The 288358-nt window shown below is 40.0% G+C and overlaps 10 protein-coding genes across 19 annotated transcripts in view; 3 read left to right on the forward strand and 7 right to left on the reverse strand.

Annotated features, from left to right (window-relative positions):
- Positions 1-14096: 14096 nt before the first annotated feature.
- On the reverse strand, positions 14097-54579 carry mtnr1bb (melatonin receptor 1Bb). The gene is made up of 4 exons (XM_051402159.1): positions 53638-54579; positions 22814-22932; positions 22373-22717; positions 14097-21004 (listed from the first exon to the last, which is right to left on the reverse strand). Exons 1-4 carry the CDS (start codon positions 53843-53845, stop codon positions 20582-20584), a joined length of 1095 nt encoding a protein of 364 aa, XP_051258119.1. The 5' UTR covers positions 53846-54579; the 3' UTR covers positions 14097-20581.
- A 6299-nt stretch (positions 54580-60878) lies between these two features.
- LOC127364576 (protocadherin Fat 3) lies at positions 60879-124503 on the reverse strand. Its single transcript, XM_051402208.1, has 53 exons — positions 124192-124503; positions 120136-123125; positions 119894-120028; positions 119296-119497; positions 113093-113211; positions 111480-111678; positions 105453-105514; positions 104023-104337; positions 102541-102751; positions 101063-101134; positions 98782-98918; positions 97903-98178; positions 97489-97699; positions 97115-97329; positions 96762-96920; positions 96495-96616; positions 96204-96386; positions 95998-96112; positions 95606-95887; positions 94859-95209; positions 94172-94345; positions 93546-94076; positions 92329-92693; positions 91858-92011; positions 91120-91227; positions 90797-90980; positions 90199-90419; positions 88862-89314; positions 88571-88705; positions 88042-88435; positions 87014-87210; positions 84874-85027; positions 84528-84761; positions 84168-84346; positions 82300-82513; positions 82007-82221; positions 81773-81910; positions 81433-81576; positions 81154-81351; positions 80225-80502; positions 79583-80130; positions 79140-79271; positions 78843-79000; positions 78174-78705; positions 77794-77947; positions 76136-76292; positions 74656-75072; positions 73464-73719; positions 69269-69367; positions 68453-68512; positions 68151-68189; positions 65702-65767; positions 60879-64346 (listed from the first exon to the last, which is right to left on the reverse strand). The coding sequence occupies exons 2-53, from the start codon at positions 123100-123102 to the stop codon at positions 63586-63588; spliced, it is 14382 nt and encodes a 4793-aa protein (XP_051258168.1). The 5' UTR covers positions 123103-123125; positions 124192-124503; the 3' UTR covers positions 60879-63585.
- Positions 124504-124673: 170 nt separating this feature from the next.
- chordc1b (cysteine and histidine-rich domain (CHORD) containing 1b) lies at positions 124674-132637 on the forward strand. Its single transcript, XM_051401705.1, has 11 exons — positions 124674-124868; positions 127922-127971; positions 128049-128105; positions 128262-128422; positions 129019-129119; positions 129394-129452; positions 130341-130411; positions 130640-130745; positions 130950-131069; positions 131175-131237; positions 131384-132637. The coding sequence occupies exons 1-11, from the start codon at positions 124805-124807 to the stop codon at positions 131555-131557; spliced, it is 1026 nt and encodes a 341-aa protein (XP_051257665.1). The 5' UTR covers positions 124674-124804; the 3' UTR covers positions 131558-132637.
- A 1913-nt stretch (positions 132638-134550) lies between these two features.
- LOC127364290 (tyrosinase-like) lies at positions 134551-137790 on the reverse strand. The gene is made up of 5 exons (XM_051401704.1): positions 136915-137790; positions 136330-136546; positions 135395-135542; positions 135116-135297; positions 134551-134941 (listed from the first exon to the last, which is right to left on the reverse strand). Exons 1-5 carry the CDS (start codon positions 137734-137736, stop codon positions 134676-134678), a joined length of 1635 nt encoding a protein of 544 aa, XP_051257664.1. The 5' UTR covers positions 137737-137790; the 3' UTR covers positions 134551-134675.
- Positions 137791-142999: 5209 nt separating this feature from the next.
- Positions 143000-165111, forward strand: grm5a (glutamate receptor, metabotropic 5a). The gene is made up of 18 exons (XM_051402111.1): positions 143000-143132; positions 143552-143863; positions 143955-144088; positions 145488-145749; positions 145982-146096; positions 148737-148986; positions 154085-154320; positions 154456-154577; positions 154656-154780; positions 154880-155048; positions 156383-156509; positions 157190-157307; positions 157913-158099; positions 159007-159165; positions 159263-159388; positions 159523-159705; positions 159848-160017; positions 161125-165111. The coding sequence occupies exons 2-18, from the start codon at positions 143636-143638 to the stop codon at positions 162041-162043; spliced, it is 3630 nt and encodes a 1209-aa protein (XP_051258071.1). The 5' UTR covers positions 143000-143132; positions 143552-143635; the 3' UTR covers positions 162044-165111.
- A 1165-nt stretch (positions 165112-166276) lies between these two features.
- On the forward strand, positions 166277-171837 carry rab38b (RAB38b, member of RAS oncogene family). Its single transcript, XM_051402234.1, has 3 exons — positions 166277-166662; positions 168380-168657; positions 170307-171837. The coding sequence occupies exons 1-3, from the start codon at positions 166434-166436 to the stop codon at positions 170454-170456; spliced, it is 657 nt and encodes a 218-aa protein (XP_051258194.1). The 5' UTR covers positions 166277-166433; the 3' UTR covers positions 170457-171837.
- Positions 171838-174381: 2544 nt separating this feature from the next.
- LOC127364164 (transcription regulator protein BACH1) lies at positions 174382-182376 on the reverse strand. Of its 2 annotated transcripts, none has more exons than XM_051401423.1 (5): positions 182211-182376; positions 181203-181451; positions 178879-180345; positions 177631-177837; positions 174382-177533 (listed from the first exon to the last, which is right to left on the reverse strand). In XM_051401423.1, exons 2-5 carry the CDS (start codon positions 181440-181442, stop codon positions 177189-177191), a joined length of 2259 nt encoding a protein of 752 aa, XP_051257383.1. In that variant the 5' UTR covers positions 181443-181451; positions 182211-182376; the 3' UTR covers positions 174382-177188. The 2 variants fall into 2 exon arrangements, with proteins under 2 accessions (XP_051257383.1, XP_051257381.1); XM_051401421.1 differs by lacking the exon at positions 182211-182376 and adding an exon at positions 181633-182179.
- Positions 182377-182982: 606 nt separating this feature from the next.
- Positions 182983-193773, reverse strand: map3k7cl (map3k7 C-terminal like). Of its 2 annotated transcripts, none has more exons than XM_051402220.1 (5): positions 193343-193773; positions 192290-192400; positions 189632-189690; positions 188279-188394; positions 182983-183957 (listed from the first exon to the last, which is right to left on the reverse strand). In XM_051402220.1, the coding sequence occupies exons 2-5, from the start codon at positions 192363-192365 to the stop codon at positions 183777-183779; spliced, it is 432 nt and encodes a 143-aa protein (XP_051258180.1). In that variant the 5' UTR covers positions 192366-192400; positions 193343-193773; the 3' UTR covers positions 182983-183776. The 2 variants fall into 2 exon arrangements, with proteins under 2 accessions (XP_051258180.1, XP_051258179.1); XM_051402219.1 differs by having other exon boundaries at positions 192290-192370; positions 193343-193772.
- Positions 193774-197043: 3270 nt separating this feature from the next.
- On the reverse strand, positions 197044-232000 carry grik1a (glutamate receptor, ionotropic, kainate 1a). Of its 4 annotated transcripts, XM_051402151.1 has the most exons (18): positions 231578-232000; positions 222136-222303; positions 221080-221337; positions 219819-220000; positions 219017-219070; positions 218597-218767; positions 217984-218127; positions 216020-216127; positions 215707-215751; positions 211818-211931; positions 211134-211337; positions 210605-210828; positions 209800-209918; positions 205222-205439; positions 203871-204096; positions 200590-200840; positions 199735-199903; positions 197507-197606 (listed from the first exon to the last, which is right to left on the reverse strand). In XM_051402151.1, the coding sequence occupies exons 1-17, from the start codon at positions 231657-231659 to the stop codon at positions 199778-199780; spliced, it is 2694 nt and encodes an 897-aa protein (XP_051258111.1). In that variant the 5' UTR covers positions 231660-232000; the 3' UTR covers positions 197507-197606; positions 199735-199777. The 4 variants fall into 4 exon arrangements, with proteins under 4 accessions (XP_051258110.1, XP_051258112.1, XP_051258111.1 ...); XM_051402150.1 differs by lacking the exon at positions 199735-199903 and having other exon boundaries at positions 197044-197606; XM_051402153.1 differs by lacking the exon at positions 215707-215751.
- Positions 232001-233973: 1973 nt separating this feature from the next.
- Positions 233974-288358, reverse strand: part of LOC127364618 (rho guanine nucleotide exchange factor TIAM1) — a 57469-nt gene continuing 3084 nt past the window's right edge. For 2 of the 5 annotated variants that reach the window (XM_051402262.1, XM_051402261.1), the window contains 28 exons: positions 273537-273642; positions 271086-271747; positions 270035-270315; positions 268660-268932; positions 268322-268553; positions 267259-267431; positions 266405-266629; positions 264762-264947; positions 261792-261938; positions 261622-261696; positions 258206-258376; positions 256974-257078; positions 255871-255952; positions 255511-255597; positions 252798-253010; positions 251297-251430; positions 242269-242493; positions 241812-241880; positions 241534-241659; positions 241170-241278; positions 240746-240925; positions 240481-240599; positions 240264-240372; positions 239071-239129; positions 238644-238740; positions 237401-237488; positions 237114-237286; positions 233974-236485 (listed from right to left, as the gene is read on the reverse strand). In XM_051402262.1, the coding sequence (XP_051258222.1) occupies positions 235821-236485; positions 237114-237286; positions 237401-237488; positions 238644-238740; positions 239071-239129; positions 240264-240372; positions 240481-240599; positions 240746-240925; positions 241170-241278; positions 241534-241659; positions 241812-241880; positions 242269-242493; positions 251297-251430; positions 252798-253010; positions 255511-255597; positions 255871-255952; positions 256974-257078; positions 258206-258376; positions 261622-261696; positions 261792-261938; positions 264762-264947; positions 266405-266629; positions 267259-267431; positions 268322-268553; positions 268660-268932; positions 270035-270315; positions 271086-271740 (5058 nt within the window). In that variant the 5' untranslated portion in view covers positions 271741-271747; positions 273537-273642 and the 3' untranslated portion in view covers positions 233974-235820. Of the gene's footprint in view, positions 236486-237113; positions 237287-237400; positions 237489-238643; positions 238741-239070; positions 239130-240263; positions 240373-240480; positions 240600-240745; positions 240926-241169; positions 241279-241533; positions 241660-241811; positions 241881-242268; positions 242494-245349; positions 245609-246933; positions 246954-247026; positions 247152-251296; positions 251431-252797; positions 253011-255510; positions 255598-255870; positions 255953-256973; positions 257079-258205; positions 258377-261621; positions 261697-261791; positions 261939-264761; positions 264948-266404; positions 266630-267258; positions 267432-268321; positions 268554-268659; positions 268933-270034; positions 270316-271085; positions 271748-273536; positions 273643-288358 lie in introns of those variants that run through there. The other 3 variants (XM_051402263.1, XM_051402265.1, XM_051402266.1) reach the window with 3 other exon arrangements.

A 288358-nucleotide genomic window follows, 5' to 3' on the forward strand; every position in this document is an offset into this window, starting at 1 on the left:
CTACATATATTGAGTGTGATTACATATTATTTCAAACCACTGACTGTACTGAATTACTTGCCATTGCAGTTAAGTAATTTCCTAAAATGAGGTGCATTTCCCTAATTGTAGAGTGCCGATTAATACTTTTAATGATGGCTCGTTTCCATTTAAAGCTCCGGTGTGTAAAATAGGATCTACTGGCAGAAATGAAATATAATATACCTAGGTATGTTTTCATTTGTGTATAATGACCTGAATTGGTGTGTTTTCATTAACTCAGAATGAGCCATTTTTATCGACAGAGGGAGCGTGTTGAACCGCCATGTTTTTACAATAGCCAAGAATGGACAAACCAAACACTGGCACTATAGGGCATTTCGTGTTTTTCACAGACACAGTAGTTTTTCTACATGCTTGGAAGGCTGAGCTGTATTCAAATTGTTGCAATCTACAACTTCAACGCTAGATGCTACTCAATTCTACATACTGGTCTTTTGAGTGTGTCAGTCAGCCATGTGAGTAAGCCAGCAAACATGGTGGCCAGTCCCTGAAACACAATCATTGTGTCCCAAATCTATACGACATATACATACATACAAATTCTTATACTGTTTGTACCTGGTACTAATTGTGTTTTTATACGGAAATGTCAACTATGCTAAATATTTTCCCTAAGATTTATTACCATATTTAGTATTTGCTTTTTGTATTCGTTATTTTGTCACTTTTCTAGTGTGAACACTAAAAACTTAGAATCAGTAGCTTTCATTGTAGAACTGATTTTAACAGACTTGTTGACCTGCTTAAATGATGCTGGCCACCATCTAACTAATTAGTAACTACATAAGTTAACACATTTTGTACTGTAGGTCAATAACAATGATTTGTGGACTATGTGTGCCATTTAAACGGGGACAATGTGTCAAATACAATTATCCCTCTGTGCCGGAGAGATAATTGTGAGAAAGGTGGCAGCAGGATTTTGTTTTTACCATAAAAAGCAAAAATCACATTGCAGTACACTGCTGTGCCTTGAAAAAACCAACACCAAACAGTGTCTGAAGAGACTCTGGTGACAAAATGGAAACAAAATAAAAACTTTTCAGAAGTAATGTACAAATTGACCTGTGGCAGTTGCACCAGGGCTGGCACACATGATTAAAGCCCAACTACTACCGCTGGTAAACTAAATGACCTGAAATGTTGTACTGCTGCACTCACAGAAAGGCACATTCATTAATTAGGTGATTAGATGAATAAGTAGTTTAAAGTAAATTACGTCAACTAATTCTAATGTATACATTAAACTAAGGCCGCAAGATCCACTTTATTTGAGAATTATTATTGAAGGGGCTTAGAAATGTATTTGTTGGGGCTCTTTATGCCCCAACCGCTGCACTGGCCCTGTGTGAAACCCAGTATTGAAGTCTGTCTCCACAGTGTCTGGAAAATGGGACATGATCAGAAACTCTCAAGAAGTTCTACATTACAAAGCACTGTTCATAATAATTTTTCACATGTGGCTTACCCACTGTAGCAAATAATGGTGGTAGTGTACCAACCATTTTCAGTTCAGTCTGATTACGTCACAGCTATTTTGTCCAAACTGTGTCTATTGCTGATTTGAAGGTACTGTGCACAATGGGGTTTAACACTGGCCTATTTCATGAATGGTAAAAAAAATTTGAGTAAATAATATTAATGTTTTGGAGATGTAATGTAAACCATTTATCTTTGTGCTTCATGGCAGGTAGAAGTAGCCAGTGTGACCCTCAGAGCTCAGCTGGGCACGAGCTGTGTGCAGGCTCACCAACATGTGGGCTTGACACCTTGTAGGTAAAGGCTATTAGGGGTGGGTGCAATCCCTGCTGGGCAAAGAACAAGTTTAGGGCTCTCCGAATATGAAACATAGCCCCAGGATATGTTCCCCATGGGCCCACGTTGAAAACCTGTGTAGCTGAGGCAGCTGTAAGAAATTGTAGCGGTGGTTGAGTTTGGGCCCAAATATTAAAGTAGTCTCGAAAACAGTTTTTACTTGGTCATATAGGTAGTAGAAGGTCAATAACAGGAGATCAGCTAAATCCCACCCCAAGGACAAATATGGGAAAGTGCAGTCGGTAAACTGAATAAAGAACAGAAGCATACCGCAAACAGAGAAAAGCCTCTTGTATTTGATTGTATTTCCTGTATGTGATAGTGGTTTCTCTCTTTGCTGTTTTTTTTTCTAAATGATGCGCCTGTGTTGTCAAATTGTTTGAAGATGTTTTCTTCAGTGGCTTTTTTTTTAGTTTGCATGTGTTTTCTTAAGTTGCAGCACATTCAGTCTCAGAGCCACAGTATAGTATGCATGTACAGTAAATATCCATACCTTCTGTAGCTGGAGGCAGAGGATGAAAGCAAAGAGGGTGGAATAGCAGCAGCCCTGACAGAGCAGCCCAGAACCCCTTGGAATTACATACATATTGGACATTTCTGCACCTCACAATGTATGTCCCATGCCAATGTTGCGTGCACTATATGTAGTACAGTTGTGGAAGTCAGGGTGGTGGACGGAATTTGGAAAAGCTGTGAAAGGGGACTTTGGGATAGCCTCAAACTGTTTCTGAAAAAAACTATTCAAATGAAAAAGTAAAGCATCAGTCTTGTTCTAATTTGGATTGGGGAAGCAAACTATTGCTGGATGATAAGCAATACAAATTGAAAAATTCCTAAAGAACCCTAGGCAAGTTGTTTTTCAGTCTGACTGTACTAGAAACACCATCAATTACAACGTTTATTAGGTATTATATCATAGTCAAGACCACCATTAAGTCTGTCCACTGTCGTAGTGCTACCAGTACACACGGTACAATAAATTACTCCGAGAATGGTCTGAACTAATGTTCCTGCTAAAGAATGTATTTAAGAGTTAAAGAATCCATATGCTGATTGTATGAGCATGCATTTATTTTGGAAAATGGGAAAGCTCTCAAATTCCTTACAAAGTGTAGAAGCACAGAAGTAATCAGAGCTGCAAATATTTTCAATTTTCTGTCTATGTTGCTACTGAAGAAAGTTCAAACTGCTCACTTATTTCAGTCCTTGATGATGAGTGGTCTGAAATGAATTTCCTGTTTTCCTGAACAGTAGGGCACTGGCATCAATTATCAAGTTGTTTTTTTTTTCTTTTCAGATACAGTTTTTCGGTTGCGCAAAAAACGGGTCTTGATGTGTGTTTGACATGCTCTTCACCAACTCCACACTGAATCCACTCTTATCGGACCCCCTGCTGTCACTCGCTGGAGGCATTTTCTTTCCTGCACGATCACATCCTTCTTTGACATAAATGAATGTATTACCATTTATATACTTACTTTGGATATTGCTTCAACACTTTTGAATGTCTGATGGAAGTGCTGCTGTTTCTGTATGGTGTCCAGGATAATGTCATCTTTGTCCTACTGTGGAGGTAAGATTGATATCAAGTTAGATACGTGCAGTGGATCTTAATCTATATAAAGTAATTGTTTTAAATGGAAGCAATGCAGATGATCAATTGATATATACAGTATGTGCTTGAATGAAAGATTTAAGTGTTTCTTTGAATCCAAGCTGCAGTCAATTGATAACATAGACAAGAACATAAATTCAAGATCAAGGTAGATGAATTATAAAAAGAAAAAAAAAGAAAAGAAAAACAGAACCAGCCAGGCAAAAAACCCTAAATAATTTATCAAATGCCTTTAGCTGTTTATAGCCAATAGCATGCTTACAGCAAGTCGTTTAATGTCTGTTGACGCATGTTTAATGTATGATGTGTTGTTTAATTGCACAAGGGGAGCAGAATATATGAAGAATTTGTACCTTGGTTACAAACAGACGCACACGCATGAACAACATGATTAAAATAGTAAATTTTTCCAGACACAGAGAGGGGAAATCAAAAGTTACTTTTGCTAACCTCACAGAAGAGGCAGGCCTGTTCAAAGGGTCCTTGGAGCTCAGGTTATCCTACCATTTTGTCTAATTGGTAGCGATTTTGGCTTTTTTTCTTTTTCGTTTCCATGTAACAAACCTACTGTAAGCAAATAAACTTTTGGAAAAGCTGGGTGCCACAGTTCACACCTGGGTTCCCGGGTATTTGCCACTTTATTGGAAATTAAGTGTAGCCATATTTTATATATTAAGGCTACACTTAATATATATTTAAGGTGCAGTGCGTGAAATTTAGGAGGCTTGTTTGGAAGAAATGCAATATAATATTCATAGGTAGGTTTTCATTAGTATATAATCTATTTTGTCTACAGAAGGGTGCTCTTCTGCGGTGTCTGCCATGATGAACCGCCATGTTTCTACAGTAGTGGAAGGCGAGCGGTATTCAGTTTATTACTATCTGCAACTTCCCTGCTAGATGCCACTGTATCCTAAACACTGGTCCATCTATCTATATATATATCTATATATGCTTTTTAAATCAAATACATTTCTATTTTTAGCTTAGGTAATTAGTTGATCTTTCTCTTTATCCCATGGCAACTGCAGAAGTACCCCCTGGGGTACAATTAAATACTTTGGATTGGGTTTGGGTTGGAAGCACTACACTCTCTTGTTTTTCTGGAAGCTATGCATTTACAGGCTTCATATCTAGCATGTTCCTATGTAGGTTGAACTTTGACAAAATTGTGTTTCGCAGTTGAATGTAATGCACATGTGTTATGGCAGCCTGCCTGGAGAACCTATTTTTGCCTATCTTACTTCCCAATTGTTAAATAGAATAAAGAATAAGAGCTTGTGAAGTCTAGCATGTGCAAGCTTTTGTGCATTATCATGGCAAGGGTACAAAGCCCAGCATATGATCTGTTCCCAGTGACTAAGAGGATACAATACACTTTTACAAAAAGTGGTAATCCTAGCAAGGGGAAGTGAAACATAGGATGTAAGCAGATGAACCCCAGACAATAAACCCCACAGTCTGAGGGTAAACATGGCCATATAAGGAAAAGCCAACTGAGGACACAATGCTGACAATGCTTCCAGACAAATGCAAGTTATGAACACAGATTTCTTGCACACAAATTAAAAGGCAACATCAGTGTATTGAACAAGTGCACAGCTTTGTAGACCTTGAGGAGAGAAAAGTTAACAAGGATTTTCTGTATTTTCATTTTGATCCATTTGGTCATTGGAGTGAAGAGTTTGTTCTCACCAGACTGATAGGTCCACTGTTGTGTGGCTATCTGGTTTGGTAATTGGCTGGTGTTCACTTGTGATTTAGTGCAGCCAGGTGCGGACTCTGCCCAGGCAGTACATTACTGCCTGTGGAAGGCATGAGTGTCTAATCAGACAGCTAGCCTGACCTCCTTTCTGAATCAGTTAACAGCTTTCTTTTCTGGAAAACCAGTTAAGCCGCTTGTCCTCCTCTTTGAGCCAGTCAACCAAACTTGAAGCCTTTGATAGGAAAGCCAATCAGTCAATGGAACAAAACTCATTTTTAAGTTGCCAACTGCTTATAGCTGGACCCACCTCTTTTCTGCCGAAACAAACCAGTGAGAAGACTGAGTCAATGAGATTACTGAGCTGGAACATCATCACATGGCCACCAACTCCTCCTCAGTGAAATAACAGTCTCCCATATGGAAATCAGAAAGGATAGCTGATTATTCAGGAACCAATCAACAAATGGTATTAATACATGCCAAAAAATATTACAGCAACACTTTGCAATCAACCCATCATCAGTGAAATGCTTTTTCCACATTATAAACGAGAAACAGGGTTCAGCATCGTCCAACAAATCCATTTAGGGTGGACCTGTTGGACTATTAGGTCTCCATAAACACATGCTCATTTTGACCTTTTCTTGCTCTTCTTCTTGCTCATCAAACACATGCAAATACTGGGAAAGTGTCTATGAACCAGTGGAAGTGGGCTCAACAAGGATCAACCATTAAAGAGAGTCTGAAGATCTGAATGTACAATGATGAGCCACCTGAGGGAGGTGGATTGAAGTGGAAAATTGCTATTACTAAATCCTCATCAATATTTATTTCTGTGTAAAAGACAAGCCTTTATTTTTCTGGTGTATCCTTTTAGTATGATCACAGACAACGAAATGATGCCTGCAGTGGTACATATTGTACAGCTTAATGTAGTTCAGTCAGCCAACTTACGTGGAATGTTTATTAAACAGTATAGCATATTTACATTTTGGCGTCTAGGCTCCGACCTCATCACTCCCCGCAGATATGTTTACATGAGATATTGGGGAGTGATGCGCAAATACCTTAACCCCCAGTTGGAGCCTACAGGTGGATGCTGGGGTGGTGGTGGGGCTTATGATGCAGCAGGCAGCAATAGCTTACAGAGCAGCAGCAGCAGCAGTACGGATGCAAGGCAACAGTGGCACTGACAGAGCAGAGGGAGACCTGGGAAATTGTGCAGTTTAAATAGACCGCCAGATTGAAGGGAGCTCTTGGTTAGTGATTATGGAATAAGGCTTGTCATGTGTGTAATCAACGCAGCTTGAGATGACCTGCCTGAACTAGCTCGCAGGCTTCGCTCCATTTAGCATAATAAATAAAATAAATAAATGAAAAATAAAATGGTGAAACAAGAAAACACTTTGTAAATGTACCAAATGTAACATACGTGGATAGTAAACCAATCTGGATCCAAATGTGTTACTCTTTTTGTGGTTGCATTCAGGACAGACAAATGTTACACAACGCTATTCATTTGTGCATGTAATTGGCATTACTCTGTTACTGACTCATTTGTTATGTAAACCCAGCACTATAGGGCAACTTGATCAAATTGTAACAGAGGGAAAGAGGCGGAGGAGCTCGACCAAGTACATAAAGACAAAGTGAGAAATGTAATTTAAGGTTGTCATAACTGTGAAAATGCACTGGACCCACATGTTGCATGGACTGTACCACTGCTATTATTTAAATAAATCAGTGTCCTTTAGCTGCAGTACATAGTGTACTTAGAATATTAAAGGTAAATTACTATATATATTTGCAATATGAAGTAAATGACTGACAGAGCTTATCACAATTTCAGTATCACATATATGCTATCCACAAAATGATTTGGATAATTAAGATTTTAATTCATACTACTAAAAACAAGGTAATCTGCTATATGAAGAGAGGTGTTCTAAAAAACATGTTAGCATTATGATGTTCTGCACAGAAGGTAAGGTGAAGTAACAGGAAACTTATTCTGTAAGTAGATAATGAAGCTAATGATTTGTGGGATTTTTTGCAGAGTGCAGTGAGCAGTGACTAAGTGACAGCTTTTGTCATCAGCAGAATGGACTTTTTCCACTATATTGACCATAAAAACGGCAATTAAATTGTTTTGATGGCCAAGACATATCATCATAAACTCTTCATATTGTCATGTAATCAAGAATTTAATGACTACTGTTTGAGGATATATGATTGTTTGCTAAAGTTGTTTATTCACTTGATGATCTGAACACTTTGTGATTCAGGTGATTTAACGCAACTTAATGATTGTCATTGTTCTGCACCTATAAACTACATCGACAGTTTTCAGACCCTCTCTCCCTCTGTTCAACTTGCATAACTCACATCCATATTTCCATTTTATCACAGATCTCAGATTACTGTTTGATGTCGTCTTTAATCCTTCCAGTCAGACAACTGAGACACCTTCTGGACTGCCTCTGCTGAGCAGATTTGGATCAGGAGAGCTGGGACTGCCTGCCAATCAGCACAGTGAGTGTTCAGCATGTGAACATTGACTCAAATGCATTCAGGAAACAGCCTATTAACCAAACTACATTTATCTGTAAAGCGCCATGAAATGCAGTTTTAGACCAAATGCCATTTGCAGACGTTTTCATAAAATGTGAAAACTATGGGAGCTTCAGTCATGTTTGAAATTGAAATGCATCAAGAGTCCCATAGTTCATCTGTGATACAAACAGAATGAAGAGAAATCCATTATCTGTTTCACAAGTATTTCAAATATCAAATGCTGGCTATGCAGACTTTGACATTGTTTCATAGATCCTCATTCATTCCACTGGCGCTCAGCATGCCTGCATAGTGAATAGAAAAATAATGATAGCATAATTGGTATTCACTTGGTTCATTCTTAGCAGTTAATTGGCATAAATATATGGTAAGAAGCAGCAGCAATCATTTACAGAAAGTAATTATTTACCCTGAACATAACACAAAAACTAAATTATCCCTAATATAGAATGAATGGCACCAATTATTCCAAAATAAGGGTCATAGATAAACATAAACAAATAAACATTATACAAGTGACTTTAACTATTGATATAATTAACTAAATATATAAACTGTATCAGTACCAATTAATGAATATCAAGAATTTGTATAGCCTGCCATTGACATTATTTGCTGTGTGCTGACTAGTAAATATAATTAATACACATTAAATAATTGGATGGGATTACATGGGCCAGAAGAAAATGAGAAATGTTAATACTAGCAGTGCTTGGCAGTCCTGTCTCTGCTGCTCCCAGCAGTTTTTGTTATGGCGTCATTTGCTAGCCACATAGGTTGCCATTTGGTCTTAACAGCCAGAGTTCTCCAACAGCCAGATTTGACATTTGATTATGAGTCCTAGTCTAGCACTTTGCCTATTTTACTTTCCAATTGTTAAATTAAATAAAGTATAAGAGCTTATGCAGTCTGGCAGGAGCAACCTTTTTTGCAAAGTCAACCTTTTTGCATATTATAATTTATTTTCTTCTTTACTGTCTACAGTTCATATGATATATATTCTTTACTTTCCACAGCTCTTACTGCTTTTGTATAGTGGATACTTTGCAGCCAGTTAATTTATTGACCATTAAATTAGCTACTGCTGCAGCAGTAATGTTATCACTTACTAGCTAAATTATGCCAGACTGCTGGGTCAGATCTCACACATAAATTCTCTTTATGTCCTTTGTGAGAATACTGTTTCAGTAAAAAAGAGAACGAGAGGGACAGTGAAAAAAAAGAGAAGATCCTGATTCAGTACTAGGTTTTTCTGGACGTGGTAAAAAGTCATTTCAAAAGCCTTTCAGGTACAAAAGACGACTAAAATGAAAGTAATATGAGTCCTTGTTGACATTTTGACATGATGAATTAAAAAATCCTCAGACAGAATTCTGTAGTTCAATGTGACCAGTGTATAAGTCATGTGCATCAGATCTGAAGAGCCACGTGGAAATACTAAATGCCCTTCAGACTTACTACTTTAAAAACTTCATCTTGGTGTTCTATTTGGAAAGGGCACAAAGGACAAAAGGGCAGGGTCTAAATTAAATTCTGCTCAACCAATTATGTGCTCGCTGCCCAGGTCTGTTTAAGATGAAGTTGATCATCTGATTTATACTTCTTTCTAATAACTTCTCAGGTAGATACTGTAATTTGCATTTCACATATTGGCAAATTTATAATCAGTCACTTACGCTGAAATATCTGTTTCCACTGTACTGTAACTTGCTAATAAAGATTGCTGTTGGGGATTTGATATAAGTATGTAAGACTATGTAATAATGAATAATTGATTAAGAACCTCCAGTCCAAATGTTTAGACAGAGTATCTTACAGTTCAGGTTACACTGTTATAGATAGTGAGTGATAGTGAGCCCCTATTAAGTCTGTATTTACAGCTTCACAATCACTGCTTTCAGCCTCACACCAAGTCAATCTTGGCTTTTTAGCTGTTAATTCACATCCAAATGCAGTAATAAAGCACACTTGCATTGGAGCCATAGTGCTAGATGGCGATCGATGTAACAAAATATTCCTGCGACCTTTGAATGAATCATGTACAGTACAAAAATGTTAGAATATGGAAATCAAAACAGGAGGAGACAGGCAGAAATGACTTTCTTTCTTTTAGGTAAATGCATATTAGAAGTGGAAGAGGAGAATTTAGGGGTGAAGAGGTGAAGAGAAGGGAATTCAAAGGGAGAGGGGGTGTGAGGTGATTCTAGATTGTAAAGTAGAGCACTGAAATCCCAGAAACAAAGCTGTATGTGGGCAGAGAAGAGATTCATTTTGGGGACAAAATGCGGTGGAGTTAGTTGAATTTGTAGTTGTTTTAACTCAGCTGTGTAATTTGCAAAATTTTAAAGAACCATTTTCCTCTTTATGCATTGTGTGAGAAGGTAATAGAGCATATTTATCTTTGTGTTGTAGACACCCCATTTGAAGACTGTGTTTTGTTTTCATACATAACCATTCATCTAAATCACTTGTCCTGTTCCTGTTCAGGGACACACAAGGCTGAAGCCTATCATGATTGTACAGGAGTGTACTCCACCTCTCAACCATTGTGCACACGGTTTCCAGTCTGTCGCAAGCAAACACATTCACACTCACAATCACACCTACAATTTAGCGCTCCCTTTCACCTGACCTGCATGTCAGTGGACTGTGAGAAGAAAAGGGTACACCTGCTGGAAACCCACACAAACACAGGGAAACATGCAAACACAAACAGCAATGTACTAGCTTCTGTGTAAATGGATCCTCTCATTTTGTGCCCCAAATAGATAACATGAGTCATTACTTTATAAATGATAAATAACAGATAGAGCGGAAAAAAGATATTCCATTGATTCACAAGGCAAATATAGCTTCTTTAATCCAAAATATGAAAGTTTGATTAACCTAGATTTCAGCTCAATTCACAGCAGCCCAGCAGTAACACTGTTTTAAGGATTGTACTGGATGGCAGCTGAGACCACAGACTTAAAATAAAAAAAATAAAGCAACAATAGATAATTAAAATAAGAATACCCACTGCTGAACACTCAGCCAGATGCTGGCTGGCTGCTTTACAGTTTCAGTTTCAGTTTGTTTGGGGCTGTTGGTTTTGTTACAAAGAAGAGCTGGCGTCTGCAGCGTCTGTTGTCATGACAATCACAGGGCAACACTGGAGGTCTCAGCTGCTATCGACAGCCTTCAGGCTCCTTTGGTCCTCAGTGAAGAGCAGACAACTGACTCCTGCAGCAGTTAGTCGGTGTTCTTCTAACAGCTGCAAAGTGCAGTAATTGAGAATGTTTGAAATGGTGATGCGACGGTGATCGCTGTTCTTGAGCAGCAGAAGAGGAGCTTGTTGGCAGCAGGACAAAAGCTGCAATATGGATGAGTAATATAGATGAGCCAATTGAATAGTTTTGGATGTGTTTTTCAGTTTGAAGCAAATTTGGCTCTTGGAGAGAATATTTTAACTCTGTTAAGACCAACCTCTGTGGCAAGTAACAAAAACTGCAGTACGAAAACTGGCTGGGACCAAAAATAGTCAATCTCCATAAGGCCCCATATTAAAATACCCAACTTTACAGCATAAATAAACATGTTTACAGCCTGGTATAAAAAAGAGTTTCAGTCTGTATAGCTTAACCCATGTTTGTGACATCTGTAAGAGAGATAATTCTTTCCCCATTTTTGGATTAGCTGGGAGCAACAGAGACAGGACTGCCAAGATGGCGACTGCCTGAGCCGACCACACTGAGCTGTGCAGCATCGAAACCTATGGGTGACATCATGGAAACTGGGTCCATTTTTTTATTTTATTTATACAGTCTGTGGTTAAGCCTTCAACAGGCGAGGATTATCTGAAGGAAGCTTTCTGAAAGAGGAAGTCATTTCTCTAACAGTTCTTTTGCTGGTGTAAAGAAAAGGTCGTACCTCTTACACTCTATTTGAACTTTGCAGTGCACTCTTCATTGTTCAAGCTCAGACCTGTTAAATCCATAACAAGCTGCGGCTCACTGGTGGTTTAGTCATTTCAAACTCATGCTGTGCAGCTGAACATTGTTGTATCCCAGAGAATTTAAATTTAAATTTTAGTAGTGGTTATCAACTGTGTCAGACCAGAAATTGGGGAAATATGTATGTATTTCCATTTGATGGAATGGTGCAACCATGAAAAACATGGAGTCTTGAGTTTGAATATTTCACTCAGTGCCAACATCATACAGCTTCAATGAAGAACAAACATACAATGGATAAATATAATGCTGCCAGACAATGTGTAATAAAGTGATTTTTCCAACCTTAAAGTAATAAAAGGGGGAAACTTTTAAGGATAATTAAACAAAGATTCAAAACACTGATTTAATTTAGATGAATATCAAACATATTCCTTAAGGTATCATATACATTATAATTCCCACCATTTTGTATTTTTGTAATGGCAGAATACAGTTTTTTTACATGCAGCATAAGTTACACATAAATGTATTACAAAATACAAAATAGCACGAGTTCTTTGATCCCATTTCCCTCTAAAAGCCTGCTCAACAAGGAGGTATCTGGCATGTTATCTCTGTTTTAAATGTAAATGTGTCAAAAAGGCATACAGGTATTGCACGTGTCTTTTAAATTTTAGAACTGGGGCATTTCCTCTCCATCTTCCTGTACATATTAGTGGTGTCTCTGACACAAATTAATTCCTTCGAGAGCTACTTTCTAAATAGAGACCCACACAGTATTTACCTCATAATGATCTGTGACTATGATACATTAAGTAAATCCCTAATTTCATAAAAGAGTGCCCTCTAACCTCAAAGAAATTAAATCGTATAATGTTGTATCTGGGTGAAATGAATACGTAGATTAACACAGTTAATCTAATATATGGATTATCTTTGTTAATCCATGCATTAGGTGCAATTAAAGCCTCCTCTTACACGTTACATGTCAATCATAATTTATTAAAGGCAAACAACCAGTCAGTTAAGCCTTAATATGAAAATTGCCCGGGTATTAAGAGACTGATACATCAACTAGAAATATGAGTGTCAACTGTTTGTTGATCTATTGAACTTGTGATATTCACTTTCATATGTTGGCCAACAGATATTATAGCCAGAGAAGGCAGCCTTTTTTTTGTAGGTGGGGTGTAATCACAGTTTGATTTTTAAGTAAACGGAGAATAGAATGGAGTATGGCAATAATGAATACCGGAACAGAGTGATTATAGTTGGAAGCCTTATTAATCACTTTGATATCAGCTGACCTCCTCTTCTGTGGCAGCGTATTGTATCGTGGTTGGAGAGGCTGTCTTTTAATAAAAAGGACAGAGATTTGATGAATGAGGCCGCAAGGGTTCGAGTGGAACGTACACATAGAAAATCTCCCATTCGATTTCTAACCTTTGTTATCACACACAAATTTAAGTGTTATATGAGAAAATAAAATATGCTGCGTTACTCACTGAATTTATTCTCTTAAACTGATTGTCCTTTTTCTCTAACATCTCATTACAGTGGTGATGTGTGCATTGGATTTGATTGTTGGGATGAGTCAAGATTAGCATCTGGATATCACTCCCTGCAATTATTCATCATGAGCAAGCAGTCCCCAGTAATTCCTCTTAACCACATCTCCCTATCTTAATCATAATCCTTGCCTCCGGTGCTGGATCACCTCCAGCCACTTGTCCATGTCCTGCTGTCTGCTAAAATCTAATCTGCATTTAGTTTTCTGAATGCCTTATTCCGTCTGACAATTCTTGCCCCTCAACACACTCTGTGGAGAGATGGAGGAATGATGCTATGATGTTTATTGTATGACTAGTGTATCAAATAATTGAAACTGCATGTAAGGAACTGATACGAATTAAAGATATATCTTTCTATAAGTGCAGCAAGCGGGTCTAATGTGACCCTTTAACTCTACAACCTACTTACTCCATTCACAGCCTCATCTTTTCCCCAAACTGAGGGCAGCAATATGCTTTTCCTCCAAATGATCTATCCATCTCTTCTACACATATAAAAGAAGAGTTGGGACTGGCAAGTTCAAGGCAGCAGGGCCTGATGGCATAGGGGAGTTCAAAGTATGCACCACTAGCTGGCAAAAGCTCTCCAGCTCCAATTCAACCTCATTCTGAGCCTTAAGATGGTACCTCATCCACAGGAAACTTTCAGTCAAAACATCCTTAAAAAGCCTGGCATCCTGGTCTACAGTGAGAAATATGTTGGCTGTGTTGAATTTGGGCTTTTAAGAAACCTTTTAACCACTTACTATAAGGTTTGAAATATGATACACAATGTTGGCAAAGAGGGCACTTTGATGTTGTTTGTGTTTTCACTGCATTAATGAGCGAACATTGCCATGTATGATATATATCAATTTTATTTTCCATAACATCATGTTTCAGTAGAACTGTACACATAATGCATATATTTTTACACACAGTTCATTTTGATGTGACTCTGTCACAAACAAGCCTTTCGAGTTTTAAAATTTACCATTACATTCCACAGATTTCCCTTTGGTTCATGTTTTAGATCAGATCATCCTCTCATCGCGGCCTGCACCTGTTGGTGAATTTGTGTCAATGATCATCAGTCATAAGTAACATTAGACAAGCATGCACATTCACACAGCCTCTGGAACAGAAGACATTTTTCAAAGACACAAGAAGTCGACTGGCTAAATACCTGAAATGTGGTCAGTCACCTCATTTCCCACCTCGCTCATGTTCTAAAAATACATTTTTCGTTGTCTTGTTTAATCTGGTGCCTCTTTACACCCCCCCCAAAAAAATAAAAACAAAAAACAAATAAAAAATTACAGCATGAACAGGAATTTTTGTGTAACATTTCCAACTTTTGATTAATTCGTGCCTCAAAGAATTCAGGCCACAGGCAGAGAGATCCTGCCTACTTCTAATGAGCTGCAGCCAAATTAAGAAGTGGCCACTGAATGTAAATATTTATCAGGTGAAAAGGATTTGTGCTTTGCAAACGTTGTTTCATAAATGTTTTCATAGTCACAGTTTGATTGGTTTCTTACTTGTGAACACTACAGGAGATGCATATACAACTATGTTTCAGCTTTTCTGCAGCTCATTATCGTACATCATATGACAGTACACTGTAAGTGCATTCAATTATGTTCCCAAGGCTTATCGTTTTATTTTCCATCACAGTGCAGGTACCCTGCGCATAATTTAATCAGTGTTGCATCCTATTCTGTCTTAAGCTTTGAGTTGATGTTGTCATGCTGTTACATAATCCATTAATGACACAAAACAAACTGGGCTCTGTATAGTGAGCATGTCCAGATGAACATAAAGGAAGGGAACAGTCAGTGAGGCTTCAGAGCTGCCACATGTAAATCATGTGCCTACATCCCTCAGGCTATAAAAACGATATGAGGCTTCTAGTCGGAGTTGTGCCATGCAGGCATTTAACTCAGAGCTGGCAGGTGTGCAGAGGAAAATATTAAAATTATCTGCTTATACCTGCCTATGAGGTTGCCAGGTTTCTACATTGATGAAAAAGCTATGTTGTATTTCAAATCATACTATCGCCTTCATGAGCAACAGCCTTCATTAACATATCACACATCTCAATGCCACCCCAATTCACTTGACAAATTTTATTTATTTATTTATTTATTAAATTCTGATCTCATCTAGTTTCTATGATTTAGAAATATCTCGTCACCCTCAGTCATTGCAAACTGCATCCGTTAAAAAGAGTCAAATGAAGCATCTGTGTTTATAGTAGATATTGAATACCGTAGTAACCTTTTTAAATGTAAAGTGGCTGCTGCGCTCGTGCTGCTTTTTCTCCAAAACAGAGAGCACATGGTAGAAAAGAAAAGTCAGAAACTGAGAAATAACAGGGAATGTCTCTTTTAAGAAAATGTCAACCCTGCATGAAGATTGTGCGCAGTGGTTGGGGAGAGTGCAAGAGGGACTCCAACAGCATAATTCAGGACTTTGAGTGCATCGCCTCATTGACTACAGCACTCAAAGGGATTAGTAGCACATAGAAACCGTAGCTTTCATCTTCGAAAGAAAAAACATTTTGATAACCTTCACTGTTTACTTCCCTGTGTGTTTATTTTTTATTGTATTTACACCATATGTAGCTTTTTCAGTTCACACTTAATGATAAAAAATAAACATAAGATTCACAGGTTTTTGACTCAGAACTTAAAATGTTGTTTCTCCTCGGGTATAATCACACATAGCACGAGCGTCACCTGGTGTAAACACCCTCCGGCATGGCAACCGAACAGCAGGATAATTATCGTAGAGACAGCAAATGTCTCAAACTACGCCTTCTATCAGGTTTTATTTACTTTGGCTGCATCCAAAAGCTGGAAGGAATAAAAATAGTAGATTGTATTTTGTTAATAATTTTAATATAGCTGGCTTTCTTTAAACAAGATTCATCATTGTAGGATTTGAAGGACTAAATAATTACTTTATTTGACTGTGTAAGAAGCCCAGTGAGAAATTGCAGAGTGGTTGGTTTAAAAAAAAAAACTGATGGGAAACAACATTTCAATTACATGCAGGTTGGAAAACAATGAATCTATCCTTTGCTGGCAGGCAAGGTGTCATATTTGTTTGCATGGAGAAAAGGCCCAAGTTAAGGGTGAGCATAGGGAACATAAATGAACATAGTTACATAATTGTGCTGTAGGGTATATAGAAAGAAAACACAAATGAGAAAAAGATAATATTTGTTCTTCTGTTTCGGCAGTCTCCTGCCTGAGGCCTGCGTGTGAAATTCTACGCAGAACTGCAGCAAAAACTTTCTATATACGATGGTCCTGAATACATAAAAAGAAATATGGAGGTAAACTGAATGGGTTTGTGTTTGATAAAAAATATGGCACTTGCCATAATATTTAAAATTTGACACTATTGTATTAAGTGTAAGGCAGTACTTTTGAATGAAAAAAAACCTAAAAGGACCCAAGGTGTTTTTTTAAAGATTTCCCCCAGCAATAACTTAACAAAGGGTATGTACATGTAACCCCCTTCAGCTTTGCCCATTTCTTTGGTTTAAATTGAAGTCTTTGCCTCCCTCCCAGTGCATCTAAAACACTCTCCGGATGTTTGAGCATTAGTTTTCTCCATACCAAAAAACATCACTCGTTTTTTTTTTTTGTTGCTGTTGAGCTCACTCTACCCTGCGGCGACCTGGACACACTCCTTCTTCCCCAAAGGTGGAATGACCTTCTCACCTCTGTTTTCAGGACAGCGTTGTCACTCTGTATATTTATCTAAATCCTGTCTCTTCAACAAAAACGTAATATACCCCTGTTTTCTATCCTCCTCTGTACCACAAATGTCATTGTTTGCTTCCAAATGTTCATCCTCTGCTTGCAGTGCTCTCGCATCTGTCTTGTCCTATGAATATTTATAGTACGACTTTGAGCTTTGCATCTGTTACCATTCTTGATCTATGGCTTTGCACATTTTTACCCTGTATAAGAACACACAAATGTGTTGCAATATGAATTTAAATGTGAAAGGAAACATTAGAATTAGTATGAGGAACTTGTTTTGCCTTTCACAGATGTTTGATTTGTGCAATTAGAAGTTGATTCCATCACTTCACACTGAAAAACAAATGTATTTGTAGTGACGCAATGTACATGCCAATTAAGCAAGAGGGTTTTTGTACTTTGTAACTGTAGTTGAGTTTGTGGAATAGGTTAAGCATTATCCAATAATAGACTGTTCATTGCGTGGGGTTATTGAGCTTTAGATATATTTAAAAAACACATCTTGAATACATCTCCAATAACAATATACCACAGTTAAAAACCACACTGACACTAATTTACAAAATATCCCTTTAAAATGTCTTCAGACTCCCTTATGTAGCAGCTAATAAACTGCATGTTTCGGATAACAACAAAAGGGTTTGGTAGGCACCCTGAGATGGGAATACGGATATGAGCTGTACCTTCTCAACAATCTACATCTTTCGAAAACACAATTCAGTTAAGAGGTAATGGATGTCACTCTTCTGTCAAATTAAATGTGACCAAGTGACCTTACAACTCCTAACACTTCTCCTAATGTGCTCTTGTTGTTTTTGTTTGTTTTTCCACAGTGAAAGCTTTAAAATGTGTCCCTGGTGAGTTTTTTTTTTTATTATAAAACAAATGAACTACATTAAAATACCTATGAAATGAAAAGCTAAAATTTGCATAAGTATTTCAGAATGAAGAATAATAATCCCCACTGCATAAAACTACCACATACTGCATATGATGTAGGAGGCAGAGAAACCTTTTCTATATTGCTTACTGCACATTCAGTAAATGTTTTTTGCTCTTCCTTTTTCTAGAGGCTGGAGCTTTTCTGACACAGACAGAAGGAGAACATCCTGAACTTGTGTATCTGAGTCCTTTTGATATTTTGAGGCCTGAGGAGCAGCATCTTTTATAGTAAATCGGTAAGACATCTTGTTTAAATATGGATGTACTAAGGTGAGGGACTATCTCAGTTTTAACTGGATATGATTTTTAGATGCAACTGATGTTGGAAGTCTTGAATCGTGACAACCACTGTGTTTTGAATTGCATAGCAAAGTGTTAGTGTGCATAAAGAATCATCCATGCTGTTGCACTTGGCTATTTGGTGAAATCGAACAACTTTTTGCATTGAGATTTAGTCAATATGCTGACATCAGTGTATGGAGTTGTTCTCCCTGTGTGAAGCCTGACTATCATACTGTTCTGCACTGTTGGTTGCAGTGGTGGAAGAAATGCTCACATATTTTACGTAAAGGTAACATTTAAGAGGCTCTATTTGCAGAAATGGAATATAATATTCATAGGTATGTTTTCATTAGTGTATAATGAAAACAAGAATTGTGTTTTTGTTACCTCAGAATGAGCCTTTTATATCTACAGACTTCCTTCCATTGGGTCCACTATGTTGAACTGCCATGTCTCTACAGTAGCTCAGAAGGGACAAGCCAAACATCGGCTCTAGATAGGGGCGTTACATTTTTTACAGCTAACATAGTTTTTCCTTTGCTTTTGGAAGGGGAGAGTGAAATGAGCGAGTTTCACTCTGCAACTACAGTGCTAGATGCCACCACATCCTACACACTGGACTTTTAAGCAGTACAAGGAACTTTCATTTTGTGTTCCTTGTACTGCTGATTCTGGTGCCCCCTGTGGACAGACACGGTAGTGTCTCTACCACCTTGTTTAGTCTGATTTCAAGGGGAATCCGAGATCCGACCCAGTGGCAGCTGGTGATGACAGAAAGTAGAATGGATATTATTGGATAACTAGAATTTTGCAGCTGGTAAAGAGGGAGATATTGTAATTTCAACTACTTTTATATACTGCTGAGTAGTTTGTGGATTAGTGGAAATAATGGATGGAAATATTTAAGTAATTGGTTGTAGGTTTACAGTAATTTATTTTATTTTATTTTGTTACCCTGTCTGGATAGCCCTGTGTCCACAGTGTTTTATTTATAGTGAGAAACTATTGTTGTTGAAATACTTCTATATATTGTTTATGTATTGTATTGTATATAGTGTAACCCTATAAAGTGCTATTTACATATATGGTGAAACATCTGCAAAGAGCAGTACAGTAGACTGTATGTTGAGATTGTTTTTGTGCACTGTATAAAACTCTTGTTGTACCCCGACAGAAAATCAGGAAAACATCTGGGGAACAAAAGCACTTTTTTAAAGAATAACTTCAAATCGCTATCAAATTAACATTTAGCCTTGCTGGAAATAGGCTAGTTATTTTTTTTGCCTCTTTTCTCATTGTACTCTCACTGTTTAAAGTGTTTTTTATTTAAAAGACAATATCAATGGTGGCTTTACATGCAGCCTATACTGACCTATCCTATCAATTGATATTGCAATAAAGTTATAATGATCGAACCGCTGCAGCGGTATAGGTGTTATGCAGAATCCCGTATACAGCAGCAATAGTAGATATCAAGGTGTCCTCCAACTGCTACATCACATGCACCATTTTTTAATTTCTTTTCGGAGGGGACTTTTAAAAATGAAAACAGCCATGTTAACTGGCACGTCATATATGATTTGTTGCAAGTTTTGCTCACGACTTGCTTTGTGTCCATGAGTGACTTAATTTCCTGAATTAACTTATTATGTTCATTACTAAGTTTTTGTTTGTTGTTCTTTGCAGTGCACAACGGTCAGAGCTGACAGCATGAAGTATATGCTACTGCCACATGTAAGTGTGCAATTCTGACCACATTACTGTCAAACCCCATCAGACCGATATTATATATTGTAGACACTTGCTACTAATGTAGCATTCAGTTGAGGCGAGTTGAACTGTTTGAGGCTTTTGAAGTTACTAAAGAGAGGTGTTTGTTTACCAGTGGTTACCCAGTTTCATGAAATATGTCTAAGAGTTTACAGCAGCAGACATTAAAGGATATTACATTTTTCATGAAATATTAATGTACCATTCAGATTGTTTTTAGAGTAACTGCAAAATAGAAACTGCAATGCATGGCTCAGCTCTCCCTCGACGTAAGAACATCTCTAAAATATTTGCTCTGTTAGTGCTTAATGGTTGAGAATCACAGAGGAAACTTGTCCTTATTTAGCACTTTAGCAGCAGGTTGTTGATCCTCCAAACTTTAAATAACTCATTATGTGTATTATTCTTCACAACTTTACACAAAATCCACAGATGTAAACAGATGTCAGCCAACAGAAAACCAAGCCATGTATTCCAGTTTCATTTGTTACTTGATACTCTTTAGCTGCACAACCGTCTGAATGTCACATAAAAACAGGATATACCATTTAACAGGCTTTAGGATCCAGATTTTATTCTTTGTTTGTGCGATCTCTGACTGACTCGTTGTTGTTGAGTGGTGGAGGTGGAGACTGCTTGCTCCTCATGCTCCTGCCGTCCGTGGCGGCTCGCGAAGTCTCTGTCACAAAAAGCCGAGTCACCCAGACGGAGGTGACAATGCGTTTGTACTCGTTCCTGAAATTCCTGTTGAGTAAGCCATAGATGATGGCATTCAGACAGCTATTGAAGTAGGCCATGAAGTAACTGACCACAAAGAGCCACTCAGGGATACGGGGGGCCACGCGGGACGGATCGATTGCCACCGCCAAGCCAATCAGGTTTAGTGGAGCCCAACAGATGGCGAACAACACGAAGACCACAAACATGGTAATGAAATTCCGCAAGTCACTTGGTTTGAGGCGAGGGCTCTCCTCTGTCTTCACTTTACGTCGCACCTGATGAAAACACAGAAAATAGGAATTAGACTGTGCAAATGATGCTAGGAAGCTACTGTTTCTCTCTGTCTCTCAGTCTTACACACAAAAACAGACAGGAACCCACACATGCACACATACACACATACTGATATGCACACACACTACAACCACTCCAGGGATCTCGTCCATCTATCTGCCTGTCAAACATGTTATCTCAGCTGAAATCACAGACACTGACTTGCCAAATATTTGTAGTGTTCAGAGTTTGTTTTTGATCTATAGTTACTGGTGATTCAAGATTAAAATGCTCAACTCAAATGTTATATGGCAATGACAGGATGATGTATTTTGTCAGTGTATTCTGGCATTTAAAAGAATCACACTGACTTGTCCAGCAAAGGGTCAGTACTGCCCTACAAAGCCTAACTAAACAAACAGTGAAACTGAGAAAAATGACCGCTAGAACAGCGATTATGTGCTTATTGAATATGTATTCTTTAAGTAATTATTATGGCTTACAGATCATGACCAATTATTTGACCTGTGGCCCCAAAAATGCAGATACTGCACTCTGTCTTTGTATGACCATAAACAGATATATAGGTGGTGCAAAGCCAGAGTGCAGTAACTACAGTCTGAGTGTCTTGTTCCTGACAAAATCAAAATCTAATTCGACATCTTATTACATTCAATCTGTATTTCTTATTGTTTCATGTGTAACAAGAATTTAAGTTGTGAGGTTTACTTAGCACAGTAATCCTTTGTCCTGTCTAGCTAGTTAATGCTAGTTAGCAATACCTTGTTCTGTCTAGCTAGTTAGACCTAGCACATGCACAATAATATCTGAACTATTATTACAATCGGCTCAACAAATAATACACAGATGAATTCACAGTGGAGAACAGAGAAGATTCCCTTTACTCAAACTCTGAGAAACTGTGGGAGAGTGCAGTAACTGCACTTAATGTGGTTGGTCTTGGTTTTTGGTTGGATTTTGTAGTTTGTAGTTTTTACATCGTTTTTTCAACGGTCCATTGATAGAACAAGACTTTTGTCTAAAGATAAAACAGACATTTTAAATTTAATTTTGAGTCATAGTTAAATTTTAATTGGATAATTAAAGTTACTGTGGTTTTGTTTTGTAGGGCAGAGTAATTAAAAGTCAAAATTTCAAAACTTTGAATGACCATATCTCCTACAATACAGATCTAATTTGAATTTGGAAGGCGGATGGATCGTCTTATTGTTTGGCTCAAGGGTGTTCTTTACAGCTGATGGCATGCTAACAGGTTTATGTGGTCGGTTGTTATTATGCTATTCAAAAGGTCCCATTAATCCCTTCTGTGTGCCTGTAAAGACATACATATGCATGTAGAAAAGACTGACCTGAATCACAAGCACCCAGATGCGTAGATAACAGTAGGTAACCACTGCAATTGGAACCAAGAAGTGAACCACGACAACTGCCACTGTGTAGGAACTGCTGACATTCTGGGCAAAGGTGCAGGAGTAGACCCGTGGATCGTAGCGCAGGGAACCAACGAAGAAATTGGGGATAATGGCCACTACTGTTAGCACCCAAATTAAGGCAACAAACAGCAGAGTGTTGCGATAGCTGTACAGCCGACTGTAGGAGAATGAGTGACAGATGTAGCAGTATCTGTTCACTGCAATCCCAGTGATGTTGAAAATGGAACCGATAACGCTCAGCCCCATCAGGAAACCACTGACCTGAACACCAGACAAAAAGAAAGAAAGTGAAGTGTTTGTGTCAGATTGTATTGGTAGTTAAACTGAAACATACTGAGGTCACTGATGTGGTCTTACCATGCATTGTGTGTTCCCCAGTGCCCATCCATCATGGAAGAGGGCGTAGAGAACCAAGGGGTAGGGGTAAAAGGCTACCACAAGGTCAGCAAATGCCAAACTCACCACAAACACATTACCTGGAGAGGAAGACACAGGGAAATAGTCTCTTAAGTATATTTACAGTAACTTGCGCTCTGATTGTGAGATGAGTCACATGTTTTATTATGCCAGACACACTATGATTATACCACCCTGTTTACACTGCATTCACCATTTAATGTGGCTCTGATTGTTTGGCCCCTCATCTTATCATCTCAGTACAATAAATTTGCCTGCATGTGCTCAGCCACTCTGGATAAGTACAATCAACTCTGGTGGTTCATTCCAGGCAGGAGTAGCCTTTATCCACTTTTGACTTTAAAGTGCTCACAAAACAACAGCATTCATATTCCAGTTTACATGCTCTTCAAGTCTGACATTATGTTACAATGTCAGAGTTTTCCTCTAGTATTCACCTTTGTCATGTTGCCACAGTATGGTGGTATGCGAACTGTATCATTTACCAAATGCTATCATATGGCAGTTATATTCAGTTATTCTCTGACAATATATGTGAGTTAAAATAATCAGAAAAGGCTGTTTATCTTGTTTTATACTGAGTATTGTTCTTATCGGGCAAATGTTGGACCTGGTAATTTTCAGTATACTAGAAGCCTATCTCAGTATGTCCAGCTTGGCGAGATTGATGGCAGAGAGGGCTCAGATTGTATACCAAAGGTTTCTAGCCTCTACTTCACAGCCGGTTGCCTCAACCTGGACAAAGTTTTATCAGCAATGGCAGAGTTGCTATGTTTTGACAGAGTAGAGGGACAAGCTTGTGGACACAGCTCATGAGCTTCCACGACACAGGGGCATGCAGGTCATTTTTCATCTAGCTGATCCCCAGCCTAAACTGTGGTCTGTGGTTCACAAAATCCAGTTGGTACGTCACGCAAATGAAGCGGAACACTGTAGTTGCATTCACTAATTCGCTTCAGCTTCTTCATTCACGCTTCCTAGTAACATCTGATTAGTAACATCCAGTCATATTGGATGGTGTACAAAAAAACAGCCATTATAACCTGACACTTGTCATTCTCCTGATACACTCTTGTTAACTTAACTAAAATCGAATGTTCATCTATGCCTGTTAAGTGGGCAGTCCCTTCTGCCAAATCTAACTGTATCACTACTAGCCAAAAAGTAGGTGCTGTCGTCTGAGCCGTATTCCAGGCTTGTTTGTTAGAAACAACATAGATGCTATTGTAAAGTAGTTCCAGATATAATAGGGCAGAGTATTGACGGGGCTTACTGTGTAGGTTACGTATTTGTGGCTCACCTCGGGTTTTACCTACAGATGCTTGCAGAGGTAATTTGCAGAGCAACATTTAAACTCTCAATGCAGAAAAAAACCCAACTACTGATCGTTCCCTTATTTGTCAGGAGGAACTTGAAGTACTGGAGGGACCGAACATCTGTTTTAGTAACTACAGTGTGTGCACATGTGGCTCTGGTGTGTGGCTGTCAACCTAGAACTGTCACTATGCACCATGATGCACAAAGTGGAGACAGCAATTCAGCACCTTCTGTACAAGGACATCAGTTCCCTCCTTTTGTGGAGAAATCACTTTGGACTCCTCAATAAAATAAAGTAAAAGTGTCAGAGTGCATGGAACAGAACGCTCTGCTCCCGATAGAAAGGAATAGATGAAATTTGACTGTTCATGATCAAACTTAGGCCTACTTCAACTGATAAGATGTTCTTCTGAAAAAAGACAGATAATAAATTATATTTATTAAAACAAAATATTGCACAAATTGTGAAACTGTACCTCTATTCCAGGTGTACATTTTAAAATTCATTAAGGGTTTAACACCCTGAGCTTTGAATAAATGTTTGTTTAAAAAAAAAAGCATAACGTGCATTTCCAAGTCACCACTTCATTGGTGCTCTTGACAGTTTATACAATATTCAAATAAACTGTGAAGTACAACAAATAAATGACTCAAAGCACTTTCCAAGAAGAAGTGTGTGGCGGGAGAAACAGAAATAAAAATGTGCCTCTTGATGATTTAGGATCCATGTCCCAACAAGCCTCCAGACAAACCAAACTATCACACAAGGCTTATAGTCTTCGAATGTGAATGTCAATGATGAACGCTACTGTACAAGTGTGTTGTAAATCACACACGCACAGGGTATTTTTCCTACATAAAATGATATCAATCCTAAAAGTGAGGTAAATTGCTAAAGTGGTGTAATTTTTCTACACCAGTCTAAAGTTAGTTATTTTCCTGTTTGAACAACATACATTTTACAAATGCATACATATCATTTTACATTATTAATATATTATTTTATGACAACCATGGAGCAAAGCACAACATGCAAAAAACTGTGGCTCTACATTCCTTGACCATATCAATACAGTATATCAAACAGTCCTCAGGTTATAGGATTCTTCTTCCATATAATATTTACTGATTGAAAAAAAACAACACATAAGAGTTACAGTCATGCTAGCTGCTTTTTGAGTCTGTATTTAGGCACAGTGGGGCTTTGAGCTAAATGCTAACATACACACATACCAAGTGTTGGAACAGCAAGGCGACTGACTGACAGAGCAGCATTGCCATCCTTCAAAACAGGCCAAAAACATATTCCTGCTTTAAATAAACAAACACTGAATAAAATGTCATGTAAATCAATCAAACCCAATGAAATTAATCAATTATCTAAATTACAAACATGTCTTAAGGACATAAAATCCTGGATGACCTGCAATTTTCTGATGTTAAACTCAGAAAAAAACGAAATTCTTGTTCTTGGCCCCAAAAACCTTAGAGACTCATTGTCTAAAGATATAGTCACTCTAGATGGCATTAACTTGGCCTCTAGCACCACTGTCAGGAATCTTGGAGTTATCTTTGATCAGGATTAGTCATTTAACTCCCACATAAAGCAGACCTCTAGGACTGCCTTCTTTCATTTACGTAATATTAGAAAAATTAGACACATACTATCACAGACAGATGCAGAAAAACTAATCCATGCATTTGTTACTTCAAGGCTGGATTACTGCAACTCTTTATTATCAGGTTGCCCCAATAAGTCCATTAAAACGCTCCAATTAATTCAGAACGCTGCAGCACGAGTACTGACAGGAACTAGAAAAAGAGATCACATCTCTCCTGTACTAGCTACTCTGCATTGGCTCCCTATAAAATGTAGAATTGAATTTAAAATCCTCCTCCTCACCTATAAAGCTCTTCATGGTCAGGCCCCTTCATATCTTAAAGAGCTCATAGTACCCTATTACCCCACTAGAACACTACGTTCTCTGAATGCTGGGCTACTTGTGGTTCCTATAGTCTCTAAAAGTAGAACAGGAGCCAGAGCCTTCAGTTACCAAGCTCCTCTCCTGTGGAACCAGCTTCCAGTTGTGGTTCGGGAGGCAGACACCCTCACCACATTCAAGAGTAGGCTTAAGACATTCCTCTTTGATAAAGCTTATAGTTAGGGCTGGATCAGGTGAGTCCTGAACCATCCCTTAGTTATGCTGCTATAGGCCTAGACTATCGGGGGATTTCCCATGGTGCACTGAGCTACTCTCTTCCTCTCTCTTTCTGCACTCATTCATGTCCCTTTAATGCATGTTACTAACTCCACTTCTTCCCCGGAGTTCTTGTGCTTTCTCGTCTCGCAGGTTCTCATGGATCCTGGTGGAGCCTCCTGCCATGGTCCTGCTTGACTGCCATTGCCAATACTGTTGTTGCTGTGCACCTGTCTGTCTGTCTGTCGCTCTCTCTCTCTCTCTCTCTCTCTCTCTCTCTCTCTCTCTCTCTCTCTCTCTCTCACCCCAACTGGTCGAGACAGACGACCACCCACCTAGAGCCGGAGGATCTGTCCTAGGTTTCTGCCTTTTAACAGGCAGTTTTTCCTTGCCCTTGTCGCCAAGTGCTTGCTCATGGTGGTACTGTTGGGTCTCTGTAATTAATGTTAAAGAGTTCGGTCTAGACCTGCTCTATTTGAAAAGTGTCCTGAGATAACTTCTGTTATGAATTGGCGCTATACAAATAAAATTGAATTGAATTGAAATTGAAATTAAATATGGCTAGGAAACTAAACTGCACTATGTCATTAAAATGTAGGATTTAACATAAATATTTGCTTCAGTTTTAGGTTTAAAGACAATGAACACATGGGAATTCCAGTATCATTCTAATAATAACTATAGCTCAGCAGGTGTGTGTATGTGTATGTGCGTGTGTGCCTGTTTGTTTTACAATGGATGACTCTTTAAAACTCCTGACGTCAAGAGAGAAGAAGATTTAGGAAGTCGCAGCATTAGCCTTAGTCACAGCAAACAAAATACATACAGTATATATACATGTTTATAAGAAACAATGTCTCAATCTGGATAAATGCATGTGAGCGGTTGTGGCAAATGCACCATGGCATCTTCAATTACTGTCTGACTTCATAATCCAGCACGGTTCAATCCGTCCAGTGTATTTGAATAGAAATCAAACATGTAAAGCAGGGAGAAAGAACCTACTGTATAATGAAAGGGGAGATGACGTTCTTTATCTTTAAAAAAAAGCTTAATATGAGTCTTTTCATTACTCTTCAAACGTGATGAAGCAGACATTTTTTGGGGGGATCTAATAGATAGATACATTTTCATTATTAACTGGTCTGCACGTGTGTGTGGGCATGGGTGTCCCACATAAATAAATAAACTAGGTAATGAAGAAAGACTCCAATATAAAGCAAAGCATGGAGGTACACACAAACCTGTGCACACATGCACACAAAGGTATACAATAAACAGACAGAGAGCAAAGAACGGTCAGACTGCTTGTGCTTCAATCTCACCTTGAGGCTACAGTAGTCTTTACAGGGAAGACTTTTGAGACGAAAAAACTTTATGCACAACAAAACCCTATTTAACTAGTTCTTTCAAAATGTTTGCTACTCCTTCCATGCAGAACTTTGTGAGGTTAACTCTACTGCTCTTATACTTCATTTCTTTTTTTTTTATTATGGCATGCCGTTTAGGAAATTAATCTTTTAATATATTGAATGAACCTTTGAAAATATGGAATGAATCCTTGAATATATGGAATGAACCTTAAATATATTGAATGAATTCTTGAATATATGGAATGAATTCTTGAATATATGGAATGAATTCTTGAATATATGGAATGAATCCTTGAATATACTGAATGAATCTTTGAATATATTGAATGAAACAAGGTTCATTCAATATATTCAAAGATTCATTCCATATATTCAAGGTTCATTAAATATTCAAAGATTAATTTCCTAAACAGCATGCCATACTTATTATATATATATATATATATATAACATATTTCTTGTAGTTGTCTATCCTATCTTCTTGTTCTTGCAGCATTCACTGTTTTTAAAAAAAAAAGTTATTTCATTCTTTTTTTCCATACAAACAAGCTTTTGCATGCTGTAGGAACGTCAATTGAGCAAGTACATGGATAAAAGACCCCGTTAATAATTACTGCTCAAGTTTTGGATAATTAACTATTAAAGTTTTTTATTTGGGCTTCATAAAATAAATGCTCCAACAACAGCGCTTGGTAATCAATTGGCTTATTTTGAATGATTCTGTGTGATGAGAGGCCTGCTGGGAGAATGAGATGATTTTAATCATGGTTGTTATGGCATTAAGTTGAAATTAGGCAGTTACATTTTTGAAAAATGGTCTTTAAGTGTTTGAGTCAGCCATCGTGCTATCAAAGTTATTGTACAACTGCAGGCGCAAAAAAAGTTAAATATTTTATAGAAATGAGACAGTTTCTTTTGAATTGATTTCTAATTAGTTCAGAAGTTATTCTCCCAACTTCACAACTCAATGCCTGGAAATATTTTTCCTTAAAATGTTGAACTGAGTCACCTCAAACACAAAGAGTGCAGCACATTTGAAACTGTGATGGTTCAGCCATGTGTACTCTAACTAAAAATTCAACCACCACCACGTCTAAACTGTGAAATGTGTGACCTATAAAATGACCCGCTGTTCCAGCACACTGCCATGTTGTCACGCTACATGAGAAATAACAAGAATTACATAAACTCCTATATAGCTGTACAGCTGTTGTGAGGCTCTTGCTCGTGAATAACGGTGCACTAAATCATATTTCATGTAGTTTTCCCAAAACTAATAATAATAATAATAATACTTTTTATTTGTAAAGCACTTTTCATAAAAGAATCTCAAAGTGCTAACTAGTGTTTGTTTCATTGTTTTCTGTGGAAGTGCTGTTATGTTGTGAGAGTATTTTATTTGAGAGATAATAAGCAAAGTAAAAAAGGAAAGTAAATGACATGATGTTGAATGAATATTAAGAGATATGATGGTGTAACTGGTGTATAAAGGCAAGGACTTTTTTGTTTTTACTTAAACACTCAGCTAATGGCCACGTATCAGAGCTGTTATAAAGCTGAAAAAACAAAGCAATCATCAACAAAAAAATGAGATAAGCAGCCATTGCCACATGTGCACTGGCTCTGGCATGGACCCAGGAAATCTGGGTCTGTGTGTGTGTGTGTGTGTGTGTGTGTGTGTGTGTGTGTGTGAGAGAGAGAGAGAGAGAGAGAGAGACAACCATAGCTGGCCTGCTTCATTTTCTCTGCCATCAGCCTGCTAGAGAGCAGCGCATATCTGACAAAGCAGCAAACAAGTGTTTCACATGTGGCAAGCGTAGATGCATGCCAACACACCTGTGAGGAATTTCTGAACCATCTGTTCACTAAAGCCATGGATTATGATGATGATCACATTTCGTAATTATTCACTCTGCAGATTAGAGTCTAAGCTTAAATGTTGTAATCTTATTTTCGCGATGTAAACTATAGTTGCATTTCACTACACTTTCATTTACACAGGGGCCCCTGGGAATGGGTTGTAATTTGGAAAACCAACTGTTCAGAGACCATGAATTTTTTGAATTTCCAGATGAAAACATGTACACACTCTGAAGTGTTGAGTTTAATTTGCAGTAGCAACCTATTTGGCTGCACCAATCAAAAAGGAAATAAACAAATGTGCACAGTAAACAGCCTTTTTTGCACTGCAGTATTTTTCTCTCTTTTCATGCCTGATGGGTGGATTGGATGTTAAAAACTAAAGTTTGTACATCTCTTCACAAGGTTATTCACATGTGTACATAGTTGCATATTGAAATATTGACTGAAACGTAATCTTCTTAGTCAAAGGAGTGTGTGGATGAAATTGTAATAAACAATATTAGAAACAAAAATGATTTTGTGCATTTTCCCTCCAAGTCTGTAAGCATTTCCCACGGGTAAGAGATTGCAATGATTTTCCTCTCATTTGCTTTTTTTAATGTCTTTCCTGTGGGAGGACATGCAAGGCAGATTTGCCTTGTTTGCATTTAAATTTGTTTTCAGTGGAGGAATGGGGGCAAAAAAAAAAATGCTAAGGCAAGGATGACAGGAATGGGGACTGAATCCAGAAAGGAGGGAAAAGCGGTCAGGCATGATAAAAAGCTGCGTTTTCATGTGAAAAGGCTTCGTTAAAAGTGGGAAGCCAATCTCATTTAAGAAGGGTAAATGATACCATTCCCACAAGATGTGATCTGGACAATTAACAGCCCTGTTATTTTATAATGGAGCTGTCACCTCTGTTCATTTCTTCAATCTATTAAATGGATGAACATGACACAAAGACAAAAAGAAGGCAACGTCTGGCTCAGTCTGCAGGGATGAATGAACAAAGCCGTCAACAGGAAATAGAAAATTAGGAAGATGGTGAACAATAAGGGGAGGTTAAAGGTCGGCAGAGGATGGGATTGTTAGCAGTGGAACAAGGGAAGAGAGAATAAGCTGATGACAGAACAAGATAGAAGAGTAATATATTTTCTCATAGTTTTGTAGGCAAGGCAATAAACGAACTTGTCATCACCACTACACATCAGAGCCCTTTCCTCAGCGTGCCAGAAGCTTCCTCACTCCACTGCCCTGCCGACTGCCTGGTCGTACATGTCACGTCTCAGTCTGGCCCAGCTGACCCCACAAGGGAGAGAGAGGCAAACCTTTCACTTCCACCACTGTCTGTTCTTTATTTTGTCTATCCACTTAGCCATTCTTCAAATTTCTCCATAAATTTCTCTACCAAGGAGTGTTAGTTTTGAACAATATGACCCTCCTTCCTCGACACGGTTGAATGTGTTTCTCACAGGCAGATGATCAAGCTTTGTCACTTGTCTGAAATGGATTTGAAGCATGTCTGGCTACTGCTATGAGAAGAAACTGACCTTAAAAGTGCTCTGTATCTCTCTCTTGACTCTCCATATTAAAAGGAGTTCAGAGAAGAAGAGAAATACCAGCAAAGTTGAGCCTGTTCTTATACAGAGTTCAAATGTACTGCTTTCTGTTACTGAATAGCAGCAGTTGCTTCAGGCAACTACTGTACAGTAAGTTAAACTTTATACTCTCATAAGCTATCAGTGTCTGCAGGAGGAAGGACAAATCTAGCCTGCATTATATCCAAATCTGTTTTTATGTGTGAAATTCCAGACAAAAAGTAAAATTTCAACAGCTAGAAATCATGTAGTACAATATTGGCAAATATACAGCACTTGGATGTTGAGCTGGCATCACCTCCATCTCGATCTATGGCTGCTTTGTTAGTTTAACAAGTTCCAAGGGGACATTTGTGACATAATCAAATAATTTCAGAGGTTAGAATAAAACATTTTTTTTCAAAATATCTTAATAAATGACTAGACAATTCCTATGTGTAAATATGGCTCACCAACTATCCCATTCTAACATATTTGGTGTGACATATAATTTATCTGACCCACCAGTACATTCTGTCTGAAGTGCAGATGGGAAAAGTTATCCCGGTTGAGTTAAATGTCCCGGAGGTAATGTTTTAATTAGAAATATGCAGCAATTTATCCAGTAAGAGGTGTGATGAGTCCTTTCAATTTGACCGTCTTAATTTACCTGGAAGTGCTCGACTCCAACCAGCTCAAATACGTCAAACTGAGACATGCTCATTCGGATGGGCAGTAGATCAATTTAAAAAAGGTAAATGCTGCAGATTCTCTTTGAGGGGGTAAACCAACAGACTAAAATGTGTACTGCATTTTAAGTACCATAAACCATTTAACTGATATTTTTTGTATTTAATAACTGCCTTCATTGTTTTTTTCTCCTTGTTTTTCTTGTTGTCTTATAGTCAGGGTCATCGTTATATTTGGATGAATACAGCTTTTTTTTTTATCTGTCACTTCCATAGTTACATTTTTGTTACTTTTATGTAACTTGCATGCAAAAACTATTTGGTTAAGGTCAGGAGGCGACAGTGGTCATGGTTCAAGGAAACAAACATTCGCTCTTGGTAGGGGACAGGATGCGAAGCACAGTCACCTGTGTCAAAGTCAGACACTTTATACATCCAAACACCTGATCTCCTGCTTCAGAGATTTTGCGGTGCCATAACAATGTCACACTACACCCGTCTTTATTTCAGCCTACAACAACACGACAGGCTGCTTTAGTGGGGGTTATTTCAGGTACTGGTAAAACAATGACATATGATACCGAAATATGATCCAAAACACTGCACAGAGGTTTGTAATACTCTGAGACAGGATTTTACAGATCTGGAAAGTAATGGTGGCTATCATTTTATCTTTTGTTGCAAAGAGCGCCAGGTAAATGGTAGAAACACCTGGATTTGTGCACTTTCATGTGTTTCATGTATGCCACCGCAGTGCCTTGCTGGATAATGCAACGTTGCAGTCCAACAAAAATTGAGCCCGGTTCAACTTCCTTCAGAACGACCTTGCTGGTTTTGGCTGGAGCCTTCTGCATCGGTGTCCCTGCTGCTTCAAAGGATGTGCCTTATTCAAACGAATGACGGGGGAGTGCTTACGTCGGTCTGAACAGTTATGATTTGCATGACCACAAGAGGCCACTTGTTTGAAAAATGTAAACATTTGTCATATCAAGCACTTGAACAAATGGCCAAAGCTGTTTTTTTTCTGGTGAGCAGTCTCAGTTTGCGTGCTTACCTCCAACTTTAAAGAGTCACTTAACACCAAGGTGAAAAGCGGTTTAACTGACCTCTTCTGGCTGAAAGTTTAAAATCTGTTGCACCTTTGGTCACTTTCAACATCGTGTGTGCTCTATCACCTCTATCGCTGCCATTACTGCAGCACTTCAACCATTGGAGGTTGGTGTTAAGTTACTCTTCTCAAGAGCTACAGAGAAAAAAACGAATTGGAGGAAAGTGTGTAGGAACTCGTTGCTGAATATTTAAGTAAATATGACTCAGGCGTTGGTCGGCTGCTGCTTTGAAACCAGCATTGCAAAGAAGCTCTTCCTTCAGCTGCCTCCCTCAGGTCTCTCTCTCTCTGCCTCCGTCGCCTCTCTTTAGATGGCACTGTCACAGATGGTTCACAGTGTAAACAATGTGAAACACGTAATAGGATGCTTAATTTGTAAATCACATTAACCTAAGCACAGTCAATTATTACCATGTGTTAAGCAACTAGCTCCAAGATATATAATGCAACACGAAGAAATCAGTAACAGTTTCCAAAGGCATAAATAATTCTAAATAACTTACATAAACACAAAAAAAATCCCCAAATCTTAACATATATTGCAAGAATAATAAAAGCATTTTGCTTTTAGGAAGTTGCAGCTTTTACCTTAATAAAAGCTGTTATACATTTGTATGCACTTTTTACACCACTTTACTTTTATACTTGCACAAGTTTAAGGATAACACCAATGAACCTCAAAAACAAACATAACCCTCATGCTGTGAGCTCTACACTTATTAACTGAGAACCAAAACTGCCATGCTATACTGCATGGTAGTTCCTTAATAAACTAATAACGTTAGTTTCGGGCAAATGTGCAAACCAACTGTAAGTGCTAAATCACCTCCATAATGATAAAGAACAACTTAAAGGCACACTATGCAAGATTTTTACCTCACAGTTTTTCTCAGTTGCTTTGGTACATTTCTCGAATCATCCTCGACATTTGCAAAACAGAAAGTGCATTTCTCAAAACAATTCGTACAAATAGCAAAACACCATGGATTACCTGCAAAAGCTACTCTCTTGCTCAAAATCATTAGTTCATCTCTCAAAAGTAAATATCCGTGTCAGTGAACATGTCAGTGCCATCAGAATGACAAGTCCTTGTGTCATTGTGTACGGATAAGACAAATTGCTTAGTCATGTTGTCAATATAACAGTGTACTCTGGAGGGATGTTCTGATGTAAACTATGGCTAAAGTTTTGATGACAATTATGGTAAATTGTAGGTTACACCTTAGTGTATGTGGGAGTTTGATTGCAAGAGACTGGACAAGATTCACATTTACGCTTTTACTGTTTGTACTGTAATTTGTTGACAGACCATGTCATTGTGATACAATACTTCTCTCTGGCTGTTGACCCCATCCAATTCTTTGTCCTTCCATTGTCAGAAATTGTAACATTGTGTTGTGCTCCGGCTATATATATACTTGCCAGTTGATTGATTCGTTAGAGAAAGTCAAGATTCTCCTGGGAGCAATTTACCAATTCAGGACAGATTTAGAAAAAAAAGTCTAATGGAAATGTATAGAAATATGCTTGACATATTATGACAACGTGTTCAACCATTTTGCATGTAAAGACTTATGCTATGAACTAATGCCTAAATGTTGTGGGGGGTGAGACTATTCAACAGAGACCCATTATAATACATTTTGATCAACATGACATAAGCAATTGATAATGTAGGAAACAGCAGAGAATTGTACATAATCATTTGCATGGATGTACCAAAGCATTTGCAACTTGTTCAAAGAAATGAGAAACTGCTTTTTTGATGTGCACAAGTGACACAATGATGTGAAGATTGAACAGGTAGTTTTGAGAATTTCAATTCTGATCTGAGAAATGTACCAAAGCGACTGAGAAAAACTGTAATATAACAGCTTCAAAGTCATTTCGATGGTAAACGAACTCGTAGTATAGCGAATCATCCCGATAGCAAAGCAGGAGAGGGACGCCGCTGGCAGAACCAGCAATGCAAGTCTGAAACGTAGCGCCCTGCAGCCTCAATGGAAGACACTAGCAGGCATTCACTCAGACGTTACCTGGTCAGTAGACATCTTCAGAGTCTATCTTTGCCTGTTTGATGTCCGAGCTTCCATCCTACTGAACATGTGTGTTTTCAGTGTGTTTTTAGCTATTTTTAACTCTTTTCTTACTTTCTTACTACTTTGTTCACGTCGCCTAAATACTTTCTTGGCGTTTTTGAGCACTTTTTATTTTTTGTTTACACAGGTCTCCATGGCGACGGGGAGTCGCATTGTTTACACCCCGTGACCAGAAGATTGCCCTGAGGCACACGAGCATCCTGACTGGAGAGAGACCCTCCATACCGGAGGAGCTGAGGAGGAGACGGCGAGGCTGCAGAGCGGGGGTTAAACGGAGGATGAAGAAGAGGAGGTTTAAACTCTACATCCCTGCAGTCATCACTGGAAACAAACGTTTCCAGCGTGTGACGTCATCCACACTGTGACTGCGGGACTACAAACGAAACACCTGGAGGCCTTCATCATCATTACAGGGGACTTCAACCACGTTTCTCTCTCGTCCAAACTCCCAACCTTCCACCAGTTTGTCACATGCACCACCAGAGACAATAAGACCTTGGACCTGCTGTATGCAAATGTTCCTGTTTTTTATATCTGTATTTATTTCACTCAAATGTTGCTGTGACAAGACTGCAGAGACGCAGAGCCATATATAGAGACAGCTCTGGTGAGTGGTATTTACTACAGTTAACGTTAAATACAAGTACTCCGCAGCAACTCTAGGGGTAGCTGTTTGACAAAACCGGAAAACTGCATAGTATACCTTTAAATCATGTTCAGTCACGCAAAAAGAAAGAAAGAAGTTGTAGAGGGAAAGAGTTCCTCCTGAATTGTAACACTGAATGAAATGAATGATGACAATAAATGTCGCATCATTATTCATTAAACAAGCTTTCTAACAGTTGTAGGAGTATCAGCACCAAAGGTGCCATATGTAAGATTCTGAAGCATTTTATATATATATTTGTATTAATCACTTTTTTGTGAGTAAACAGGTTGTAATGTAACTTAAAAGAGGCCTTCCCCAACTTTCTCAGTTGCTTGTTGACCGATTTATATGCATTTCCATGCAGCGATGCGGGTCGGAAAGGATGTGACGTTGATGTGCGTTCCATGTGCATTCTCTCGCTTCATTACAGTCAGTGTGCAACAGCTTATAAATATAGTCTGCTAACATTTTATGTATAAATGACAGTTACCACTACAACAGAGTTCAAAGCTAAAATTACTGCAAAACGTGGATTATATTATAATGGGGTTTTAGCTGGCTGCACACAAACAATATGCATATTAAATTACAATCAATAGTTTCAGTACATGGGACAAAGGGTCACTTTTCTGGCCTTTAAGCTTTCACGCTTTCAACTTATCAAGGTCATTCTACTTTGAGCGAGCATTAGCATGTGCTGCTTGTGTTAATGTTTATCTTACTGATCCCATTGTTCATCTAAACACCAGTTTATGCTAAACATTCTGTCCTAGTTTATGCAGAAGGGTGCATCTGTGTGTGCAGCTTTATGCAGCTGGGCTAAATTGCTTGCACATGTGCAAATTATGCCTCAAAATGTGGCTGTGCATGCATTCAATTATTCAACGTGTTATCTGTTATGTGGGATGAGAAAAAGAGATTTTTTTTTGGCATAGACAGTCATTTGTTTTGAAGCACAATCCTCTGGGATATTTCTTCAAATACGTCTGCACAAAATTGATTTTTACAATGCAGGGACTCCATGACAAATGGGAATGGCAGATGACCAAAGAACTTGTTTATAAAATGACAAATCTTGAGCTCAATTACTATACCACATTAGAAAAAATAAAAATAGTTTTATGATACTTAACCAAGTATGTTCTGGACAGAATGATATATCACCCTGGGTGTGGGCTTTGCTATTAGAATTAGAAAAGAATAATATACTTTGTAGTACAGCAATAGTGAGAACATTAAAGTGACAACTTAAATAGACTGGAGTGCACAACATATTTGTTTCCAAAAGTAGACATTTACCCTACAGCTGATGTTTAGCATTTACTCTACAGCATGTTTAGCATAAACTGGTATTCGGATGAATCACATTAACAAGATAAGATACATTAATAACAAGTTTCTGGTCTGAATATTTACGTAATAATGGTAAAATACAAATTAAGAACAACACAGACAACATCAGGAAAGCAAAAATGCACAGCTAGCACATGGTTTGAAAATTAGGTGATGCATTTGGCAGACAGATGGTTCAGTATCATATGATGACTGGATAACATGACCCTATTACCATATACATGAGAGCTTGCAGAGTTGGAGTCACATCAGAGAAAAGGTCTGAAGAGAAGTCTTCCAGTTTTGAGGGCTGCACTGTTGTTAACTTTATCAAATCAAAATATCTCTATTTGTTACTGCACTTTGTTATCGCTCCTTAGTCTGAAAGCTACTTAGTTTCAAAACACAATGAGACGAGACAGTGTTTAGCCATTGCATAATTAGCCATGCCAGTACATATGGCTGTTTCGTGTTCAGGCACGTGCTTTGGGACTTGTCTTGGCTTAGCCAAGACAGGCCTCATGCTGCAAGAAAAGGTCAGCATATGGACAGCATTGGTGGAATTACAATACAGTGTTGTGATGTGATAAAAAGCTTGTCAGGTGAAGGGATGAGTGAAGGATTTACAGCTGGTGGTTTTATTCCACAAACAGAAACCCCAAACCCTCAGGAACTGTCTTGCAAAATGTTTTTCTGTGTCATGCTCCATGATGCTGAACGGGTTTTCAAGCACACAAACCATTTAACTTGGCCTTGTTTTCATTCTTTTTCTTTTTTCTTTTTGTTTTGATGTAATATTAGAAGAAATTTCACAAATGTATGCAGAGTCAGCCCTTATATTCTGAGTGTCCAACCAGCTCTGTCCTTTGGCACTTCACACAATGGTAAAAATTTAGAGCAAACTAGTTTTAGCGGAATATCAATAAAAAGCTATAATCAAAAAGGTCTTCTTTGATTGAGTGGGTTTATGTCTGACAAGACCAGGTAATTGTTGCTCAAAGATTTTTAGACAACAAAATACCGGATTGAAAGGCTAAGGGCTTAACATTACCTCCATACAATATGTGTGTAAATCTGAAACCTGAAAAGAATTGTGGCAGGGTATGAGCAAAGCATAGCTAGACGAATAAATAAAACTAAACAGCAAATACATTCAGGCTGCACTCAGCATATCACATAATGCATTTAAAGGCTCGCTTTTGTAATTTGTGGTATTAGTGTCAGATCTGTTACACAAGTTCTCATGAGAGGATTTTTACTTAAGCTTCTCATAAAAGTATAATTTGCAATTTACTGTACATAGTATACAATCTCTGAGTGAAATGATAGACTGCTGTGTCATAAAAAACATAAAATGAACTCTAAAGTGCATGTGATGTTTTTTGTCAGGTATTGTGAATGTGTTATGAGCCAGGGCCCATGCGAAAATCTCTCAAAATGGGTTCTGCCAAATGATTTCTCATGATTTGTCAAAGAGAACACAAATTGGGAAGAATTGGCTTAATAAGAGAGCACACGCATCTTCTGTAACAGCACTGGAGACAATCCAGTGACAGTAAACAGCAGAAAGCTGAATATACCAGAACTTAAAGCCAAAGAATGTGAGAAATCAGAAACCTGAGGAAGAAGCAACACTGGTCAGGAGTCTCTCTTGGGGGGTTACTACAGGTGGCATGCAGTGAATGCAGTTAATTTGAATAATGGAAAAAATAAAAGAAATTCAAAATACCATTTAATGTGGATTCCTGTAATTTCTTAGCTTCCAGTTTCACAGTGAACCACTTTGACCAAGTTATAAAAAGAAAAAGAAACCTCATTTTGAACTATTTTTCATTGGGACTCGGTTTTACTAAAGAAATCTCGATGAATACTGTTGACCATGTGTTCTGTGGGTTATCCAGAGTCACCAGGACACCTTTTTTGAAAAGAGATTGCTGATGAATTTTTAAAAAGGTCTTTTTTCAAAACCATGACAACCACAAAAAAAAATAGTTTCACAGTAGGGATGGTAGCAGAAATTGCAGAGGCAGAGATCTCAAAACCTTGACAAATAAAACAGATCTGTATGGTGATCATACCGCAAAATTGTAATTTGGGTGAACTGACCCTCTCAGTAATATACTGACATGCTGACATTCAACATTGGTGTCAGATGTAAACTCTGAGCTGTGATGGGAACTGCTCATAACTGCATATTGTTGAGCTGAATGTGGACACTATTGAAGAGAGCGAGAGTCATCAGGATCTCAGGATAACCAGAAAACATCTGTGAAATCCAAAAGTTAAGAGGCTGTAGTGAAGTTAAAGTGTGGTATTGATCCGAGCAACCACCAAAGAAACATCAGAAGTTTCAAGGACTTGGCGTTGGAAAGTTTAACTTCATCCAACAAACCTTTCATGTACACTGACACACACACACACATGTGCCGGACAGGAAGTTAATATCTCTCGGTCACATCTCTGTGCTGCTCGTAGCTCATTGATGGAGGACTGCGCTGAGATAAAATCAAAGAACCCGAGATTAAAGTAGGTCTTTGGGGCTCACCAGGCAGGTGAAAAGAGCAGCTGGTGATGAATGAGTGGATAATATTTAATGTTAATTGGGAAAGTGAAAAAGTACCTGCATATGGCAAGAACTTAAAAATCATACAGTCCACATACCCAAACAACAAACTATGCCACTTGCCAGCGTCTTAAAAAGTGACAAATATAAATATTCGAAAACAGTTCATATGAGTTGACATGTTTTCTGACATGTTTCCTGATTTGCCACCTACATGGTTGAAGTGTGGTTAAAAACTACATTGTCAAACAGAACTGCTGACATGAAAAGGGGTCACCCATGTTTAATTAACAAGCTTTGGTGAGCCAGTGATCCACTCAGAGCGTTGGATTTCCTGTACTCTATCTTTAACATCCTAAACATACAGTACACTAGTTTTAATACCTTTTATTTTTCAATGCACATTGTACAATTCAGGCTTTATTAAAACAACTGCATGGCTTTTTTTCAGTCTGGTCCAAAGCAGTGTATTTAAAAACTCCATGAGGCTCCACTCGTATTGGGAGAGGATTGGTGTGCTTCTGATCAGGGAGGCTGTCCCACAGTGCATGTACCATTGGACTATGTATTGTCCTGGATGTTCTTAGCAGCCAAACCGAGAAGACCAGACGGCCCAGCCTGAGGAAGGAACATGTTTTCATGGAGGTTCATGGGCCACGCTGTCTACTGAACACAAAGGTTTCTGCTAGCCTCTTGTTACATGTGGCTCTGGTATATTCTTTCAGTTTATCTTTGAGGAAAGTTTTGAACCTCCTGTTGTCACACGTGTCGGCACTTTCCTCTCTGTGCTGGTGTCAGCAACATAGTCCAGTGAAAAATAACAGCAGAGTGATTTACTGTAGCTTTAGTTGGCAACGGTGGGCAACTGCAGAGCAAATACTGCCAGTCAGCTCTGCCTGTTGGTTCCCAGCAGTTCAGTCCTCATCAACTTGGCTGAAGGTGATGATGTTGCTGCTGGCCTGACAGGCCGCTCACCAGCTAGGCTAGCCGCTATCCAACCGTGGGCTACAGCCCCATCAGCTGCATCCTTCTTCCTCTGGCTCTCTGTGTTGCGTTTCTTTAGCTGACAACATAAAATTGGACGTGCTCTCCAGTAAGAGAGGAAGAGAAATAGCTCTGCCTGTTTGTCTGCTGCCATTCATTGATGTCAGAATACTGTATGCAACTGTATAATTAAAGGATGAAAAATGGGGTCTTCCAAAACAGACTAGTCTAAAATATTTGCATGGTAACGATCGACTATATTTAAAATCCTGGAAAAAAATGAAAATTTACCTGGTCAAATTCTTAATTCTATCTGTTCTCTACTGTTTCCACCTAATGGATAAATGCAAAAAAATGTGCAAGAGCAGCAATAAAACTGAATCTGTCTTTTTGCAAGTTTTTATGGCAAACGTGTTGCCTATTTACACACCTAGCAGTTACGGGGCAACTTAATCATTCATTTGGAGTTGTCTCTTGGCAATTGTAAGCCACCATTTGACAACTGGCTGCTAAATGCTCCATTATATTCACTGGCAAGTCCCTAACTTGTCTGTCTGTTGTTTGGTGGTGGTGCGACTGTGAATGATGAGGGCAGTGATAGTGGGTCAAAACAGTAAAGTTGTGCACCAGCAAACCAAAACAATGAGCTGAAAAACACTATAAAAGCTATGTGAAGCTATAGAAATCTACAGAATTGTGTGATAATTCTCTATGGGTTTGTACCAGTAACTTGTTTCACATACAGGTAGTCATCCATTGCTTTAAAAATATAAAAAATATTGATTACAGCTGCTCTTCTTACAATAAAAAGAGGGAAACCAAAGAGACTTTATACGTGTAATACTGTAGGTGCAAAAAGAGAACAAGTTGTTAAAGTCTAAGAATAAATCAGAAAACAGAGTAATACTGAAATTGAATGCATGTTTTGAAGAATGTGGCTGACAAAATAGTTGAAAAACAAATTCTTTCTTTTTCTTTTTCATGCTCTTTATGGACCCATAGTTGATGTTTAGTTCTTTTATGCCTCAGGCCGGCTCTGACTGTGGACGTCACCAGTTTGACAAATACATGAAAACAAGGTAGAAAAGAGTTTTCCTGTAAAACATCCCACTGAATCACAATGTTAATAAGATGAATGCTTGATTCTTATGGCCTGGAAGGTGTAATGTTTTTCACTAAGTGTGACTGAAAATATAATCACTGATAGATTAATCTGCTGAACATATCGACATTTATTTTCCTTGCTTGCGACTTCTTCAAGCATCAAATTCTTAATAGGCACCATGAATGGTTTATGTCATTTTTTTCCAGTCCATTGTCAGTGACTTTCAATTTGTATCTTTTATGCATGCCACATTAGTGATGCTACCCTGGCACTAGTTTTCTAGCTTGACCTCAGATGTGTGCATGAATCAACACAGCAGAAAAATAACATTCAGGTCTGTCAATATGTTTTAGTGCCAGATTTCTAGGTACAAATTTGTTTTTCTATCAGGTGTGATTACACTTCCTGTCTCCCCAACATGCAGGTGCCACGTATAGTATGTGCATGCCTGGCAGCAGCTGACTTCTTGCTGTCGTAATTGAAGCCTTTTCAAATAGCACTGCAGACTTGTGAGCTACAACTCACTTTCAGTGATATGAGCTGAATGTTTGTTGGAGGACTCACCAGACTTCCTCAGCTGAAGTAGGACGGGTGAAATGTCAATCTCATTTAACAACACATGCTTTAAATTACAACTAATGACATTTTGAATGGGTCAGCTTGCACTTCCCATTGGATTGAAAAGAGAAGTTAGCTCCGCATGTTACAAACACCGGAAAACATTTATTCAGTATATGGATTTTTATCATGCTTGTCTGCTTGAACAGACTGTACTCAAGCGTTTTCATCAACATGGCCATTAACTATGTCTATACAGGTTTTTTTTTACATTGTTCTGACGATTTCCTTTCTAAGTAGCAGCCTGTCTAGTAGCCTGTGAAGAGCTTTCTCTTACTCAATGAACAAGCCTTGTGGGTAGACCTCTTTGCAATTTCCACTACTGTCTGAAAGCATGTTTAATATGGGAAAGTAATGTTGACATTATTCAAAAGATAATAAAATTATCCTCTGCTGAACATTATGTGAATATTGTGAGGCTACTCTTGTTTATTCATAGACATGTGACTGCAGGGAGTTTCAGTAGGTTTAGCTGGCTCTTGAGAGTTGTATAGGACTAGGATGCTTCTGTCTGTTTGTCAAATCAGTGAAGCAAGTTATTGGTCAGATTTTCAGTGGCTACGAGGGAAATAGATATTGCTGCCAACTGTTCATCTTTTTGCAAGGGTGTTTATCCAGTTCAAACTGCCCCTCAAACCAGATTAAATCTTACTGAATATCTTTTGCAGTTAATATATGACATATGAGAAACTATTTGTGTGTGTCACAAGGCTACGAATGATGCATGCACTCAATAAAGTTGTCATCTGTTGGTAAGCTTTTGTTTGGGCGTGGAGATGAACTCAGGTCAGGACAATTCACATTCAAAATGCACTTTGTGGACGCGTTGCCTCAGGCAAGCCAAACCTTCCGTATCCCCCCTCCTCCCCAACACACACACACACACACACACACACACACACACACACACACACACACACACACACACACACACACACACACACACACACACACACATTTAGGATGCACAACACCGGCCCTGGTCTGTTTTCTCCTCTATTCCTTCACATTAAAAATGCCGTTCTGCTCAATCTGGCAGCACATGCTGCCAAGCCTACCAGGCTGTGAGGTTTACCAGCAGATACACCTCAGTCTATTTAGGAAATCTAAGAGAGAAGCAAGTGCAAAGTACAAAGTACAATTAAGGCATTGTCTTATATTAACTTAAAAGAGATTCTGCACATTAGAATTCTGGTAATGGTACACTATATCTGTGATTCGGTAAATGTACACGTTGGATCCACATGATCCTGTGATGCTGTGGCTTACTGGCTTTTCTACTGAGTACAGCAGGCAGACATTAAGTCTGGTTAGTCCTAGGAGATTGACCTTTGAAGTGCACAGTGAACTGTAAAGCAAAGCAGATGATTAAATCAGAAAGCTGTCTTAGCTCATCATTATAACAGTGAACATTGAGTAAATTCAAGTCTAGATTAAAGCTGCACTGCGCAAAGGAAGACATGAATATTGACACTATTGATTATGAAACAAAAAAAAAAAAGGCACAATTATTATCTCCCTTATAATCTATTATGTAAAATGTTTGTCTTTTCACGGCATAACTTACAAAATCACATCCAGTTGACCGGCTGCAGCTTTTGAAGGGCTTTCGTTTCTTTGGGCATTCTGTGTTTGATCAGAAAACTTGGCATTTTGGATGCACAGCATTTGAGTAGTCAACTGTCTGTCCACTGCCAAGTCATACCAGGGCTGCAAACATGCTCAGATCAGGAGTTGAAACAGACGCACAAAACACAAAACCAAAGGACATGTAGCCCCCCAGGAAAGAAAAGTGGCTTTGATTTTTTTTTATGCCACAAATACCCCTTCTGCTGATTTAACTTTAGCCTCTATGTGATTTTTACTGAAATAAATATGTCCTAAGAGCCCCTCCAAATCAATGATACTTGCTTGTTTTAACGGACATATTAGAATAACAAATAAAAAAAAAGTTAAAAAGAGCTGGAAAGAGGTAAAAGAGAGGAAAAAACACAGTTAATTATGAAAAAGGGTAATTTCCAATTTGACCCTGGAGCCTCGAGCATCTTCAACTAGAGTCTTACAGACTAGACCGCGCATGATTCTCAATCAATAAGATTTGATTAAGCATTCAATTTAATTTATTTAAAAAACCAATCAGAAACAGATGCGCCCTTCATACATATCTCTTTAATTCGTGGGTTTGGGACTGATTATATAACCACCATTAATCAGATGTATCTTAACTGCTATACTATGTTTTACATGACTTCAGGGTTTACCAAATAGAAAAACTAGTTGAATGAAAAGGAAACACTTTTCATCTTTTAATTTTCTTTGAAGCAAAGCACTCAGCGTCATAAATACCACTGACACAAACACAACGTTTGAATGATTTAAGCAGCACCAGGGTGTAACACATCAAAGTGCAAATCTCAATCTTTTGCTGATACAGTTTGCTAGACATTAAAACTTTAACTAAAAATAAAGTTTGCTCTGATTTATTTGGCTTTATAATATCAGTTTTGGTGTGTGGGTTTTCAGTTCAGACATCACCGCTGTAAAGTTTCTTACAAAAAAAAATAGACTAATCCCGTCATAATTAAACTGCAATCTGAAAACGGATTCCTCATTAAATTAAATCTAACATTCCAGATGAACTTAAAATCAATATCACACTTTTCACATTTGGCCTCTAAGCCTTTATGTACATTTACAGTCTTCATCTACATCTCTGTAGGTATACATCCAGGAGTAGATTAGGAAGGATCCATCCTGCTTGACTGTCTCTCTCTGCGTCTGCCTGAAACAAACATTCTGTTTGTCTGTCTTGTTTGCGGAGTCGTTTGCATGAATACACTTCTGCACATCCCTGCAACTCCCCCTTCCCCCCAATCCTATTCTTATTTTCTCATCCTAGATTGCCCTTAATTTCTCACGTCTTCTCTATTTCACCTCCCTCCTCCTTTCATTCTCTTTCTCCTCCTTCTCTTGCCGCAAATCCCTTGCTTCTTCCACCTCTTCACCCACTGCTGCCTGAGGGTTTTGAGAAACTCTTACATAATGCACTTCAAATTATCACAATGCATGTATTATGGATATGGGGAGACACAGCAGGCATTTTAGGATTCGATAAGGAATAAAGGAAAGAAATTACCGATCACTTGCTTCACAGATTAAATGGGTCAATCTATCATGCTCTTGGTTATTGAGATTAAAGAAAATTGTTCTGTCAGTTTTGTGTGTGTGTGTGTGTGTGTGTGTGCGCGCATATGTGCAAACTTGTGCTATTGAGTCATCCCCCATCTCAGCACTAAAGTACTGATAACAACTGGGTGATTGTGATGACACATGACAGTAGTTCTTACATTGTCTCGGCTGTGCCTCTTCCCTTATAAAACAGCATCACTCTCCTACATTTTATGGTGAGGGATTTCAGTCTTTTTCCACTGTTATCTAAATGTTGGGCTGTCTTCCTCTGTTTTAAAGATTGTGTCCATGTCATTTTTCAGTTTTTGCATCCAAACCATTCCTTCCTTTTGCATCCCTCTCTCCAGCCTCCCAGCCTTGTTCTTCTCCTTCTAGCTGGTCTGAGCTCCTCCTGTTTCCTTCATCCAGCTTTCTGTGTTCAAGGGAATTACAGAAGTCATGCTTCAACCCAAAATATACAGGACAGTGTCTGAGCACTTCCAGAGCACTTAAAACTGCTGAAAACATCCCCAGCAGTCATGTCCAACCTTCACTTCTGCCTAAATACTCACTGAGTTAGACAAAAAAAAAAAAAAACAGTAAAACCAGATGATGAAAGAATCATATGGCAAAGCCTCGACACATACAGAAAATCCCCCAAAGCCCCGCAGACACTCTTCCCCCATGCATTATAGATCAGTGGCAACTCAGCTCCCCTATGGACTCTACATGAAACATCATGATGAAACTAGACTGAGTGGCTAATATTTGTCACAATGGGATGTATAATACAATGTCAAATGCAATTTTAAAGCATGATTCCCAATGATTCAATATCAAGTAAATGGATTAATTCAAATCAAGCTAGCAACAGAACCCCTGTGTCTAATCTCTTCCCCTTTTCTTTCTGAGCTACAGCTTAACACTCCTCTATTTCCATTTCTCCTGCTCTGTGATCTCTTCCTCTCGCTGCCTCCTTTTCTCCATCTCCTCTGTTACGCACATAAAAAGGTTCCAATAGGGTCGCTGGGTGGATGGTATGAGCCTGTCTTCAGCTGTCTGGTTTGGAGAACCTTTTTTTTTAAACTGTGCATCAGGAAGCTGGGAAAGCTCCGCGTGATGAAAGAAAATCTGATCAATCTGACAACCTGTTCAGCTGGCTGATCTCCTGTTTTGATTTTAATGAATTAAAATCAAACACCCAAGTGCCCTCATGGCAAAAAACCTTAGTCGGGAGCATAAATTATAGTAGAAACCAGAAAGTACTGAGGATCTGACGGTACCTACTGGGTCATAGTGGAAATGAAGGGCATAACTGTGTTTTAAAAGTGATGAGCAGAATATTAAAATCTATTCTAAACCTGCGAGTTGAGGGGTGATGCTGGATCCGAGTTAGGGGATTTTTAAATCTTAGTTTCTACAGTCTGTGGGCATACATGCTTGAGATATAAGTGAATGCAGGAATAACAAGTGTTATACTAGAGTAGGAAGTAAGTAAATCAGCACCTTTTGAAAGATTGGTTACAAAGAGATTCATATCAAAAAGAGCAACACAATTATAAAAAGGACTTCCAACTGTGTCTCACACCTTGTTTTATCTGTTGTGCTTTTTCTCTTGCATATTTGATGTGGTTTTGATGGTCTTCTGGTTTTGTTTCTTGTATCGTTCTTGCATGTTGCAGTCTAAGACGATCTGAAGATGATCTTGACAACAGCAAATGAATCATTGCTCAAGGAGGAGGAAAACCATAAACAATGAACAAGAAGAGAAGTCATTTTTAACAAGAGCATTTACCCATTCATGTAGACATTCCCAATTATGCATGCTCAATGCTCAATGCTAAATTGTTTCTCAATTTATTTTGGAAGAATAAATCTCATAAAATGGCAACAGCACGCAATTACAAATTAAGTGAAATAATGCTCACTTTTAACCATATATGTCACTTTGAAATATATTTTCAATGTGAAAGCAATTTGTTATTTCTGCACCATTAAACAAAGTAAGATTAATTTACACTATATTTTTACATTAAAGTGAATTGGAAGAATTGTAGTAGTAGTTATATCACCTGATATTTTAGGAAAATATTACAGTGGGCTGATATAACTCGGCTTCATTCTAGCTGACATTTATCAAAACAAATCTCTTTTTGGACTTTTTCTCTCCACGTTGAAAGATGACTGCAATAAAATCAATGTACATCATGGCCCGATTAATTGTCCATTGCTTCAATCGCCGGTTAATGTACATCTCCTGACAATTGTCAGTATAGACAGAGCAGTGGGATGGTTTTCAGAGAGATTCCTTGCAATAGTCTGCTAACAGCCGTATGTTCTGTCAAGATGTCTCGAAGCAAGACAAGGAAATCCTCCATACTTATTCACTGGGAGACACTCTGGATTAACGTGTCAGCTGAATGCCTAAAATGTTAAGATGTGAAATGTAGACTTGGGAACTGTCCAATAAACTATAAAGCTGAAGCTGCCCGTTAGCAACTCAACACAAGCTCTGTGTTTCATACATTTGTAAATGTTTGAGGATACTGTATTGACTTGCACTCATTCACTGGGGGCTGACAATATAACCACTACACACCACACACCTCTGGTAAATCTATACCAATTTATAACCAATTTTAACCAGGAAAAATGGTGTGTGTCTGAGCTTTCAAGAATTGTTCCTTACAAGTATAATTATACCAGATCAGACATACACATGTGCATGGTTGCTCTTTCTCTCTGCTGTATGAATATTTTAGTCACGTTTTCATGTTTTATCAATGAAAAAACAGCTAACTAAACTACAGCTAAGAAAGAGCAGCGGTAGTACATTAGTAGTAGTATATTGATGCCACAGAGGAGCATTGGGAGAAACAGAGGTCTGGGAAAGAGAGAGCCAGACAGAGACTGAAGAGCTTTCTCAAAACAGTTATCTCTACTTCAGTGTATACATAGCTACCACACTGCCTCCGTTCTTCTTCTTCCATTCATATTCTTTTTTTTTTTTTGTGGTAGGACACAGAGGCAGCACTGTTGTAACATTACTGTCCAAACGCAAACTAATTTGGCATCCATGTTCAAACACTACAGAGACATCACAACCAGAACACAACCAGTAAATTTCTGGTCTATGATTAGTAGATTAGTCTACTACAAAGACTGTTCTCACCATGGACGTTAGCCAGTCAATCATCACGGCAGCTGGTCGACTAGCATTATTTTGGTTGAGCAACCACATATTTGAAATCTAAACGTTAACTTTCTCACCTCAGCTTAAAGCTACAGTAAGTAATGCTGGAGAAACTGTTAAGAGACGACTGGATTTTTAAAGTATCCAGCTGAAAATATATATAGTTCTACACAGTTCAGGAAAATAATGATTTTCCCTGAAAACAAAACAAACCAGATAAATACCTGTCCCTCAGTTCTTGCCATTGTTGAAAAGCCACACATTTCAGGGCTTATTACAGGCCTGTGATTGCTACAGATACCGAATTTCTTTTTTTTTTTCATCTGATCTGGTGAGACCAAAGTTGATTTTCCAGCCTAGGCTAAACTATAAAGTTGTATTCTATTCTATTCTATTTTTCCAGGGTATTTGATCGATTTATTTCAGTCGGGATGTAAAGAGAATTTCAACAAACATGACAAAAAATGCTTCTGAAATACATTACTTACCCTAGCTTTAATATGTTGGCACAATAACAGTTGTGGGAAGAAAATTTGAAACAGTACTGAGTCAGCCATCACCATTGATTGAGGCGAAATGCATGCTGTTTGTCTACCTCAAATCAACACAAATCATCTTCAAATGGATCTTCTGTAAAACGGGCAGAGCAGGAACATTCCGACTGTACTTGGCTGGATGTGGACTTTGAATGGAACAGTTGAATGGGTGGTAACTGATGGCGTTTCACAAGTACAGACGAGAACACAGACCTAAAGAGGCCTTAAGTCTGTGTTTCAGCACCATGGAGAGACACATGAAAAGACTGGTTTTCAGCACCATGGACAGAGACAGACTGGGGGCAGCTAGATGTGAAACACTGCACTGAGTAAAGAGTGTTTTTTTTTTCAAGCCTCAGTATTAACTAGGGAATATTTTAAGCATTATTTTTGTAGAGGCAGAGAGCTTTAGAGGAAAGTAGCTGGAGAAGGGGAATGAGAGGGAGGAGAAGAGATATGATGTAAATAAAGTCTCTGTGAAGAGAGTCTCTGTAATATGTGATCCTGTATAACTCTCTTTGAAGGTTCGCACCACCTAAGCTCCTTCAAAGACAAATCTCAAGGGACAAAAAACTCTGCCCCCCACAACTGTACAGGGCACTTTTCACATACTCACACAAATACAGCACAATATGCCATTAAGATGAGTAGACGGACTATATTCTTGTGTAAAAATGTATCGTGTGTCTTTCATGCAGGCACACATCTGTACGTCAGAGTGCCTGTGTATGATTCAAAGCTTTTCTTTAAAAAAAAAACTAATTTCAGGGGACAAATGGCTCTAATGGCTTATGAATGCATGCGTGCGTGATTGGGTGTCTGTGGCACAAGCTTGCCAACGTACAATAGGACATGATGAGAAAGAAGGCCCTTTAAATGAAACATTGAGGTCTTTGAAAAGACAAAACAGAAAAAGCGAGAAGGCAAAAAGGTAATGTAAAATCCCTGTGTAGTCCTAATGCTGCTTGGTTACATGACCAACATGCATCAGAGTGTTGATTAGCATGAATCACAGATATCTCAATGCCAATTCAGTGTCAGAATAAGAGTGTGTACTATAATATTTACTACAGTATGACTTTGTAGATGCAGTTAGTCATCACTCATCACCAACCTAGCAACTGATGAAATACTGCGGTCCAACACTCAGCAGTCAGTTTATTTTGTTCACAGCAGGAGCTTAAATGCAAAGCTATGACAACTCTAGCGGGTAACTTTAGCCCTCTACTCTTGCTGTGACTGTTTATATATAAGTCAGGTGTTTTCCAGCGTAAACTGTTGAGTGGGTTGTTTCAATCTACAGTAGCCGTCCTTTGAGTTCACAACTGTCGGTTCAGTGTAGAACTGCTGAGTGGGCTGTTTGAGTTGAGAGAGATCAGCTTTAAGGTAGAAATGTGAGTGGCAAAAAACAAATATATAACTCTTTCTGGAGAGGTAGGCTATGAGGAACCTAGAAATAGATAGAGAAAGGATAACCCACAACATCCAAGAATACCTTGAATAGAAATTAAGCTATTTTTAATTAAGTTTTAAAATTAAATGTTTCATTATATAGTCTTATCTGGTTATTAGCTGGTCTAGACAGGTGATTGAACCAAAGATATGTCGGATGCCCCCGTGCAGGCAATTATTTTTAAAATTGTGGGCAAGATTGACAGGTGTACTATGTGTCCTGGAATGCAAAATGAACTGCTGGGCCTGGTGGTGTCATGGTCCCAATTCAGCAAAAGATCAGCATAATCACCCTTTCCTCTAACGTCCAAGCCATGAGTGCTTCCCCTTAAAAGCACAAGGGGTACTTGAATCAGGCTCTGTGGACAGAAAAACGCGTTTTGCCAAAGGGTAAACGTAATCTTATCCAATGTGATGATTTTTTATACAATACCAGTGTGTCCGCTGTGTGAGATTTATGTGGGACAAAAACTGCCACAGTTGCTGTTGTATTTTGGGGCCACGTGGCCGTATGCACTCACTATTACTCAAGACTGCAAGTCTTATATTGAAAAAGGTTCCTTCAAAGGTAGGCAGGAGTAAAAATGAAAAGCAGCAAAGATAAAGATGTTAAACTTGGTTGTGTGGTTACAACAAGCAACTCTCTTTTTAATAAACCTTAATCTCCTTCTTATCCACTCAAATAGTGGGAAGACTTGTATTTGATTAGATTAAATCCCCTGAATGAAGCTATCTGCATAGCATAAGTCAGTCACCGTGCATTAACTTTAATAAGATAATGATTAAAACGATTGCTGTAGGTGACGCTACAAACAAATAGAATCACACTTGACATATTGCTCCTGATGTACACGTGTGTTTCTTGCATCTTAATTTTTTGAATTCCATTTCTTAACAGCTTAGATACATAACCTTGGTTCAAGGCGACTCAGAGCTATGAATAAGCTGAACCTTACCTAAAACCTTACCTAAAAATAATCCATGTGAGAGTGCAGAATGTGGGAGTCTTTCCCTGAAGATGGGCTTGCATTCAAATGCTCCAGTGACTATTGTGTCCATCTAACGGAAAAATAAATAAAATAAAAAATATTTTCCCAGGTGAACAAATACAAGGAGAGGTTCATAATGTTTTTAAATGAGAGGAAAGTAGTTGTTTTGGTTAATCCTCAGCGTATTTTGCTCATCGACTAATAAGGAAGAAAGAGCATCCTACTGGCTGAAAATTTCTGCTGAATATGCAAATAAATGCATATTTCCTGCCCTAATTGTTGCCTTATAAAGCACAAAATAGCCGATCAGCACAGTGTGGCAGACTATACTGCATAAGATATCCATCTTTTAGTCTCACATTTGTTCTTAAGCAGTCTTTAAAAGTCAGCCACTAGGGTGAGATACATGTTTCAGGAATAAATTTCAGTAAACAAACAGTGTCAGTAGACTTTAATGAAGATGGGCAAATGAGGCATTAAACCTATAACTGTGCATGATTCAGTAAAATGCATGAAAGGGGTTCATTTTCCTCAGAAAAGAGTTGAATTACAACCCCCCCACACAAGTGCATTTTTTACCTGAAGTGAAAGAGTACTTCCACGCTTTATGATTTGGCATTATGCTTCACTGTAGCTGCATGAGGCCTCCTGGGTAATTTCACACATCAGAACTGGTTCATCAACATCAGTATAGTCAAGTTTTCAAAAGGACTCACCTGTGCTTATTAACCAGCTCTTATACGGCAGGTGTGAGCCAGCCTACCTTTGAACTTTACTTTACTTTTTTTTTTTTTAAATATTCAAATTTTTACTTTCATTTTACAGACCGGAAATCGAACGCATACATTACACACATACACAAATGACATTGAAAAAAATGTAGACGTGTGCACAAAAGCAAACAAAAGACTATGAATAAAATATTTTAATGTACACCATAACACACAATCCAAAGGAGTTCAAATACGACCTTATTGTATCCCACAATCCCTCTGGGCCACAATCAAGGTGCTTTAATGTTGCAGCAGCTCTTTACATCCCTATTAAATCAATAATCTCTTCTAACCAACTGCTCAAGGTTCTTATCTTCCAATCGTAAAATTGTTTTTGTTTCACAGCAAGACAACCCAATGTTACAAATCTAGTTTTCCTCACAAATAACCCATCTACCTGGAGGGTCTCTGTGAGGGCATTATCACAGAGAGTGCATTAGGGCGCTTTACTGGTTACTTTTTTGAGACAAGAGACAGACAGCAAGCTGTTACAGTAGTTCTAATAGTGTAAGGTATCCATCAAGCTGTTACTATAGCGTAATATAAAGCTGTGAAGACATAATTGGCCAGCTGAGTCTTCAAATTCACTGTCCCTGGACTGGAAATGTACAGGTTAAATCCCTTTAACAGCCATCACTGTGTCCACCAGCAGCCAGATGCCCTTCAGCAAGATATGAAGCGCTCTGGCTAATGTTATCAACCAGAAGCTATATAGAGCCTTTTAGTCATTTAGGTTGCAAGCAGGCTTACAGAAATAGATTGGCACCCTAATCTAAAAGGGGGCATTTGGTCGGAAGCTACAGATTATGTGGTGTGAGTTCACTTAAATGTCTACTTTCTTTATTAAAGCCATAAAATTACTTTGGAATAGTCTGGGGTTCATTGATGACAGTGGGATTTTTTTTTGGGGGGGGGCCCTCAAAGCTCTCAGGGTCAAACCATGAAATGCGGACACGCAGCACATAAAGACATGAGTGCAGGGTGAAACAAAGTAGATCTGGTCTACCCAGGATTCCCCTACAGAATCAATATCACACACATTTACATTGTTATATAAATTCATAGTAATGGAAGTTCTAACATGGACCCACGTTAAACTGAAGTGCAGAACGACCCTTCCCTCAGAATATGACGGGGTTCACCAGGTTTTAACCTTTGTTATGAAATGGAGCCATTGCAAAGGGGGCGGAAGCTCTTACCCGAGTTCCTCAGCTTGCGGTTCCTGAACACCGAGATGATCACCAGCAGATTCCCCAGCACGTCCACCACGGTGGTGAAGATCAACACGCTGGCCAGGATTCCTATGACCCAGGCGGGGCGGGCACTCCCCTCCGTGGCCAGTGTGCGCTCTAGCTGCCCCAGCCGTGGCTCTGTCCGGTTCTTTATGAGTGTGAATGTGTCCGGCATCACTGGCCCACAGCCCAACGCTGCCTTCAAGTCCTAACCGTGCTCTATGTCCCGCAGGTACCGCCGGTGTGTCCTAAATGAAACTTGGAGCGCACCTGGGTGACTCTCCGAGTTCCACGAGAGCGCACGTCAAGTCTGCTACTTAAAGGAGATATGAGTTTGTTGATATTATGCGGGGTGACCTATATAAAGTTACATAGACTCTTGTCCTTTCGCACAAAACTCATCCATCCATGTGCCACAGAAAGCCGATCGGACATGCGGCGTTGCCACACCTCCACCCTGGTAAGGAAAGGTAAATTATTTGTCGTTTCAAAAATATTTCATCAAAGTAGGTCCAGACCACTCATATTTAAAGTCTCCATCCCCTCGAATGCCCCTAGCTTGCTGGTTGGCATCTCGAACTCCCATCCGTCTGTATGCGCCCACGTTGGTCAAAAAAAAAAAAAAAAAAAAAGAGAAGGCTATTCCTTTTCTAAAATGTCAAACCATCGCACCGCCTCGGGAGTCCCTCCTGATTTAATTTGCTATTCTCTGCAAACGGAGGAACAAATCGTCCTCCCTAGCCGTTTGTGATGCCCTTGCCATGCGCTGAACTACGACGCAAACGGCGTTGCGCGTTGCGAGGCGGCACTGTGGTAAATATCAGAGAGAGAGAGAGGGAGAGGGGGAGAGAGAATCCTCACGGTGTGAGCACGGAGAGACACACGGCTTGACAGACAACAATTTTACCTGGCTTCATGTGTCTGTCCCTTTCTCTCGCCTCCCCCTTTGAGCCTCTCTCTCCGCCCCCCCCCCCAAATACCACGCCGAGGTACGCGTGCAAACAAAGATTTCCCTCATCTTCCCCTGGCCATTCCCAGCGTGACTTGCCAAGAATCTGTCTTTGATCTCAGCACAATGCTCGGAGTTGCTCTAAGTGTACACGCAGCGGTGGGTCGGCACGGGAAGTCCAATCAGCACACTGTGACTTATGTGGAGCATTTGTCACAGATGAGCCAGAGAACATTTTGAAATCACAATAATATGCTGTTCAGTAGGTCTGTTGCCTGAAATCATATGTTTATGTCCTGATTTATTTGGTTTATTAAATCCCGTGTTAATGCATGCACCTTTAAAAAATAAAAAAATATGAAAATAACCAGTAAAAAGCAGCATTTTTGGACTCTGGACTATGATTCACTTTGGTGCACGGTGCAGTCAGAGCAAGTGGAGGTGGCAGTCTAATCCCATTCATCCCTTGACGTGCATGGGTAACTGGTGGCAGCAATGCAGTCGAACTCTCCTATCAGATCCAGTGGATTTATATGTCATCGATATTGTCAGTGCCAGTGGTGACACATTGAGGCCAGCGCCATTCACTTGTTTAACTCTTCACCACTGGGCGTATGGCTGCAGCGGATGCCCTCAAGCACAGCAGCAGGAGCAGATTAGAGCAGCCCAGTGTCAGCCTCAAAGCAGGGTGATGTGTTCCACGGGCATGATGTGATGACCAGGAGACAGACAGCTCTGGCTCTGAGGTCAGCCAGATTGGCACAAAGACACACACACACACACACACACACCAGCAGGAGCAGGGACTGACACAACTTCACACATGTAGAATAGCATTGACGATGCAAAACATAAATCTACTAATTGAAAACTGCAAAGCTCTGATAAAGCTGCGCTGACTATGGTGGACATGCTTTAAAGATTTTCTGAATCTACAGCCAATGTGATTACTGTGTTTGCCTGCTCTGAAAGACCCTTCAATAACCTTAAGCACTCATTTATGGCAGTGGAGCATATTGTACGGTGGGAATATTAGCAGGAATGGGGAAGTGGATGGATGATGCTCTAGCAGACCAGCCACAAGAACTAGGTATCAGCGCCGTCCTCTATGAGAACAAGTAACATAGCTGCTCCATATGGCAATGTTCATTTTGCTGTACTCCACAGGAAAACATGGTTTTATTAATATTGATGAATCTTTGTTGGCTCCCTCAGAGCCGTTGTTCCGCAGAGAGTTTGGTTAAAATCACCAGATGGTGCCACCAAAACAAATGTCTGGAAGTAGGGTGTAAAGACACAAGGGGAAACTTGCCTGGCAGTACCACTGTTTATATTTCCTTGTGAGTGTTTTAATAATGGAACAAGCGTAGCCATTTTTCAAAGACATCTAATCTTTTTGTAACACCACTTATTGGGATGACAAATGGGTTTGGAGGAGAAGGATGTCTTGAGCAGCATTCAGTAGGGATACAGCATGTAATAAAAACTGTAATTCATTATAATAAAACTGAATGGCAGTGATTATTTTATTAACCACGTGGGTCAATCTTTGTTATGAATAATTTATTGTCTGTATATGGGGAAATTAAGAAAATGGTGCTATCTATTATGCGTAGACTGTCTGTTTTCTGCAAGTCTGCAAGATATACTATTTAGCCGTACTAGTGGCAATGTTGGTCAGTCTGAAAAAATAAAAAGGGCACCAGCTGCATGCGGTCAGAAAGTGGTGATGCAGGTCCAAACCCTGCTTAGATTAAAACTGTATTATTTGACTTATAGCTACATAACTACAAAACCTCTGCCATAAAAGCACACAGGGGAATATTAAGCACGTAGAGGCCGGCTTCTTTTTCAGCATGTATGGCACTGTATCTTTTTTAGTCTTTTTAGTTACAAAAGGAGATGCAGTATAGCTGCACCAAACTCTGTTTAACAACAACTTGTTGCCATTTATAACTGCAGATTTGATCAATTGTTGTAATATTTCTTTTTAATAATATTGTTATTTGCAGATGACTTACTACCTTCAGCAACTGTTTTATTTGGGAATGAGAAGCCTGGGAATCTTCATCAGTGATAATCACTCAACATTTGAAGCTGGATTAGAGATGATTTGTTAGAATGTCAGACACGTAGCCCTTTATAAAGGGCACATGATTAGAAAGTGGTATCATTATTTGGGACACAGATAGTTGATTTTGTTATATTAAGTGGTTCTTTTGAATAATTATTGGGATTGCATAATTGGTTTGTCTCTCAGCTCATGAAAGAAGCACAAAAGCACAGAAATACCATGTGAAATGTGGTGGAAAATAACCCCTAAACCAAGAAACCAAACGAAAAGAGATTTTGTTTTAACCTGGATTTGGAATTGCTGCCATAGATTTTATTTTAGAGATATAGAGGGAGGGAGAAGAAGCTATTAATCAAAGCCGTATGTCTGCAGAATCAACAAACGGTTTTAATTTAATTTAATTGTTAGCAAGGGTGTCTTCAGGTGTAACATCAACAATTTGTATTGGTGGATGTTTGTGCCTTTTAGATGCGCTAGGATTGTTCTTACATTCGAGTCATCTGATGGACTATAAAGGTTACTACCACAGGCATTTCACACTTGCACAGTTCAACAAGGACCTTATAAAAATCTTACAGTTGTAGCAACTTCAGCAAATCTAGATGCTTATTCTGCTGGTGAAAACATAAAAACCCCCTGATGATCAAAGCACAATATCGAGCAGACCTCCTTTTTACCAAAATCAGATCTCAGCAATCTCGAGGGTGACAGCGTACCAATTCCTCAGAGCTAAAGCAGATAACAAGCTGAGCTCTCAGGCCCATGATGCTGCCAAATTTCTCAGCAGCATTTTGATCCATCATTCTGTCTCACCTTTGTTTTAGGCAGCATTTCTTTACAAGATCAGAACAAACTGGGGAGCATTGTAATAAAGTCCAACACGGAAACACTAAAGCCCCCCTGTTAAATCAGCATAAAAGAGCTCAAGCCAAGACTTATGGAGGGTAAAATAAACATATCCCTGATAATGCGGATTCAGCATATTGGTCTTTGTGTAGTTTGCAGAAAGTCACCATTTTCCCTCCAAAGAAATGTCCCAAAGTTTGAGACAATTACTTACTAGTCTTTTAATACCATATAATGATAATTTAATACTAGATGAGTTGTAGTACAATCCAATCACATTAATGCGCCCTCATCACACAGAAAACCCAATAAAGTATGTGGCAGCAGATCTTCCCTTTCTCACGCATTGCCGTTTTCTAGGCATATGCCAGAGGATTGCCATGTAATAATCTGCGGGAGGGGGGGGTGATGGGCTAGGGCTGGTGCACAGCTTCCTCTACTCAGTCACACACAGCTGAGGGCGGCTTTCTGACGCGAATTCATATTGTCATACATAGACATGACCCCTTACCATTCAATTTTCCCATCCCCCATCCCTTGGTTCAGCAGTGTAGGCATATTGTGTCCAATTGCACTCGTAAGATTAAAGAATTCGTGAATAATAGATTTGATGAAATTGCTTGTGACAGTGTCTGCATTTGTAACCATTATGGTCATGTGAGTGTTGTACGTGCATGTATGACTGTGTGCATGTTTGTGTGTATGCATGTGTTTGTGTCATCAGAGGCAGATGTTAGGCACATAGATTAGGTCTGGCTGGGTGTGTAATCCTGGTGTTACCGAGAACAGCGTGGATTTATAATCACCCACACAGTTACCCCTCAATAAGCAGAAACTAGGGAATGGTAATCTCTCTTACTTTTCCCACTTCTCTACTCATCTCTTGACTTTCTTACATGATCTATCCCTTATTCTCCTCCTCCTTTATTTGACATCCTTTCATTCCTTTGTCCATCCTTTCCCTCTCCTGATGTGCCCAGCCAGATCTGGAGGAACAACATTGTGGGAAAAAAAAAAAAACAGTGAAGAAGAAGGAGAGAGAAAAAATGGGGGTTGTGGGGGTAGAAAGAGGTTTTAAGTGGCTTAGCTGACTCTATGGTGTAAATGCCAGATGGTCCAATAAAAAGCCAGCAGAGCTAAAGGGACTGGCAGGTCCTCATCGGTTTCCTCTGATGCATGATGAATAAACACAACAGTCACTTTGTTTATTGCTCTCTCTCTCTCTCTCTCTCTCTCTCTCTCTCTCTCTCTCTCTCTCTCTCCCAGTTTCTCTTCCCTCACACACCCTCGTATTTGCCTTTGGTTTGACCCTGTGCCTGTCACTAGGACAGCCAGCATGCTTGGAATACGTTAAACAAGCAGGATGGTCATCAAAAGAGTGTGCCAGAGAGAGTATGTAAGTTATTGGGACATGTTGCATAATCCTTGTCAGAATAATTTAATAAGCTGTGAATCTGGGTGAATAAATTGCTCGTAGTTTTTACTCTCCCTCTGACCAGACAGCTGGACTATTTCTACCTGTGTTGTGTGGTTTACGTTTTTTGGTGTTGATTCTGTGTGTACCACACGTATGGCTGGAGGCAGAGATAATGTTACGCAAGGTTTTGCCCGTAAGGATGCATGTCTTGTAAGTAATGACTCCTCTTTTTCTCCCTCTAAAAGCCCAGAATGAAGACAGCATCGCGACAAAAAAACAAAACAAAAAAAACATAAATGAATGGGTGGATTAAAAGGAAGGTGACATGTCACCTTCACCTTTTAGAGACCTCTCACTTGAGACTTGTTTAGCATATTATGCTAATTGATCAAATCTAATTTTCTCTGTTGCCTTGTTGTGACAGGCAGGGGTAATAGATGAAACATAAATTCAGGTGTTGTGATCACATTGGAGAGCAAAGCAAGCTGATTATTTTTAGGCTGCAAAGTCGGTAACAGGAGTTTCAGAATGTCTCCCGCAGTGACGAGTTTCATCAAGTTTTATGTGCATTTTACACAGTAATGCATGATTTTTTTTCCTGGGCTGAGGAAAATAAAAATTCATCTCCCTTGAGTTCTGCCTTGTACCTGTTTGTGTCTTTTGTGGTTCATGGTTCCTGCAGGGAGAGAGAATAGAACTGGAACAAGCCAGCCAACATTTGACTATGAGCTATTTCCATCTATTGCACTGACACAAACTGGCATGCACTAAAAGATATATGAAGTGTTTCCCTCAAAAATGATATCCACTGTTCAAAAAAATGTAACACTTACTCTGACAAAATGATTGCTGTCGAGAAAGTACAGCTATTGCTGCAGCTAGTGGCTATCGTAAAATGTACACTTTGTAAATAGTTATTTTAAAGGATGTAATGACAGAGTCTTGAAATGTTTACAAATAATTTTAAGCCACATTTTTCTCTCCCAGACCTGATGGCATGCATGCCACCACTGAATCTTGACTTTTCTCAGTGCATTCATACCTACATATTATATGTTTAGGAGTGGGCGAGTGGTTATTCTTGTGTCAAACAACTCTGCTCTTCCCCCATGTTGCGCTGCATCAGAGAAACACACATACACTACTTTGGGAGCAGGCGTATTAATGTGAGATCATACAGCAAACACATATATACACACTCGTATGGTACACGCACACACACACGACACACACACACACACACACACACATATACACCTCGTCCTTAAATTGGCCAAAACATGTTGCATGTGACAGGGGAAACGGAACACAAACAGGATTAGGGGAATGTCTGGTTGCCATGGGAACGCTTTCTGGCAGACAGTCGGTGTTTTTACAAGGTAGGTAGGATGATAATAAGGACAAAGTTTGTGTGTACTCCACAGGGGGTGAGGAAATAATCAGAAACCACAAAGGTTCCACGATGCATCTCCCTGTTAGTTACAGACAGTGCGTGCAGAGCGTAGACGTGGAACACACTGACCATTGCCTGCCTTCGACCTTTTGTCACCAATCAAGAAATTAATGACTGGTCACCTTTTGAGGATGTAGATAGAGCGATTAAGAAATGCCACCTTACACGCCAGTAGCAGACCTTGCCGCATTCGGTAATTAAAGCTGCTTTACTTTGGATTATGAGCAGAGGGGCATGTTATATTAATCAAACACATACTGAGGCTGTGGAATTTGGATTTCACTTTTCATGAATTACTGAAGGCTGGTGGACAAGACCACCAGCCCTCAGCCCTCACAACACATTTCTGCACAGCTCACAGACACGTGCTTCTAGAGATGCACAGTCTGCATAATTTGATCATAGCACTGGGTCAGTGTGGAAATAAACCCACAGGAACAAAGAGTACCACACAATAAGCAGCAAACATCTATTCAAGAAATCATATCCTGAGGCAAAAAAAGGGCATAATAAGTAACTGTTGACAGTGTATTACAGCCAAAACAATCTTAAACCATGATCATAACACTCTTTTTAAAATAACCTCAAATGATTTCAAAATAAAATTTATTTATCATACATTTTATGCACTTAAGATACAAGAAGACATTCCCAAGCCTTCATGTCTCCCCAGGACATCGATGACTTTAAGCTCTGCTAAATGAATCTGCCAGATTTCAGTCAGGAGGGAAAGAAAAACATATAAGAGGCGTGACAAGACTGACTTGATAGGATTAAATATTTTATGGGTATTATTTATCTCATGTAGTCTCCGTTGAGACATAGCTCACCTGCTACAGCACATCAGGTACATAATTCACCCGTAAAACGAACGCCATTTTCTTTCAAATAAAGTATGAATCTGCTGGAGCATATTCTTCAAGTCCACACTGGTATATAAACATTAGGCTTTGTGACCTGAAATAGCTTCCGATAGATTTAGAAGGTACTTTACAAGATGATTCAACTGCAATTGATGGTAATAAAGTAGCAAAGCATGACAGCAAAGGTGTCTCACGTGTTCGCAGTGTTGATTCACAGCATTGAGGTTCTAGGTTTTAAATTTCAGCCTGTTGTTCTGTTGGCACATTCTCACAGTATTCCCGGTGGGTTTCCTTCTGCAGTCCACAGTCATGCAGGCCAGCTGAACTGTAAACTGTAAAGTGCCTACAGGTGTGAATGTTTTTTCTTCCGTGTGTTAGTCTGACCTGTCTGGGATGTTTCTCTGCCTGTTGCCCAATGCAATGGGACACGCTTCAGCAACCCACCTACAGAGTAGAGCTGAAAAGGAATGACTAAAGAGGATGAATGGACATATACTGTGAGACATGGATACATTAGTGACACTTAGCCTGATCATGTCCATGTTAAAGGACCAGTGTGTAAGATTTAGTGGCATTTTTGCAACGGTTTGTCCGTTCTGGGCTACTGTAGAAACATAGTGGCTTTTAATGGAAGGTGACGTGCGGCATCTGTAGATATAAAAGGCTCATTCTAAGGTAATAAAATCGTAACGTTTTTTAAGTGATACAAAACAGTTATGAATAGTATATTCCATTTCTGCCAATAGATCCTCCTACATGTTACACACTAAACCTTTAAGTCAGTTGGTATGTGGCTATCAGTGTTGTTTTTTAACAGTACTACTAGTACTCCACAGTTATTCTGGAAAAACTACATTCTTGCAACAACAACAACTTTTGCTCCTGTTGGAACAAATTTTTTTCACTTCACGACAAAGGCTATTCAAAACATAAAATAGCTTTTGAAGGCATTTAAAAAAAAAAAACTCTTAGTAATTTATTTGAATCTTCAAATAGACCTTGAGTGTCTTAAGTGCCATAATTCTTAATAGGCCTCCAGTGTTACATCTTCATTTAGATACATGTACAGTATGTACAGTCTGATGTGGAGGTAATATCTACTCCTTTCTTGAGGATTCCATTTATATATAGTATTTATGTCCTTCTCAAATGAAACAAAAGGAGTTACGTTGACCAGAGGAATCTACTTATCGTTCTGAAATACTCCAAGTTATGTACCACCTGTTGGTTCTGCCTGTGTTTCAAACTTGTTCAACATCTAAGTTTAATTTCTTTTTGTGTGTGAACCGGGAACACAGCAGCACTTTATATGTGCTATCAATGAGGCAACCGTGTGTACATGTCTCGGCTGATTGATTCTGTTCTGCACAGCTGTTTTTCCACATATTTCTCCAAGCTGGCGTTCACCACATGAAGTATGAAAATTCATATCACATATTAATACCAGGTATAAACTGGGCTTAATTCTGTCTGAAGCACTGCTTTGGTAATATATACAAGGTACATAATGTCCATTGAGAGTAATATCAGGATGTGTTTATACCATTATTAGAGTTGCATGAGTAAAACAAAAAAGATTTTCAATATACATGTAATATGAGCCATATACCCTTAACACTTCTGTTTATAAAGGCTCATAAATAATAAATGATCATAGAATAATTAATTTTTTTTTTTGATTAAATAAAGATCTCCTGGTATCAACTAATGGTAATCCTAATAGCATCTCTGAGGCTACGTCTGGGATGTGTGTTCTCTCAAAACAACCCCAAGCTCACATCAGTAAAAAATAAGAAATGCATTACACGGTTGAGCTGACAAATTGATTGTGTGTATGTGTGTGTCTGTACGCGTGTGATTCAACAGAACGATATATGAAATGCGTGATAACATATGTACATTGGCATCGTCTAAAACACAGACAGCCTGGCTCTGTTCATATTTTGATGTTAATAAATGTTGTGCTCCAGAGATTCTATAAATAATAAATGTAATAGCATTGATTCACAGCCAATCTCAGCTAACTCTCATGCAGCTCAGGTGAAGGCGTCTACAGAACACATATATTTCCTCTTATTCCACCAGCTTATAAATGAGCCAGGGGATTGGTGGTGGATTAGTGTTTGTTTCTTACAGCGGGATAATAATGCTTGATGATAAAAGGATATATGGTAATATTCTCCTTTAATTATTTTTAGGTGGTGGACCAACGGTGTAGTATTATAAATGTCAAGTATAATCAGAGAGGGTCATTGCCTCTCTTTAATTTATAAATGAATATTACATCTATTAGTTTTAAACAGTCTTGTGTGCTCATTTAAATCCATCCCAGTCTGTTGTGGGTTCAGATTTGGTAGAGGCTCTGTTTATTCGCGTGGCTCTCCTGGCTCTGAGCGACACCAGGTTCAGTAGTCTCTCTAGCTCGTCCCCAGAACCTGCCAGACTGCTGGAACCGAGCCCTCCACGATCCTCTTGCGTTCCCCTCCACTCCCCTGTTTGTGAGTCCCACGCTCTGAGAGGGGGCAGGAGTTGAGCTGGATGCAAGTTGATGCCTTGGGGGCTCGACGGGTATCCTTCATAGGCTGGTCGGGTTGGGGGTAAAGTATCATAAAGGCTCTCTGTGTCTTCTGTTTGCTCTGGGTCATGGCTGGATTCTCGGTATTCCTCGTAAACAGGCGAGGAGCTGTCTTCGCAGCTGTCATGGCCCTGCAACTGCTGACGGTCTCTGTGGTCCTGGCGCATCCCCATGTCTCTGCTCCTGTTGCCTGTGTTCTTTCCTTCCCTGTCGTGCCGTCTCTTTTCTTCTCTGTCCAGGATGCATTTACGCTCCCACTCACCCGACTGATTCCTCTCCCACTGGAAGGTCCTCTTCTCGGTCTCCCGTCCCCTCTCTTGGCCCTTGTCACCGCCATAGCCCATCACTCTGTAGTCCAGCTGGAGAGACCGTGTACTGCCTCCTCGTCTGATGTTCTGCTGGGTGTCACTGAGGTCGTAATGGGATCCCACCTCTGGTGGACGCAGACGTGACGGTGACAACCAGCTCGAAGTCTGACTGGAAGACTCCCAGCGGTATGCTGAAAAGCCAAATAAAAGAAAAGAAAGAAAAACATCATGTTAAGCAGTTTGGAATATTTTCAGAGACCAATAGTATGTTTTAACAGAACAACAAGAAGAGAGATGGCCTACTTAAGAGAGTTAAGAAAGGGATTTCAGTTAACATACTGTGTTAGGAGCCTGAGGCTTTATTCCATGGTCAAACTACTGCTGCCAAATCACTGGAAGTACGAAGTCCTCACTTGAAAGAGTGTGTTATGTTACAAACAGCCTTTCTGCATTGCACAGTGTGAGCAAGGAATGAGATTATCTATCTAATAGAATCAGCCTGTGAAAGGTGCCACATCAATACATCACTTCTGAAACAACAGTATCATCGCAATCTTATCTACGGGAGGTAAGTGAGGTGACACCAGCATATGTGCTTTTGTGGATCTGTTACTGGAGGGACTGATCTGAAGATGTTCACAATTACTCAGATCACTACAGATTCCATTTCTGCCCTCCTAAAGCCACAGCAGCTACCTCTAGGTGTAAAGTGACTAACACAAGGTTCCAGAACTTGTGATTTACTCCCTGCTAATAAACTCTGAAAAAAATGTCAGCCAATTTCCGTTATATTAATGAATAGGCTGTGTATACCCAAGCTTGTTGTGTTTGTTTCTATTTTTCCCCCCTCTTCAGTTTTTCTGCTTATTATCTACTCCCTTGATCGCTTTATATTTTCATAGAAATGTGCTGCTTGTTAGTTATGTGCGTGAGAATGTGTCCGTACATGTGTGAGTGTGCTGCATGTTTGAGTCTGTATTTGCGTGTTTGTTTGTGTCTACGATGCAGCGGGAGGCTTCTGAATAACTGTTTCTCACTGTGGGACTGTGGGGTTTACGATGTGTTTTCTGGGACTGCATGTTTACGTTGTGTAATTGCTCTGATTCTCATTTAGAGTTTATTAATGTGCAAAATAAATAAATAAAAATCTGTCCACAAAATTCCTTTCTACCACTGAGTTCATGCTGTTAAATGGACTGATGCAGAATTCCCTGCTAAACCACTACTTCCTACAAACTACAGCATGCAGGTTGCATAATTCATGGTTAGGTTAATGAGCTGTGAGTAAAAAATATCATATTGATGAAGTGAGAGAAGCCAGAGGGGTCATCCTCTGTGTGGGATGGAAAGTACCCTTCATTAGCAATGCCTACTCCTGGTATATAATGCATGACACGTGTACGGAGATATCTTATAGACTGCCGTGCCAGCAAAACCACAAAAAAAATGTGGGAGTTCTTACTTAATGCCATGCTGCTGGAATACTTCTGGTTGGAATACTTTCAAATGAAAGGTTAAGGGGTAAAAAATAAATTAATGTTCTTACAATCCACAATGTACTCTTTGATGAACTCTACACAAATCTCATCTTTGCTCTGCAGGTGGCGCCTTGCTGTCAGTGAAGTGGAAAACAAAGCAAATATCTCATGGGACAGGAAGCCTTTGATGATGAAATGCTCTTCTCATAGAAACAACTGAATGCAGAAAGACATGGTGAATTATGTCATGGAAGAACAACACACTTGATAACGGGAGAGGGAGCCTGGCAGAGAGCCATTTAGCACCAATATAGACAAATACACAAATAAACAAAACTCATAACACATGATACATAATACAAAAACACGTTATCTCATGCAAGGTGCATTAATGTCAGATGAAAATTCAGATCTCATTTCCAGAAAAACAGACATGAATACTCTTCACCTCGTTGTAAATCTGATATTTATATATATATTTAGTTTTTTTATGCAGTTGTTTCTGTGCTACTTTCTTGGCCACAAACATAACAGAATATATACTAATTGTATAAAATAAGAAATATAGGTTTGTTCATGTGTTTTATTAACACAAAAACCCTGAATCCAATGGGATATTTGGAGCAACCTACTGGACAACAATTCATCCATCATTTAATTCCCTCTGTCTGAAATAAAGCTTCTTATGCTTCAGTAAGCTGGCAGAGACAGAGGTACTGTATGAAAGCAGTCTTGCTCTGGTTAAGCAATGAAATACTTTGCAGACCTCGTAAATTACATGCAACTGAGAACAAACAGACTTGGTAACTATGAACCCATTAATATTGGTTTTAAGACTGTAGCACAAGCAACTGACAAGAACATAGGGATATTATAGGATAGGTGCAACTCATGACTGCACTGATCTTTGTCTAAGCAAAACCATGCATGTGGTGAGAGTGGAAAGTCAGTGTTCAGCCTGTAGATGATGCCCCATTTAGTGTGAAAAGAAAGTGTTTGAAGTTGCCTTCTCCTCTGCCATTCTATGCGGATGTGAGGCTTGGCTCAAAGTGCCCCTAAAATCCTCTGAGACCCTCTACTAGGCCAGGGGGTGAAAGCTTTGCTTTGCTTGGAGTGCTACGCCCAACATGACCGAGCTATTAAATGTCAGCATAATTCAAATTATCTTAATCAACTATTTATATACAGAAGGCTCTTGTGTATGTTATATGCTTGCCTGAAATAATTATGTGGTGAGAGAATTGTTTTTATACATACTACATCTTTTCATATGTTATACATTATTTCTTGACTGAATCTGTATTTGATCATCAATTTCATGTTTTTTTTTTACATTTTATATTAAAATGTGTTTCAAGTCGGTCTGAGGCAGCATTTTATAGAATCTAATTCCAGCATTAACTCCACTTATCTAATGCAAACCCTATCTAAAAACTAATTTTGTTTTATTTTTCAACAGTTGGGACTAATTAAAGACATACATAACTAAAACTCAAAGATCTTTCTCAGCTTTAGTTGGCTAAGAAAGCAGAAACACTACAGTTTTGAGTGGAAGCCTAATTAGTGATTAACAGTACTGACAATCAATCACAACCTGCAGCTACACTTTGGAGTGGAAATAAGCAGCAAAAAAGGAAATGTTTGATATGTATATCCAACACATTAGCACAGTGTTTTCCACAAGCTTCTTTTTCCAAATACTGGAGGTCTTGATTCGGAGGTCAAAATATGGATATGATATTTATGAATGTTATATTCTGAATACTAACTTTGATGAAAGATTTTCTACTCTGTTGGTCTCTGTGAAAAAACACACAGACCACTCACTCACCCATAAGTAGGTGTTTCAAAGTAGGATGTCTTTTTATCACAAAGCTGAGTGCAGACATAAGCTTGTACAGAGCACATTAACCAGACATCGGCAGACAGTTTTATTGAGGCCTTTCATCAAATTACTTACAGAAGAGCCTGACTGATACAGGATTTTTGAAGTCAGTCCTGATATTTATGAACATAAAACCATAACTAGAACAGAAATTCTTGAAAAGGTTCCATTAATATTTGCTAAAAAAACGTCTCTTGTCACGCATCGGTATATATCATTATATTAGCCTGCCAAATTTATTGGTCATGCTCCAATATTAACGTTAGCTACAGCTTATATAATCTGCTACTTGAACAGACAAAAGCGACAACGATGAAAAGCCTTCTACCTGAATATTGTGTTCTTTGCTTTTATCCTAGTTTCAAAAAGGAACCACCAATCCCTAGTTGGAAGTCTGGAAGCATAACTAGAAACTGGGAGCCTATTTACATTCAAAGACTGGGTAGCAAAAAGAAAAAAAAAGTTGTAAAAAGAAATGGTAATCTGTGCTGTATGGGATATGATAAAACTATTCAGAGAAAAAAATGTAAAGAATACAAAAGGTTGGGTTTTGGGATCACTGCTTGAGAAATAAAGCCAAAAGGAATGGCAAGTTAATAAGATGTTTTTCAGTTGCTTTGCAACTCACTCACCAGGGCTGTTCCGGCGCTGTTCTTTGTCCATGTTCGACACTACAAAGGGAGAGAGAAAGAGAAAGTCAGAGACAAACAACACAGAAACCAAAGGGGGAAAATTGAAACACAGACAGATCCAGTTTTAGAAGCTGACAAAATATTGGAAATCTAAGCAGGATGTTTTATACTGAAAAGAAACAGCAGCGACTTGGCTGCATTCAGAACATTATATCTAAGTGTTACACCACTGAACAAAAGCTTTAAGATCAGAAGACAGACACAAAGAGATAGAGGAGTTAACTGAGGGTATTCTTTCATACCTTCACTTTCAATATTATCAACAGCATCATTGACGAGACGTATGACTGTCACTATGGAGGCTATAGGCAGAGTACAGAAAGAAAGAGCAGAAGTACAGTAACAATGTCAGTGCATTTATGAATAGGGTAAGGTTTCAAGTGCTGGGTGTGACTGAGATGAAATGGAGAATTTGTGTGAGCATGTGTGTGCACACCTGTTGAGAAGAGGAGGAGACATGTTACTCTTGCCAACACGTTTGTATGCTTGTGTGTGTGTGTCCTATAAGGGAGTGTGAGAGACACGAGGCATCTTGTCTTTGCAGCTACAGTAATTAGATAGGAAACAAAGTCTTTGCATGGGTCTGAAAAACACACCCCCACACACGATCATTAAGGTGTTTGGCTTCCAACCTATACTCAGCTACCGAAAGATCAATGGTATTGAGTTATCTGTGAAAAAGACTAAAGAATTTCTAAACAAGGCTAGAAAATATGTCATTTCTTTGACTGAAGACCTTTGATGCATTTTCATGGATGGATTTAGTTGCACTGAGGTACTTTTTCATGCACATGGTTTCCAACATTTCAATTGGTCTTTTTTCTTGCTTGCTTTTTAATATGTTAATACAGTCAATGCACTATAGTGGATGTGCAAAGTGGACTGTTCCTCAGTCGGGGAACTTTATCTACAGCAGTGGCTCTCTGCTTTTTTTTCTTGTGTAGCCTCAACATGAAGCACTGTCTACTTGAAGAGTGGTTTTCCCTCTGACATATTGCAGAAGAAAAATGCCATGTTTAAGGAGCGCAAAGTGTGTTGGGACATTTAAGTAGTCTTACCGTTGTCATCGAAGGACTCAGAAGTGTAGGAACTGAGGGAGTGCTCCTCAGAGGTGGAATCTGACAGACACGCTGCTTCTTCCACCAGCTCTGACACGTCTACATGTACAAACACACACAGGTACATATCCATACCAAAACTTTTTTTTAACCCTCACCAACAAGGCATATCAACATTTTCCATTCAAAATTAAACTGATATAAATTCAACATTTTAAAGGATAGGTTCAGACTCTAACATCTACCGTATCTTGAAAACATACACTCAAACACATTTTTTATGAAACAAGGACTGTAGGTTTTCTCTTACACCATCCCGTACACTGAAGGGATGTCTTTACAGCCAGGTTGAACAGGAGATGTGTGCAATGTGCATATAGGCATGTGAGTATTGTATTAATATAGACTTAAAATATCTAAACCAATCCTTTAATATCCATTGATCCATACTTCCACTCATCTATCCATTTCCTTAATAGCTGTCTATGTAAGAGAGACTCACACACACACGTATCATGCAATTCCCAACTAAAGACAATTTAAGTTGCAGTATACTTGAACATTTTTTGGTCTGTTTTTTTTTTTAAAAACTGCCTCAGAGTAAGATAAAGCATTTCAACAAATCTCAGTACAACCACTTCCACTCCAGGTCAGGCTCATTTAATGCTGTCTGCACCACCACCAGTCTGCACCAGCTTGAATAGTCATGGAGGGCAAGGACCACAGAGTAAATAGTGTAGCGCAGTGCAGCAGATGTGAAACACAAACTCAAAACAGCAGGTACATTGGAAAAATACAGTCCAAACTGCTGACACTGCAGTAATCAAAGATCTTATTTCCAGTCACAAACCTGATATTTCATCTGTGCGAAGCTGGATGAAAAGTTGGAGAAAGTTGCTAGCCATAGGGTCTCTAGTTTTAGCTGCAGGTCTTTAGAGGCAACAATCCAAATAGAGATTTTTATAAGTCAGTGTAACACTCTTTCCCTTTACTAAGCAGCTATTTGGGGGGTCAGAATTGACTTCCAGTAAAGGCATGTTGCTATGAAGGCTGTCTCTTCGACTGTACGTTAAGCCAAGAGACGGGTACGTGGCTCTACCAGGTGCTCTAATCCAGCAACAATAAAACGCATGGTTTCACATTGGTGTTTCAAATTGGGAAAGAGATATAGAAAACCAACCGAGTGGAAATCAGTGGTATGGGCTAGAGCAACAATTCTATTTGGGATATAATACTGCTTGGAAATAAGAGCTGGCAGCTCTGCAGATGTGATTAAAAGGAACTTTTGGCTAAACTAAAGAGGCTTTATGTGAAGGTGGAACACATAATAAAGAGCAGAAAGAAAACTTTGCACTGCCTCTTCTGCTAAATCGCAATACACTTAAAGTACCAACCTTAATGTGTGAAGTTGAGTGGAACTGAATGCTCAGGATTGTTAGTCTTGGCCAAATATTTCCTTATCTTAATCATAACTTTGGTAATGACTGTAAATCACAGTAAATACTAATGCATTGAGACACATTTTGTTATATGGTAAAAAAAAACCTTGTAGAAAAACATGTTTCTGTTCCTTGAAGGTGGGGTCAGTCATTCTGGAGAAACATAGTTGATTGTTGAGTTTCATTCTCAGGTTGTCAAATTTGACGACCTGGGGATGAGATTGAACACTATCTTTCTCCAGAATGACGGACCCCACTTTTGAACTAAGGTGTTGCATTAGCAGTTACCACATTAGCACCACAGATTTTAGCACAACATATAAAACATTAAAACCACACCCAGTGTTGTTCTGCTGTTCTTGTAAACCCTGTGCCGATATGTCACAGGCAATTTTCACCTCATCTTGAACTACTGTGGTTTCTAGCTTTTTTCTATTTGGTAGCATGGATTGTTTTAAGAGGTTTTGTTATTGGTGGCTTGCTACTCATAACTGGGCACAGTATGTCATTGTCACCCTTGTCTGTCACATCTGCTAGCAATCCCCTGTCTGTTTCAAAATTGTGTTTTACACTGGATACTCTGCAGGCAAGCAGTCAGGCTGAGTCCTCTTATAACCAACACCGTACTCTGTCCATGAGGGCCAGGATGTCTGGACATCAACTTTAGCTTTCTGAGCTAGGTGGTCGTGGTCCAGTGCGTACGGAACAAGTGAAAGCTTCCTGTGGGGATGTGAGCAGTAAGGCCGTACCATCAATCAAACTAAATAAGAAAGGCAGCAGAGCAGCCACTGGTCTAATTCAGCATGCAGGCGAGGGGACACTTCTCAACATACTACAGTTTTTAAAAAAAATTCTTATTCTTTCTTTCTTTTCAATTTTTCTTTCTTTACACACACTCAAATTCGTTTCTGTGCCAGTGACTACCCTGCCATGTACCAACGTTGGCAGCAATGCCTGAGGTTACAAACCCAACCCTCCCGGCTCTAATCCTACCACTAACACTCAGCCAAAACATATTCTCATCCTGGCACCAAAACTTTTTAAATCCCCTACTACACTTTTCCTATTGTTTCTGGCTTTCACTGTGCAACTCTGTTATAGGTAATAATGTTTAATTAAGTTGAATTAACTAGTGATGTTAATTAATTAATCAATTCATTAGCAACATCTGGTTTGGCTCCCTTCACTTTTTCCATTCAAACCAACATTACAACATTTTTATTGTAAATACTAATACTGAGCCAAAAGTATAGTTCCAATCCTAACCTCCAACAGTTTTAACTGTTCAGCATCCAAATCAGCTTCACAAATTGCTTTCTGTAATTTGTCCTGTAATTGGTACATGGCTATAGCATTTGAACTGGAAAGCCTCCACTAAGAAGGTTTACTTCATCTTATCGACATTATTAGAAGAACTATTGTCATGATGTGACTGTTTCTGTGAGGCTTTCATTGTCAAAGTCATAAACGTTTTATTAAAACTATAGTCATTTGCAAAACACCCTGAGGATCAATAAACTTATTCTGAGACATCCTTTATTTGAGAGCACAATTGCCAAAAACTGAGCAACATGGGACTTGATTTTTTCACAAAGTATTTTCCAAGTATTTCATTATTCATTCCATTTTATTTATTCATGAGCAGCAGGTAGCGACAGAAAAACGACCAATGTGTTTCCTCACGTATTGACTTGTGCCCATCTATTGCAATATATTTATTTTTATACTTTGTTTGTGGTTTCCGTGGTGTAAATAAATAACTAAATTGTTTCCAATTGATTCATTTAATTGGCAGTTAACACTGGAATCATTAACGCAATTATCAGAATATGAGTTTGCTATAAACTTAATCACATACTAATTAATGGACTGTGATGTAACTGTGACCCCTAGGGGCACATGTTTTTTTTTTGCGCATATGCACAACAGGGGAGCAAAAAAATAAAATAACCTATTTCCCATTCCCACAGGAGGAAATCAATAATTAACAGGCAGGAAGTTCCCGCTGCAGGCTGTATTATTCAAACAACAGGTTGGACAGGGAATCGAAACAAATGACGTCTACCTTAGCACTGAGATGCAACGTGGTTATTTCATTGACAGAGGACAAACTGTGAACTGTGCTCTCGCTGTTGATAGCGTAGGCAGCTAAATATCAGACTGAAGCCAAATTATCTGACAACGATTTCTCACTGCACTCCCCCAGTTTGTTGTCCTCTCAGATGACAAAGGTGCACATATAGCCAACTTGGAGGAAGAAAAAAAAAAAGAAGTAGAAAACTTTGTAGAGAAGTTGACTTTGTGTTCCAGCTTCTTTGCTTCAGACTTTTTTGAGCAAAAGTAGGACAAAAACAGGACATCAGTTATGGCTGATTGCCCTGACCATTCAAACAGAAGTGCACGAAGATGAGAGTTATCCTGATACAAGAGGACATCATTGCCAATTTCAGCAGTTTAACAGAAAAGTAAGTTTTACTATCATGTATTGCTCCTAGGAAGTAAATAGTAAAAGTAAAATGAAATGATAAGCAAAATAAAAATATTACTTCTTAACCACCCTTGCTTACTCTGGGCAATTTTCTTTGATGTGTGTGATCAAAAGGCAAAGATCACTGTGAAATGTGAAGCTCTCTCAGTGGAGATGATGGTATGGGTGTAACACAATGAGTTCATGGCCTGTGTACTCTGTGCTTTTTGATTAGAGGTTAGAAACTGTGTGTGCATGTGAGTGTGTGTGCACATGGTTGCACTCTTACCCTGTGGACTGTTATCCCTCTGTGTTCTCTCCAACGCAAAAGCTCTCTGGCCCCATTCTTCCTCTCTCTCATCTCTCACCCTCTCCAGCCCTTCTTCCCTGGTTTCCTCGCCCTCCCATGACACTTTGTGGGCTGGACTATGCTCTGAGCGGCACGCCGATGCTGAAGGGAGATTGGGTGCCACGCTGCACACTGCGATTCCCCTCCTATTGGCCACACCTCGGACATTAGACATGTCTGAAAGGAAGCTGCTGAACTGTAGAGATGGAAGAAAACTCCAATGAAAAAAATAAAATCCAAAGAAGAGACCAAACTATTAAAACACAACAGTGAAAAGCACCATTGAACAGGGTAACATTTTCTTTTATTATGATGAACAACAGCGTTTTGACTCAATCCAACAAGTGCAATATTATCCCTGTTTAGCAATATTTGCAAAAAACTACAATCCCCAGCTGTTTTAGGAAATTATTTTTCCCATTTTAAAAAAGAAAATACACATTTGTGACACATTTTTAAATATTTATGTCTTCACTACGAATGAATGGACCACTGGGGGGAGGGTGCCAAAGTTATGAATTTTGAAATTCTCCACAGTGGGGCACTAAATAAAAATTATTTTTCAATCTTGTAAACTTTTTAATCGTACAATACCTTCCATCGGTTCAAAAGTAATAATGGGACTATTGGTCTAATTTTATTGCCTCATATAATATCAAAACTGCATCACTCTCACTTCCTGCCATAGAAGCACTTTTTTCATAGTGCGACGTTGAGGACAGGGAACCCTTCCTCAAGCACACAATGGCTGTTCACAATTTACAAGGGTAATAGAGGTACTAATATCCTAGGTCTCTTTCAAACAATAAAAGGAAACGAATTACAGAAGCACAGCGTCATGAAAATGAGGAGCTGGAAGACATGCTGATATAAATATTGATATTATGATATAAAATTGATATAAGGCCTTAGATTTCTATTTTGTTTCATTTCATTGGCAGTATATAGTATGAAAATATTGATTCATTTGTTGATTTTTCAATATTTCCCAGCTCTATCTAATTATTTGCTTGTGATTATAACTAAAACTGCCATGATGAAGTCGTCCTGTAAGGTGATGATCATTGTATGATGCAGGAGACACAAATATCAATTCTAATCATTAATAAATGCCTATGGACACTTGGCATACCTGACTGCCTTCACTGGAAGTGGTCTTGTCACCATCCCCGCTCCTCATGCCCTGGTTGCTGAGTCCTCCTGGTAGAGGGGAGTGGGCAGTCGGACGCACCATGACCTGGGGAGGACCCCCAGTGCTGCCTCCCACCTCACCATAGGTGCTCGTGGTCCCTGGTGAACCTGACACACGCACGGCTTTAAACTCAATCCCTTCAGCCCCCATGCCAGTCTTGTGCAGCATGTAGCTGGTTTCTGTGGAAATAGCTGACACACCCATGACAACCTGAGTCCCTGGGCCTGGGTCGGACTCTTTTCTAAATTTGATTTTCTTCCTAAAGGCGATGAAGAGTATGAGGAGGAGAATGATGACAAAGGCAAGGACCCCAATGCCAATTATCTCTCCTGGTCCGATGTAAGAGAGGGGCTCCGCCTGGGTAACACAAAGAGAAAAATTTATAAAAATGTGGATGGGACTGGATCTCCAAATGTATTACCGTCTGGTGGAATCTTAGCAGCAACAATTTAGAGAATTTCAAATAAAGAACAATCACATATTTCCAACTTGCTGAGAAAGCTCTGCACATGTTGGCATAATGAAACCTTTCCTAAAAACTTTAGTTATCAAGGGGTCAAGCTACAAAGTGTGCCTTTTCCCCCCAGTCTGCCCCAGTCTGTACGGATTCCTTTAAAATCAGCCAGGCAGCCACATGCCAGCTATAGTCATATGCATGTTTGATGGTGGAGTGTACAGTTGACCGTCCACCCACTTGTACCCTATAAGGAGGGAGATGAACGTAAATTAAGACATCACTAGTTAAAAAGACAAGCAGCATTACATTTTGACATTTTGTTTCATGTGATGTTGGATACATCTTCCATTTCTTTTCTACTTATTACTGCAGTGGATTAAAACAATCACATTTTTGTTCTTGCAATATAGAGCAAATTATTAATTCCACGGGTTCTTGTTTTAATAGAATAGATGATGAGTAAGCTTCAGTAAAAAAGTGGAACTTTTATTCCAGCAATAGACGCCCTCAAATGTCCTTAAAACAAACAACATATCTATTGGTTGTGAAAGCAGCATAATAGGTTTTGTCGACTATGGTTACTTCTCTAATTACAGTCTCCTAGGGAATAATGAAAGCACCTTCCTTCTCACAATGTCTAACATTAATTGGGCTTGCAGTCTCAATATAAGTTATATAGTGCGTGACAAAAGTCAAGAGCGTGACAACTTCAAATGGAAACTGTGATTTACCCATTACCACACTTTCATTCATCTACTGCAGAGACAAACATACCAAGCTGTTGAATAAACCTTCCCGGGAGGCCACTGCACACTCAAAATTCTCAACAGCTTCACTGAGTATGCCAAGTCACATTAGGAGCAAGCTGAATGCGCAAAAAGCCAGCCAAAAAGCGAGTACCTTTTGGATTATACTTGAGTATATTACTCCTAAATTCAGTTTCATGTGTTGTTCATACTATACCTGCGTGTCATCTCCTGGATCACCAGCTGTCATATCATCACAAAATTGACCCTCGTACCCCTCTGAACAGTTACAGTAGAACGACCCAAATGTGTTGACACACTCTCCTCCATTTCCGCACTCGTCCTGGTTGCACTCATTTACATCCTCATCACATCTGCAGAGGCAAAGACAAATAAATTGCTATGCATTGGGAGTGGTGAATTTGATTTGTATCAAAGTGAAAGAGAAGAATAAAAGATGAAAGCGTGACAGTGAGTTAAAAAGACAGAACGAAAATAAATACTTTGGAGATCATCTTTTCAGAGGCCCTTTCTTTAGCTAAATCAGGGGATTATCTTCACAGATTCTCCATTATCCTCATTTACATGGTTCTGATTTAAAGAAATATGCCTGACTGCAAAAAAACACACACACACACACACACACACACACACACACACACACACAGACTCATACTTTTGGACAGAGATGTACATTCCAACAGAATCACAAACGCAATTTTACTCCACACACATGCATGCTCATCTTATCTTGTCATTTCAAACATGGCATCCTGCTGTGCCAGAGATAGAAAATACTTGTATTTTTCTTTTCAATTATTTTTTCTTGATGGGATTTTCAAAACACTGTACAAGAGTTGGTTGGATGTAAGAAGAAACTTCTGAGTAGTGCTGGAATCTTACTTGCATAGCTATCCAAAATTTAGCTTTAATGATAAAAATGTAGAGGCAACAAGGCGTGGTTATATGAGCCAGTGATATACACTCATGAGTATTTTAATGTATAGCCCAATTAATAAACTTCATGAATGCAGCAAGTTGTGTATTGTATTTCTGAGTCTTTGATTCAGCTTTTAAAGGGAAATTGTCACATTTTTAGGACAATATCCAATTGAATATACCTTATTTTGTTGTTATTTAAATACATATATTTCAGTGTGATGTTACCATTTATCAATCTGCAGGAAAAACAATTTCATAGCCAATTATACTCAATAGCTCTTTGCTTATGACAGAATATAGTATTTTTCAATCTGTGTTCATCATTAACTGATAATGGTTTGAACAATCTGCTGCCTGAAAGGAAAACAAATATATATATAATCAGATAAATTTAATTTAATCCAACTTCATCATCATTTTTACATCTCTGTCAAAATCATTAAAAAGCAGAAGCATTTTCTCTTTTGAGGGAAAACTGCTCTCTAGTGGTGGCTCCACTGAACAACCACATGAGCAGAGAGGTTATTTGAAAGGCAATTACTGAGCTGTAATTAAGAAGGAAGCTGGAGAATGATTATAGGCTTTTCAACCTAAATTATACTGAATTTAATTAGAAACACTAATTTATCTCACACAATAACAACTAAAACAACACAGTTGGAGCTGGGGCGCTAATGTGGGCTAATGAGTGTGCGTGTGTGTGTGTGTGTGTGTGTGTGTGTGTGTGTGTGTGTGTGTGTATGAGTCCTACACGTGTTCTCTCATGTTTGAATGCGTATGAGAGGGGAGATGTAGATGTTAATGTGTCTAAATCAACACTAACCTAACTGTTGTTGTGTACATACTGTTTAAACACAGCAACACTGTTTTCATTAATCTGTAATTAAGGTCTAAATGTGTGTGTGTGTGTTGTTGCCAGGTATCTTATCTTACATAAGTCCCCTCAGTCCTTTGGGACAGCCACAGAGGAATGCAGTGCCTACAGGCTTACAGTCCCCACCGTTCTGGCATGGGTTTGGCATGCAGGATGTCAATTCAATTTCACAGCGCCCCCCAGTGAAACCAGCGCTGCAACTGCACATGAAGCCTGTTGGAGAGAGATTAAACATACCAGCAAATAACATAAAATCCTGTTGAAGCTCGATTTCATTTGTGAGTAATTGACTGAATATTTAAGTAAGGCACAGACTTTGAAAATTTCAATTGAAAATGAAATTAGAATTAGGAAAAAATGAAAATGCAAAAATTGACAACAATTATTTATGTAATTTACTTATACACCCATACACATTCACACTGTCATCTAAACAGACCTCCAGAGGGCAGGCTGCTGCAAATGGCTCCATTGAGGCAGGGCTGACTAACGCATGGATCTGGATAAAGCACGCAGCCCAACTTGACCTCGCTCAGCCCGGCAATCTCCGCATAACGGCTCCTCTTATTCTGGAGTGGCAGCTCGTTGCCGTTCAGCATCAGTGAGCCCAGGCAGCCCTGGAAGCCATCCTGGGCTCTCGGCGGGACCCTCCCTCCACGGTCCCCGAGTCCTGGCCCGCCCTGGCTTCTCCCCGGCCCTGGGCTTGGCCTCTCGCCTTGCCCACTCGGTGGTCTCACTTGGGCCCCGAAGAAAAAGGAAGAATCTGGGGCCAGAGGCCAAAGGCGAACCGGGGCTCGGGCTGCTCGCCGGCGCTCCACATAGCTGTCATCCAAAGACAGGAGGGTGTAGTTCCTAGTGAGCTCCAAGGCTACGGCATGCCAGAGGCCATCGTTTATTGGTCTGCCAGAGATACCCATGATGCCAAGGGTGTTGTCACAGTCCAACTGGAACCAGAGTCGACCCCCTTCAATCTGTGGTAGGAAAGGGAAAAATTAGAAGTTCATAAATGATGCTACCACAAAAATACAGTACGCCATTTGCTTGGGAAACAATAGCATTAGTATTAATAATGGCAGTAATGTGATAGCATTATTGTAAATGTGTTTACCTTGAGCATGGTACAAGGGTTAACACGTGTGAACATAATGACTCCTCTTCTCTGAAGTGTTCTGATTCTCAGGCCAAGCCTCATCTCCCCACTCTGGCCACTTTCTGTCACTCTGTACTTGATGTAACTGTTTCCAGAGAAACTCAGAGAGGTCTGGCCTACACATTAACAAAACACACAGAGGATTAAGGAATGAAATTAGATGAAAAAAATGTATTTGTAGAAAAAAAGACAAATAACATATAATCAAATCCTTGCAACATGGCAGTTGTCTACCAAGGAAGGACCAAATCATACCTGCACACTCGTCTAGTCTGTCAGGCTGACACTGGCAGACAGATGGCGCTGTAGGACCAGAACGGACACACTGCATGTCTGCTGGACAGGACTGACCTTCACAAAGCTCCACAGGAGCCGGGCATGAACCGCCTGTTTGGAAAGACGCACAAACATTAGAAAATATTGTCAGAATATCATCTGTCTTCATATGAAAAAAAAATGTATTTTATTACTTAAAGTATGTATGCATTCTTGTATGCATAACATCTTTTTCATCTTACATACAAAATATATCTTAAGTAAATTTAGAAAAATATCTACAATTTCAAACACTTCAGGATAGCACTGATTTTCAGTGACATCAAAACCTATGACCAATACCAAAAATTTACTTTGACAAGCAGCTAAGACAGATATCGAGGACACTAGATTTCAATTTCAAGCATTAGTGCAGTGCTCACCAGGGCAGGTGCAGGTCTCTGTAGGGCTGAACCTTGGTGACACCAAGCTGACCCTCTCTGTGCTGTAGGTGATAGGCGAGCCACCCTCCATCACCAGTGTCTGTTCACACACCCTATCACCACACTCCAGCTCCCCAGAACAAGCACTGCTCACCACCACTGCCCCAGCTAGGACACCTCGAATCTGGCCGCGCTCTGTGGCTTCCTCCAGCTTTGCAGACAACTCTTGCGGGGAGTAGAACCCACCCGATGTCTCTGGACTCTCCATGGCCAGAAGCAAGTCCACGTCGGATGTCCCCATCACTGACTGTACACTGAGTATGTGGAGGGGATCCTGTTGTCCTGGTGACCATTTCCATCCGGCTAGTCCCCGTAACATTAGTTTGATCTGGCTCAGATAGCGACCAAGCAAGTCCTCCGGGGTTAGGGAGCTGAAACGCAAAGTCAGGGCACTACGCAGCAGCACATCTGTCACCTGCTCAACCTTGACTGACACATCAGCTATCACAGCGAAACGTCCATCACTCACTGTGGCATTCATCTGGTACCTGAGAGAGAACAAGGAAATATGTTTTTGTCATATCAACCAGTTTTTAGCCAGTTTTTTGTGTGTGTGCTAGAGAGTGTTTTTGTGTTGTGTACCTGCCAGGTTCCAGGCCCGGCAGAGCCACAATGCTGCCATCCTGTCTGTTTATCTTAAACATGCTCTTGGGCTGAAGTTTCTGGGTAAACGACAGCACGTCATTGGGGTCGCGGTCGGTTGCATAGATCCGACCAATTGGACCGCCCGGGAAAGTATCTGTTACCATGACAATGAAAATTTCCAAGGGGGAGACGGTGGGTTTGTACTGACTGTTCCCGATGACCCTCAGAAATATCCAGGAGGAAGAGGTAAGTCTTGGCTTACCAGAGTCACTCACCTAAGAGACAAAGTTTCAGTAAGATATTCAATAACTCACTAATTATGGACTGATTTATGGATAAAAACTAAGTGACATTTGGGTACAGTTTCTTACTGTGTAAAGATGTTCATAGGATAAAGATGGTTATAAGACAATGACAAAGATAATGACATTGTTATGACACTGATTGGTCCCTTGGTGCTGCAATGTTCAAAGAAATGCTGCAAAAATCCCCTCTTTGATGTCCCTATGGTGGTTAAAAAAATGATAAAACCCCCCTCTACCCTGGCCCAATGTGCAAGAAAAGTTATGCAGTGCCCTCCAGGATGCCCTTGCAGTAGAGAAAACGTAATGAAGTGCATGCAGCTGATGCCCTTTTAATCTTTTTTACTCATGCCCCTTAGACAGTCTAAAGAGTCCACCACTGTGAAGCAGCAGTAGTACAGCACAAAAACTCCTTCTATGCCACCATATTAGTGGCGTTAATAGCTTCTTTTACAGAAATGTATTTATATAAGGCTACTTTTTTTAACCAAAGACTCTAATAGCCTGACATAGCAGTTAATAGTGAGAGACAGAGTGAGTAATGGGCAGCTCCTAATGCTGAAGTTTATTTGTCAGTCAACTTCTCCTGAATAAATGTTGGTTAAAATACACCCGTCGCCAAACCTGGATTTCAAGAGTGAACTCTCTGGGGGCTTCAGGGCCAAACAGACGGTTGGACCTCAGAGTTCCAGTCTGGTCCAGGGAGAAGAAATTTCCCTCATTTCCTGAAACGACGCGAAACTCAAAGGGAGGGCCATTTCTAGGAGAGTCTTTATCGCTGACTGACAGCTTCAGCAGGGTGGTGCCAGCAGCTTGGTTTAGCTGTAAGCATGAAGAGAGAGGAGTTGAGATGACGCTATCCCTAAAACACACGAACATAAGCAAACACGCAGAGGCTGTTACCTGTATGATGGCTGTGGAGTTGGGAGGGTTGAAGACGGGAGGGTTGTCATTAACGTCGGAGATGTCGATGTTAAGGGTGACAGTGGAGGACATGGCAGGAGAGCCGCTGTCGAACGCCTGCACTGACAAAGCGTACCTGGACACCTAGGTGGAGCAAAAGGGGATGAGAATGCCATGATAGCATCTGTATGTATCAGGCACTGTTAGGCTTGCATAATACGAGACATCATTGGGTGCTGACCTTGAGCAGACTTGGTATTTTCTGTCTTGGCTGTGCTCATGAACCAGAAAATTACTATTGATTGTTTATGAGATATTGTACTTAAAGATGCATCCTTACTAGTTCTCTGTCGAGACGCTTATTGACTTTGAGCAGTCCTGTTACAGGGTCAATCCAGAAGTGGTTACTCCGGTCACCTTTCAAGATAGAGTAGGTGATACGCCCATTCACCTGGCTGTCCAAGTCTTCTGCCAATACCTAGAAATAACACATATGGAGTGAGACAAAAGTTAATGAAAAAGAGGGAAAAGTACAGAAAGACCAATATGAAGTCAAATTAGGTTCAAATGTTACCCTTGTAATTGTCTGCCCAACGGACGCATCCTCGCTGACCAAAACATTATAGATGTCCTGACTAAATGCGGGAGCATTGTCGTTGACGTCCATGAGTTCGATGGTTACCATGGTGGCAGTGCTGAGAGGGGGGTTCCCACTGTCCCAGGCCTCAACAGTTAGGTAATAGTCCTTACACACCTCAAAGTCCAAATCATCAGCCACAGAAATAGATCCTAAAACATACACATAATATCATATAGGATTCAATTTAATACAATACAATACCTGACAATGCAAGGACATCTGCTCACCCAGGTTTCTGTCTATGGCGAACTTTCCTAACTCGTTGCCTGACCGGATGTGGTATGTGATTTCAGCATTAGGTCCAATGTCAACGCTCGTGGCTAAGACTCGCAGCACCTCAGTTCCCAGAGCTACATCCTCAGGGACGGTAACAGCGTAGTCCCGCCTCTGGAAGACTGGAGCGTTGTCATTCACATCCATCACCAAAATGGTCAAATCAACCTGAGGGAGAAACAAGAAACAGTTAACAGAACCCACTAGCAATTCATTTGTCTGCGCTGCTCCAGGCTCTGAGTTCAGTTTCAGCACCATGGACTGTGCCCCACATACATTAATGGGAGCAAAAGAGACTGAAGGTTTTACTAACAAGATAGGGGACTGAGGAAAAATCAATTGAAGTCTGTGTCCACCAAAGCCTGAGAGAGGATTTCTTGGCCGTACATAAATGTTAAAGATCTGTGGCATTACTGAGTCAGATACATTCTGTTTTTGCTCTATTCATCTTATCTGCTACTGTCACTTTGTTCCTGCCTTTTTGACGAGGTTCAAACATGCTTCTGTTTAAAACAAAACTGTGATGTTACAAAATCAAACAGTAAACCATTTTCTTTTGTTTGGAAAAAAATATTTATTTTTAAAGCTGCTGGGGTGTGCTCCTTGAATATCAAGACTTTTTGAATCCTCCTAAACATTTTATTTTGGAAGGACATGTTGCAAATAGAAATAACAAAACTAAAACAGATTAAATCTTAAAGGATTGGAGAAGTTTATTGTGGCTAAGGGCTGGGAAATAGTTAGCTATGATTAGGTGTAAGGTTTAAAGTGGTTACAACTTGGTATTAGTTTGGATGGTTAACTCTATTCAATATATATATTATATAAAGAGGGATGGAATGGATAGATGGAAAGTTGCACAGAGGGTTAAATTCAAGTTTGGCAAGGGTTTGGTCCCACCAGTCTTTCCTGACATACACAAGCAGCATAGAGCACTTGATTCCAGTTCCACTTACTGCAAGTGGGATGTCACAAGTGCTAGTAGTATTTCTTTCTGTACTGTTATTATATTACTATGCCTACTACAGATGCTGCTACAACTCCTGCAACCACTACTGCTGCTAATATATATTGCTACAAACCATAATATTCAGTTTCAGCACCATGGACAGTGGACACTCTAAACATAGAACCAAAAATCATAAATTTGTTCAAAATGGCCACACCTGTGCTCACTTGGGGGTTTATTTTCAGCTTGTGTTATGGTCTTTTCCTCCTCTTTTCTGCTTCTGTAACTCTCACCTTGCCCATCCTTCCCATCCCACCCAGTGCACAATTTGATGAAGATTTATCTTGATTAAATCTACTAGGTTCTTTATCTGATGTCTTCAGTAAACAACATGTTTTTATTCATTGGCTTTTCTTATCCATGCGTATGGAGAGAAATACAGATTGCACATCACCAGACGGATGAAACCATGGCTGACTAATCTGAAATTTAGTATGTAGTGTATGAATTCTAATTACATTATTGTGGTAAAATGGTTAAATCCAATCTATCTGTCTATTAATCTATTTGTGCTTTTAGAAATAATTGATGTTAATTACTAAAAGCTGTGTTAATTACTCTGTATCTGAGTTAATTTATCAGAATACCATAATTAAATCATCTAAAATATAAATGTTGTGAGACTGTTGTGAATTCCAATAATGCAGCCTACTATTTTTTTTTTCCCAGCTAGCATTTATTTTAGAATAAGTGTCAGTTTTTTGGGATCATGAGTGACAGTCTCCACAGTTAGGTTTAGTGCACATACTGGGTAGAATGACAGAAATACAACTGAGATTTGTTAGCGTGAGATGTGTCACTGGGGTCACCAACCTGTGAGGACAGTGCACCTTGTTGCCCAGCTTGGTCAGTGGCCTGGACACGAACACGATAGGTGTCTTGGCTCTCTCTGTCCAGAGATCTCTCCAGAATTACCATCCCAGTCACCGGGTCGATGGAGAAAAATCCACCCACTGAATCCACCAGAGAATAGACCACAGTGCGGTTAAGACCTGGAGGGAACAGATACATTCATACACATGAAGAGCTTTAGATACATGTTCAAATGCTTAGTAACATAGTGGCTTGAACCTGCATTCAGTGTATGTAGGATTCTGTTTCTGTGCTCATTGTCATCCTTTCTTGACGTGTTACAAATCTATCATATAACAGCATAACATCATAGCGGCTTACCTTCATCAGGGTCACTGGCTTGCAGTCGGGTAAGCAACGCCTTGGGGGCAGCATTCTCATACACACTAGCCAGGTAATGAGTTGAGGAGAATGAGGGGGCATTGTCATTCACATCCAATACTTTGAGTGAAATGTCAGAGCGGCAGAACAGCCCTCCTCCATCAGTTGCCTGGGCAATGAGTTTGTAGGTGGGTGTCATTTCTCTGTCCATGACAGTGGCCGTACGCAGTTCACCTTAGGTCACAAACAGAGAGGTGAATAAAGATGTATAAAACATGTGTAATCTATAGTGTATTTATTTTTTTGATAATACAAAAACCTAAAGAAAAATGATAACTGAATGTACCAGTGTTTGCATCCATGTAGAAATCTTCGACCCCGATGCCAAACAGCGAATACTGAATTTCAGCGCTGGAGCCCGAGTCAGCGTCTGTTGCGCCCACTGTCAGGATGCCCTTGTTAGTGGAAATGTCTTCAGGAAAAGAGGCGCTATACACCGCCTGGCATAACACACATACACAGCACAGAGTGAAACCACACTGCCTGAAAAAAAAAACCAATCCATCATAAAATACATTTAACTGTTAGCCGCTGCATCCATTATCCCTGCTGTTAGAACGAGCACACCAGAGTTAAGTGCCCTTTCCTGACCCTGCCTATAGAAAGGAACTTTGTGACCTCACTATTTCATCGAATACAGGGCAGCACAATGGGAAAACTACTGTACTATGTCCAAGTGCAATGTAGCATATCCCACCATGCTGCTTTTGCTCTGTACTTCAGAGCGATCCTGTAAATGATTTAATATCTGAAATGATTAGCAACTATTATGATAATTCATAGTTTAAGACATTTTTCAAGGCAAAAAAATCTTTACATTTTTGACTACATTTTTAAGGCAATAGAGAAATAGAAAAGAAATAGTCATTGTGAACAAAAAATATTTTTACACTACTTTTAGATTAATTTACTACTCGTATCGCCACTATAATTATCACTAATATTTTCTGTACTGCTTCTACCATGATTAATACTATAGCTAGTAGCAGAACCGGCAGTAGTACACGCACTTCTACTGCCATTATTGCTACTACCACTTAAACAACTTACTGCCACTAAGAGCCACCACCAATACTTCATGTTAAAATGCTATTGCTTCTCTTGTTACAACTAGTACTTGTTACAACAGGTACTACAACTACTATTGCTATTACTACTACCACTTAATAATTAAAAAAACATGAGAATATTGTGCTAACAACATAGTTATAGTGCTTTAACTGACGTGTAATGTCTTTTGAGCCATTTGATGCTGCTACTGTGTGAGAGTAAGCACTTTATAGCTACACAGGTTGGACTTTTGGTTGGAGAACAGAAAGAATATAAGAGGAGGAAGGGGAGACAGGGAGGATTGATTTCAAAGAGAATTAGTAAGAGTTTAGAGCGAGAATGAAAGTTTCTCAACTATATGATATGAAATTGAAGAATTGCAGAATACTATTAAATGAAAAGAGATATTCCCAAAAGACTTCACAGCCCAATTATCTTCCCTTTTCACACGTTTCCTCTCGTAGATCAGCTTTTTAGGATGAGTCTTAAAGGTGCAAGGTAGGAATTAGCACAAAAGCTAAAGTTGATTGCTTTTTATCACTGATTAATTTAATTTGTTTGTGTAACTTCTGTCATTTGTATAATTTAAAGAGCACAGTTTATTGGCTTTTCACTGTGGGCATTTTCAAGATAATTATCATATTATACACTATATAAATGCCCTATCTAAATGTACAGTGCATTCCCTGATATTTAGTACAAAGACATTTGTTTGAATGAACTGTAGAGCAGAGAATCAATATTCTAAGTGAACAAATCCTGTTCTACTACAGCACCAAATTTTGGCTTTTTACTGTCATGCATTAAGTATGCAAATTTTAACATTATTCAACAGAATCATTTACTGAGCTAAGCCACCCTTAAAATTGCCCAAGAGGAAGTTCATCATTGTAGCTACTGGGGCCTCAACTAACTAATCAACGCTATATGATACAGTGTATTGTCATCAGGTATTGGTAAAATATAAATATATTCTAGTAAAATGTAGTATAATGTAATATAGTTTTTGGGCATTCATTCATACAGCTTAGTGTTTAGTATTTAAAGGGGGGGGGGCTACCTCATTGATAAATTATTCATTAATGTTTAACAAAGAAGCAGTTAGTCTACAGCGAAAAATTACCTTTTCATTCATATTTACTGTTTACTATTTACATTGACTGAATTATCGTATGCTGTATTCAAAAGGCATGTATGTTTTCTATTTTTAGACAAAGCACTTTAGCCTGGAGACAGCAGATAAAGGCAGTTATTCTAACATGAATTCTAAAAAAGCAAAATGACATAGTACTTCATCTTCCTACATTCCACAGTCTGATCTATGTTTGTTTGCTTTGATTTTTTTCTACCCATTTCCATCTGTCTGAATCCCTGACCTGGTTGCAGATGGGACTGTTGTCATTGGCATCCATGACGGTAACTTCCACCGCAGTACGAGCAACATACAGGCCATCACTGGCTGTGATGTTGAGCAGATACCAGTCCTGCTGCTCACGATCCAGCAGACCACTCACATAAACCTTCCACTCTCCCTGCACCAGGGCAAGGCCAAACACGCCCCTCGGGTTTCCCCCTGGAGATTACATACAGGTGAAGATTAAAAAGCTGACACCCCACCACAAAGAAAGAAGTGAGGATGATTGTAACAGTCCTGTGAACAAACTGAAAGACTTTTTCATTCAAAGGATGAATAAGCATCAGTTCCCCACCCCCCATGCACACACACACAGACTAATGCAGGTACCCTTTGGCACAATCAATAAACATCTATCATCATAGTAAACCAGGCTGGTGGTGTACCAGCAATGGCCTTTCAAAGTTTAAAAATTTGACCTTTTATTACAACTCTTCCATTAGGCCAATCAGTATTTTTAAATGCCAGAACACGAGGCCAAAATATATCATCCTTAGTGATGATCAGACAGTGTTATGTGAGTGGAAAAAATCAAGCTCAGTGTCAAGGTGAGAGTTTTGTTGGAGAGGCCTCACCGTGTTTTTTTATTACTCCCATAAAATCGTCACTACTGGAATCATTTAAAGCAGCAGGTTGGTTGATTATATTAAAAACTATATAATACAAACTATAGTTCGTCAGTCAGCATTGTTCTTTCTTCCTGTTCGAGAAATGAAAGTGTGAATAAACTCTCTGCCTCGCTTGAAATGTTTTGTTGTATAATTGTATACCTTGTAATATTCAAATGAAAAGAAAATGTAAAAATAAAGGTTAGCTGTGTTTGACATTTGGGTTAAAATTAGTTCAAAGTTTGACCTTTAATAATAGCAGCCCCATTAGGCCAATGAATAATTTTATGCAACACAACCTCATCTCACTGCATGAGGGACATTTGCTGCAGCACAGAATGTGTTGAACTACATTACGTTAGTGTGCCCTTCATTTCCTCACCGGTGATGTAAAAGCTGACGAGGCGGTTTTGATCTGTGCCGTCGCGATCTTTGGTTTTCAGCACAGCCACCACCTCGCCGAGGGGATCGCTCTCCTTTACTGCACCCCGGTACAGCTCCCTCTCAAACAGCGGCGGGTTGTCGTTAACATCTGACACTGTGATAGTTACCACTGTGGTGGAGGACAGAGACTGTAACTCTCCCAGATCGGAGGCCACTACCTCAAAGCTGTAGCTGGAGCAGGCCTCGTGGTCCATCTGACTCACTGTGGTGATCCAGCCTGTTTTACTGTCAATAGCAAAGACCGAACTCGAAGTGATGGAGCCAGTGAAGGAGCGAGCCTCTTTTGTCAAGTCCAAGTTGTAGGTGAGCAGAGGTCCAAGGCTGTAGGCTACCTGCAATTTAAACATACATAAAGTAGCTTTGAAAAGCATATGCAACACTCCAAATAAAAAAAAATATGAAATGACAAAAACACTTTTGCAGCAAAATAAAAAAAGAACAAAATACTCAGTTGAGCTGTCACACACCTGTCCATTAGAGCCCCAGTCTGGATCAAGTGCGCGCACTTGGACCATCCTTGTCCCTACCGGCATCCCTTCCATCACCGTAGCTACATAGGTGTTAGTCTCAAACATTGGCTTGTTGTCATTCACATCTAGAATCTGCAAAATCACAAATCTTCAGATATAATTATACGTGTATGTATTTTTCAAATGAATTCAGCTCTTAAATTGTGTGGTTTCTTTATTACAGTTAATAAATTATTTCTGAATTGTATTTTATCTGATTAAATGATGATGATGAACTATATCACCAACCTTAACTTCCAGGTCTACAGTGGAGACAGACTCGATCAGGTCTCTTCTTGTTGTTGCCGCAACCTTAAAGCGGAAGATGCTGACATGCTCATAGTCTAGTGGCTTCATCAGACGGATCAGACCTGTTTCCCTCTCCACCAGGAAGGTCCCTCCCTGGTTACTGTCGAATGTCTCTCCTCCAACTACAGTGAAGAACCCGGTCTGTCCGGGGCCCGTGTACACAGACCCCAGGGCTGTTCCCACTGCCGTGTCCTCTGGGATAGTGAAGGAGTACTGAGGCTGGCTAAAGGAGGGAACAAACGCATCTGGAGGGACAACGTGGATGAAGGCTGACACCAGCGAATGTTTGGCCGGAGAACCGCAGTCTGTGGCTTTGACAAAGAAGGACAGCACAGTCCCCTGGAGGTGGTCCACAGTGCTTTTAGTCATCATCCAACCGCTGTCCGCCTCCACCTGGGCTCAGGCAATATCACAGTGACATTTAAATCAATTTAGACACAATAATCCTAGTATAAGAGCTTACATCTTTGACTCTCAGCTTTAACTGGACTCTGTTTTGGCCTCTGGCTTGCACTGGGTGGTTTCACTTTCAATTTTATTTGTCCTTCAACGAATCCGAGGATGGTAACCACTGACCACTGCAGACTGGGAACACCCCACAAGCTGCAGTTTTGGAGATGCTCTGACCCAGTCGTCTAGTCATCACAATTTGGCAGACGCTCAAATCCTCACGCTGCCCATTTTTCTGCTTCTAACACATCAACTCTGGGGACAAAATGTTCACTTGCTGCCTAATATATCCCACCCACTGACATGTGCCATGATAACAACATAATCAGTGTTATTCACTTCACCTATAACGTTATGGCTGGTCGGTGTATATGTTACAACTACATTATTTCTTTTATATTCATCCATAGTATATTAGCCTTTTATACTACAACTTTGTGTTTCATAGTTGTGTTGATTATTTAATTATGTTTCCCTTTTGAACAGCAAAGCATTAATCTTAACTTAAAATCATTTTGACTTGATGAGTAAAAGTGTATAATTGCAGTTAACAGATGGCTGTTAATCCACTGAAATGTGGTGGGGGTACCATTTGAGAATAGGTCTTAATTGTTAATCAGGGCTATAGCATGAGTTTTGCATTTTAATATGGTTTAATAAATGTACAGAGGTTTGGATCTGGTTACATTTTTGCTTCTTTTTATTTAGGGAACTGAGAAGATGTTTGCAACTCTATTAAAACTAAACACACAGCTATGTAAGCAAATAAGTATGCAAATGTGTTTTTTATAAAGTACAGTGGTCTAAAGCATAAAGTACGTACTGACCTCCAGCACATCAACCAGCGACAGCCGTGCCTCGCTATAAAGGGAGTAGGTGATCCTCCCATTAGACCCAGCATCTGGGTCAGTGGCTTGGATCTGTGTGACCAGAGAACCTTTAGCAACATTTGCTTTAATGCTCAAACGGTACTCCACAGCTCTGAACCGAGGGGCATTGTCATTCTCATCGGCAAGAACAACTCGCACTGTGCAAAACGATGCACGGCCTGGAAAAATATGAGAACATAAGTTAACGTGTGGATTTATCAACTTTATGTAGTTTTAATACAGACAGAATTTGCCTTATTCTACTGCTGCATTCACTGTAAGTCATTCTGGATGATAACATGTAATGCATCTGTAATGTGAATATGCTTAAATATTCATTAAACTTCAGGAGTGTGCAATTTCATTATACAAAGGCTATCATTTTACACCTACAGTGCCTTTACCAAAAAACAGTGACCGCTCATGCATTAATATTAGCTAAATGTTTGCCCTGCCAGACTTAAAGGTAAGAGGAAGTCTTATATTGGCTTAATTGCGGGTGGCCTTTGTCAGAGAATCAGTTTACAGTCAGTCTGGTTACTGTCAGAAATAATACCTCCACCATCCAGGGCCGTAACAGTGAGCACCATGTCCTTGTTAAGAGGATTTTCTCTGTCTAATTTCTGAACGGTGGATATGACTCCGTCTGCATCAATGGTGAACTGAGTTTTCCCCAAGTCATTGATGAAGGAGTAGGTGATCTGACCAAAGAGCCCAGAGTCCTCATCTGTCGCTCGAACCTGGAAGTCCATACAGAGATTCAGAAAATAATGTCAGATCAATTATTAGGAGGTTCTACAGCATCATTCATGTAGGAAGTTTCCTTTTATAAGTCCTGATGGAAACATTACTGAGTGAGTAGTTACAGGGCAAACTTACTTGAATGACCTTTGACCCTGGAGGGGCATTTTCTTGGACTTCAGCCAGGTAGAACCTCTGGCTGAATACTGGGCTGTACAGGTTAGCTCCCAACACACGTATAATCACCTGAGGATCACCATCATGGTTATAATCGTCATCCCATCATCATCATCATCCTCATGTCTGCTGACATTTTGTTGATGCCATCACAGTAATTAACACCAGCATATTTGTCAAACATAATTACATCAACATGGCATGTGGACCAGCAGTAAGAGCATCAGGCTTCTGACCAAATGGTGATTGATTGATCCAGCGGCAAACACTCTCTGATAATCTACTGTGGAGGTACGCTGCGTTGGCATCATGTCAGAAGAAGAAAAAGAAGCAAAAAATGGGTTGACGTGTTATTACTATAACATATAATGTAGACTATCAGAGTTGTGGGATAGCAGAGTCCCGCTTGTAATTACCACTAAGAGACAGATGTGAACATTTCTTTCCAGCTGGCAGCTCATCCTCATAGTAAATCCGATATGACATGAACACACATTAACCTCCAACTGTAGAGCTGCTCAGCAGCCAGTGGTAATAAACTGCAGTCGCACTGGACAGCTGCGAATGTGTGTAACAAATTTGAAGCGAGGGGTTGCGAAAGAAGGTCACTCGGCTTGCTGTGTAAAAACACTGCAAAGGTTAAAAAAAGAGCAAATCAGGTGACAGAAATAAATCGGTACCGCCGAGAAGTTGTCTCACCTGAGCAGTGTTGGTGAAGACTCCATCTGACACGGACACATTTAGTTGATATGAGAGTTTCATGCCTTGTCGCCTCTTGTTAGACAGACTGAGCACCCCTGTATCTGGTTCCATCATAAAAGTCATTCGATCATTCCCAGAGAGAATACTGTACCTGAAGGCAAATTTTAAAAAGAGTATAATGTTGTTTATGTTGTACAGTGTAATTTTGCTCAGAAACTGCTGGAAACATAAGTGTCTACTTTTGTGCTCAGCAAAAGACGAATAAAAAATGGAGTGAAAATATTTTTTTTACAACTGAAAAACTGCCTGGTGAGCAATGTGCTTTTCTAAACATAATGAACTGAAAAGTTTAGACAAATTCAACTGGGATTTAATGGGAAACTGTGTCCAAAAAATTCTAATCATTGGTACAAAACATTACAGAGAAAACACCAAACCCATAACTTTTAGAAAAGTCTTTTTTCTAACCTCAGCCTATGAGCATCACAGATGTCGGCGTCCGACGCCTGAACACATGTTACAAAGTGTCCTTGGGGAGCCAGCTCGCTGACAAAGGCCTCGTACAGCGCTTGGCTGAAATTAGGTGGGTTGTCATTTGTGTCTGTAACAGTCACAGTGACACTAACATCGCTGCTGAGGGCAGGGTCTCCGCTGTCCGTCGCTCGGACAATGAAGTTGTAGCGCTGGATGAGCTCATAGTCGAGCATACGTGCCGTGAATACCAGTCCACTGTTACTGTCGATATGGAAGTAGTCGGTGCTGTTGTAGATGTCAGATAGGATCTGGTAACTCACCACGGCGTTCTTCTCTGAGTCTTGGTCCTGGGCAAACACCTACACGGAGAGTAACATTTAACTTTGCACTTGCTCATGCATTATTCAGGTTAGGTCTGATTTGTTTATCCTGACAACAGTGTCCACACTGAGTCCAAATGAAAAAAGGAAATAAAGTTCTGGGTTTCACTGAGATCCTGTTAGGGTAATTTTTTTAAAATCACATTATCGAGCACCTGGCATGATCATTTTGTTGCAGCGCAGTACTTCAGCAAAAGCGTAATTATACTGTACGTGCAATCATCATCAGGTTATCAATTACAAAACCGTGACGTGAATAGAATTTCAATAGCCTGACATTCTTGTGGATGTAGAGGATGCAACAAAATAAAATCATCCTAATCCTATTCTATCCTATAAAACTCCCAATTTTACCACAAATAAAAATGTGTTTCAAGGCGTAGATATAAGTGCATTTGCAATGCATGGCCTACAACAAAGCAAGCCCAAGTTTATTTTAAGGCATGATAAATATCTATGTGATCCAATATTCTTAGACTGACCTCCTGATTTTTGCTGAATTTAACAATATTGTCAAATAAGGCCATTAACCTATTTTGATGATTGGCTCACCTCAAAGAAATTGTTACAGTAATCAGTTCAATGATTTGGTGTCTTAGAATTGTCTTGCGCAAACACGCTCCTCAGTGCAATAACATCACGGGTCTATTATTCGCTGAAGGTCAAGAGCTTCCACTGGGAAATTTCTAGGGAAATATCACACTATCTTCCCATAAATAAATGATTCAGCATCTAATATTCACCCACAATACCGCCAAAGTGAGTCTTAGGTATAAACAATCATTCAGAAAGAGTACACACTGGACTGACTCAATAAACAAAGACACACACCTGTAACACGGTCGTTCCGATCATGGAGTTCTCAGCCAGCACAGAGGAGTATGAGTTGTTCTGGAAGAGTGGTGGGTTATCATTCACATCCAGCACGACAATGTCTACATCGACCTCAGACTTCGCCCCAGTCAGCGTATCTGTAGCCTTCACCGTTAACCGGTAGTACTGCATTGTCTCAAAGTCTAATGGGTAAATGACACTGATGATTCCTGTGTCAAAGCCAATGTCAAACTGGAAGGAAGGGTCTCCATCCGTGATGGTGAATATGACGCTCTGGCCTTCAGGACTTGTGGCATTAATGCACAGGACAGAGGTGGCCATGGGAACATCCTCTCTCACAGTGACACCATAGAAGGGCTTGTCAAATACCGGCATGGCTTTATTTACTACAGTAACAGGAACCTCCACTGTGCTGGACAGGGAAGGGAAGCCACCATCAGTGGCCACAAGGACCACTTTGTACTCTGCATTAGATAAGTCTGCTTCAAAGGCCCTCTTTAAGGTCAGCTCTCCTGTCACAGGGTTCACCTGCATATAAATAAGAATGTATACACTCGTGAAAAATGTATATCCCCCATATAAAATTAAGAAAACATTTAAGAGCAGGAAATTGTAGCTCTCACCTGAAAGTTCCTGTGCTGCTCCTTAAGGCTGTAAGTAACATCTCCATTCAGACCGTCGTCTTGGTCAACGGCTGTGACCCTGAAAATAGTTGATCCCGGCTCTGCTTCCACCTGCACTGCAGCGTAGTAGGGCAGGTTCACAAACTCTGGAGCATTGTCGTTCACATCCTCCACCTAGAGAAATAACAGTTATCTAACAGTTAATCCAAAGGGATAATGATCAATGTCATACTACACAATGATGGTAAATAACACTAACAAATAACTGTCCCATACTTTCTGGTAAAATAACTTTTATTTATCTAAAAAAAATATTTGTTTATCTATAGCACATATTTTCTATCTGCTTGTTCCTACTTTTTATTGAACCCACTTTGCATCACACATACTAAAATATTAAAAACCAAAACACCATGTTTATTAAAGCTGTACCCTTACAATTTAAATATCAAACAAAAAAACAAAGCATCAAACAAAAACTTCCACATGGGGTCTGGATAACTTTAAATATTTGCAAGACTTAAAGGGAGAGTCCTGAACAAAATTGCAAAAGTGAGGCACCAGACATACAATAATGTAAAAGGGTATGAATGATTGAAAATAAACAAACATACAACAACAAACAGACTAAACAGAAAAGTCACATACACTAACAAGAAAAACAATAAAAACCACATGCACACCCACCTCAACTTGTACAGTCACCCTGGCCACCCTCAGTATCTCATCTTCTCTGCTGACCTCCACCACCAACTCGTAACTTCTTTTCTCCTCTCGGTCAAAAGGCACGCCGGTGGTGAGCACCACTCCACAGGTCGGCCGGATCGCAAATCGCCCACCAGCGTTCAGCAGAGTGTACTTCAGCGGCTCATTGAGGCGGTGACCGACCATGTTGACAACAGTCACTACAGTGACATTGGGTATGTTCTCTGGGATGGAGGCGGAGTAGACAGGGAGGGTGAAGAGAAGGCCACTGTCTATAGCTTCTCGGACGAGCACTGTGATCGACGCGGTGCTGGAGAAACGTCCATCCCACACCTTAAAACAAAGAAAAAGAGAAGGGTGAGAGCGCCTTGTTGAGTGGGAATGTTATTTGCGTGTATTTGACAGCTGACTCACAATAGGGGAATGCAGAGGATGTAATTCTAGGGTTTTAATATGTAGACTTTGCATGCACTGTCCATTTCTCTCTTAACAAAACAACCCTGGGACAACCCTGGGCAGAAAATCCTGCATCAACTAATTGAAGTTTTCTACACCAAGACACGGAATAACTATGGGCTCTGTGTGTACAATGCAGCTGACCCTGTGCGCTGACCTCCCTGTGGAAATCATTAGCATGAGAGCCGGTATAAGCCATGGTCTAAGCCAATTATATGCTGTTTATCTAAGGTAGTGATAGATAGAAATTCTGTGTCTTCTCCAATCGCTTACCTTCACATTGAAGCGGTAACGGTCTTTACTGAGGTTCTGATTTGTGACAGTCACAACTCCAGTGTAGCGCTCCACGGAGAAGTATTCCACATTGCTGTCAACCAGAGAATATACCAGCTGGGGGGTGATGGATTTGTCAGGGTTCAGGGTGAAGTCAGAGGTAATATCGGGGTCAACAGCCTCAACCCTAAGGACCTCGACTCCAATGTAGGTTGGCAGGAGGAGTACTGCCTCGTAAGTGTCCTGTGATAACTTTGGAGGTGAGTCATTGATGTTGATCACCTAAGACAGGGCGATACAAGCAGTGAAAATAATGTCGACAAATGCAACATAAGAATCAGATTAAGCAGTTTATGAGGCAGTGAAAGTTGATTAACATGTTATTTACTTACCTTTATAACCACCTCTGCTGGGCTGTCAGCACTCCTAGGAGGCTGACCACTGTCTCTAACATGAACCCGGAAGAGGAACTCGGAGAAGGTCTCATAATCGAGACTGGCAATTGTTCTAAAATGTATAAAACATTCAGAAATCAATTCTTTGGTAGAGAAATTATGAGAAAAAAATCAGTTTCTAAGTTGCTCTTTTTTTTACCTACCGAATTGATCCAGTCCCTGAGTCCACACTGAAAAACATACGAGCGGTCTCATCTAGGATCTGGAACACTAAAAGAGCGTTGTGATTGCGGTCCTTATCGGTCGCCTGGATGACGAGAGGGTTACCATCCTCTCCCAGCACCACACTGTTGACTGGAGCTGCCTCACTGATTGCACCCACATACCTGTTAAGATAGAAAGAAGACACTGCTGTAGAAGAGGAAGGCTATACTTAAAATCGCTCCAGAAAATTACACATGACACAGCTCTTCTTTTTTGACCACCACTGATACCTGATTTGCTGGAAGACAGGTGGGCTATCATTGACATCCCCCACCTGGACGATGACAGTGGTGCTGGCCTCCACTCCGGCCATGCTCAGGGCATGCACCACCAGAAAGTATGATGTTGTTTGCTGCCAAAACAAAGAAATGCAATGACTAAAAGTGCTATCTTAAAATTCCTTGTGCACATGAGTAAAAAAAACATTTATGTCAACACTGAGCTTTGGCAGTTATTATATATGTACACGCTCCGTTGAAACACACGTATTAACAAACCTCAAAGTCAAGTTGTTTGCGCATGCTGATTACACCAGTATGATGATTGATGAAGAAGCAGTAGTCCTCATTGCCCCTGGTGATATCATAAATGAGTGCTGAGCGGCTGAGAGCGCTCACAGTGGTCACATGTGTTCCAATAGTGCTGTTCTCCATTATCTGTAAATACAAGATGTCAGTGATATAATTTGTGTGCATAATTTCATTGATATTTGCCTATCACATATCTTCCTAGGGATTTACCATCCATCCCTCCTTCCCATCTTCCAGCCTTTGTTTATTCCATGTATCTCCCCCTTCCCACACTTCTCCCCCATGCACCCATCCTTTCAGTCAGCCACCTCTCTCTTTACCTCAGCCTGATACTCCTTCTGAGAGAATTTGGGGTTGGAGAAGTCGGAGAGTATCAAGGAGATGCGAACCGAAGCTGTGGCCATTAACGGAGGAAATCCACTGTCTGTGACACGCACAGTGAGGGTGTAAAAGCCTACAGAGGTGAGGTCCAGGTCCCTGGCAATGAAGATAAGGCCTGTGGCATTATCAATGGCAAACACACCACCGGTGTTACCTGTAAGTGGCAGAAAGGTTAAAGACATTGTTACTGGTAAAAACTAATCCTAGTTTGTTCTCCTCTGACAAAGCATTAAAAAGCTATTCACAGTTTAAAACAGAAGAAAAGAGAGACATAAAAACTTATAAACTTCTTTATCTACAGACAGCGTCACACCTGCTTCCATAGTATAGGTGAGTTGCCCGTTAATGCCATTGTCTTTGTCTAAGGCTGTCACTTGTACTACAGATGTGCCTATGGGAGAAGACTCATAGGCCACAGCATCATATACGGTGCTGGTGAAGTAGGGGATGTTATCGTTGGAGTCCTCCACTGCCACCAGGATACGAGCCAGGTCACGGTTAAATGGAAACTCCTGATCCTTGACCTGGAGCGAAATGAGAGATGAATATGGATAACACTGTAGGAGGTGATAAATGAAAGAAATCAGCTGAAATTAAGTGAGGCAAGAACTGCTGCCAAGAGAAGCATAATTTAGAAGTGTGCACAGGTACACACATATAGTAACACACACAGCCAACCAAGCACACACACACACACACAGAAACACATATCCCCTCCATGCCTCACCATAATAGTGAGGATGTGCTGTGTCCTAGCCTCGTAGTCCAACCGGTCTGCTGTGTAGACAACCCCCGTACCGGGATTGACCCGGAACAGTCTCATACTGGCTGGGTCTACACTACCATAGATGGAGAAGCTCAAACGGGAACGTTCATCCATGTCTGACGCTCGAACCCGCAGTAGCTCCATGTCTACTGGCACGTCCTCTGAGACACTGACATCATAGGCTGGCTGTGAGAAGACTGGAGGGTTGTCGTTGCTGTCTTGTATTCGGATGAACACCTGAGTGACAAAGAAGAAAAGTGGAGTTTAAAAAGTTAAAGGTAGGTACAGAGCCGAATCCTGCACAATATATTATCCTTAAAGATAAGAGCTCTGGTATAGAGTTAGCTTTGGTGACTGATAATATTTGATACAGTGGTAGGTTAGAGCTACCCCTTGAATATTCTATTTGCAAGGCAGCGATACCAACAGTATTTACACTAAATCTCTATAGTCAAAGCAATAGTTATGGTATTTTTCAAGGTGGACAGGATGTTTTCTAAGAGGAATGTGGGCAATTTTTGTATTTATACAAACACTTGACCTTTATTTGCCCAAGCTAATCCCCATTAATCCACTGATATCAATGAGTCCCCTTACAAGGCAGACCTAGTAGGCCAGCCAAAACAGCAGGAATACAGGAAATGTCAAAGACACAGCAACAAAAAGCACATTTCATAGTCAGCGAGAGATAATTTCAGAAAAAGGGAGCGCAAGCGTGGGAAGGAGGAGAGTTGAGAGTAAAAAGCTCCCCTAGGAAGAGGTAACAATAATTTAATTTGATGTGGGTCTGGAGTGTGTAAGAGGCTGTGCCAGTGCACAACAAATCAAAAGCTTGTGTACCTGTGCTGTGGCAAAGTTGGTCCCATCTGTCACCTGTATAGTCATGTTGTACACAGACTGCACCTCTGCATCCAGGGGCTTGGCCACAACTAGAGTCCCCACCCCTACCTGAAGGTCAAACTGCATGTCAAAGCTCCCTGGAATCACACACATACACACACACACACACACATAGTTCACACAATGATTCAGTGATTTAGTATTCACTTTGCGTGCTAAACTCAGGTGCTCTAAGTTATTACTGTGTAATTGTTTTGGCCAGGTGCCTGCGTCTGGAGCTGGAGGGTCTGTGAAAATAAAATGAACTGAAATGCAATGCAATGTAGCACTGAATCCACTTGGCAGCATGAGAGCTGTTAACAGCCACACAAACATCTGTCTTATCACTCCAAAACACAACCCATCTCAGAGATCAAAAACCTGCAGCCGGGTCTTTTTCCGCGGGCGGTGAGCGTACAGTTTAGAGGCTTAATGTTTGATTAGAGTGAGGGAGAGGATTGATGTGTGTTAAGTATTCAGTACCATCCCTCGTCTCATTCCAGCTTCTCTCTCGAGATATCTGGGAGCTTGAGCTCTAGTCAGCATATGAATACTGATTGGGCATTTTTCACAGGACCACTGATGCGTGTTGAGTCGAAGCAAGCCACAGGGATTCGCTTCTTTTTGTTGTTGTTTTTTTCTGGAAGAGAGCTTGGTCAATATTACACTACAATCTCACAGCATCAAGAAAAAAGAGATCACAGTGTGTAGTTCCTAAATAAAATGAAGTAGTGTTTCTTTCCTGTCTGGTAAAGGTGCCTCTAGGGAGTCTGAGAGTTAGTTTTAGTATTTCCAGTAGCATCTGTATTTTACAACATATAAACGATACATAATCTGAACAGGTAGGTATACAGTATGTACAGTTTATGTCTATAGAGGAAACAGGAATGGAGTAGTCAATAAATTATGACATGGTTTTGAAAAAGGTATGGACATAAATGCTTAATTAGTGTTCTGTTAAACAGCCTTAATTGCTGTACCCTGGGTACCCTGTGGCGTTTCTAATCAATAGTGGTGCTGTAGAACAGTTCTTTTGAGTGTATTGTGTGTATCACATATTCTACCTGTTTAAGTCAGTATATGTGTAAATGCTCTGATACACATGAACCACAACCCGAAAAAGTGCATATACTGAAATTGATCTCTGGAGGACTACTATTGCAGTACCATCAGTGACACAGACTAACTACTTTTCTTTTCACATATTTCAACAAAAAGATATGTTGGATTTGTCTGAAAGATTATCAGACAGACTCATGTGGCATCACCACTTTAACATCAAAGCATATTCAAGTGTTTTTTTAAATAGATTTAACACTTTATATTAGGTTACAAATATTCACTGTTAAGTAGTTGCCTGCATATGAGAAGCATATTTAAAGGCATTATGAATCATTTATTTTGCATGACCATAATCTACAACGAGTAGGCCATTAACTAAGAGTTTTTCTTCAATAACCTCCTAACTACTATTGATAGTGATTAAGGAACATGAATTAAGACTTTTTTAATATATGTATTTTGGGCTTTTTGCTGTTATTGGATAGGACAGCTGAAAATTAACAGAAAAGGGGGGAGAGAGAGAGAGAGGGGATGACACGCAGCTATAGGGGCGCCCAATGAATTATAATCTTAATATGTCTTGACAGGGACCTTAAACTTAAACACTGATTTTTTTGTGAAAAATGTAAAAGATTTCAAGTCAAGTTAAATAAAAGTGTAACCGTTCAAAGTCTTGCAACTCTGGCCTATACTGAGCAAAGCATATTGGTTATTGGAAAGACCAAAATATTGTGAGAAAACTCAGAGGCCCAGTAGTTGTAGAATATGCTTATACAGAATAAGGCATTAAAAAGTGCTTTATAATAACTAATAAAGAGCCACTACTACTAATGCAGGCTAATAAGCAACTACTTAATGGTGAATATGTGTACCTTAATATAAAGTGTTACCAGATTTCCATCTAGACCAGTCTCTCTGAGGTAGGAACGGAATTATTAGTTTACTTCCCGAAAGTAGCAGCATAGCAGCTGAACTAAATATATGAACCTGTCCTGCCTGGGCAAAGATAACAAACTAGTGCTGTTTGTGTGGAGTTGTGTGAGAATCCTTTTTCAAGCTCAGATCAATCAATACTGCCGTTGGCTAAACAAGGTCCTGATATTCTACGCTGCACTTTCTGAATTTCTCCAGACCTAGGGCATTTGAGGGAGAGGTGTGGCAAAATTAACTTTGACCAGACCTGTGTCGAGGGAGCAGTTTCTTCCACATGCATTCTGTGGAATGTAGAACATTTCTCTGGCGAGCCGACCGCCTTAATAGGGAGAGAGAGAAAGAAAGAGAATGAGATTATTCATATTTAGGGAGTTCAGGATATTCTTTCGATCAAAGGTCAGCATAATCTACAGAATGTACAGCACTCTGCAAAGTCGACCTCTTGATGTTTTTAAAATGTATGTGTATTATTAGGTAATGTAAGATGACTTTTCTTTAGAACACTTCAGTCCAGTACGGGAAAAGTATGAGTGATTCATTCATGGATCTTAAAATCAAATAAACTTGTCACATATGCAATCATATTAAATTTGTCCCCTTCTCCTGTCCAGTTCTTAATGTCTTAAAGAAAATAATCATCATGCTTTCACTTTTTGTGAAAAAAATTGTGAAATATTAATGAGTTTTTCCTTTTCAATTACTCCTCTCAAATCAACACTAAGAGTGGAACAGGAAAAATTCACTTGCATTTCTGTATCCTTGAGGTCCTTGAATGAAAAATAATAATCAATTCATCAACTAATAATCAACTCCTTTTCATATTAATGCCTGAGCAAGGGAGCTGTAATCAGAACTGTTGAGTAGCAATCAATAATGGGCTATTCACTGATTATCCTTTCAAAGACTTGAATCAAGAGGCAAGACAGAACTCTCCCGTTTCTCCAGGCAGACAGTTACAGAAGGGAGATTCATTGTTTCTATCAGAGTCTGAGTAGCAGCAGAAGCCATTATTTTATTGTCCTTTGTTTGCCAGCTTGCTTTTGGCAAAATAACAATAAAGAAGTGAACTTGTTTTATACAGACAATGTACTTTTAACCTGCCAATCAATCTCAACTACAGAATGTAGTAGAATATCCACTGCAGTGAGGCTTCCAAAAACTGTCCCCAGTGTCTCTCTAGCAGTGAGAAGTAATAGAAACTGAAATATGCCTAGTTACAGAAAAGTTGATGTGGAGGTCTGTGAGGAAGCTGTTCAAATCAAGAAATGTAACATTTTACATTGCATGGTGTGAAATGCCTTGATTGCAGTGTGTTGGTTCTGTCTCGTCCAAAGCAAGTCTGACACAAAAAGTAAAATAAAATCTTGCAAAAGTATATTTAAGATACTCCACCATGAATATAGCAATTCAATTAAATTCAAAATACTTTATTCCTCACTCAAGAGGCAATTCAATCAAGTGTTCACAAATCTGATGCTTTCTGGAATCAAACTAAATTTCCTTTTTTTAATAAATCGATTAAAATAATATTCAATATATTGATATTTAACTATATTTAAGTGTATTTTGAACATGACACACGACAAGAATCATTTAGTCATTTAATGCTAGTGTGGCCTGGCTAGTTTTTAATAGTTGTTCAACACTCTGAATAAATGCACTTGAATTAACTTGACAGCACAAGAAAATTCTGAATATGGATTGTTTTATGTCCTGTTTCCTTACCGATGATATTGAACCAGACAGGTGTGCTCGACTGGCTGACAGCGACTACTCCCACCGGCTGAGCTACAGCGGCTGTCTCCGAAATTGAGAAATTGTAGTACCTCTGGGTGAATAGTAGGGGCAGAGGCGAGGGGACAGGTTTCCGAATCCACTCTACATGGAGTTTGACAGTAGACCATAATGGGGGATCACCGTTGTCCTCTGCTTTTATCTAAGAGAAGGAACAATAGTGAAAAAACAGACATTCAGCTGACACAGGAGTCAATGAATTCATCATTTGGGAATTTGAGCAAAATGCCACAGAAGATTTCGCCAATGAAAAGATAAGATTTTCTCTAAATTGAATTTACCACTTCACTGGATTGGTGACACTATGTATGTATTCAGCAATGTCATCAATGTACTTGGCCTCTACGCTTCACGCTGATTGTCAAAACTATACCTAGATTCATCTTCTCCACAGTGACACTCACACCTACCCCTCAGCAACAATGTCGCACCCATAAATAATATTTTTGCTAACCTCAAAAGTGATCCCAGCAATTACAGTTTAATGGGATGGCTGCCCCTGCCTGACTTCAAATAACTTGCTCTGCTTGTCACACACCAAATAGATCAATGAATCAACTAAATCTTTGGAGGAACCTATATGAACCTAAAATTGTAAATATATGGTGTTAAAAGCGGTGCTCACTGCCAGAGTCAAAAACCTTATTTGAATTATTATTTGCTTAGAAAACAGCATTAGCCTGAAAATTAGGAAACATGGTTTAGGAGGAGAAGATCAGTGTGTTTGTCCCAGTCCGGAGAAGGAAGTTTCCATAATTCAACTACGAGCTCTTTTCCACTGAAACTGAGCACGAGCTCAAGAGCAAACTCCAAGGGCACATGGGCGTAACCAACTAATCAGTGAATCAGACGCATAAGAAAAATCTGGTGTCTGCAGCGCATATGTAAAAGGGCTCAAGTAGGATGAATACACTGTTTTCTGTTGTGTTGGAAAAGCAAGTGCCATGGCTGAGTATCAGAAATGATGTGCATAAACAGAACTTCAGCTGTGCCACACCACCAACCTTGGCACTTTTGAGTTCATTGGCCACGCAAATACCAAAAACACAAAAGCTCAAACACCTGGGCTTGTGTCCGATGAAAAATTAACAATGTTTGCTCTTGTCATCTAGTTCTATAAACTAATGGAACCCTATCTGGCAATGAATATAGCTGAAACAGGAAACAAGGAGTGGAAAAGCAGCACTCTGGAAGTGGAAAGAGAGGAGCACTGTGCCTGAAGGAGGTCACAGTCGTATCTCAAGTAAGACCATCTGCAGTCTGTAATTCAGACAATAGATCTATTGTCATGTTTGCCATCTTGCTAATGAGTGCTGTAGCTTCAGCTGAAATCTCTCACTAGACACGTTAAGACCAAAGAGCACTTAAATAAAAATCAGGACCATTTATAAAAACCTGTTATATTAAACTCACAGTGAGGATGTCATAGCTTCCTGCTGTCACCATCTTCTTTGACGACACCATAGCAGTCCTGGGGTCAATAGTGAACTTTTCATCCTCATTACCATCAACAATGCTGTAGGTGATGTTGCCATTGGCTCCGAGGTCCCGGTCAAAAGCAAAGACACGGTAGACCGGTTCACCACGTTTGTTGCGGTCTCGTTCAGTCAAGCTGATGCGGTAGGTAACCTCAGGGAAGGTGGGCGGATTGTCATTCTCATCCTCAATGTGAACTATGACCCACACGGTAGACTGGCGGGTGGTCACTGGGCCGTCTATAACTGTTACCTGAGGAAAAGTGTCCAAGCACACATACAAAACAAAACACATATCAGGTAGTCATAGAGATGCATTATTGTGGATTTCATTTGTGAGTGCATACGTTTATTAACATCTTAAATGTTGGCCCCCACTGTGTGGCTGCCACTGTGGAGTGCAGGACCACGTGGGGCTGAGCTCACAGGAAATCTCTTTGTATTATTGATCCCCTGGAGGCAGAGGCAGAGGTCTGATCATTGATCAATTGCACCAGATCAGGGTGAACACCATTGCTGCCAGCCTCACTGCACACTAGACTATTAATTACAAACGGGCAGCATAGACTGGCAGGCGAAGCAGTGGGTGGCATGCATGGACTGGCATTCCTATTGAAACCTCAGGAAGGGACAGGACAGGACGATGCAACAACAAAGACTTCTATGACCCCAATTTTAAACTCCTTTTAGGTGTAAATGTTTAAGTGTATGATGCTGTTAGATGCACGCTTCTTTCTACAGCTTTCGTAGCTTTCATTTTGTAGTGTGGTGTCATCTGCTGGGTTCTTATTAGGTACTGAAGTTGAACAAAGCAGTACAAAAAAAGTTTTGGAGTCTAGACAAGTCCATTGGCAATACAGAAACAAAACACAAAGCCGCAATACTGTGGGTCAACTGTGGGTTATTTAATTCCATTTTGTAGAAGGGCGAAAGTGCTTTTAGATTCAGCAGCATTTAATAAGTTGTAAGAAAAGTATGGGGAAGTAGAAGTTTGCTCGTGTCTCTAAAGTCGAGAATCTGTGATTATCAGGTTCATCTGCATGCAGAGCAGCAGTAGCAACAGAAATGGTAATCACAGGGCTATCTGTATGCCCAGTGTCTGCGCTTATCAAATGCCGGGCAGACCAACTCCTCTCCTCCCTGTTCCCGTCCTGAGTAGGGAAGATAACCAATGATGAATGATTACATTTAGAAAATCCTAAACCTGGGGCCCAAAACTACAGCCATTCATCACAGTTTATGGAGCCTTGAGGGCCTGCCAGGGTTGTCCTCCACCCTGTCTTTGTTAATAGTGGGCTGTGGCAGGTGGCAGGGCCAGATAAATAATAATACTATAAACCCATGAACAATGTTAAGGTTTTTCTTTACCTCTAAGAAGTGCTCTGCCTGTTGTTCTCTGTCCAGTTTCCTTGCAGTTGTTGTGATTAGCCCTAAAAATCATCAAAGGGCAACTTTAAATTACACAAACACAGATATGCAGATGGTAAAGTGCTTCATAATTTAGTGTGCATACAACTCTCTTTACAAGTTTACAAATATTATGACAATTTTAAAACCAAAATAAGTTCCAAATATAAAGTCCTCCACTTAAAAATGATGCATGCAAACACACACACACATATTGCTGAAAAGAAATATAGCCTGCAGCCTTGGCAGAGATGATGGCATTTGGCACATGTTCATATGGCGCTTTATAGCTGAGGGTCATTCAGTTGGCCAGCATGCCACCAGGACAGAGGGAAAGGAGGGGGCTACTGGTAATAGCTTTTATCGAACCAGATTATTCAGATGACGGTTAGATGGTTTGACAAACTCTAGCAGGCTGCACCGGAGATCACAGACGACGACAGCTCCATTTTCCCTTGACGTTTTTTGTTCTCTCTCATTTCAGTGTTTTTCTTATTTTGTCAATTGCTTGCTAGCTCACTGTCAATGTGCAATGCAACTACAAAGATGGCCCCCACACGAACTCACACAAACACAGGCACAGTTTGCGTCAATCAATCAATAATTGCTGGGTTTAGTCAGTAAAACCTTTGTGAGTTTAACAAATCAAAAGCACCCCAGACATTATTCTAGCTAGAAGGGAAACAAGGGGGAAATGCAGACATTAATCCATGAGAAGATTAAGCCCATTACATGACAGTTTTACAGTATTGTAAGCTGACTTTTATTTTCCAGAAGAAATAAATGTTGTTGATCACGTTCCTTGTATACTATTAAACGTCTCATGAGAGCCATCCAACACAATCAAATGGGCACATTTGTCACAGCCTGGATCTATTTTACACACAAATACAAATGCAGATAAAAATGCACTGATACAAGAACTGAAATACTATTATTTTGTTTAAGAAAAAGAACACATCTGTTTGCTGTAGCATACTTATTTTCATTCACAGTATGTGTACTCTGCTCTACCCTCAACTGTACACAAGACTGGCAGAGTAACTACCTGCATGTACAAATAAAGACATCATACACACAAATTATTTCCGTGTGGATTGTTATGTGGAATGATCACAGTGAATGTGCTTGAATGGTGATAATGTGTCTAATGAAGCGTTGCGGTGAAGTAGGATTATTTTTTGCTGCTTAAAATATCAGTCAGTGCAGTCAACACTCAATGGACAGACTAAAGCCATGGTGCACACACACTCTCATGCTTGCGCATATCACAGTGTCACCTTGAGCTTGCTACGCAGGCTAACTTCAATTAAGCAAATTAGGAGTAAATCTAGAGCAGCGGTCACAAGCTGTAGGAGAGAGACTGGGGGCTGGGGGGGCAGCTTGTTCAGCAGAACACAGCACAAGTAACAACTCTGATAAAAATCAATGATCTACAGCTCGCAGCACATCTGTAGTTGGACAATCCCCCACTTTAATTGGACATGAGAAAAAAATAATTAAAAATCCCCACCCACACCTTCACACAAAATGTATGTAATGGTCCGGTGGCCTGTTTCAATCTTCCCCTCTTTCCTATAAAATACTGTCAATTCACAGCCTACTTCTTAGCCAAATAAAGGAAATAGCACTGGGACATTTTCTAACTGGGGCAACAATAAAAAGACAAACTTGAGATTTAAAAATTCATACTTTGGTTCATTGTTGATCCTGAATATTGACTCAAACACATACAATTGATTTGCTAATATCCTGGTACAACAAAACCAATTGTGTGACTGTAAAAAAAAGGTCACACAGTCAACATGACTCCATGATGGCACTCGGCAAACATGCATGCTTTTAGAAGAAGCACCCCATCTAACACCCTGTGTCAACACTAATCTGTTCTGTTTTCACCCCCAAAGGAGGTAGGCTTCACTCACACACTCAGACAAACAGACAGCACTGTAAGCTGTCATAGCACATTTACACACTTTGCACTCATTCAAAGTTTTGCTTCAATTCATTTTGGGAATTGTTGCAGAACCTCAAACCCATCAAACTGACACTTCCAGAGTGAACTTGAAAAATGTATAACTTTGAACCACCCCAAACCTAGTTCTGAAAAACAATTTGAAACTTGAAGGGGATTGCCAGCAGTTCAGGTCATAGTGTGGCTGACAGCTGCTTCGTAAAAGCAAATCAATCAGCTGGGTTTTGTTTATTCATCTATCCAAAGAAATCATTCTGGTACATGGAAAGTTTTTGACTGGGTAAACAGTGAGGAGTGATTCATATTGAATGTATCTCTCAATCATGTATGTCTCATTACCAAACTAATAGACACAGTCACATTGTTGTGAGAATTATGGTAATGATGTATTTAAATTCGCACTTTGTGATTGTGCCTCTCTAAAACTGTGTAAGAAATCGACACAAAAAAATCCCAATTTGCACATGTTATTTATTGGGATTCAATAATATGGTGGAAGCCAACCTGAAGTGTGGCCTCTGAGAGAAACTATTGCATGAAACATTAAAAACAAATTTCTCAGGATCAAAGTGAAAGTTAATTTATCACAATTTGAACAAGATAGTCATAAATATAAGGTCCCTTGTATAGAATTAATGAGTAACAGATAATAAAATACTGTGGGTCTTTGACAGAGACCGACATCAGGGCTCAGATGGCTAAAAACTCTCCCCTGTGACACACACACACACACACACACACACACACACACACACACACACACATGCACTTTCATACACACAAAGAAAAATTATTTTTATACAGCTGTTTGATGTGTGCTGTGGTTCACACAGAGATATGAACACATGTGCATACACACCCACGTGAGTGTCATGTATGAGGGTTAGGCATCATCTTCATCGCCTCATTGCAGCAGAACTGGCCTCTCTAACACACTGCTGTAACCAATTAATCAATTGATTAAAAAGCCACACAAACTCTTTTTCTCTGTCTCACTCGCTCACACACACACACAAATCATGCGTACTGCAGTTGAACAGTACTACTGAAAAACAAAACAAATCAACTCAGTGTGATTTTGCAACTGTATTAATGGGATTCACATCCGGTGGATGCATCTGCATAGACAGAGTAATTACAGCTAGGAGATATATGACTTGAATCATATTTTACTCTCAAGGACTCTAAAGGGTCAAGAGTAAGAGTGAGAAGTTTAATGAGCGTGTGAGGACCAGTATGTCTATATTGGGATCAATAGCTTTTTCACCCTGGCTGCGTCCGGCCCACTTCCCTACACATTGTCAATATTATATATCCATGACGCTGTAATGCACAAAACAGATATGCATAGAGAAAGAGAAATGTAAATACGCACTTTGATTTACACAGAGTGAGCATGCAACAGCACACCATTAGGGGATTCCTTCTACCCGTAACTTGATAACGAACACGCTGCATGCTACATATAGGCCATTGGTTTTTGATCATTACATTGACATAAATCAGAATACAGGTCCATGTAACCGATGAAATGTGCCTTTTGTTGTTTACTCATAACTTAATCTAGGGCAGAGACAGAATAGACATATTTCGTTCCTCGGGATTTGAATAAAACATTTCACCTCTTCAATAATTCTTTAATGGATGCTTCGAGCAAAGCTTGCTCTGAGAATGCAGGGGCCCTCCCTAGACTTCAAACTTGGCAGCCAAAACTGAAACACATCTGAGCTTATTTGCTTTAATAATATTTGTATTCTGTACAGATTGAATGGTAATTTTTCAAATTTTCAAACATGGACATTTTGTCAATAAATGATAAACACAAGAAAAATAAAAGGTTTTTAAATCTTATTTATAGTACACCAGTACTGTGAAAAGTGTGGGATCAAGACGGGCTCTTTTACACAGGGTCTAAAAGATTCTGAGTTTTGAAATGATGTTCAGGCATAATGTTGTGAAATGATATTCAGTTCACAGGCTGCAGTTGTAAATCGTCTTTTGTGAGCCTGGATGCATGAGGAATTCAAGTGTGTGAATGTCTAAAAAAAGATTTTATAAGCACATAAAATTCACGGTGTAGAAAAGATTTGTGGTTCTAGAAACATTCTGAGAATGTGTTATAAAAAATATGCACAAATTATCTCTTATATAAAAAGTTCTAACTTGGTATCTAAAATTTAAAGGTTATATATATACGAGGTTTAGAACATTAATATAGCAGCAAACAACTATTAGTAACGCCATTTCTTCACAAAAGGACATCACACTCCCCTCCCCTATGAAGCCTCTTTCGGGTTTGTTAACAAAGCCCATCTGCTCCGTGTAGAGCTGAGTGCAGTGACTGGGAGGTAACGTTCGTGTTTTTGTCAATTGAGTCTGGTGGGCTGTAGCACTCGTACATTTTGGTCTGAGATGCTGGCGCTCTAGTGCAAATTCTACTCTAAAAGTCGTTTGCTGCACATTTAAAACTCTTCAAAGGTCTTGGGGAATGGGCTACTGCATATGTGGAAAAAAAGTTACATAAAGCCAATTGTTGTGCAAGTTCTGGGGTGTGGAGTTATAAATAAGTGAGCTTACCCCTTATCCCTCTGTACCCTGCTCCTCATCTTTGCTTGAGGCTAGCAGCTCAAGGCCATATTAGCTGCTACTACAGTAACATAACACACCCAAATCTGAAATATCCCCCAAAAAACTGTCAGTGGTCAGTTATGTAGGCAACAGATTTTGACAAGGAAGGGGAATTCTTAATCTCAGGGTGCACAGTACCTCACCTCTGTAGGTTGAGTCCAGCAGCCCGGTTTCAAATCCAATCTGCAGCCCTTTGCTGCATGTCTTTCTCCCACTCTCTCCCAATTCCTGTCTATCTTCACCTCTCCTATCAGATAAAGGCATATGAAGCCCCAAATTTTTTCAAAAAAAGATAATCTCTCTGGTTCTGCTGCATCGATTTTGATTTTAACTGTCCATAGTGAGTCCAACAATGTTACTGTATATTGTAGGAGTGTACTGCTATATCAGTGTTCTTTAAAAATACACTCACAATTTCTGATCCCATCTTTACAGCGCAGTCAAATTGGACAAAAATATAACTACCCACTGGCAATTACGTAAATCAGAAGGCAAGTTTTACCACCCAATTAGGCTACATTCACAGAAAAAAATTTCTATTTTTGCAAGTACACATTAAAGGAAAATTAGACAGAAGCAGGGTGCAAATGTTAACCCTTTTTACACATTGACAGGTTTTAATTTCACATGCAGTATTTTCCCACAGAGATAATATATAACCGCAGGCTGTCTGAGCATCAATTCACAAGCTCAGACTCTTTAAGACCCAGTCTTGATCCCACAGTAGAAGGCTTATAGTGAACCCATATGGTGGCTGGCAGAATTTTTTAAATAAAAACCTAATTTCAAATCCTAGTCCTTAAACCTTTTGCCAACTTCAGCTTCGTTTTCCCTTTCGACTTTTTTGACCATCTGAGTTTTTATTTGTGTTACTACATATGTCAGAATGCATAGAAATAAACTATTTGGCATTCCTTCAGGGAACAAAAGTAATGGGAAAGGAAACTGCTTTGACTGTAAATGTCTTCATGATTATAAGATATTCACCCACACACTGGCTTAATAAAAGACTAACTACATTAATTTCTGCAAGTACATTGCAAATAGCTTTCACCCCTAAAGAAGACTAGAAGCAATATTCAGTACAGTGAAGACTGTCTGGGTGGCTCATCAGTGTCCTAGATGTTCTACTGTGTGGGCACAAAAGTCTTTTTAATTTGTTGTGTGGGAACCAAAGCCTTTTATTGAATGAATGTAGAGTAGGAGGTGCATCAGACATGAGTAATTTCAGAGGCATGTAAACATATTAACACAAAAGATTGGTATAATTATTTGTTGTTTACCAGGATATTACTAATTATTCCATTAGTCTACAATATTATACTGGCAATTATGTCACCAAGGCAATAATTATTTAAAATAGTGTGTCTGGTTGTGAGTCTCACCTGTTTTGGGGTTTATAGAGAAGAAATTCTGCGGATTGCCAGCAGTGATGCGATAACTCAGACGACTGGGAGTGGAGGTGAGGTCAGGGTCCTGTGCCTGGATACGGATGACTGACACATCCTTTGGAGAGTTCTCCATGACGACTGGGTGGTAAATAGGATCCGAAGTGAGGGGAGCATTATCATTGACATCTTCTACCTGAGAGAGAAAGAGGGGAGAAGACGAAGCAGAGGAAGAGGGGGAGACAAAGGGGAGAGAGGGAGAGAAAGCAGGGATTGGGCAAGGGACAGGAATAAGCAGTGTTGTTTGTATATATCTTAGCAGTCCTCTACGTCTGAGTTGAATCTGAATTGGCAATATATGTGTTGATAAAACCTTCTAAAACAGCATGTATGTTAATATTGTGTTGTTGTAAAAGAAAATCAATCTGCAGATTTTAGTATCTTTGTTAATCAACAACTCGTGAAGTGCAGCATGGACTGGGTCTGGGTTGATCTGTTATCAATCACAAAATGGAAATTTATTCACCAGAAAATGTCATAGATGTCACACTTTAAATGCACTGCAAATTAATTTCCCTTCTTACATTATATATCTAGAATATTTATGGCAAACAGAGCGCTGATGGAGTGTTTGCTGAGAGGCTGGAGAGATGGTTCAGCCGCCGAATGAGGAGCACCTGTGCCTGATTAATCTCCCTATTTCTGTCTGTGATGAAGAGGCTGGGAGTAAAGCACCCGATCACACCACCACACCTGAATATCCTGAAGCCAGAAAAGGCTGTTTATTTTTTTACACACTGGTGAACTCTTCCCCAAAGGGTGAGCAGCGGGGATGTTTGTATTTGTGTGTTTAGACAGTGGATTACTTAGTGCCAAATAAAATAGAAGCTGAGGCAGAGTGTGTATCTCTTGCTTGCAGACCTAGCACTGCTATAGTTATCCACTGCACTGAGCATTTTCAGCATTTTAGAGAATACCGTAATTGTTCATGCTGTTACTTTGGATGTAACACTTAACGCAACAAAATTATCCTACACTTACAAGTTTGCAGGCTGTGAGAATTCATCAGTGACAGATACAGACAAAGAAGCTAATCTGTAGCTAATCAGCACCTTTCCGTGTCATAATGTGCATAATGTATAACAACAGGAATGCTTGGTCTATAGCCAAATATGATATATATAATAAATATAGGACAGAACATAAAATGTAATCATTTGTGTTGGAAATGTGGTTGGATGTGACATTAAGAAAGGAATACTCCACCCAAATTATATTTTCAGATCAAACAATCACCCCCTGTAGACTTAAAAGCAGGCCTTGAAAAGTTATGCTGCTTTCCAGAGTATGACCGCTGAGAAACTGCTGTAACCTTTTAGCATCACTTGATGTGCAAAGGCACAATGTAGTTTAGCTGTTTTGGACCGGTACATTTTGGGCTCATTGCTGATTAATTTGAAACGAATTCTAAATTAATTTAGAGAGTAATAAACAAATTCATCAATTATTAAGCATGATGTTTTATTTTTGAGTCTGATTAAGGTTCCTCTGTATAAGCCCCCTTGTGCATGTTTAGTATAATGTAAGTATTGGCAGCAGAGTGTGGATACCTGAATGAAGACCTCAATAGAAGATGACAGGGGTGTAACCCCTCTGTCTGTGGCATAGACTGTTAGCCAATAGGAGTCTTTGGTCTCACAGTCCAGGATACCGGCAGTGTAAATCACCCCTGTTGAAGCAATGAGAACGATTAATGCTGTTGATACTTGGGCTCGAGAATACATATCTATCAGGTAGGTGTGTGTGTGTGTGTGTGTGTGTGTGTGTGTGTGTGTGTGTGTGTGTGTGTGTGTGTGAAGGGGCAGTTTGGGCATCATCAGCAGAATACTTTCCTTAAAATCTCCTGGGGAAAGTGTTTGAATACTAAGTTTTCCAGAGGCAAAGACACAAATTTAGAGTAAACTTTCTGTCCTGGCTTCAGTGACATTCACAGGCATTAGTGGCGCCGCTGTAGTCACCTTCAATGTTTCAGCTTCTCTACAGCTAATCACAGCTGACCAAACTGCTCCCGCTGCAATTCGCTCAGTGCTAAACGTACCCTGAACTGCCCTACACCAATAAAGAAACACACACACAGACACTCACACACACATTGACTGGCGTGTGGATAGTGGCCTTAAGGAAGATGAGTAGCTGACAGCTTTGGTGACCTCTTGAGGGACAAAGAGAACACTCACAACACTCACAATGGTAACACATGGGTATCTCTTTTTTGTTTTTTCTTGCAGGACTGTCCACTCGAAACACTTGAAAAATGACACATCACACTCTAGATTTTAGGGTTCATTCACGTCACTTCTAAACACTGCCAAGAGATGAAGCACAATGGCGCAAGGTCACGAATGCCACATAGTTTATTTAAACAAAGAAACCTAAATCCAGGATCAAAAACGACACGTATGTCTAATTGCATCGTCTAGGAATAAATGGACTGAACTCATCATAAGCGCAAAGCGAGCGTTTGCTGCATTTCTGCTCAGTGCACAGAAACTTCCATCAAATCTCAAGGTTCAAGGTTCATCTAATCTCCAGTTTTATCTTACATCACAGCACTTTCAAAAGTGAGCATCAGTCTGTTACTTTTAGGAGCTTAAAGAAACTCAGTAAGAGCTAAGACGTAGAGTATGTTCTTCCAGAGTCTGCGTATGCATCTGTGCTTGAGTACACAAGCAATTAACCCCAAGAAGATGCTAGACTGAGCTGAGACTGGATGTGTGAGCGAGTGCATCTTTACTTTGGTCCTTTTATGCTTACCTAAACCTTGCAAAACACTGCAATTACATTTCTTATAATTAAAGACTGGTTGATGTTAATGATGTTAGTGAGCTTAGTCCCTTCTTTGCAAAGATTTATAATGTGTTACCACTTATAGTAGTGTGTTGTTGCTGCTGTTATTTATATTAATGAACACAAGTTAATCTGTACTTCATATGTACCCCATTGTTGCCATGCATGCAAACATGGCTGCTGTTATGCTCTGTTAAAAATGGGCAAAGTAATGAGGTCAATACACCTCACGTCTGAGATTTTTTACTCTTTTTACTCCCAACAAAATATGTATTATAAAAACCGTTTCTCTAGCCGCAGAGTGCAGAGTGCAGAGTGCAGGAGAAGACCAAATCTGGGATTCCTTTCATTTTACCTAAATAAGACCTATCTTCATGACTCCAGGGAAGCAGAGAGAGCCAAGACGATTCTGCCTAGACTCCACACCCCTGGGGTAAACATGCTCAGTGCCACTCTAGGTTGATTCCGTGCCTAACCTCGGCCACCCTATTAAAAACATTTTGCAGGATATCATCTTAACAATCATAAAAATATGTTGTTGTTCAGCAAAAATCCTCTAACCACAGAACTTGAGCACAAGTACGATGTCAGTGATCCTGAATAAATTATTAAATTATTACTTTTTTTTTTCTTTTTTCCAAAAAGACAAAGACTGATCCTTTCATACATATATTAATTTGTTTGGGCTGCATGAAAAATAACTTGTTTTCATACAGATGTCTGCTGTTCCCTAACTTGGCCTTTCACTCGGTCATAAACCCCCACATGCCCACGTTACAGTCATACAAGCATACAAATCAGTTACTCGAGGTGTGACTGTGTGGCCTTTTTTTGTTTACTTGAGTCAGTCTCATTGCAGCTTCCTCAGCCGCATGGCGAAGGTGTTACCTTATCACCAGAAAGTGTGCGTATATGTCAGATTATGACTAAGCAGCTGCCCAAGGCATGCACAATGCATAGTAAAAGTGTTTGCTGAAACACATCCTTGCTCTGCCGTCCTTGACCATGTCCTTTTCAAACCACATCTCATCTCTGTCAGATAGCTCGACAAGAGAAAACAGAGCTGGCTGTTTCAAAAGCTCTTTGAACTTTACGACCGACAGGCACTATTCAGTGAATTCAATATAAATCTGACTTGACAGCATCCATTCTCACCATAAATAACACACTTCAAACAGTGAGCAAAAAATTGAAGGGTCAGGGCATATTTTCCAATCTAGAAGTTCACAGTACGCTTAGGTTTACATCCATCTGTCATGCCAATTCAATTCCTGTGTTCCTGAGAAACAGGCTGTGGGGTCCCACTATCTAATTAATGCCACCATATCCAATAATCAATCCCAAGATTGATGAAAACAATACTGTGCGTATTTCTCTGCATCTTGAGACACAGCTGAATAGTTCTGTGTGTGGCAGAAAAGAGGGCATCAAAAAAATACAGCCTGTTAATTTTTTACAATGCAGAATAGATTACTTTTTAAACGTTTTTTTGCCTATAACTTAAAGAATGCTTTATCCTGACTGTGATAAATCCTGGAGTTTGCAAACCCACTAATAGAGGAGCAGTGGCTTCTGACAGCTGCCCAATGAGAAATAGCAGGCCTTGCTTTCCCCCCTAACCAATGACAAGAATACCAATTTTTGTTCAAAGTACAGCAGTGCTAAGGATTTAAGCCGGAGAAGATCCTGCTTCTTTTTTTGATAGATAGTCTGTGTGCTTTCCACCCATACAGGAGTGAGTCATCTTAAGCAACTAAATATGAAGTGTGGGAAAAATGGGCCTTCATAAATGGCAGTTATGACAAACAATGGGGGTGTCATGGGCAATACAAAATGCATCATATAGTCGATTTACAAAATTTAAGTGTTTGAGTATGTTGGAGGGTGCAGAAGTTTGGACAAAAAAAAATAGATTTCTCACATTTTCTCTCATTCTTTCTGTCCTTTTTACTCTCTCTCACTGTCTGTCACACTCTCTCTTCACGTACTTAGTTTTGGCATTAAGAGCTACAGACTGACAAGCAGTCAGAGCGAAGCCACTCAACATGGCAGCTAAATGCATGGTGGGAGGAGAGACTGGTGCTACTCTGTCCACGCCTGACAACACTGACTTCTGCGCTACAAGTTCAAATGAAACACTTGATGAGGAAAAACTTGGCATGTGCTTACTGCGTCTTGTTAACTGATAACAAAAATGCACTGATCTTTTCATGGCTTATGATATTAGGGGGGGAAAAACAACCAAAAAAACAAACAAACTTCCCAAAAGAAAAAAAATATATATAAAAAGGCCTTGGAGGAAGAAGGCAGTATTTTCTTCTGACACTTTTTATGTACTCCAGACTCCCCTGCATCCTCTTCCTTCCTCTCTTCGCTTCACTTCCACTCCCCTCTCCCTTCACTTTCTGCTCTAACAAGCACTCTGATTTCCCCTGGAAAATCTGCACTCAATAAACTTTCTTGCTGGCTGTGATGCTCCTTACTGGGATTTTAATACATAACACTATAGGGATCGGTGTATGTACTGTAACACTGTTTTGTCTATAAGTACAGTATACCCAATGAATAAGTAATTGTGTGTACATTGTGTGATTATATGAAGAGAGAGATGCACAGAGAGACATTCTCTACATTTGTCCATCTGCTTCTCTATCGCTATCTCTCTCAACTATAGTCAATACTAATTAGCCTAGTTAAAGGTCAAAACAGGCCTCCAGTGCAAGTCATGTACAGTAGGGAGCAGTGTGGCAAGAGGTGAAGAGAGAGGGCAGAACAGGAACACTGTCATTTGTTCTCTAAAAATAACTGCTAAAAAATAAACTTGCTTAAATTGCTGTACTGTATATAACTACTCAAATTTAATAAATAATAATAATAACTTTCCTAACTTGTAATTTCAAAAGTAATAAAAATGTACATTAATACATGTATATGAATTTATGGGTCTACACATTTTAAGTAACGCTTTACATGATTAGTCACTAGGTGGTCTTGATTGCCTATTAACTCATTATCACCTGTTACTATCATGTCTTTTGTTGTCATGCTGCTATCTAATTAGTCATTAGTAGAATTTAAGGTTTAATTAAAAATGTTGTCAAATATAATGAATTACAAAACTAACATTTGGATGGTATCAAAAGTAATAAAAGTGTTTACTAGGAAAGCTGTTTATTTGTTTTAAGTAGTAATAGGTAGTAACCATAGTAACTAGTGAAAAGTGAAAAGTTGAGTGAATAAGAAAAGCAAGTAGTGGGCACCCGGTTAGCTCAGTTGGAAGAGCTGGCGACCGAGGCTGAGTCCGACCTGCAGTGACTCAGGGTTCGAGTCCGACCTGCAGCCCTTTGCTGCGTGTCATCCCCTCTCTCTGCCCCCATTTCCTGTCTACCTTCAACTGTCTCTATCAATTAAAGGCAATAAAGAGCCCAAAAAATATATACTTTACAAAAGAAAACTAAAGTAAAAAGTAAAAAAAAAGTAACAAATTAAGAAAATGAGCGAAACATGTCTTATATATGTGGTAATTAAATTAGTGAGTACTGGATGGGGAAAATATACATAAAACAATAATCAATACTTAAAACATAACCAGCACCTATTACATTGCTGTATTGTCTGTAAGATCTGGTTGAATTTCAGTAGAGACTGTTAGCTGGCAGAACAGTGAAACAAAGACTTCTACCTTGAGCCTTAAAAATTCCCACAATTCTTAACTTTGCAATACAAGATCTGTCAGTGGTAATGCTTAGCATCGGGATGATTATGAAATACCACCTTACAGTATCATGCAGGGAGCAGAGAATGAGTGAATGGGGGACTGATTCCTGAGTTTGAAGTTTGAATGTTTCAGCACCATGGAGAGAAACACAGGGAGAGATTAGGTTTAAAAGCTCCAGCATTACAGATAGAGACAGAGACGGCAACAAGCCTTCATGGGAAAGCAAGAGTTCTTACTCACACCTACTTTAGCTCCCATGGAAATTTTAATTATGCAGACTTACTGACTTGGTATTTGCAGGATTGTCAATTGAGTCTTAGATTCAAGATAATATATTTCTGCCCACAGGATTCCTATTTCTCTCTAATGGAGCATATAGCAAATACAAAGATCTTATTCATATATGTATATATATATATATATATATATATATATATATACATATGTGTGTGTGTGTGTGTGTGTGTGTGTGTGTGTGTGTGTGTGTGTGTGTGTGTGTGAGCAGAGAGGCTGCCCTGCATGAATATATATTCATTCTGTACATGAACCAATATGAACTAATATGAACTGTCCTATTTTCATACTGAGTATTTGATTCATTTTATCCCTGGGTGAGTGAGTCACGGCTACTTGTTTGGATCAACATGTTTTCAGCTGCAGTTTGACACTGCAGGACAGTTGGAGACAACGATACGCTTTTTTTGGGTCAGGCCTCCTTAAATAAGTCACAGTAACATTTCACTACTCTTGGAAAGGATGGTGGGTGCTATGCAGGAGGGCCTTGATCAATGTTATCCACACAGAACTGGATCAGTTGTACTGAGCAGCCTAAGGCCCAGTCAGTGTAGCTGCCATGCTGCCCTCATTACAGTAATGATCTCCCAGTACACAGCTTCCACGTGAGGCCCCATCAACACACTGACTCTGACTGCACCTCACACTCTCTTCACCTCTCTCCCTCTAATACACACATACTGTACACAGTCACTCAAAAAATTATGCCATCCAGTGGTGATGCTTTCTGTGTGTCACTTGCAAAGCAAAACCACAAAGTGACAGAGACACAAAACTCAGAGTTGAGCAACAACTACACATGTGAGAGTCATCAGCAGTGGCACAGAAATAGTACGATTTCCTATAATGTGCAATGATTAGCACTACTGGGTGTTGATATTCCACTCATGACTCTGTGAGTTATTGGATTTTCACTTTACATAAATAGGCTTAAAAATTGATCTTGTGTCACACCTGTGTCTTCGTCAATGGTGAAAGTGCCCAGTCCGCTGCCTCCTCTGACAGAGTACCTCAATACGCCATCTCGCCCCTTGTCGTCGTCCTTAGCGCTGACTGTCAGGACGCTTGTGCCCACACGAGAGTTCTCCTTAACTGAGCCTCTCACGGCAAAGTCAGGGAAGTAGGGTGCATACAAATTCTCATTGACATCCACCACCTAAAGAAATGTAATGCTAACTTTAATTTTGACTCGAAAAAAAAGGGATGACGTGTAGTATCATGCAGTATAAATAAAAGAACTGAATAGCATTAGACCCAGTGTGCAAACTAAACCATAGAAAGAAACATTTATAACTTCAATTGTATAGGCCCATTGGCTTTATATCAGCACATCTGATATATAATAATCACTTAATGACATACATCAATAATAGCATAATAATTTAGGCATGATCCATGATGATAAAGATAGAGAAAAATAGAAATGCATGGCAAAAATAGCAAATTGTCAATATTTTGGAGACCCCCTGGCTCCCCTGTGCATGTGTATGTGTGTGTGTGTGTGTGTGTGTGTGTGTGTGTGTGTGTGTGTGTGTGTGTGTGTGTTACGCACCTCCACCTCAACAAATGTCTGACTGATAAGGCTGGGTACTCCTCTGTCCTCAGCACGTAATGTCAGGTTGAAAAACTGCTGTTTCTCAAAGTCCAGCTCCTTCCTAATCCTCAACACTCCACTCACAGCATTGACCTGTACAAAAGCATTACAGTTCCATTCATCATAAACCGTCAACACAAAGAGGATCAGCATATGCAACAGTAAAGACATTAGGCAATACAAATAGTGACATGACCTACCTCAAAAGTACCATTGAAGTCATTTATCAAGGAGTATCGGACCTGTCCACCGGGGCCAATATCTGGGTCCTGAGCCTGCACCCAGGTAATCACAGCACCTGGTGGGAGATCCTCCAGTACTCGAGCATTATAGCTGCTAGGGATGAAGGCTGGGGCGCAATCATTGACATCCTCCACTATTACACTTAGAGTAGCGACTGACGACCTTCGAGTGCCTCTTTCAGCCTTGTCTCTCACTTCAATCTTCAAGGTGAACATTGGGATTGTTTCTCTGTCCAAGTGGCTAGCAACAAATACACTTCCTGTTTCGCTGTCAATACCAAAGTGAGGGACACTGGTCAGCATTATGTAGGAGAGCTGTCCATTCTGGCCAATGTCTCTGTCAAATGCAGTGATGGTAATAACTTCCATACCGATGACAGAGTTTTCTGAAACAAGAGTAGAGAAGCTGTCCTGATAAAACTGGGGGTCATTGTCATTTGCATCCTCAATGATCACAGTCAGTAGTCTCCAATTGGACATCTGAGGAACGCCCTGGTCGTAGATGGTGATATTGAGGAAGTAACGATCCAAACGCTCACGATCTAGTGGCTGCAATACAGTTATCAGCCCATTCTCCATGTTGATATTGAAACAGTTTTCCTTGTTACCATCAGATATGGAAAAGAGAACCCGGCCATTAAAGCCTGTGTCAGCATCTCGGGCTCTCACCTGAAATACACTGGTGCCAGTAGCAAGGTCTTCTCTCACTAGAATACTAGTGGGCAAGGCCTCAAACTGTGGAGCCTGTTTGTTCATAGAGAAAAGATCTGTGTTTCTCTCATCTAGTCTTGGTCTAGCCATGGCAGACGCTTTTGAGAGCATTTTTTCTGCCAACAGCTGGGCTACCCTAGTCTCCTTGCAGTTGAACCCCCTAGGTGGCATCCTACCCCTCACCACAGATACATTCACAAATGTAGGATCAGAAAACATCTCTCCATCTGTTGCAACTATTTTCAGGTTGAATATCCCACTTTTTAAATTAGCTACTGCTAACGACCTCTTCAATAACAAAGCACCAGAGTCTGGATTTAAGTTAAAATAGTCTAACTCATTCCCAGACAGTATCTTATACTGCACCATTTCTAATTCATCTATGTCCACAGCTGACATGGTGACAATAGTCTGGCTGACAGGGAAATCACGGCTTATCATCCCCCTGCAAGAAACCATCTCAAATACAGGCTGGTTGTCATTGACATTTAGTAGACGAATGGTAACATTAACCTCACTCTCCCTTCTGTAGGGTGAACCCCAATCTGAGGCCCGCACTGCAAAAGTATAAATATCATCTGATGACTCAAAGTCCAGGTCTCTTGTGATCCTCACCTCCCCTGTGTCCTGGTCTATTGTAAATGGAAGAGACTGTTCACCATTTATTGTGTGGGTGACAACCCCATTCTCTCCTTTGTCATCATCCACACCAGATACTACAATAACAACAGTGCCTACAGGTAAGCTCTCGTTGATTGCAATATCATAGAATGGCCTGTCGAACACTGGAGAGTTGTCATTAGCATCTTCTATGATGATTTGGATCCTCGACCGCTGCTGACTAATCATATCAACCACCTCCATCTCCATGAAATCCTGCGATATCCTTGTCAGCTGCCTTGTGGTCGTAATAACTCCAGTCAAAGGGTTTATATCAAAGTACATTGGATCTGAGAGGCTGCTGAAGCTGTAATTGACACTCAGAGGAGCTGGGGAGATTTTCACCACCTCTACAATAGTGCCTGGGGGAGCTATTTCACTCAGCTTAAATACATAAATATCTTTCTCGAACCTTGCCAACACTGGACCTGGCTTTGTAACCAACAACTGTACAACTTGGGTATTAGAAAACTTAGGTGGTACACCTCTGTCTTTAGCCTGGAAGGTTAAATTGCAGCCATAAGGGAATGCATCCCAGTCGACCAATTCTGATGTTTTAACCCTATACTCATTTCCGACAGGCGATCGGTCAACCACAAACTGTTCAAAGGGGTCACCCTCAATGATGGAGACCCACTCTATATCCCCAGATACCCCCTCGTCGTTGTCCTTCACAGTCACTATGGCATAGACTGAGTCCTTGTCCACCGATGATGGAACGACAGCAACTGCACTGAGCACAGGAGCAAATTCATTGACCCGCTCCACAGTCAGGACCAGCCTAGCAGTGCTGCTGATACCATTGTTCCCATACAGTTTCATCCCTCTGTCAACCACCTGCACCTCCAGCTCAAATCGGTCTTGCTTGTCCATCCTGGGCCGACCCGTCAAGGTGATGACCCCGCTGGTCGGATGAACAGCAAAGAGTTGAACTCTGTTCTTGAAGAAGTAGTAGAACTCCCCGTTGGAGCCCATGTCAGCATCTGTGGCAGTTACACGTCCTATGCTGGCACCCAGAGGGGCACTCTCAGACACAATGAATGAATAGGAGGTTGGGGAGAAGAGAGGTCGGAGATCATTGGTATCTAAGACCTTGATATAAACAGTGGCTAAGGCCTCTTGGCCTCCTTGGGCAGATGCCTTCACTGTCAGTGTGTAATTGTCTTGTACTTCCCGATTCAGTATGGCACCACTGCCTCCATTAGTGCGTATACGGAGGAAACAAAAATCTCCAATTACAAACTCCTCAGCCTGGAAGATTCCCTCACTGTCTCCAGACTCAATTGAATATTTTATATCTAAAGACCGAGGCGGCCCAAGGATTATGCCCATTTTGACCTCACTTCTGGTATAGGTTCTTGCAGCAGAGTTCTCAAAGATGGAGGCATTATAGGCAGGCTGGGTGAAGAGCAGCAGGCCTTGTCCTGCTCTAGGTTCTGGCAGAAACTGGGTATGGGTTGAGGGGAAACACATGAGGAGGAAGAAGCAAATGAAATGGAAAAGAAGAGAGAAGCTGGGTAGAGGAAGCATATTTCCCCACCGATTAGGCTTCATCACTATTCCATCACCCAGTCACCCTATATTTGGAAAGAATAACAAAGAACAACAGATCTGGATTCAGTTGGTGAGTTGTTCGAGACATGCTCTCTGCATGCTAAAATTTTGATAAAGAACTGTGAGACAAAAGTTACAAAGACATTTCAGGGGTACTGCTTATCACTATAGGGATATGATAGCATATTCAATGTTTGCACTCAAACAGCATTCAGACACTTAATATTCACCCGAAAGGCTCAGAAATCAAGAATGACATATCTTTAAACAAACCACATCAAAGCACAGCACACTTACACAGCTTCAGTGAAACATATTATGTCATCAAATAAAACAACAGAGATCAAGAACAATCACTGTTACTAGAATAAAGAGTGCCTAAAAGACTCAAGGACTGTTTTTTTTTTTTTCTTTAGCCACCAGGGTTGTGACATTTTCAGAAGAGAAAATGTAACTAGGACAAAAGATCCTATGGTCTGAGAAACACCACTGTGCACTCTAAAAAAATAACACTTCCTTAGAAATTTGAAAAACACTTTCTAAACATCCTCCTTATATAAAGTAAGCATCAGGTTAACTAAAACGCACAAAATGTAACTACCAGAAAGGGAGACAAAGCGAAAATTAGGTGGCCTAATTAAAAACATTATATTTTCATTTTTTCCTTTTGATTACAAATGCTTTTAAAAAAAACTGTCTGGGCTGCTGTACACCAAATGTTTTATGCATCGCCTTTACAGTAGCCTTTTCTTGATCATACAACTTCGACAGAAACTAATACAAATAAAATAACAGAAACAAACAACACAACTGATACTATGAACTGTCAGCCCACTTGTATATTGTATGCAGGACCTATAGTAATATGCAATAGATTAATATCAGCACCTATGACTCAAATCAACATTCCCCCCGAGGGTGACTGTCCCAGGAGATATTGGGGTGCATTCATTGTCTCCCATGTTGATGCGGATTCAGTGGAGCTCGCCTCCGTGCAAAATCACACGAGTTTACAATCTGTAGCTACAGTATGCGGACGCATTAACTTGTATTGTACACACACATCACTCACATCGCAGCGTGCCCTACCTTTAGACGAAACAGCTGTAATCAGTGAAGGTAAATCCTTTCCCATCCTATCTCCGACAGTGGTTTTAAAAAAGGAAAGAAAAAAAGCAACACGCGCAAAACAGTCCACCAGAAGACGATGGTGAATCGCCAAATGGAAAAATATTCATGTGCACATATCCCGAAAGGCTGTTGTCTACTAGGCTGCAGCCATCCTCGTAAAACTAAATAGCTATTGCCCCAGTTTCATGCACCTGACTACTGTAACCCTGAGTCACTTGGCTATTTCGGCTTTTATCTGCAACACTTAACACAAAACTGAAGTTAAAACAGTTAGGTGTTGGTTTGCTGGAAGCTTAAGGTCCGACACAAATGTGGTATAAAGAACATGTCGCTTAACGCAAGTTTGGAAGCGGTCAGAATTGTGTGGGACCGCGGAGCGCTCACTGGCTGGAGGCGGGTCGGGAAGCCTCCGATCTTTGCCGAGTGTAGCCGACAACATCCGGAAGTGAAGACCAGTGTAACCCACAGCAGTACACTACGGTTGCGGGTCGCTATCACACACACACACGCTTTTTTTTTTTGTGGTTAGTTACAAGTCTCGCCACCAGTTAAACTTGTTTCGCCCACCACCATGTCCGTTTTGTGTTATAATAAGGGATGTGGACAGCGATTTGATCCAGAAAATAACCCAGACGGTGAGTAGTATCTTAGTTAACTATCGCCGTGTGCCCGGTTAGCAAGCTAACCTCTGATCATCTGGAAATTTCTACAGCGTGCAGGCCTGGTGGGCCCATGTAGCTAACCTGGCATTAGTTAGCCGGCTGGACCCGACACTGTAGTGACTTCATTCATAAATACCGTTGTAGATAATAACCCGGGAAGCTAATGACGTGTGTGCCTGCCGTGACTTATCACGATGTTGTTAGCATGTTAAGCTCGTGTAGTTAGCAGGTTCGAGGGTAACGTTGGACTTTGTCGAACCGTTGTCAGAGCACACAGTAAGCAGGTTAAAGTTAAAGAAACACCTCATTCAAGGTTTTTACTACATAAAGATTATCTGCAGTACATTTCTCAACGCTGTCACACAACACTAACTATGTTACCACGAGTTAAATTTCTCTTTAACACCTCGAAAGACAGCAAAGAGCAGTTCAACCGAGTGGCCAGTCAACAGTAAGGTTAACCTAAGCTTTTTAAACGGAACATTATGTGTGTGTGTGTGTGTGTGTGTGTGTGTGTGTGTGTGTGTGTGTGTGTGTGTGTGTGTTAGTCCATTGGATTGGCTAAGAGGTTGAATTTCCCATCAGCTTTGGACCTGTGCTTTACTATAAATCTGAATTAAAGAGTGGAGCCAATGACTAACTGGATACTACAGCCACCCTTACACCACAATGTAGCCTATGATGTTATTCTGTATGTGAACTTCCTTATGTGAGCCTTTTTATACCAAGTCTGGCCTTTAGCAATACAAAGATGCAAAACTAGAAGCACCAAATCTGACAAACCCATAAGAAATGAAAATAAGTAAGATGTATTCATGAGCTGATGCATTTTCTTACTACCAGAAGGCGTTATGCCTGAGGAAAGCCAAAGTATATTTTGAACCCATACTGTCTCCTGTCAGCCATTTCATATCATCCTGTAAAAGTGAGAGCAGTCTCCCCAGTACATTCGACAATACAGTGCATACTCCTCGCCAAAACAGTAGCCAAATCCTTGATTTGATGTGACACAAGATGCCCTGGGAGAGGCAAAGACATTTGAAACACCACACTTGTCATCATGAGCACAACAACAAAAAAATCTCCCCATCTATTTGGTCATACTCATGTTTGATGCAGTATATGGCTCATATCTTCCTGGAGGCAAGTCTAATTTCCATTTTTCTGGACCCCTGAAGGTTGAAGGGAACATACATATGCTTTTAATCGGGATCCTTAAATAAACGGTAGGCAACAATAGGCTGATGGCATAGCCTTCAGCAGCAATTTTAAGTTCAGTATCTTGCCCTAGGACAGGGGGATCAAACTGCCCATCTTCCAGTTAGTGGATGACCTGCTCTTCCTCTTAGCCACAACCTGTGTGTGCTTCCTGTAGTGCAGTACCCCAAAAACACCACAAGGAAATTAATTTATATGAGGTTGTGTAGGGATAAGATCACTGTCCTAATAATTCACTTCTTGATCTTAAGGCAGTTTGCCCATGAAACCATTCTTTAGATGAAGCCACTGCTCTAAATGTAATTGAACGTTCGAGGTGTTGTCTTCAGCTACCAAGACATATCTCAATGTGTTCTTTATTTCCTTTTTGTTATAAATGTCCCCTCCTGTCTTCCAGTAATATAACATTGTGTATTACCAGATACTCAATGCAGGAGTCAAGTATATTTCCATTTTAATGGGATGCCTCTTTTTATAACAGCAGAGTATATTATCATTACCTTTAGGGGTACCTAGGTGATTCTAAGGCATTAGCATGGAAGGGGTGCAGCTCAGGCTGTGCTATGTGGCAAATGCTTGATTCATGGTATCATCCAGCCAAACGTTTTTATTCAGTCCACTGGGATTTGTCTTTTAAGGCATTTCCAAAAAGAGGGCATTTAAAAAAATCATGCTGTGCTTTCCATTTAAGGCAAACGTCAAATGATGATTTTGTCAAACTTTCAGATGGTATTTCTAATGTATCATGAATATTAGTTTAAAAATGTATTATTATAAAATGTTCATGTGTCGTGATCTTGTGTTCAGATAGTCATATTTAAATTTTGCTTGTCTGAAAAACTTTTTTCCATTGAAATGTGTTTCCTTTGAAAAAAGAGTTTAATAAATCTTCCCAATTAATTTCCTAATGCCTGGATTAATAATGTATCTATGTATTTTGTGCAAAAATTTAAGTTTTATGTAAAATTTTAGTCTTTTTTTAAGTTTTCTGAAGTTTAATACTGAGTGTCTAAAAATCATTACCTACTAAAGCTTAAATTCTCTTTATCCTTTTGTGTTTTTTAGTTTGCTATGTCTGTGGTCTAATTGAATTATTTTGTATCAGTGTCACTTTCTGATCTAAACATACAGGATGACAGTACTCTTATAACTTACTAGGTGTTTCCAGTTAATTACTGAATTCCCTTCAAGAAAGGCATTTTGTCTATTATTTTACTCATAACATACATTCATCTCCACATATTAGGTCATTTTAATAAAAAAAGTTTTATAACTCCTTCTTACTTGCATTATTATTCATGTGGTTAGGGGCAGACATGACCCCATATAGCCATCAAATACTGCTAGAAATAGTGCAGTTTCCAGCTGAGTGCACATTAACAAACCAGTGTAACTTTTTCCTGCTCCGTTTCTAAACTGACTTCAGACGGCCTTGAAGACAGCATCAGACACGGCTGAGCCAAGTCCTTTGAGAAATGCACCACACATGAAAGGAGGACCAAGAGCAGACAAGACATCACTGGTGTTACAGTGCTTTAACAGTTGAAATTTACTATATGCTATTTGTAATTGTTGATTTTTTAAACGCCTCACCACATTCAGAACTATTCTACAATGCTACTCTTAATTCTGTAAAAGAAATTAGCTTTTTGCCACGGTTTAAGGTGCATTTTAAAAGCTTAAAGTTTTGTTTCTTTTATGAAACCAGAATTCCTTAAAAGTAAGCCATAAAAGCTACAGGTCTATATACAGTCTGCTGTTTCCTATATCACTATCATTTTCCCTCTAAATTGTGTTTTATTTCACAGATGGCTGCACCTATCATCCAGGAGTTCCAGTATTCCACGATGCATTGAAGGTAAAATGCCTGAAAATGCACAGTTAGCTTGTGTCTCGTTATCTGGTCAAACTTAATGTCTCTCTCACTCTCTCCAGGGATGGTCCTGCTGCAAGAGAAGAACTACTGACTTCTCAGACTTCCTCAGCATTGTTGTAAGTTTTTTGTTTTCTGTTTTAATCCATACTCTTAATCCTCCGTGGCCATGTTTCCATTGTCCATTGTTTCCATAGGCATTGACTGCCACCTTTTGCTGTGGCCCGACGTGCTCATTGTTTGTGAGTCTTAACACAGTGACTTTCTCCTCACAGGGCTGTACAAAAGGTCCACACAACAAGGAGAAGCCCCCTGAGCCGGTGAAGCCAGATGTGACATCATCGGGAGAAAAGGATGACGCAGATGACCAAAAACCAAAGTTCAACGAGTACATCATCTCTGCACCAAAGCCTCAGGAGGCGATACGCAGACCAAGGTTGTATATACATAGAAATACATAGCATAAAATGTTTTTGGAGATAGAAAGATTCAGCCCATAGTGAAATCACATTTAAAAGAAAGAAACAAGTCAAGAAGAACACACTACTCTCCATTCAGTACACCAGCCGGCCTTACAGTTGGCTGCATAGCCTTATTAGCTCTGTGGTCTACATTCTGCTCTTTATTATTCTGGTTTCGTATCAAATGCATAAAAGGGTAGGTACAGTATCCAAGCTATTAAATCAGCCTGAAATCATCAATGGTACAGTAAGGATCCACAGGATAGTCGGAGGCGTTCTCTGGTTTTTTTACCCTGGATACTTCCCACCAGAGTTCAAAAGAAAGTGGACAAGCGACTGATGAGGCGATTACTACTGAATAGTGAAACTCCTTTTAAGTAGTGTATTGGTCTTAGGCTGGCTTTGTATCCGAGACCTAATTTTGAAGCGATGTTTCCAGTAATGTATCCCTTACTTGAAGTAAAAATCCATCTTCCAGATAGTTTTATATTCACAAACTAATTAAAAAACAGATAAAGTTTGAATCACCCGTTGTTATTGTTTCATGACTTATTTTTTGTTACCGTTACAGCCCAGATGAGCCGATGGTGAGATTGCAGCATAAAGTCTCTGGTTCTCTGAAACAGGCTCTGGAGAAACTGAAGCTTTCTGAAAATGCAGCAGAGGATAAAGGTGAGAGCAGAATTTTCTCCTCCCCCCTCTTTCTGTCCACTTAATCATACCACTACTACCTTCCACTTCTTGTTATAGTAGACAGGAAGGTCATGTTGACAGTGGAAGTTAATGGATGGCCGCTGGGAATTTGCCCTCACCTGCGTCACTCACGTCATGGCATTTGAGTAAAAGCTGACAGGGACAGGACAACTCATCATAACTGGATGCATTTTCCAGATGCTCTTCAGAATATGGGTGTCAATTCTTTGTCTCTCTCTTTCTGTCTCTCTAGAGGAAGATAGTGACGAGATCAAGATTGGAACATCCTGCAAAAATGGAGGATGTACTAAAGTAGGTGAATGTGTCAACGTATACTGGGGGTAAACAGTCTGGAATAAACTCTGGTGTTGAAATGTATAAGTAAAATCTCTATCCGTACTTCTGGTATGACTTTGGCAACAGCAGTTTAAATATGTACATGTTTCCTTTAAATTCACCCTAATTTATGCTTGTAGACTCTTCCAAATAATTGCCCACTTCTTTTTCAATTTCTAAGGCAAATTAATTTAACGTATTTGAAAACATATCTATGAACTGATGTCATTAAATGAAAACAAAAACAAATCGTGATGATCCAAGTTGATCCTGACAAAGAAATTGCAACGCCCCAAAAGAGCTCACCGGTGAGTGGAAGCAGATACAGCTCCTTTTCCTCCTCCTCCTCCGTGTTTGCTCTGAGACGAATGCAGAGCAAAACGATGTTGCTCGCGCTAATGTGGGCTGTCAGAGCAGAAACCCCAAGATTAGAAAGTAAATTGTGAGGAACATTTGCATTGACTTGTGTTTTTTAGAAGCTTGGAGAGGGACTTTACATAATTGTAGTTTAACTGATTTGATTGAAAGCCGTGAGACATTCTCTCAAGAGCTGCTGGCTTTTAGCTGAATAATCAGTGGGGGTCTTCAAAGAGTCTAAATTGGTACTTTAAAATAAAAAAAGTCATTACTTATTCCCAGAAAATGATACTTTCACCTAAATCATTACAATAATATTCAAAAATTTGCTTTAATATAAAATAGATTTTACGAGATCTATCTGCATGCCTCAGTTCGTCTGATGACAGTGCTGCAGAAATCATTTAAGACTTCTCAGTTCAATAACCTATGACTATTAACTGAGAGTTTCATTAATAGAACAATCTGCTTCAGTCTTTTGAACCACACGTTTTTTGTCATCTTCAGAGTTATGATGGACCTGCAAGCGATTCGGATGTGTGCTTATACCACGCCGGATTTCCTATCTTCCATGAAGGGTTTGTATTACTGATCATTTTTTGCCTTATAAAAAAATTATTTCAAGCTTAAAACCCCCTAGCTTTCCATCCGTGTTTCACTGTATTGACATGAAGTAGTAGATATTCTCTGGAAACTACAAGTGTATTATTTTCCTGTTGGTTTTCCTGTTAGTCTTGTTTTCTGGTTCTCTTGAGTGACATGTTATTGATTGCTAAAATCCAGCTGGTGTATGTCTTTCCTGCCAGGATGAAATACTGGAGCTGCTGTAAGAGGAAAACCTCCGACTTTAACACCTTCCTCTCTCAAGAGGGCTGCACCAAAGGAACACATCTATGGACGAAAAAGGATGCGGTAGGTGTGCCTGCTTGACAGCAAGTGATCATTTATATATGCGTGCATGTCTGGATGAGAGAGCCTCAGCTGTGACTCCATCTAGTGGCGTCTGCTAAACAGAAGCACTGAAGAGACAGTGCTTTGTGGTAAATACTGAATGGCTGAATTTGTGTATCAGATGATCTAACGATGCTTTGAATGTTGTTCGAAATCTCCTTGCAGGGTAAGAAGGTGGTTCCATGTCGGTTTGACTGGCACCAGACCGGGGCACAGGTCATCATCTCTATCTATGCCAAGAATGCCGTCCCAGAGCTAAGCTATGTGGATGCAAACAGCACCACGGTGAGGAAAACTATAGCCTGTTAGATGATTTCTATCATATCTAAACTGCTTAGTTTTTCATTGTCTTCTTCTCAACCTAATACTCATCTCTCTTTTATCCCTCAGCTCAACATCCGTGTTATATTTGAGGGAGAGAAGGAATTTGAGCAGAAAATCAGTTTGTGGGGAGTAAGTACACCTTCACTTTCAACTTGATTTAAAAAGTCTTTTGACCTTTAGCTGTATGCCAATTTTAATTGTAATTTTTGTGCAAGTCTTGTGTCTAATACATGATTTAAGCCTGTCTTTTACCACGCTCCCTCCTTTCCTTGTAGGTGATAGATGTGAGTAAAAGTATTGTGAACATGATGGCCGCCAAGATTGAGGTAGCCATGAAGAAGTCCGAGCCCATGTCATGGGCACGTCTGGACCTTCCTCCCCCCGTCATCCCACCCAAGGATAACGAGAAGAAAAAAGAGGAGGATGATAGCGAGGACGAAGATGAATGATGAGGAATTAAAAATAAAAACATAGTGTTTTTTTTTTTTTTTTTTTTTTTTTTGCTGAATCCAAGGCCACACAGTCCATTCCTTACCTCTTTAAAGAATCGCCTCTTTTGCTGTCATGGAACTTTGGTCTCTACTCTTCAACTTTACAGTGTTTCCACTTTCATTCTTACCAGTCAGCGCACATGATTTTATTGGTCGGTTGGTTGTAATGCTAAAGAAATCCTCAAATATTTTTACGACAGTTTTTTCACTCAAGTACTGAATGATAATAGAGGAAACACTTACTTTTCATAGACGATGACACACTGTTAATTGCACTGAAATCCTCTGGAAAATAACACCACACAATAAGGTAGGAGTCAGGTGTGTCCGTTAAAGCCTTTCATGTGGACTGCTTGTATCAAGTCATCATAAAGGACCATAGTTGTGAGCATATTTCAACAATGTTTGGGAAATGTTTCATTCCATCCTTTGGTTGCATAAATTGTATAAATTATTGCATTGTTTTGTCCACCAGTATCACGTCAGACAAAATGCTCTCTTCACAGATATATTCCCATGTCTGTGTGATAATGAAGCTGCTGTGTAGTTTGAGTAGGAAATCTCAAAGATGTCCACACTTGTGTAATATGGAGTTTATTCTGAATAAACTGTGTTATAAGAAACATAATAGTTCCTTGGGACTCTTAAACTTAGAAATGAAATGTTTGACAGCCAACTATCCCACCCTTTTACAGGTAAAACTGTAGATTTGCTCTAAATTTGTTTTTTTTGTTTTTTTTACCTATTGTATATTTTGTTTTGCTTACATACAATGAATGCTGTATTTATCTCCTCATTTCTTGTCAAAACAGCATACCACAGTTTTAATAATGACAATGTACTGTAATATCTGACAATACCAATTGAATACAAAATATTTTAAGAAAAGTACTGTATTGTAAAAATGCTATGCTTGACTGCATGTCTCAAGGCTTAGAATGTATTGTTCAATTTGACAGAGACCATGATATAAGGATAAAATGAATAGGGAACCACTTTATCTTACCAAAAATAAACTTTTGTGTTGAACTTTTAAAACGGGGTGACGTTAGTGTGATGGTTCATACCCTACTACGACATACAGCGTATGCACAGTAAGTTGGTAGAGTGGTATTGAGACCACCACAAATGAATCCCTTGTCTTAAATTAAAGTAAGTGTGACCTTTCAAGTGATTTTGAACCATGTGCAACTTTGGGAACTGCTGTGACTTTTACAAATGTCAAAGTTTTTTAAAACTATAACTTACTCTCTTAAGGTTAACTCTTAAGGTTAGAGTATTGAACTCTGTTGCTGTTGAGATGTCTCAGACCTTGACATCGATGCAAACATAATCACCTTTTTCCCTTTCCAAAAGCATGTCTCACACCACAAACTTTAACCCTTGTATTATGTTGAAAAAAAATGACATTGATTATGTTGCGGGTCATTTTGACCCGTACTGTGTAAATGCACTCAAAACAGTCAAGAAAACAGATTAAACCAATAACAACTTTATTTTAGGTTATATAAACATTTAGAAAAGTGACATACAATACATTTTTAATTCCAACACCATATTTAAGAAATATTTAGTCTAATCCTCTTGTCCTCCTCTCGGGTCAAAATGACAATTCTTCCCTCCTTCTTTCCTCCTGCCATGCTCTCTCCTTCCTTCTTCTCATCCTGTTTTCCTTCTCTCTGTTCATCCTCCTCTATTCCCTTCTTTTCTCTCTTCCTTCCTTCCTTCCTTTCTCCCTTCTTTCCTTCCTACCTTCCTTCCTTCCTCCCTTCCTCCTTCCTTGACCAAAGAAAGCACAAGGGCTAAGATATGAGGGGATATGAAGAGCTGAAATGCTGATTGAATCTCATCAACTCGTGTGACAGCAAATCTTGTAGGACCGGGAGTCATTTTGATCACATTGGAAGATGATAGTCTGCCTCGGCTTGGGTGTGGTGATTTTTGGACCATTTTATATTACCGTCCTTAGATGCCCATGTCCCCTCTGTGGATGATGATTGCTGCATTCCTTGGTTTTCATCTGTTGGAGGAACAACGGCAGACTTGTCCTCTGAATCCTCCTCATCGTAGGAAAATTGACAATCTGGATCAGCAATAACAGTGTCCTCTGTCTCTGAAAAATCCTCTGTTTCTGAAATCTCTTCCTCTACATCACTATCCCAGTTAAAAATCTATGATAAAGCCTCCTCAGTTGTCATCCTTCTGGAGCTCATTTTTGGTGAGTTTGTCAAAGAGATGACATGAGAACAGTGACAAGGACAAGTGTGAGAAAGTTCCCTCTCTTCACACACCTGGCTCTGGGTCTCAGAGGCAATCAAAATACAAACAATTGTATATTGTATATATATAAAGTAAAAAGTACATCAAAGAGACATGTTTATTTTGGATCTGAACAGCTATTTACCCACATTAAAGCGTCTGGGTCAAAATGACCCGCAACATCATCTTTGTATACCAACTCTGCACAGACATTCCACTACACATCAAAGTGTCCAGATTTTACACACCAGTTAATGACCCTAGATGAGGAAAAGTCACCAAATTTCAGCAAGAAAAAGAAAGGATAACCAGTACTTTGATCAACACAAAAACTGAAATGGGTCAAATTGACCCTTAACATAATACAAGGGTTAAACGTTAATCAAAATGTGGTTCAGTCAACTCCCACATAAAGATAATTAAAAAGTCCCCTCAGGCTTCTTTAAACTTAGAATAATTTGTTTCTCGCTCTGAATGACAGTTGAATGTAGTTATTTCATGATCACTGATGCAACACTGTAGAACCAGATTTTGAAGGTAATCAGATGAAATCATGTTAACCCTGGAGCATAAATGTGAAATGCCATTTTGAACATTTCCATGACAGAAACCATAAATGTCTAAAATGATCTAAAGGGCAGAATTTGACAATTTGTGGGTGGATAAAGTTTAAAAAGTCAAACATGCCTCAGTTTGTTTTTACTCGTTTAATACAGTTTAAATACATGCTCATTAACAAAGATTATAGACTCATTTTAATGTAATGTAAAATTCACAGTACTTTGATATCAAAAGTCACAGAGGGTTGGCTGTGCCTTCACATGGTTGTTTGGTAGTTAGGGTGGTTGGTTTCCTCTGTGTCACTGCTCCAGATAAGTGGCTGTCTTTCTGGGAGAGCAAATAAGTTTTTCCACCTCTTCGCATGCAGCCAAGGTGACCCTCTGTATCGTCGTTTTGCAGTGCGGACAGCAGCGACTATGGCCACTGCTACAATTCCCCCACAGAGCCCTGCAAGCAGCAGCCAGGGCCACACACCTTGCAATTCCTCCAAATAAGGACGTATGGATTCTGCTAGCCTCTGGTCTGGAAAAAAGATACAAGTAGTGGTTTAATACTTAAATTAGACCTAAAATTAACTAATAGATTACTGAGAAGAAAAATGAAGAAAGACATTAGCAGAGAAAATGCAAAGCAGTAATTGCTCAGATGCAATTCTATGTGGCAAAATAGAAAAATCTCTACTTAGACAGAACTTACTAGCATCTAGCAGATATGAATATTCATATCCCAGGTCCTTGCTGGAAATGAAGAATTCTCTGTTTCGGTGGAGGGGCAGGAAGGGCACCATGTGGTATTCGCTGTTGTGCCCTATAGGAGCATTAGACTCTGGATACTGTGATGGGGAAGGTCTATGCCTCCTGAGCCACTCCTCATAAATGCTTTCATAGAGAATAAAAAACAAATATAGCGCTGCTGTTAGGTGCAAGAGTGTAAGTGTACTGAAATTATAAAATGTGATGAGTGTGTGTGTCTCACCTGTCAACAAAAGTGTGGTGGAGAAGGAATATGGGGTCATTCGCTGAGCCCTGCACTGAGGACATGGAGCCGTTCATGAACACATGCAGAGCAGCATGCATGCCCATGCGAGAACTGTTCCCTAACCCAGTCCGAGGATCCCCGAATCCTGCAAGATGAGAAGTATTTAATTAGGTGGCAACAGCCTGTAATGGTAATGGCGATGTTATACAAGCATTGTATTTTTAAACAGGGTGTATATGGCGGTGAGAATCCCCATAAGCTCCTCTACAGTGGACTTTCTTTCTTTTCTGTTAAGTATAGCATGAGATGTATGAATATGTTTAGAAATTCTGTATCCTAGGAAACCATCACAAGCCTCTAAAGCTATGCTGGAGATAGCCCTTTATTTGGATAGTTCTGTGCTGATATCTAACCTTCTATTAACAGAGAATAGATGTTCAGCAATGTGTAATTTAGCCCTTGTACAATAGCTGGAATTTTGCAGAACTAATGCCAACCCTGATATGATTTAAGTGATGTACAATCACAATTGTTGGATACAGTGACAAAGGAAATATACCAAACAATGAGAGCATAATGGGTACTTAACCTGGATACCTATGTTGATGTTACTAATGAATTATAACAGTGTCCTACAATAAATAAGATGTTACTTTTAATAATGCATTATTAAAAGCAACTTGTACTTGAATATTAATCGTATTATAAGTGCTGAATAACCCTTCAACTCTTATATACACAGTGCAAATAAATTAAATGTGTCATATGAGGCCACACATTAAAGTACAAATAGTCATCACCAACATTCAGAGCATCCCACACATAGCCATCCCATTAGGACAGCAGTGTGTGTGTGTGTGTGTGTGTGTGTGTGTGTGTGTGTGTGTGTGTGTGTGTGTGTGTGTGTGCATTTGTGGCCAAGCTTATCTGACCTTCCAGAGTGTTCCTGAAGCTCATGTTGGCACTGCGGTCCATGGCTCCGGTGTCATAGTTGGGCAGACTGAGCGTGAACTCCACCTCTGCTGAAGTTGGTAATCGTTCAACCACGTTACGATTGTGGTTTCCAGGGTTACGACGCAACGGGCCCTCTTCCCTGGCATCACACAACACACCTCTGTTATTGTAGTCCTCTGCTCTGGAGCACAGTACCTGCGGATGGAGACACACGAACGCGAACCGATTACAGTACCGCGCATGAAAGCACTAGCACACGTCCCAGCAATTTGACAGTTTCAGTGGGTTTGGAATTTGGCTCTGCTTGTTATTACTGTCAAGGTAAATCTCATCCAAGCAGGCCAAAGGTAGCCTAACTTTAAAAGCATTTTAACATGATCTTGATCAACAGATATTAATTACTTTTCTTATTTTTTACACATTCTTTATGATCTTTCAAGTTAAAATGTCTGAATGTGTATCTCTAAACACTTCAGAACTGATTCCTACTTAAATAGAAAAAAGTATTCAAGAAAATAAAGCAAAGGAGAGAAGAAGAGAAGCTGGAGGACTTTAGTGTTTACCCTCCAAGAGGAGAAGACCGAGCCCGCGCTGAGGAAACTGGGATCAAAGGGGCTCCGGGCCCCCATCAGCTCGTCCGTGCACACATCACATCCCTGGGCATCCCTCCAGTCCCAGTACGGGATGGTGAAGGTCATGTCTCCGGTCAGCTTCCTGATCTCGTGCTCCCAGTGCAGCAGGTACACGCGGTGCCACGGGAGAAACGCAGGCGCCCAGTGGGCAAAGTCAACATTGGACCACACGTTCCCCGGCCCGCCTAACAGCGCGTCCCGGGACACATAGTAATGCATCCACACAAACACATCATACACTGAAACATCAGCGAACATCGGGCTGGAGCCGTTTCCCATCTCCTGGTAGGTCCCTGTGACCACAACATAGTCCCTGCTGACTGTCTGCTTGGCCAAGTTCAGGTAGGACACAAGTCTGATCCTCTCGGCCCTGGACAGGTGAAATACGTTCCTCCTCAGAGACTCTCTCCTCTCATTGCAGTTGACGCCGAAGTAGCCAAACTTGCAGTCCGCGCAGTTGAAACCCATGAAGTTCCCTGCGCACTGGCAAGTCCGGTTGTAGAAAACCAGGGGCCACTTCTCCCTGTCGTCCAACCCGGAGAAGGGGTACTGCGGCCCGTCGGGGTTGTTCGGCACAACCACATCCTGACAGAAACCCCGACCCGAGCTCGCCCCGCAGGACGACCCGTCCCCTTCCCAAGGCGGGCAGCACTCCTTGGTGCGCAAAGCTTCCTGGGTGGCACACAGACGCGGGAATTGTTGATAGCTGGACGCAAAACATTCCATGAAACTAAGGATTATCAGCGGCCACATTACAGCAAGGTTTTAATTTGGGAACGGCAAGCAGTCACTGAGAAATGAGCCAAATGCTCACAGTGGGGAAAGTCCATGTGATTCTTTCACTGGCTTAAATTCCTCAGGGTTTTTTTTTTTTTCTGGGCACCTCCTCTTTGTTGAGCCAGTCACATGCCGCTTAACCTCAGGGTGAAGCTTACTTTATGAGAGGGGGGCAAATTGGCTCGAATGCACACATCCTAAGATTGCAGCCAAATTCTTTTAGGGAAAAAAAAGGAATAACTCCAACTCTCAATTCAGTGAAGCAGGGGATTTGCAGTATTTGGGGGCCTAAGTAAAGTTTAATGCCATCATTACGACTTCGGCTACATTATACCATGATATTAATGATAAACTAAACTAACACTACAAAGACGGGGGGGCTTTATTGCCCGCCTCATCAGCGTGAAACAGGCGCGTAACTCATGATCTCTCTCCACGCGCACACACAGACGCACACATACTGCCATAATAAAGAAAACTGTTATCCCAGGAATTATGTGATGATAATCACAATAAAAATATTGGGAACAGAGAGAGAGAGAGAGAATGTGGAATTATCAGTAATCAATTTAAATTAAATCTGATTAAATCATCAGTGGCTATCCACAAATGATCTATTACAAATTAAACATACTTAAATACTGCAATAAGGTATAAACTAATGATAAATAAGCACCTGTCAGATTTCAAATAGCTTTAAAATGTGTAAATGCTTTAAATACGTATATGAAAAAGGCCACTTCATTGCACATTTAACAAACCTAAAACTCTCACCTTTTGGTGTTTAGTAAAGTAAGATTCCTTTAGTCAGATGACCCCACAATACTGCATGTCATCACAGTATGAACTAATGTGGGGACTTAAAACAAAGGATTTGCTGAGTAGAAGTTGATGAAAGCATTATAAAAGCAAGCCATCCCCTAAGCCTAAGGCAAGGATATTTGGTATTTGCATTTATACAATGCTTTCCTACAAGACAACTTTAATTTCTTTTGAGCTTTCTCAGTACTGCTGTCTCACACACCAAAGGACGCAACCACTGTGCGCCCTGACCTTTAACCTTTAGTCTACAGATGATGAATCTGTTTGCACATGATGTTCAAATGTACATTTACATTTACAGTATGCGTAAGTTAACTGCACAAAATATAACCAAAAAAAGTAATTCCTGTAATGCAATACAGAACTATACTTATTAACTATAGGCCTACATAGGCCTACTTGCTCACTTTGGATATTCACAGATAGAAACCTAACAGTGGTACTCAACCCTGCATTTGGCTACAAGTTCTCATCCACATCACACCTTAAGTCCTCCTCTGTCAATACACCTGGAAAAGTATCCTTCTGCCTGAACCATCCCTGGCAGTTGTCTGCAGATATGTCCAGACATCCAGCATTCATTGCATCCAAGTATGACATCTGATCAGAAACCTTCCACCTCCATGAGAAAAATAATTTCTCATCGGGGGTTTAGGAATTGGGAGTAAGGTGGAAGGTAAAGTGACACCATCCTGGGATGTGATAAGGGAAACATAAGTTTAACAAAATGCTAAATGGAGTGTAAATGCACAGATTCTGGTGGTTGAATTTGAGTGAGAAAAACAGTTCATGAATTTTGAAAGATGAGGTCATTGAATGTAAAATCAATTAAAGGTAAAGTAAAGTTAACTCAGTAATGTGTGTTACCAATTGTAAAAAACTTTAATTACAGAAATAAGTCCCCACCAGAGGGCGCCATACGGTTACTATTTTGTAATTACAGTGATCCTGTCTACTTCTTTGTCTGGCTCATCAGTGTAAAACAGACACCTACAATAACAACAAATGCAAAGAAAGAAAACGATGTATTGAGGAGAAGCTGATGAGATGAAGCCACTCCCTAAGGCAAGAATATTTGGTCTTTGCTTTTATACAATGCTTTCCAACAACACAACTTTAATGTCTTTTGAGCTTTTTCAGTACTTCTGTCTCACACATCTGAGGACGCAACCACTGTGCGCCCTGACCTTTAACCTTTAGTCTAATGATGATGGATCTGTTTGCACATGATGTTCATATGGTAGCAGGAACACTAGACTTTTATTTGTATTTTTTTTTTAAATTGCAGTCCTCTATATTAAATAACTTTTTGCAAAACATTTCACACAGTTCTTTTTACAGTCAAATTACCAAAGACTCACTGTGTGGACATGAACCCACAATGTCATCACAGTGTAAACTACTGAGGACTTCAAAGATTTACTGAGGAGAAGCTGATGAGATAAAGACATTTCCTAAGGCAAAAATATTTGGTCTTTGCTTTTGTACAATGCTTTCCTAGAAGACAACTTTAATGTCTTTTGAGCTTTCTCCGTACTGCCGTCTCACATGGTTCTCCACACCTTAGGACGTAACCCTATGCACCCTGACCTTTAACCTTTGGTCTAATGATGATGAATATGATTGCACATGCTGGCCATAAGGCATGCAAGAACACAAAAGGTTTTTGGTTTTTTTGCAATTGCTCACTCACATTTCTCTCTTTCAGTTTACTTTTTTCAAAACTCTTCACACAGTTCGCTTTACTGATGTGAGACACTCAAGAAATGAGTCCCCACCAGAGAGCGCCATGCCACTACTTGCAATACTGTCTGTAAATGACAGTCCACCAGGGCCACCTCCTCTTTCTCTCTGTCTCCCCAGGCAACAAACTAACCACAATTCTCCAGGCAGACATTCATTCATTTGGCTCCTAGTAATGAATGCCCATGTAGAAACATCCTCAATTACACATTTGACCTCCATTTGATTAGACTTTCTGAATATCCTCTGAAAAGATTTTTGTTGTTGGATATGCGTCACACATCTTGCCCAACAAAACATTCACATTGCACATTCTCACCATGCTAACTAACTGTGACTTGAAATGATGTTATTCATTCGGGAGCCGGCTGAAAGCCCAGATGATCCCTACATCTTACACTGGATTCACCTACTGAACTACTGAAATGTAAATGAGCTACTGTGACTTCCAAGTGTCTCATTGCCCCCTCTGTTATAGATAGATTAACTGTGCCACAATTGCACAGATCAACATGTTTGCTCTTGTTCCTATAGGGGTTAGCAGCCTCTCTAAGTTAAAACAGGATGTTCTACTTGATCAACTACCTACTGCATTTCCTAACCTGGTCATACATGTACTAAACTCAATAGTTAGTGGTGTCAAGCTTTGTTATGTTCAGATTTTGTTGTCTCTTTCCACTGCAGATGGAGCCCCAACAATACAATATCACATTAAGCTATATCTGGGGTCAAATTGACATGATAGTTTGCCTTTACACAGGCGAAAATGTGACACTAATTTGTGTCTCACCTATTCATGACTTTGTCAGATCGCTATTCTTACCTGTGAACAAAGAGTTTCTGGCTTTGTAACACTTAACATTTAAATGGTAGGTGAGAAATGCACTTTGTATTATACAAAACATACCTTTAATTATGTTTGGAGTCACTCTGACCTGAGGCAAGAGAGGGAGAGAGTTGCAGTGGAAGTGCATTAAAGGATAATTTCCTGGACACTATCATTTTTCCATTCAGAACCATAACCACGTCTCTTTGGATATAAAGAGTGTAATGACAATTTTAATGAAAAGCCATGAAACACCAACGCCCAATAGATAGAAAGTCTTCTCTTTTTTCAGATTTCAGATGAATGGAGTCAGATCAACCTCAAGGACAAGAGCGTCAGCCACAAAACAAAACCATTCATACCAAACCAAAACCATTGTATGGTCACTGTTTTTATCATTATCATATTTGAATGACAGAAGAGGGACTCTTCTATTTCTTATATATTTAATAGATATATTGAAACTGAATGTTACTTTCAAAGTAACTGTCCTACTTTTTAAAGAGTACAATTTCGTTTTAAAAAAATAATCATGGTTTGGTAGTTGAAAGGTTATAGACACGAAATTAACTTGCCACTAGATGTCGCACTAGAGCACCATCAGACCTAAACAATGGGTGATACGGCCGACCAGACTCCATTGACAAAACCAGTAATTTTACCTAGCAGATAATCGTAAAAGAAAACGCCAAACTGGACAGAAACAAAATAAAACTCACCAAAACCGTCTTTGTTAAGTCTTTTGACAGTATTCCCAAAAATAACCAACGCTGGTTTGGTTTAAATAATATTAATATTAATTCACCAAATTAGATAATATTAAGAAAATATTAAGAAAATGGCTGCAATGGTATCAATGTAGCTACACTAAAACTATAAAAGTGCGTCCACTAAAAGTGCTTGTTTTGCTTTTTTGCACTTATTCTAAGTATCTGAAACAATTATGGACAGGATCCCTACAGATACACCGCCTGATTAACCAGAAACAACCATAATAGTGCTATTGCCAGCCACCAAACTTTATGGACAAAAACATTTCCTAATGCATAACCATTGCATTATATTTCCTCATATTCATTTTCTTTGTCAGTTTTTCCACTCTTCCAACAATCCCCAACTCTGGTTCGGTCCAAATAAATCCTTAATTCTCCGACACAGATGAGAAAAACAGCAGATTCAGTCACTCTCCTCAGTTGCACATGGAGGTATATTAACCTGCACTAACATGCAAACACGGCCAGACCGGCTTTGTAAACGAAGCACAGAGATGCTGCCATGACAACACAGCCAAAGGGATGGCGGGTGATGTAATTATCTGCTCTACTTAACTAACGTTATATATTTAAATAACAGATAGTTGTTTGCTGTTATATTAACGTTTTAAATCTCATAACCTTTGAAACTGGATGTGTCTGTAGCTATACCTTTCTAATTAACGGATGTCTGATTAATGATTAATTGAGAGGAGGAGTTGAGATCAGTAACCAAAAGTTCAAGAGAAAAAGAAACCGGCATTAGTCTATTAACTGATTGTTAACCAATCACCTACAGATAAGCCACCACGCTCCAAAACACCACTGCTGACGCTTTAATTATTCCTTCATGTCCTTTATTTGTTTACTTATTTGTTTTCTTACTTCTTTTTTCATGTTAAATGTGCGTCCGTGTGGCTCGCCTCCCGTAGCTTTCCACCGTTTCCACAGTACCAATTTAGTCACTGTTGCTGCTCCATTGCCTTCCACTGTTTTTGGAGTAGGAGGAGGAGGAGGTGGAGAAGGAGGGGGGGGGGCACCGTGTGCGTCAGTAAGTCAAACATGTTCCAATAACGGACTATATTATCTGCTGCTATTTGCAGTTTGCTGTAGCCAGGCGTCAGACTGAGCTTGAGCAGAAACCAGCAGCGCTTTTCTTGTTATTGCTCTTCTGTGATGGAAACGGTCTCAAAAGGAATGGCATCTGCAAGGCTGCTGGCAGAAAAGAGGTAGGCTGAAGTTGTCTTTTACTTTGGGTATGCGGGGTGCACAGTAATGAATTCATTATTAGATAACGAGGAGATAATTGAGTTTTACATATGTTGTTGATACTTCTTTAGGCAACCAGTGCTAGATGTGATGTTTTACCTAAGTTACATGATACAACATCATTCCAGCACCATGGACAGCAACTTGATGTTATTTTAGGGAGGGCAGTAAAAAGATAAAGTTTAAATAAACTGTGATTTTTGAATAAAGAGCTAAATCTAATATTTTTTTTCCACATTATTCAAAATATTATATTTCTGTACCCAAAATACTTTACCAGTTTGACTGAGACCGTCTTAGTGTATTGTCTGTTACACAAACGTGTACAGTTGCTTACACACTGAGCTCATTTACTTCCTATCCCTATCCTTTTCTTCAGGAATCTAACCCTTACCCCCGGCACTACAAGCACCATGCCAAAGACAACACATTCATCTGAACCTCAGCTCTAAGAGGACAGGGGATGGCAGGAGGTGTGAGGAGGAACACAGGGATGGGAAATAGATTAGGGTTGTATGTGAGGCTGTTGGCAGTGAGTGTGGTACTGGGAGCTGATCTGAGCTGGCTGGGCCTGAAACACCAAGTTGGGGTCAGCGCCCAGAACAACGAGCGAAGGGTGTTGGCACATATCCCAGGTGACATCATCATAGGAGCTCTGTTCTCTGTTCACCACCAACCACCTGCAGACAAGGTACATGCTTGTATGTGTTTATGTGTGTGTGTGCTAATTTGCCCTATATGTGATGAATGTTAGTAATCCAGCTGCATTACACTTTACTCAGGTCCATGAGCGAAAGTGTGGTGCTGTGCGCGAGCAGTACGGGATCCAGAGAGTGGAGGCCATGATGCACACTCTGGATCGAATTAATGCAGACCCCACCATCCTCCCGAATATCACCCTGGGTTGCGAGATCAGGTCAGAAACCAATCATAACAATTCTCATTTTGTTCTTATATAGCAATAAATTGTTTGTGACCTTGCAACCAACCATCTGTTTGTCTAAGAGAGACCAGAAATACAGCAACGTATTTGTTACACAGAATAGCATGTGTCAAATAGCAATCTTCTTGAAGAAACTAGAGGTTTGGCATGAAACTGTTCCTTTCAAATCTAAATATCAGTTAGCAGATACACAAACCACCAGAACAGCTGCCTACATTTAACAGAGATGTTAGGAATCATCCTAAGTAGTTAGTTACTGGATAATCACCATAAATTAACATGGAGTTTGGATTGCGCTTTTTGCAACGTGCAACGTTAAAACCAATGCACTCAGGTGATGTTAGTCATTACCTGCAGTGTACTTTCATTCAATTTCCAATTATTAAAGAAGGGCGAAGGGTTATATGGGTCTCTAAAAAGTAGAATAATTTTTAAAAGAATCAAACAATTATAAGATAAACAAGGGAAAATTTAACTAAAGCTATTTCTTAATTTGGGTCAAGGATTTTCATGTATCATGTTGTAAAGTATAACCCTTGAAGGAGCAGGCAAACTGTATTTAACTATAGGTAGCTTAGGATGGCTGGCTACAGACAGGTGAACTGTGGTTGGAGGAATTAGGCCATAAGAGAAGGTGATGGAGTAAACCAGTCAGAGAAAAGCATCCACATACAGTAACCTGCAGTAAACCAAAATTTCACTTTTTATTGTAAGACCCACAAGTTGCGCTAACAATACGACCTGCTGACAAAGGGTGGTTTGAGCCATTACATTAAAAATCAAGGGCAGTTTCAGACTTTTTGAAGTGGAAGCTACTACAGCTGTCAAATCCCATATATATGTAGAAAGAGTTGATTGTCACAATCATTCCTCCTATCCAGAAGGGTTGTGAAGCGATCTCTTCCAAGTGAAACCACACTGTAATAAACGAGAGACAAAATCCACAGTCTTTGTTTCATACAAAAATCCTTCTCAAATTTAGCTGAAGCTAAAATGTGGCACATGTTGCTGATGTTGTGCCCTAGCAACAAACCTACATGTGACTAATAGGAAGCATCTCTCTGCCGCAGCTCAGCAAGGAAACATTGTCCAAAGGGAATGAAAAATGGCACATTTGTACTGAAAAGATTTTGGAAGATACCAGCTTGATTTCACTAACTCAGATGGCTGAAACCCCACTTTAGCTTTGGCTGGACTTTGGATTTCAGACTTCTCACTGCTCCAAAAAGTATGTTTGTCAAGTGGTTCTTTCGAAAAGCATTCAGTGCAGACTATGTACCTAAGAAGCATCCAATTGGCTACTCCAAGTTATCCTCCCTTTATCCCTATGCTGCTCGCCTAAACAAGTGTGAACTTAATCTTTCTACACCAGGGACTCATGCTGGCACTCTGCGGTGGCGCTGGAGCAGAGTATCGAGTTCATTCGGGACACACTGGTGTCCAACGAAGAGGAGGAGAGCCAGGGCAGGTGTACTGCAGAGGCAGGGAGCTTGCTGGTGCAGGGGAAGAAGCCCATTGTGGGACTGATTGGACCGGGATCCAGCTCTGTGGCCATCCAAGTGCAAAATCTCCTCCAGCTCTTTAACATCCCACAGATAGCTTATTCAGCCACCAGCATGGATCTTAGTGACAAGGTAAGAACAATTCACAAAAACAATAACATCAAATTTGAACAAACTTCAAACCTTCTCATTGAATTACAGAATTGCTGGTTTTGAGTTTGATGAAAAGCAACTTTACTTTTTATTTAAGCTTGATTGTATTGTAGTGTAGTCTTTACAAATTAACTGTACTTGTATCTCTGACACCCTCTGATTATACCAAGTATACTGCCAGACTTGTGAACATGTAAATTCAATCCAACAGAGCCTGTATAAATATTTCATGAGGGTAGTGCCATCAGATATGCAACAGGCCAGAGCCATGGTGGATATTGTGAAGAGATACAGCTGGAGCTACGTGTCCGCAATACACACAGAGGGTGAGACTGCGCATTTGTCATTCTTATATTTTGTCATCCTGTCATCCTTCTTTCATCTCTCTCCATCTCTCATCCTCATTTACACATGAATTAGGCAACATTTATGACCTGTACACTGAATTGCCTGTTTATCAGCTGCATCTGCGCAATCTATTAGAGTCTAATACAATAGTGCAACAGTAAATTACATTGGGTCCAAAATGGGGAAACGTGTATCTGCATACTTTCAATTCTTAGTTTCAGCAGTTTTAGAGTTTTCTGTCTGAAGGGGCTGAAGAAAAACATTAAAGTTTTACTTACTGACATTCTGACCTGCCGTTAACATATAAAAAACTCAAAATAGGATTTTGAATGCAAATAACCAAAATAAGCCTTCACAGATACATATACATATACATACACAAACGTACTTACATATAATGCATAAAGTAACTCCCCTGTAAGTAGTTGTTACTATACATTATATATATGGCATGAATATGAAATTGATTGAAATTAGCTCTGATTATATATTCTCTGTAATCCTGTTCATCACTGGCAAAAGCTTCACAGGGAACATCTGCCACAGGCTTTGAACTCTCCAGGTATCGTGACACTCTGTCCACCGACCTAGCTATGCTTTAGCCACTGATCACATTCTCATAGCAGTTGCTCATTATCAGATTTGCAATTTATGACTTTATTTTTATTGTTATCTAAGGAATTACTGTTAAAATTAATGATTGCAGGTGGTTTGAGAGACTTATCACCCATAGTTTTAGGAAGCAATTAACAATATTGTTCCCCCCAAAAAACATATGTTATAAGATAGCGTGATAAAGTAGCATCTTTATTGTTGTCCTATGTGGATAATTAGATGGATGGCTGCAATACATAAGTACAAAATTTTACATTTCCTTTTTTTGTTACCAGAGGTGAATCATATTTCATAGAACAGATATAAGGTTGATCTCCAAATCTTATCTCAAAGCACTCCCCCACCCCTGCTGTAGACATTTAGGCAATATCAACACCAGTTTATCACAGCTTCAAAATATACAACCGCTGAATTATTAATCCCACGTATTCAGAAACAAAATACATGGTATTGGCATCATCAGCCAAAATATTGGCAATATTCCCAATATATTATTGTATTGTATTTATACGGCTCAAGGCCATGTTTATGAAATGAATCCCTCTTGATAAGAATAAGTGCTAAATCCTGACTGGATCATTCCAGTTTATTCCATAGAAATACCAAACTGTTGTAGAGGAGGATTTAAAAAAAGGTTTTTTGAATGCCAATGTGGTTTCCCAGGATAAAACATCATGTCATGGGTAGCTCTTATTATAAGTATAGCCCTATGTTTTAGTGTTTCTGTTTCAGACTTGCTAGTGTTTTTTTTCCAGTAGGCCGTGGGTTGTTGTCAAAATTACTGCACATTTGTTATTTTATTAATTTAATTACACACTCACATTTGAGTATATTTATTTATTTGTTTAGTTTACCTATCGGACACTTTCTACATTTTTGCTAACTGGTTACAGAACAAGACAAACATTCTGTGCGAAAATACCTAACAGATTCTATGCCAGGCTCTATTTTAGGTTTCTAATCTCTATTAAGTGGTTAGAGATATATTGTACTGCCTGATCCTTGATAGTCCAACACCACAATTATAATACCCTATCTGTCAAATGCAGGTGCACCTTGCCTGATACTCTGCATTGCATTTGCATAAACTAATGACAAAATTAATGACCCAGTAAATGATATCAACAGCTCCAAAGTGCACAAAATTGACCAAAAAAAAAACTAAAGAAAGAAAGAAGCACAGGTTCCATATTTACTGCCCCAGAGGTTATGGTTGTGGTTATAAGACACTAGCCTATTGCTCAGCCTACTTTCCACTACATTTTGTCAACAAAATAATTCCTATTTATGATGTTGGCTACATAGAAGAAACAAAAACCCTCTTGGAGAGTTAGAACAGGAAAAGAGAAATACTAAAGAAGAAAATACAATAATTATAATGCAAACAGGAACAGCAGCATCATCAGTGACATTAACAGAGAACTGAACAGAGGTGAAAACAGTTACAGTTTAAGCATGCTACATACGGGAGTAAATCTCACACGTAGTAATGAAAAGGATGCCTCGAACAGTGTCATGCCTAGAGTGAGAGTACAGAAAGTGGGTGACCTCATTTACAGCAAAAACAGGGATGTGTAACCCCTGACAGTTCCCAGAATGGGGACAAAATTACCAGATTTTCAAGTGTTATGCTGGCATTACACCAGTGTATTTGTCTACACATCTAAACTGCTTTGTTAAAGAGTCCTGGTATACAAATAGATTTGTCTTCAGTTTCACCATCAGACGTCATAAAAACAAGGTAAAAGCTCAGATTTACTGTACAGTTTACTGTAGTACTCAGCTTTACTTCTTAAGAGTTCATCATACATATGGCTTTACAATTTTGGATGCCATGTTCACTATTTTTCAGCAGCTTATTCCTCCTTCTCGTGAGCTGAAGAACTGTGTCACAGTCTGATCTGTTTGGTTTGTTAGCTTTATTTAGGTAACAAACCCATGTTTTGTGTGTGCAGTATTGTGTGTATATGAACACCATTCCGTCCGTGTTTTCCCCTCCATAGGCAATTATGGTGAGAGTGGTATGGAGGCATTTAAAGACATGGCAGCAAAGGAGGGGATCTGCATCGCCCACTCTGATAAGATATACAGCAACGCAGGGGAACAAAACTTTGATAAATTATTGCAGAAGCTACGAGGCCACCTGCCCAAGGCCAGGGTGGTGGCCTGCTTTTGTGAGGGCATGACGGTCCGAGGCATATTGATGGCCATGAGGCGACTGCGTTTGGTGGGAGAGTTCCTGCTGGTTGGAAGGTGAGTGGCAGATTGTGGAAGGCGGAATTACTTACTTATTGACTTTTCGCTTATATTAGAGGATAAAAGAATCAGTGAAATGCTTCAGGTTTTTTAGTGTTGTCCATTAATTTCCAATCCAGACATTCGACAGATGTCCAGCATCATCCGAAAAAGATTTGTTTGTTGTCATTGGGGCCGTCTTTGTCCTCCTCATCATCATCATCATCATCATCATCATCATCATCATCATCACTGCATCCATCAACTTCATGGTGGTCTAGAACTCAAGGTATTTGAAATATTGTCCCCCACACTTTTATGAGACTTTCAAATTGCAGATTTTTGTTCAAATTATAATATCTTCAAATTAGATGTACTTGATACTTTACATTTATTCTCTATTGATGCACTTGTTGTTGCTATTACTGAGAAAGCCAGCCTGCTCTGTTTATATTTACCATTGCAAATTAATGTTTTATTGGAGCAGCAGGCGATTGTTGGTAAGACCATTCTTGAGCTAGAAAACCCAGCATTCAAATGGGAAAGCATATTCACCCTGCAGACATTTCTTTGAACAGCACTCAATTCCTACAGTCAGAGGATAGAGAAATACAGTAAATTAATTATAAATCAATATAATAATTGTTATATTATCGAAACTGTCACAACAGTAAACAACTAGAAAGAAGAAAATTAGTTATAGCTGGTAGAGTCCTCAACAGACAACTAGACAAAGCAATGATGGTTTTCCGATATGATTAAATATGCCGCATCCTAATCCATCCATTGTGGAAGATCGCACATAAAAAGTATGCAATTAAAAATACAAAATAAAATAAGCGGGAAAGAGGGGGTTGATTTAGCAGAAGGTTTCACTCTCTCCGAGAATAACATGTTTTATTTTAAGGTTTAGCTCTCTGGCTCACTCTCGTCCCTGGTGTTCTATAAATGCCTTTCCTCATTAGGAGCCACATATGTAGGCTGTCGCTCAAATCTGACAGCAGGAAACATAAAATAACCTTGAACTACATATTGCAAAACACCACGCTCTATACTCCATATTACCACCCAGAGCTTCCAGACAGCCGGGGCATTGTCGTCTGCTTAGTTTTAAAGATTATAGGGAATTTGTTAAATAGTTCCTCCTTGCTGTTCTGTTTTGAAGGTAATTAGATTTGAGATGTATTTTTGAGGTGGCACATTTTTGTCTCTCTTAAAGCATTAATGAGCATGCACAAGTAGTGTCCTATTAGGAGTTCTGTCCTTTTTCAGCGGCAAGTTTTTTTACATCTCTTTGTTGACTTCATCACCTTTCTTGTTATTCTAGTTAGTTACTTGCACACACCAGCCTGTTCATGCCAGTCTGGAGGATTTGTCACCAGGTTTGTGTGCAGTGCATGCTTAGGTTCCATTTATAGAAAGAGGGAGACAGGAGGAGATAATGTGTTTTTGGTATGTTTGTTTTGTTTTGTTTTGTTGCCAGCAAAGCTTAAGCCCATTTTGAAGAGTTGTATCCAACTGTCAGTCTTCCGTTTGTTTGTATAGAAATCAGTGGAAACATAAAAAGTATCGTATGTGTCACAAAAACATTAAAGAATAAAAATGCTTCAGGAGGCCTTTTTTTCCATGTAGGACAAAAGTCATACAAGTGCAGTTATTGTTAGCCAAATATTGGATGGACATCAATAGTTCCAAGAGGATGAATGCTGCTGACATTGGTAAATCCCATACTAACATCTATTACTACTATTGTACCGTATATTGCCATTATATTTGGCACATACATTCACTATATAAGTCGTATCGCTGTACAAATGCACTTCGGTATCGGTGTCTCTGTAAGAATAAATCACCTCTGGTACTTCAATGCATACGACAATAAGAAAACAACAGTGTAGTTCAGCGCTGATTCAGACTGTCGGGCTCTCGCTTTCAGTTCAGTACAAAACTAGCCTATACTAGACTGCACATAAAGTGAATGCCTCAGCAGCCAATTATTAACGACAGTTATCACATTATGATCCCATTATAATATTTCTGGGCTTTGGCAGTCTACTAATAGGCTTTTAGTAAGTAGCCTACCATACTTACAGCTTAGCTGACTAAATGCATCAGTCACCAGTGAAGGGAGCTCCACTGCTAAAATCTATTGATTTGTTCAGTGACAATAATGATTCAGTTTACATTTTTGTTGTTAAAGATTTGTTCGTACATGTACTTAAAACCTTTGTTGAAAAATTTGTTGAAATACCTGCAAAACTAATTCCCATAAGCTTCAGCTCTGCTTTCTGTTTAGTGCTAATTGGCAAATGTTAATGTGTTAATACGCTATACTAAGATGATGAACATTGTCATTGTAAGCATGTCAGCATGTTCCTCGAATCGCCACTGTACAAGTGGTACAGCCTCCAAGAGCTAGCCTGACATCTTGTTATACATTACACTCGTTAGACCTAGTTTATTACAACACAACCCTCTTGCACTGTAAAACCTTAGCACAACTAATTCAAATGCAGTTTTCACACATTATTAGCTAGGTATTTCATGTCAAAGTAGAAATAAAACATTTTAATTAGATACATGCATTACATTTGGGTTGGTTTTGCTACAATGTTTTGAACAGTTTCAGAGTTTTTAGGCATCGAGTCTATAAAGCAGAGAAGGTCTGCAGGAGAAGTTGGATAGAAGGACTGGGGTGGCAGTGTTTTATGTTACTCTTGTCCATTCATCATAATGTAAAAATGTTATTCCAGATAATTAAGTCACAGTTTATGTTTAGTTACATTCTGTTAGTTTAGTGTGATTTTGTGTCCTTTTTCCTCCCAACTTCCCTCCATCCTTGTTACTGCTACCTGCTACCCTTGGCCTTAGGAGGTGCTGTTTATCAGAGGAGACGTTCAGTATGGCAGTCCCTTCACACAAATGCTCCAGCCAACCACTTGGAGTTGCTAGTGCTGGGAAAGAAGCACATTCCCCCACTTTCTTTCCAGCTGCGAATATTGCCATTTGTGCTCCCTGGAGCTCCTAACTAAACCAGAAAACACAGCAACCAAGGTTGCTTAGATTGTGGGAGACAATACCTCACTTTTTTTTTTTTCCTTTTCATGTCTTGTTTAGTTTCATTTTAGAAATGGACACCTTCCCAGCCTCAAGTTCATACCATTACAGAGTTATAAAGTATCCACTCAGAAAAGATCTGGCTCGAAAGTTGACCAGTATTGTGTCGTATGAGAAAAGAGCACAACGTGTGTGTACGCACACACTTGTGTGTGTCTTCAGGCTTGTAGGTGGTGTAGCAACACGCTGCATACAGCATATTGCCCTCCCAGGTCGATGTGTGGGTTTCAGAGCTCTCGTTCAAGAGTGATTCAAACTATCCAGAGTCAAAGCCCTCCATGCTTTTCATATCCATCCTGTCTTTTTTATGCCAGTATACAATTTCTGTGCTCGCTTCTCTAAGGATGTGTTATGAAATGATCTCCTACCTCACCCAGAGAACCAAGCATCATAAAAAAAAAACCACCCACACAACTGTTGTGTAACTCCAGCTCGGTTAGCAAAGTTTTCAAAAATGACTTCTCTTTGCTTATTTGTCAGTTAGGAAGAGAAGAGTGCATTTCTTTGAGTCAGTGATGTGTGCGTGTTTACACGTGTGCACATGTGTGGAGGTGTAATCAACCTTCTGTCTTTGTTGATTGTAGACAAGTGTCCAGAGGGAAAGATAATAATAGATGGAGTAGAAATGTTTCAAAGAGCTCACCAATGAACTAGCTTATTGAGTCTAAGCCCACAAGGTTTTTGAAAAAATAGAGGCTCAGAAGTGCTTTCAGACACTACAGTCTGATGGTGTTTGTCTGGTGTTTAATGTTTATTGAGCATCAGGTATCCTAGTCAGAAGGTGGTGTACCAAACTGCCTTTAAATTAAATGAATAATTACTAGTTCATGTAAGATCTCCAAGTTACAAATCAATATATGCTTTGACTTTGTCAGAATTAAAAAAACATTGACAGATTGGTTCACAAGAACACCATGCTTCAGTGTTTGTTTCTGCAATATACATATTTACTCCAAAAGTTGTTAATGTCAAGTAAATCAATATTTTCTTCATTAAGTGTGTCTCAATGGACTTCATGGATAATGAGCCTACAGAGATCTAATTAATCAGCAGTCAGACACAAACTTTACAGACAAAGTTACAGAAGTAATAACAAAGCATTCAACACAAAACGCCATGATGAAAAGAAAAGACATAACAGACTCCAGACTCCTAGCTAGCCAAGTCCTCCCGGCACCATCAACCTTTGATCCCTCAAGGTTTATTACAAGTTATCTTTGCACATGAACATAATCACAAAAATTAACTTCACAATTCTCAAACTTGGATATGTGAGCAAATACTATTTTCATCATCCAGTGAGTCTTGTGTTCTGAGTCATCTGAATCATCATGATAAATATTTTATTCTACTGTAACTTGCTGCAGAGCAGTCATTAGGTTCATTTTGCGAGGCACCACCTGTCTCCTTCAATCTGTGAAACAGTGATACAAAATATAGTCATAAGCACCAAGTACAGTTTTTACAGCAGGCCACATTAAAACTGCAATCATGGACTGGGTGTTATACTTTATAAAACCATTACAATGTAAGTACAGTAATCAGTTGTAACCTGATTCTGTAATAAGTTTAAAACCCCAATTTCTTAAATATTTTGCCTCAAAGTATATTTTTAATATGAGCTGTAAAATGTTACTATAACATTTGCTTAGCTGAGCTGTGCTATTTTAAGATGTCAACAACCTTGTTATCTTTCTGTTGGTAAAACCAGTTTTATTGGATGGATGTAATTGTGAACCAGGTCCAAGGCTAAGTGAAGTACCAGAGTGCATAAACTCAGTGTTAGCTAAGGGCTGAAAGCTATTCTTTGTCACTGACCTCATAATCCTAGGGATGTTTCCACCCACCACCTCCATCTATGCTAGATTTCCGAGTTTCTAGGATAAAAACAATAATAAAACAAAAAAGAAGAAAATGTGTAGTCTTATTGGGACAGATCGTTACTCTAACTAACACCCTGCTGTACCTCTGTCTCTTTCATTTTATCCCTCCTGTCCAGTGATGGCTGGGCAGACAGGTACGATGTGACCGATGGCTATGAGAAGGAGGCAGCTGGAGGAATCACTATAAAGCTAAAGTCGGCATATGTGACCTGGTTCGACGATTATTACCTGAACCTGAAGCCTGATGCAAACCTGAGGAACCCCTGGTTCCCTGAGTTCTGGCAGCATCGCTTCCAGTGCAGGTTGAGGGGTCATCCACAGGAGAGCAGCATGTACAACCGCACCTGCACCTGTTAGTACCACACAAAGATCATGTTCCACACACTTTCCAATAGTGATCTAGTCTGTATTCACATCCTGTTTTTACCCTCAGTTTAGATTACAGTGATTGGGTTTCTCCTTATGAGCAGGTCTCTGTTCTCCACAGGGAGAGAGTCTCTGCGCCATCAGTATGCCCAAGACACCAAGATGGGCTTTGTCATAAATGCCATCTATTCAATGGCTTATGGCCTGCATGCCATGCAGGAAGCCCTCTGTCCAGGATATAAGGTACGATAATGAATAGTGGGCGCAGTTGTATGCTTTCACAATGGGCCTAACAGTGTTTTCCTTTTCCCTTGGTGACAGGGTCTATGTGAGAACATGCGGCCCATTGATGGCCGCAAGCTGCTGGAATTCCTGATGAAAACCAACTTTACTGGTGTATCAGGAGAGACAATCCTCTTTGACCAGAATGGAGACTCGCCTGGCAGGTGAGGATAATGATGATGGGGAAGGAATAAAGGAAGGAAGGAGGGAAATTAGACAGTATAAAGAAATGTTAAATGTATGGATACGCTGCTTCACCTCAGGTATGAAATCATGAACTTCAAGCGCATAGGGGAAGATGAGTATGCTTACAGCCATGTGGGAAGCTGGGATCAGGGTGGCCTAAAGATGAACGATGAGGAAATTTGGAGTAACAACAGTGACGTCATCCAGTCAGTCTGCTCTGAGCCCTGCCAGAAGGCACAGATTAAGGTACGCACCACTCCAAGTTTTACACTGCTGACATAGATTTCAAAATCAATAAGCTATGTTGAATTTCTTAAAATGTTACCTTTTTTATTATTAAAGTAACAATAGATGTGGTAACTGTACATACCGTTTTATTTGCATGCATGAAATAAAACAGATATCAATCTACTCAGGCTATGAAGGATTTAAATTCATAATCTACATTACCATCATTCAGTTTTGCAAATATTGGCAGCTGTTTCTGTTTTCCAACCAAAATACATGATGTCATACATTCATGCGTCACCATAGACCACAGACCATATCATAGTTTTACTGAAGAAAACTGTTAAACAAGACCCACACAGCAGGCTTGACTTGGTGCCACAGGTTTGGAATCTAAAAAATCAGTCCAATCAGATCCTCAAGTACCCCACCAGGGACTCAGCAAGACTTTTTGTTCAAGCTTTAATCATGTCCCATCTGGGTTTGTGTAACTCCCTGCAGCCCATCCAAATCATGGAGAACACTGCAGTCTGCCTCCTCTTTATCGTCCCAAAAGTCTCAAACATTAAATTCTTCCTACACACTCTACACGGACTCGCTTTAATATGCCAGCTTGTAGGGAATTCAAACTACCAGTCTCATGCATAAGGTTTTTTAGGAGATCTGCATGTTCATACTTCCTTGCTTTAAACGTCTCTAGCTCTGACTTTCTGGTCTGTGCTGACCTTGACAACAGTTAGAAATCATTCCTTACTTCTTATCATATAAGCAATGCATTTATTAAAAAAGAAAAAAAATACCTTGCACATTCTCTCAACATTTCAGCTCACCCCACCTCTATTCTTTTTAATCCATTCATGAAGCCTGTGCCAGGTTACCACCACAGGGCTAACATGCAGACGGCAAATATTCACACTCAAGGGCAACATACAGTTTCCAGATCTCCTGACCTGCATGTCCTCAGACTGTGAGAGGAAACTGGTGCACCCAGGGGAACCCCAGTCAAAAAATGACAAAAGCTGAGATTTGGACCAAGAACTTCATCCCTTCAACATGCATCCAGTCTCTTCAGCTTAATTCTAATTTATTTCCACATTGAAGGGCTGCTAAGAGAACCTTTTTTAAAATAATGAGGCTCAAATATATTCAATAAATGTTCCTTTTTTTTCTTCTTTTGTTCCCCCGACGAAGACATCCTCATTTCCCTGCCCTACAGGTCCATCAGAGTGTAAGATTAGCTACAGGAAAGTGCCATTGGAGCATTGAGACCTTTCTACCCTTTCATACTGTGTGTGTGTGTGTGTGTGTGTGTGTGTGTGTGTGTGTGTGTGTGTGTGTGTGTGCGTCTCCAGGTTATCCGTAAAGGAGAGGTGAGCTGCTGTTGGACTTGCACTCCCTGCAAGGACAATGAGTTTGTGTTTGATGAGTACACTTGTCGAGCCTGTGTCCTTGGCTCCTGGCCCACAGATGACCTCACTGGTAAACACACTATATTTATGTCCTGTTACTTTACAAATATAAGATTTCCCAGATAGGCCAAAGCAGCCTTGAATCTGGGTCACACACTCATGGTGCACCTAAAATCCCCTTACATCTTACGTACCACACACACACACACACACACACACACACACACACACACACACACACACACCATAGACAAACAGTCTGAACACATACACTTATGTACTGCACACACATCCAGAGACTTTAAATCCTCGCCAGAATACAGGATTTGGCTGAAGCCAGATTTCTTAACTCCCAAGTCTGTAAAAACTGTTTGAAACCCTTTCCCTTTTATAAACATTTAATGTCTCCCACAATATTTCTGTTCCTCTGTAGTTTGAAACACAAAGCATGTTTTTTATGTAAGGAGAACAGCAGCATGTTTATCCTGTTAGTTCTGTTGTATCTCTGATACTTTAATGTTTCACAACCAATTTGCCTCGTTTCCATGATCCCACTGTATCATAGACTGGAGATTTTACACATAGCAACTAAACTGTTGTTTTGTTGCATCCACATCAAGCTATGATGCTGTTATATGCAAACACACAAAGGCACATCCTTTCACTATCACTCTAGCAGACAAATTCATCTTGATTTAACTTTTCTGTGTGTTGTTTTCTCACTCCCCATGATCTCTCTCCATCCCTCAGGTTGTGAGCGAATCCCGGTGCAGTATGTGCGTTGGGGGGATCCAGAGCCCATCGCTGCAGTGGTGTTCGCCTGCCTGGGCCTCATGGCTACACTTTTTGTTACTTCTGTCTTTATCAAGTAATTAAAGTCTACAACTTACTGGTTGTGGACATACACAGTTAAAATCAGTGGGTCAAAACTGACCCAATTTGGGTCAACAGAGCGACGATATATACACCAACCATATAGGCAAAATTTTCCCTGGTATCTATGGGTAGAAAACAATCTAAGACAGGGATTGTTATTTTTTCTATTACTGTTGGCCTATTTATTGAAAGTCAAATTTGATCTAGCTCTTTTTAAACTCACATGTCACTTTTTGTTACTGAATCTTACTATGTTGAATAATTTCCTGTAGCTAACAATAAATTGGTATTTAGTATTTAGGTTTAAAATAACCATATTTTAATTTGTGTGTGTGTGTGTGTGTGTGTGTGTGTGTGTGTGTGTGTGTTGCTGAAAATGGTCAATTTACAGTGAATTCAAAATATATTTAAAAAGAAAAATATAGAAATACAGTATAATCATACAAATATTAATTGCATGCTGCTTGTTTGCAACTGTAAGCAGTCCTCATATAAACCCGTGAGCTTGTGGCTTATACGTTGAAATTCAATTCCTTTAGTGCTCCAGCTGTCGTTTTCCAATTTTGTGAACCTGGATATAATTTGATCCATTTGTAGATTTTGGGACACCCCTGTGGTCAAATCATCGAGTCGCGAACTCTGCTACATCATTCTGGCTGGAATATGTCTGGGCTACCTGTGCACCTTCAGCCTCATCGCCAAGCCCCACATAGTCTACTGCTACCTCCAGCGGCTGGGAATCGGCCTGTCCCCTGCCATGAGCTACTCTGCCCTGGTCACCAAGGTACTTCCTTGTCTGTTTTGTTTATAATGAGATAGAGGACCAAATATACACAGTTTAGTACATTACAGTACGGTTCAGTGTCATGTTTCACTTCCTGTGCAGCTTTGTGGGTTAAAACCCCATGGCTCCATCATCAGCTTCTATTAAACTCTACAATGTCACTAAGGTATTAAAAGACATCTTTACACCCTCCCATTATACATCTGATTAAATGGCTTTGAGTTTTTAAATTCTCAGTTTCTTCCATGTGAAACAGGATGTTGGGAGCAAAATGCACTTCAGAAGTCAGCAGAGCAAAACTGCAAAACGAACAATGAAAGTAGCTGTTGAAGAAAACTCACTTATTTCCACACACACACACACACACACACACACACACACACACACACACACTTACAGAGGAGGTGCACTTACAATATGCAGTATATGAGTTGGAACCTTCAGCAGAGGAGAGAACTGCAGATGAGGTTGCAAACTGACAGCCATATAGACATTACAGCGGTTAACGCGAGTCAGCCTGCTAGATGTGTTGCATATTAGACTAAATTATTTAAATGATTAGGATTTACTGAAAAGACTTTAACACTGACATAGCAAGGATATTTTTCATTTCATGGTACCTTTCTAATTTTGCTTTTTTACAACTACATGTGATCAGACAACTTCTCTACTATCATAGTCCAATGTTTTTGAGGTTTTTAACATAAATAGAAGGGCATGTAAGGATAAGGGCAGGTGTAAAAGAGCTACCTCCAGAGATTGGATGATGGCCAATTGTAAGGGAGTTATGGTAGAAGTTGAGGATCTGTGTGTGGGCTGAAAAGGGGATTATTGTTATGAATCAGTGCGAGCGGTATTATCGATGTAAGTGAAGCCTGCATAACCATTTGATCTATTTTCGATCCAGACCAACCGTATAGCACGGATCTTGGCAGGCAGCAAGAAGAAGATCTGCACCAAGAAACCGCGCTTTATGTCCGCCTGCGCACAATTGGTCATCGCCTTCCTACTCATACTGCTGCAGCTGGGGATTATTGTGGCACTTCTTATCATAGAGCCACCACAGGTTTGTGTGTGTATGTGCATGTGTTTTACAATATGGGGGATGTTAATTTACATTCATTTATATAAGTAGAGCGACCTCTCCATTTCTCTCCTCTTAGGTGATCTATGACTACCCCAGTATCCGTGAGGTACACTTGATCTGCAATCTGACCACTCTGGGGGTGGTTGCACCTCTGGGCTACAATGGCCTGCTTATTCTCAGTTGCACCTTCTACGCCTTCAAGGTACTTCAGCATACATTGTAGAAGTAACAGTATATTTTTCAGACCTTTTCTAATTTTATTTCCCTTGTACCCTGGACTTTCTACTTCAACCTACACTCCATTAAAGATTATATATTCTTCCTTTTCTCCTCCAGACTCGTAATGTTCCAGCAAATTTTAATGAGGCCAAGTATATTGCCTTTACCATGTACACAACCTGTATCATCTGGCTGGCCTTTGTTCCTATTTACTTTGGCTCTAACTACAAGATCATTACCATGTGCTTTAGTGTCAGCCTCAGTGCCACAGTGGCTCTCTGCTGCATGTTTGTCCCAAAGGTAAGAAGCAGAAACACATATTCTCACACAGAGTTACAATGAAAAACTCAAACTCACAAGAATGTTCTAACTATTTTTGTATAAATTTTGAATCCCTGCATCTTTATGTTAATACTTAATTGCTGTTTATTTTCATTGTCAGGTGTACATCATGCTTGCCAAGCCTGAGAAAAATGTCCGGAGTGCTTTCACAACATCCACAGTGGTGCGCATGCATGTGGGCGATGCCAAGAAAGCTGCCAAGTCTGGCAAATCCTCCAGCAGCATGGCCAACTTCTTCCGACGTCGCGGGTCTGCGCAGGACAACATCAGGTATATGAGGGGAACTAAGTGGGTATTAAGCTATGAAAATATTAACGCCTGAGTATCTAAAACACCTGCATAAAGCTAGGAAAAACAAGGAAAAAGGAGGAAAAACAATTCCTAAAAGTACACATATACAGCATTTTGTGCATGTCCCCAGCATTTAAAATAAGAGAAAATACTTAAGGTATCATAATGTAATCTTCTTTTTTGCTATATAAAAATGTGGCAGAAGAGTCAATTTTATTAGATTTTACTGCATGCACTCCATCCAATTGGATGACCTATTGCTTATTACATAATTACTTTGAAATATACTAATTTCATCTTTTGGCATATATATAACAACAATTTGGCCTCGTTTTTTGCTGATTTTTGTCAGATCAGGTTAATAATCACACTATAAAATTGATCACTCAGCATTTTACATTAGGTAAAGATGAGGTTAAAAGGATAAAGTCCTGCCAGAGGGGGCGAAGAGGGGGGAGCTGGTTGCAGGTAGGGATTTGGCAGGCATGGCACCATCTAACTGCAGAGAAACTACCTTCTTGGCTTATTATCAGGCAATCTGAACTGCTCTCCTTACAGCCACTTTTAATTATTTCTGTCCATTACGTGAATAGAGATTAAAAACTCTGCAGAGATATTTCCAAGAACACAACTATCGCTGTTCCTTCCTAAACTGGTAAATCAGAGCTGAATCCACCACAACAGGCTGGATATGCCAAGAAAAACTGCTCCCTGAGCTGAGAAAAAGGCTACCTCATTTGGGTTAAGTACTCCCTGAAGACCCACTGCCTTAAAGGATTTCTCTTTCTAGGGAAGATAAAAGAAAATGGAGGGAAAGAAAATTACGCAGAAAGCAAAAGATAGAATGGGGCTTGATAGAAATACTGACATGAAGAAGTAGAGCATGAACCTCAGTATAGATGGGAGAGGATCTTTTCTCAATCTTATCCTGGTATAATTATATTCAACAGTTTATACATAAGATCTTGCTGTATAGAAGACATGCACAACTACACAGTATTACACAGTGCATCTGTCATATGTATTAGCCCTTTTTAACCAACGTAGACACATTTTATGTCCTTGTCATTCATATTCGTTTTACAGTTCCAATGGGAAATCGGTGACATGGGCACAGAATGAGCGCAGCTACAGACCAAACCTATGGAAGAGGATGTCATTCCACGTCAAAAAAAATGAAGCAGTCGAGGTGAACCAGACAGCCATCATTAAGCCCTTCTCCAAAGAGGGAGATGTACCGGCAGACACTGCTGTCAAAGAGCAGTATGAAGAGCCACAGCTGTCTGAGCCCTTCACCTGCTCCCCGTCTCAGTCACCTCTGCCCGCCATCGGCGAGCATGCAGCGAAGGCAAGGGGTTTACAGGGAGGAGAGAACGGAGAAGAGGCACAAGCTTTACCCACCTACGTACCTGAGCACCCTGCTGGGGTCAGAAGAAGAGGTGGGGACAACAGCCAGGGTGTTGGTATTGTGGATGGTGGGGACATTAGCGTCATTGGTGTGGGTGACATCGGCATAGGGATGATTGGCAGCCAACCTCAGGGCACCACTATCATGGACCAAATCAGTTGTGTGGTTAACCGTTTCACTGCCAACATCAGTGAGCTGAACACCATGATGCTGCCAGGGGGAGTCACTGTCAGTCCCACCTCCACCACTCCTTTACCCGCAGCCGCAGAAGCCACCCCCTGCCCAACTCAGTACCTCCCGACCAGGAGCAGACAGGCCCCTTCCACTGTCACCACATACGCTGAGGTGGCGGCCGTCTCCAATTTCTGCGAGAATCGGCCAGCAGGTAAGATTTATGAGCACCTGGCTGGGACTTGTGTGGCTAGCAGGCGAGCCAAGGATATGGAGGAGCTGGTGGCTTTGACGCCTCCCTCCCCGTTTAGAGACTCATCTCTGAGCTCCGACGGCAGCTCACCCCCCTCCATGTCCCCAGCCTCTGAGGCTGAATATGACCAGCTGCTGCTGAAACACTACAGCCAGAGCTCCTCCTCTCTCTAAACCTGCTCTCCGTAGGCTACTCCTTTTTCCACCCTGCTTATCCCCCTATTTGGAGTATTTCAGACACCAAAAGACAAAACTTCAGACTGGACCAAACTCTTGGATGCCTTTCTTCATGTGGATATTCTGAATGTTTGAGCTGTTTTTGAAATATGTTTTCTTTTTCACATTGGATTGAATGCACCCACACATGCTACCATTGAGAGGACTCCAGTGGCAAGACTGCAAATTCTAAATGTTGAAATTAAGCTGAGCAATGTCAGTGCTTCATCTTTTGTCTCCAAGAGAGTTTGAGAAACCTTGACAAACTGAAATATGGGCATTTTACAAATGACACAGCTTTCTATCTCAGTTTTAAACAAATTCCAAAGAAATGCTGATAAGCTGAGAAAACAAACTGTAAAATTGCCAATTACATTTTTATTGAATTATAAAATGGCTATCAATCATAAGTAGGGGAAATTTACCAAATATTTATGTTCAGTGTTTCTTTGGATTATGCCAAAAATGACTCATATATTGAATCTCAAAATGGCATTTTTTAAGTAAGGTATTAGAACACTAAAGGTAGTTGTATTAGTTTTTTTTTTTTTCTTTCAATTTTACATAATCTATGATCATAAACACAGAAACCGTGATTTGTTTTTATTGCTTATATTATTGCTGTTGGCTTTCTGTATGTGATGTTTTTGTTACTGACAAATTGCCCTAATCTTTCATATTCTGAGACCCAGGCGGATGCAGATTGTATTAGCAAGGCAGAAGAAAGTATCTCAAATAACTTTGCCTGAAATCAGAAAGTCAAACCTCTAATTTGTTGTCCATCCTGGAAGCGAAGGTTTTGTATCACAGTGCTAAAGGGGAAAGTGTACAGATTCTGCATTATGCAAATCCGGATGCAGGTTTTTCTGTGTGGAAAGTTCTCAATGACCTTCCCTTTTCTTGGAATGAGAACATTTACTGAGAATAAAAACCATCCTGAGAGGAGAGGAGCTCTTTACATCTCAAGGGAAAGTAAGATATTGTCTCAATGGACACAACGTCATCAGGTGTCTAACCCACAAAGAGCTTATGGACTGCTTGGATGTCTTCTTCAATTATTTTTTCTAGACGTGACTTAGTTGAATGTACGATAAGTTCTCATTTGAAGTGGACCAAAATGATCTTCCACCTCAGGATGTGTCTGAACCAAACTACTTTCTGACTTCAACTCCTACCTGCCGAACGAGCGCCGTCATCTGTTGGCTCAAAATGTTTCCAGTTTGCATGATGTCAAGATCTGTTTGCACTCTTTAAGTTCTATTTGTAACAAGATACTTTTTGATATTGTACATGTCAAACCAATAAGATTAATAGATTCAGTAGCAAAGTAATGATACTTTTAGTGATGTTGATGTGTTTTTAGGATTAGTTTAAGGAGGAGAGAAGTGAATGTGTGTTTTCAGACATCTATTGCGAAACAGTGTTTCCAGCCTGGCTTTTTACCTACATATGTGCCAATGTCTGACTGCTAAAATACATTGTGTGTCTTTAAATGGGCTCACATTGAGAATCCCACTGTGAGCCCATTTAGATTCTCATCTTTCAGGCATTATAAGGAGAATGTTGTTTTTTTATAACATTTTATGACATTATGACTATGTTCTTTCTTATGCTTGAATATATTCAATGAATATTCTTTTTTTAAATTCTTTTGTTTTGTATCGACATTTTGGCCTCTCTGAGGATGTAGATTTATGATTGTATGGATTTAAAAGCTAGCCGATGTAACTGATGATGTTTATGTGGGAGCTAGCTTGTGTATTTCTTTATGTTTACACAGGCAGGAATGTGTTTATGTTTTTTGAAATGTGCAGTATTTTTACCTGTTTTCAATGTAAAATCATAGACAATTGCCATATTTGCATGCAGGTTTGTGCCAACTGAGATTTGCGGATGCATTTCAGTCTTCAAGCCAATAATTGATATAATCTACAGAAGACTTTTGTCTTGGTCTTATCTTTTTGTCTGCCTTTCAGATAGCCAGAATTTACTATTTAGACTTGTGCTGCATCAGACTTTTCGATCCAACATTTTTACTTTTTATTTATTTATTTATTTTTTACAATAATTTGTTATTCATTGTATATGCTCCTTATTTACATTGTAGGAAAAACTCAATCACCTTATAGAAATTCTTCAATAATAGAATAATACTTTATCTCACTATTCAAAATTCAAGAGTATAACTGGAAGAAAAGGTCTCAAAATGAAATTAATATACCATACTTAATCATCTGCAGCAAAAATTGCAGAATTTGTGTTTTTTATTTTATTTGGCTGATTGAATTTCAAAAATAAACAAAACAAAATTCATATCATGTTTTAAGGAGTCACGTTTCCTTTAAATGCCAAGAACTGGATCATGTGCAGCGTTATTTTTACACCTTAAGTTGATGTTACTTATGAACCTTTTCTAAATAAGAAGATAATTGTGTCAAATCACAGTGCGATAATTAATAAACCTAATGGGAAATAGGGTTTCTAGGGCACTCTTTATTAAATAACATGTGATGTAATTTCCTATGCTGTGAAGTGTAGACCAAAGTGAAATTAATATTCACACGATGGTGGGCAAAGTTTATTCATAGAGCGTAATAGGTTTAATGAGCCCAGGGAGAGAGCAAGACCTCAATGGACCAACTCATTGTTTATCATGGAAATCTGATGCCGATATATGCTGTTGAATAGTCTACCCTTACTGATATAAATGTACACTGAACATTATAACTTTCATGAAGAAACGGATTTATTACGGAACCTAATAAAGTGTCAATTAAGTGTATACCGAGCACTACAGATGGTAGTCGGTATACAGACACACTTCATGCTGGGAGGTTACGCTCCTGGAACTGGAGGCATTATTATTTCTCTCACTCCTACAGACCACTTTAGAGTCACATGATTAAAAACTCATAGGCTTGAGCGCATGAGGGCTGAGTTTGCAGGAACATATGTATAATCACAGCCTTAGTCATCTCTAACTTGGCATACATATATGTGTTAATAAAGGCAACAGAAAACAACCAGTTCAGCATTATTGCCTCTACTACTTTCTGCCCAGCAGCAGTGTTTGGACTATGTCAGAGGACACAAAGGGATCACTGAAACTCCACATCCACATGTGAAGCTACAAGAGAGAAAAGAAAGCAGCTGGATGTCTGTTGTCACTGTGGGATGTCCTGTAGAGCTCTGTGAGCAACCCCTCCTATGACATAATAGCCCTTGTGTTGAGTCCCCCAGAGAACAAGTACAGTTCACAAGTGGCCAAACAGAGCTGAATATGTAAATCAAGCTACAGATTGAGTGCAGAGACTGCCATCCTCTTTGCATCTGTTTGTCTGTGTGAATGCTCTAAAATGCAGTGCTCTGTGATGCAGTTAGCAGATGTGGCAGATATTACCAGGTCTGTGGTCTGCTGAGACTGGAACTTTGCTGAGTAATACCAGTAATACCACACTTGGTAGTGTGTGGTTCTATATTTTAAAGTTATCCTGATATCTCAATAAACATGCTTCTTGCAACAGGCCCCACTTAGGTTGGCACAAAAAGTCTTCTCTGCCTGTTTTTGGTTAAATTGGTTTAAGTGAATATGTTTGCATGGTCCACTTATGGCCAAAATCAGAGAATAGTTGGCCATCACTGATGAGGATTAGTTGTTTATACTGAATACATACATTCTATGGATTATAATCTGAAGAATACCTGAAGGTGCCCCACTCACATTATCTCTCAGTTTGCCAGAAGTATTCAACCTTAAACCAACTATTTTTGTCAGAATGTGGCTTGTGTGTATATTTGAGACAACATGACATTAAAACTATAATTTAAGGAATTATTTTTATAGTAATACTAATATGGGAGCTCTCTCCCTCTAGTTTGTACATAGCATGACCAGCAGACATTACTACCTTAATTGCATTATGACAGCATTTTTTAGCTGCACGTAAACAGACAATCTGTTTTAGTTCAGCATTTAAAAGATATCCTTTTTACAGTATAATAAAACGCCAGAGCCAGTGCCTTCTCCTGCACGCCATCGCATCTTTATTTTGGATAACTGACAGTTAGGCTACATAACGTGGCAGTGTTTTATTTTGGAGACTCCCAGGCTCATATTAACAGGAACTACTGTGCCTGCATTGCGCGTCTCCCCAGGGTGACGAGGCGAGGTCACAAGTTCCCAAGCACTGCCCCTGAGCAGATCACACACTTCCTTACAAGGAGGGCGGTCCCTTAACCCGTTACGAAGAGGGAGACACACGGGATCAGGGGGACGAAGCCTCAAACTCTCTCTCAACACTGAGCCCGAGTTGCTGAAAGCTGCTGCGTCCGAGATCCGACAGGTGGAATGACCCATCACACTTCACACACCAACGGCATGCAGAATATCCGAAAAGAGCACCTGTACAAGGTGCTGGTTATCGGAGACCTGGGGGTCGGGAAGACCTCCATCATCAGGCGGTACATCCACCAGACCTACTCCACCAACTACCGGGCCACCATCGGAGTGGACTTCGCCCTGAAGGTGTTGAACTGGGACTCTGAGACTGTCCGGCTTCAGCTGTGGGACATTGCAGGTGGGACAGTGGAGAAGTTGTTTAAGAATGTGTTTTCTGAGTGTAAAAGTTATGATCTCCTGCTGCCACAAAAGTAAGTAAATCAAAAGCAGGGTCCAATACAGCTCATTGATGGGTGTCAGGCATGTGTGTTGAACAGTTTTTATGGCATATATATATTGTTTTTGTATTTAAAAATGTGCAAGAAGTAAGCAACCCTCTGAAAAAAGTCAAAATGTTGTAACGCTGTTTGTGTGTAGTTCCGAAAAAGTTGATGGTTTGCGGAGATAAGGCTTATCTTCCAATTGACAGTGAGGCATGACTGTTGTATAATTATGAAACATTCACAGCTCAAAGATGCACTGTCACTGGAGATCTGGTATCTGCCACAAACAGTATTCTCTCTCTCTCTCTCTCTCTCTCTCTCTCTCTCTCTTTCTCACACACACACACACACACTCACTCACACACGCACACGCACACACACACACTAATTGTTCCTCAGGGGAGACCAGCACACTGTCATTCAGTCACTCATTCAAGGTATGGTGCTGCATCATGTGATCGTGCCCATGTGAGAGAGATTTAAAGGCCAGTCACAGGAGTGTCATTGTGGCCTAAATAAAAAACAAAACATCATTACACTCAGTCACTCGTGCATACACACACATGCAGGCACATGCTTAAAGCGGTTAATTTGGATCCATCAAATGAGATTATAAGTCACATCTGCTTGTCTGCCTGCCTTGCAATTCATCCTAGGGTGGAGTAGGGGTAGACTAAGAGTTCTGCTTTGTTCTAATTTATGGAGTGGTAAATTTGACATGTTGTACTCGGTAGTCATGTAAAACCTGCACCATCAGTTTATAGAATGACAGTGTGTCAGCTGACATGTGTGACCTGCGTGTCTGTCCAAGACTGCTGTCACACCAACGCAGATGAGGGTTCCCGGGTTGTGAGTGATGAAAATCATTTGTACATCATTCTGTTACACGGAAGGAGGAAGCTCTCAATCCATGTCCTGTCAGTTTTTCCATTTCCTCTTACTCATGAGGCAAATAGCAACATTTTGTCCCTGTCAGTAGTTGAAGTATCTCTAGCAAAGCCAAAAGTGGACTCTCACGCATTAATATTTATCAACCTTGTAAACTTTTCTACTGAGAGGGCATGGTATGTAAAACAAGCAGGATGCACACGCCTACACGCTCAGCTTTGGAGCAACAAGTACTCACATTAGACAGCAGAACACACACCCCCAGGGAATGTCATGTTGACAGCTGTTGTAACCCGCTCCTCAAGCACCTAATTTCCATTCCCTGCACAATGCACAAGCATGGATGAACATACATGCATGCATATGCAAACACAGACATTTCACACGGTTATTCTCACAAATGTATCGTATGAATAAGGTTATGGTCTAGGTCAAAGTTTATTTTCATTACAGGTCAGGTAAATTATAGGTTTTATTTAAGTAGGCCTATTATCAGCAGGAACAGGCGGTCACATTGACCGTTTGGTTAAGTGCAACGTGACAATAAGACCACAGGAATGTGCTGTTTCATGGGAATGCAGGCACTGCTAACTGCAGTCCTAATTCCAGCCGCATTAGTTGTTTTGCTGCAAAAATGCAGGAAAACAATGAGAATCTCTCATCAAACTGATGGCTGGGAAAAACAATGTCGCCACAGTATTGAATGAAACTCTCTGTGTGTGTGTGTGTGTCTGTTCATCACAGGTCAGGAACGTTTTGGAAACATGACACGAGTGTACTACCGTGAAGCCATGGGAGCCTTCATAGTGTTCGATGTGACGCGGCACACGTCCTTTGAGGCCGTCGTTAAATGGAAAGAGGACCTGGACTCCAAACTAATGCTGGCTGATGGACAGAGCATTGCCACCGTGCTGCTGGCTAACAAGTGTGACCAGGGCAGGGAGTTGACCAACAACGGCATCAAAATGGACCAGTTCTGCAAAGACCATGGCTTCGTCGGGTGGTTTGAGACCTCTGCTAAGGTGAGAACGGAGCATGGTTAAGGTTTTATTGTCATTTGCAATGTGGGAAGTGAAATGTACTCCTGCCTTTTTGGAAATACTCCTATTGGCTTTTTTTGTTGAGAGTTAGATGAGAATATCAATCCCACTCTCATGGATGTCAGGTAAATATTAACCCGGAGCCAGGAGACAATTAGCTTAGCTTAGCATAATGACTGGAAATTGGGGCAAACAGCTGGCCTGGCTCTGTCTAAAGGTAACATCAACAACTCTATGTCCTGGTATCTCTGGTCTCACTAACACGTTATATCTGTACAAAATCTGAAGTGTAAAATCTAATTTTGTGGTTTTATTGGTGGTTATGTGCAGGTCTATTTCTGTGCTGGGCACAGTGACTACAATACACTATTAATTAGTGAGCCCAGGCTAGTTGTGTCCTTGTCTCCAGTCTTTATGCTAAGCTAAGCTAACTGGCTGCAGGTTGTAGCTTCATATTTAACAGGCAGTGATATCCATCTTCTCATATAACTCTAAGTGCATTTCCCAAAATGTTGAAGTATTGCTTTAATTATCAACATGACAATGAAGGGGCCAGATTGTCTGCCTTTGCAGCGAGTGGCTGACATGCTCAGCGGAGGTCATCTCCCACTCAGGTCACTTCAGGCGGTGAAAAACATCCACACAGAGCCAACTGGAATTTCATATCCTCATGGAAAGTGGCTCTGTGAGATAAATTTACAAAGCGGGGTCAGAACAAGTTACTGAAGTGAAAAGTTAAAAGTATTAGAGGATTGTTAACTGTTTTTTTTCTGCCTTTATTGAATAAATTATTTACTTGAGTATATTCATAGTTACACAAAACGTATTTGACCACATCACATATATATAATATACATAATATATATAATTCTAGATATTTTATGCTCCACATATTTCCCCATAGTTATGATATACACAGTATGCTAAGAGACACTGGGGTTTTGACTAGAACGTAAAGTGTACTGATATGGGTTTGAATAATTATTTTCTTTATAGGATGTGTTTGTAAGGATGGACCTTAATGATCCAAAAACAGTACTTAAAAATAGCTATAAATTCTACAGATGTCTTCATTCACACATCCTCTGTTGACACTAATGTGTTGCTGCATAAGTGTGCTGCCATTCTTGTGGCATCAAGACTCAACATTCTCAAAAGTCAAAGGTTATGAGGTGCAGGTTCAGCCAGAGGTGTCAGAGGGTGGCTACGCAAACAGACCTACACATCCTCCTTTGGTAGCAGTTAGAAAAAATGTTTACAGCATTCATATGAAATGGTTTCAAACACATTAAGTTGCACACGTGGTGTTGTTCACATGAAGGTAATAGCATTCTAGTTACCCACATTTTGAACATTCTAGGTCAGCCACTGGATGTCTACTGAGCTGGAGCATTATGTGCTTTTAAAGAACTTTTCCAAATGTACATAATATGTTTACATTGTTTACTTAAAATAGTTTTTTATTCTCCTTTCTCATTTGTATGGTGCAATAATATAAACAATCAAAATGTCATACAAGTTATGTAATTACAAATAAAACTGCAAAGAAATAATGAAACTGTCTAAATTTAAAAGAGAAGTAAAAACATATTATAGAGCCATACTTAAGTGTAATTTTCTCTCTCCTTAAGGACAACCTCAACATATCTGAAGCTGCAAACTTCCTGGTCAAGCACATCATGGCCACAGAGAATGACATCCTGAAAAGCGTGGTACCAGACACCATCTCACCTCAGCTAGACTCCAACAGGCAGATGAGCTGCTCTGGCTGTTTCAAATAATGAAAGGAGGGAGCGATTGGGGGAACCATACAGAATGGAGACACAGAAGGACAAAGAGGGACAGGCACACCACAAGACCTTCTAAGCCAGACCTGCAGTACTGTTTGGCTTCTTTGGTCCAAACAGGAGTTGAAGACTTTAGTTTGCTGCATGTCTGTGGTTTGTTTGTGTTCTCAGTGCCCAATTACAAGCAAACCAGAGCTTGCAAACTAAAATCACATGGACTCAGAAGTTGCATATTTATTTAATAGAGTTTTGGTAACTTGTAAGACTGTGAGTTTAAAGTTCTTGGCAGACAAACAAGGACAACTTCAGGTAGCCATAATACCCTTATCTGTGCTCTTTGACATTTAAGTGTCAAACCGCCAACCTTACCTTTTGGGCCTCTTTTTAGCCAGTCAAGATTATGTTCTCTTTGAAGACAAGTTCACCTGGAAAAGGACTGGGAAGTGGCACAGATCTGCCTGACCAAACTGAACAAGAAGACTAAATCCTCCCAGCATGCTTGATGCAACACATCCGAAGGTGTGCAGTGATGACAGAATGAAAACAGGAGTTTTGTTCAACTTAAATCTGATCTTCAACATTTCAAGCAAGTATTGCAAGTATTGCAAGTATTGCTGTCCTCCCTCTATTTACCTTTACCTCTACATGAACTGAAAATAACTGTGGGAGACACTCAAGCTTCCCTTACCGTCTGCAAAAGCCAAAGAAAGCAGTATTGACCCGTTTTAGTGGATGGCCATTGTGTAATTATGTGAATTTTGCACATGCATTACTTTTTTTATTAGGATTTTTATTTATTTACATTATGCTTTTATGAGTGTAATGCTGCTTAATGTATTATGTTATTCTGCTTCTTCTTTCCTTTCTTCTTTCCTACAATTGACTATTGTGTAAGCCTTATTTAATTAGGCAATTTAAGCAACAACACATTCATATTTATAGCAACAACTTGGTCGGGGAGAGCAGCTGCAAAGGGAGGGAGAGTTAAACACACACAAACATCCTGGAGCTTGCCTTGTGTAACTCGTCTTTCATGGCCAGTGGGCAGTTGCATTGGAGCAGGTCAGGTTTTTCTTATCAAAGGTGTGACACCCCTCCCACCAGCTTGGAGACTGTTCTGGCCAGCCTCAGGGGGTGGGAGGTAGTCAGCTGATTGAGTTCACCTGGGCCCTTAGGCTATAAAAGCTGCTCCTTGTGCTTCCTCCTGTCTTTCCCTTCCTATAGCTTACACCCACCCTGCATTGCTTTCTTGTGGTTTGCGCCTCCGTATCAAATTAACCACACATCCATGCACTGCTGACATTTCTGATATACACACTCCATTATTCATTTGTGTTAACTTTAGTTTTAATAAATTACTCTTGTTATAAGTGAATCTCTTTTGTTGACTCCCTCCTTGGTGCATTCCCTGAGCCGGTTTTTGACAAAGGCTTGTCCGACATGTTAGTTAATGGAAGAGAGTGGTTGTCCTTCTCTCTAAAGTTTGCTGTCATAACTACGATATTTGGCTGCAACAAAGTGATTTTTTGAGACAACATGACAATAAAACTATAATTTATATATATATATATATATATATATATATATATAATTGGCTAATTTGTGTATGTGTGTTATTTTTCTTCATCAGAGATAAAATGTGTTGATTGTCTGGATGTAAACTGGACATTCTCATGAGTTCATTTGCCAAAGTCGAACCCTCTGTATCCATGGTAACTAGATCAAGTCTTTTTTATGGGTATCCTCTAACGTCTGTGTGAAGCTATTTCTCGCTGTTCTCACAACCACACAGACACAGATGCACACACACACACTCATACATACACACACATATTTTTTTTCCACTCCATGTCCTTGTTCCTTTTTTTACCTCATCTTTTCTCCTCTCCCACTCCGTTCCATCCTTCGTTATTGTTTCTTATCCTTAAAAACTCTTTGTCTTCTCTCAATACAGCAGTTTCTAGTGTCTTTCTTTTACATGTCCCCTGTCCCTCTTTTCCCTCATTCTCTGATTCACATACAGTATGTACAGTGCATTATATAAACCATGCACAGGCTCCACTACACACCCACAGATGCAGTACTTTTATTGATCTGCCAACAAGTGGACTTTAGTCATGTATGTGGAGTTCCTTTTTTTGGTGACCATCCACCTCTGTATTACTTACATACTTACTGTATTACTTGATAGTAGTGTCTTCTGTAAAAGGCAAGGTAGGTAAAGTGGGATAAAATCAATTGCATTATGTGGACGTTTACATGAATTTCATTAAGTGTATAATGTCATATGTTACATTGTTCCCTCTGGTTGCTATTCATTAACAGTGTTTGCACACTGTTTGTAAGCCTGATCACAACAGTGTCGTTTTACTGTGTCAGATCAGTAATTTACAGCATGCACAGTAGGGCCTGATGGAATAAAACAATGCCTTCTGCATAGGATTGCAATTTCACAGTGTTAGTTTTGCTCCTCATGAGGTTGTGTGGCATCAAGCATCTTGTGACAACAGCATCACACTATAGATGTTTGAACTGTACACTGCATAATTTACTGTTTTGTCCCCACAAGTACACTGCACAATTACACCATTTGTGGATTGTTCTTGTTCATTATTTATTGTAAAAGTAGTAAAAGTTCTTGTTTTTGTGACACATTCATATCAAGTGACATCCAAGTACACTCATGCTATCTAATCTAATAATCGGGTACAAACCATTTTTCAGCCTCATGATCACTGTAGTACTTCAGCAAAGCTTCACAAATTACTAGAAGAGACAGTGAATCAGCTTCCAAATGTTATTAGTTTATTCTAAGAAATATGTGCGTGTGTTTGTGTGTGTGTGTGTGTGTGTGTGTATAGGTGTGTGTGTGTGTGTGTGTGTATAGGTGTGTGTGTGTGTGTGTGTGTGTGTGTGTGTGTCGTCCTCAGGCTGATCCAGGACTCTCAGGTTCTCATTAGGGAGCCACATGACTGCGTGGATTATTCTCTGCTTGAGGGATTAGATTTGGTCGTCTGCTCTTGGCTCATGTTAAGACATCACCACCAACAACCCATCAAATGATCCAAAAATACTATATAACCACTTTGGCAATTCATCAAGCAAGGTGGTTTAAGAAACAAGAATAATAAGAAATATGAAGCTCACTTCTCAGTTCTATAATATTCTTAATTTTGATGAAGTCGTGAGAGTGGGTGGGGTAATTACATTTCAGAAGATGCAATTAAAAATAAAAACAATACAATTAAACTTTAATTTCATTTTAGAAGAAAATTCTCCAAAGTTTTCGTCTGTTAACTCTTGCTATGACAACAATTGGCACAGATTTAACTATTCATTACTGGGATTATGAGCCTAACATATTGTGTTCACTGTAGTTCTCAGGCTCTGCCAGAGAACCACCTACAGAAAACACCCACATATTCTCTCAGAGAGAAAAAGGGAGAGAGACGGGGGAGAAGCAGGTAGTAAGAAAACGAGATGGGAGAAAAGCGATGCTTCAGTCTTGTAGCAACAAAAGGTTACAGACAGCTCATCAAGGGTTTATGCTGGTAAACACAAGCAGACACATCAAATGGGTCATATTCAACTGCCTTTGAAACATTTCCCAGACAGAATTCACACAGATTATCAGATAATAACTCTCTATTAGATCGGAACACATTCAGCCAGCTTAATCACATGCAGACCAACAGTCTTTTGGAAAGTTACATAATTCAGCAACAAGAACTCAAGATGATAGAAGAGACTAGAACTGATGTCTTTCCTCCTGCTCTCATCCCCATCAGTAATTGCTCATGTAGTGCCATCTGTTGTCAAATTAGCAGCACCACATGCTTTTTATTCACTTTACAGTAACTTGAAAATCATTCATAGATAAAGTTAAGGATGCTGATTGATTGTAAACAAGCCACCAATCCACCTTCTATCATTTTTACTGGCATAACCTCTCTTTTATTTTACCAACTGAACTTTTATGGCTTAGTAGGGTGACATATCATTAGGACTGACTCATACAGTGTGTCTCCCAAGATGTCTCATTTCTGCGGAAAGATAAACACTGTTGGATGTCCACACACACACACACACACACACACACACCTACACACACACAGACAGACAAACACACACACACACACACACACACACACACACACACACGCCCGCGCGCACACTCACACACACTCACACACACACACACACACACACACACACACACACACACACACACACACACAGGCACACACATGTTAAACCAAAGTGCAGCCACTTGAGTGTGACTGGATTTAAAACTTAATGACAGCGTGTGAACACCAACACATGCCTTCCCAAGCAAATTACCTCCTCTATTACGGTGACTTTCTCATCTTTAAGCCCTGGGACCTCAGCAACTCTTGGTTCCCACTCCCTAGTGCCAAAATCTATTAGGCCAAGTTGATCTTCTTTTAATTCTCGCTTTTGATGGGGGCATGAATAGCAGGTGAGAATGACCAACATCACTGTGATTTACAGATATCAGTATAGCTTTCTAATCATCACACTATGTTTGCTCACATATAATACAATTGGGAGATGAAATATCCGTCTCTGTTAATTAAAATAGTCTCCAGAGAGAGAACGAGGGAGAGACGAGGAGTGATGTAAGAGTGAGAAGAAAGAGGAACTCCAAAAGTACATTAAAGGTAACAGAGGGGAGACTGAGAGACTGACTGAGATTCAGGAGGGTGAAACATAAAATAATAAGTGCGGTATTAAATCATTAATATATCTGTCCAAGTTGAAATATGAATTCTGTGAAGACCTCATGAGCACCGCTATTCATCACTCACACTGAACACCGACAGATTTTACATCTCATTAACCTTACTGATGGTTTTTCATTATCACTGCTCAGCACAACAGTAATCTTCATACAGTAAGTGGAGGATGATAGCAACACCTTTTACTGTTGAAAGCATTATTTTTTCTGTTTTAATGTTGATTGGTTCTTTTTTACTTAAAAACTTAAAAATGCAGAAATCCATTTGGACATTGTCATAAAAAGATACAGTGATTTGCATGTGCAAAAAATAAAGGAATACAGTAGAAGAGCAGTATGTGCAGCATATATGGTAGCACACGTCTATACAGCCGTAAGTCCATTGACTGTACATGCACTGCCACTAGAGGGCAATAAGCACCGGCGTTATCATTCTTTACTTTGACTGAACATAGTCTAAAAAAACATTCTTAAGTCATTAACCATCACTAGACGTCTTAGCGCCCTCAAACCCCACTGTCCTCAAAAATACATTGTGGTGACTCAATATTTACAACAACAAAAATCAATACATACAGGATTTCTGAATGTGTATTTACAGTATTCATTTCATATCATACACAAATAATTTTAATAGAAAAAAACAGCTGCACTGTGATGATTATCATGAGTGACAATAAATCTATAAATATACACACATATAGTACATGGAAACTTGATAGAAGAGAAGTTGCAAAGCTGTCCTGAGTGTCAAATATCGACTATAAGCAGCGAGAAAATAGGTGAAAGGTTATAAGTGCGTATCAACAGAAAAGATACAGAAAATGAATTAATGCATGGGAAGCACAAAATAAAAAGATAAATCAGCTTGTACTGCATTCATTAATGAGTTATTGCTACAGTGTTCATTTGACCCTTGACAGTAATTTAGTTGAGGGTGTTCAAGATAATCAGGTAGATAGATACAAGAATCTAATGCCTGCCACAATACGGGACAGACACATAATGTAGGACATCGATTGTTTTCATTACACAGTGTGAGGCAGCTTTTCTCATAAAAGTGTATTTTGTTCATGCATTAATGTTTTTAGTATCTTGAGACAGCTGTTTAAACATATTTAGGCAAATTTGTGAGGTCTGTTTTAGTGAGTGAAAGCAAAAGCTCTGAGAGGTTTGTGGAACCTAGAAGAGCTGTGTCACTGTGATTAAGTGACCACAATGACATCCCGAAATATGACAGCCAGACACACGACCAGAGGGTAAACACGGCACACTATGTCAGGTCTATTTGTTGAGTTGTCTGGTTTTTGGTGCAGAATGCAGTTTTATATTGCCCTGTACACAGAGAGAGCAGAACCAACATTCTCTGCAAGAGGTACTGAATTTCCTATTAACACCTGAGAAGCTTATTGTATCAAACTGTATCAAAATGTTTATTAAAACAATTAAAGTATATAAGGATGAAGTGTTTAATCCTGAGGTAATCAAGCAGTGAAGCGCATTACAAATATACAGACTGTTGTTCCCTTTGATTTATGATTAAAGTTGTGATTGTCTCAATGCTAAAATCTTAACATTCTCAACATGCACCCTGGCTGTGCTGATTTGTAAGGGGGTACCTTTAGCCTTCTACCATTAAGCAAATTGTAATAAGCTATTTGCGAAGCTGGAAACATGGTCATCACATACTTATAATTGGTGGAAAAGTCCTTAAATTGAAAAGATAGGGATTTACTCAAAACATGCGTTGATTATGGCCTTCTCATTATAAATGTATTATCATACTATGATGAGATCACAAGTATACCCCTGCTTCATTTTGCAGCCTGTACTCAGGCAACAGTCTGTGGTAATGTCCTTAGATACTGTATGATAAAGAGTGGTAACCTTTATGTTTGACATCATAACTCCAGGCTCCATTGTATGGGTTTGGTATACACCTGCAGCATGATTTGCCGGATGTGTATCTAAAGTGAATGTTGACCATCTCCTGTAACTGTATCCCTGCTGGAGCTGGAAGAAGCCGCCTCAGACGCATTATTATAGTCATTAAGGCCCATAAAAGAGGCCGAGAGTGAAGGCTGGAGCTGGAGTGGCAACCCTGACTGTGAAAGGAGTGCGTCTATGTGAGGAAAGAAAGAGGACAAAGGGCAGTCTGGGGAGGTGTATTTGGCTAACACCTGGAGCTGGTCCGGCTGCAGGTTGGCTTCGTTGCAGACCTTCTGGCATAAGACAGAGACACTGTGACATGTTTTCAACTTCAGCTGGCCCAGCTGGCTCTTCTCAATGATCAGTTTCTCCCTCTCTGTCTTCTGCGACACATGCAGTAAAACCAAATCTGATTAACACATCTGCAAACCATGAGTGGCTTAAACATTTTACTGATTAAAAAAAGAAATTGTGTTTTACCAGCTTGTTGATTTCACACTGCAGATTATAGATACAGTCTAGCTTCCTCTTGCGGCAACGCTGAGCTGCAAGGCGGTTCTTGCTGCGCCGCCTCATATCGTGGACAAACTCTAGCTGTTCACGTGTAAAGGCCTGTTGCTTAAGCAGCTGTTGAAAGTCGTTTCTGCTGAGATCCACAATCCAGTCTACAGAAAATGGTAACTGCACCTGAGGACACCCAAACAGGACATAATAGTTACACAGGAGAGCACAGTGAGAGAATATCTACATCAAAGAAGCCTCCCCTTAAAGACAGACCGAGCCAAAATCAGTGCTTTATATATTTTTTAATGACGTCATGTGTAATACTGTGACTGTATCTTTTACAAACTAGTCTAGATTGATGGAAATGTATGTTTTGTTGAATTAGTGAGACTGAAGGCACTCTAACTGACTAACCTACAAGTATAGTACACATAAACCTGCTTTAAAGCAGCAGGCTTGTAGAGATGTATTTAAACATGTTAAATTAATTTTAGGACATAATTAAATGTATTAAACTACAAAGAATGAAATGCTAAAATATTCAGTGATCCATCATCTGTGTGGAGCTTGCTGTATATGGACAAACAGAAGTAAAGCAAGGCAAAAAAGCATATGGAGTTCCGATAGTCAGTTATATTTTTACAAAGCTGTTAATTATTAACTCTAAAAACAAGCAGTTAACTTTTAAAATCAGAGGTCGGGTTATACTGGGTTATTGCCTCTGCCAAAGTGTGACAGGATATGTACACTCACCAGTTTATTGGAACAGTATAAATCTTATAGTGTTTTATCTAGTGTAAATACAAGCACTGTTTGTCCTCTGAATTGACCATAGCTCTATCTGCACCCTCACTACACTTTCATTCAAATCGAAACAATGTGGAGTATAGGATGAGGGTCACTCAAACCCATTGTTTGTGTCGCCTGTAGTCATTGGTAACTCAACAGGCTGAGTCAGTTTCAGCTGAATTGGACTCTGAACTAATTCACAAGGCACAAGCACACTGTGCGCGCACACATCATCTCTACTTGTACCTGTACCTAACTTCCTTATCTAAAACAAACATAGTGCAGTAATATACAGGAAGGGTGAGCTTGCTGACGCTAACTGACTCAGATTAATTTCAGCACAACGTGAACCTCACAGCAGGAAGGATGTGTAGAAAGAGAACAGAGCAGAGCTGCAGAGCCATAGCAGACTTGAGTCATAGTTGAACTGCTCACCTGTCTGGCCCTCTCGCTCGTGTATGACTCGCTGTCTCCTTCTGTTTCTGTCTCTGAGTCTCCATCCTCCCCCGAGTTGAGGGATGATACGCCTGACTGAGATGCCCCCTCGCACTCAGACAGCTCTGTTCCCTTCCACAGACATTTGCTTTGGTCCAGCTCCTGGAAAAAGGGACAGCTGGTGCTTGTGGAGCTGAGGTTGACGCGGAAGTTCAGCCACTCTAAAGATGTGCTCCGTCCCTGTCCGCTCCCGGTGTCAGAGGAACTTCCTGCATCATGGTCCTGGAAGTTCAGCTGAGACAAGCCCACATCGGAGCCCAGCTGCTTGGCTAAATGCTCGGCCACGTCTCTTTCCACGGTGCTCCTTTCTCTGTCATTATTTACTGGCAGGGCCACTCTCTCCATGCTGCCTGTTTGTCCTCCTTTTCTTATTTCTAGCCAGCCAGAATCCATCTCTTCATCTGCCCTTTTCCACTCATTTTCTACCAGTTCCTCTGCCTTTTGATGAACAGATACTGGCCCTAGTACACCAGAGTCCCTTGTTTTCTTGCCCTCTGTCATGTCCATGACAAACCTCTCATGCCCTAGTGACCCAGTGATTGCAGGGCCCTCACCAAAGGTCTTCGGGGGGCAATGGTGCAACATTAACCCTGATGAACTCTCACCCAGCACTGTGCTTGGCCCTGAGGAGACTGCCTTGACATTGGCTCTGTCTGAAAAGCTGATGTGTTCCCCTATATCCATATCTCTTTCCTTCTCACTGCACTTTCCCTGCCTTTCATTTGTTTCTTTCTTAACCACACCGGCCTCCATTTTCTTGTCATGTATTTCAAATTTCCATGGTTCATCAGCCGCCTCATTGCTCTGTCTGGTGGGATTCCTTGGAAATTCAACCTCACTTTCATTCTTACTGTTGGAACTGCTGGAGCAGGGCGAGCAGGAGAGATTACAGTCATCCTTGATTACAGTTGCTGGACTTTTCATACATTTGTCTGTGACACAAGTTTCCTTTACGCAAGCCAGCTGCCTGCGATACTTTGGACACTGCATAAAATAGTCATTTGTCCCTTCAGCTACAGGTGTAAGACTGCCTGTACTGGTCTGACTTCCCATTTTGCTGTTCTCTGATTTTTTACAGAGCGAAGCCACTTCCTGCTGAGATGGTGAGTCAGCAACTGGTTTTACTTCTTTCTCATCCAACAATGCACTGTCAGAGATTATGCCATGGTTGTCCTTTGATAATCGCCTCTTACATTTCTTCTTACAGCAGGTCTTTCTCAGAAAGGGGGCAGAGCCCTTGCTGCTGGAGAAGAACTTAGGGAGGAGGAAATCAAAGCATGCCTCGTCTAGGTCTCTGAAACCAAGTATGGAAGCCGAGTTGCGTATTTCTAAGACATCTTCTTTCCCAAAGAGAAGTTTGGATGTGTAGGCAAACTTCAGCAGGGGTTCAAAGCCAGCAACTGTCACCTGTGAAAGAGGACATATGACTATCCTCTGGTTCGTTCTCAAAGATTACAATAGTTTATTCAGTAATATTTTCTGTCAGATAATCCTGCATACATTACTGTAGGCCCAGATATGAAATTAGAACTACTCTGACTACAAATGATAAATCCCAGGATTGCAGGGCTGTGCTGACTCAGCAGTCAATACACATGACTAAAAAAAAAACTCTAGTTTCTGTGGCTTTTGCAGTTTCTTAAGTTAAAGAAATTGGGAACCAGCAGGCTCATTTAAAGAATCTTGTTAATGCAAATTCATTTTGTAAAAGAAACACGGTACTTGTGGAATAAATGAGTGGAAAATATAAACAAATTAAAAAGAGGATTTGGTGATTAAAAGAGCCTTATTAGCTTAGCTAAACCAACAGTAACATTCAAAACGTTTCCTCTGAAGACCAAACTGTTTGGACATTTCTTGGCCTTTCTTTTCTTTAACATTAATATTATTCCTAAAGCCCCATTGGAATCCCCTTTTGGAATTATATTTTGTTCAACTTGGATGTTTCTACTGGTAGCAGACTAGAAACCACTATAAAACAATTAATTTGATGCTTAAAAGTAGTAAGAGTGGTACAGTACATTTAATTCTACACTTCCCTTCAAAGGCAAACAAACTCCAGGTCATGATTTTAGACTAAACTGCATAGCACATTACTAAAGAAATCTCAAACATTCAGCCTATTAATCATTAACACTTGTTGAGGAAATAAACCCTTCAGTCATGTTTCTCACTTCACTTTTATGTGTTGGTTGTTGTGGGGCAGCAGGACTTGTGTGACCGACTCTCTATCTGTCATCTGGCATCATCAGGTGACATCTCACCTCTTGTGGCAGAGTGATGATCACTCCATGCTGTGTCAGGGAGGAGATCCTCTGTGTGAAGTACTCACTGCAGGAAGCGAGCACTGAGCGGTGGGCTCTGAAACTCTGACCCTCCACCACCACTGTAACATCACACAAATTGTCCCGGTGACGCTGCTCGTCCAGGCAGCGCAGCACATGGGAGGAATGCACTGTTGACTCAAATGTAAACACAGATGACCGGGGAGCGGACATGGCCATCAGGGACACCTATATGTACACACAAAGAAACAAACAAACACACACACACACACACACACACACACACACACACACACACACACACACACACACACACACACACACACACAGACTAATAGTTAACCATTCCCCCTATCAGGATACATAATTTAAAAGTTATACATTAGAATAATAACAAAAACTGGCCTACCTTACAAAACTGACTTTATAAATTGAAGTTTCTTAGAGTGTTAAAGTCCCAGCTGTTGAGCACTCATGGTTAGTCTAAATGGAATGCCGTTCAACCAGGCTACGTTTCCCAGAAAGTCTTATCTCGACTCAGCTACAAACTAAAAACTGAGCTTGACTCAGTCACATGGCCTGTGTGTGAGTATGTGAGAGGGAGGGAGAGATAGAGGGAGAGAGAGAGAGTGTGTGTTTGTGTGTGTCGCAAGAACTCTGGGTGTAACAGAGCAAGCGCTGACTCATGCACTCCTGCTGATATAGAATGAGCAAGCAGTTTTCCAGTCCACACCAATCCCACCCTTGGATCCGTCTGGTAAAGTAACCAGCTCTTTCCCAGAAAATCCCTTTATAGATTTCCCCCAAACACAATTCAGAGATTAAGGCAGAGGTTGAGAATATAAACACAGTTTTTAAAAGGATACGGTCTATTGTCTGTGTCTTAAGGTTTAGAGCTGTCTTCACTCAACTCAACTAATTGCAGATGCAGTGCATTTTGAGGCAAGTTGTGTAAAGACAGAGTGTAAAACAAAAAATGGAACTGACCTGTTGCAATAAGATGAAGGCTATTATGTTAATCCAAAGGTTAATATTTCTCAGTAAGTCCTTGTTGGCTTATATCTTGCTGGTTTTCCAGGTAGCAGGAAATCTTTCTGTGAGCTCAGTTAAAGTCTTCTTTGTTATGTTTGTGTTGTGTTTGTGTGTGTGTGTGTGTGTGTGTGTGTGGGTGTCTGTGTCAGAGAGAGAGAGAGAGAGAGAGAGAGAGAGAGAGAGAGAGAGAGAGAGAGAGAGAGAGAGAGAGAATGCCTTCCTGGCATAGGTACAACAGTACACAGCTGTAAAAGACTACAACTAATCTAAATTAATATTTGTCCTCATATAATTTTTATATTTTGGATTTTTTTTGTGGACTGCCTTTTTTGGCTGTGTAAATATTAATCTAAGTGATAGGATGACTATAGAGGTACCTTAGTAAAACTGCCGGATAAATAGTGTAGTGATACAATTTGCTAGTGAGTTTTGTATTTAAAAATAAACATACCTACAAAGCTGGGCTACAAGTCAGTAAAGTACAACAGAGTAATCATAATAATAACTACAAGGCTTCCAGTGTCACATGATTTGAAGGAGGAAGAAGGAAGCCTGCCAAAGTCAAAATGTCCAATCAGGTGACTGTTTCATAATTCCAGAATGAGCTAATCTCCCTCATGAAAAAAAAAAAATCTAGTTCCCTTTTCCATGTAAGTGCTGCCATATGGTCATAAATCAACAAACACCACAGAACTGGCTTGGAGAAATGAAACTAAGGAACTGATGCTGGTGTTAAAATAAAATGCATTTTATTAATAGACAAGGACGATAACCAACAGTTTATCTTGTTGTATACTTCCCCTTCGACAGGTTGGTGAGACACACTACATCAAAAAATGTACAACTCTTAAAGGTGTTGTGTCGCGGCAGATACTCATTGTGAACTCGATAATCACCCTTCTTCTTTTGCTGTTCCTCTCAAATGGCTCTAACTCCCCCAATCCCTGACAACTCCTTAACACATTTCATTTCCTTTTTTTTTTTATCGTAACAGGAACTTGACAGGCAAGTGCTGGGGGTGGGAGAGAGGGAGAGAGAGAGAGAGAGAGGGAGGGGTAAATGCTCCTTAAAATACAACATTTGGACCACATCATACCACCTTTGGCTCCCTCCACAGACCTCAGGTAAAAGATCTGAGTCTACACAGGACCTGAGACAGATATCACAATATCTGGTCACATTCACAGCAGCTGACATCGTATAAATACACTGTGAGGTATTGCAAAAGCGACCAGGAGGGTTCTGCAAGATCACATACAAATAAAACAGTAGAAGAAAAGCGGCCTTGTGTCATAGCTCGGTAGAATCACTATAACAACTTCAAACTGATGATGACAGTACGTCTGCGGTTCAAACAAATGACTCAGACATGAATAAACACGGCGCCTTTCTGTGTAACTAGCTGATTCACTGACTGTTGTTGTGTAGAATGAGCACTAGCTGAGCCTTTATTTATGCTTGGTTTCGTGGCCGAGCATCAGCTGTATGCTCAGTGGTCTCAGGTTCTGCGGAGGTCAGAGGTCACGAGGAGTCCTGCCTCGTCTGATTGGTCAAGCAGAGGCTCTCCAGCTGCTGAGCGCGCTCGTTGTGGACAGTCACCAAGGTGCGGTTCTCCTCTGTTAGACGCCGAAACTCCTCCTCTAGACGGGCGATCTCCACGGCAACCTTCTCATCCTCCACCAGCTCTGCCAGCAACTTACGCCTAAGTAGATGAGGGAGATAAAGATTTTAGCAGCAGGTTGAAATAAAAAAAACACATTAAAATGCACAAACAGTGCAGCATTTCTCCAAAATCATCAATTTATAGACAGTTGAGTCATTTGTTTATTTTCTGTTTCGCTGAATCTTTTTTAGTTGCTGTAGGCAGGGAAACACCCATAACAGGTTGCCAGTTCAGCGAATGCCAAATTGGCAGACATTCATGCATATTCATACAGCAATTAGCTATCTTGTTTCTAGAACATGGAAGGAAACTGGAGAAACCAAAATAGCCATGGAAACAATGTAAACTTACAGGAAGGGTTGAGCTGGGGGAAAACATTCAACATCACCATTGATCCTGTTGGGCAATAAAGCTAACCTCAATGGAAAAAGTAAATAAGACATTTGGCGGGCCATTGCCAAACACAGTGTAGAATTCATGATGCTCAGTGTAAAACTGAAAAAGAAAAACCTACATTACAAACAGATTAGCCAATGAAAAACTGCTTCAATGTAGAGGAAGAACAGAATTACACCAAAAGTCAAAAGTCAAGGTACATTACTATTAGTTATAGAGACAAGCAGGTTTCATGGTCTGCCTAAAGAGAAAATATGTTGTTTGGGATTTAGGGGAGACTGAAGTCAGTAATATGTTTTATTGCTCATTATATAATAATTTAAGGGCTACACTTTGAGTAAAATGTCCCTCATTTCTGATGAGTTCTTCAGGAGAGATGATCATAAGAACCTTGAGTTCTGTTTCAGGAAGGGAATGCTTTTTGTGACAGATTTTAGGACAACATTTTTTTTTTATATGAAATGTTATATTTATATGTTATATGTAAGAGGTTATGTTCTTGTCGGACGTTTCTCCACTCAACATTTTTTTGGTGTCTTGTAAGTGCATGTAGGGTGAGGACGTGTATGTGTATAACACAATAATTAACATAACATGCTTACCCCCCAACCCCCCCCCATCCCAACTATCTTTCCAGACGAAGCCAAACCAAACCGAAGGACTCTGGCTCTGGTTTAGGCAGCATGAGCTGACTTCGCCTGGCCAACAGTGATTTCACACTTTGAGAAGAGATCAGCCTTTGGACTTTGAAACGCAGTGTAAGCATATAAACACACGTATGTGTACAATGTGCGTGTCATGGCCTCAGAGAGTGTGTGACTGTCCGTGTTGTATTACAGCTGGGAAGTGCCAAGTCACATAACAGCAGCATCAAAAAAGAGGAAAAGTAGTCTCTATTCTACAATAAAGGCTGTCTGTGGTGCTTCAAAGACATAACTATGAAATATGTTAAGGTACTGGTCTTTTTTTTGAAGGAGGTTGCAATTGTTCAGAGGTTTCTTTGACCATACAAATTACGCATACATTTAACAGGTTGGCCAAAGTGGTAACAACTTTTTCCAGCTACGTTTAAAAGCACAGCAGATTTAAACAAATATAGAAAACAAATAACCAAAGTTTTTATTTAGGGTTTGTCTTGATATAAAAAAAAGTGTATTCATATGAAAGTGATAGCAGGGTTTCAAGTGGTTCGAAACAATTTCTTTCTCATGTCTGTTTGAATTAACTTTTAGTAAATATCGTATTTAATACAGAGAATGTCAAATGTATACAATAACCTTTTCTGTATAATTTAACAGTTGGTTACTATGGACTATTCATTTTAAATATTCTTGTAAATCCTCTTAAATCTTCCTGTCTACCATTAAAACCAGGTTCAGACAGTTCATTTCCTGAAAGACCAGATCCACAAGCAGGAAGCAATAATAAAAGTTTCCAAAAGAAACTGTTTGGATGGAAACTATGACATGTAAATCTCCACATCCACAATCTATTTTTAGTTTTTACACATTTCCCTAAGACTGGTAATTCCATCTGAGTTGGTAAACATTAGTTTATGTCTGCATTAAACACAGAGGCAAGGAAGGCATGTGGTTACTGTAATTTATGACTTTACAGTCATACATGGTTTCACTGTTTTTTGGGTTACACATCTTCAAGTGCAAGCAAAACATAGTGTCATTTACAGATTAGTGATTTAGATGCATTAGATTACGTTCCTGCTGAATTTGAAGCAAGTTGAAACACGCATGTGTACCTGCATATATGTGTTTGTGTGATTGTTGGTGAGACAGAGAGTCTGAACCCTTCTATATTCTAAAAATTCTGAAGATCTAAAAAAAATAGCACGTAAAGAAAACATTTCATACACTGATACTCAACAGATATAAAACAATCTCAAATACCTTACCCTATGCACCAAAATACACTTAAAACTTCTAATAAGACATGAATGTTTAAAAGAAAGTCTTTTTTTTTACAACTCTTTCACAATAGGGCTCTTGTGTAATCACTTAGTATCATGATAGGCTTAACTAGGCCTTATAACAATCTCTGAGTCAACGTTTCTATTCAAAGTGAGGCAGGTTTTTGCAGCTTTGAGAACTTTTTATTTTTACATTATGCTGGTTATTCAGTTCACTTGCATTAGAGGGCTGGTTATATGAGGTACAATTGACACTACAGATGAGTGTTACAGTATGTATTTATACTGACCAAAAGCAGACTGTGAATGAATTTTGGAAAATCCCTCCACAGTGTGTTAAAGTGTTGTTCCTGTTGTCATCCTTGCAACACTTCAGTGTATGTCTGAAACTCTCCTGTCACTCTGACTGCAATCTTCCCCATATGGGAAGTTAGAAAACATTCATTGTATCATGCATGAAAATATTCACTCTTCCACGGAAATATATTAAATGTTCCAATTAATAAAAGGTATTGGTGATTTATGGTATCGCCTTCAATAGGGTCGTGTTTTAGTTTACTGCAAGTGTGCATCTGACTTTTTCTGTGTGTACGTGTTGGCATGAGCAACAGCGTGAAAAGAGAGAATCAAGAGTTTCTACCGGCCTGACTCATCATGTTCTTATCTAAACTCAGGGCTATACTCATATCAGAGTGTGCCTGCTGTTCTCTATTTAGGTACTGCCAAGTGGTGTAGGTTGTGTGTGTGCGTGTGTGTAGGTGTGGTGGTGGAGTTAACGGCAAGGGGCTTGAAAATCCCTCTGTTAAGACTACCCGCAGCTGCTGAGGGCACAGGGGACAGTGTGTGTTATATACCCCTGCTTATGTGCAAGCGTATACAGTACATATGAAATTAAAACACATTAAAACATACAGAAGCTCTCACTGAATTATACCTGATAAGGTTTTCAGTTGGTGTAATATTAACAACAAAGCAGAAGCAAAGCGGCTGCTTTCCCCAAATATGATCCAGAATCAACCAAAGAAACTCAGAGTACAGTGTAACCTTCACATCCACACTCCTCCCACATGCTTGATCTTGTTGTCAAGTAACTATAATACTAAAAATGCATCTGATCAATCAAAGTCATACATTACCTGTCCAAATGTTATTTTAAGGAAACAGTGTCTCAGTAAATCATGTGATAAAGGCTGTATGGAGGTAATAACCATGCGCCATCTGGTGGACATTTTGATTCAAAATGCCCTGCAGTCTTACAACAGCATTTGTTCTCCTCAAGAGGTAGAAGGTAAAAGTACTGTGCTTTTACATTTTTGAGGTACTTGTACTTTACTTGAGTATTTCTATTTCATGCTGCTTCTACTCACACATTTCAGAGGGAAATATTTTACTTTTTACTCCACTACATTTATCTGTCAGCTCTTACAAGTTACTTTGAAGATTAAGATTATTAATACAAATATATTTAAAGTAACACATGAATTATGTGTATAATTATAGATTAAATAGTACAGTAGTAGTAGTAGTAGTAGTAGTGGTAGTAGTAGTGGCTAAAATTAGCTCCACCTTCACTAGCTGCATCATTAAAGTGATGAGCACATGAATCAATAGTTATAATCTAGCAATATAATATATATGATTCTGAAATGGGCCATTCTGCTTAATGAATGCTTTTGATACTTTTAAGTATATTTTGATTATTATACCTGTGCACTATTCATTTTGAATGCAGAACTTTAACTTGTTATACTTGAGTGTTACTTAAGTATTTTTACACTATGGTACTTCTTCCACCACTGGTTCTCTTTAAATCAATATTAATTAATAGTGTACAAGTAAGCGGATATTTTTTTAAATGCCTTCTCCTTGTGACTTACATGCCATCTCTTGTCAAGACAACTACAGAGTATCTGTATATACAGTAAGACTGAATGTATTTTCTTCTTTGTCCAATCAGTGACACTTGAACATGCTACCGTTGCAACTACAAGATCTCCCATTTTGTTTTTGTTTCATAAAAAAGCATTTCGAGGGACTCACTTGCGGTCCTCAAGCACAGCAATCTCATGTTTGACCTGGTGGAACTCTCTTGCCATCCTGCAGTGTTCCTTGTACACCTGAACGCTCTCTCCCAGAGACACACAGGGGGGCACTGGCTGCAAGAGGTCAGAGAGAGATATGTGACATCAGAGAGACGCAGGCCATTAGGCAAAACAGATTATATAAGCAGCACCACCTACAGACATTGACATGGAATGGAATTGATTAAAACATTTTTCCAAGCAAACCTCGATTTTCCCTGACTTTGTTTCTAATTACACCTTATGCTAAAAGGCAGCTACAGGGCTAATTCCTAATGATCCGCTGACCATTTCCACAGAGCCCCAGAGGCAATATTGCCACATACTTTGATCCATGACAAGTTATCTCCTAGAGTAATGGGAGAATAAACACAAAATCTGCTGCAGATATCAATACTGGTGAAACATGACATTGCTGTGCTTGAGGACAACAATTGAGCATGTCTGACACTAGATCAGAAGATTGCACGTTCAAATCATATCACAAAATGACATAAACAATGTTTACAGTAATATACATTGAAATGTCTTATATATAATTATTATTTCATGATTTTGTGTAAACAAGAAAAAAACAACATCAAAACCTGCTGGTCTCTATTAGCCTGTAGTGCAGTGCATGAAGTGTCATTCATTGGCCTGCTACTACTGTTCTCATTTGATACTCTAAACCAACATGCACTTTATGTGACCCTAGCGCTGGCACTTGTTGAAGGATAATTCAATGACAACACTAATAGCAGTGAGCGCACACAGTGAAAACATTGATTTACAGGGTTGATAATCCCAACCCAAGCTTCTCCTAATTTTACAGATAACACATTCAGCGTCTACCCTAAATAGAGTAGAGCTTCAGGGGGAAAATTCCACCATCACACACACACTTCTTATATAATCAGCCTGCAGTGTCCAATTTATCATGATTTATTCTATAATGAGGTTAATTTTTGATCTTCTTATACTTCTCTCAAACTGCCCAGCTCTTAGTTAGGGATTTCCAGAGTGTCTTATCTGGCTTTCAGTTGTGAGTTAATTATACAGTAAGTGGAGAGAGCAATAATGACAGCAAAAGTAATATTTAACAGATCAGACATGTTCAAAATGAAAACATATTTTAAATTGGAAATGCATTTAGTGTTGCATTGTTTGAGAGAAATACAACAAAACATAATTTTTTTTAGGATGCATGCACTAAATTGAAAGTCATTACATTCTCGTCCATATTGTGATTTTCTCCTCTCATGCTGCTCTGCCAACAATGTAAGGTGTGTTCAATATAATGTGATGCTACAGTTTGTACTGTTCTGTATACCTGTAATCGATGTTCAAGTTCCGGGAAAGTCTGAGGGAGGTCCTCCACATCTTTTACATCTATTCAAATAGAACACATTATTCAGTTACAGAAAGGTAACTCAGGTAAAAATAATAATATTCAAAATGTCATTGATTAAATGTTGATCTAAGAACAATGAATAATCAGCAGAGTGCAATGCAGCTTGTAAAATCAAAACACGTTATTGGTAAATGATAGAAAAAATTTAACATAATATTTTCATGGTTTTGCATTACTACAAATTGCGTATGCTTTATTTTTATTAAAGCATCTATTTAACCTTTTTTAACACATAGGTCCATAACAACATAAAACAGGACAACAACATAGAGATGGAGATTGGTCAGCGTTACTGCTGACTATTTTTCAAGGTATACAGTATGTTTTCTGCAGTGTGGATCAAGTATTCAGATTTTCTAAAGTAAAGTAAGTAAAAGTAGTCGTAAACTGTAACTGTAAAAATATTCTGTTACAAGTAAAAGTCCTACTTTCCACTGCTGGTTTTCAGATTGATTTCTTTCCGTCCAGACGTTCTTGATTTCCCTTCATTTAAGTACTCTGCGATATTCAGCCGGCAGAGACTTCAAACTTGTGGGACATAGATTATTTTGTCAAATCTAGATTAGACTAATGTTGTGATACAGTTGTATGCAGCAAATGATTCAAACAAAGATTGGAAGCATTGCAGGAAGCACCTACATTTGGTATTGACAACTAAAAATGTGTTGCATTTATGAGCTATGTCCTTTAAAAAAACAGAAAGACAAACAAGCAATATTTTATCTTTTTAACTGCTACTGTTGAAGGACAATGTAAATTCAGCATAATGTCTTCTAAAAAATTTTTTTTTCATTAACATTGTTTGCTGTATGTACAGCCAGGTGACTTGTCCTACAAGCAGTTGCTTTAATGCCTTTCTCCGCCTCATATAATGGCCCCAAATATAACACTATAGGGGTCTCTTATATGACATCACAACATAGCAACACAGTGCTACACTTAAATAAATGAACCATGGCTTCTTATTGTACAGCATTAATGAGCTGTCAGACTGAAAGACATGCAGGGTACAAATACAGAGGGACAACTATGTGAGCAGACAGACACACAGACACAGTGGGCAGAAAGAACAGACAGGCCAGATGTATGGACAGTGAGAGATTCAGACAGGCAGCCAGACAGACAGACAGACAGACAGAAACAGACAGGTTGTCTGCACCAGCCTCTGCCTCGCCAGTAATGTCCCCCTGGAGTTGTGGAACACATGTGGAGAATCCTGGGATGATGCAATCTTCTAAAAGGAGGAGTATTAGTGGGCCTGCCTGCAGCCATGGGGCCAATTATGATGTGGAATAAATACAGTTCTCATGCTTAGGATTGACACACAGTGTGGGGTTATAACTATGCCTGGCATGAAGTCATGAGGGGCCTAGAGGATGATCCCTAGACGAAGCACAGGTCTCAGTCCCCCCACTGAGAAACACGAGTTCAAAGAGACGACAACACAAATTTGGAGGTTAGAGTCAAATTATGCCTGAACAGCTCCAGAGATACAACTAAAAGTAAAACAAGGCATGTATCATGCTACCCACCCACAAGCCCACAACTTTTCATTGGGAAGCGAGGTGAAACTAAACTGAATCCACGCAAATGGATGAAATGGAGAAAGAGCAAGCCAGAAATACAAGAACAACGATATGATTAAAAAATGAAAAAGTAATTCAGTAAGAGGCCATGTTGCTATGTATGAATGACAGACAGAATGTCACAGAGTTCACTGAATCTCTGCTCAGAGTGGGATTTGAGTGTGTCGTTCCTACTACAGCCCTTCATCTCACTCCCTAAGAGAAAGACAAGGGAGATCGCAGAAGGATGGAGTAGGACTGGAAGTGTTAACTGCTTATAAATATAGGCCAGTGTTCTAAAAGCTGAACAGTGAATCAGGCAGCGGGACACTGTTAGTATTAGAGGGGAAACCTGACTCTGCCATTGCATAGCTGCAGCTGCTGTCCCAGTGCCTGGCCCCACTGCAGTAAAACATCCTGACTGACACTATAGGTAGGGTAGACATTTGAGTATGTGTGTGTGTGTGTGTGTGTGTGTGTGTGTGTGTGTGTGTGTGTGTGTGTGTGTGTGTGTGTGTGTGTGTGTGTGTTTTCATTGACGATTAAAAGAGTTAAATAATGTTAGTTACATAAAGGTTGAGCAGTTACTTGTGTTGGTGCATAGGTGTGTGTTTTTGCAAGTGCACAGCTGCGCACATGCATGTGTGGTTGTTTTTTTAATGTGCTGTGGTCCTACAGAAATAGAGGGAGCACCTGTCTCAGCTACAGCACAGAAGAATGAACACAGTTAAAGTGATAGGGTGGGTGGGTGGTTGGGGGTAGATGGTGCCTGATCTGTTTTGGTGGGAAGAATGTTGTGCATGTGTTTTCCACACATACTGGAAATGCAGTGAGAGTAGAGCTCCAAGCTTTGTCAGGTGTTAAAAGAGCAATGGCGGAACTCAAAATAAGTTGTTACAATCATTTTGAGATACTGGAACGTGTGTGTGTGTGTGTGTGTGTGTGTGTGAATTTGAGTGTGAAGGGAGCGCATGGTAGTGTGGCTATGGTATGTATATGCGTGTGTGTTTACCTGATGTGTTGTCGAGGCTGAAGGCAATTCTAACTTCAGATTTATCAGGAGACACTCTTCTGGTTGAGGTGATCATTTATCCTTTCATGAGGCCACAGGCACAAAACAGAGCTGTTAGCACAATCAAAAGGATTTCATGAAAGACAAGTGATGATGCAATAATTAAGCGATTAGTCAATCAACTGAAAATAGACGGCAAAGGGATTAATCAGGGAAAGAAATCACTACTAGTAGACTGTGTGTCTCTGGGTTTTAAACCATTGCTTGGACAGAACAAACTATTTTAAGTTGTCACTTTAGGTTTTGGGAAACTTTGAAGGACATTTTTTTGCGATTCTTTGACATTTTATGCACCAAACAATATAAAATAATTGAATAAATCAGCAGATTAATGACTAGCCCTAATGAGACATGTAGGTAAGTTCTTTCTGCTTTATTCCAACAGTGCATATTTATCATTTTAATCAGAGAGAGAAGCTAAATACTGAACTCAGCAGGTGTAGTGTTCAGTTGGAATAAAAGCCCGCAAACCCATTGATAAAGTATGTGATTAAACCACACCAGTATAGAGCCTTATGATCACACACACACAGCCACCGGTTTCATCATGCATTTAGAGTTGCGGTGGGAATAAAATAATTAGTGAGCTTTGACAAACTGGCTCTGAGGTCTGGATTTTGTATGCCCCCCTCCAGCGAAGGTACAGGCTTTTTATATCTGGGCATTTGCCTGCTTTAACCCTGGTAAACCCTCTGTCTCATACAACATGCCTCAATGACCTTCTACACCAGAAAATAAGCACTATTTTTATTAAGGTCTCAGTTTTTGGAAAAGCATTTAAAGGTCAGATTTTGGTGTTGTACTGACTGATCAAAACATGCATTGTATCAAAATATTGACAGTATTAGTGAGTGGAATAGTCTAATAGTGTACATATTGTAGGCATATAATCTACATTATGATGGAGACTAGTATATTCTACATATATGGACAATATCCAGCATGCACTAGGTAGCTGTAAAAGACCCATCTGGACCAACAGGTCATTGTTACCTGAAGCAGCACGAACCCGAGCAAGAAAATTCCTTGTAATAAAGTTTAAAATCAGCAGTGTACGTCCTCAGTGGTGACTGTTGTCTGTTCCTGGTCGGACCACTGTTGAGGTCTCTTCATGAAAAGCGCAGCTCTTCTCTCAGCCTGCACAAATTCAGCAGATATGGCACAACTATCTGTCCAAGAGTTGACCAACACTTCCCTCTTGAGACTAACTATATTATCTTGTATTCAGAAGTTTTCCAACCATAGTCAAAGGGTTCACTGCACTGGTGTCAGTCAGAGGCACTCCAGCAGATCCAGTTTGCGTGGGCATGGGACATGTTATCCACGGACTGCAGCCACGCGGCGAAGAGCAACACAACAGGGCACAGGCAGTGGAGGAATGCGTCCGCTGTCCCCCTGTGGTGGCCTGGGCCCAATTAAATGTCTCAGATGACATGACTCTAGCCCACAAAAATGCCCATAGCTCTAGCACTGCTTTGAGTGACACGGTCATGCCGCTGGGAAGGTCTTTGGCTTTGCAATAGCTGTGCAATGAGGCAGTTGCTCAGAATGAACATCTCTGCTATAATAGCTCTCGGAAGAAAATAGAGCATCCAAGTCTGTTTCTGTTTTGGGAATAAAGTGCAGGGCAAGCCCACCTTAAGGCAGGTGGCTTTTTATACTTATGGGGAGTTTCTTGCAATACACAGTCTATTTCAGACAAAGTGTGATTCTGTGGCACTTAGAGGCTTTTTAAAGGGATACAATTTACATATTTTACATTTTACTTTCTTTCCAGACTAAGATTCAGACATTTTTAAAATAGTTTGTTAGAAACTGTGAATGAGGAGTTTGATAAATTGGGCTTTTAATAGGCAGGATCACGTCTAATGCAAACACATTAGTTGAGTTGCATTATGGGAAGTGTAGGATTCCATGGTTTTGGAGCTTGACAGGATATAAATCAGCATATCTCTGTGTCTGTTGCTTCAATTTCAACAAATTGAATTAGTTTCCTGTCTCTTGCAAGTCTCCCAACTTTATGGAGATGCACTGCTAAATAGCTCGAGTATGCCTTTTAGATAATAAAACATTTACATGGCTGTTTTTCCTTCCTATTACAGTTGCAAAGTATATTTCATCACAACTTGAAACTAGGGTAAAGGGCATCACAGTCTGCCTTCCATCTGGTCTTATTATAAGCGGACATGAATGTATGACCAGAATTCATAATAGACCTAAACATCATAATATTATTTATGCTAAATTGACCTTAAGCATTTGAGGATGAGTCTATAAGGAGAAAAAACATCATTAATTAGGCCCTGCAGCCCTCCGAAATAATTAGTGTAGTTATATATCTGTAAGGCCACTTCACCTGCACACTAGCAGACGAAAGTATTCCCTGAATTATTCCTAGCCCGACTTTCAGATGGCAGCAAAGAAAGTGAGACACAGAGAGACAAACAGAGAGAGAGATAAATGATGCTCTGCACCTCCAAGAGTCCTCCTCTTCCTCGTTTGTCTTCATTGACAGGCTGTTGACAGACCTGCCTTATCAGCCCAAGGGACTGTTCATCTCATTGTGATGGATAGGACACACTCAACTGTCTGCCACTCTTTTATGTTAGAGTCATGGTTTAGATTTGATTCTCCTGTATTTGTATGTACAGTTGAGAGCATTGTGTAGTGATACATGAACCAGACCTGACAGGTCTGAAGGACTTATGTGTGAGATTTAAGAGACTTAGAGGGGTAGAAATTTCTACAAGTAATGTCTAAGCTGGTTTTATACAACAAGGTGGACAATTTATCCTTTCTATAATATTCTGCCCTTTTGGGCATATTTAAGTTGTCAAAGACAGGCTCTTTAAGCTGTCTCTACGTCATGCCTTCCCTGGATTTCTCTCTAAATCGCTTTTTTTTTTTTTTTTTATATGCCAGATGTATAGAAGTATGGTATATAATCTCTGACCTTCTTACTGATATGCTGTCAGACAGATGCCACTATGCCTTATCTCTCCCCATTTCTCTTTTGCCTCTCCACCACTGCAAAGCTTGGGGGCTTTGTGTTTTAGGACCATTGAGGCAAATAGTTTCTGTGGGTGAAAGAAATAACAACATAAAGGCAGAAACATTGGCCAACAGCACAACATTGTTCAGGTGAGGTCATTTTAGGTTAGTGAGAAGGTGGAGAGTCCTGCTCAGCCGTGCAGAATGCCAAGGTCAGAGTTGTAATCCATGGCCTCATTCATGATGGATTAGATAATGATAAAAAAAAATACTGACTTTGGTTTTGATTAAGAATTATGGGGTTAGGAGATTAGCGACAACCAAACGCTACTACATTGAACTGAGCCCAATCCCAGAATTAATCTGAATAGCAAAAAAGAGAAAACTCATTACATGAAGAGATTAAGAAAAGCTTGTCCAATTCTCCTAGGATGCACAGAAACCAGTGCACACCATCCACCGAGAGAAATGTCACAACAAAACCTTTGACTCGAGTAATTTATAAAGTATTTATATCCATTTATTGCTCTTTCCTGTTTGAAATGTCATTGCATTAGCTGGTGAAAACTGGGAATCGGAGGTCAGTTTTGAAAGGCCTGACATTACTGATAATGAATTGTAGTACGATTTAATGCTTAATGTGCTCCTTTAGCACAGCAAAAACTAGGTGCTGATGAAGAGATTGGGCAAGAGGTGGCAGAGAGACAAAGAGCATGTTACTCCTCCTGAGTATATGTGGAAGCTCCTAATGTAGCATAAAGCTAGGAGGATGTAAACGACTTGTAAAATGAAAATATGAAACAATATCAATAAAAATATGAATCGATGCTTTCGGTATTTATACCACAGAGAGGTAATTGTGCTGAAACTGCTGAGAACATATTTATCCCTCATTCTGATTACCTGCAGGTCAAGGCCAGTGTGCTGCAAACACTGCTATCAGGCAATAGATCTTCCTGCTTTAAATGTGTGATAAAGAAAACTTGTTTGACTGGTAAATAAAGGCAAATTTTTTTATGAGGAATGTTTTATGAAGGAACTTTTGCAGGAATGTTATATGTTAATATTATGGTTTGTCTAATAATTGTCTTATCATAAATAATAATGCACCTTAAATTGGCTGGTAGGTAAGTTATATAACTTAAAAATACTTTAAGAGAAGCTTTTCACTTTTCACACATCCACTGAGATCCTCTGCCACTACTGGGAGACAAGATCTCACCTCAGGCTTTCAAATTCAACAACTGAAAACAGAAAAAAATGACTTAAGAAAAGACTGCTACTCCCAGGAGAACAAGGAAATTGTGTTTTGTCTTTGACCTCTTGAGAATTTCATGCATAATCAAACAACTGCTTTTTATTTCGTCCTTTGCTTCTCCCCGTATCATATCCCTTCTCTGGTGCATAGACTATGCTATGTTATGGTCACAAATATTTGTGAGGCTGTGTGTGTGTGTGTGTGTGTGTGTGTGTGAATGTGTGAGTGTGTGTTTGATGTCTGTGATGTTGGTGCTTGAAGGGTATAAAACGGCAGGTGTGCTCCTGACTTTCCTTACAGGTCCTTATCTCTTTTCACTGGCCAGGGTTGGCTCAGAAATCCGCTCTGAAGCTACTTTGCTGCCTGCTGCCTGCCTTACACAGGGAAGACATGGGCGCACACCGCTGCCAATCATAAACAACACCAACAGCAAATCGGACAACGGTTTAAAAAATGCAAAAATCTTTTTACTTAAAATCAGTGACGTCATACATTTACACAATTGGAGTATCTATAAAGTGTGCAGATTCAACTCTGCAAACTGCTCAGAACAGTGAACTACAGCCATGAGGGAACAGCAAAGGTTTATACCATGAGAGGGCTTTCATTCATGTAGTCATCACCTGTTTTAACATTATCAATGTTGATACAAGGCCAGGACTTTGTAAACTACATCTACAGTCTAATGCTTAATGTGTTACCCATATACATACAGTATAAAGACATGGGTGATGAGGAAACAACTTCATATCATTCGATGGCCCACAAACAAATCAGGGATCAAACAGCGGTCTCTGATCTAAGTTCCATCAGTTGTTTTGTTTTTTTTAGATCCATGGCTCACGTGCTGGAGTCCCGCCTCGCTCCCTCCCTCTTTGCAGTGCGTTTTGGTTGACAGAAGATGCAAGCTGACCTTGCTCCGCTGTGGGGTCGTGACCTCCTCCGGATGCCTTTGTAACACTGCAGGGAGATACCCAACTCCTCCATCACAGCGCTAAAAGACACGCACTGCCAAAGAGAAAACAATAAAAGGCCTGAGTTAGGACACCAATAAAGCTGATTTCAAATAGTCATTAGGACCTTTATAAACTTGGCCATGAGTTTAAAGACTGTGTGAATGTGTTAACATAAAAAAATTACTGCTGCTGTATAATTGGATCAACTATGAAACGATTGGATGAAGCTTTAACTGAAAGCTATACTAATTTACCTTTAAACCTAAGGCAATAACTTTTGATTCAGCTTGCCTGCAGCTGAATGACTGCAAACCAGCTCTAGAGTCTGACCAGACAATCACCAGAAATGACAAAACACACAAGCATTATACATTTATCTAAAAGAGTTGTAAAAGACTTAAACTCTGTTGTTTCATCGTAAAATCCAATTACACAGACAAGAGATGAAGGACAATGTCTGCTGTGCAACATCCTAATGCAGTGAGCTACGAATTCATAATATGGTAATTATTTGAAATGATCAAAGAGTGGGCCATCTGAAATGCGACGCCTCAGGCTTATTTGATTCTGCAGAATAATACATCGCATTGAACTCATTAATCTTCGATCATGTTTATTTGCCTTTTATTTTGCTCTCCTCCAGAGGGGGTGCTCACCAAATGTATTTTGTAAATCATCATTCACAGCACAAAGTCATCCTGTTTTTATCTGATGGTCTTTGCATCCAAGGACCACAGAAGGTGTTCCCCTCTTTCATCCTCAGGCTTTGCCTAAGGGTTCTCAAACGAATATGGCTTCCTGCAGAGTTTCCCACGAAGACAAGTAACACTTGTTACTTGGTACCTAGCTTGTACTGACCTCAGAACTTAAAGACTGAGAGAGGAGCACATTTTGGACTTGCAACAACACTATAAAACATAAACCATACTTCATTACCTAATAGAAACATAATCATGTATGCACTTGAAATGAATATCCCACAATTAATGATTTGTGGCACCTGGCAGTCACAATGCATATGACCTTCAACTTTGGACACAGAAACATCCCCTCCAAAAACATTGTTAATGCTGGTTTTATTTCATGAGGTATCTTATTTTCCTTATTTAGTGGTTTACATAATTATCAAATGTGCATTGATTTTATAGCCTTAATGACATTGCTATGAATTATTCATCTTTGTAGCAGTTAATATTTGCTATAACTGAATATTTCCACTATATTTTGGAGAGAGACTGATCTTGCGATTAGATAACAAGGTCAGTCTAACCCTATCCCTCTGTGATTCCATCCATCATTACTTCAGTTAAAATGTCCTGCAGTCACCAGAAGTTATTCATGAAATTACAACTTTACTTTTGGCTTTGGATCTGTGTCAAGGGACATCTTAACCTGACACGTTGTTCCATCACTCTTCAGCCAACCAAACCAGTCTAACGAGCTTAATGACGATGAAAACATTCAAATAACTTTTCCTATCTTTTGATTTCCCAAAAGGCATTCAAAGTCTGCTTCTAAAGTACACACAAATGCCCACTGAGACCACCCTAAAGGAGCCAAAAGATGTGGGCTTGTATTCAGTGTGAAAACAGACAGGCAGCATAGCAGAGCACTACACTGTTTACATGAACTTAAATGTCAAATTTTGCAAACCTGAATCTATCCTGAAATTGTAATAATTGTGCTGAAAATGACAAAAACAGGTGACTCCAACATTTCATATAATAACATGCAAACTTTTCAGATGTTCTGAGCTTTTGCCCTAATTACAGTCTCACAGTATTTTGGCTTTCTTCAGTAAAGTGCTCCTTACGTGCTGCATAACAAACATATGCAAATAAGAGGTCACTTATTCACTTATGAAGCAGACATGTCTGCATGAAGATGAGATGTATTCTCTTCATGAATTGAGCTTGTTAGTTTCTAAGAAAGTCTGTAAAATCTGAAAGACACCCAGTTATACAGTATATGTACAGTATATACTTTGTCATAATGCAACACTGGCCTTAGAACAAAAGGAATAAACATGACATTCAACTTAACATTTTTACAAGTAGTGTGAGCACGAGGGTCAGTTATTGAAGGTAAAATGGTAATGGTAATTGGGGTTGGCTGACACAGGTGCAGGTATGCTGGGGTATTTTCAATGGGGGCAGAAAGAAGGACACCTGGTTACAAACCTATCGTCTAGTGTGTGTATGTGTTGTAAATGTGCTGCCATGGCTACTCTGTGTCATCCCCCAGTAGCCTGCCGCTCTCCAGATCAGTAGATAAGGAGGTGCCAGAGGAGGAGGTGGAGCCACGCCGCTGGAACTGACGGGACTGCACCCCGTAAAAGAAACAAAAGGCCTGACGCAAGCATTCATAGAGAAATGGATGGAGGGGGAAACACAAAAGAGATCAAAAGATGTAAATTATGTAAAAAAAAGACAAAGAACAACAACATAGACACAAAAACAGGCAAAGCAAAGAAACTAATCACGTGAAAGGCACTGATGCTCTTTTATAACTGTAAAAAGGGAAGTTCTTGTTCTTGAAATCTCACACAGAGCATGGAAGTTCAGGCATAATGCAGTACTGATGAAATGAATCAAACATGACATATTTTGGGCATATGAGGAAGAATTAAGTTACACAAATAAAAGTGAGAGAACAGTTGAGCTGTCTTTCATTTGGCAAATGCAAGTATGATTTGGACTGAATTAATTTTGACCATGCAAACAACATCTAACAAGCACTTCTATAGTTAGAAAATATTAATTAGTAACTAACAAAGAAAAACTAAACAAAACATTGCTTGTCCTCAGTCTCTGAAAATGTGTGGGAGAATAAATTAGCATAATATTCTAATTTCTTACAATACTCGTGTTTTTCAACAACCTACAATTAATTTAATCACATCCTTTCTTCAACTACACTTTAAAACAATGATCTCATTACAGTGCCACTTCCCATTAGAGCAGAGTGCAGCCTTTAATCCAGTCATTTGTCACCATCACTCAGCAGAAGAACAGCAGTTCCTTGCCCTCACTCACCTCCTCTATGTCAGCGTTCCTGCGGGCCTTGTAGATGAACTCTCCGATAGCCACAAACACAGAGAGAACCAGACCGGCAGCCAGGACGATGAAGATACCACCAATGTTTTCCACACCCAGAGCATTGGCTTCCTTGTTGTCCTCCTCTGGACAGCCATTGCCTCTCCACCACTTCTCCTTCATCATGTGTAGCTTCCCTTCCTCCTGCAGCTGAAGGATGGCAATGGTCACTTTATCCCTGTATGGAGAACCTGGCAAGGGAGAAGGAAAATAGAAAGACATTATTAACTGTCAGATCAATTACATATTATTGCTTGTTTGTTATTCTTCATTGATAAATATCTCTAAATACCCCATTAATAGCATGGCAGCCCTGCTGAGGCACCCTTCCTTTTTACTTTGTTTATTGTTTACCAAAGGCTTTTTGTACTGGGACATTTAAGCCTTTGCTATGACAACAGAATTAACCAAATGTCACCGGTTTACTGCTTTTCCTTCCTTGGACCACTTTTGATAAGTACTGACCACTGCAGACTGGGAACACCCCACAAGAGCTGCAGTTTTGGAGATTCTCTGACCCAGTTGTCTAGTAATCACAATTTGGCCCTTGTCAAAGTGGCTCAAATACTGATGCTGCCCATTTTTCCTTCTTCTAACACATCAACATTTGGGACAAAAGCTGCCATGATAACCAGATAAACAGTGTTATTCACCTGTCAGTGCTCATAATGTTATGGCTGATCTGTGTATCTTGAAGATATAAAACTCCAATTTGCATTTGTAATGTTTATTGTTCTATAAAATGCTTTTTGAGAAACACTGATGTGCTAGGTCTTTATATGCACATATTTTGACTCTTGTTTAACTAGTATTATAAATGATTATATTTCTATATCAGTACTGACTGTTACATTTTACATTTTGCCTGTACACTGTTTTTGAAGCTTATATATGCATACAACATCTATTGCATGTCTATCAATATACTGCAAGAGTAATCCCTCCTTTGCCGCTCTTCCTGAGGTGTCTTCCTTTTTTCTAATTAAAATAAACATAATCTTCCTTATCTGAATTGAGGGTCGAAGGATAGAGTGTTTCATATCCTGGAGAGATTGTAAAGGCAAATTTGTTATTCGGGATTTTTGGACATACAATTAAAATGAACTGGTTTGCCTTGAAGAGGAATTAGTTATATCTGGAATTCGAACTGACGTTGCAACTGCAGAAGCTCTCCACCTTAGCCTAACTTAGGTTAGTATTACAATATGATTAAAGGCCCTTTCAGACAAAATGCGACAATGGTATCACTGCACTCATGCCCAAGTTCACCTAAGTTGAACCTATGTGGAACCATGGGCGCTGCGTGCTGTGACGAATACCCACTTGGCCAATAGAAACAAGGGAGCAAGCCAGGAATGGTTGGAAAAAAAGCTAATATTGTGTTTATTTGAATCACTGAATTGTACAACATAAGTTCATGCTTGTATAGAGACATCAGGGGGAAGCCCTATCTTGAAGACACTTTTTCAAGTATATCGGACAAAAGTACGTTGTACATATGTGGTGGAAAAATTATGTCGCCCTACTAGTTTTGAAAACGTCACCTATTTTGCTCAGTCCTCCGTGACTCAAGAGCACAAAAATAAGGATTCCCTGCTTGCCCAGGGCAAGTAAAGTGCTGCGTAAAGGCTGCGTAGATTTCTGATCTACTTGCCCAACCAAGCAAGTGAAAAAAACATTTGTTAACATTGAACCCTAGTTGTGCGCTGAAGCAGCAAGTGTAGCGCTGTGTCTCAAAGGACTTTAATCTTGAAGCAGATCCAGAAACACCGGAGGGAGAAGACTGCTCGGGGGAAGGACTGCTACATGAAGAAGAGGAAACTACAGAACAACATGAGGGAGGGAGGATGAGATCCATCACTGGCTACAGGCAGACCCGAGATCAGGTGACTACAGGAGACATGGACAGGATCAAGAAGTTGAAGCAACCATTCAGCTTTATTCAGCTGTTAACGATGTCTTTAACCTAAATCTGAACCAGTACAGAGTCCCTGCCACCAGATCAAACAACTAAGTCATGAAGTAATTGGAGGGACAGGCCCAAACACACTGCAGATACCATCACTGGACCCCCTGCAGTTCCTCTACAGCTAAAAATTGGGGTGGAGGATGTCATCATTTTAATGCTTTGCGTGTTTTTAATGCTCATGGACACGTAGGCAGATTCCCTCTGCACTTCCTCTTTGTGTCATAAATTAAAAATCATCCAAGTGTTCAGACACAATATGTAACAGGTGTATCAGGGGTGTTGATCTGTTTCCCTTATTGTACACCCCTTACATCTCTGTCTTTGCCTAGCTTGTACAAACAGGAAAAAGAGTACAAACAAAAGATTTGGACGGAACCATATGCAGCTAAACATCAAACTGAACTGGATTAGCATCACCACTGTCCACAACAAGAGGGGTCTGTGACAACTTAACTTTGTAAGGAGGATCTGGTGGTCATTTTGGCATCTGCAGAACTATGCTGCAGATATTCTTCCATTCCATCAATATATGTTCAAGGGCAGCAGGGGGAGAGCAGCTGACAATCCCAGAATCAAACAGCTCATCTGGAAGGTTGGCTTGCTGGCTTAAGTGGAACTTGAGTCTCTGGTGGTTCATTGGCACTGCTCCTGGCATGCCACCCTCATACCATGCAGGGGCTGAAAGTCACTGCTTATTTGTTTGCTTTTGATTAACATCACATTTGCCTTGTATATAATTTTATTCATAATTGCACTTATTACACTTTTTGGAATTACTGCATATTCATCTGTGATTCCATATCTTATCTAGAGCTGATAAAAGAGGTAATATTTGCTATGTGTTTATATATACTGTATATATGTCATTGATACTGACAGCCAGTGCACATCTCATGGTAATTACAGAAATTAACTGGATGGGGGTGGCCCCACCCTCATTATTCCCATTGTCATGCCCAAACATTTAAATGTATGCCCCTCAGCAGCTTCTAGGCATGGATGTGCTCCTCAGAAAACAAGCAATGAATGTCAAAAACTTTGCACAATCAAGTCTTGCTGTGTTAACGTTAACAAGGACAACTCCAAACTTTTCTCTCAAAAGTACAATAGCAAGAGTGAGTGAGTGAGTGAGTGAGTGAGTGTGTGTTTTTTCTTCAGTAACTTTGTTCTTTGGGGCTTTTTGCTCTCCACTAATCAACAGTGGTGGTGGTGAGGAGTAAACCTACTGTGTATTGTGTCTCATTCTTCTTACCGATAGGTGTTCCCACTCCGTAACCCTTCGAGTCTATGAGACCTCCGATCTGTGTCAGGTTGCAGTTTCTTTGGCTGATGTACTCAATGCTGGTGGACTCCATTAGCATAGCATAGTCTGTCGTCAGGACCCGGGTGATGCCTTCCCTGTTGTTCTTAACCAACGCAGTGTTCTTCCTGCTGCTCATAAACGCCCACATCTTCTCATAGGTGGAGATCTTTGATTTCTACCAAAGGAGTCAAACAGACAAAAGTCAGTAAGAACTTTTATACATTTGTACTCGTAGGCTATGGGTGTTTGTGGCTGCACATGTACCCACCATACATGTACTTAACTATATCTTAAACACTATCATAAACACTTTTAGTTTAACAGCAGGATGCAAGATACTCTATCTTTGAGTGTGTGCCTCTGAATATGTGTATGTGTGTCTGTTTCTCCTTGCGCAGTCAGAGAAAATGGGACAGCTGTGTTCTTAATCTCATCCAGTTGATTCAATTTGTTCAAGCCATCAACACAGCCTGCTTCTTCCTATCCAGGCAGCTGTAATCACTGGCTGCAATCTGGAAGGATAAAGCCCTGCATGGATCACCCCTGCTGAGCCACCGGGACGGAGAGTGGGTGGTGGTGGGGGAAGGAAGGGACAGCCCTGCCTGAGGACATCGGTACAGCGATATGTTATATAATGCAAACTAAAAAGTTAACATATGTTTAATTTGAACACAGACACCCCGAATCACAAGTACAAGTAGTCTTAATATGCATCTTCTCCACTTCCCATACTCACCTCTCGATGAATCTACGTTGCCTTTCATCAAAGTAAATTCAGTAAGTCTCTCTATTCATGTGATGTTTGGCAAAGATACAGGATGATAGGGGAAGCAGCTGAGAGAACCGTCATGACCCTGATTTTGTGGAGGTGAAGGTACTGTACCACTGACTCATACTCATATCATATAGGATTCACATCTCATGTAAAGTACAGGCACAGTTAAAAACCAAGAAAGCATTTTTTAATTTGTTCTTTTGCCTAAGGTGACTCAAAACAGAGAGCTGTGCATCTTGTTGGTTTTACTAAAAGAAAAACATTTTATCAAAGAAGGAAATATTCAAATGACGGATTTATGTAGCCTACTTAATATGGGAAATTATATTGGATGAGGGCTTTCATTTGACCTCGGCTGCAATACCTAAATTAAATTAAATTCACCTAAGTATGCAACTTAATTTGACAGGCTCTACAACTGACGTGAACTTTTGAAAAAAGGCACTGCATAGTAATTTCAGTTATTACTTTTTATGCTGTGGCTTTGATAGTTAAAAGCTTATATGGAGCCTACACCAGCTCTACCTTGAAGAAGGTCATGGTGGATCCATCCCTCACTGCCCCGTATTCAATCCTGGTCTGCTTTGCCAGGTCATCTGCTGAGTCAATGGGCGCATCCATTCGTTCCACAGTGAGGAAGGCAGCCAAGTTGGCCGTGTAGGAAGAGATGATGATTAAGGTAAAGAACCACCAGATACCGCCAACTATACGAGTGGACAGAGCCTTAGGCATCAGCTCTGAGCCTGGAAGCATAGTGATGGGAGACAGAAGGTCAAAAAATGCTTAAAATGCTCATCAGTATGTTACAACCAGTGTGCTACAACTGGATTGGTACAGTCCTGCTCACCATTATTGGCACCCCTTCATTTTTTACATAACCTCTACAATATCTTCAGAAATAAATAGAAATGTACCAAATTTATATCAGGATCTTTTAATTGGAGGTCCAAAGTAATTTAACAAAGAAAATTGTTTTTTCAACTTACATACTCAAAGAAGAAACTGAAAAAACAGCATGTGCAGCAATAATGGCACCCCTCTTTAATATTTGGTTACACACCCGTTGGCAGTGATGACAGCCTCCAAATGTTCTTGTAGCCATCTATAAGCTTCTTGCACTTCTCAGCTGATATTTTCTCCCACTCTCTTTGCAAATTGTTCAAGCTCTCGAACGTTTGCAGGTTTCTTTTCCCCAATGGCAGATTTCAGCTCATACCAGAGACTTTCAATCGGATTGAGATCAGGACTCATTGCTGGCCATTTTAAAACAGTCATTTTTTTCCTTTTCAACCATTCCTGCATGCTTTTGGATGTGTGCTTTGGGTCTTTGTCTTGCTGGAGGACCCATGATCTTCGACTCAAACCAAGTTTTCTTACACTGGGTAGGACATTTCGCTCTAAAATCTCTTGATAATTATCTGATTTCAAGATTCCTGTGATACGGTCAAGGCCTCCAGTACCAGATGCAGCAAAGCAGCCCCACAGCATTATGGATCCTCCTCCATGCTTAACTGTTGGTAGGGTGTTCTTTTCCTTGTAGGCTTCATTGCGCCGTCTGTAAACAAACTGTTGGTGTGCATTGCCAAAAAGCTCTATTTTTGTTTCATCTGTCCACAGAACATTTTCCCAGATTGTGGTTTGTCCAGGTACTCTTTGGCAAAGATTAGTCGTTACTTTTTATGTCTTTTCCTCAGCAATGGTGTCTTCCTCGGTCTTCGCCCATGAAGCCCTGTTTGGTTTAGTGTGCGGCGTATGGTACTTGTTGAAACCATGACCCCAGACTGTTCCAGGTTGGCCTTCAGGTCTTTGGATGTTTGACGTGGTGTTTTGTCCACCATTCGCACCAACCTTCGAAGACTTCTCTCATCAATTTTTCTCTTCTCCCCACGTCCAGGGAGGTTCTTGACAGTTCCATGCTTGGCAAACTTCTTAATAACATTACGCACTGTTGAAACAGGGATATCAAGGTCTTTGGAGATGGCCTTATACCCTTTGGAGGTCTTGTGTTTGCTAATTATTGCACTTCTGATGTCCTCAGACAACTTCTTTTGTCTTCACCATTGTGACAAAGGAACAGGGGATAACAGATGGCTTTTTAAAACATGGAAGTCATCATTCATTGGCTAATTCATGTCACATGGGCACAGACAATTTATCACAGGTGATTCTCATTTGTGATTTATCACAGGTGAGTCACAATGTGTTTCCATACTGATTTACAGCAAAGGGTGCTAATACCAGTGACACAGCAAGCTTTAAGTTTTTCTATTTTTTCCTCCCATTGTTTATTGTTTTAAATTGTTGCTTATCATTTGCTCTTTTGTATCAAACACGAGTTCTCTATAGAACAGAAATGTTTCACTTGATTCATTTTTTTCAGAAGATATTCCACATTATGTACTTAAACTTCATGGGTGCCAATAACGGTGATCAGGACTGTAAGAGGTTGTGTGTGTATATATAGATACTCTTCTAAAACAAAGAAAAAATGAAAAAAGTCAAGTCCCCGAATCCAAATGGGGTTATTAGTTCCAATTGGATTTTCACTTCAGCCCTAAATGATAAACTGGGCACCTTTTCATACAGTATGTTTATGTTCTCCCTCTGCATAACTTGTTTGGTCTAAAACACCCGAGTTGCAAAAAATTATGATCAGTGTGAAAAAGCAAATATAACAGAACAAAAAAGCACAAATTAGAAGAACCAAATGTGCCAGACTAAAGGAAAGTTGAATATAAAGAAAATAAGCGAACACACCATGTAAAAAAAAATATAATAAATCATTTTTTTAAATGAAAAAGCAGAATTAGCACTATTCTTAATATTTTCTTCTCTGTACAGAGAAAAGAAGCAATGAAAAGGATGAATGTAACTGAAGAATGCAATTACCACACTTAATGTACCAGGTTTGGGAACATGTTCTTTAAACATCTTTAAACCTTTTTCGATTGGAGTGGACAAATGTTTAAAGACACTTTTAGGGTAAAATAAAATCCAGAAGGGTTCATTTAACAGCCATGTTTCTAAGGTTGCACTTATTCTCAGGCACGGTATCCCACACAAAGCTTAAGGCCACTGTTAACCACCAAACAGCTAGGTTTCACACACCACACTAGTGCACATGCCACAGGTGCAGAATATGACACTGAGAAACCTAGCTTATAGTACATTCATAATAAACAAACTGTCTGAGCATGTTAATGATAAGATGATGGGCTGTAAAATGGGAATTCACCACAGTTCAGAGGGACACAAGATGTTAAACATTTATCAGTAATCTGTTTTGCAGGTCAGAAATCAAAATAAACCAAAAATGTCAAGGCCTCCACATTCTTAATGAAAGCTTCACTTGCTTTGCTCTTTATCAATCAATACTCTTGCATCTATCGTAAGAGACAAGTGAATGAAGTGAAGCCAACTGTAAAATATAACATACAATAATGTGATAATTAAGTCTTGAAATAAACTATTTGGTGCTTAAACTTCCAGGAATATTTTTGTGATTGAGAGGCGTCTGCCCTGAGCATCAGCAAGATAAATCCCCCCATGGAGTCCAGACACTGGTGGTGGTTTCATCAGCTGATGAAATAATGATCATGAGCTGATCAATCTGCAAAGACTGGGCAGTGATGGGGAGGTGGAGGGGCGAGCTTATCAATAGCTTGAATATTTAAAAAGAAAGCAGCAAGATGATAGGTTAATGATGCAGGTGTGTCAATGTACTATTGGATAGATGTCACCAGCCGATGAAAACAGCTGATACTGTTTCATGAATGACAGCCCAAGATAATTTCAGCAAGGAAATTATGTGCAGGCATGCATGAGAGGAATGAATGCAGGATGAAAAGAGAAATTAACTAAAGCCCTATATGCAAAAGAATTGTCCTTCTGGCTGAACCTTTGCCAGAAAGCTTCATTTCTGAAGAACTGATACATTTTACAAATGTATCTTGCTGTCAGAGAAATCAAAACATTTCATCAGCATCACCATTCTGTTGTAGACTGATGTTGTCAGTAGGTTTGTTGGCTGTCCAATCAGGCGTGTCAGACCTATCCTGCCCAAATCTCCTGCTTTGCCAAGTCCCCATGAAGCACAAAATAATTCTTATAACAGGGTATGGTTGTAATTCATGGGAACCAGACTACATGGAAAGGGCATTCTCAGAAAAAAAGGAAGTGAATTTTGATGTTATGAATGAAGCAGGTTAAAGCAAAGTCTACAATGTGAGTATAGTCTTTTCTGCTGCACAGGGTGTTTGTTAGAGAGCTCTACAGTAAGTAAAGCTTTTGCTACTAATAACCTTTTAAAACTGCAGTAACAGATTTTTAGTCGCGTCTTTGACCACCTGACAATCCAATATTTAATCTCCTCTTAGCCCTTATCTGGTCGCTACTATAACTCCAGAGAAAATATCCGTTCTTTTAGCTGCTAAATGCTCCACTATGTTTACTAGCTAGTTGCAACTGTAACTTTCTCTGTCTGCTGTTTGGTGCTTGGCAGGTAGCATACATTGGGTTTTATCAAAGCTTTTTAGCTGAAAACAGCTGCCTGCTGCGACCGAACACAACACTGGTGAGAGCGGTGAGGGTTTTGGACCAGAAAACATTAAATTCAGGTTTGTCACTTAGAGCAACCAAGATTGTCTTTCAAGGAAGAACAACAGAATCGCCCATTTCAGCAAGTGCCCATTCAAGTGACAAAGCCCTGTAAGCTGTAGTAATTATGATGGGAGCAAAGGTAGTCCCCTAACCCAAACAAAGTATCCCAAAACATGATATTTCCCTATAGTCTTTTTTGTGCCTAAACCTAACCAAACCTTAACCATAGCATTGTCACATCATAAAATAGTGATTAAATATAATAATATAATATATTATAAATATAATAGTGATTCAATAGTGATTTGTAATAATTGTGGAAGGGACAGACAAGTGATGGTGTCCTGCTAGTAGGGGCGTAAGATTATTATTAGTATTTTGCTGTTTGATTTGGAGGACTTTTGGAGCAACTTTTAAAAGCAACCTTTTACACAAACAAGTAGTCATTTCATCCATTGTTAAGGGAAATGTTGATTGTAATTGCTTTAACTGTGAGTTAAATACCTTGCCGCATGAGAGCTCCAACGCCAAACCAGAAACTGTTGAGTAAAGTGAAATTGTTCTGTATGAGAGTCGAGGACGGGTTGCATGGATGTGGGTTGTACCACTCATATGGAGTAAACCTGCAAGACAACAAAAGAACAGAGAGAAAAAGAGATGAAAGGAAATTCCAATATCGGAAGAAAAGATGCAAAATCTAAAGAAGAAAACCTCTTCTATGTACTGTAGCTAATCTTGATGCATGGGGGCACACTGGTCATGCACTTCACTTTGCTTACAGTTCTGCTCCAGTGCAATCTACACTTCACACTGATTTGCACTTTCATTTTCACAACCAATATATATCTTAGTTATAGGGTGCTAGGTGCACCCTGCTGGCAGGGGCACAGTACCTGAGAGTAAGGTCAAGAGGGAGCTTGCAATTGCTCCTTCACACTTCACAAACACAATGGAAGCCAATCTGGCAGCTGACAGGCAGCTAAAAGCATATTATTATTTTAGAATGACTATACAAAATTGGAAATTTACAGAAAGTACAGAAATAACAATTATTTGTGATTCTTGTTGTGTGAATTTGATACATCAGGCATGACACTGCTTTGTTTTAAAATGATCAGTGCAGGCACAATCTCACAGCTTTCCTGTCCTTTGTACTTCCAAATTAGAGCTTGTGGCAAGGCTGACCCTGGCTGTGGACAGTTCTATAACCATATACTATACACCCTACACTATATCCTCAGCAACCCTTATATTTTTTGATCCCATCATACATCCTCTCATTATCACACACATCAATCTATCCTCTTACCTGGCAATCACAAAGAGCACACAACTCACTCCTGTGCAGGCTAGCAGCACGTACATCCAGATGTCCGGAGACAAGGGATTAAGGAACGAGAACACGCCCGGATTGGTGCCATTAGGTTTGCGGTACAGGATGCTGATACCTAAGGTCATGAAGGGCTTTGAGAAGTCAATGACTTTCTCTCTTACATAGGTGATGGTCAAGGGAGCCACAGCAAGGTCTGCAACCTTGAAAAAGTCAGAAAACGAAGTAAAATACGACAGGTAAAACAGGCACTGCTCACAGTTACATATGGCTTCTTCCAGTATTTGTTTTGTTTCTATCAATCAAGAGTATTTTGACATTGCTGAATTGGTACTTTTACTTAGGTAAAAGCTCTGAATATGATTAAGAATAGTTGGGTGGTGGCCACATTCATGACACCAAAAAGCTAGGGTTATGCTCAACTGTCACTCATTAACCCAACATACCTCCTGGCTAGCTATTATACCTGTTTATAAGAACCTCTGTAGTGTGACTTCTATTAACTCACGTGGTCAATCAGTTCCCGGACCATCCCGTTCCACTCTCCCTTGTCATTCTGGGCTCCGTATTTCCCATCACCCACTAGTCTGACTTCATAAGTAAAACCCAAGATGTTGGAAAGCTCTTTCAGAAGGTCCAGGCAGTAACCCTCGAAACGATCATTCCCAGCCAGCTCCTTGTCCGACTTTTTATACATCACATATGGATTTTCCTGTATAACAAAAGAAAATGAAATGCTGAATGTCAATGTTTTTAAGATTCTGATTCAGATCTTTCTATGCAATTAAAGTATAACTGAATTTGTAGTTTTAATCTTGAGGTTACTTCACCACTTCATCAATTCTCAGAGCTGATAACCTCCAAAACATCTTAATGGCAAATACAGTTGTTCTTTAATTAGTATGTCTGAATATTCTCTGACTAACCATATACTTAAATATTCTATGCTATATTTTGTCTGTGTATGATCTCCGTGCATAATTAGACAAAACTGTGAAAATATAAATCCAAACTATTCAAACTATCCAGTTCAGATTTTCCTCTTCTAAACACCACTCCTTTCCACAGTTTCCTTTTCCTTCTCATTGTATTTTCCTCTGTTGTCTCCCTATCTGCACTCTATACATCCCATATGTACTACCCTTCTACTCCCTATGCTGGCCTCTCTTTAACCTTCCTCTTTCCTCCTCACCAGTATTGTGGTGACAATAAGAGTCCTGTTAGCCAGAGAGTCTGTCACATTGTTATTCTTGTCTCGGTTGGACTCCGTCAGGTTCATCCCCTTGTACGAGTTCCACACAGCAATCTGGAAAGGCAAACAGGGCTTTAGACTTTTTGAACCACATTTCCTGCTTTGATCAGAACAACAGCAAGATACATTTTACACCTGCTATTGGAGTCACTATTTAAGACAAAATTGAGGTGAATAGATGTTAAAGCTTTGAATAAGGTTGTATTGTTAAGGATCACTGACACTAGCTGCTGTTAAAGGAAATAAGCTGATGGATTGTTTTTATTATCTCTGACACTAAATATACATATATATGTCTTGAAAGGAAACTAGATACTGCTCCGATACACTGCATATTAATCATATTTTCTGATTCGTCGAACAGAAAAATGAAAAAGTATAAGGTTAAAAGATCTGACACTCTTGGTTCATTTTCAACCTTCTGCTCCATTCACAATTCTTCACCTCACTATTTCCTTTTGCTCAGCTGTGCTCTGATGATTCTGGGCAAAGTGCCAAAAAACTTCATTTTATGTAGTGGATATGAAAATGAAGTAGTTTGCACCAAATGGAGCTGCTGATTGTGTGTGTAAGGTAAAGGTTTATAGCTATTCTGGAGGAAACCAATGGAATCCCTGTTGTGTGCAGCGAGTTATCTGACTCTCAGGCGTCGAACATATTGTGCAGCCCAAACAACAAGCTGTTTTGCAAAACAAATGTGAAAGCTACAATTTCTTTATGATGAATTGTTGTTTTGGATTGGCATGGTCATCTTTTAGCATATATATTTCAACACTTGGATCTAAGATAAATCTTACTGACAACGGAAAGAAGTCCAATTTTGAATGCTTTAAATACACATATATCAAAAATAGTAGACAAAAACTGTAATTGTAATTAACATTTTCAACTGTACTGTATAATGTTTTTGATGTCTATTATTCTTTCATGAATGGACTTACTTTTGGGATATTATAACTTCAATAAATTGAAGAATGTAAGCCATGAATTCATTCCTCAATAACTATTTCAATCATCAATTAATTGTTTGTTTTTTTGTCAATTTTTAAACTAAATTCCCAAACATTTTTAGGTTCCTGTGGTTAAGATTTACTGACTTGTTGGTTATGTGATAATAAACTAAACATTTGATGACATTAAACTGGACTAAATTATTTTTCATTATGTATTCTTTCTGTGGAATATAAATTATTAATCAATAAATTGAGAGACTAATCCACAGAGTAACTGATAATGAAAATAATCACTAGTTGCAGCCATACTTGAACATGATGGTGAGGAATTTTAAACCACACAGGCGGAGACTGCATGAATGAAGAAGGGCAGGGTCAGACAGGGATAGAGGGCAACATTGTGTTTGTACTACAGAAACTGTGAATGAGAGTGTCCGGTTCATTGGACCAGGCGGTATAATCCAGACAGTTATCAGATTAGAATAGGCGTCTGGCAGCTGGATTTTGACGCTTTCAAATCCCCTCACTGGTTAAGAGCTGAGCAAAGGTCAAGGGGGCTCATGACAGTGAAGCAATAAAGTTAAGTGCATTAAATTATCAAGCTTCATTGTAAAAAAGAAACAAAGTGAGTGATGGAGGCAAGCTTTCCTTAATATTTTCAATTCAGTGTGTGAACAAAAAGTAATGAATTTGGTTATTTTTAGTCAGAAACAAGGGCCTGTTCATTCGTTCACAGCATAAGAGGATGAGTAGTAGTGAACGCATCAGTACTTCTTATTAAACTGAGCTCTACAGAAGGTAGTCTTATTTTTCACAATTTATTTTTCAGAAAAGAGGCTATGTGGGATTACCCATTGGAAAAGATAACATGCTTTTCACTCCTCATTACATTCTATCTTATTCTGTTCACCTAGTCTGACAGGCAGAAAATGTGCTCACTTATAACCTTGCTAAAAGCACTCTATATCTCCACTGTGGCACTTTCGCAAGGGTCCACTCTGTGTAGGAGTCCATTAATCTGCCTTATCTCTGGACACTGCAGATGAGCAACACAGTGAATGGGGTTGGATTTAATTAATTGTATTGTCCTCAGTCTGAAAGATAAATGAAGAGAGTGAGAATAATATTTATGGAGGTGTGGAGGGTATTTTGGTCTCTGCAGTTACACATAACTAAAGTTATATGTTGTAAAACAGTTTTTTGGGGAAATATTGCCCTCTATGAAATATCAGCTGCACGATTAGTCAGTTTGAAGTTTAAGTAATAAGGTAATCTGACCAGGCCAATGAAATCAATGCTAAAATATAGCCTAGGAGGGCTGCACAGCATTCAGTCATCATCTTTTAAACCCCTAAGTCATGGATTTACTGTGTATAGCCTTGCAAATTTATCATGCGTACCAGAGAGGCTTCCAACAACAAAGTGCGCAATAAAAACTGACAGGAATTCTCTCTCATGCGCTGGGAGTAAAATGTTATCTATGAATCCTAAAGCTCATCTCCATCAGAGAACCAAATCAGACTGGAAAACCGTTACCACAGAGCAGGAGACATCCTAAGCCAGGCCAAGAAAACTGGGAGGGGGAAAAAAACATTACTTCCAGAAAGTAAACAACTTTAAGAGAAAGTACTTTATTTCCTAGGAGACTTTTACTTTGTTTAGCCCCATCATCTTCTTCAGAGTGTATTTAACACTCCACTGCCCAAGAACTAACACGACTGCAACGGACTGATAATTATTTTTCTTGACCATAAAGTCAAGCGTTTTATGTGATGTTCTTACCATGTTGTGGGACTTGCTTTGAGGGGAGGCTTTTGAGGGCTAAAAGCACTGAATGGAATAAAAATTACAGTATAAATCACTGCTTCTGCACCTTGACAGGTGCTGCCTGCCTACATACCTGTCTGTCTGACAACTGAGACAGACAGAGGAAGAACTTTGCCAATTTCTGACAGTAAACTGTGTGTTTGAGGGGATGAATTAATTCAACTCTTGTTTCTTCACTCCCCAAATTGGTCTCAAGGTGACAAGCAGAGGTATAAAGTAAAGAATGTTTAGTTTGCAGTATAATTACGGTATTTACAGTATATTTGGTGACACTAAATCAAGAGGTGTAAATGATAAGAACAGAGCTAATGAAAGCATGAATTTGCTCTTTAAATATAACTTAATTTGAAGAGAGAATGAATTGGTAAAAACAAGGTTGATTAGATACAAGTCTTGAACAGTTGCATTGGAGTGAGCATTTAACTTATGCACCGGTCCATGTGTCAATTAAAGACAAACAAAGGAAATCGGGTCCTCTTGCAGCAAGTCTTGATGCCTGACTTAAGCTGTCGTCTCCTCAGCTAACTGGATTCCTCTTGGCTGCAATTAAATACTTCTAGCCTGTATGATTTCCATTAAAGTATGAAGGCAGTCTAATAGTGAAGCACATTATTAGTACTGACAAGACAAGAACTGACAAGTCTCTGCAAAAGTGAAGTATTGGTAGGATAAATTCACTTATTTCTTTTTTATTACTCACAGCCACCAGCTGTGGGAACTGAATGACAATTACATTAACTGCAATAGCAGGACTTACTTCTTACTTCTAATTGAGTTATTGTTATTGTTATTGTTACTTGCAGGAATATAATATTTTTTTCTACCATTGCTGACAAAGTTTTGACGAGTGTCAGTGAGCAATGCCTGGACCCAAACACAGGGAGAACTGAAATGTCAAATACATGGCAAGTCTGTACACAAAATCAGTGAAGAGCAACAAGGTTGACGAGGCAAGGAGCAGGAAGGTGCGTGGCATACAGATTGAGAAAAGAGGGGAGGAGAGAGAGCAAACAACAAAGGCTTGGACCAAACATAGCACTGGCACAAACCTTGATCCACCTCTTCGTGAGGCGACTTCCGCCCTCAACAACACCCTTTTTGAAAATGTGAAGAGGGCAAGATGAAGCGCAAACAGTGTGGAGAAAGACAATCAGTTGTTGCAGCGTTATTGACATTCATGACGGAACAAATCTAAACCAAATAATAAATGTGTGGATTGATCATAGGAAACAAAATCTCTACAGTACCTTTCTCTCTGTCACACACACACACACACAAACACATGCCTTAATGGAATGATTCAGCCAGTGTGGAAGCAGCATGAGAGTGGTGTAATTGGCTGTTCCAGGCCTCTGTGCTCACCCTGGCAGTGCCGTCCTCTTTGAGGCTGATGATGTCCAAATCAAAGTCTCTCCTCAGGCCATCCGTCTTATTAAGAACAATGTGCCCAGTCAGACCATCCCACTGTGCCTATGGAGAAGAGATGCAGAGGGAGAGTCTCAAATGCCGTCAGTGTGGAGCCTTATTGAAGCTCTGGAGCAGACTCCCAGGAGGAGAAGTCAAGGGGATCGAGGCAGCGAGAAAAAGTCAGTATTGATAGACAGCTGGAAGACTCGCTGGATCACATCAGGTGAAGACTCGGAGATGTGTACAGGTTCTTCTCTCGTACAGTCTCAATTTGCAGAAAGTCTAGGTTTGTGATAGTAGTATGTATTTATTCATGTTAACATGCATGCACTTTGTGGATGGTAGATACTTGTTTTTACCTGTGGATAGTTAATTTGTGCATCTGTACATTATAGCACATTCTAGCTGTTTGTAGACTTCCAGGATAAGCACATTATTGCAGATCCTCCACAAAGTGACTTAATTTAATATTTTCCTTTTTCCTCCATCATGTGATTCAGCTTTTTTCACTTATTGTATGCTGCATATTTTGATGTTTATGGATAATTTCTTATACACACACATGAATCAATATTCTTCTTTTGCTAAATACTGAGAGAGAGACATATACTTAAAACATGATAAACGCCATGTTACACCAAGCCACCGCAACCTTATCCTAATTCATGGAGTATGAAGTGAAATGTATGTGTTGCTGCCAGCCAGGTTTCTCCTTTGGAACAAGAAGTCTTGAACAACAGGAATTTGTTAAAATGCTAAAACTGAGGTTATTATACAGTCATACACTGTTTTATTTCCCTCTCAATTCTGGAGAGCTGGAAGAAAATTCCTCAATATTCATAAACCTTCCTGCATCATTTTTTTGCTATAAAGTCAATGTGACCACATTGAACTTGAATAAGGAATATCAATCAAAACAGACTTTAAAATGATCAGCAAGAAGCCCACGCGTTGAATGTGAGAGACACCTTTCTATAGTTGTAGAATTTAACATTTCTACAAGATGGATCTTAAATTCTAGGATATTGCCCTCTTCTGTGTTTTCTGTCATAAAATTATGTGCATAACAAGTCTCCACACCTTTATAATAGAATTCAGTAAATTTTGCCCACAGAAACACACTGAACATTGTCTACTACAATATCTAGAGGAGAGAGAGAGAGCACACAGGTTAAAGTGCCCAGGATTTAATTTTACCCTTTGAATTGAAAGCTGTGTCCTCATATTCAGCACTCTCTTGTCAGAAATGGTTTTTAATTGAGTGCTGTGTGAGACATATTACTGGTTCTTGCAATCAAAAAGGTTCTTATCTAGTGATGAATAGCACAGGAGGACAGATGCTTCAAAGGATGGGCGGTGGCAAACAAAACGAAAAGCTGAAGAGGAAAGAGAGAGACACTGAGATGCAAAGAAAAAGAAAAAAGGAGAGAAGGAGGATAGGGGGCATGAAGAGGAAAATATGAGTAAGGGGATTGAATGATAATGTTCCCTCTCCATGGCAGGCAACGGTCCTCGGCTGGATTTAAGACTTAAGAGATCAAAACACTCATGCATCAAAGGCCTCATTTCTGTCTGTAGGCATCCAAGTCTGACAGTCAGGCCAGGCCACATGCTTTCAACTTATAAGTACATAAATACCGTATATTTTCATGTTGTGTACTTTAAGAAGCAAAGCATAGTCTGTCAGAGGGGATCAATAAAGTAATATATCACATGAAATGATCTGAGTTTTGGTGAGTTTGCAATGCCAGCATTACATGAAGGATCTAGTGCTTGTGAAGCCCTACCAAAACATGTTGAAACACATCATCAAAAATTCATGGTGGTCAAGCAAAACGCAACAGGAGTTTCTTAAGTCATGCTGGTGATATAACATGGGTTTTGGTTTTCTGTGATTCAAGCCCTTATCTGACACTGACCTCTTTGAAGAGGTTCATGAAGCGTGGTCCGAAGCGCCAGGGTTTGTGGCGGTGACACTGCAAGGAGCTGACAGTCATCTGAGTGGCCCGCTGGGATGCAACAGCGACCATGAACACTGCATCGTACATCAAGGCTGCGTCTGTCTGCGGAGGAGGCGGTGGGAGGGAGATGTGGTTGGGATTTGTTTTTTTTCTCGCACTACACTCACAGGCCCATGTGCAGTACACAACCAAACAGCAGTTGTAAACAGGTGAATCACAGATTCATCCCATGTTAGAAAACATATCTTGAACATGAAAATCCAAGAAGATGACACTGTTTTGGTTACTGCAAAATAAATTGCCATTATAGAAGTAAACATATAGTATATATATACATATATATATATATATATGTATATATATGTATATACATATATATATATATTGATGGAACAGACAGGATTACAGCTTTAATATTTGAAATATAGCTCCTACAAAGATTTACAGGTTAGCAGATGTTTGCAGTTTACAATTGTATGCAAACTTGCACCCAGCATACAAATGTGAATCAGTGGCTTTCAGCAGAGAAGCTGTTTATAGTGCATGTAAAAAAAAACAGTACAGGGCTTACAGTCATGATTCCATCCATCAGGCCACTCTCTTGTTTGGGACCCTGCAGTCTTTCCATGGCCCACCTGTCCATCGTGGAGGCCACCCACGGGTCATCAACGTTCAGCAGTCTGAAGCCTGTCATGTTGACCCCACTGTAGCGGTACGGCTCCAAGTCCAAGGCAAACAAATCCTGCAAGTGGACAGAGGAGATGAGGAGCAGGAGGGAAGGAGGGATGTTGTGCAATGGAAAGAGAAAGAACCAGACAGAGATTTAAGCTCCAGTTCAGGGTGTCGCTTTCTCAGCCTTTTACTGAAAAACAACAAACATTTTATTTCTAATTTTTTTATAACATTCCCAGTAAATTTACAAAGCCAGTTCAAGGCCAAGATGTTTTACTTTGTCTCCCATAAAACAACTTTAGTTGCAAATTTTTCTTACCAAAGTCGTGAAGAAGAAATGGTAGTACTCGGTCATCATTCCCATTGATGAAAGCTGCAAAGTGAAATAAAGGAATAAAGCAATAAGAGAAAATGCCAGGTTATATTGCTTATATTAAATATGATGAGTTCTCCAGTGCTACAGCTACAGCGTCATACCTTTAATAACAATGTTATCTGGCTGGACATTTCTTATTTGCACAGTGGATCAAATATGTGATATATTTATTCATTTATGTATATTTTATTTAATGACAATCCAAACGGAATATGCCACTATACACGTTTACATTTTAGTTGTAATAAAACAATATGTAGCTTAATAAAAAGAATAATTAAGGTTGTATCCTTTGTAAATGTTAATGATAGATGAAGCAAATGAACTAAGAATAGAAATTTTGTTATATAAATAATGTGTTGGAATTGGTGCACGCAAGGATAGTGAAATACTGTACATCTGTCAGTATGTCTGTTGGTTTCATAAATCACCAGGTACTTCACCATCATGTCACCATCAAGTTACATTAGCATTGCCCAAATAGAAACTAATTCACGTGATAGTAATCACGTTATGGACCATTTACAATTCTGACAATGATAAGGGAACTGCTGTTTTTGCACGAAGCAACTTTTCTTCATTATATCCCTTAATGGCTGACATTCAAATCACAATAAAGGTCTTAGTAAACAAGATAATATGTTTCATATGATTTCTTTCAACATAAAAAGACATTGTGAATCACCAGAGTTGTTGCTCTCAAAGGACACAAAAATGTGTCATAAAATCTGTAGAACAAACAAACCTGCTTAAGGAGCTCTGCAGCCATGCGATAGGAGCAGTCAAAGAGAATAAAAAATTCCTTGTCTTTCTTCAGTTCCTTAAGAAGCGGTCGGGCATCTTGGTTACCTGGGGTCAGCTGCCGGATTTTGATCTTCAGGTTGAACTTTGCCGGAGCCTTGATCAACTCCTGCATCCGCATCAGACCTTAGAAAAAAGGCCAATTAGATGATTTATTTATTTTAAGCGTTTGTTCTCCGCTGCAAGAAGGGTCAGATACATAACATCAGCCCTGATGTTCGGGGTCTTGCTCAAGGACACATCAGCAGGGGAACGTGGGCCCCTATCCTTAACTGAGGGAAGTGATCTCTATTTACTGCGGCTCAGCTGCTCAGGCAGGCAAACACACACCTGTATTGTACAACCTGTACGCGTTCCTGTATCCTGTTCTTGTGTACAGCAGTGTGTAATTGTGCAAGTGTGTGTCTGAGTGACATTTTAGGAAAATAAATTCCTGATCGAAAAAAAAAGGTTACTAAAATCTATAAACTATGACATTTCAACAGCGGCATTTCATATTCTCTGGTTCGTGGGCAGGGACTATATGGGACACTGCTGAATTTATAGCCATCTGTGTTGTGGTTTGGCTCAAAGACAGAGGCCAGGAATGCTGGCAGCTGTTTAATATGAGCCACTCGAGCCCTGTCACAGATGGGTTCACTGGCCAGCACGAGGAAGGTGACAGTGCGGTAGACAGTGGAATTGCATTTCGTGAGTAATTATAACCATGACATATCAATATATTGTAAAGTCTGGAAGACACAAGCCAGCCCCTTTCACCTCTTCTCCCTCTCAGTTCCCCACTTCAAATGTCATGCAGTGTTATGGTTGATATTCAATAATACAGTGGGAAATAAAATCATTAAAAAATGGAATCCATAGTCAGTTATTATTGTAGATATTCTAAAAAAACATTGTTTGGGATTGTTTTATGGTAATATGGTGATAAAGTTGATATTGTCTTTTCCTGGTTTTGAAGATTGTATCACACATTAAGTGACATTAGATTTCTGACCTGAATTTTTCTGTTCTTCCTGCTATAGCTCAGTTTGATATGCTATAGCTCAGTTTGATATGACTTTGCTTCTGCAAATTCGCTTCATTCCCACATGAAAGGCTGACTAAATCAAATGGGTTTACTTTCAATGATCTCCCTTTTCGCTGCTAAACCGCTGTTTAGTTAAATTAGTTCTGAATTTCAATGGCAATCTGACAATAGGCCCTACCTGTGCTGTCTTCATAGACCACCGTTAGCTTCCTCCATTTGAAGAAAGTGACTACGTCCAGGATGGCCCTGGCGATGGCGGTGTACTCTGGAAACAGGTTGATGAAGAAGGTATCTTTGTTGTCCACTGACGGGTGTTTCCAGCGGGTCTGTATGTGAGGGACCTCCAGGGCGTTGCAGATGGACTGAACAGCACTAACCGAGGAGCTGTGAGAAGGGCCAAACACAGCGACCACCCCGAGAGCCAGCTGGTCGCACACTAGAGCAACACAAAGTTGGTGTTGATTACAGGTTTGTGTCATGTGAACAGGTACATTTAAGACTGTTTCACAACCAAATTCTATTGCAAACCAGATTCACGTTATATATGGAAACAAGTTAAGAAACTATTTATATACAGTGGTGGACTTGACGATTTCAAGTACATTTACTATATTAGTACAGGTACTAAAAGTAAACTTTAACATACTTGTACTTAAACTGGAGTATTTCCACTCCATGCTATATATCCACTTCATTTCACAGGGAAATATTGTAATACTCTGCTTTTTACTACATTTATTTGACCCTTTATGTGTGTGTATATACTGTATATAAGGACATAAAATATGCCTATATGATATCATGAAATGACCCAGTAGTATACAGTGTACCTTAAATTTAAATCTAATTAAAATGCTCATTAAAACATTTGTTAGTGATACAAACAGAATAATAAATTGTTAATTATTATTATTATTAATAATATAATATTCTGATAACTGATAATACTTTGGTACTTTTACTTACATACATAACTACACCTCATGTTTGAAACTTGAAGTGCATTTTCTGACCTTTGAGAGATGCTATTTATTCCCTGTATGCTATCTAGTAATTAAGCTTGCAAACAGACATCAAAATGACATGAATGAAATTGTCCCAATCTGGATAATAAGAGAAAATACAACCTTTAAACCTGCAGCCTCTGTAATTTCTCATTTTCTTTTTATCCTAACTATTTCAGAGCACTCATCTTTTCACAGAGGACACATTAATCTTAGCATTCAGTTGCTACCTCTTCTTGAAGCCTCAAAGCCATCAAACAGGTTGATCCTCTGAATGTCGTAGGTGAGAGTAGTGTTGGGCATCAGGGTCTTGTTGCGGTTTATGTTATTTACAGCAAACTTGAACGCCAGCTCATCCATACTCACTAACTCACTCTCCCGGGTTTCAAAAATACCACCTGCAAATGGAAACGGAGGACAAAATTTAAAAAAAAACCTGTCACTACCAATGTGCACAAAACACTGTAAAGTGCAGCAGTCTCTGTGATTTGATGGATGCTCCTGTGAGGTTTGAGAAATTCTGCCACCTTTGGTTAGTGTGAAAGCCGTTTAAAACCCACCACACAAACTTAACAAAGCAAGACGGTCAATCTGTTACATTTTCATCTATCACTAATGATTTTTACTTTGTGCTTCCAAAGCACCTAGTATGAATGTACGCATTTAGTATACAAGTAGCTGCAATCTTAATACTGGAAATTGAAAATTTATGATGACAGAATGGGACATAAAAGTGAAGTTTGATAAAGTTAAATGTAGCAAATTAGTTCATTTAAATAGAGTAAAATCAAATGATGAAATAAGTAAAAATTATGTGTGTTAAAAGGTAAATGGACAAAGAAAAGGAAGAACATTTTAAAATTGTTCCAATGTCCATGTTTGTAACAGGGATTTTTTTTATTTGTGGAATTTGGTATTTATGTCCCTCTATTGTTGGGCTTCTGATTCAAATCAACAAGTGTTTGTTGTTCAAAACAGTGCACACACATACAGCCTAATAACCCAAGTGTGTACTCTGCACCAAACAGCTTGCCCTGATGCATTTTCTTCAGTTCTGCAGTTACAAATGTTAACAAAGCATTAAAAGGATTTTAATGATCAAGTCCCAGCTTTAATAATCAGTCAAATGATTTTTCACAAGCTGAAAACCCCAACATTTATCTGTGAAAGTGTTATTAATCATTAATAAAGACATATTTTCAAATTATGACCACTTTGTAGAGGACGCCTTATTAGAAAGTGGCACCATATTACATTTGACATCAGGTAGAACACATAAAGCAGACATAATGTATAGTCTTTATCCCATTCACAGAAGCCAGACATGGAAAGGATACACAAAGAAAGTTGTATATCTACAGTAAGCCAGACGAGGTCTACAGCATTTATATATATTTGTTGTACAAAGCACCCCAACAGTCTGCACAATCCAAAATCACACTAAATGTTCTCTGCAGCATGACTTAATGAGGGTCAATTCAGAAAGTTATTTTTATGCAAATCAGCTCTCGCAGTCATAAACAAAGCCATAAATACGTCATATCCACAATAAAAGATAATATTTGTAGTGTCAATGCCGCCAGCTTCAATATTCTACGAGGAGAGAATTAATTTGGAATTCCCACAGAAGCATGCAAATGAAGATGAATGTTAAGTGCTTGAAGATGAACAATCTGAATTTTCCTTTGAGGCATAAAGTATTGTTCTAAACGGCGACGTAGCCAGGATTTTAGAAATACTGAGGTCAGGATTCCTAGACCCACTATGGGTTTGGGGGCATGTCCCTGAGAACATTTTACAGTTACATTGTGTAACTCTATGCATTTTAATGCATTAAAAGAAAGCATCAATTATGACTTAGGAAATAATGTCAGTGCCAACACATAGATGAGGATTTTATATGGCACATTTTTAAATGACTTATTTTCAGATACGTTTCTTATTGCTGCTTATTGGTGCTACACCCACTAAAAATGGTGTGTTCAATACAAGGGAAGAAAGAGGTGCCGGAATTTTCTTATTTCTTTGCAAAAAATAAAAATACTAACATGTTCCACAGATTCAAGGAAGTTGTATAACATTGTTGAAAAAACACACAAGCCTAATATGTCTTTAAATTACCAATACAAAATATGTCTTTCAAAATTAGAGATAAAATACTGTAAATGTAATTTATTTAAGAGGTCATTTCTCATTATTGATCAACGGATTATAGTAATAAATGAGGTATCCCTGAAACATTTTGGTAATAATCACTGGACACAAAATTACTGTAGCTATCTGTGCCTCATTTCATGTATGCAAATATTCTGATACATGGAGCATTGGAGAGCAAAAGTGAAAATCAAAAAGGTCATGACCTCAGTGCCCTCAGTGGTAGCTACTACGAACCTGAATCCAAACACAGACACAAAACACAATGACGCTCTCCCCTCAAAGTGGGGACAAAGTCATACGGATTCAAGGGTAGCTGCTCCTTCAGTGTTCTCACTTTTACAGTGCAGAGACCCAAGGCCACACACAACTCACTGCATGGACCAGCTGTCAGCAGGATTTGAAGAAACAATGCTGTTCAGACAGACTTCGGAAATTGCCCCGAAACTCCTCATCAACATCCTGTCATCTGGGTGCAGAAGATGTGAAGTGTGGACTCATAGGCAAGATGAAATGGAAGCAGCGTAATTGCTCCCGCAGTGTGAAAGGGCAGGAAATAAAAAGGCTTTAAGAGGTTGTCGCGAAGGTTCAAAGAAAGACAAGTCAAGTCACATCAGTCAATACAGGCACTAAAAAAACGGAAAGGAAATAACATTGAACAAGTAATTGTCAGTCTTATAGTTACGTTTTTTTAGGGTAGTTTCCCTCAGCATTAAAAAGCAAGTTTTTGGTCCCTTGCTGAGCAGATGTTTGCTCAGACTGAATCTAATTATAAACAATGTGTTGTACTATTTGTTCAGTTCTAGTAAAATATCCCCTGTCTTTTCTGCTGCTAATGTGTTATAGTGAGCAAAAGATAACACTGACTCCACCAGCTTCTTCTTTTTTTTCACTCTGAAATTATGTGTCAGAACAGATACAATAGTAGAGAGTAGTATAAATCCTGGAAGCTTGTTGTAATTGTTTGGTTTGCTCAGAAGCACTACAGCAGTTGATAACACTGTATTCATTTACTCGTTCGGGTTCTAGTTCAGATGTATTGTTTACTGTAAAAAAAACAAGTTGCGAAAAAAGAAACCATACACCACTAGTCACATTGGTAGTATTTAAAAAAAAAAAAAAAAACTTCCATAACAACACAGCTCTAAAATCTAATATTGTTTATACTAATGCTGATATGATACCTAATGTTTGGCATCAATACCAAAACGATATCTTACTTTGAGGGACATAAACATGTTTTTCTGTAAAAATCTTTTGTTTGTTTAACTAAGAGAGCCTTAGGTCTCAAAAATGAAATGAATAGCTTAACATTGGGGGAATACTTAGTCACTTTCTTGCCAAGAGTTAGATGAGAAAATGAGAGTGGTATTAATCTTCTAAATCTCAGCAAGAAAGCAATTAAGCATATTTCCCCAAATGTTGAAAACACTGTCAACTTAAAACACTGCCAACACGCATCAGCCATACTTTGAAGAACTTTGAATAAAACAGTCAAACATTTGAACCAGGAAATATCTGACCTATCAAAAAACAAATAAGATTACAGATCTGGTTTTACCTTACCAGCTTTTGGTTTTTGATTTGCCTACGCCAACGGTTTGCGAGTTTCCAGCGAAAAAGACTGCAAATGTATTCAATGGACCTTCACAAGTTTTTGTAAACCTTGATTCCTGATGTGACACTGTAAGGTACTTTATAGTTTGAACTCTAACTGGATAAAATTTTAGGTACATTCCAGTTTCTCATTTCTACAAACAGGCAGTGATAAAGGTCTAGGGGAGATATATTTGTACCAAATTAGAACCAATTTAAGTACCAAAAACCATCTCAGTATAGTTTTACATCTCCTCTCTCATGCTTCTCTCTAGAGCTCTAGCATGAATGAATGAATGTTGTGTGTTGCATCATTAATAATAACCAGCCTCTTTTCTAATTGGCTTACTGTTTTCTGACTGATGCACCAGGCCAACCACAGGCCTGCTGGGCCGTCCTGGGCTCATGGCTGAGGGCAGTGATTGTATAGTTAAGACATCACAACCTTACGGAAGTCCTGACAGCTCGTTTATAGGCACAATTACTGAATACAGGCTGTGTGCATTTCTCTGAGGATGGAGCCTTTTGATAGTTTCAGAGTATGTATATAGCACCTAGACCTGCTTTATAGTAATAAAAAAATGGAACTCTTACTTTCTACTGTATGGGAACTTTAAGGAAAACTTTAAGGAAAAGAGCAAATATTCTCATGCATTCACTCAATGTACACTCCAATTTAATCATGTGAAAAAAACACAGAGACAGGCACTGAGAAGATGTGCTGGTCACAAATAAATCCTTATAAATGCAACAGCATCAAATTAGTAATTATAATCAAGAACCATTAGTCCATTAACATAAAAATGTCATTTCTTCTGCAATTACTGTGATTACCAGGTACATAGCTGTAATTGGAGGAAAACTGTGCCATAAAAATGTGGATATGTGCTACAGTATAACGGATGTATGAGAGATTTATCTGCCTGCTGTAGTGGGAGGAAAACATAAAACAAAAAGCAGAAGAACGAATCTGAGCTTTGTGCCAACCTGTCACGCAGACCTGATCAATCTCTCCAACAACCCACCTGGGGAGATAAAGATTTTTGTTTGTGTGAACATGTGTGTGTTTGTGTGTGTACATGGAGAATCTCACACCATCTATCTGTCACTTTAATTATAAATAATTATGTTTTACGTTAGTCATGCGTCATCTGATCTTGAACTCTAATGCGGGTTGTGACTGCTGCAGTCATAAAAATGGCATTTTCTTTTAAAAACAAGGTGTTTTTTCCTTGCAAATGAATTAATGTACCTCAGAGCACTAAAAGCATTCATTCAGCTCCCAAATAATGAGGAATAATTTGCCTCAGGAACACACATCCATCTGGCCTACAAGACAGCATAAATGAGTGTTAAAAGTTTCAGAGGACCAACAGGACTCCATAAATGCCTTTTAACATGCGACTCGGGTCTGCAGGTAGATTTCATCTGCATAAAATATAAGGACACTCAAGCTGCACGGAGTCTGCTTAAAACACAAGGCAGCTCATTATGGCCAAATTGAGAATGAGTGGAAACATAAAGTCAAAGTTTTCCTATTTGCCTCATTTTTGATTAATGTTTGTGTAAGATTTGTGTTATTTAACAATGGTATTTCTGCTTTTTCAAACAAAATATTTTTTACTAGCAGATAACGATGTGCTAACCTTCCATTTGCATAGGGTGAAATATAGAGAGGACTTTGCTAGGCTGTGTTGCAGTGTGTGATGTTGTCCCACATTGCTTTTTCATCATTAAAATTATCAGACTGCCTCAGTTTTAGGAAAGGCTAAATGTACACATTAGTGATTGAAAATGGAATGATTAAGTGCCATTAAGGTACATTAGCATGCAGGGTTTTATTACTAATTATTGTACCAGCATGTTTCACTAATTTTCAGTTCAAGGGGGGGAAAATAAGAAAATGATCCTTTCTTCTTCATATTGGAGTTGGATGTTTGACCTCCAGATGGTGATCATCAAAAAGAATAGTTGGCTCATCTTTTATTTATAGCCACATTTGAGCAGAGGGCAGTTACGCATCAAACTGCCACTCAGTACCTGAGATAGAAGAAATGTGGATCCTTCATATATCTCTGAAAGATCACTGAGCTGGACAAGTACAAGAGTTCTCCTTTTTGCGGGCAGTGACAGAAACTACTGCGCTTTGGAGAGGTGAAGTAGCTTCAGGTGGGAGGAAATGCGTCTGGGAGGGCAAGAAAAGGGGGGGGTCTCAGGTGTCAACTGAATGACAGACATTTCACTGCACCCTCGTTGGAAAAACACAGGGGAAACATTTTGTTCCTGACAACAAATCAAGGGAGCCGTACAAATGGGCAAACAAGACAAAATGCAATCAGGGATGTCAGAGGAGAAAAAGAGAAAAACAGAGACAGAAATAACTGAAATCGACTGCAAGGGCACCAAAAGGAGTAGGAGCAGCATCTGAAAGTCATGTCCTACATCAAGAGCTTCTAAAGGTGCACACAACGATGTACAAGAAGAATAATCGTATACAATCTTTAACATATGATGCTATTGGTCCAGAATTCAAGCAGGAATTATGAGATAATTAGCCACAATTGTAGCATTTTGAAACAACAGGTTACTATTTAAGAACATCACACCCTTTTGTATTGTCACTAAAATGACAGCAAAAAAAAGCAATAATGGCGAAGCAACCATTGTGGTAAGGACCAAAATCGTATCTCTTGGGCAGAATTTCAGCCCGGTGGTCATACAGCCTTTTCATTTTAGAGTGAGCAACTTCTAATTTTGCACAAGACCTTTTTGGCACTGGATTTGTACCATGAAAGCAGTGTGTGTAACAGTTTCAATCAGCTCAAAAAAAAAAAAAAAAAACACAGCTTTCACACTCCTTTCAGGTGGAGTCTCTCTGAGGTTCCAAAGTTATTAGTTTTGTGCTCACAAGTGGGACAGACACAGGTGCTACTAAATCAAACAAAGAAAAGGATGTACAGAAGTGACTCTGTTTCACTCACCATCCTGAAATCTGCACATCACAAGAAATGCCTCATGAGACCAAAGGATCGATACATACAAATGAATACAAATGTATCCCATGCAATTCTGTGACAAACTACAGCTCCCTCTCCTTTCTCAAAACCAAAAGTCCTGGGTGTCTGCCAGCATGATAAACGATCACGCTATACTGAGCCAGCCAATTCTGCGGTTTATCTGTGTATATATCTTCAACAGAAGTGAGGCCAACTTTCCAAAACTCTGGCAATTTAGCTAAGGAGAGATTCATTTGTTTTCCTAATGGCCAGTTGTTGGAGAGAAAGGAATAATGAATAAAATTAAGCAGGTAGCCTTTTTATAAATGTACGTTGCAGCTCTAAGTTAACTTAAGCAACTACATTTGACAGAAAGTGACACCTGGAGCCAAACTTTGCAGTCCATGGACACTGATAGTGTCTATGTATGTAAATCTTTTAAACATTTCAGGACTTGTGTTGTTCAAGGGAGTCTGAGCTGAACCATCAAACCTGAACTTATTGGCTTTGAATGGCCCTGAATATTAATGTTGACCGAGAGCTAAACTCCAGATATGAAACCCCCTGCATGTCCAACTGTGGACCACATAAAATGAACAAATTCTGTCCATGCTGCAAAGATCTAACACATAGGCGAGCATAAGTCAAGATGGTATCAAGATATATAGCCTATAATAGAACTTAAATACTTGTTCATGTGTACCACTTTACAAAAAGACATTTCAGCTTATTGCACATAATATCAATATTGGTGTATACAGTAAGTGACAAGACATTGCAATACATGCCAAGATGTGTTTGAGTACAGAAACAGTATTTGAATGGTTAAAAGGTCTCACTTATACACTGTGTCGCATTTTGAGTGATCTTTATCAACACTGTTTGCTAATGTTTTATGCCAAAGAATGCATATTAGCCGGTATCTTACTCAAATTTCCTTTTAAATCAATATTTGTATTAGCCCTATAAATGTATACAATTTGTTGTTAATGGCTTATTTAATGCTCAAATAAATTCTACTAATACAACAGTAATAACATATTTCAAATCAGTAATAAGCAGATATACAGTTAAGAGCTTGACAATAGGAGACTGTTTTCACAAGCCTCTGCTGAAGGGGAAAGGTTTACCTGTGCTCACCTTAAAGCTGAGTTTAAGGCTGTACCAGCAGGATTTTGTGATAACTAGACAACTAGTCTGGAGGTTGATCATATTCAACTTTAACAAATGTGAGGTTGAAATGTTAAAACCACCAGATCACAGCAGTTAAACTTTGAAAAAAAAAATACTCATAGCATACTCACAGATTCTTTTTTTTCAGTGTATGAGAAATAACAGCTCTTAAATAGTTAACTGAACTTTTGCTTTTGTGGAAAAACCATATAAGACACAGATAAGTATTCAAAGCATAGTCCTTTTAAATGTCTTAAAAAAGGTATAGAGAGGCTCTTTAATTTATCAGAAAGCCCACTCATAGACACTTTAGCCCTCTGACCCTCCAGAAGGTAAGCTATTCTGTCAAAAGGCACACCCACCCATTATTCACATAAATGTATGCTCACAGCCTGGAACCCCACATTTTTTATAGGATCATAATGTCTTAATTTTCATGTCAGAATTTTAAATAATAATATAAAGTTTAATTTATTATGCTTAATTGTAGTGTTGTAAGTGGTTTATTGATATACAGTAAGCTACTGCACAGTTATTATGTTTTCAAACATTATGTGTCTGTTGCTGTATGTTATCTGACCCAGGAGCAGTACTGTATGTTAACCTCCTAGCTCTCCAAGCTAGGAACAGGTGGCAGTGACACCAATTCTCAATTTATTCAATCAATTAGATCCACATATTACAGTTCGACTCTGGTCTGATTTGAAGCTTGAAAGTGAGACGCTTGGATAATGAACATAGCCCACAGCGCTCACCAGCCACCTCCTGTCTAATCAAGTCTAGGTGAAGTTCTCTCACTCCTCTTAACTCCACTCCAAGGCCTATGACAGCAGGACTGAGGATGATTACATCGCCCTCACTTGAAATGTTACATCCAGTGATGGATAGGTTTCAGCGTTTGTGAAAATCAGCCGCTCGGAAACATATTTTGAATGAAAATGCCCCAACAGTAGTCTCTGGTGTGGAAAAACATCTGATCTTGAAATCCAATTGAAATTTAAATGATTCATAAGATACTTTCAAAGATATTGCATGGAGACTGATCTTCTAACAACAAACATCTCTGGTGACAAAGTATGATGAAAGTTCAAAAGATTATTTCGAGTCATACTTATTCATTATAAAACAAACTTTCACTTTATTGGTAGCATTTTTGAAGAAACTGATGATGATTAATAAAGGAGGGTGTTTTAATTATCAGCTCAGAGGGGATATTCAATTTGGATCATCCATACATTTTAATTCTACTTGATTTAAAATGAATATCTGAATATTGTAACGACCTTTGCTTTCTGCATTTGCTTTGTGGACTCTATTAAGGCTGATAGGTGGCAACGTTTATCTCCTAAACACAATTAACCAGCGGGGGAGTGGAGTTGTCAAAGTGTATCTCGTCCTTTGATGCAGGTAATCCTTTCCTCTGTTCTGACTTCACTGACAGTGTAACCTTGATAACAAATAATCCCATAATCACTTTCATGAGATACAAAGGCACGAAATATCACCGTATTGACGCCGAATGGAATGAGGGAATAAAAGAGGAAACCATGAACACTTAAAGGTCACAAAAACTGTATTTACCACAGACAAAGACTTAGAAGGAGATGCAGTGATTTATTTTTTACTAGTTTTACACCCAGATGCTCTCCTATCTCTGACAGACAATGGGACAACTCACATACACACACATCTGGCTCTCAGACACGCGGCGAAACGCCGGAAAACACCGTGCGTAAACAGCTGTTGCGCTTACCGATTCTGAGGACTTGTGTGAAGCTCAGACAGAGCTGCGCCGCCAAGAGAAGATAGAAAAAAAGTCCCTTTCTTTCCTCCATAGTGCTCCAGGAGAACTCACCACGGACATTGACACCATGACAGAAAGAAACAGCTTCTATCCGAGCACCGGCGACACACCTGACGTGCCATGCCAGCGCGCAACCCAAGTTGTATTCCCAATTCGATCCTTTCCACTCTACATCATTCCGTCGCACCAAATAGAGGAAAAAAAGATGACCACCAGTCACATGGATCCAACTTTTCTGTACAAAATTAATCCAAGTCACATCTTCTGAACAGAGACTGGCAGTAAAAACCACAGCCAGCGGTCAGTAAGCACGTCCACTTTTACTCACAGTGCGCCTCCAAAGCGGCAGGAGCTGGAGGGAGTGAGGGCGCACGGATCAGTGTCATGCAAGCCTAAATGTAATTGGTTTCCGGTGAGACTTTTCAAAATAAAAAACATTTAAATAACAGCACACACCTGGTCGTTAAGGTACCGTAAATATACACTTTATTTTAAGGGTTTTTGTTCACTATTTTACTGTCCAAAGATGTAAAATGATGCTTGTGATCAGTATACACATACAGGCTCAGCTACAGATACACACAATTTTGATTTTATTTGACATTACTCCAGAATAGAGAATAGAGATTTGCGCCTTGAAGAAAGGTGGCCATCTAATTAGAAATACATTAAATCAATGTTTCTTTTATTATAATTTCCCCAAATAATGGTACCTGTTTTTTCAAGCTTGACAGACCAGCTTTTACACTGAAAGTACCCGTGGTCTCATTCTGGTTATCTCTGGCTAGTTTAACTCCATTCGGTTCGGATTAGGGAGCAGATGAGATTGGCAGCGGTTCCCTCCACCGGTCCTGATGAGAATAATCTTCAGGTTACAGGGCAGATGCCAGATTATCTCTCACTGCGGACAAGCACAATCTTTATCTGACTGGGTCACTGGATCCTTTCCCATCCAGTCCCAGGACTCTTTAGAAAAAGAGTATTCAAATAAAGTCTGTATAGGATATGGGGAATATATTTTAAATGATGTAAAGAGAGTCACCTGATGCGCTCTAACATCCACCCTCATCCTTTCTTTTAGCATCTCCATAGAGACCTGACTTAATACTGTATTTTCTTTATTCGTTCCATGTTTTTTATTGATGTAGGATAAAACACAGCTTTATGAGACATCACCATTGGATTTAAAACATTCTGTAGATTGTTAACTCTGGTTTGATACTGTGACATTTGGAAAAAGGCAAACATTCCTGGTGCCAGCCACCTCACAGTCTTGCTCTCCTAAAGCAAAATCCACATCAAGTCAGAACTGACATTTTGTTTATCACAATGTTTGTGAACTCCCTCAAAGCAGGGAGCCAAGTGATCCGAAAAAACCTGCCAACTCAACCTGGACCTCTGACAAACAGCCTATAGACAAACTTAATTAACTCAGAAAAATGACCATCCAGCCTCTCCAGAAGGAGTCCTTGGGCAACATTCCTGATACCAAACTCGCCTGATATGAATACTGAGCAGAAATTGTTGCTCTGTAGAGCCTGTTAACTAGCATACATGTACATTTCTGCTAGAGCTGAAGAAATAGGACTACTTCATATTGAATTAAAGGATTATATGGTAACTTAAACTTAAAGTTCATTTTCTTCCAACAGTATTGGCCCATTCTGGTTTGGCAAATTGAATTTTATAGTAAAATAATACATTTGTCCTATTTTACTTTATATCAGTCTAATTTACTTTGAAATTTTAATTTGATGTATTTTACTTTATGCTGTTCCTCAGTTTTATTAAATCAAGCTTTTCTTTTTAAGTTATAACTGCCTCTACTCTCAGAAAGTGTTCAGTTATCCATTAAAATTGCTTGCTGATCCTTTCACTCTTTTCAATGCCATAGATTCAACATAATACTTTTCAGGACTGCAGTTAGATCTGCAAAATTACCTGGGATGATCAATTCTTTTTTTGTTTAGATATTTTTGGGGCTTTTTATGCCTCCATTTGATAGGAAAATGAAGATAGACATGAAAGGGGGGTGAAAGAGAGGAGGGATGCCATGCAGCAAAGGGCCACAGGTTGGATTCGCTCCGGTAAGGACCCAGCCTACATGGAGAGCACATGCACTACCAAATGAAATACTGTGCACCCCGGGATCATTGGTTCTGATTTGATCAACTGAATGTGATCATCCAATAAATAAAGAGTTTTTGGAGGCTACTGATGTTAATGAAAATGCTAGGTTTGGTTAATAAGCTTTGTATCAGTGTGCAGAAGAGGAAAACAGCCCTTTGACTTAAGAGTCACGTTTTACATCATTTGTAAAATAAAAATAAGCACTTCAGACAAAATTAAATTTAGAAAATTTATTTTAACATAAAAATGATAATACTCCACAGTTTTATGTACGAACACAGTTTTAAAAGTACAAAGGAAGGAGTCAAAGGGTTCTCACAGGATTTGCCTCCAAGGCCAGGTGATTGTACCTCACAGTCTGAACGTCCTTACTGGGTATTGTCACCCAGTAAGCGAAAATCTAAGAAACCAGCATCATAATAAAAAAAGACAATAATAAGAACATCCAAAGTGTATTATTTCCCTTTACTCGCCTCACACTCTGAATCAGAGTAGCTTGCAGATTCCCCCCCCCCTCACAGTTGGGTAGTAAGTGCATGTTCAATACATCCAGTAAGGTGCACATGACTGTGTTGATCTCAGCAATCCGTGTGTTGTTGTGATGACATATAGTGAAACAGCACAGCCTGGTGGACAGAGGAATAAATGCAGTAGGAATTGAAGTCATAAGTCATGGATGTTAAGTCTGTCTTAGCCTGCTTCTTTGTGGTTGCAATGCTGCTTGACATGACAAAAGGTCAAAGGAGCTGAGAGAGCAGAAGAAGATGTCTGAATCGGTCAGAGGATGACAGGTCACCTGCGTGACTGCTCTCCTCCTTGGAGTCACAATACAGTCACTAACATGGCTCTGTTGAATACCTCCCTTCAAAACAAAAGAAAATTCAAGTAAAACAGGATTGTTGTGGGAATTATGTTATCCATCAAGGACAGGGAGTATGAAGAGAATGTGACCTGTGGGGCGAGAAAGGATCCAGTATATCAATGACCTTGATGAAATCCATCAGTTACCAAAATAACAATGGCATTTTATTTGAGCAACACAAGTAAAGACTGGACATTCATGTGTAGGGCACAAGCGCTGGCTTTTTCTCAAGCCTGTTTCTGGTACCAAACACACAAAAGGTGGTTTGTAACACTGGGCAGCTGACTGTGGTGTAAACATTAAAAATTACAGTATAAAGGCAATAATTAAATAAAGAATAGGTAGACCATCTGTTGTCCAAACTATCTTTTAAAAAGGATATGCTAGGAGACAAAAGTGAGCTTCAAAACATTTTCATACAAGAGGTTAACAGCACTATTGTACTCCTGACTATACACCAATGTGCAGCTGATATTAAGTTAAAACAATAAAAAAAGCACAATAAAGCTAAGTTGAATCTCACCATCTTTTACACAGCAGGCATTAAGCCAAAAGCCCCTGAAGAGAAGTTCAGTAACACACAGCCCTTGAGTGTTAAAATACAAACACATTTACTGAGTCAAAAAAATAGAACACCCACATTCCTGTGTTGAAAAATAGACATTTTTGGCCACAAGGTCACAGTTCAGTGAGGACGTCGCTTCAGTACGATGTGTGCACGGTACAGTAGCTGCCTAGAGTCTCTGTGTCTGTGCTTCCGTGTACTATATGCACTTACAGTGTACATACACACACTTGCTTGTTTACTTGCGTGTACATGCAGTGCCATCTTGTTCATAAGTTCAAATACAACTCCACAGGTGTGTGATGATGCCTGGGTGTGTGTCCAAAACAGTGAGGACCCTGTATTCTTTCTGTTCCACTTTTAAGCAGTTCTGGACGAGAACCTCTAGGTCTCAACAAATGAAGCTGAGCACATTTTACTTTTCTTTACTCACTCTGTGTTTCAGTACTTTAGGATTGTCAGAATAGGATAGATGCAGGTGATGATGGAAGAAGAGGATTGTGTCGTGATACAGGGAGGCATGGATGAGGTTTAATACAAATTTTCTCCTCCAATTTCTACATATTTAAAGCTTGTATGCAATCTCTCCCTCATTTTCTTGCATTGTCTTCATTTCGAACTTCAGTTACTCCCAATCAGAAGACGTCACTGTTGCACCTATTAGCAAAGTCATCCCGCCGCACCCAAATGACATCATGGTCCTTGTTTGTGGCCCCTTCCACAGCACACTGCTTTTTCAAGGGGGCAAGCTTTATAGTCGGTGTTGCACAGCGAGACAATGAGACACCACAGGACGTGAAAGAGTCTACCGAGCCTGAGTTATCGCCACGCTTTATTCGGTCAACTTCCTCCTCCTGCATTTTACTCTCCATCATCTCACCTCCAGTCTCTGCTCGTCCGTTCAGGTTGTGGCTCCTCATCTCTCTTCCCTGTAGGTCGAGTCCTTCCATCTTCCCCTCCAGGTCGGCAGGTTCTGCAGACGCGGCTCGGACGGACTTGCAGTACTCGTCGTCGTCGCTCAAAATGTCCGTCTCCTTCACCTGCCCCACGTCGATGCCCTCGCCCTGGTCTTCATAGCAACCGAGGTCGAACTGCTCTTCCACCCAACGGTCTGTGTCCTCTCCTTGAGGTTTGTGGGCTTGAAGAAGAGCATGCTGGGACAGTGGCGGGTAGGACGAATGTTGGGAGGGCTCTGAATCGTTGCTGTTGTTGTTGTTGCCATGGAAAACCAGGTCGGTATCAATAGTGAAGCGGTTCCTCACCAGCTTTCTGCGGGCAAACGTTCGCGATGGAGCTGATGCTAAACAGATAGAAAAAAGATAAGGAACACCATATTTTATCTCGTTAACATCATCTACAAACATTACTGACAACATGAGCCTGTAGAGTTAGTGGCAACACATTTAGGTCCTTTAGCTTCTAGTTCACAGGAACCTTAATATGGTCCAAAGAATAAAGTTACACCTTTGAAAACTATAAAAAAAACGCAGACTCAGATGAGAAGACTGAGAAGTTTCAGGATGATAAATGTAGCTAGCATCTTTTATTTGTTTATGTTGTTTGTTAGCTGGCAGTGGGTGTGTGTGTACTATGTCCGCTGTCAAAACTTTCATTATGTTACTGCAAACTCTTGCTCAGTGTACTGACAAGTCCACTCTGTGCTGGAGGTTTCGGGTTTATTTGCTGGCAGCATTTGTCAGACAGCGATTGGCTTTTGAATTTGTTATGTCCCAAATCAAGCTTGCCTGGGTTACATTTTAGGGAAGTGTACAGACACTTCCCCCTTCAGTAGAGGGATGTGAAAATACTTCTCTAGTGACAAACCTTGTACAAATACAAGTCAGCAAACTCAAAGTCTGACATTTCAGGGGACATAAACATAAGAAAAACACAGTTTTGAGTGGAGGGACTCTTTAAGCTGCTGTCACCTGCTCTGTTCATGGCGGGCCGCGCCCCTTTGAGGGCACACAGACGCTTTCCCCCAAATGGGACATACTGCTGGTTGGGTGGCAGAGACTCTGTCTTAAGAAGCTGCCGGCGCTGCTTTTCCCTAAGAATGGAGTGGACGGCTTTCAGGAAGTCCTTCTTACTGTCTGAAGAACTGCAAATTGGACAAAAACACAATAACTTAAAAATAATATACTATAGAAGGATCTTCTGTGTCTAACACATTCAGTTCACATTTTGAATACAATTTTTGAGAATAAAATCATACCTGCAGCACAACTGGAAGGTTCTCTCTGGTCTTCCTTCAGATTCGGATCTTGTGTGAACTATCTCACAAACCGCTGTACCCTCAGAGTCTGAGAGGAGGGAGAGACGAGAGATGTGGTCTACATTTATAAAAAGCATTCAGTTAATATCCGTCATCAATTTCTTTCCCTTTAACAGCAGGCCATTAGGCAGATAAACGATAACACTTGAGCTGAATTGCCTGAGGGTGATTTAAGGTTCATCTAGGAGGGAAATAGGATGTGAGGAAGACTGCATGCAGACCTACTAATAGGTATTCATCTGTTTTGTTTACAAAAGGTTATCATTTATTTTCTGTGGGAGAGAAAAGCGGCAATACTGAGCGGCCTCCAGAGGCTTTGAGGCCACCGTCAGAGAGGACTGAGTCATCCCAAACAGCATCTGAGATTTGGAGCACGCAAATGAACTTTGCTATGACCTCAACATAAAAATGCTGAATACATTTATTCCTAAAGAACAATGTGATTAGGGCTCGTGTAAACTTTCAAGTGATGAGCAAATCTAGTGGAGTGTGCGAAATGAGCACAAATGCAGGCCCTGCCAAAATACTAATGGTGTCCAATATCTCCCTTGTGAGCATATTTTAACTTTGGTTAATTACAAAATGTTGGTGCAGACTCAACACACATATTCTCACAGAATAATGTGTAATAATGTATGTATGAATTAGGCACAATCAAAAATCCCCACTGAACAGACTTTCATTATGGGGACATCTGGCTGACTGACAGCATCAATTTTGAGGGTTATGCTTCCCTGCCAGGATAAATTAAATTCTCCACATGGTGCCTCAGAGAGCTTTGTCTAAACATTGAAATTCTTGTCAAATGCATATTTTAGACTAATGATAAATAAAAGAATCTACTATAATTATGCTGCAGCTTTTTAGTCCCTGAATAAAAAAAAAAGAAAAATGTATCAGTGAGTTGGCACCTACATTAAATCGATTGTTTTTCTTTCTTGTATACAGTGTTTGCAACTACCTAAATCAGTGTAGTTGTTTTCTATACTAGTCAATGAGGCTGGGACAGAAATCTTGAGATAATCACTGAGTTTGGTGTGAGCTAACTGAGATTGGCCATTCACTAACCTAGAACTGACCCCAGCAGCAAACTAATCCTAAAGTCCTAATCATACTTCAAGGAATGGTGATGTAAGATTGAAAATGACATTTGCTGCATGTTTCTGTGTTTAAATAAACCTACTCGCAAGGGTGCGAACTTGAAGAGAGTCCGTTGCGATCATGTGACGGAAACGGAAAGGATCTTTGTCATCACTCACGGACGCGCGGTGAGATCCACCCTGCAAAAGAGACACTGGTTGGGTATCTAATACATGATGCAATACATCAACATGACAGCAGAGAGCACAAGAGAGCAATGACTGTGTCTGTTAAACCACTCTTCAACCATCCACTGTACTGTAAAAGGTGAACAGCAAAATGTGCATATAAAGTCTCTTCAGTCTATTCAGCTGCCAATAATCAATTCAGTCTATTGTCCATAAAGGCATTAACCTTAATTTCAAACACTTCAGAGGAAGCCCAGAGCCCCAGTCCACACAGTACATCCCCCCAACACAGTGTGTCTCTGACTGTATCAATCAACAGAAAATGAGAAAAATGGTACTTACGATTTTTTTCCTGTGCTTGGAGCAGTCTTTGTACACAAATACAACTGCTGTTTTGAACACTAAATGAGGGCAAGAGAGAGATGAAGAGGGAAATGAAGGAAACCATTAGGAGGGTCTGCTTTCTTTCATCTCATATCAAAAAGACATTTCATTACCAATTTTACCACAGTGACAGCTTCATGCAGTATGTCACTGGATGCTTTTAGTTACAGCTTTTGAGGAAAATAGCCCCAAACTACTGGCATACTGTAACAGCACCACAAAAGATGAAAATGGACCAGAGTCACGACATTGTATGCTCAAAGCAACCACTTCACTCACTATCACCTTGTCAGAGATGTAATATTTATTGCCAAAAGTATTTTGAGACAGAAGGCACTTCTGCGTGTGCGAGAATTTAACATGATCCCATTAATGTTACTATAAGATGCTGCACTTAATGTTAAAAGTAAAAAATAATGCAAAGATCCCTCATGTAATATGCCCGACTGGGTTTTCCTTTTAGCAATTCTATTTCTTCCCATCTGAAATAGCACCCAGCATCACACTATACATGACAGTACTGTGTGGGATACTGTTAAGTGCCATGCACCTGCAGGTGTTAAGATACTCTCATATATACCATATGCAATGTTTGCCTAGTGCGGAACAGTCAAACATACAGTGGAATTGCTCTTTTTTTGTATTACTGTATATCTACTGTATAATATTATGGAATATATTTGTATTCATCTGTAAGAAAACATCAGACACTGTTTCAGAATTTAAAGCATGGGGATGAAAGCATTACAGATTATCTGTCAATCTGAAATCCTGTAGATGTGACAGGATTTTCAAAGTTATATAATGTTTGGACCAAACCTGGGCATAAAGATGCAAAAAGGCATTTCATCATCTATTTTGTAAATATTTTGTTTGAAAACATTAGAATTTTTAACTCAAAACATACACCAAGTGGACTGTATATCAGCTGCAATGAATCTTTGAATGACTCTGTTCTGAATATAACATTCAGCCTAATAAATGCATGAAGAGTACTTCTAGTCTGGCTGCAATTATGTAAAAGTTCTTTATTACTTTGTAGACAGCTGAAACTTTTGGAAATGAAAATAAGATTGTAATCTAAGAAATGCATATATAGAGAAAGCCAATAGGGTAATGTAATCCAAAAAATTTAAAACATTAACCCTTACCAAAAGCAGCCAGCTCAGGGTCCTTTTTGCTCTTGACCAAAGATGTTGGAGGGTTTATCCACACCACAGTAGAATGTAGCAAAAGGTCCCCCATTGAGAGGTCAGCCACCTAAGATAAATAGACAGAGAAATAAACAGATTGTAAAATATAAATTGAAGTCATTGGATAATTTATTGAATGGATAACCTTGAATAAAATCGCCATCATCGTGTTTACCTCTTTTTTATCTGCAGTCTGTTCATTGATGAGCTGGTCGAAAACAGCACCATACTCCTCGTGAAGCTTTTGCATTTCATTGATGTGACTCGCAACTTTGTTCATGGCCTTCATTGCAACTGAAAGGCACAAACATTTCTCATTAGCATAATTTGTTGTATATTCATTACTTGCACTTCCCTGATCTGGAGCATAGACGAGAGGTTACCGTTTAGTGTTACATCAAAAAGTGGATGTGAATAATAAAAAGAAGACACTGGCTTACCATCCAGGTGGTAGTGTTCCTCGCTGTCAGGGTCAGTGAGGGAGTAGAGCTCCTTTAGCAGCAACGGGTACTTCAGGACCCTCTGGATGGGTTTGATTAGGTAAGACTCCAGAGTGGATGAATGTTGCTGTCTTGGGTTTCTCTCAGCCAGGAAAGCCTTGAAATCTGGGTCGGTCTTCGCTGGAGGAGCAGAAATATGAGCATTTATTAATTTTGTACTGGGGGCAAGGAAACTGATACACACAACTGCATTTAAATTCAAGACACTGTACCTGCAGGGCATGTGACTAAAACAATATGCTTCCTTTATTACACCAGCCCCTGCAGATATTTCTATTCTGCTTATGGTAAAGAGCAATAAACTACTGTATAACTATCAGATGAGTAAGTGGTGGTTGTGTGCTTGATGCCAATGAAGTTTTACCTTTAGCCAGGACCTTTGGGACTTTGGTGTGGCTGGCACAGAAGGCGCTGTAGATCTTAAAGCGATCAGCATAATACAGGAATGAACCACCCAAGGAGAACAGCACTTTCTGTGGAAACGAACAAGCATGTCATGCCTTCACAATCATTTAACATTTTTACTGCTGAGCCTGGCCAAACTAGTCAGGGCAAACACATGTCTAGAAAACTGCAATAGCACCATAAGCCATATATCATGACTTATCCAAGTATCAACCAGTACTGAACAGCAGCACCTAGTGGATGTAATCCTGAAGTCAGACAAAATGATTAGAGTATTAAAAACTGAATGATGCATTGAGTTCAAGAGATCAACCTTCCCTCACCTTAAATTGCTCCACTCTTTCCAGTCTGTCCAGATCCGGCACCAGTCTGATTCCATCTTCCAGCGTCCGGAGAAACTCCACCTGGAACTCGACCATCTCCCCAAGGTTACCGAACAAAACGTCCAGCTACAACACACACACGCACAATCATTCTGACACTGCTACTACCTTGAGAGCACTTACTACCTTAAGAGCACTGTCAAGGTTTGTTATATATATCTACAACAATTCATATACAGTTTTTTTTATTCTTGGATTATAAAGATCAGGTAGATTACCTCATCCTGTGTAAGGAAGCTTTCTTTCTGCAGAGGTGTTAAGTAACACTCAATTAGGCAGCTCAGGTCCTGAAAAAGACACATGAACATGAAACGTGAACAAGATCAGCCTGTGATCAGATGATGAAAGAATAAGGAAGGACATGCGTGGGCGTCTGTTGATGTGAAGGCTGTTTAATGCACAGTCATTTCGGAGGTTTTTTTCTGAGAAAGAAATCAGCTTTCACAAATATGAACATACGCACATGTTGATTATGATAATAATAATGATAATGATATTAATGTTTATAATAATTATGAAAATATAATATAAGCATAATAATCATAACTGACAACAATAATAGTATGACATTGTGTCTACCAGATTTAACTTTAATTTACAGATGACTGACTTAGTTATTGATTTGTGCATAAAAAGTTCTTAAGTCACAAACAAACAAAACACTCCTATACTGACTTTGACATAAGTCTTTTCCGTCTCCACAAGTTCATTGATGACCTTGCGGAGTTTGTCTGCGTGGGAGAGCTGTCTCTGGGTGGCAGTGCCTGCTGTGGGTGGCAAAGCTGACACAGGGCTCGGGGAGAGGGATGACGAAGAAGACGATGAGGAGGATGACATAGGACACTCCAGGGGATTCATGTCATGGAGACTGCGGCAGAAAGCAGTGACCTGCTCCGTGCTCTGCACACAAAGAGACAAATAAAACAGAACATTAAACATTCTACTTATTTTTAGGATTTTTAAAGGGTTGCTTTATGTCAGAAAATACTGCTATTATAGTGCATTTTCGACTTAAAAAGTATGTGTTGTCCTGAGAGATACTGTAAGAGGGAAGGGAAATACAAGAGAAGCTCCTTCACAAAAAAAGGCTTGTGTAGAGGAGTAAGACACAAAACAAGGATATCACATACACCAATATTCATAATGTTCATACACAGATACACGCAGCAAGCTGGAAAATATGCACAGCCAACAATTCATACAAGACATTCTTGCAAGACCTGCCATAACAGCACCCGCTTACATCCCTGGTATCAAAAATACCAAGCATGAGCAGACCTGCCAGGTCAAACTGGTAGTAGGCCTAATGTTTAAAAAAATATATATATATGCTCTCTCCATCCGCCTATCTCTGGCTATAAAGACTAGTATGAGTTGATATTGCTGTTACCCCTAAAACTAAAACACTTGTGGAAAAAGGGGAGATGAATTATCTTACGTATTGATTTGACTGAACCCACACTAATGCATAAATAGTTAGGATCAAAAGGTTCTGTCCACATCTAACCCTTTCTTTCACAGTCCCAAGGCTGCGAAGGTGAACGTAACTGCGTAGGCACCGGAGCTAGAAAAATAGAGAGAAAGTGACATAGGAGTGTCATCAAAAGTGAGAGGCTGGATGTGTTAAGGCAAATTGGAAATGTAACAAGACTAATACGGCAATCCTAAAATATCAAAAACAATTGTTAATCTTTCCAATGTCTAAAAAATATAACCTAAGAAATTTGCTTGCTAAGATAAAAAATTCTACCATCTCTAGATTCATATCAAACATATAATATTCTGAATAATCTGAATCTGTGGTTTGCAGGCCAAGTCCAGGCAGGCTGTTGCTAGGACTGTGAGGACCTGTTGAGAGATGAAAATAGAGAAGGATATGAAAATAGAGAGAGAGAGAGAGAGAGAGAGAGAGAGAGATGGAAACAGAGAAATAGAGATGTACATTTACAATCTTTTCACTGTCTCTACTCAACCATAACTAGTAGATTAAAAGACAATTAGAAAAAAGAATCTCTTTGAAATGTGGGGGAAATGAATGAACTCAGCCCACACACTAATGGCAGGGGATTCATACTCCATGTCTCATTTAATGGAACTCCTGTCTAAGACCAACACTACACGCCTACTTCTAGCCTTAACAAAACTCATTACAGTCATAACCCTAATTATACTGAAACTGTCTTTCATAAAAGCTTTAAAGAAATTAAAAGTTTTGATTTGGTAAGGCAGGGCTATTACTAAGCACTTCCTTTCTTGTGAGATGTCTTAGTCAAACAAACAACCGCAATGAAACCACCACAAAAGAAGACACGGTGAGTCATTGCAGTGGATCTCGGTTGAGTGCATCAGGTGATGCGAGCCAAAATCTGTATCTGCAGAGAACACAAAGCAGCAGCAATCTCATTTTCAGCCATCGTTTGGGTTGACAGGATTAATGCTTCTAATTTAGTCCTGCAGTCGTCAGTGTTAGGCATAGAAGTGCTTTTGCAAATGTATGTCACAGAACCAACCATCATCTATGTGGGGTCAGTGAAAGTGTTTATCAATTGTAATCTGTGATAACACGCTGTGCCTGCTTGTGTGATTCTACTGACTGATTTTAAGACAGCTGGTCAGCTGGGGACATTGCTTGTCTTTGCTGATTCCATGGCTTGTCTCTTCCTGGGCTGCAGCAATGACAAACATGATTTTCCATTGTGGTATTCAAACCAGTTTCGCAACACTGCTGGACACACACACACACGCACACACAGACGCAATTTGACACACATGCTGACGTTCCCCCCCATCAAGTCAAGATGAGCTCCTTCAGTCACTAGAAGGAAACCACAGCGACAACCATGCAATAAACCAAAATTACGCAATGCAAATTATCATTTAAATAGATTAAATCCTTGCTAATGTCCAAATCATTCACACTGCATTGAAAACACCACTTACAGTGGGTTAGTCGTGTTAAAACATCCAAAGTCTGCATTGCTGACAATTAAAAACTCCCCAAATCAGTCTCATTTAAACAGACACACAATTATTGACTTTGAAGTACACATTCAAATATGTTAAATTAATTTTGTTGTCTAATGAACAAACAAAATGAGGCAAGGATCAATGTGTGAACAGAAACACATTGGACTAGCCCATGTATTTCTATACACACACAAAACAGAGCAATGACATTGATGTTCTTGCCACTAATAAGCGAGGTCTTGCCCTTGACAGCCAGAGGAATTAGTGACAGCCAAGTGACAGATGGAGCAGGGACAGAGACAGATGATGGCGGGAGATGGAGATGGGGATGGAAACAGAGGGTTAATTCCTTCCCACCACCACTAATTAAGAAGCAAAGGGAAGGCGTGACTATGCACAACTTTCCAGTGTACGACTTATTGATAAATGAGTAGGAGCATAAACCTAAAAACAGAAAATGTTGGCACACGTGTCAGTAATTAGACTTTTCTGATTAAAAGGATTATATTCAAGATTAGCAATGTAATGTAATCACAAAGTGAGATCAGAGAAAGCTTCCATTAATTGTTAGAATGGGTTTCTCTGCTGGTAACTGAACCTCTAACATTGGCACTGCTGGTATCATCACATAATCACTGACCTCTAGAGCAGCATATCCACAATACAAGCAATCACACACACACACACACACACACACACACACACACACACACACACACACACACACACACACACACACACACACACACACACACACACACACACACACACACACACACACACACTCACCAGCTGCAACACATCATAGATGGATTCGGTCGAGCGCTTGGAGTTCCTGCTCCTCTTAAAGGCTGACATGCTGGCAGGTCAAACAGAGTTCATCAAGAAGTCAAGTGTCCGTTTCCTGTCCTGCTTTTCCAGTCCAGGTAGCTTCTATTCCTCTGTGCCACTCACTGCCAGAAGGATTTGATTTCATCACCCTACGACATGCACAACTTGTATAGCACACTGTGCGGGATGTATAGATCTTGAACGTGTCCAGCCAAAACTGGTAAAAAAGTGTAAAAGTAAATGCCTGTTATTCAACACTCACACTGCTGTGCTAAAGACTACTGCTGGCGAAATCATTACCGTCGCAGCTGAACAAATAGGTCATTACGCAGATTGAATAGAACAGATTGCAATAAACAACAACGCTCTCATGCCACCATATCCTACAGCGTCTATCCAATCAGTTTCTTTCTCAATCCCCCGACTGCCTCTGCATGCTCCCCTGTCATCTCCCCGTGTACATGCTCTCTTCTGCTTCTCTGTACCGCTGTCCTTTTTGCCTCCCTCACTTCTGTCCAGGTGTTTGAGAGCAGCAGCAGCAGCAGCAGCAGCAGCAACAATGCAGAATGCAACATTAAATAACAAGATCAAACATCACATCCTCCTGAGAGATGGAAGAAAAGAGGGGAGGAGAAAGGAGGGAGGAGAGAATAGGTGGTGAGGAAGCAGTGGGTGGTGAGAGCCAAACAGGAGACAACAGGCATCTGGCTCTCTATCTCCCTCTCTCTCTCTCTCTCTCTCTCTCTCTCTCTCTCTCTCTCTCCCCCCCTTTCATCACAGCCCAGAGAGACTTGTGTCAGCACACTTGAGAAGGACAGCAGCCTTATTAACAAAAAGGTAAATGTTATGGATTTGAGCTTGCTCTCATGTCTCAAAATGAGTCACTGAAAGCGTCAACTCAGCACAATACAATCAGTTTCAGAAGGATTATGGGATCAAAAAGGAACAAACCTGGACATCAATCAGCGTAATCAGAAATTCCCTGGTGTACTAACCATCTCCTTCTGTTAGTCAAAGCAGTGTAGCAGTTTGAAGTAAATTCTACCAGTGACATTTGATTCAGGTCTGACTGGAGTTTCAACTAGTCAGTTCACTTCCCACAAATCGCCTGAAATTCACTTTTAAATGTCACCCATGTCAATGTTCGTAATACCACACCTGGTGCACACTTGTCATTGCTGAGAAACAGGAGTTACATAATACTTGCGGGAACAAGAAGATGCCTTTAGACTGAAGAATGTAATGCCTGTTGAACATGATGGGGAAGGTTGAGATTTGTCCTTGCCCTGAAGCAACAATACCTGTTGACTACTGATATTACCAGTAATTCCAAATGTTTGTGATTAAAATCTTAGTTGAATAAGATCTTTGAAAAAATGCTGCCGTTAAAACTTCAAGAAGGATACTTACTCTCAAATGCAAATATTGTTTTGACAATACATCAAGACTAACAAAAAAAGGACCTCTCTGTTAATCACAAATCAGTAATGAACACATGAGCATATATGTGCACACAAACAATGCAACACACGGCACTCTTACCTCATACACGAGAAAAATACAAACAGCTTGTGAAAGAATATAAACAATTAAAGGCGGGCAGCAAGTAAATAAAGAAGGCCCCAGCGGCAGTACCTTTTCTCGTTTCAGTTGAATACATGCATTTCCCAAACTCAGAGAAGAATCTTCATCCCTTTACAAAATGTACTACATCCCAGACCCGCCCTTTAGCACAGAGAGTCACAAGTACAGAATGAGGGAGGAGCGTGGAAGCAAGCACAAACCTGCTCTCACACCCATCAGCTGAAACCACATTCAGTGAGAGCCAAGAACAACAGAGATTACACACGCATCCACACACTTGGTTTACACAAGCACGTCACACACATTTAAACACACTTTATGTATTGCACTCTGACATGTGTAAATACACATATGTCTAAGTAAATATACATATAGCAATCTTGATAGGTTGTACTCCATACCTTATCCCTCCCTGGACATTGTTCCTCAGAAAGAACAGGCATGTACTTGTCAGTGTCAGTGAATACAGAGAGGAGTGGGTGGAGGGAGGATGGGGGCAGGGAGCTAGAGTCTTAAAGTTCAGTTTCATCTGAAATCAGGGAAACATGCAAATCCATAAATCCCTATGAGGAATGATGGGATATACGCCATGACAGAGAGAGACTTTAATCATTTAATCTGAAGTGAAAGGATGCTTATGTTATGACATGAGTCTTCACAAATCTATGCATGAATATTTAGACTTGCAAGCTTCTTCCTGAAGTTATGAGGGTGAAGTGAGTATCAAGAGCAAGACTTTTTCTTTTCTCCCTTAAAACTGTTCTCACTACCTTGCATTACTAACAAAACATAGGAAAATGTTTTGTACATTTTTACGATGTTGTACATTTAAATTAATTTAAATTGTAATCTATATTATCATATATTAAACCCCCCCATGAATCGTCCACAATGGTTGAATGCTGAATACAATCTTTGATACAATCAAAATTGTATATAATAGCAATAATACTTAATGAATTTTGAACCCGATCTGTTCTTGGTTGCATGTTCAGTGTTTTGTTTTGTCATGCAGGCTTTGTTAATCAGCAGAGTGCTCCCTCAAGTGGAAGACTGTAAAATGACAGCAACAACTGGGACAAAGCTGTAAGGCCTGATTTGAGAGCATTGGGAAGAGGCAAGTAAAGGGCGATTTAAAAAAGATTCTTTTAGATTTTATATTTTTTAAATGGCTATAGATATACAGTACTGAAGTTATGGTTTCTCAGCAGTCAGAAACTATAATAAACAAAGCTATTTAACTAGAATTATACCATCAGGAGTTAATAAAAACCTTGATGAAAACTGTCTCCCCCACCCTTCACACACTGAATAATGTATTTTCCATTTCAAATGCCTCTAAGCCGAAACTGATAGAGGTTTGTCAATTATAGCCAGCACTTGTCAATGAGGCTGACTACACCTTGGAGAACAGTAGCAATCACAGTCATCTCTATTATAGCTGTAATCGCAAGCAATCTGCGTTTTATTCTCTGGTTGGTTTATCATATTGAGGAGGTTGCTCTGTGCTTTGTCTAAAATAATGAACCTCCCTGTTTCCTCCGGCTAGCCAGACACTCATTTATCTCCCCCTAAATGATGTGAAACACTGTGGAGAATGAAGTAATTAGAATGTGGGGATAATTAAAATTGTCCCACTTTGCCTCATTTTCCTCAGTCTTGCCACCATGTGGCCGCAGGCACTGGGTGACATGAGGTAAGACGTAATCCTCAGCACTTCAGAGCCTTTCCAAATAGGAAACAAAACAATGAAAAAAAAATAAAAAAGATCAAATGACATGGTTTTGGAAGTTCCCAGGGAATCTCTGGCAAGTTTGGATCGTCTTTGTTGACAGAGGAAGCATCCAAGTGCTTCAGGCTCAGGTCAGTGCTCACTGCTGACTGGAGAGTTAAGGGAGCGAAACTGTTTGAGAGCCAACAGCAGCCTCATGTTGTTTATGGTAATGAACAGCAGGGGGTTAGCCGAGGAGGAGGAGGGTAAAGAAGGACAGGAAGTCATAAGGAAACTGGAAGGACAGGACAAAAGACAAAAGGACGGCAGATAAGGAGAGACAGGATGATCAGGAAGGACAAACTGAGAAAAAAAACTGTCTCGTCTGTGACAGGACATGGTCACACTCAATTATGGGGATGAAATATGACAATAAATCACTTAGCCAAGGAAAATAAGGGTAGAGGAAAAGGAAGATGAAAAATAGAGGATAAAACAGAGAAATCAGACAGCAAATGTTGGAGCAGGAGGTGAGATGAAGATCATAGATATCCGGAGCTTTGTTTAATACTGTTGCACTATTTTGATGTACTGTTTTGTTGCCTTGATGGCACAGCTTGGTTTTTCCCTTCTATATTTATGTGGAATAGCCTCATATGGAACAGCACACTGCTAGGCACTACCCACCAAGAGACAAGATTACGAGCCTCCATTCTCAAGCCTTCATTGTCTGCAAAGAGATGACATTGTTTTACATGTGGGATCTAGTGGTATAACATCTCATGTGCATAAAAAAATTAGCCCTCATTTAATGGTAAGAAGATGCCACAATGACTTTACTGTATAAAACAACACATAGGTAATCCGGCACCGGCGACTTTGCATACACTTTTAAACAATAAAATGATTAAACTGCACACCATTCAAATAGAAAGAGTCTTATATAAAGATTGCGTGCTGCATTCTAGTTTCACTTGTTAGAATAGATATAAATGGATTTCTTCTTGCATGTAGAAAAGTCCTTTAAATGTTAATTAGAATCTGTCCAGAGGTTCGAACAGTTCCTTAAAGTTTAACAAGTTTAGAATCTCTGAATGTTTTCCCCCACATCAAGTGCACCAAATGACACTTCAGCAGGCCTCTCGTCCCGAAGTGCTCCTGGCAACCCTATCTGTCGGTCTTTCTCTCATCTTCTCCTACTTTGCTTCCAAGTAATAATGGCACATTGGAGTCATAGAACCGCCACTGTCCAACCGGACTGAGTCTAGACCAGAGCCGGCTCTGACCTCACCCATTAGTTCTCCCTTGAGACTGAAGCTCACTGACACAAATCCAAGAGAGAACACAGCGCTATCCCTACCCTTTCCTCATCTTTTGTTCGTATCTGGGCTATCAGAGAGGTACAAAAAAAAAAAACGTTTCCGGTGGTTACTGGTTATCAGACATTGCCATGGTAATGGAGGTGACAACCGTATCCAAGGGAGACCGGCTGGCACAGAGCACGTCCCAGCAATCACTGCGCCGACCCTGATCAGACCAGACATAATCTTAATTAGAAAGTGATGCTGTTCACTCACTCTTTCACTCACCTGTCTGTCATGATCTCTGCGCTCCAGCACACACACACACACACACGCACACGCACACGCACACGCACACGCACACACGCACACACGCACACACGCACACACGCACACACACACACACACACACACACACACACACACCTGTGTGAAGCTATTGAACACACAACAAACTACAGTCATGTAAAACATAAAAACTAATGCTATTTACGTAAGATTACAACTTTATTGCATGAATTAAACAACAAGTTAGACTTGACACTGATGTGAGTGAAATATGGTGTAATGGCTGTGTGCGCATGTAGACCACTCCCACACTTTCATTTCTTGTGTCAAATCTTTCTGTTACAAAACACGCTTTGTGTAAAGGTCTCGAGTATTGCATGAGAAAAAACCTCTGAACTTCTTCCAGCTTTTCGCACAGTCGCCTTCCCCTTGCTGGCTACATAATACACATACACTCACAGAAACAAACCTGATACAGGAGACCTGCCAGAGGAATTTTATATAATCACTGACACATGGGCTCTCAGTATTTGTTCAACATACATGCAAGAATGTGTTGAATTGTTGACCAGTGATATCAGTGTTTTCCTTTTTCTGCCTGACAGATCTGGGATCAAAAACAGTGAGAAATTAACCGTATTGCCCCTGAAACTTAAAAATACAAACAAGCCAGCAGGCTGAAAGATGGCAACACAACTATGCAGCTAATTAGCCACTTCAAACACCAGCACCGATCCACAGGTCTCACACACACACACACACACACACACACACACACACACACACACACACACACACACACACACACACACACACACACACACACACACACACACACACACACACACACACACACACACACACACACACACACACCAAAGCTGCTAGTCTTTGTTTGCAATAACACATCTGATGACAGGGTGTCAGTCAGTCCTTTGTAGAAGACTTTTAATCCCCTGTTCTGTTGCATGTATGTGTTTGTATAAATATCAAAGTTGTGTGTTTGCATGCCATATCCTACCTTCTGTCCTGTCCCCATGTAGGTTTTGTCTTCCTGATGACCTCCGGGGCTCTGAAGGCTCAGCAGAGGTCCTTCCTCCAAACTCTCATCTGGGCTATTCACCGTCAACCCCGACACCTCATCCAGGATGTCCTCTACAGACGCGAGACAAAAGATAGAGCTCACTGAGGTGCAAGTGTACATATATGTTGCGTGTATCAGGAACTTCCACCTAATACTTAGTTACAGCCCCTTTTCTAAAGTACACAAACTGCTTGATTTTCATTGATGTTCTGCACTTCCTCTTTTAAAAAGCTGTTTAAGAGAGAGAGTCTATTTACAGGTGACTTTAAAGACCTTCCTGCATGAATGTAATTTAAAAAGCATCCTTGTGTTTGTTCTAAGTTATATCCCTATATATTATGCTATTATTGTATAGTCCAATTTGTTATTATTCTGTCTGTACCTCTGAGAAATGTAATGAGATGTGTGTTAATGTGTTTTGTTCAAGGCCTCGTGTACACCCGTCTCCTTTTAAGCATGACATCATCGATAACCTTCATCTGGCTGTTCAAAGTGTTTTTACTCTCTGTCTGACCCTTTGCGTATGGCATATCCTACACAATGACAGCTACACACTGCTGAAAGATTCATATTAATATTCATACTTCTGAGTCCCTGTATAAACAATGCCAGCTTGTCAGCCTGTGCACTGCACACCCCAATTTATAAGGAATACAAATGGTGCCCTTGCACGGATAAAAAGAGCAGGTCAGAGGAACGCTGGCGGCTGCCTGCAGGTTGGTTAGCAGACAGCATCCATGCATAATTAGCAAATTGCCCTATTCACCCGATGCTTTAAAAGATCACCATCTGCATTCTCCCTTTTTTTCCGCCACATAAAGTTGGGGGTTTAGAGGATGTATGATGGTACAAGACAAGAAATCTGAATAAAAACTAAAAAAGGACAACAAAGGAGCATTGTGCAATGATGCAAAGCCTTTTGTTTTTATTCTGTTTTTTCAAAGATTACACTGATCAAAGCATCTTTTGAACATGCTGTTGAACCATACATATAGTAAGCATCGGTGTGGATAACCCTGATAGGGCTGCACAATATGATAAAAATATCATATTGAGCTTATTTTTACAGAAATTGTGATTGGGTCTGTACCAAAAAAACATGTTTTCTTAAATATGGAGAGCAGAAAGTCATTATAATGGTGTTTTTTCAACCTTTATTAAAAGATTGCAGTGTCTGCAATTTGCATTTTGCACTTGGCCATCAAACGCAAGCTGACTCTCCACTCTCTACTCTCCACCTGCTCACTTTTACCTGATTTGATGGCTCTTAACAAAATTAAGTTATCATTTGAAACTGTAAAATAAGCTCACTGTACTTGTCACTAGAGGACACTGTTTGGACACATCATCTAATTAAAAATCTGCCATAGACAAATAATAACAACTTAAACCGTGTATCCACAACTTTGTTTATGTACAATACGGAAGGAAGCTTTACCTTGGCTCTGGGAGAAGATGTCTGTAGCTGGATCCTGCTCCCCATCAGAGCGCCGGGGTGGAAGGGAGCAGAGCACCCGAGGGTCCAGCTGGGGCAGGGTGCTGATACTCAAGGTCAATGCGTGGTTTACAAAAGCAGCCCTCATATCATCCATTTGGAGGGCAGATGCAGGTTTACCATTCAGCAACAGAATCTCATCCCCTGCTTTCAAACCTTGTGGAGAATGAAACAACAAACCAAAGTGAGAGATGTTAAAAACAGCTCACCAAGGTGGCTTCATAAATACTGAAAAACTATATATTTAAAGTGATTTCATTTGGAGAGAAATACACTGCAAGAGAAGAAACTGACACTACTGTAAGTGCCATGACCAAACAGCAAAGCACCCTCTAACACAGCATCTTTCCTGTGGGCCATCAACTCAAGACTGCTAATGTGTACAAATGATCTACACAAACAAAACTTTACTGCCATACTCCTCAACAGCAGCTCTCTGGCTTATCAGACATGTTGGGACTCTAATGTGTTCCAATACATTAAAAATACATTCTTCTTTGCTTGTTCGCTTGAGGCAAATGCTGATCTAACAAGACTGGATGGGTTTAAGAAGGAGGGTGCAATGCCTGTCTATTCCTGTCCTGTCATCATGTATATAGTCTACTCTGCGTGGTACTATATCTGAAAAAGAAACCATGGACTGCATGGACCACCGCAACACAGCTTCCTGTTTGAGGCTTTTTTCCCCCTTGTCCCCTCCCCTTGACCACCTGTGCCTGATTCTGCTAATTGAGAATTAGCGCTCAATCAGCCAACCAATTAGCAGATAACCTCACCCAATAAACCTGATTGGTTGTGACAGCTGTTTAAGACATCTGACAGTCTCACCTGCCCTCGCTGCCGAATTAAGTAAGACAAAGGGTTCTGGTCCTGTTCACACAGTCACTCATAAGCACATGTTTGCTTATTATCCTTTCTTCTTACTTCAGCCTCATTTTATGTCGTCTATCGTAATAGAAACAGCACGCATTCTGTGATATGGCTTTCATAATGCTTCGCACACACGCAGGCACACACACAGTTACATATATAGACACACAAGGCACACATTTAGCCCTAAGTTATGACCTAGTTGTCTGGGATGTGAAATGTCAGCTGTAGCACAGTCTTTATTGGACAGAGAGAGATAACCCCTTGGGCCATATACTGCTGTGTGTGCGTATGACTGTGTGTTGCATTTATATGTGTTTGTGTGCACTTATGTAGGGGGAGGGGCAACAGAAATTACAGTGAGAGAGAGAGAGAGAGAGAGAGAGAGAAGAAGAGATAGAGAAAAGACCCTTTGGGGCTCCTTGTCCAGTGCTGGCCTGGTTTCTGCGTATACCCTGCAGAAACTGAAGCGTGATCTCTTTCACTCCCCATTCATTGTCCTCAGTCTTAGTAAAACACATGCACACATGCACAGGCTCATCCCAGCATACACGTGGACCTACTATGTCGTGCCTGAAATATTAATTAAGTGATTCAGCAAAAATATAGTGTAATACTATAATAATAAAATATCCATTGTGTTGTCTGGAAGCCACAAGCTTTTTCTATCTATACTAGCATATAGAGGTGGAGAGTCAGTACAGCTGTGTCCTCTGGCTGCTGGCAGCCTGCTAAGCTAGTAGCTTTCAGATTGCTATAAATGCACTGGAGGACACAATCTCACACTTGAGTAACCTTGGTCTGATCCTGGGGCACAATAGTGGGCATGTTATTTTCTATACATTAGTGTTGTATCTACAGAGCGGCCGTGTGTTTCTCAAACCCATTAGGTCTCTCTGGCTCCGTTAAAAGATAGGGACACATGAATGGGGGCTGATCTCTACACCCGACTTTTCAAACAGCGGTCAGATGCAGACAAAGGAATGCTGTTTTTCTTCTTTGCTCTCAGGAGGAAGAAGAAAGCCACTAAGTCAAGGCTCTCCTGTGCAATCTTTTTATTTATTTAGTTTTATTTCATAGATCAAGGTTTTGGCAAGTTATGCCCTTTTAAGATAAAAGCCAGTGATCATTAGACTGACAAATGTAGTGCGAAGAACAGGTGATTCAAGGCTTTTTGGACATATTGATGCAAGCACCCAGATGTTTTTACACTTTGTGATATTCATATCATGTGCACATACTGATGTTGGAGGTATTTCTTGGCTCTCTATGGACTACTAAATTTCTAAGTTGATCGCCTTGTAAATCCTGAAAAAGGCAATGTGTATGAAAAATAAAAAGACTGCATCAGAGTAATGAGTGAGCAGCTTTACTCTGTTTCCTTTGACATCTACCTAAAATATATTATTTTTATTTACCTCTTCTCTACTCTGTCCTAAGCCACTTAAGCTTCTCAAACAGAAGAAAATGTGGCTATGTTGGCTCAGCAGCTGATGCGAGGCAGTCACACGAAGCTGCACTGATAAGATATCATGTGGGATATCATGTCAGGTCCGGTTTTTGGCTGTTAAGTGTGCAGTGCCAACTCAGGAAAGAAATATGTACTCAGCTCTCATATACCCTTTACATAACCCCTCTTGTTACTGCACTTAGATTCAACTATGGTACTTTTCCTGGATTTTTGTTCTGTTTTGTTTTGTCTTCTGTGTCTGAATATCAACTCTCAGGACACTGAATGTACATCACACAACACACTTCAGTTTTGTTTGTTCACAAAAAAATGTACCTTTAGCTGAGGCCAGTCCCTCTGCTTTCACTTCAGTAATATGGAGCTGCTGTGTTCCATCCTCATCTATAACCGCCACAGAAAAACCTACAGACATTTAGACAAAGAAAGAGATTCAGTCATTAATTCTTTTTGTCCACTTTGAAATATCTCAATTTGACAGTGTGCACTGCTGCAGCAACTACCAATCGATTAGATGCACTTAAGACAAAATGCGCCTACACTGGGTCATCCCCATTTAGTGATTAACAAAGCATGACTCAATGAAGTCTATTACAAAATCAGTTTGATACAGAATTTTAAGAGTATGATGGGAAATGAGTCTCGCTCAAAAAGGGGTATCGTCAGAGACAAGCATACCATATCCGATGGTGCAGGACTCGGATTTGTCGAACTGGATCACCTTGGTAGCTTTGGGGCAAATCTCAATCTCTTTGTAGAGCTGCAAACACAGGAAAATTGTATTTAATTGGCAAAAAATGGAAGGAAGCAGTGTTGTTGGAACGAGAAGGTCAAGGTCATGTTATCGCTCTTAATAAAGAATGGATAGGTTCATGTATTATTCAGGCTCCTTAACAGAGCAATCGCATGTGAGGGTCAAAATCCAGGTCAAGTCTAAGAAGTGAGTGGGTGCTCAGACAGGGGTTTGACCTCACATTGGGCGAGAGCATAGACACAGCTGTGTGTATGAAGCAACAGACAGGAACAGAAGTCCGCAGTGTGTAATGTGCTTCACTGTGGAGAAATAATAATGTAATATCATAGACTAAGGATGAAAGAGGGTGAAATGAGTCACTGATCAAAGCAGGAAGATAAAAGACCTCTTGAGGAAAAAGAGCGAGTTACACAATGACTTTGCTTTGAGACAGAGTTCAGTGTATCACCTACAAAGCACCGCCACAAAGAGAATTCGTTTTGGGGTTTACGGTGGCTGAATAATGTGAAGGTGATGTCTTTCTCAATGAGAGTGATTGTTTATGAATAATAAGAAAAGTAAAAATACGGACACACAAACACAATGGGTACTGTTCATAGTGCATATAATACACTCGGAATACTGTTTTGCATAATTTATAGCATATGTGATGAAGCTTCTTTTGCATCTTGGGAATTTTTGTATGCACTGCAAATCAAATCTGCAACCAAGTCATAAAACATGCACAAGCTTGCATCCGGATCTGCCTGAGATGAAACAAAAACTAATTCATAATAAGGTGAAGACCCCAAAATCCAAATGTGTAATATATCAAAAAAAAAAAAAAAAAAAAAAAAAAACCTGAAAACTTTAAATAATATGCAGTGAAATAACTTTTATCCATATCTTTCATTACATGATATGGGTGTTGTCATGAAATATTATAGTTTCATGGTTCATTATGTGATTGTCCAGACTCCAAAATTGTGTTATTCACTACATGATATCACAAGTTATTACCACAGTGCTTCAGTGTGTGTTTCCTCACCAGATCAGATATATCCTCTTCAAGTTTGGGCACATAAAAGAGCATCTGGCTGTCAGTCCACACCTTCAGACGTAAGTAGTGGCTGGACGGGTCTATTTTATGGGTCTGGAGGCAACAAGACAGGAGAGAAATTAAGAAAAACACACATTAAAGTGGAGAGAACTCCAGTGTATTCATTTTTCTTTGCAAAATAAGACATAATAAATCTAATTACTAGGGGTTTATTCTCCATTTGAAGCCATGCCTATCTTCTAATGTAACACACAGATAATATTTTAAACATCAAAACAACATTTCCTTTACCATTACCATATTACTCTATAGCTCATGGCACCCCCTGTCAAAAGGACTCTGACATATATGTATCCAATCATGTATGTAATACACATATATATCTGCATGCATGTAACGCACAGGGGCTGTGAATTAGACGCTCCAGTTCCTTGTGACATGTTTATGGCACTCATGCACAAAAATGCCCACACACGTCCATCAGCTGTACACATGTGTTTCAGCAGACTCTTAAGTGGAACGTATACGTATCATTTGGCATCATTATTCTACTGTGTCTCTGGCTGAGACCAATTAGGGAGAAGAGGAGATGAAGTGGAGAGAAATTTGACAAGACAGTGTGAGACTATTATTATGCAGTGTATATTGTTAGGTAAGAAAATAACTAAGAAAAGATCTGTGATACTGTCAGTCTAAAAGCAAAGACGTCATCTGTAGGGTTCACTTTTCTGCCTCCATAGAAGTACCAGGGACAGTTTCACATCTCAGGTGTTCTCAGATTCATATTCAGATTGACATTGAAGAAGATAACCTCTGATAATCCACATTCAATTATCTATGTTGTTTTCCTGCTAACCTGAACTGAATTTTAAAAAGTTGACTTTTACCTGTTTGCCTGCCTTAAGTTGTCAACAGACTGTAAAATGGTCAGATTTATTATCCTTATGTAACCACTTATGGTATTCTAAACTCCCCTCAACAGAGCTGTGTGCAATTTTATGAGACTTGGTGCTTAAAACATTCCTCAATAACATGTGTATGACAAACCTCTTAAAATAAATTATTTGTGTGCTTAACTACAGAATGAATGTGCGTCTGTAAGTGTAATAGAACAATGTTTCCTCACAGAAGCAGACTTGTAGCTAATAAATAGTCTCCATTAATAACGTAAATTAATGTACCGTAAAGTAACATTTGCACTGCTATCAGTAATGGCCCACCTTGCAGATGGTGCTCAGGACTTCCAGCGCCGTCTCCCCAGGTTGTATGATGGCCAGGACAGGCTGATTGTTGGGCAGACACACCCAGGAGGGAGTTAGGTAATCAGGAACCCAAATGTCACTGTCTACGTTTTGCTGAGGAATACTTTTCACCGAGCCCTCTCTCTCCTTCTGAAAACACAACACACACACACACACACACACACACACACACACACACACACACACACACACACACACACACACACACACACACACACAAACACAGAGGGTTTATGCATCTTTCAGTAGCCTTTGTGCTGAACTAAAACAGAAGGCACCCCATAATAAATTCAATAAATTCATGAAAACCTTTCAGTTCTAGTTAAGGTTCTGCTAAGGGAAGAATTAGATCCAGGAAACAAAAACAACCCTATCCTATTATCCACACTTAGAATAGCCAAAAATATGTGTTAATCCTCATAATGCATCATTATTTCCCTTTTCCCCAGATTTGCTTAAATTGATTAGACTAATGTGATGGAAACTGGTGGTGGCCTGAAAGCAGCAGGAGATCTGATTACAAAATCTAATTCATTTGTGTTGATGAGAACCTCTTGATACAACAGTCTCCCTGTGTGGGTATGTGTTACATATCTGTGTTCTTCATGGGTGTGTGTGCATTCTGTCCAAACCAGTCTGTAACCTTTAAGCCATCAGTCTGACCTCTGACAATCTGGCAGCCATGTCAGACTCTCTACTCGGATTCTGTCCCGTTCGCCTTTTCTACTCGACCTCACACTGTCTGTCACTGATATCTTATCTCCTCCTTTCAGGTAATAGCATCCACAAACTCGTTTATTCTTTCATTCCCTGCCCCCTCCCCCACTAATCATTGCCTCTCCTTCTGGTGCCCCTTCCCTTCTATCTGTACATCCCTCCATCACCTCCCTTCTCCCCATCTTTCATTCACGCCATACAATCTGTTGACTGTTAACAATCCGACCTGGGGGTCCCTTTTTAAAGGAACTATCTGTGTGTGTGTGCACGTGTGTTGCTTAGAGCGAAAGTGACACAGAGGGAGCAAATTATATGCAAAGGCACATTTTTGTATCCACAAACAAACACACATGTTCACATTCACAAACAAAATACAGGCACAAGCAGTTATAAAGAAAAAAACACACACACACACACACTTCCTCAGACAGAAAACAGACCGGGGGGCCTGTAACTAGTACCTCCCCCCAACTCCCTGAACTCCCCAGCCCTGCTCGGCACCATCTGGCTCCCCTCCTGGTCCATCTAGGATGCCTTTGCTGGGGGGCGGGGGTCCTAGGCAGCACACTAAACTCTCTTTTTCTCTCTCATTCCTTTTTATTGCCATCAGTGGGATTCCCCAAAACAAACAGAGAATTTGAGCTGGGACAAGTCATCAGATGTGAACATTTGAAATAAATCATGCTGGAAATGCTGATTGCTACTGATGCAGCATTTGCAGCTCAGTCTTACAACCAATTGAAGAATGTTACTTCCTATGCATTTCTCTACTGCCATTCCATACCCTGGCAGCTGAAGCTGGACGTGGGTGGAAGGAAATCAATCTCCCATAGTGCCACTGGGGGCTTCCACAGTCAGAGTGGGTTAGTGCTGCAGTGTTTTCTTCTACCTACTGAGTTCACACAGAGGCCTTCCTCCCCTCATCTCTGCTGCCTGCTACCAATTCATATAAAATATGGAGCTGGTATGCTTGTCCTTGCACAACCCATGGGTAATTGGACATTTTTCCTTACAGTTCATATAAATTCGTCATTTATTTTGTGACAAGGTCCTACTGGAAACCTCTCCTCCTACTGGGTCTCACTGGATAATCTATTTTGATTTCTGAAGATATTATTTATTATATGCAGTTGTCTGTAAATTGCGGTCAATATGACAGATACACAAGAGCACAGATGGTGTGAGACTGCCAGGTCCTTTGGTAGCAAATGTCTGCATAATTTGCTAAAACATCAGAAAGCTAATGATCTGAACATATCAGATCAAATTTGTCTCTGTGGGATTAGCAGACAGAAACATCCCTCCAGTCGATAGCCTATGATGCTGATAGAGTTGTAGTTGCCTGGAGCAAATGAAAAGAAGTGGGAATGGGAATCTGTCAACACTGATTTTTAAGTAGTGTTTGACATGCTAAAAAGATAAAGAATAACGCCATTATTTCTGTTTATGACACAGGCTGGTCAGCGCACAAGAAAAACAAGAAAGCAGTAATTGACCCAAAATATAGTGAAGCAAATCATTTGTTGAAAGGTGCCAGAGGGGGAACAGCTGCAGCAGACGAAAAAGGTAATAAACTCAAGAATCAGCTGATAACACTGGGGAAAGGTGAGGTTCTGCAGCTTTTATAAGTTTTCACTCTTCAGCTAGGAGAGAAGTGGATGTCTGAAAACATTAAGGCTGGAGCTTGAACATGACCTCAAAGAAATGCTCATTGATGCAGAAGGGTGCAGGGATTTTGTGCTTCCCTAAGACAACCCCCCCAAATGAAGAACCAGAGCACCAAAAGGATCTCGGTTAAGTGAAAGGAGGTGGAAAATCCAGTGATGTTGCTGGCCTCGGGGTCTTAAGAATCCCGTAACCCATTATACAAGTACAAAGGTTCATCAGATGCCCCAGTGATTTTCATGTTGGCTTATGAGAAAGGCAAACAATGACAAAGAATTAGCCTACAGCTACATGAGCTCTGGTTCTCTGTAGTGAATGCCAAACTAAGAAAGGGAAGAGAACTTAATGTTTAGCCTTAGGAAGATTATTATTGTATAGACATAAATATTCACTGTATCTGTTGTGGCCTTTGTCATCTTGCTTTGGCTGCAGAATGGGCAGGGACCACAATGGAAATAGATATAACTGGGCCTCTTACCTCTAACTTTCAACAGCAAACACTAAGTTTTTAGTTCATCTTAATTGACATTAAAGGACCAGTGTGTACGATTTATTGGCATCTAGCGGCAAAGTTGCTGATTACAACCCCTTACCCCACTCTCCTCTTCTAAGCATGTAGGAGAAACGGCCGTGGCTATAAAACGAAGAAGACCCTATCTAGAGCCAGTGTTTGATTTGTCCGTTCTGGGCTACTGTAGAAACATGGCGGTTCAACATGGCGGCTTCTGGAGAAGCCATAAAAAACGCTCATTCTAAGGTAATTAAAACACAATGATTCTTATTTTCAGTTCATACACTAGAAAACATACCTATGAATATTATTCATGCCAATAGACCTTCTCAAATGTTACACACTGGACTTTTAAAAGAGGGCACATAAATAACACATATAAAAATGTCAAGGACAACACCATTCTTTTATGGTTCTTAATATAAAGGGACATTTGAAATTTGCTGGTACTTTTATCAAGTAATGATGGCTGAGCACTTACAGATTTCTCGCTGGCAGAGTCTTCAAACATGCGCTCCAATGGCTTTCTCACCGGCTCCATTCCATCAACAAACACCTGCAATCAAACAGAGAAAATTAGTACGTTACGACTACATCCAAATATATCGCACAATCAAAAGCTTGTAGTCATGGATGTGTCACTATGGAAACCTGGTTAATGGAAGGATGTCCCGTGGTCTTCCTCTTTGAGGTGGTGTCCAGCCCCCAGAGGGAGGAGAAACGGCTACGACGTTTACTGAAGGTACGAGGCATGGCCTGGTTCCGCTTCCTGGCGCTGCTTTCTGTGCGCGCTGACACCTGACAATGATAATAACAGCAAGCATGAATGCAACAGAAAGGGTATTTAAACCTTAATTATAAAGTAGTATAAAAATCTATCCGAATTGTTATTTTTGGAGAAACATGCTAATGTACTGTATATATGAGCAATTCATAATATTTGGCAGTTACACCAATCCTTACTCACTTACAATACAATGCACTTATCCAAATCTGTTGTTTTACTTATTACATCACATAGTTTCTAGAAAGAAACTGGATCAATTGACTTGGAATGCTATTTAACTGATCACCATTGGGAATTTTCTTACCTTTGATATTTGATACTAATCTCATTCTTATGCTTTGTTTTTAATAAACTGTTGAGTTGCTGTTCAGCTGAATGGACAAAGAAAAAAAGGGTGTGGTTGGGAGAACATGTACATATACTGTACACTGACAGCAGTCTGTGTTTGTCACTTATTAATAAGTCATAAATATAAATACAAAAACAGAAATGAAAAACAAGCCAACACATAAAAACACATTTTCAGCTTCCCAGTGTATACTAACGTCATGTACTGAACACTTTCAACCTCACACCTCCTTTAGTGACCTACTGCATTCAATAAGAGAGACCACTCTTGGCATTTCTGGGTTAATTCACAGTGAACTACTGGGCTGTGTGCAGCTCTGACTCAGTATATGGTACATGAATATATACTTATGTATGCACACACACTGTAGCACATACTGTACTTGTGTGGGCGCACTTATTGGTCTCCTCACAAGTCATTGCTCATGAGACACACACACATCAAACCAATTGGTCAAACTTCTTATGTAAGCTGTCTGCAAGAGGCCTTTTATACTGCCTATTTTGATGCTCTTTGGGCCATGGATAAGTAACAAAAGAAAAAATTTTGAGATGTTCCTTTTGTCAAGAGTTGAGAGAGAGGACAGTTCACTTTTGCTATAGGCACTATGAATTGGTTCATTTTAAGTTTTTGTATTTTATTAATTAAATATCAAGTTCTATTCTTTATTCTGTTAATGCACTTCATTTTCAATTACTTCATTTAAATAGTGATTTTACACGTAGCAAATACATGACTGTCCTCAAAAATTTGCCCATTGTAAAAAACAGAGATGTGTGACACAGAAAAGAGGAAAGGGTGAAGAAAGATAAGGAGAAGGAGAGACTAAGGGATATAAAGTAGGAAAAAGAGAGTGAGAGACAAAGGAAGTGAGGGTGTAGGCAGTAAAAGGAAGGGGGGGGTCAACAGAGCAGAGAGTGTTAAGCCTGTTTGTGGGAAAGTGCCTCAGGGATGGCAGATTACTAACAGAGTTCGTATTGATTCACCAATCACAAAAAGCACTATCAACCTCTGATGTTGTTGTGTGTGTGTGTGTGTGTGTGTGTGTGTGTGTGTGTGTGTGTGTGTGTGTGTGTGTGCGTGGGTATGTTTGGTATATCCGATGGCCTGCTTGTATGAAACCGGTCTACAGAGATATTGTTTCCAACTCTTTTCTCTCCAGCCTGCTTTTTGTTTACTGGATGATATTTGGCATACAGCATACAGCCACATGATGCACAACGGAATTTACATCATTCCATCAATGGTGGAGTTTCATTCTGTACATTCTTGAAACACTCAAGGTGACAACAAGAGCACGGTGCAGAGCAATGACTTGGCTTTTAGCCACAGGCTAAGGCATTCAACATCAAGGACAGTTTGTGAAGAGAATGATCTGAATGTGAGAGGTGAAGACAGTGTATGCGTGTAGGTAGATAAATGGAGTTGTATATTTGTCTTCCTTGTAGGTATCCTCACAAGGAGTCATAAAAGGTTAAAAGGGTTTTCTTAAAAGGTAGTTTGAGTAATTCAAGTTACACTTGAGTTTAGGTTTGAAAGTAGAATTAAATGTTAAATGGCCATACCATGGATTTCCTTGATTTTTAAAGGTCAAATTTCCTGAAGAGTAAATTAAATTAATTTTACAATACCCTGTCAGGGTAAAATCTACAACTAAAAGAATGCAGCAGTGAGGCAGAGGCTCAATAGAAACCAGTTATGTCACAGCTGCAGTGAGCTTTACTGTCGATTGTTTCTAATGAAAACTCAGTACTGTGGCCTTAAAATCTCCCAAAGAATAACCCAAAGACACAACTAAAGCCAATATGAGCAAAAGGTCAATTCATTACACTTGCGTTCTGGTTTTAGAGAACCAAACGACAGACGGCTCTGGCCCATTTTGGGATGCAACATTTGGGTAGTTTTTTGAGGTGTGGACTTTCCACTTGCAAGCACTTGGAATCAAATCAATATCCTGTACCCAGGCAGATTCTGGCGGTCAAACAAAAGGATTTTCAGCCAAGCTACTTTAGGACAGCTATACAGCATTTCTAAAAAAGTCTAACATAGTAGCTAGTGTACAAGGCTAATATGGGGGTGCTCATTATGAAGCCTTCTCCTTTCCTGCTTGCTTTAAAGTAGCCATTGTTAAGTTGTAGTGTGTTTTAACCTCAGGCTACATGAAATGCCTAATAGACTGCACATTTGTCAGGCAAATAGAAATTCTTGCTATCAGTAGGAGTACAATATGTGACAAGCCGTTCACTCCAACTGCCGGATACACACACCCACTCTACAAGCTGGGCTGGTATTGAGGGTCAGCAATTGGGAACCTTTCAAGCAATGCCTACTGGAACATGAAGAGACACGAGGGAGAGAATTTGAATTTGAAGTAAGAGTCAAATTTCATTAGATTAAAGTTATGGAGACAGCTGGAAGTCATACATGAGTGCTAAAACAAGTGTGGAGAGAACGTAAGTGGGTGCATGGGCATTTTCAATCATACCAGTGCATGGAAGGAAGAGACAGAGAAAATGCCCAGTCGTCCCATGGCCAACTTGGTGGGACGCGAAGCGCAGCCCAGCAGGCGTTTGGGGTTGGGGGGCTCACCGCCCTGCAGACTGGCCAGGTAGCACCGACAGCGGAACAGATCCATGTGAAACCGCTCCAAGTTCTGCTCCCACAGGAAGATCTAACGGAGGGAGTATAAAGTAAAAGGGACGTGATTATGCAACATAAGCAAACTTTGCTGGTTAGATCCACATTTATCCATGGAATGGCTCCAGATTTGGCCACTGATGAAAAAGTGATAACAACAAAAAAAAAGATAAAATATGCATAAAAGATCACTCTCTGTTAGCTGGTTATTTGGTAGTTTCAGGAGGAGTGAGATGTGGGAGTGCTGAAGCCCCTGTGGAGAGGTATTACTCACCAACACAACCCCCACCAGTTGACGACCTGCTGTGTTACGTGCAATGTATCACAGGGTGGGCCGTGGGAGGTGGAACACGGGGACACACTCACACACACACACACACATAATCTAGACTTACTTTGCACTGGTTCCTGTCATCACCTATTCGTTCCAGGACTTGATAGAAAATGAATACAAACTGCTCTTTCTTTGAGTCATTAGTTCACTATAAATCCCAGGCCTCTCTATTTATGTAAACTCATTTAGTAGATAAATGTGGTTCCACATCCTGATCTTGGAAGAAGTCAGATAATGATATAATCGACCACTCAAGTTAAGCCCTTTTCACTCCTTTGATCCCACAATTTAAGTTAATGTGCCTTTGTATGTGGAAGGCAATGAAAATCCAAATGTTTTTCTCAGAAATGGGAAGCGTTCTGCATGATTGGAATTAACCACCTCCTGCTGCTTTTTATGTAATATTGTTTTCTTGTATTGACCAAATACCACACACATACAAAGACACAGAGGCTTGCTCACACAAGCGAGCACATTCTTAAGCTCTCTTGCAATGTTTACATGCAATGCTGCTTCAACACTCTGCAGCAGCTCCTGACATGCATGGAGTAAGAATGAAGCTATAGGCTATGTGTTCTACTGAAAGTGAACAAATCTTATGCTGGAGGAGCTTTGAAATTCCAGCTGTGACTCGTTTCAAAACAGCGATTAAATATGGAAGCCAAGAGACTTGAGGCTCACCTGCCTGCTATTGTGCTATGTGTTTCAACATGTGCATTCTGCTGCAATTGGACATATATAAATGAGCACCGGTTGGAATATTTGAAAACATCTGTCGTTGCAAGCACTCCCTGTGAACATTTGTCTGGATGATGCCATGCAGTAAAGATGATTTAGTGCCGAGATTCCAGCGGGTGAGAGCTTCAGTGAAGTACAAAGGTACAAAGATGTGCATCTGTAAAGGCCCTTGTTTTCACTAAGCTCAACTCAACTGGAGGCTAAAAACACTCAGCAGGGTGCTCAACACATGAGATCACAAAACTGGTTCATATTAGCAACACATGGACATAAAGTATGGCTAATTTGAAGTACAATTATATAAAAAGGCTTTATTTGACACTTCATCTTGTGTCTATTGGGTATAAATGAACTGACTGATTCCTTTGTTGTTTTTTTTTCACTTTGACTCATTGCCTCCTCCCATCCCTGTTCCATACCTGCTCCAGTATGGTCTTCCTCTTCTTAGCATCAGTGACAGTGGACAGCTGCATGTCTCCCATCTTTTTCATCTTCTCATCCATGTCGATCTTCTGTTCCAGCTTACGGATCTCAGTTCGCAGCAGTCGCACTGTATCTTCCCTGTGATGCTGCCGAGCCAGAGCAGCAGCACATGCGGAGTGGATCGCCGTGATCCAGTTCTCCAGTTCTGTCTGGCCTGACGTCTGACAGGAAAAGGGGGGGGATGGAAAAATAACTGGTGACATGACTAGAGAATAAGTCGGAGAACTTAAAACAGGAAACAGTTGCACGGAAAACAGATTAAGAAATTGACAGCTGAATGAATTGAAGTATGAGTCCCATTATAAGATTACACAAGTGGGTAGTAAATATAATCATCATCTTATTACATATCTTCCCATTCATTGATTGAATGCCACAGTGGACAGCTGCCATGAATATAAATAGACACATTTTAATATTACACAATGGTCACTGTGGTGGATTACTGTCACAGTATGACAGTGTGGCCTTTAAACATGTCAGACATATGACAAACACATGGACATAGGACTTTCTTATCTCCCACATGTGGCTAAATGTCATGTAATTGTGTGCCACACACACACACACACAAACCCCCCAGGGGAAATGAGGTCTCTTCTTATTCCCACTCATCTCCATATCTCTTGGTGATTTGCTGACTTCATGTAGTCCCAAAAAACAATGAAATACTGTAACTGTGAAATACTAATGTTGTTTCAGCCTTAACTGTAAGTTTGAGGAGAATACTTCCCTTCCTCTTTTGTTTTCTATGTCCCATGAATGTTTTAAATACCTGTGTCTGTCTCACCTGGAAGAGGAAAGCGTCTCCCACTGAGTTGCTGAGGCAGAAGACAAAATCTTTCTTGGGGTGTTCAGGTACAGCCTGGACAATGCTGTTCTCAACCCACAATGCATGTTTAGGAACGCTGTTATGGTCAATGCCAGATCGACCGTCTGACTCGTACAGGAACAGAGTGCAGCCTTGAGAGAAAATAAAGACAGAGAAGGTTATTTCTGAATGTCACAGTAAGTGCTGTTTTTTTATTTTTACAATTTATTTTAAAACCCATTAGCAAAACTATTATTTTCAGCACTACATTGCAATGATATACACTAAATATACTAAAATGTGTCCCTTTTAGATCCATGTAGTATTCAATTCCTCATTGGTATTTAAGCAAAATATATAATAATTAAAATTCCAGGTCAACATTTTTTATTATTGGTGCACCAGGTCAGGAGGAATACAATGAGACTGTCTGATGTATTTATTTTTAGGGGGGTGGGCAGGAATGCAGCTACAGATGCTGTATCATGCATTTCACAAAGATGAGATTGGATCAGACATGGTCGCCGCCGTAAAATTAAATTGCAATGAGGTCGAGGAGAGAAAATGTAAGGCCAAACAGAAGAAGGTGAGAGAGGACAGTAGAGGTGACAACCAAGGGCATGCGCTGTGTTAAGTCTGATGTGATTACAGTCTAACAGGAGGGAGAGAGTGAGAGATTAAACCCGCTGAGGTCAGGTACACAAGATGTGTATCTGAATGTGACAATATGGCTGTTGTTGAAAAGTTGAGTTTTGCAACTTTTTGGCGGAATATTTGAATCTCAATTATTAGTCATTGCTATTAATTACTGCCATAATTATTAATGTAAGTAAATACACAAATTGGTTGATATATTTTCAGCTGCAGAAGCAGTTGAGGCTTTAGAGGACCTGATGGCTTTGGGATCAAAAGTTCATGCAATGTTACCATGTCCTCAGTTTGAATTTGGAAAGAGACCTACAGCCTCATGCTTTTTATCCCCACATTTACAATTGTTTTCCAAAAATAACTAAACATAAAAGCATGAGAGTCTATGCAACACCTTTCAGAGAAACCCAGTAGTGCTTCCACTTGCGCCTTGTTGCAGGTTCCACTTTCTTGTTTTTCTTATGAACCAAGAAGTTCTTCACAGCCAAAGCCCCTGCCTTCCTGACAGTGCCTTGCGCACAGCCAATCAGAGTGTCCGATGGATACGCACTACTGAGAGTGCCGCTGCTCTGCTCATCACTCACAGCAGAGCCAGCCTCCTCCGTGCAGTCCCGACCCTGATGTGTCTAAAGACAGAATGATGGGAAGATATAGTGATAACAAATTCAACAATGATAACAATCTATCATTTATATCTGTTTTGGAAAAAGAATAATGTACAAAGTAACTAACCCAGGCTTGATTGTCCAGCTCCTTCCGGAAATTCTCATACACTCCTCCCCTGCCTCCCTCGCCGCATCTTCCTTCTCCTCCTCCTGCACTGCTGCTTCCGCTGTCGCTCCCATTGAAAACGCTGCTCTCAGTAGCCGAGTATACTGAGAAAGAGGCCGACATGGCCTTACAGCGGCGTGACACCAACTCTCCGTCGCAATCTATCTCCGTGGTGACACCATCGATGCCGCTGTCACCATATTCACTTCCCTCGCCCAAAACACCAGAGATGTCCTGTCAGCCAGAAGAGGGTATAAACACAACTGATTTACTCATGGATAAATAATGTTTATACAGAAACTGCTATATTTGGGCTTATATTTGTGTGTATATGCATGTGCTTGGGTGCCTACTGCATCAGAAAGTCTGTTTGTGTGCATGTTTTGCAGTGCATATCTGCTAAACGAAAGCTTTTCACTTCGAGCGAGAGTTTCTCTGTGCTTTCACACTTTCTTTCACCAAATCGAGGCTCCCTCTGTTCTATTTGTTTTTGTTTTGCTGTGTTGTCGGTCTATTTATATCCGGTCTAACAACCCCCACAGCCTGGCTAGATGAATTTATAATAAGCACTTAGGGTGCTCTGCTATCCAAGGGTGCTTGGGGGTTCTGGGAATGAGTTGAAAGAAAAGTCTGGTTTGCTATTTTAGCATTTCCTTCTTATTTGGCAACTTTTTTTGACACAATGACACATGGAAATTGCAGAAAGCACATACATTTATGTAGTTGTTTTTGTCCATTGTATCTCTTACTAATTGGCTTCTTTGTGATATATTACAGTGACTTTGCTTCATCTTTTACCCTTTGAGTGAATCTGCTTTTGTAAAATTGTAAGAAAAGCTTTTTTGTAATTAAATTAGTTTGAAATGTCTTCGTGTGTATATTTATGAGGGTTAGAACAGTGTGTGTGTGTGTGGTTAGTGAATGAGGCGTGAAAGATAGTATGTTTTAATGCTTTAATTTCTGGAGGGGGAAAGGAAAAATCAGGCCAGTGTTGGACAAGTAGCCCCATAGCAACTTTCTATCTGACTCTTTGTAATCCCTTTCCCCACTACAGAAATATGCACACACCCAACTGCAGAGCATGAGCACACACAGGAAATGTCTCTGGTTGTCAACAAATACTAAATCATGCAGTGACAGTCATGTCTGTAAATCCCCTAAACATCCTGGATACTACTGGTGAACAAAGTCCTCTACCATTCTATGTTTAGGGGTCCGCATTACAGAAAGGAGAGACAGAATACCAGAGAAAAGTAGAGAAAGAAGACTTTTAACCTAATTACTGCTTCCTCCTGCTTTGTATATTTATTCATGTATTCATAAATTGAGGTCTAACCTGGGTAGTTTGTGCTCTGCGCCCTTGGAAAGCAGGGCACGGTGCAGCCGGGATGCCAAGGCCTGCCAAGCCTTCAGACAGGCAGTGGGAGCGTCGGCAGGGGAGTGTGAATGCTCCATACCCGCCACCATCCTCCTCGGTTGGAGACATCAACCCCTCCTCCCCTTCTCCATCTCCATCACACTCGGCTTCTCTGCGGGTTTTAGCATAGCGGCTCCTCTGCCCCCTGAGGCCAGGACTCTGCTGGCTGCACAGATGGTCCAAAGACGATGCCCTTTCAGCTGAGCCGGGAATATGAACAGGTGGTTATTGCTGGACAGTGCGTGTACTTGTGTGTGTGAGCAAGGTGAGGTTAATGTATTCTGATTACTCTCAGTTACTTTCAGATTACTTTGCCACTTTTGATGTGTAATTAACCATCTCCATGTGTGTCTGTGTTCTTCTGTAAATCTGTATGATTTTGGTGAGTGAGCACGAATGTGTGTGTGCGTGTGCAACCAGCCCATCTATTACTCTGAGCTAGCTGACCACCTGGGGCAGCGCTTAGACCTTCAAGTTACCAGCTACCGCCTGCTGTCGCAGTGAACTCCAGCAGCTCCTGCACAGTGCCAGTTAAGCTAACAACCCTGTGATCAACGGAACTACTGCAACTGATGGATGGCAGCTAACCTTCAATCAGTAGATTTTCTCAAATCATTTCTCCCTACTCTGTGAGTGCCTGCAATTTTTTCCCACCTCCATCCCCCTCATCACTTGCAAATGAATCAAATCAAGCTAACACCCTTGCACACACGCACAGATATACACATACGGTATATGAACATTTCACATGTCATACATCAGTCACCATTTTCCTGGACAGCCACAATAGACTAAAAGTAAAGAGTAAAATCCATAAACTTCAAAACAGGAAATACAACCTGTCCATATCCTAACAATGGTAGTCTTTTTAACTATGAAACATATGTTTTTGCATGAGAAAATTGGGTGGGGGGTGTGGGTTTACAATAAACTGATAACACTCCATTAGGTGTGTGTTTACCATCCTCACCTGCACTGCCTCTGGGGCGTGCAAACTGCTCCTCCTCCTCTTCTTCTCCTCCATCTATCATCTCCTCAGTGCTGGTCAGATGCTCCTGGCTCAGGTCAGACAAAGAGAACTCCAGGCTGTCTTCTCTCCACATGTCCGCTGACTTGGACCGCTTCTTTTTAAAACTCCCTCCTTCTCGTGGACCCTCAGTCATTCGCTGGAGGTACCTTTCCTCTCCCATAACGTCTCCCTCGCCCTCCCCCTCCCCCATGGAGTCCTCACCACCATCCTGGGCGACGGTGTCTGCCTCTGAGGTTTCAGGAGTTGGTGTGGCCAAGGTGTCGTCATCGTTTTGATAGGACTCCGGCCTCATTGTCATAGCAACACGCTGTGTCCAGTGAGGGTTGATGCCGAAGTCTCCGAACGCATCTGTTGCGTTGAAAGGTTCCAGCCCGTTCTCTGCTAAGGATTGTGGGATGCTAGGGGTGCTGGAGGAGCGGGTTGAGGCTTCAGAGTTTCTGTGTTCCTGTTTCACTGAAGAAGAGTGCCGGGAACGCCGGGTGATTGGCTGCTTGCTGGAGAGACGGAGTGACCGGGACGTGTGCTTACGGGAGAGATGTCCCGTCACATCGCCGTAGAAACCACTGTCCCCATTCTGGCTCTCCACATTTCCCATAATTCAACTGTGGATTAAGGAAGAGGTGTCTGTGAAATGTATTTATATTGAATTGTTCGCATTGCCACTTTCTAAATAACTAATTTCGGCTATGACTAATTCTGGATAGTTTATAAAATAGTGATGTAAGTGTTTTATAACTACTTATTGGTCTGGGCCACATCTGTAATTTATAACTAACATCTGTATTCATTAACTGGCACACTGATCACCTGAGCTCATACCAAACTGAACAAGAGTGTTATCTATATTTATGTTTATTAAGTTCATCAACCTCATACCAAGGCACTGACTCCACTTGTGTAAAAGGGGGTCGGTGTGCCAGGTCCCTCTTATGTTTGAAATGGAAAGTAGAGTATTAAATTTAATAGCAACGGCACAAATTTAAAACAAAAACATGCATCTACCAGCTGGCTTTAACTTTTTGGGAGGTCAGGCAAACCGAATAGAAGAACACACAGCGACTTCTAGGCATGACCAAAACTACTGAGTTAAAACTTTTCAAAGAAATTAGAAAAATAAAAACTATATTTGCATCCTTTTAGTTACTAGTACCTTAATGCTAGTACTAGCAAATTACAGTATGTATGTGGCAGCAACTATCAAAATCTGTCAAATACTGATCAGGTCAGATTCATAGTCTTTGATCAGAAATATCTTTTGTCACTACCCCCCTGAAATTATTTTTTTTACTATTGCGAGATAAACACTGCTTTTACATCATTACCTAATTGTAGCCCTTGCCCTCTAATGGCATTGTCATGTTTACTCTCCAAACTCTAAACCAGGTCAATTTCTGTGTTGGATGAATGAGTTTGCAACATTTGATGGGCCATTAACCAACAGTGGTACATCAAAGGTGTCCAGGATCTGTTTGAATGCCTTGCATGAGTCGAGTTGTCAGGAAAATGAGATCAGGGATCACATATTTGGTTTTTGGGTCATAGGTGTTTGGTAATTTTTAGGACAACACCCTCAAATAGGGTAGCATAGGGACAATAACGTTTATTGAAAATGTATTTAGAGCATAAACACAGCTTACATTTTACAGAGACTTCCTAAGGGTTTTCTGGTGTTGTCCCATTTAAGTATTCCTAAAGCATAAAAAATTTAATTCAGTTTTTTAGCGACTACAAAGACATCTAAAATGTAAAATGAAAACTCCTTTTCTCATACTTTCGAAAGCTACATTTCAGTTTAAGTAAATCTATATTTTGATGAATTTAAGTCTTCAAAACTGCACAGCTGATCCCAGACATTGATGAATGGCGATTGGCTTGGTTGACATGAGGATGGATCGCCCAATCCTTTTTGCAGCACTTCTCTCCCTCAGTGGTGTTAAAGTTATTCATTAGCTATATTCCCAGAACAGTTAAAACCATCCAAGAAATCCGTTTTAACCACGTTCTGCTGATCATAAAGTTATTTGAGCATCCTGCTTCACCTCATGCTCTCCGTTATATAAGCACGTAGAGCTGCTGAGTCAACTGCTGTCAGATCAGTTGGCCCTCTAGTGAGTCACACATCATCAAACCCACACCATCAGGTTCTCAGTGTGGGCTCAAACTGCAGCGATAGACTGATAAAAATCTCTTCTAACAACTCAAAAATAATTGAATCTAGTATTGAGTATTAAACCCTGTAGGAATGATTATTTTCTGTTGTTTCTAAATATATAATATAATATGTATATGTAAATATATATATATATATAAAAAATAAACTGGTAGGATTTTACAGTTCAATACAAAATCAAATTACTTATGGAGAGACCGTTGTGTACAAACTGTGGTTACCTGTGTTTAAGCAGCCGCATCACCAGCTTCTCCACATCAGCGCGGTGTCATCCTTCATTGACCGCATGATCCTCCACACATCCTCAAATGGTGGTGTCAGTTTGCCCTGAGAGGAACAAGAGGAGAGAGAAGTGTTTCAGTGGAGCTCTCACAACTTCAAAGTGACCCGATGTGTCAAACGCACACAGAGGAAGAGAGAGGCAGACAAGGCAAGAACGGGAAGGTGCTTCTAAAAACTACTGCGGAGGATCTGCCAGGTACGTCACATGAAGCGGGTGAAGTCAAGTTGAAAGAAAAGCTGTGAAGCATACTAGAGTGGGACCCTATAGGATAAGACACAGCATACGGGATGAAAGAGAATAAAGGACACTGTGGTCAGTAAGCCTGGAGTTAAAATAATGCAGAGAGGCAAGTAAAAACAGCAAACAAACAAGAAACACACATTTAAATGGGCACATATACAAACTCACAGATCATCAGAAACAAAGCACAGAGGTACTGTCTGAGCCTTAGGGGGGAACAAAACTCACAAACAACCGCAGTTTCTTTGAACGGCACCCTGAAACTCATTGCCAACTGAAAACCATGCAGGCATGTACGGGCATGTGCACAAAACATTTTGGGAAAACACCCCTTGTTTCCCTGCAGACAAAGAGATGCGCACGCACACACACGCTGACACTCTCTGTTGGTAAAATGTCAGAAGATGAAAGCAGCTACAGAGCTTGATTTTCTGCTTAAGACTCAATTAAATGCTTCACAACACGACCTAATTTTTCCTAATACCAGCCCTGAGCTTCTTAGAGTAGACTGTGATGTGCCATAATGTGCTATGTGTAGTGTGAAGCTATGTAAGTACAAGCATGCCAATATTTTTAGTTCACAACCAGATCAAAATGTAGTCTGTACGTAGAAAGAGGCAGATGTAACTGATGCTCCTTGTCAGTCGGCATTCAGGGGCCCCCTGGCAGCCTCGCTGGGAGACTAACTGCTGCCCTCAAAGCTGCAAACACTATTCAATCCTATTGTCAGATTTGTTTGTGTTCTGATAAGCCCATAAGCAGGAACATAATGGAAGAGAAATCATTTCATTCTCATGCAAAAAAAACTATTGCAAAGCAGATGTCAATCAGCACAGGGTCTGTTTAGATCCTGCACATCTGGTGGGTAATTTTAACTAGCCATTTCAGAATGCACAAGAGGCATTTGTTCCCTCAGGTCTAAACTTTGACAACAGCTGCTGCTTTTGTTATTGATCATAATCTGATAACACTGTCAATTTGTTTATTTTCTCAGGCAGAAACACAATAAGTCAACCATGTTACAGTTCTGGGGAAATGAGAGTTCAGAAAAGGAGAAGTAGAAAATGACAATAAGAGAAGTGAAGGGCATTGCTGAGTAAATACATGGAAACCATTTACAGTGTTTTGTTTCGCTGGTCAACTCCGACTTTGCACCACGCCAGTATGTGTCTTCGTGTATTTAAACTTAGCCACTGCAGCACATTTCGCCCCAGCTGTGGGAAGCAATTACATAAGCAAAACTTGACCCCGATACTTCTTCTCCCCTGCCTCTCACTCCCCCCTTTATTTCTCATCCCTCCTCCATCCCATCCGGCCTGATGAGAATTATCCCCAAAAAATGAAAACAAAAAACAAAACAGAAAAAACAGAAACACGCATAATATAATGCACACACAATGCTTGACAGGTGCAGGATATTTAATTTGGATCTAGTCCTGCTCTACTTTTTAAATCTGGCAGCAGTAAACTAACAAGACTTAATATCTCAAATGATTTATAGCTTTATAGTACATACATAGCCAGTGAATGGAAAGCAGTATAACCCACTAATAAAAAAAACATGTTTTACTATAGAGAACTCATGGCTGCATCGCTATTGCCAAGCCATATAGTTCATCTATACGATTATCTGTCTGAATTCAGTGTAGTAGAGGTGAAAAACACACGCATGCACAGGGCAAACAAACAAAACAATCCTGTCTGACACAACACAGGGGACATCAAACCACTGCCTGTCCTCTGGCGGTATACAGTCTAAAATGTTCAGTCTCTTCGTTTTTCCTCTCTCCGTGCCCCGCAGCAAGGCAAGGGAGGAGGGAGAAGGGTAACGAGGAGAGAGAAGGCGGGATCTCTGCTAAACCCACATAGAGCTGAGAGGTGAGGCGAGGCTGGAGGCGAAACACATATGAAGGGAAGGCGCTGAGGTTGGTGTAGGCACAGCAGGGGAGGGCGAAAAAAACATATTGGGGAACGGCGCTATGAATAGAAGTTTGATATGGAAAAGTGAGAAAACAGGGGGAGGAGAGAGAGAGAGAGAGAGAGAGAGAGAGAGAGGAGAGATAGATGGTGAGACATTGTGGGGGGGTCCTATTGTTGCTGAGCTTTAAGTGGATAAGTAGACATGTGCTCTGGCTGCCTCTCTTCAGGCTTAATTGAGGGAGCCGAGACAAAAGGGGAAACATAATTATTCGCTCTCTTTACCTCGGTCTCCCGTTTCTCGCTCTCATTCTCGCAGTATATTAACACATTGAGAGAGTGTATTAACACAATGGCCTGCGCAACAGCAGCCAAAGCATCATTACCATGCAGACGTGCCCACTCACAGACGAACGCACACACACACTGAGAGGGACAAAGAACAATGTTGATGAAAATTTTGTAATGGTTAAATGTCTTACTAAAAACACAACTCTACAAAAATCCAACTCCCTTTGCTTAGAAGACTCTATATACTCAATTTATGTTTGATTTTTATTTACTGTATTATTATTTATCACTCAACGACATTTATAAGTGGCAGATCTGCTATTTTACAAGCACAGAGTGAAAAGCTCTACTTTCTGAGACACAGAATCAGAGACAGTGCTGAGCATCGTACTGGGACTGGATGCGCCACTTAACCACACTGTCAGAAACAACTCTGTACTGGAGCTGTCAAACTCATATTGCCACATTGCCGCGGTTGCGTTAGAAAGGCACTCAACACCTATGGGCTCTCACGTCTATCACCTAATGCATGACACACAGGCAAGCAGGTAGTTTTATGCAGAATACACTACAACAGTACAAAAGCAGACATGCTTCCAGTCTCAGACACACACACACACACACACACCTGCACAATCCCAAGAGAAATGTGAGCAGGTTTTCCGACTCACACACATGCTCTCACACTCTTTGGAAAAATACCAAAGGCCTGTCAGAACAGCCATGGAGCAGGCACACCCTACTTCCCCACCGCCAATCTTTTCATCTCTGCACCTGTCTCACAGCTCCGCCCTACATGACACACGGCTCAGCTCTCCAGATTCAAACTGCACATGACGTGTATGCGCGCTACTGTACATCACTGTATTGTGTATTGAAGCCAAACAAAACCTGTCTCATTGCTTTTTCAAGTCTGTCATCAGATCGTCTAGACGGCATGCTGGAGTGCCTGTTGAAATGAAATTATGAAATCTCTCAAGCACTTTTATTACATGCCTTTCATCTGCATAATAGACAACTTCAAGACCCCCAATCAGAAATGTACCTGCTTTTACAACATACTACTAAAACTTGGGGTCTTGAATTTTGCTTTTGCTATTAAAAATTAGGTGTAGTTATTATTAGCTGTTAGTCACAGTGTATAACACAACAGGAGCAATGACTAATGACTTGTGATAATTCTCAAGGGTACCACACCTGTTGAAGTTTTTTCTCAGTTTTTTCTCTGACTACCTAATAAATGGTCAAAGAAAATAGTCCAACCCGAAAGGAAACATTAAAGGTAACAGTAGTGTCCAGTCTAGACGCTGCTGTAACCAGAGAAGTGCTCGGCTTGACTAATCTCTCTGACCTTTCTCTGCACCCTCGAACCAAGACCACGACCACAACCCCGACCCCCACGGAGCCTCAAAACACATGACACAGTCACCGGACTCACCCTTCCCTAAGGCCCTTTCCCGCACCTTTCACATTCCTCAAATGGTTACCATATACCCCCTCCCTCAGAGCAGAGAATGAAGTCGCTGAGGTTAACACTCTTGGGGGTAAACAAAGGAATTTGTGGATGGGGGCAAACTTCATTCCAAGTCAAAATAGACTACCGCAGGAATTCTGGGAGAAGGTTTTATCAGTGTCTCCATGCTCCCCGATTTTGCATACACACCTGCAAACATGCATGCATTTACACTGGGGGCTTCCTTGTTGTTGTTTACACCAAGTAAACCTGCTTTGAAAGATAACAAACACACCATGAATAACATGTGAATTAGGACTAGGTGCAGGGAGACTCAATGGTCTGAACAAATAAGGATCGGGGACTTATTTGTGAGTGCATGTGTGTATGTGCACACCTAGGGGTGTGCATTGTTCACATATGAGGAGAAACTATATCTATCCAATGTCAAGATAACAGTCAGATATGCTCTGAAAACACCCTATTGTGGAGACGGGAGCGCACACTCCACTGCACTCCCACAGTCCCTGTGAGACGGGACTGTCTGAGACATCACTGGTAGAATTCCCTGGAAGAGGGAGATTAGCTTCTTATTCATCCTTTCGGGATCTGACAAGACACGCGCCACCTCCCCCCCTTCTCTCAGCTTTAACACACACATGCACATACACAAACAGCTTGCCTGCAAGCGTGAGTCTCGGCTGCTGCTTAAATCAAACATTAATTTCTTTTAACTGTTGAGAGACAAATCATAATTCCTTCCTGAAGAGCGGCTTTCATTCTGAAGCCACAAAGGGGGGCAAAGCATAAAAGTGGAGTGGGAGGAAATGAGATGATTGTTATTCATTTACTGTGGTCCCCAATATTTGTCATCTCCTAACAGAGAAGTGGAGAAAAAAAAGAGTCAAGATTTTGGATTGTGTTGATAGTAGTGGAAAAGCAAATTCAATGCCAATTACTGTTCAAAAGCATGTGCCAGAGAGGGAAGAAGCCAAGCTAAACTAAATAAAAAAATAAATCAAGATAGTAGTTTAAAAACAGGGCGAAAGAGAGTTATGTAGTGCGGCATATCATCTGCAAAATTACGCATATAATAGATTTTATATTTTAAATATTTATATTATATATTTTCTGTGTGGCATCCGAGGATCAAGCGGAAAAGATAAAGGGCAGTGGAATTCAGTTTCAGTCACTTCACTCCACTTTACTCCTCAAGTGTCACTAACTTCATTAAATAGGCTCCTCCGTCTTTCTAGGGGCTTACACTGTACGCTCCTTAACTCAGATTTCAGCTGACTGTCTCTGCAGCACGGTGCAGTCAGGGATTACCATATTTTAAAGAAAATCCTTCTAGCACAAGTCCTCCATTGAGCGAGAGGCCTGGGAGAGTCAATGAGCGTGTGTAGCTTTTGACGCTCCGTTCTGTGGATGCTGCTGCTGAGTGCAAACTCAGCGATCTGTGAGTTCCTGTATGTATTCAAAGACAGGAAACCCCATAGATTTAAATGACCCATTATGCTCTTTCAAGATACATATTTTAATGTGTGGCTTTTACAGCGGATAATCAGAGAGATCAAGGTGTGTAAGCCTAAACTAACTCCATCTAGGACTTGAAATCCTCTTGTTTAGAGAGTACAACCATACAGTGCAGCAGGTTGCATGACAAACTGCAAACTAATATTGGCTTTTTCTTTAAAGTTAATAAATCTTCTCCTTTTTGCCAGTCCTCAATCAACGCTCGCTCATCCTTCCTGAGGAAATAGTGATTGCGCAGACAATCGCCTTGCAGTCATCGAAACCAATCAACTGAATATTCATGTGGTGATTTGCTGCTCCACATATGTGAGTGGCAGTAAAAGAAGTGTTGTTTAATTATCCAGGAGGAGTGGGACGAGACGTTGACTGTGCTCCAGATTCAGCTGGTAACCGTAGAAACCCTGCGGGGCAAGACGCAGCCTGGGGGAGGAGCGGCTGGAAGTGATAGAGAAAGACATTAAAAAAGAAGAGCATTGTGAGGACGTGGCAACGGATTTGTATTTCTCAAAATGACACGTGAACAACTACAGACATGCAGATATAGTAGCATGTGCATTTTTAGACCTGTACATCTGGAATTTTATTAAACAGCAGATAGCTGTGTCATCCATAGCCAATATTAGTGTGGTTTCCATCTGTCCACGTCAATCAATTCTTGATTTAAAAAGCATCAATATATGATAGAGATTCCCTTGGTATTGGCGAAAAACTATAAACTGGAACCATGAGGAAGGCTAACTTTTGACTAACTTATTCATTGATTCAAAAATCTTCAGATTTATCTGTTGTGTTTCATCTGTATCCTGTTTACCACTTTATAGTCTGTTTTATCACCATTTCACTTGGAATCCTGTCTGGTTTGTGTTGTGGATGTCTGTGCTGTGATTATATTGTGACATGCAAGTTGTCTTGTTCTCTCTCAACTTGGTTGACATGGCAATAAAGTAAACAAGTGGGATGGGACATACTTCCGTAAAGAGCTGAAAAGCCTAAAATAACAGAGTAGTACTATGGCTTGTTGCTGTTTCATCTTGAAAAGGGAATTCCTTCCCATACCTTTTTCCCTTAACTATTGTGGGAAGTTTTTTTCTTTTGCACATTAAAGATCTAATAATATAAGCATTGTGAATAGAATTGATTTCATGTTTTAGTGTGAGAAGTATATTGTTGAAAATCTGCCTCAGTGTGTCCACCCCATCCTGTAAACAAATACCCTAGGTAGTAAATGTGTTTGGCCAAGTTTAGACATATTTAATGTAGGAACCGCATATTGTCAGAGACAGACAAACACAGACAGGTGTGAATGGAGCCAAATTGATGGGTAATATACCTCAAATTTTGCTCTGTGCAGGCTGAAGGGACAGCAAAATAACAGGGTGGATGAGTGAGTGAGAGAGAGGGATGAGAGGGTTTTAGGCAAAGGTAGACTGATTGAGGTGGGAGGTTGAGACAGGGGGATGGGATGAGAGGGGCAAGAGGGTCTGAAAAAAAAAATATAATGGTGCTGAAAGGGGGATGAGAGGCTGTTAGAGCGGTGGGGAGCTGGTAGAATCGAGTGTGGGGCCACAGGTAGAAAGATGAATGATGTGTGCTGAGGTGGAAGGAGACATGAGAGGTAAAGAGGTGGAGTGGTGCTGATAGGTCCTAAGGGGCTGATAGAGATAGATGTTGTGTCAGTTCAAAGTAGGGCAGATGTGAACAGGCCCCCGTTTGTTGTCAGTAACGATATGACTGCAGTAAGACAATCTGGAGAGCTATTGAAGAGGTTATTGTCCGTGTTTATGTGTGTGTGTAGGTGTGACCAGTGTGTGTGTTGTCTGCAAGGAAACAGAGATTTTTGAGGGGAAATACATATATACTTATTAATAAAAAAAAATTGCTGGAAATGTGTTAAGAAAATATTTGTGATTCAGGCTATATTTTTGTAGAAAAAGATATTTATAATGTGATTATTTTGATTACCCATATTAATGTAATAGTTTAATTAAGTTGTTAATACATGGTTGATAGTAACTGCTCATCTCCAATAATCCAGGTTTAAATTAGCTGTTTAATAGCTGAGTTAACAATGTGTGATAGGAAATAGAAATATAAGAGGAAAATTGGAGGGACTGTTTTTTCAGTCACACAGAACAGAAAGAAAATCCATGCTGTAAGCTTGCCCAAAGTAAATTGAAATAACAATTATTCACCTGGATAGAGTTATAAGCTTATTCTGATTACAAACTTGACAAAGATTAGGGTTTAAATCCTGCCACAATTCAATATGCAGGTATTATCTTACTCTGGTTTTAATCAAACTGTTAGAGTAATGCAAAGACAGTTAATGAAACACAAAGCAGCACTTCTATCACTTTATTAATTAAGATTTCTGCTGAGGCTCTGCAAATCTTTTGTAGTACTACCCTAGTAATCATTACCAGGGAGCAAGAGAGGCTTTGGCATGACCGCAAAAGGACAGGCAAAGGGGGGAAGAAAAAGTGGAGAGGGTTAGCGAAGAAAGAAGACAAAAGAGAAAGGAAATGAAAGATTAAGGGTGGAGAAGTAGAGGAGATACTGGGGCAAACCATGGTGGTATGAACCTTACAGAGGTATTAGTAGTAAGCAGGTAGTGTAAAGCAAAAAACTTAGTGGAAGAGGAATGGGCAACACAAAGATGCACTGCGAGGGGGGGTGTAAGGGGAAGTTATCTTACTACATCCCCGCACCTGAGTCAACAGCAGTGCTTGCAAACAAAGCACCCCCTTGAAGAAGAGACAGGAGACAATGTGCTGCAGTGAGGGATGTGGGTAAGAAATGTTCAGCAAGAATGTGAAAAACAAACAGCTGCTTACTGTGCTGTGTCTCTGCATTTAAAGGCCAATAGAGGACACAGACTTACCAAAACATACACTACTAGGAGGGTGTAATATAACGTAAGATTAATATTAAACCTGGTTAATAATGCTAAAAAAGGCCAAAAACAAATAAACAAGAAAACTAGCTATTGACAGACATATGGTGCACTTTAAATATCTATACATTTATAGTCAATTTATAGTTCATGTCAAATGGAATACATACAGAATGTACAAATTTGCATCACATACTGTAATTTTCACATTATCATATTTGTTGGCCTACTGTTTACCAAGAAAAACAACCCTCCCTTTACCTACTTCTGCATTTGTGCATCACACACACACACACATCCGTTCACACAGTAAGGTTTGACAGATTCAGAGAATGAGAGTGGACCTACGCCCAGACTATTGCATCATTGGTCTGCAAATTTCAACGACAACAAACTGCTTCAGCAATCTTAGCACACACTAGGTCAGTTTCCCACACAGATATAAGCTGAGGTCTAAACTAAATTAAAACTCAGAGGAGATAAGGGTTGAAATTAATGAATACTTTCATTAATTTATCAGTTATTTAGTCAGCAAAATAGCAAAAGAAATCACAACTTCCCAAAGACCAATGTGATATCAAATTGCTTGTTTTGTCCACTGCCTCAGCACTAATAAAGACAACCATATATATCTTTTAAATCTAGGTTCAACTCTTTTCAGCAAACCAAGGCCCTGTATATACTGTATAAATCCGACACTTTTGAACATTATATTGACTTTAACTTAATAACACACAGCACAGTACAGCAATATTTAAGTGCTCAAATTTTTAGCTCCACCATAGTACCACAAACAAATGTTATAAAGCTAGAAAGATATAAGGAAACAAGTTAAGAGTTACATCACATTAACATATGACCACAGAGTTGCCTGACATGAGGCAAATGACCCCATTTAAACTGAGATTGGTATAGGTAAGATACTTGTAATAAGATTCCCCTCTCATTACTATCATGTAGGATGACAGTCAATGTTTAAAAGACGTCTCGTGGCAAAAACACCACTATCACTGGGACAAGGATGTCAACAACATGTTAGCAATGAGGCGTCTCTTCAGTAGATGGGGTTGGATCTAGGTCAGTGGGTCCATTTCCTGGGAGTTGAGCTCTTGTGCGGACTCGAGCTGGAGGTTATTGTTTAGGCTCTGAGTGGCTACGGTGAATAGAGGCTCCCCTCTCAGTGCATTAGTGACCTGTATAAGCTCCACACGACTTACTGACATCTGAGTGCAGGCCTGAGGGGAGAGGACAAAGGCAATCTGACCACACGTATGCTCACACATTCACGTGCCTAAAAGCTAACGCACAAAAAGACAAAAACAAAAGCACACAGTCTAATAGAAACCTTATACAGCGCTCACCACAGGGTTTTTTTTATCCTCACAGAAACTCAATCCAAAGAACAAAAATCTATCCATGCAGCTCTGCCTGTAAGCCTCCATCCATGCTTTTGTCAACACCCCCCACATACATATTTGCACATGCACACACTTACAAATGCACACACAGGCTTTTGAGACCGCCTTGTACGATCCCGCTGCATCACTTCCAGGTCAACAAGCACGAACGTGAAGTGTGACTATGTGATGAGCACTGAGTAGCAGGTCAGCATTCTCTTTATGCAACTAATGTAATCTGGGGGTTGGAGGAAATGAGGAAGATAAGAGAGGAGAAGAAAGGAGAGACAAGGGCCAAGTTGCCTGTTTCCTCTGCTTTAATTACACAGTCACGTGGATGTAAACTTGGACAGAAAAACACACTCAAAACACACAAAGTAGGGGGTATAAAGATTTCCAAGCTGAGATAAAAAAAAAGAGGGTATCCCAGGAAGGCCAAATCTCCCCAGTGCAAACAAAGCATAAAGACAATCTTTGAAGACATTCTTTGCTCTCCCACAGTAATTCCTCCCTTAAATCCCAACTCAGCACTTCACACACAAATGTATTTCCACTCTCTCACTCTGAAGTCTTTTACACCAGCATCCTGTTCAGGTAACATCTCCAGTTTTGTCTCAAAACATGCTTCCCTTTTTCCACTAAACCACTAGCACCTTTTCAAATTGTAGTTCGTTGGAATGACACATATCAGCTTGTTTGCACTGCACGCATCCTTTGTTTGTTAATCACTCAGTAAACAAAACTGTTCATAGTCACCTTTCTTTGCCATTTCTTCTGCTACTGTTCTGAATTGAGGGCAAGATCTAACCTTCTGTATATCAAAATAAGATGTAGATGCATGCAGGCACACACACACACACACACACACACACACACACACACACACACACACACACACACACACACACACACACACACACACACACACACACACACACACACACACACACACACACACACACACACACACACACACACACCATCAGTTGGCAGCCAGAGACGATGTGTGGGCTGGAACGCAACACTGATCAGAGATAATGGGCAGACATGACAGGGATGGCAATGCTGTCACACTGAGAGAGGAATGAAGGAGGGATGATGGAGCAAGAGGCAGAAAGAGAGAGACAAAGAAAAAAAGAGATCAAGAAAGAAAGAGAGGGAGAAATAGGGAGGGAGCGAAGGAAGGAAGGAAGGAAGGAAGAAACTCCCAATTCATCAGCAGACACAGAACAGACAAAAGATAGGAAATGAAAGAGGGCACATGCCAGCTCATGTCAGCTCTTAGACACCCCTCCCCCGTCTGGACCCCTTCACAAATTAGAGGCATCCCCTTCTGCTTCTCCCACTCCTTTTGCATCTTCTTCTTCTTCTCATCGGGGGGTTGATGTTGAGGGGTCTGGCACAGGACAAATGTTCTTCACCTGATGTTGCGCACGCCCCCCCCATCCCCCCAGCTAACAACTACCGTAGTCCTGCTCAACCAGACGAGTGACATTACAAACGGACGCAAATAAGCAAACACGTCAGTGTGACTTAATGTTCACACTGACTCATTCAGCCTCTATTGTCTTGCTCAATTCTCATATTTTCAAAAGCTCATGCAAAAGCTCTAGACCAGGGATGACACACACATCATCACCTGTAGCATTGTTTAAGATCAGTTCCACCGAAGAGTATTTGAATAGTTTTTAGAGGCATAAAGAGGTTAAATTATTATCATTCACAAACAAAAAGGATAGGGGGGAACAGCAGAAAAAGTAAATGTAATTTTGTGGCATAAATGTTTTTTTCCTGCTTTCCAGTTCAGTAAGTCATCGCACAACCCCTTAGATTTATATTGTCTGCCCTTGGGGAGGGTCCCGACCCCCAGCTTGGGAACCATTGCCTTATTATATCAGCTACACTGCAAAGGGATTCCCCCTGCTATTGAATGCAACCATGACTGAACCGGCACCTTAATTAGACACAATCTGTGAAACCAAAGAAGAGAAAAAAAACATTTTGTGTCTCTCCACCCTCAGCTGTCAGTTTTGTCTTGGTTTTCCCAAAACAGACTTCAACAATATCTGTCTGCTATACAGGGTGGGAAGTGACAGCGGCAGAGAACTGCGAGAGTGAGAGACAGACATGCAGAGAACCCACAGGCACACAGTCAAACACAAACATTTAAACAGCTTGATTGCATGTGGGGAGATGGGCTCCGGGGGCCGCATAAGCCCTATATTTGCTCAACAGCAGAAATAAGTGGACCACTGAGGAAGAGGGATGAAGCATCTTCTAGCAACGGTTATAAAATGAGAGAGGCAGGCGGACAAAGATGAGAGAAAAAGGGAGATCATCCCTTTCATGTTAATTGCATCATCCCTTTATCATGCCCGCCACATGCTCATCAAACTGCATCTTGCGTACTGTATCTGTGATCATAAAGAGAGGGCGTTTGTCTGCTAGGCCACAAGGTCACAAGAGTCATATTCATTATAGAGGATAGAGATGTGAGAGTATTTGCAGGAAGCTTCAGTTCCATGTTGTTGATGATGATGATGGTCATGTTGATGATGATTACTTGTATTATTTACAGCTATTAATGTATTATTTGATGCATGGAGGCCTTCATGAGCTTCACATGAGGATTTATGATAATTGTATTTATAGAATAGATACTAAGGCTGTCTAAGGTAAGGATTGGAGTTACAGTACTCGTGTAGTGGTTCTGGTTTCAGTTTGGGGCATGAATGTACGTGAATGCAATGTCCTCTTACAAGATAAAAGTAAATCTTCAGTGTGGGTGTTTTATGTGAGACTGGATGTGTGTAAAAGAGGATATGCCTACCTATATCTGCCCTATAGGTGAGCTGACTTAGCATGAGCTGTGTATCAATCTGGGTCAGTATGTACACGTCCATACACACACACACACACACACACACACACACACACACACACACACACACACACACACACACACACACACACACACACGTGTACACACAATACAAACACTCTCCCAGACCCACAGGGGCTCACTTAACGGAGACCCATCCCCCCTTCACGCTCACACACTATATTAGCTTACTGTACACAGACGGAGCACATGGTTCTGTGGATGCACACACATATTTATCTTGAACACACACTTGCACACGTAGTAAATGGACACACACATAAACCTGGATGAGCAGTGTGTAACAGTGTCTGAGATAATGGCTTCCCCCCCTTTTCATAGCCCCAGGCTTTCGCAGAAAAAGTCTTTGTCAATTTAGAAAAAAAAGTGTGCGCGTTTGCATGCACGCACGCACACACGCACCCGTTTTTATCTGTCACTATAAATCCTTTCATGGATCACTTCCTCAAAAAACCCTGCCAATATTCAACTTCCTCATGGCAGCAACTGAAGCTGTGAATTGTAGTGAGCAACATAACACGAAGAAAAGATAACAAGAAAGGGAGAGCAAGAGAGATTACTTATAATTCTTATTCTTCTCAAAATCAAAACAAACACTAATAGTATTTACTAGTATTTTAAATCTCGGTGATCAGGCTGAGTATCTTCAGGATTTACCACCGTATCAGAGTGTGTATATTCTTAAATTCATTAATGCATTAGTATTCAATTGAAGTAATAGTTACTGAATTACTAAGTTATAACAGCTGTGGATCAGGAGGTAGAGCGGGGCCTTCACTAATCACAGGGTTGGCGGTTCGATCCCCAGCCAAATTGCTCCCGATGGTTAGGCCAGCCCATTGCGCGGTAGTGAGTGCTGGGTGTGAATAGATGAATGAGAGACTAATTGTAAAGTGCTACATAAATTAAGTTATTTACCAAATGACTTGGTCTTCTTGTAATGTTTTATCAGCTTGTCAAAAACCACAGCAATATTAAACCATACACTGTAAATACTTGTCAATCATAAGGTCCTGATATCAGTATCTGCACTGACTTTTCTTAATGGATCAAACCAAATACCCCAGAAGACTATTGTCTTCTCTGGAGAGGAAACATGAAGGTGAGGGAGGAGAACTGACAGCAGAGACTGCCCTTTGACCCCCTTATAACTCTTTGACTGTCTGGATGCCTAAAGATGACCCTTTGCACAGCCGACACCTTACTAACGCCCACGTGTTTGAGTGACAGATGGCAAATACATCTGAAGTATTTAGTAGGAGGTAAAATTGTACATTTGCAGACTCTCCTTTGTTTTTGTATCTCCTCTAACCCTCAACATGTCCCTTATCCCCCCTCTCTCTCTCTCTCTCTCTCTCTCTCTCTCTCTCTCTCTCTCTCTCTCTCTCTCTCTCTCATTCTGTCTTGCTGACTACTGTCGCTCTTTGCCAAGTCTTCAGCATCACACTGCTTTTTAACTGCTGTTCCCTTAAGACTTTTAGTAGCTCGTACAGTAGGTCCCCCTCTTTGTCTGTCTAGTCCTCCTCCATTCTGCTCTTCAGCTGTTTCTACTCTTTTATCCTCCACGCAACACTGCGCACACACACAAAGTAGGTTAATGTCTATCAGATCCAAATCCATGTATGATCCTTTGATGGCATAACCAGAAATTTTGAGAACTGACTTGCTTTTGACCACTTTCATTTCAGAGTGCTGTGGCTGTCTAACAAGCTTTTGACAACTACTGTGAGTCCCGCCTCTGTCCCGTACTTCTTACATAAAAGCACACAATTAAATACGCACTGCTATAGCATGCATTACAATGTTTGCCCTTTGAGCTGTGCAGTTTGTACAATGGCGGGGAAATGTCAGGTGCTGCCAGTCCAGAGGGCTGTTAAGGTATTTTGTTATCACCACATTACCTTGAGTAGGAAACTAAGCAATGTCCCAGTGAGAACATTAATGATTGATAAACTCTTACCATAAAAACTCACACACACACACACTGATCCATGCAGGATGGCTAAAATGTGTAGAAGGCTTTGTTTCTTGTGGTTCTCTTGTATTTGTATTTAATATATAGGATTGTGTGTGTGTGTGTGTGTGTGTGTGTGTGTGTGTGTGAGAGAGAGAGAGAGACCCATCAAGAGCC

This window comes from Dicentrarchus labrax, unplaced genomic scaffold (assembly GCF_905237075.1).
Source record: "Dicentrarchus labrax unplaced genomic scaffold, dlabrax2021, whole genome shotgun sequence".
Taxonomy (NCBI): Eukaryota; Metazoa; Chordata; class Actinopteri; family Moronidae; genus Dicentrarchus; species Dicentrarchus labrax.

Bases quoted from the DNA above. Each gene is read 5' to 3' on its own strand.
- LOC127364164 (XM_051401423.1), bottom strand. From the start codon at position 181,442: ATGGCCATGTCCGCTCCCCGGTCATCTGTGTTTACATTTGAGTCAACA. The intron at 180,346-181,202 runs GTGAGATGTCAC...CCTCTTTCACAG, and splicing joins TCATCACTCTGCCACAAGAG to GTGACAGTTGCTGGCTTTGA. The intron at 177,838-178,878 runs GTGAGCAGTTCA...GGGTGTCCTCAG, and splicing joins CGAGCGAGAGGGCCAGACAG to GTGCAGTTACCATTTTCTGT.
- LOC127364290 (XM_051401704.1), bottom strand. From the start codon at position 137,736: ATGTGGCCGCTGATAATCCTTAGTTTCATGGAATGTTTTGCGTCCAGC. The intron at 135,298-135,394 runs GTGAGACACACA...TCTCTATGAAAG, and splicing joins CACCACACTTTTGTTGACAG to CATTTATGAGGAGTGGCTCA. The intron at 134,942-135,115 runs GTAAGTTCTGTC...TCTTTTTTCCAG, and splicing joins TTCATATCTGCTAGATGCTA to ACCAGAGGCTAGCAGAATCC.
- LOC127364576 (XM_051402208.1), bottom strand. From the start codon at position 123,102: ATGAAGCCTAATCGGTGGGGAAATATGCTTCCTCTACCCAGCTTCTCT. The intron at 113,212-119,295 runs GTGTGACACAAG...TTGCTTCAACAG, and splicing joins CACCATTGACGAAGACACAG to GGGTGATTTACACTGCCGGT. The intron at 81,352-81,432 runs GTAACAGCCTCT...TCATGCTTACAG, and splicing joins ACTCCACAGCCATCATACAG to CTAAACCAAGCTGCTGGCAC.
- map3k7cl (XM_051402220.1), bottom strand. From the start codon at position 192,365: ATGATCACCTCAACCAGAAGAGTGTCTCCTGATAAATCTGAAGTTAGA. The intron at 188,395-189,631 runs GTATACAGAACA...GACCTCTTGCAG, and splicing joins AACTTGAACATCGATTACAG to CCAGTGCCCCCCTGTGTGTC. The intron at 183,958-188,278 runs GTGAGTCCCTCG...TCATCTACTTAG, and splicing joins GCTGTGCTTGAGGACCGCAA to GCGTAAGTTGCTGGCAGAGC.
- chordc1b (XM_051401705.1), top strand. From the start codon at position 124,805: ATGTCCGTTTTGTGTTATAATAAGGGATGTGGACAGCGATTTGATCCA. The intron at 124,869-127,921 runs GTGAGTAGTATC...TTTATTTCACAG, and splicing joins TCCAGAAAATAACCCAGACG to ATGGCTGCACCTATCATCCA. The intron at 127,972-128,048 runs GTAAAATGCCTG...CACTCTCTCCAG, and splicing joins TATTCCACGATGCATTGAAG to GGATGGTCCTGCTGCAAGAG.
- rab38b (XM_051402234.1), top strand. From the start codon at position 166,434: ATGACCCATCACACTTCACACACCAACGGCATGCAGAATATCCGAAAA. The intron at 166,663-168,379 runs GTGGGACAGTGG...TGTTCATCACAG, and splicing joins TCAGCTGTGGGACATTGCAG to GTCAGGAACGTTTTGGAAAC. The intron at 168,658-170,306 runs GTGAGAACGGAG...TCTCTCCTTAAG, and splicing joins GGTTTGAGACCTCTGCTAAG to GACAACCTCAACATATCTGA.
- grik1a (XM_051402150.1), bottom strand. From the start codon at position 231,659: ATGGAGGAAAGAAAGGGACTTTTTTTCTATCTTCTCTTGGCGGCGCAG. The intron at 218,768-219,016 runs GTAAGAAAAATT...GTCCACTTGCAG, and splicing joins ATTTCTTCTTCACGACTTTG to GATTTGTTTGCCTTGGACTT. The intron at 204,097-205,221 runs GTAGAGCTGGTG...CTCCTTTGGTAG, and splicing joins CCACCATGACCTTCTTCAAG to AAATCAAAGATCTCCACCTA.
- mtnr1bb (XM_051402159.1), bottom strand. From the start codon at position 53,845: ATGCCGGACACATTCACACTCATAAAGAACCGGACAGAGCCACGGCTG. The intron at 22,718-22,813 runs GTAAGACCACAT...TCTGGTGTTCAG, and splicing joins TGGGGAACACACAATGCATG to GTCAGTGGTTTCCTGATGGG. The intron at 21,005-22,372 runs GTCAGTCTTTTC...TGTTTTCATCAG, and splicing joins TCTGGGTGCTTGTGATTCAG to GTGCGACGTAAAGTGAAGAC.
- grm5a (XM_051402111.1), top strand. From the start codon at position 143,636: ATGGCAGGAGGTGTGAGGAGGAACACAGGGATGGGAAATAGATTAGGG. The intron at 144,089-145,487 runs GTCAGAAACCAA...TTTCTACACCAG, and splicing joins ACCCTGGGTTGCGAGATCAG to GGACTCATGCTGGCACTCTG. The intron at 145,750-145,981 runs GTAAGAACAATT...TCAATCCAACAG, and splicing joins GCATGGATCTTAGTGACAAG to AGCCTGTATAAATATTTCAT.